This window comes from Podarcis raffonei, chromosome 5 (assembly GCF_027172205.1).
Source record: "Podarcis raffonei isolate rPodRaf1 chromosome 5, rPodRaf1.pri, whole genome shotgun sequence".
Lineage (NCBI taxonomy): Eukaryota > Metazoa > Chordata > Lepidosauria > Squamata > Lacertidae > Podarcis > Podarcis raffonei.
The window spans coordinates 6,458,245-6,746,602 of NC_070606.1; the positions used below are offsets into that span (position 1 = coordinate 6,458,245).

Sequence of the window (288,358 nt, forward strand, 5' to 3'; positions counted from 1 at the left end):
ACGACTGACAAAAATAGGCCACTAAGGGGTAAAATTATTCCATTTTAAATAATTTTAAATTATTTCATTTTAAATCCATAATTACATTATTTTTATAGATCCAGACGTTGAGAGAAAATGTCCAAATGGCTTTTTAAACTGACCTTGAAACGTCAATTTCTTTAACAGTTTCTAAAATAACCATACAAAGTAGCCAAAAAAAAGAAAGAGAGAGCAGTCTGTGTTAGGGGTGGGGTGGGGGTTTAACTGGCCAAATTTATACATTTTATTTCTAAGTGGGTTTTAAATAAAAGTACTATGAAGGATTGAGGAGTCTCTTCCAACTGCGTGGGTCAGATTCATAGGAATATAGTGGCGGACCATTTTATGAGACATAAAACTGGGACTTAATTCAGAGTAAAGTTGGGAGGTGACTGGCGAGGGAATCAGAGCTACTCTCCCGTCACCATTAATCCCGTTTCAACATTCTGATTCATTTTAAGATACCATAAAAACTGAGGTGAGTCCATTTGAGTCCAACCTAAAAATCATTTCATGGTGTGTGAAAGTAAAGTTATAGGCCATAATATTAAGGGGTACGAACTCCATATGTGCGGAATAGGGATTTGGGGAGAAATTCAATTCGTTTTTCATATAAAGGCAAACCTACCTAAGTATTACTTTCTGAAATGATACACTAATCAAAACACAGTCGTCCCTTGAAACCTACGCTCCCCTGAATTATGCAATGCAGTTTACCAGGCAAATAATGGATACCGAAATGTACGTATTATTGAAAACAGCAATTAAAAAAAAAGCTTTCTAGTAGGGGAAATTACTCTGCAAAAATGTGTGTGTTGGGGAAAAAATTGCACACAAACATGTATATATTAGGGAAATCTGCACTAAAAATGCTGATGAATTTTTGTAAGGATTTTTTTATATATATAATTACAAAACGGATGTGGAAATGTGAAGAATTGAGGACTGGAAAACTGAGAAACTGGGACAAACCCAAATTAAACCATTTGCCTATCACTGGTGTGAAGTTCAGCTTCTGAGGCTTCCCTCTCAGAAATGCATCCAGTGTGGTGTAGTGGTTAAGAGCGGTGGACTCGTAATCTGGTGAACCGGATTCGCTTCCCCGCTCCTCCACTTGCAGCTGCTAGGTGACTTTGGGCTAGTCACACTTCTCTGAAGTCTCTCAGCCTCACTCACTTCACAGAGTGTTTGTTGTAGGGGAGGAAGGGAAAGGAGAATGTTAGCTGCTTTGAGACTCCTTCAGGTAGTGATAAAGTGAGATATCAAATCCAAACTCTTCTTCTTCTTCTTCTTCTTCTTCTTCTTCTTCTTCTTCTTCTTCTTCTTCTTCTAACATTGCCTGGAAAGCAGTTCCTAAAACATAGGAGAAACTTCAGAAGCTGGTAGCTGCATAGTGTAAAGAGTTACAAGAAGGAGAAACATCCCTGTATGTATCTGAGGAACTCGCAGGATTACAACTCTGGTAACGGACATTTGTAGCATCCAGTTCCCTGTGTTTGCTGAGTGTTCACAAGCCCCTTAAGGGATCCAATTCCCGTTAAGGTTTGTGCACTGCAGACATGATACTACCAATATCAAAATATAGGATGGGGGACACCTGGCTTACTAGCAGGACATGTGAAAAGGACCTATGGGTCTTGGGAGACCACAAGCTTAACATGAGTCAACAGTGTGATGCAGCCACAAAAAAGGCTAATGCTATTCTAGGCTGCATCAACAGAAGTATAGTGTTCATTTCAAGGGAAGTAATAGTCCCACTCTGTTCTGCCTTGGTCAGACCTCACCTGGAATACTGTGTCCAATTCTGGGCACCACAATTTAAGAAGGATGTTGAAGGCATCTCCTTCTACCGGTCAACAATAGAAAGTGTCCTTTCATACTGCATCACGGTGTGGTACACTGGTTTGACATCAACTGATAGGAAGTGCCTGCAGAGGGTGGTGAATACAGCACAAGATATTATGGGCTGTCCCGTGAATCCACTGGATGAAATAGCGGAAGAACGTTGCCTTAGGAGAGTGAGGAAAATTCTCAGGGATGATTCACACCCTGGATGACACTTTCTTGATCTCCTGCCCTCAGGCAGAAGATATAGAAGCATGATTAGTCGCACCAACAGGGTAAAGAACAGCTTCCGTCCGTGGGCTGTTAGGCTGCTGAATGAAAAGATAACAACAGGGCAACTGACTTTTGGGTTTGGTGGGTGTGCGTCAGTAAACGAGGGGAATTAAGACTAAGAGAGCTGAGTGGGGGGTGCTTGTGTAACAAGTTGTACAAGTGACAATAAAGTATTTCAATTTCAAAACAAGCTGGAACGTGTGCAGAGGAGGGCAGCCAAGATGGTCAAGGTTATGGAAACCAAGCCTTGTGAGGAATGGTTGAAGGAGTTGAAGATGTTTAACCTGGAAAAGAGGAGACTGGGGGAAGAGATGAGAGCCATCATGAAATATCTCAAGGGCTATCACATGGAAGATGGAGCAAGCTTGTTTTCTCCTCTGGAGGGTGGGACTCAAACCAATAGCTTCAAGTTACAAGAGAGGAGATTTCAACTAAACATCAAGAGAAACTTTCTGACGGTAAGAGCTGTTTGACAGTGGAAGGGTTCCCCTTGGGAGGTTGTGGACTCTCCTTCATTGGAGACGGTTGGATGACCATCTGTCATGGATGCTTTAGAGGAGATTCCTGTATTGTGGGGGTTTGGACTAGATGACCCTTGTGTACCCTTTCAACTCTATGATTCTATGAATATCCAGATCAAAATCTGTCTGTTTGGTATTTTAATTTTTTAAAGAACCAACACAAAATGTTTCTAGTTGGATGCAGTCCACACAGCAGCAGCATAGCAAGAATAGTGGTTAATACTAGCAGAGGCCAAGGTGTGTGGATATGAAACACCACCCAATTGAAGACTTGTCTGGACCTTTTTCCAATATTATGACTTGTCTATGATTTTCTTGGCTTGCTTAGGCAAAGCTATTAACCAGCAACCCACAGCAGTAATAAAAGGCACCAGGAGCACTTTTTCTGCTTCTTACATCACTCCGGCAGCTAAAGAAACAAACATGCTCTACCCTTGTAAAGGCCTCCTTACATTAGAATGCAACTTTCTTTTAAATCTCGAAATGCTTGTTTTATTTGAACTTTTGTCTGAGGGAGAACCTGAGTGAAAATGGAACAGAATTATTTATATAGTTACTCAAGGCAACGTTATCTAATGCGCCACAAAGCTACAAGAGAGCTTGGCTTCAACTTTAAAGCAGCCTCACAAATGAGTTCATGAAAGTTATTGCCTTCCAAAACTTTTTACTAGCCCTCCTCAACTCTTGGCCTATGATGCTCCTTTGCCTTTCCTTAGGACCCGAAATAAGAAAAGTGCCAGGTTGTCTAAATTTAGCAACTCTAGCCGCTTGGAGATTTAAATCAGGCCACCGAGCGAAGGATCCGCTTTAAATGAGGAAAAAATGTGAGCTTTGAGGGGAAAGGAAGAGCAGGATAATAAAGAGAAAATCTCCACCAATCTTGGGTTAATGTATAAAAATATAAAATATATTATATATTTCACTGCACAATACAGTTTTAAACACTCTGCGTGTTATATAAAGACATTAAAACTGTAGTATTGCACTAGATCCTTCCTTCCCCTTAAGGTCTCTATGGGCAATGTTCTATATTAACATTGAGAGCATAGGGGTTTGCTATTTAAAAAATGAAATAGGGTAAAGCCTAGCCAATGGATGAAGAACACTCCCAAACAATTCACAATAAGGAGGTAAAGGAACCAGCCTTATTACACATGAAAGGAAAAGACCAGCTTCATTGCAACACCTTGGCGATCTTTCCTAAGCTCTGCAACTTTTGTTTTTTAACTACTTTCAAATAAACCCAGAAATGAACGGATTTCACACCTTGGCTAAACTACACCAGCTTATTGCAGAGGAATATTAGCCACACAAGGTAAAAATTAATAATAAAAATGTAATAGAAAGGATTAAAAAGCCATATGGTATCGATTTTCTTCTACAAGTGTGATTCCTTTGTCCTCAAATGATTTACACCTGTATTTACACTTGCAATATCATTGAATTGTACATTCGCCAGGTGATGTTTTTGGAATAATTTGCTTTTAAAAAAGGTCTCTTGGTTCCAGTTAAATCGTCGATGGCAAGGTGAGATGAAGTGGCCAATGAAATATTTTCAAATCTGCTATGTATATATTTACATTAAATACTTGCTATAACTTTGCCTTGCCAGAGAACTGGAATAACATATACAAGGCTCAACAGACCATTCACACTTCTCATGCGTAATGCTGTAACAGGGAAGGTTATGTCATTCCTAAACATTCGTTTTTCTGATCTAGTGCTTTAAACAACAAAAGAAAAGGAAACAATTTCTGGATCTGGTAACAGAAAACTTACCTATATATTATCTCAAAAAATTCCTATTGATGGATCCAGGTCAACATTGTTGCTCCTTTTCTTCTTGAAACGAGATTCAGAAACTGCGTTCTAGGCGATTGTTTGCATGTGTGAATGAGTTACACCAGAGGAAACACCAGAGAGAGAAACTTCCTATTGCCTCAAAAAAGTTTTGTGTGTGGGCAATGGAGACACTGAAGCTGTGAATTACAAAATGTTGAATAAGCGAGATGTATGTGTGTGCATTGGGCTGTGGTATCAAATGTTGTTCCCTTTGGATGAAGCTGGGACTACAACTCCCCTCAGCCTTGACCAATGGGCCCTGCTAGCGAGGTGGGATGGGACTGATGGGAACTGGAGTCTGAAACATTTGGAGGTCACTGATTGGTTCAAAATTGGGAAAGGAGTACAACAAGGCTGTATATTGTCTCCCTGCTTATTTAACCTATATGCAGAATTCATCATGCGAAAGGCTGGGCTGGGTGAATCCCAAACAGGAATTAAGATTGTGGGAAGAAATATCAAAACCTCAGATATGCAGATGACGCAAACCTGATGGCAGAAAGTGAGGACGAATTAAAGAACCTTTTAATGAAACTGAAAGAGGAGGGCACAAAATATGGTCTGGAGCTCAACATAAAAAAAACTAAGATCATGGCCACTGGGCCCATCACCTCCTGGCAAATGGAAGGGGGAAAAATGGAGGCAGTGAGAGATTTTACTTTCTTGGGTTCCATGATCACTGCAGATGGTGACAGCAGCCACGAAATCAAAAGACGCCTGCTTCTTGGGAGAAAAGCAAGGGCAAACCTAGACAGCATCTTAAAAAGCAGAGACATCACCTTGCTCACAAAGGTCCATATAGTAAAACTATGGTTTTCCCAGTAGTGATGTATGGAAGTGAGAGCTGGACCATAAAGAAGGCTGATCGCCGAAGAATTGATGCTTTTGATTGAATTATGGTGCTGGAGGAGACTCTTGAGAGTCCCATGGACTGCAAGAAGATCAAACCTATCCATTCTGAAGGAAATCAGCCCTGAGTGCTCACTGGAAGGACAGGTCCTGAAGCTGATGCTCCAATACTTTGGCTACATCACAAGAAGAGAAGACTCCCTGGAAAAGACCCTAATGTTGGGAAAGATGGAGGGCACAAGGAGAAGGGGACGGCAGAGGATGAGATGGTTGGATAGTGTTCTCGTAGCTACTAACATGAGTTTGACCAAACTGCGGGAGGCAGTGGAAGACAGGAGTGCCTGGCGTGCTCTGGTCCATGGGGTCACGAAGAGTCGGACACGACTAAACGACTAAACAGCAACAACAACAACAACATGTTGTATCCCCCTGGAACCTGATAACAGTTTGAGGCAGATCACAGCTCAAACTAACAGTAATTCCACATTCCACTGCTACCTTTGAAATCAAAGGAGGAGAATCATATATAACAAAAGAAGCCATTTATTACTCACAGGATCTGCTATGTTTTAAAGGACTTTACTAGCGGAAGAATTTAAAAGAAGTGTTCAATATATGTGGAAACATATAATTTGTATATTTCAAGAGATGTGCATTTCTCCACCACACTCCCCAAACAAAATTGATTTGTGTTTTTTTTAAAAAAAACATCAACCCTTTATTAATTTTTTCACAAAATTCCTGCAAATATTTTGTTTGTACATGATTCCCTTGTGGCCACACATCAAATTTTGATTTAGGAAGATTTCTACGTGAATAACCTTTGCAAGTGATATTAAAAACCTTCATGATTTTCCCCAGAGTTATTTGTTGTGTGTTGCCATTGCAGGATGCTCCAATATTGTTTTTGCTTTGGTTTAACATAATTAAAGAATCTTGCACAGCACTTTTGTGGTTGCGATGTAAGGTAGAAATTATTGTATAACATAGCATGTTTGGGGCATTTATTATAGCCATTTATTTTTTCAGTTGCATTGAAATTGCTCAAATTCCTCTGTTCATTCTGTTTCCCTTGAGGTCCTTCCCAAGATCTATAGTCCTTAGGCCTGACCTTCACTGCCGACTGAATAACAAGCAAATGGCTTTTTAAAAGACCTTCTTCCTCAATATACTTTGCTTTGTCTAACTCCTTCAGTGGCCTCCAGTGCCCCTTGAAATGTTTGATCCTGTTAAAACCAGCTGTGTCATTCATTCATATATATATATATATATATATATATATATATATATATATATATAAAATTTCATGCACATTTTGATTGTGTGTTGTTCTTTTTTAAAAAATCCTATTTTGTAAAAAATAAATAAATTACTAAATTGATATGAGAATCAAAGTCCTGCTAATATCTAAAATGCTAAACATTTGTACTAAAAATATTGATTTGTTGTGGAGCCAAAAGCATATAGCGAAGGTACAAAGAATTTGTAATAGCCCCGTTCTCACAGGTTCCTTCTATCTTTCTCGGAGCCACCAACCCTCCATTCAACTGAATCTTGCACAGAATACCAAACGCAACACTTGCCTTGCCCCGGGCACTGGCAACCCACACTATGCCACTGCTATAAAGCAGCGGCTATATTGCTAAATTAGAGTGTCCATCATGTTGGGGTCCTTAATTAACTTGATTATGCACCACCATGTTAATAGGGGGTCTAAATGACCCAATGCTCATTTAATGAAATCTTTTTTTAAAAGAAAACCACCCTGGGGGAAAAACCCAACACCCCATATTGCAATCATGGTTCAAAATGCCCCTGTACAACCAAACCTTTAAGGAGCCTATATGAGCTATAGTGCAGCACAACTTAGGGGGAACAGGTGCAAACCCCTTTAAGATCAGTTAAGAGCAGGAGCCCAGCATGATTTAATTTTCTAATGGGAATTCTGACGATGCGAATCATTAACATCCATATTTTCCATACGCGTATCCCTTTATCCAAAAAACAAATGCAAAACACAAAGCATCTGTACAATTATTAACCAGAAGGAATGTAGGTACATATACAGAGCAACAGAAGATAACTACTGCTAAATTTTTCCAGAGCTGAGAGTCAATGCTTTAATGAATTTGCTTTAATGAATGGCATGCCAATTACATGGCTTTCCCATAGACTTTGCTCCCAAGATGAGTAGAATGCATGAGAAACAAGGAAAGTCTGTCGTTTTTGGTATCCATCAAAGCTTTCTTCCATGTGAGGAAGTAGCTAATTTGTCATTTCACACCCAAAAAGGCGTGAAAAGCGAAAAGGGTGGGTGAGGGCAGCAGAAAAGAGGAAAACTGGAAAGAAGGCACTTCAGTATAGGGGCAAGCCTTGAGATGATGAGATGCGACTCTTGTTTGATCTCAATGTTGGGCGTTATAAACCAGCTCCACTGATGCCCAAAGGCTACATGGCCACAGGGCTCTCCTGGAGGAAAAACTGAATTCTGTCAGGAAAACGGAATCTACCAAACAACAGAAAAGTTAAAAACAAACTAGGAATATTTTACAAAATTACAAAGCTGCCCAACTCTAACTTGTGCGTTATTTACACATGGACGTTGTTTTCATTTCATTTCAATAAAAATATAAAGCATTAATTTCCCCAATGCACACCCCCGTCTCTAAAATGCACAGGACCTTTACAAAAAGAATACACAGCTAAGGACAAGGGCTGCTTCTGCCAGGTTGGGCTGGCAAATGGCGTTTTCCTTGGTGGATATATTTGGGCTGCCATTTGCATCAAAGAAGCAAATGCAAACCAACAAAGGAGTCTAAAGTAGCAGAGGTGTTGTGATACAGATGGGTAAAAATGTCTTAAGAGGCAGACAGGAGAGGTGTTGCCAAAAATCCCATTACCAACTAATAGGATTTGTGTGCATAACTCCCATTCGCTTCTTAAAGAATTTTACTCTTGAGCATCTTCACTGGCTGGCAGGTCCAATTAGAGTCAACAGGTCACCTCAGCAGATGGCCTTCAAACTGGTTGCTACTTACACTCTAGGGAATGAAGCTCTACATGTCTTCTGAAAAAGCAAGGATTACATTTGTTTGCATGTGCTATGACCCGTCCTGTCCACCCAGCCAAAAAATACCAAAGTGGACCTATGTGTCCTGAGACCCCGAGTGGTAAAGGTCCTGGGAGGGACATTCCTTGAGGGATGACCAAGAAGCTGGCCAAGAACCTACAACTTACCAGGCTACAACTTTAGGCCTAGGAAGGAACAGAAAGGACCCAATTTTGTCAGCTGTGTGGATGAATCCCTCACACGCTGCTGCCAATGGAGTCTGGTGTCCATTTCTATGTGTCAATGCCTCCACGGATAGGGTCAATGTGCAGGATCCTGCCCTGGGAAGGGTTGGTGTGCTCAGCCCAAGAGGTCTGATCTAAGCCAAAGGAGTTCTGGTGCAGGGTGAGGCCTATCTGGGATGGATCTTTTCAACAGACCCCGACACTTTAACCAGCCTGCTGTGAAATGGCGCGGTGAAACCTAGCGGCTGTTCAATCAGCCCATTGTCCATGTTTTTAAACAGAAAACAACAGAGCAGCAATTCGGTACGTCACATAAATTAACTCTCCAGAGCCTGAGATGCAAAGGAAGTCATCTCAGTTGAAACCAGGGGACATTGGAATAGCACACAAGTCCTGAAGAAGTCTCTCCTGCATTGCTAGTGTATTCTTCTATGGGGGGGTCTCATATACATTAACGACTAGGCATGGACTGGTCTCTCTGAGAGAAGCAACATCGAAAGGGAGGGCCCAGAAAAATAACAAAATTGTTCTCATTTGCAAAAAAAAAAGTCATTTCTTTAAATAAAAGATGCAGACTATGTGGACGCGGGCACAGTGTGTGGGGTGGCCGGCTGGTGATGCCTGCGGTTCCTTTTCTTCTTGATCTCCTGGATGTGTTTCCACTTGGGTCCTCCTTTGTTCCTCTGGCGCTTCTTTTCCCGGTGCCACATCTGCTCACAGTACTCATCCAAGCTGAAGCTGGGGCTGCTGAGAAGCTGGATGTAATCCTTGTAGCGCAGCCGGGACTCCGCTAGCAGATCCCTCCCTCGCCCTTCTTCATCCTCCGTCTTCTGGGAGCTTTCCATCTGCCCATTCTCGATGACATTTAAACTCAACTTCACAACGGTTCGCACAAACGTGTGCTCCTGAGCATTGCAATAGTAGGCCCCCGTGTCCTTTTTTTGCAAGCTGCGAATCAACAGCCCATATTCCGTCTTGATGATCCTTTCATCTGGTTTCAGCTGTGGGTGGAAAGAAACAAATACTGTTGTAAGGCTTACGAAAACAAAAAGAAAGTTTTCTGTAAGTTGCAGTGAATGCCAGAGGTGGAGAAGGAACAGCTGACAAAGAGATCTGGTCACAGAGCAGGGAACCAGTGAGGTCTGAGTTAAGTTTTCCTCACACATCTTCAGTTTTAACCACCACACACCTTATCTAAACTAGGTCACCTTATGGTTGGCATCTTGTTTAAAGCAGTGCCTAAAAGTTCAGCTTTCGTACCCTAGAGATTTTTGGCCCAGGTGGACACTGTGCTGGCATTCTTGAAAACCCTTCTAAAGTCTATCCCATATAGAAAACATTTTCTTCATTTGGCTGCTAAGGTACCAAATGCATCTTTGACAATATAACTGTCTTCTTTTGCACCAAAAGGGGGGGAAAGATAAATTTGACTACTGTCTATACAGAGAAGGTGGGGAGAGGCGAGAAAATGGAGGAACAGAAAGCAATGGACACTGCAAGAAAACGGGAAGTGTAATATCTCAAATAGTCCACTGTGCCTGCATCTGGGACAAGAGTGCGTGTTTTGTTGGTGTTTGTGCTGCAAACAGGATTCATAGGGGTTAATAGAGACCAGGTTCACGAACAGATTAAAGGTAAAGGGTAAAGGGATCCCTGACCATTAGGTCCAGTCATGGCCGACTGGGGTTGTGGTGCTCATCTCGCTTTATTGGCCGAGGGAGCCGGCGTACAGCTTCCAGGTCATGTGGCCAGCATGACTAAGCTGCTTCTGGCGAACCAGAGCAGTGCACGGAAATGCCGTTTACCTTCCCGCCGGAGGGGTACCTATTTATCTACTTGCACTTTGACATGCTTTCAAACTGCTAGGTTGGCAGAAGCAGGGACCGAGCAATGGGAGCTCACCCCGTTGTGGGGATTCGAACCGTCGACCTTCTGATCGGCAAGTCCTAGACTCTGTGGTTTACTTTGGTTTATTTTGCTTCAAACTGCTAGGTGGCATTCAAAAGTGATGGTTGTGGGGTTTTTTTTTTGGTTTTTAAATGTAGTTTTCCAAAATCATGCTATGAATTCATATTGAACCCTTGTCCTTTCAAATTCCAATTGGTGTCGGGGGGGGGGGAAATGGTATTTTTCGTATTAACGATTTCATATGTTTCAGTCACTGCGGTATTAAACAGTTTGTCTTCAAGTCTGCTAATAATGCAGAATACACAGTATTAAAAAATAACGGGAAAACCACAACCATCTTGTAATCGACATAAGTGCAGTAAACATTTCCTGATGTGAAAGCCAGCATTTGATTTCCTGACATTTTAACATTTAAGTAATAATTATAGTGGTTACACGACAAAAATGTCAGAATTTGTTACTGAAAAGGTAGGCAATTGTCAGTGAATGAAGACAAGGATGAAACGATATAATCTTGCCAAATCGGAAATGCTTAACTTGAGCAGGTCGATTCAAGCTGGTGGTCCTGATCCGGAGCAGGAAGATTGGAACAGTTTTTTGCAGCTGGGAAGCAGCTTCAACCCAGTGCAATGTAAACTGCTTTAGATGAGATCCTATAAAAAGCAATAGGATGTATGCAATTCCTACAATGGTTTTCACAAATCATACACAGGCAGAGAAAAACCAAACCCTTCATGTGCTTTGCCAGAAGAAGTTTGGATCAATTGGAGCTGCCTCTACCAGCCTCTCCCCAAATGAACAGAAGCTACTGCTATCCCTACCAATATCCCTCAGAAACGGTGTGCTTTATGTGCAGAGAGGGGCGGATACTGTGAAGGCCCCTGTTGCAGTCCTATGACACCACAGCAGCCACAACCAGGGCTCCTTTGCTGTGCTAGCCTGGCAGCTGACAGAGAAGAGGATTTTTTCTTGCCCTCCCCACACTTCTACCCTGGTCAGTGAGAGTGGGAAGGCGGTTGCTGCAGCCATGGCTGGCAGCTCAGTTCAACCCTGCCAGCACACTCAGCCACAGAGGGTTGAATGGCAACTTACTCACACACTCCAAAGCAACTACCCTATTCCAAACTTAAACATGGAAAGCGTAATGCTGGTGGTCAACAAAAGAGGTTTAAAGACTGTCTCAAGGCAAGGACAAGAAGGACACTGTGTTCAAGAAAGACACTGACAAACTGGAACGTGTCCAGAGGAGGGCAACCAAAATGGTCAAAGGCCTGGAAACAATGCCTTATGAGGAACGGCTAAGGGAGCTGGGCATGTTTAGCCTGGAGAAGAGGAGGTTAAGGGGTGATATGATAGCCATGTTCAAATATATAAAAGGATGTCACATAGAGGAGGGAGAAAGGTTGTTTTCTGCTGCTCCAGAGAAGCGGACACGGAGCAATGGATCCAAACTACAAGAAAGAAGATTCCACCTAAACATTAGGAAGAACTTCCTGACAGTAAGAGCTGTTCGACGGTGGAACTTGCTGCCAAGGAGTGTGGTGGAGTCTCCTTCTTTGGAGGTCTTTAAGCAGAGGCTTGACAACCATATGTCAGGAGTGCTCTGATGGTGTTTCCTGCTTGGCAGGGGGTTGGACTCGATGGCCCTTGTGGTCTCTTCCAACTCTTCTATGATTCTAAGTCTTAAAAAATGTAATATAAACACTGACAACTGGGAAACACTGGCCTGGGAGCGCTCCAGTTGGAGAACAGCTTTACCAAAAGTGTCCTGGCCTTTGAAGACACTCGAACTCAGGACACAAGGGAGAAACGTGCTAAGAGGAAGGCACACTTGGCAAATCCACACCGTGATCAACTCCCGCCCGGAAACCAATGTCCCCACTGTGGAAGGACGTGTGGATCCAGAATTGGCCTCCACAGTCACTTACGGATTCATTGTTGAAACCGTGTTTATGGAAGACAATCTTACTCGGCTGTGAGTGATCACCAAAGAAGAAGACGATGACTCACGCTTTATATAGTGGTTTCTTAAATGCTCAAAAAGATTCCCCGTGGAGGATCTCTGTAAGGTTGCTCAGCACAGTCCCTCCCAAATTGCAAACAGAGGGCTTAGGAAGATTGGCTTGGTGGCCAAGGGAATGTCTGAACCGGGGATTTCTGTCCTGGCTCACGGCTCACAAAGATGCTTCTTTGGAAGTCTCAGTGTGTCAGGGGGAAAAAGTGGCCTGCAAAAGGCAGCACAGCGTTCTTCTACTGCCACACTGAGGCCCACGGGGTGAAAAGCAGGGAGGGAAGAAAGTTCAGCTTGATTCATAGAATCATAGAATCATAGAATCATAGAGTTGGAAGAGACCACAAGGGCCATCGAGTCCAACCCCCTGCCAAGCAGGAAACACCATCAGAGCACTCCTGACATATGGTTGTCAAGCCTCTGCTTAAAGACCTCCAAAGAAGGAGACTCCACCACACTCCTTGGCAGCAAATTCCACTGTCGAACAGCTCTTACTGTCAGGAAGTTCTTCCTAATGTTTAGGTGGAATCTTCTTTCTTGTAGTTTGGATCCATTGCTCCGTGTCCGCTTCTCTGGAGCAGCAGAAAACAACCTTTCTCCCTCCTCTATGTGACATCCTTTTATATATTTGAACATGGCTATCATATCACCCCTTAGCCTCCTCTTCTCCAGGCTAAACATGCCCAGCTCCCTTAGCCGTTCCTCATAAGGCATCGTTTCCAGGCCTTTGACCATTTTGGTTGCCCTCCTCTGGACACGTTCCAGTTTGTCAGTGTCCTTCTTGAACTGTGGTCCTTCTTGAATTCTGTAGCATGCAGCAGCAGGGACCCTTCAGAAATCTCAGCACCATGCTCCTTGTACAAGGGGACTATTCAGAGACACGGCTGTTGTGAAAGCTTTACTCTTTTTTTAAAAAATTGAGGGTGTATGGGGAAAAGAGAGAGAGAAAGAGAAGGAAAGCTGGAAAACTGCCCGAAGCGCACATGTGCCTTTCTAGCAAACTTCAGAAGGAATATAGTCAGGAGGCATGAAGATGGCTAAATTAAATTTATTCACACTGGGTTGACTGTACACTGTTTCTTTATGTGAAAAATATGTGGGCAATTCCCCCTCTCCCTCCACAATATGCATACATACACAGCCTGGCTTGCTACCATGCAAACTGAACCATGGCTTGAGAGAGATCTGTGCAGCTGTCTGGATGCCACCCCGCCGACCCATTGACTGCATCACAGACCACTAGACAGCTGCTGGAAAAGGATGTGTGCATGATCCAGTAACCAAGCATAGAGCTGGCGACCAGGGAGGGCTTCTGGCTTCAGTTTTGTCCTACCCCTCACTTGCAATGTGGCTTTGGGCAATGAGATCCAGACAGGGTCGGATCCAGACCTTTAGAGGCCCTAAGCACTTAAATGATTTTGGTGCCCCCATAAATATCTACTTCAAAATAGAAACAATAATAAACTGCGAAATAAAATTGGCTTTTTGGAAACAAAACCTACAGTAAGATGGAAATTAATGTTTATTTTTGTATACTTCCATTTTATTTATATATTTTTTAAATCTACTGCTTTTTCTAATTGCAGAATCTTTGATCAGATCCTTAAAATTAATCTTGCGCCACACATCTGCTTCTATACATAGTAGAGATAAGACGCCCAGCCTGCCTTGCTACAAAGTTGTTCTGTTGGGATTTTTAATATTCTTCACCTGAGAAAATGAAAGCTCAGCTGAGCAATTTGAGTCCATTAATGTTAAAAATATACAAAAGAAAATGTCTTCATTTGGAAAGGCACTCAATATTGTCTTCTGCAATTATTTTGTAAAGTTCAGCCTGACTGAATCCTATTTTCACATTTTTTGTGGCACTGAAGTTATGATGCACATATGAGTGAAAGTGCTGAAGCTTAGCTGAGAAATTAGGGTTCAAATGCTCTGGAGAAGCATCAATCAGTGTCAGCGGGACTCGAACCCAAGTCGCAGCATGTGGATACAGGCTGTGAGGCCCCCTTGTGTCATGTGATGAAATGAACTTAGTCACTGCCCACCACCACATTGGAAAACAACGACAACACTGTCCTAATAAACTTAACAGAATCACGCTATTATATACATGGCAATCAACTGTCATTCGCTTTTCACATGATGCCTTAGAATTGGTAATAAACAAAATGAAACTCTAGGGTGATTCCTTTATCAGTTATCACAAACAACATAGCATGTGGCATCCGAATTAATGATGTGTAAGTTCGTGTTTAATTTCATAGTAAATTGACACATCAATTGCCTCCAAAATCTTTGCTGTTAATATTTTGCTCCCCGCCAGAAAACAAAGAAAAGTTATCTCCAAAATTCTTGCTAAGGCCTTTAAAAAACCTCCACATTTGGAGAAATCCCCTCCCAAAATCTGGCAACTGAGCGTTGCTGCATTCACTCTCAGTGGATGCCTGAATGATCCCATGAGCCTCAGTGGACTGTGGGGAAATGTACCAGTTATCAAATTCTAATTTTGCTAACCCTTAATCTCTATTATAACTATATTATTATTATTATTATTATTATTATTATTATTATTATTATTATTACTATTATTATTATTATTATTATTACTATTGGTATGTAATGTTTTCATTTATTGCCGGAGCCTATTTTTGGCAGAACCTGGTTCAGCTGCTCTGTATGTTCCATGGTAAATGCGGCAATGTAAATTTTCTGTGGTGCCCCCCCATCCTTTGATGCCCTAAGCCAGGGGTCAGCAACCTTTTTCAGCCATGGGCTGGTCCACTGTCCCTCAGACCATGTGGTGGGCTGGACTATTTTTGGGGGGCGGGGGCGGGGAATGAACGAATTCCTATGCTCCACAAATAACCCAGAGATGCATTTTAGATAAAAGCACATATTCTACTCATGTCCCAGACCGTCCGTGGGCCGGATTGAGAAGGCAATTGGGCCGCATCCACCCCACAGACCTTAGGTTGCCTATCCCTGCCCTAAGCACTTAAAATTTAAGTGCTTATTTTACTTAATGGTTAAGCCAGCCCTGGATCCAGAGCCCCCAGATTACTATATTAGCCAGCGGCCACACAAGAGAGTTGGGGGAGAGTTAGGTAGCTGCATAGTTCTCTCCAGCTGAAGTTTGTGGGTCCTGAGAATGCTTAGCTTTGCCTGGATTGTACCCAAACTGTGTGGAAAGGAAAGTTTTGAAGAGGACCTACCTCTTCAAATAAAGTAGAGAGCATTATTGATCTCTTAAATATTGTGGCTCCTATCTGTATCTTCTTCCACTAAGCTTAAGCCAAGTAATGCAATTCAATGCTAAGAAGGAAACATCTTAAGGGATATTTTTGTGCGCAATTTCTTCTTGTGGGGCAGCTCATCTAATTTAGTGATCTGTTACTTATTATCCTTTCTTCTCTTTCCTTGGTTAAATTCCTCTCCCTGGTTTCTCATTTATCCATTTTGTAGGATTGTAAATCAGTAGCGTTCTGGGCTGAACATGACCAGGGAGCGGTTGAATTTGTCTATGCATCCCAGAAATGAAATTAAGACATTATAGCTAAGGAACTCTTAGTCTGGAAAAGGAGGCTTACAAAACTCTGCAGTAGCACTGGTAAAGTGAATGCTATCTTTTGTGTGTGGTTTTCCCCTAAGGAAGAATCGTGACACATTGATGCATTATCTAATAACAAAGGAAGAATGTTAACTCCATCCAAATAGACATTTATGCTGCTCTATCTGATTAAAACTCATACAGGTAAGTGGCCAAGATTTATTTAATTGAGTGACAGCCCTAAAGGAAACTAATGAATCAATAATGATTGCACTGTTGCCTCAGCTAATATTTACAAGCATTTCAGTGAAAAGAGGAATAGAAAGAGATTAGCATTTGATCTAGTGGGTTGGAAGAATCCAAGGGACAGCCTGAGTGAGATAAACACAAGACCAAGAAATCTGGACTTGACAGTCATTTGATGTATGAAGGTAGCATGGATGATAACATGAAGGCAAGTGGGAAATAATTAACAGAAGAGGGTCCTGCTGGATGAGACCAAGGCCACTGAGTCTAGCATCCTTCCAATCAGCCGGAGGTTTTGGGGAAGTCATCAAGGAATGAAGGTGATGGAGCATTCTTGGGCGTTAAGAGATCTGATGAACATGGAATGTCTATTAAGCTCCTATTGTTATTGGCTGTTGATAGGCCGACCCTGCATGAACTTGTTTCATCTTACAAAGCCAGCTTTTGGCAATGAATTCCACAGGTCAAATATATGTTACTAGGGTCTGTGACCCTATTCACTCTGTTTGTCAACCGCCCTATCATTCCTCACACATTAACCCCCTACAGCACCCCTGCTACTATTCAACTACTATATTTATATGCGATAACTCCCCATCTCATTTTTCGCTTACGATGGATAAAACAGTCTTGGTTACAACCTGTTTTGGAGGCTTGTTCACAGATTACAGAGGCAAATCCAGGTTTACCAACAAGCATACACTTAAGAGAGAACTGCAACTGATGAAACACATGTGATGTGGTCCCATTTTAGAATAAAAAGAAGGCTACTGTGTTAAATGGTCCTGAATTGTGGTTGCCCTATCATATCTATCTATCTATGTATCTATCTATCATCTATCTATCATCTATCTATCTATCTATCTATCTATCTATCATCTATCATCTATCTATTATCTTATGACAGGATGAAATGATGACTGATTTGGGCAACGCTTCACTGCTGTCTTCCTCTCCTGCCTTTATTTCTTTCGTATCCTGCTTGCCCAGAGGTTCAGCCCTCATTCTGCCTTTCCTCTTTATTTTACACCCTTCTCAGGACTCTGGAGTTTCATAAACACCTGACATTTCATTACTTGCTACTAGATCTTTAACCTTTCACACAGATGCTTAATTTGTACCAGTTTCTGGGAGGCAGATGAAAAATGGTCCCTTAAATTCAGAGAACAGATAGAAAAGGTGGGTACAAAGACAATTGCATCACATTATTGATTTTGTTTTGTTTGGATGGCTTTCATTCCCTTTCTGTATCAGTTCCAGTGTTACTGATATAACTGAGCTGTTTAAAGACTATATAGGGCACTCTTCATTTTAGAGAGATTTAGTTTTCAGTCTTATATGCACTTAACTGGGAGTAAGCACGGTTGAATTCAGTGAGGCATATGAATAGGCATGTATAGGATTTCACTGCTTGCCATATTGAACTAACTGGATCCAAAGCTGGTGGAACTTACAGCCATGTTTGGTGGAACGTGGCTGAAAAAGCCCACTTCATGTATATACATAGTTTCATATACATATTGGGTGCAATCAAGTCATGAAGAAGGGCCAATCTGAACAATCATTTTTACCTAAAGATGCTTCCCAGGCAGCCCCAGGGACAAATTCCCGCAGAGAACCTTCTCCCTGAAATGAGGGCTCCAAGATACAGGTGCGACTTTTGGGTGGCGATTCCTGAAACGGCCCCTTTCCAGCTTCCATGATCATGAGCACCACACCAAGAAATGAGAGCTCAAACACTATGGCTGGAACAAGACATTCTCTGAACTGAGACATCCTTGGGGACCATCGCAGAGAGAGCAGGAAACCATATGGCCCAGCCACTGCACTGTTGGATCTGTCTTAGTTTTCTGTCTCCAATAATGGAAATAATAATAGAGAATCATAGAACTATATAATTGTAGAGTTAGAGGGGACCCCAATGGTCATCTAGCCCAAAATAATAATAATAATAATGATATTATATATACAGGGCGGTAAGCCAACAATGCTGCTCTGTTACATGTTTCTAGTCCCTAGTATTTAGTTGTAAATTGCATCTATGCTTGCATGCTCTCTTTAATAATTGCAGCTGCAGACTGTTTGTAGACCTACACTTGGTGCACTTATTTTGGGGGGTGGGATCCTATCTTATTTACTGGCCACCACTATTCCTTGAGGGAATATGTTTCGTAATTCCTAATTTGTCTTCCCTGAACCTTGCAACTGCCAATCATTTTTGAGACTGGAATGCATTTGTCTCATAAATTAAGTATGCCTTATGTCCAGCTCTCACTTCCATACATTACTACTGGTTTTCCCAGTAGTGATGTATGGAAGTGAGAGCTGGACCATAAAGAAGGCTGATTGCCGGAGAATTGATGCTTTTGAATTCTGGTGCTGGAGGAGACTCTTGAGAGTCCCATGGACTGCAAGAAGATCCAACCTATCCATTCTGAAGGAAAGCAGCCCTGAGTGCTCACTGGAAGGACAGATCCTGAAGCTGAGGCTCCAATACTTTGGCCACCTCATGAGAAGAGAAGACTCCTTGGAAAAGACCCTGATGTTGGGAAAGATGGAGGGCACAAGGAGAAGGGGACGACAGAGGACGAGATGGTTGGACAGTGTTCTCGAAGCTACGAACATGAGTTTGACCAAACTGCGGGAGGCAGTGGAAGACAGAAGTGCCTGGCGTGCTCTGGTCCATGGGGTCACAAAGAGTTGGACACGACTAAACAGCTAAACAACAATGTTAGTATAATTACAAAGGACTAAAATACCATTTATTTTAACTGCCTTCCTCAGTCCAAATTGGAGAGTCATATTTAAGTATTCTGGACAGAAAGCCTTGAAGCAGTGAAGAAAGAAATTAACAGAGGATGCAAAACTGCGCATACAATCCGGCTAGGTCAATGCCACTTGACCTTTGTGGATGACGTGCTTTGAAAGCTCCCATCATTACAAACCGCAGCAGCTCTTCCACTGTTAAAATATTGCACCTGTCTGTGAAGAGAGAGTGGCTTCAAAGGCTGCTTTCCTTCATTAATCAACAAAAGCGCTGGAGGTAAAAGAAAGGCTACAAGCAGGTTAAATGCAACGTGGAAACAAAAAGCAAGCATGCATTTTTGCTGGGGCAAATGGAGAATTCTTTTTGGAAAACATTATTGCTTTCATCTCTTAGGCCATTCTGAAACTCACCCTATATTTTGAGGTCAAAAGTAGGTAGCTGTGCTGCTAATAACATTAATATGCACCATTTCTAAATCACTCAGACTTTTTCAAGCCCCTCAACCAACAATCTCAGGAATGCTTGTCATTATCACCCGCACTTCTTAATATAACCAATCAAATTTAACAACGCAGTGTGAAAGTTTTTCAAGTTACGCCAAGCAGTTTTTGAGTTACACAAGGAACAAAAAAAATGAAAAGGGAGAAAAATAATATTTATGTCATTTGGTTCTCTTGTTTCTGTACCAAACACATTTCTAAAATTAATCTTTAGCCTTCCTGATAGACAAAAACATTTTTTCTTTTCTTCTACTGTCTGCCGCAAAACGGACCTGTGAGTTCAATTAAGGTAGCTTACTGCTGGAGATGGAATAGAATAACTGTTGGGTTTTTGTTTTGTTTTGTTTTTTTGTATTTTCAAAGTGAAATACAATGCCTTCTAATTAAGGGAGACTTTTTCCATAAAAGCTCTGGGGTTGCCCTTGAAGATTGTCTGGAGGTTGTAGCTAGTGCGCAATGTGGCTGCTAGGCTGGCAAGTCGGGCAACCCGATCAGATGATGTGCCACATGTCACGGCTAAAAATTGGCCGCTGTTTCTTTAATGCTTAAAAAGCTGGGTCAGCATGAGTCAGCGGCCTGCATCAGGTTGTATATATAGAGTGAAAAATGTTAGTTGGGTTGGGTTGGTTGGTTGGTTGGTGAAAGCTGGTAGTGTTGATGTGTACAGTTGGTCAGTTGCTTTTGCAGAAAGACTTTTAAGAATAAAAGCAGAAAGTACTCTGCAAGGATACTTTTCTCGTGGACACTTTTATGCTGACAAGGGTCCGAGGACCAGGCTGAGGCAACAAAGGGAGGTCAGAACCCTTTCTTTTCTTTTCTTTTTACAAACACTGACACCACAAGCATGGCATTGGCTGCCAGGGAGGTGCTGGGCCTAATTCAAGGTAAAACATGCAAAACTCTAAAAGTACCTAAAAGAATGCCTTGCCCGGCATCAACCATCTTGGACTCTATGATCAGCAGGGGAGGCCTTGGTGGAGGTGCCCAGTTGGCACTGATTCATGACAAGGCCTTTTCAGTGGTAGTTGCCCATTTGAAAACAGTCCTGCTTATCTGGGCATTTGGTGGCTGGAGGACACTGTTCCTGGTGACCATGAAATTATGGTATGAAAGAATGTTTATGACTGTAACTCTTTCTAGAATATTTTAACTGATTTTATAATACTTTAATTTTTTAAAAAATTGTGGATGTGTTTGACACTTTGGGCTCCTTTGAGGGAAAGGGCAGGATATAAACTCAATTAATTAGGCCTACAAGGACTATCCATTACTACCCTGAAATAATCTGTTGATAGACCTCAACACTGTGTCCTTGCTCATAGAAATTCTTGCATACATTGAGGTGTTTTCCCAAAGGACCCGTGGCACCAGTTGTAGACTACCATGATTTCATGTGACTACGATTCTTGCTGCTCCAATTCCTATGTTTCCACATGGAGGTTGCACTGGCAGAGTAACTCCCAATGTATTGGAAATGTTCTCTAGTTAGTTTGCTATTGTGAACAGCGCTGTCACCAGATGCATACAGGCCGCTCATAACTCTTGCAGTACAATTCCCAGATGCTGTTTCAATCCTTGGAAACTAGGAATGTTGGCCACACCATTCACTGCAACTAGGAAACAGCCAAGAAGGCGGAATACTGGCCTAGAGGAATTGCCAGTCACATCTAATGCAACCATTTTGTTCTTGTGATCCATGACTATTTCCACAAAATGTTCTAATTGAGTTTTCTGCTCAAGGCAATAATAAATAAGGAACCTCAGAAACGGTAACTAACAAAATCCAGGAGGCCATTACCAAGTGAAACATCCTTTCACATACATGGGCATCCATCCATCCATGTTTTTGAAAAGCCCTGCCAATATCCCATCATCATGCCACTTTCCCCAGCTGTGAATTTTACTAACTGTTTAGCAAGCGCAGGACTCAACTCACCATTACCGAACTCTGCAATTGCGGTTGCCAACTAGACTTTACTGCCACTGCCCAGTTCCAAACAACATGAAACAGACACATGGAAAAATAGCAGATTACTGATGGAGCAGGTGAGAAAAAAACTTGTTCTGACTCAGTTCCATCTGGCCAACTGTAAACATGGAGGAATGGAAGGAGTAACAGGAACTCGCAGTTGTCATTTCAAGAATACGGCTTGTCGCATATCCTGGAAATGCACACGGCTGTTTGGCAAAGCAAGAGTCCCATGGGATTCTGTGTTGGGGCCAATCAAATGCAAGGGGGGCTCAGAATTTATATATTCACAAGAGGCCCTTTTGAAGAAACAAATTAAAAAATCAGAGCTTCTTTTTTTGGCCCTGCCACTCATCATGTATGCAGAATAACTTAATGAGGAATAAATAAATAGAAGAGCATAAGATGCATTATACCTTTATCATCATCATCATCCTCATTTTATTTGTATGCCGCCTTTCCATAGTTGAAACTATGCTCAAGGCAGCTTACATGGCAAGATTTACATAATTACCAACATAACAAAAGTCATAAACAATAAATAAAGGTAAAGGTAAAGGGACCCCTGACCATGAGGTCCAGTCGTGACTGACTCTGGGGTTGCGGCGCTCATCTCGCTTTATTGGCCGAGGGAGCTGGCGTACAGCTTCTGGGTCATGTGGCCAGCATGACTAAGCCACTTCTGGTGAACCAGAGCAGCACACGGAAATGCCGTTTACCTTCCCGCCGGAGCGGTACCTATTTATCTACTTGCTCTTTGACATGCTTTCGAACTGCTAGGTTGGCAGGAGCAGGGACCGAGCAACAGGAGCTCACCCCCTCGCGGGGATTCGAACCGCCGACCTTCTGATCGGCAAGCCCTAGGCTCTGTGGTTTAACCCACAGCACCACCCGTGTCCCTAAACAATAAATAAAACACATTAAATTTTTTTTAATGTGTTTTAAACAATAAATAAAACACATTAAAAAGTACACAACAAAAGGGGAAAAAACAATTTCCACATAAATCACAATATCTAAAACTAAGAATACAGCACTATGAACAAATAATGTCACAGATGTTATTAAGATCAATTCATCTCTCTCACCTCTCCCACAACCTACATAGTTCCTGTGATAAGTCAGTGACTAACTTTCAAACCACAGGAACAAACACGCCCTTCATTCAACAGCACTAGAATGAGAGTGCCAAGCAACTGACTCGTGACCCTTTTAAAAAAATCTTCAGACTGCAGGGAGCTGGACTCCCACTGGCGACAGAATGACCTGGTGACAGCTCCGGGACCAGCGGAGATCCTGTTCGCTCCCCACACCCTGTTCTGACTGGAAGTGGGATTCCAAAGCATGACCTCAAAGGTGAAGACCAGGGAGGCATCCTGCTGGGCCAAACGCCTGCTAACTGAATCTGGATTTTGCCCTCTCCTTCCCCTCAGGAAACCGTATTGCATGTCACCGTGAACAACACATGACCCTTCTGTTTCTGGAGTGACATTTACAAGATCCGCTGAAACATCACAGCAGCTATTACAGCACTTCACTTGGTAGTATCCCGGGCACAATGTGCAAAAAGGGGGCATCATCATCCGGAAATATGGTAGCCTTTAAGATGATATATTTAAAAAAAGAAGCATGGTTACAAAAGGAGGGGAAAGTGTGTGTGAGAGAGAAAGGGATGAAGAAAGACTGAGAGCAAGAAAAGTTTTTAAATAAATGGGAAGAAACTGTGACTTTACGAAGAGTAAGGCTGAGTTCACACCATACATTTAAAGCACATTTACAGCACATGACAGGACAGCTCCAGATGTGCAAATGATGCCTACTGCTCTACCCATTTGCTGTGCAATACCAATTATTAGAGTGCTTAGCCAACAGAATTAAAAAGGGGGAGGAGCAATGGATCCATCTCTGCTGTACTTTCCATCCCATTCTATACGTGGCAATATAGTTTATTTTATGGAATTATGTTTATAAATTATTAAATGCATACACCCCCCCAGGAGTACACAAATGCATAATTCAGGGCCTAAAAGTCCTCATACAGGTCCCATCATGTTCCAGCATAACTTCTAAGATCACCCAAGAACATCATCTGCACATTATTATTTTTTTTGCAATGTACCACAGAGGAACACAGTAAAATACTCTCGGTGGTTTCCCCTCAACTGTAAAACAAAACAAAACAAAACCCTTTGCTGAATGCTTTGCCCCAAAGATCCCCCAAAGTCTGGCTCTGCATGTTTTCCAAAAGCACCATGAGAATTTTTGATATTTTGATAGGTTTACAGTAGGCAAGGACATGATTGTATGAATACTGAATACATGCTTTATGTTATGAGATGGGCTTAGTGATGTTAAATTCTCAAGAATAATCTTTTGGAGAATATTCTCGAGAATATTCTCCAAAAGACTATTCTCGAGAATTTAACATCACTAAATGTTATGCTCATTGCGTAAAAAGTAAGCCAGGTTCCAACTGCTCAGAGTTTCGGAGGCTCCCCAGAGACCAGCAGTGAAAGCCGCAGGGGATCAAAAGCCTTTCTTTCAGCTTCTGTTGTTTATCTATGCTCATCTCTTGAGAGGTTAATTGTCTGTGCTTCTCCCCCTCCCAACCCCTGGGGAAAAGGAGTTTCCAGATGTATGCACAGATAAACAATGAATGGAGAAAGGTGGACTGCATCCCTGTGACCGTTTTCAGTCATCTCTGCATGATTTGTTTGAACATGACTTATACGTGGTTCCTGTGATGAGCCCAGCATTTAGCCTGGATGGAAGAATTGCAGTGCATGCAAACATTACAGTGAATATCCAAAACTCCATGCGTAATGTTAAAAGGAAGGCTGCTAATTGCACAGGGATTGCCTTCTCGGTCATGATATTCCATTGTGATATTATTGGAGCATTCCCAAGTATGTGAGCTGAGGCAAGGGAGACTATATTTGTTCGTTCTATTAACCCCTGCCTTTGACCATAGAATTAGAAGTTTTCCAGAGGGAAAAGACATTCTTAATGATGGTAACTTACCTCTTCCTCGTGATCTTCTCCAGAGCGTTGAATGAACCACCTGATGGAAGCTTGCTGGGACTTTGGAATACATTCTAGGAACGTCGAATTAAATTCGATGCCAAAAATCACCTTTTCATCAGTGGTTTCATGACTAATGCCTGGAACGCAAACATGGTACAGAAGATTAACCCTGCCCTGATTTCTTAAAGTGAAGGGAAAACATAGCTGATGCAGAACAGATGGTAGAGCAGCACATGGACTGTGAAGGGAAACAAGAGGCACCTCAGGTTTAGCATAACACACGATGGTTCAACCTGGTGCAAGCTGTGTATAACAGTGCTATTTAAGGCTGAATTGGTCACTTCCTTTCGATTAAACCACTGATGGAATCAGAATCTGATCTACAGCCTTTCTTAGAGGAATTCTTCTCTATTTAATGAGACTGGGAACCGTCAGGAGGATACAGTGACCTTGCTGGCTGGCAGCTAGCTCCAGGAAGAGGGTTAACAGAAGGACTGCTACAGACTTCCTTAGAGGCAAAGTTGCCAGGGACATCATCTGGAATCTGAACTCTAAATTTGCCCCACCACTGAAAAGTAAGCATTTGGGGCACCCATCCCAGAACTAAGTTCCTTCCCTGGGAGAAATCTTAGACTTTCTGAAGCAGCTCACAAATAATAAATGCACTTCTTAACAAACGTAACTAGCAAAGATAACTAATAAATCAATGCAAACATTTTTTTCAGCTTAAGCTATTCAAGGTTACCTGGAAGACGAACAGACTATACACTGGTACCTCGGGTTACAGATGCTTTAGGTTACAGACACTTCAGGTTACAGACTCCGCTAACCCAGAAATAGTACCTCAGGTTAAGAACTTTGCTTCAGGGTGAGAACAGAAATCATGCAGCTACAGTGGGAGGCCCCATTAGCTAAAGTGGTACCTCAGGTTAAGAACAGTTTCAGGTTAAGTACGGACCTCCAGAACGAATTAAGTTCTTAACCCACGGTACCATTGTAAATCTATAAACACAGACCAGGGGTGTCTGGCAGAACTCTCTGAAGTGATGTATTATTCAACAACAAGCCTTGGCGGAAGAGGGACTCAGGGCCAGAATCTGTGGTTTTTTTCTGCTCCGGGTGTGAATGCACAGAGTCAAGATACTGGAGAGTGATTGGTACCAGCCTTGAGTGCCACCTGACCTGAATCACAGGATATAGCAATGGATACGCTAAACTTTTGGGATATCTCCCTGCTACCATTGTGGTGGAAGAAGCCCACCCTGGGCACAAGGCTTGACATGCTTTGTCATCACCTTCCACCCTGTTCTTCCTTCAAGAACTCCCCATGGTCACATGGTGTTGCAAGATTTTGAGTTTGTACAGGAGGATGTTAACAGAGCCAGATGTTCTGCTGCAGACTTTCATTAACAGTCGGGGGGCAAAGTTGCCAGAAGCATTTCTCTGTTAGGGATATTTCAGGCTGAGTAAGGCTAGGGAGGGACGCGGGTGGCGCTGTGGGTTAAACCACAGAGCCTAGGACTTGCCGATCAGAAGGTCGGCGGTTCGAATCCCCGCGATGGGGTGAGCTCCTGTTGCTCGGTCCCTGCTCCTGCCAACCTAGCAGTTCGAAAGCACGTCAAAGTGCAAGTAGATAAATAGGTACCGCTCCAGCGGGAAGGTAAACGGCGTTTCCATGTGCTGCTCTGGTTCGCCAGAAGCGGCTTAGTCATGCTGGCCACATGACCCGGAAGCTGTACGCCGGCTCCCTCGGCCAATAAAGCGAGATGAGCGCCGCAACCCCAGAGTCGGCCACGACTGGACCTAATGGTCAGGGTTCCCTTTACCTTTACCTTTAAGGCTAGGGAACAGTTGCCTTCTTCATCCTGATTCCATCCCTCCAACCACAGGGAAGAGGCAAACTAAGCGAGGGTGGGGGGGAAATGAAATGTCTTTCTAGCCCTCCATCTATGCTCTGTTTGCAAACATTTGTAAATGAACACAAATATTGCAAAATGCCATCAGCTTCCTGCGGCATCCTTCCAAATGAAACCAAGCTTGCTGAAATACTTTTTGCCTGGAACTTCTCCCCATTTGGGAAGATGAGGAGGGAGTAAAAACCTGTTTCCTAGATGTCTCCCACTGAGGCAGCTTAGAGAGCCATACCTGCAGCTTCCATCTAAGCCAAGTCTCTGGGCAAAGGCCAAGGTGAAAAGAACAGGCCCACATACAGCCATGAACAAAACCTGTACCATGCAGATCAGAAGACGTTAAATGTGGCTCTTATATGAGGAATTCCATTCCCACAGTCCATAACTGCACGGTGCTTTATATTGTGTCAACTCCTATCAGTCTACAGGCCAAAGTCAATCGGCTCATTCCAGAAAGAGAATTTATTGACCTTGTGTTTCCTTGGGTCACTGCTTACACTCTCAAAGTAGCAGCACAGAAAGCTGTAGCCCTCATTCACCCTGTCTGTACTCAGGTCCATTTGATGGCCCTTAATTTTAGTTTACAGAAGAGCTCTAACTTGAAATAACTGAGGAGCAATTGAAAACAGTTGCGCTTCCTGGATCAAAGAATAAACCAAATGTGTGTGTTCGGGGCAGGGGACCCTATTGTTTTGTTTAAGAAAGGAAAACAAAATACCCTGTTGAACATTTAAGACGTTGGACTTCCGGGACGCCGCGGTCACAGACAAGGAGCGCGAGGCTGCTCTCCGGAGGGGTCTCGAACAACTTGGAGGTCTAGAGGGGTCACGAAGGCTCCGTGAACCCCGAAACCTCAGGAGGATTATTCTGAGGGGCAAACTCCCAGCGAAGCTGTGTGTGCTCGCCCGTGTTATTGCCGTTTAACAGGGCTGGAGCCGCAGCGTGAAGGGGAAGCAACAGACTCCATGTTGTGAAGCCTCAGGCTCCGTGTGAAAAGCGGCGGATCTCCAACAACAGCTGAAAAGCCGGGAAACTGCTACTAAGGATTGCGCAGAAAACATCGAAAAAATAACGAAAAATAATCGAGTTAAGGTTAAAGGAAATTTAACGGAAGAACCCAGCTTAAAAGAAATTTGTGGTGAAAGGAGAAGGAATCTACTGCTGGCGGTAAGAATAAAATGGAGTATAGCGACAGGCTGGGAGTGGAAAAGCATGAAGGCAAGAAAGTAGCCGCTAAGTGGGTGTGAAGGAAAGACCTCAGACACTAAGTAGAAAGAGTCGGAGGCAAAGTAACAGCGAAACCTCTTAATGGACTAGAAAGAAGGGAAAGAAATTCCTTTGTTGCATCGAGGTTGGAGATTACTATAGTAACGAACGGTGGGGGGTCTATAGATGGTCCGGCGTCCGTTTTGTATGCAACTTCCTGGAGTGCAGCATTTAAGAACAGAATGCAACGCTTTATTTTAAGTTCTGGTGTTAAACATATTTGAATTAAGGATAGAGACTGGCACGCACTTAACTTAATAAAAGGTTGGGAAAATTTGAGTGACAATAGAAGGACTGGAGAAGTGAAAAAACCTCTGAGGAGACTGAGGAGAAAAAGTGAACTGTTTGGGAATATTTGCTTCGTCATTTTCCTCTGCTTCATCTCCATCTCCCCGTCTTAAAGAGATACACTTCAATTAACAAACAGTATACTCCTCATAAGACTTTAAAGAATTAACCACGTGTCTTCATATATGCACCATGCAAAACTCTTAGAACTTGGATGTTGAAGCGTTTCCACATCGCTCCTTTCAATATTTTACTAAGTTACCTTCTGCAGTATTTGAGAGACATTGGCATTATCACTCACATATCTTGGGCTTTTAATTTGATTTTTCTCTATTGGTATTTTGCCTTCCCTTATTGGTTATGATATCTCTGTTGGTGGGGATACGGGCTATATCTTGTTGAAGAAATATAGGGAAGGCCAGTGATAACGGGAGAAACTGAGAAAGTTAATAATTTGTGTGGGTGAACCAAAGAAGGAAGAATATTAAATATACAAAATGAAAAAGGGGGTGGGAACGCCAGCTGAAAGAAGGCCATCTAGACAAGAAGAGGGGAAGGAGGGGAAAGAAATTAAAGACTATGATAGTTTGATGGCCGAAATAAGGAAAGAATTTAAAAATAATGAACATTACATTGAGAAAAAACTATTAGAAGTACAGGACACTCTGGACAAGAAATTGGAAAGGGTGGTGGGTGAACTGACAGGAAAAGTTAAAGATCTTTCAGCAAAAACTAAGGTACTTGAGGACTCAATGAAAAGGGTGCAAAAAGATACGAAAGACAGTAAGAAGGAGGTGGACAGGATTAGAATAGAAGTTAAAGAGATAGGAAAGATACAGGAAGAACTGCTGGACAACATGGCTATGACACAGATGAGACAAAGTCAGTCTAATCTGAAATTCAGAGGAATACCGGAGAATTTAAATGAAGACATTAGATCTATAATGGTCAAAGAGTTAGCAATCTGGTTAGATAAGAAGGAAGAAGAGATAAATTACTCTTTAGTAAATATCTTTCGGATAAGATCAAAATCGACTAAAGTCAAAGGAAAAAAATTGCCAGGGGATGTGATAGCCATGTTTAACTCGCTGGAAATAAGAAATGAAATATTGAAACAGAATTACAGCAAAAGGCTATATATTGAAGGAAACTCAATTATCATATTTAAAGAGATCCCTTCGAGATTTCTTAGAAGGAGAGATGCTTATAAAAAATTAACTAGTCAGTTGAAGAAAAACGGGATCCTATATAGATGGGAGTTTCCGGAAGGCATTTCATTCTATTTCAAGGAAAAAAGATTTAAACTGTCAACCACTACAGAACTTGAAAAATTTGAAAGGAGATACGAGAAGGATTTCGGAAAGATAGTGGGGGGGGGGGAGACGGAGGAGCGGCAGGGGGAGGGGACGAGGGGGAGGGGTCGGAAGAAGAAGAAAGAGGGTTAAATCTAACAGAAGAAAGGGAAGAAGTAGAGAAAGAAGACAAGGAAAAGTAGTTCGCATACAGATTCTGATAACTTATAAACACTTTATAACAGATGGCTTTAAAAATTCTGACCTGGAACGTGAATGGATTGAACAATAAAAATAAAAGGAATCAGATTGCTCATACGTTATTGAAAAAGAACCTTGACCTAATCTGTCTACAAGAGACCCATGTAATAAATAAACACAGGAGAATTTTGAGTAATAAGAGATTAGGGATGGATTTTGTGACCGCTGATAGGGTTAAGAAAAGAGGTGTGGTATTATATAGATGATCAAGGGAGAGTGATTGTAGTACAGATGGTGTTTCAAGGAGAAAAAATAATTGTGGTTGGAATATATGCACCTAATGATAAAAAGTCAGCTTTTTTCTCTGAACTAGGTGATAAGTTAATGGAATGGATGGATCATAAAATGATATTAATGGGTGACTTCAACGGTGTGGTATCACCAAAATTGGACAAGTCAATAAAAAAGGAAGAGACTAAGGAAGGGAAATTACCCCGATCCTTTTTCGAGCTAGTCAACAATATAGAATTAATTGACGCTTGGAGATTTAAAAATCCCACTACAAAACAGTATACGTTTTTCTCAAACCCTAATCAGAGCTGGGGGAGAATAGATAGTATTTGGATATCGAAGGAATTGACGCAGAATTTAAGCAAATGTGAAATTCTAGCACAAACTATTTCTGATCATAATTCGGTATTTATGGAGATAAAAGGTAAAGACACCAGAGTAGGTAGATGGAGAATGAATGAATCTCTATTTAATGACCAAAGAATAGTAACTAAAGCTAAGGAAACAATTGAAGAGTACTTTAAATGGAATTTAAATGGGGAAACAGCTTTAGAGGTAGTGTGGGATGCAGGAAAGGCAGTCATGAGGGGCTTCCTGATCCAGAAAAACAGTCAATTAAGAAAAGAAAAAGAGAAAAAGAAAGAGCAGATTCTAAGTCAGATTATGGAAAATGAAAGAAAATTAACTATAAATCCCGGTGATGAGAATGTAAAACAAAACATAAAGATATTACAAGCCAAATTTTTAGCAATAACCAACCAGGAAATTGAATGGAAAATAAAAATGATGAAACAGAAGAATTTTGAATCAGCCAATAGGATAGGGAAATATTTGGCATGGCAAATAAGAGAAAGAAGGAAACAAAACATGATTAGTAAGATAAAGGATGGAGAAAGGATTGTAGAAGAACCAAAAGAAATAAAAAGGATTTTCCAGAAGTATTATAAAGATTTATATAAAAGAGGCAAAGAAACAGATTACGAAATAGACTGCTTTATGCAAGAACATCAGATGCTACAGATCTCAAAAGAAGAAAAAGAGTCATTAGATCAGACTATTACACAAGAAGAGATAAAGAGGGCTATAAAAAGGATGAAAATTGGAAAAGCGCCGGGGCCGGATGGCTTATCGGCTAAGTATTACAAGACACTAAGCGATCAAATATCCCCAATTCTATGTGAAGTGATGAATGGTATCTTAAAAGAGGGGAGGGTCCCGAACACCTGGAAGGAAGCATATATTACTTTGATCCCTAAAAAAGAGGTCGATATGTTAGAGCTGAAGAATTATAGACCAATTTCGTTATTAAACAACGATTACAAGCTGTTCGCAGATGTAATGGCAGAAAGATTAAAAAAGGTATTAAATAATAGAATCCATAAAGACCAAACGGGCTTTCTTCCAGGGAGACAATTGAGGGACAATGTAAGAAATGTGATAAATATTATTGAATATCTGGATACGAGAATAGATAAACAGGCCGCCCTGGTATTTATAGATGCCGAAAAGGCATTTGATAATGTTTCATGGGGGTTTATGAGGAAAAGTTTGAAAATGATGGGGATGGGAGAAAAATTTAGAAAAGGTATTGAAGCAATCTACCATGAACAAAAGGCAAAACTCATAATAAATAATACTACGTCAGAATCCTTTGATATACTTAAAGGGACTAGGCAAGGCTGTCCTCTGTCTCCTTTATTATTTATAATAGTATTGGAAATATTTAATAAGAGATTAAGGGAAACAACAGAGATTAAAGGAGTCAGAGTAGGAAAGAAGGAACATAAAATAAAAGCTTTTGCCGATGATATCGTATTAACACTGGAAGATCCAAAACATAGTGTAAAAGAAGCTTTAAAAAAATTTGAAGAGTTTGGTGCAGTGTCAGGACTTAAGATTAATAAGAACAAAACTAAAATGCTGGTTAAAAATTTGACAAAGGAAGAAATGCTAGATCTAGAGCAAAGGACGGGACTTATGACAGCTAAGAAAGTGAAATACCTTGGAGTATGGATTACGGCAAAGAATATTAATCTATATAAAGATAATTATGAGGTCACTTGGAGAAATATTAAGAAAGATCTTGAAATCTGGGGGAGAATGAGGCTATCCTTCTTGGGGAGGATAGCAGTGGTGAAAATGAATGTTCTGCCCAGAATGCTGTTTTTATTTCAAACTATACCCGTACTCAAAGGTTTAAGGCAATGCAAAGAATGGCAGAGAGCCCTGGGGAAATACATTTGGCAGGGAAAAAGACCGCGAATAAAAATGAAAATTTTGGTTGATAGAAAGGAAAGAGGGGGCTTTGCTCTACCGGAGTTGAGCATATATTATGAAGCGGCTTGTCTACTGTGGCTAAGAGATTGGATTAGATTGGAAAATAGAGATATATTGGATCTGGAGGGTTTCGATAATAGGTACGGGTGGCACTCGTACCTATGGTACGAAAAGGTGAAGGTGCACAAGGGCTTTCTAAATCACATTTTCAGGGGACCAATATTTCAAGTATGGGAGAGAAATAAAAATTTACTGGAAAGGAAGACTCCCTGGTGGATCTCACCAATAGAGGTGTTAACTATCAAGAAATCTAATATGGAAGAAAAAAATGCCACCTATGAAGATCTCATAAGTAAAACAGAACAAGGTATTAAACTTAGACCGTATGAAGAAATAAAAGACTCACTTACTGGTTGGCTGCAATACCACCAGGTGAATGATTTGTTAAAAGAAGATAAAAAGAAGGCAGGTTTTGAGGATAAAAAATCTAAGTTTAATGTGGAGGTTGTTGAAGGCAAGAGTAAAATATTGTCTAGAATATATGATATATTACTTGAGTGGTATACAAAAGACGAGGAGGTGAAGGAGGCAATGACCAAATGGGCGATAGATTTCGGGTATAATATTGAATTTGAAAGATGGCTGGAATTATGGAATAAAAATATAAAGTTTACAGCGTGTACGGCACTGAGGGAAAATGTATGGAAAATGATATATAGGTGGTACCATACACCGGTGAAATTGGCCAAAATGTATAGATTAAAGAACAAAAGTTGCTGGAAATGTGGTGAGGCGGAGGGCGATCTCTATCATCTATGGTGGTCATGTAATAAAGTGAAAGGCTTTTGGGAACAAATTTATAATGAGCTTAAAAAATTTTTCAAATATACTTTTCCCAAAAGACCCGAAGCCTTTTTGTTAGGAATTTTGGGTAAAGAAATTAAAAAAGAAGATAAGATAATATTCCTCTATGCCACTACAGCCGCAAGAATTATGTTGGCTCAAAACTGGAAAACGGAAGTTATACCTAATATAAATGAATGGCAGCTTAAAATGGTAAATTATGCAGAGCTTGCCAGGATAACAGGAAGAATACGAGATCAAGATGAACAGGAATTTCATAAAAATTGGAATAAATATTGGAAATATATTGGAAATAATTTGTAGATGATATTAGCGGGGATGGAGTAACACTAACAGCAGTTAATATATAAGATTAAAAACAAAGTACGTGATTATAGAATTTTTATTTGATACTTACCAAAAGGGTAGAGGGGAGTCCAAAGGTTTTTGTTTGTTTGTTTAGGGAAGGGATATAATAAACTATGTAAATGAAAGATATGTACATTTATATATATATTGTAATATTTATTGGCATGTTTATTTGTGTACATTACATTTATAAGAAACTGTTTATTTACAAAATTTGAATAAAAATGTATTTTTTTAAAAAAAGAACATTTAAGACGTTATGTTACGTTGTCACAGAAATGTCATCTTAACCACAAGACAGCAGTACCAGTTGCCAGGGGAGCATGCCAGACTGCTTGGCAAGCCCATCAACGTCCATAGTGGTGGGAGACAGTAGGCCGTTGTTAAGAAGAGGATTGTTTAATTAGCAAGGAAGAATTAGAAGAAGGCCTGGATAGCTTGATAGCTGGAACTAAGATGCTAGATCTTTGCTCTGTGGAAATAAGCCAAGGGAATGGAAAAAAGTGTGCTTCCTCAGTTTTCCTTGAGGGAATTCTGCTTATTTGGCTCACTTGCCTAAGCCGACCTCCTGCATTGCTCTTGGAAAGCTGTAGCGTTCCTCTCACGTTCAGTTATAGTACTTGCATAGACACCAATTAACTCTTCCATGGTCGTCGTCTCCAGAACTATTCCTTTCTTTGTGTTTCTTGAAGGGTTGCAGAGAGTCCAGCTAGCTCATTGTTAGTTCAGGTATACAGCAAGAACCAGCCAACCAGACCTGCTATTATTTTCTGAGGGGAGAGGGGGAATATTTGCCCCAAGTTGCTTCCCAGACTTCCACAGACTTCCCTGTTAACTATTTCTACTCCTGGTGAAGGCATAAGAAGAGAATACAGGCGACTCTCAACCTACACGGCGTAGAGCCAAAATCATCTCTAGTCAGAACAAATTGGCTTCAATAGCGGGTGGGATTGCAAAAGTCTCTCTTCCCCAGACACCTGCCCCTTTCTATTTTTTGTGTGCACAAATTAAAAGCGTGCATAGTGCAAGTTACTTGTAATGAGTTCTCTGCCTGCAAGGGTATTCTCTGCTTTTTCTGTATTTCTGTTTTGCCTCCAGGTTGCATCACTTCACATGATGCAGCGCATCTATGCACCCCGGTTTTGTCAACAGCAAGTTCACTATAGACCTAGGCTAACTCTCAAGAGGCTTGCTCGGTCTATTAGCACTGAGGGTGCTGCTTACAGATCTGCTTGTGCATGCCATCTATCAAGGAATGTGAGCCAGATGTTGTTTCCAATACTCTAATTCAACCCTTGAATCTAAGAAGTAAATGCATTTTGGTCTACACAGAGTCACCGCAGCCTGGCTACACTTCTGGTATCTGAGCATCATTGGCTCAGTAACCAGGCCTTGCAAGAGCTGAGCACATCATTTCATTAGGCCCCTCACCTATCTTTGGAGAGACTAAGATGCAGATACTTACTATCTTCCGTATCACTGCACTGGGTAGCTGGGTCTCCATATTTGACGTCTTGCCTCCTTGCACGCCTGGAAAAATAAAGGTTGCCATGACTTTGTGAAATTGTGCCTGCTGTTCTTCGGATGTGGGATGGAGCTTAAGGGAAGTTGCTCACTTGCAGAAAGCAACATCAGATTACATATATGAATAAGGCATCACTGATATTATATATATATTTTTTTATAAATTTTGTATTGATTTTCCAACATAAATTAAAACACATTACAACTCACAATACATAGACAAACAAACATATAAACACGTATAATTTCATAACCTCCTTTTCTTAAGCCCAATTTCGACGACTTCCCCATGCCTCCCTTTTCTGCATCCCTGTTTTAAACTTTTTCAGCAACCACTAATCTCAATTACTTGTAATTCACTTTCTTTAATCCTTTTTCTCTTACCCAGTCATTTACCGCTGCAAATCTGTTTTACCTTACCCATGACATTTTAACACTCATTAATTTTACAACAGTTCTTAAGATAATGTTTGAATTTCTTCCCATCTTCTTCCACCGTCTCTTTTCCTTGGTCACGGATTCTGCCCGTCATCTCAGCCAGTCCCATATAGTCAATCACCTTCGTCTGCCACTCTTCCAGCGTGGGTAGTTCTTGTGTCTTCCAATACTTTGCTAAAAGAACTCTTGCTGCTGTTGTAGCGTACATAAAAAACGTCCTATCTTTCCTTGACACCAATTGGCCTACCATGCCCAGGAGAAAAGCCTCTGGTTTCTTATGAAAGGTACACTTAAGGAGGCATCACTGATATTATAGTCACAGTCAACTTTCCTTTTCTTTCTGGTGTTCAGGCTGTGAGTGCTGTTTCTTCCATAACCAAATAAGCACCATACACCCATAAGAATCAGGCAGGTAGCATCACGCCTTGGGGTACTCCAAGCCTGGCAGAAATGCAAAGGTGAGTGGATGGGGGGAATCTTATGGGAGAAGGAAACCTGGAAAACATTCCAGTGAGAACTGGGTGTGCTCCTGAATCCTGACCCACTTTTGTGGGGTGGGGTGAGGAATACCCAGAAATCTGGGGCAGAGGAAAGAGAAAATGGAATGGGATGGAGCTCCTGGAATCCCAAGGAGCAGCACCCCACACAGCAAAAGCTTGTTTCAGGTCCCAGATGTATTGCCTGATGCCAGGTTGAACACAATACCTTTTAATGGCTGTGCACTGAGCAGCCCAGGACCTCCAGACACACAGCCCAGGCTTGCACCCCAGGGAAGTCACTTTGGTGCTGCTAACACAGCAAAAAACAATGCAGGAGGCAGCAGTTAAGCATTTCTAGTCTCTGCAGCCACATCAGGCACTGTGATTCTCCAGATGCTTGCCTTCACCCCTGGAGGCACACTCCACTGTATCTTGAGACAGGGGCCAACAACCCTGGGACCTTAATTCCAAGGAAGTCAAGCCCAATATATGTACTGGTGTCCCTGAAATGTCTCCACAGTTCAGAGGTTAGGTAACACGTAACAGTATTCAAAGATTCCTCCTGCTGACATCATGGAAACACCTGTGTGTGTGGGGGGGGGGGGGGGTATTTAACTAAGTTTTACCCAGAGTGCAGCTGTTGAAATCAATGAACATGACTAAAGGTAAAGGGACCCCTGACCATTAGGTCCAGTCGTGGCCAACTCTGGGGTTGTGGCGCTCATCTCGCTTTATTGGCTGAGGGAGCCGGCGTACAGCTTCCGGGTCATGTGGCCAGCATGACTAAGCTGCTTCTGGCGAACCAGAGGAGTGCACGGAAATGCCATTTATATTCCCACCGGAGTGGTACCTATTTGTCTACTTGCACTCTGACGTGATTTCAAACTGCTAGGTTGGCAGGAGCAGGGACCGAGCAACGGGAGCTCACCCCGTCGCGGGGATTTGAACCACCGACCTTCTGATCGGCAAGCCCTAGGCTCTGTGGTTTAACCCACAGCGCCACGTGACTAAGTGAGGTCTATTAATTGCAATTGGTCTACTCTGAGTGAAGCTTAGTTAGCCCTACCCAGATTACCTGTACATGAACTAGCAGAGCAGATGGTACCACAGGATCCATGGGGAAGCTCTGGTGTCCTCCATCGCTAATGCCAGCCTTGAAACTCATCCCATAGAGCCCAGAGCTTCACAGGTTAACCCAGCAGTGTGGGAAGGAGTAGCTCTGCATTAAATCAGGGGGATCACGTAAGAAGCTGCTCTTAGATGCTCGGTCAAAGCAGGAACGATATCACTCACCTTTTAGATGTCGGTGTGTATCTGGAGCATGAATTTCCATCCCAAGCACAATAGGGGTCTCTGGCAAGGCAACAGTCCGCACAAGCCTTGCCATATGTGTGACATCTGTGTAGCGAGAGCTGAGCCAATCCATCTCTGGAACCAATGTACAATTGTTGCTGAAAATCAGGCGAGGCAAATGAATTAGAAGCGTTCTTCAAGAAACCTCTTTTTCTTTTGGCCTTGATTTCCTTCTTAGCAATTTTTCATTTAGAAATTTCCATTTTTATACAATCCTTACAAATTTATACAGCAAATGCAATTTATGTTCTGGTAATCAGTGAACAAACTCTGTTTGTCCAAGTAATCTCTCTGCGCAGTTTTTAGAGCAGGGCCTATTTAGCTGGCTTTCCTCAGCCAGTCTGATATAGACGGCAATCATTGCTTCTCCAAGTAAGTTGCAAGAACAATCTGAGCTGAAACCAACCCAAGTAGACATAACATTGCCAGTTACAGAAAGGTAGCCGTGTTGGTCTGCCATAGTCAAAACATTGCCAGTCTTTTTACACTGGCTCTCAAGTCCACATCAAAGATCCAGGGCAGGTAGCATGTTGAAAACGGTATAAAAGTTCTAAAACACATAAAAAGGTAAAGGTAAAGGTACCCCTGCCCGTACGGGCCAGTCTTGACAGACTCTAGGGTTGTGCGCCCATCTCACTTAAGAGGCCGGGGGCCAGCGCTGTCCGGAGACACTTCCGGGTCACGTGGCTAGCGTGACATCGCTGCTCTGGCGAGCCTGCACCAGCACAGCACACGGAAACGCCGTTTACCTTCCCGCTAGTAAGTGGTCCCTATTTATCTACTTGCACCCGGAGGTGCTTTCAAACTGCTAGGTTGGCAGGCGCTGGGACCGAACAACGGGAGCGCACCCCGCCGCGGGGATTCGAACCGCTGACCTTTCGATCGGCAAGCCCTAGGCGCTGAGGCTTTTACCCACAGCGCCACCCACGTCCTCTAAAACACATACTAGTAGTGAATTCCATTCACAGAAAGATGTGAGCTATGAAGCTGACTACAATATTAGCTTAAAACCAGAGCTGTGTAAAGAAACCAAAACCTTCCTTAAAAACAATACAAAACAAAACCCTTTCAATTAATAAGTGAAATTGCATCTGAAAATTATCAGACTGGAGCGAAAAAAAATCATGGGTGGAATGTGGGGTTTTGTTGCGGTTACTTTACTTTTAAGATGGCTAAGGGGCATTTGTGAGCATTGTTTCATTCATGCTCCAAATCATTTCTCTGGTGGTCTTCACTCTGCCGCCTTCCTGGGTCTGCACGCTTTGTGAAAACCCATGACGTCCTTCTCTACGCTCAGAGATGCCTACCACCTGCCTGACAGCTGTTTGTTGTCATTTTTTTAAAAAGGGAAGGCCTTTTACTTTGAAAGGAATCACTGCATGAAAGCTACATGTGTGGAAAGTTTTTTGTTTTTTAAATTAATAATAATAATAATAATAATAATAATAATAATAATAATAATTTATTATTTATCTCCCGCCCATCCAGCTGGGTTTCCCCAGCAACTCTGGGCGGCTCCCAACAGATTAAAAACAGAATAAAACATCACACATTAAAAACTTCAATAAACAGGGCTGCCTTCAGATGTCTTCTAAAAGTAGGATAGTTGTTTATTTCCTTGACATCTAACAGAAGGGCGTTCCACAGGGTGGGCGCCACCACCGAGAAGACCTTCTGCCTGGTTCCCTGTAACCTCACTTCTCGCAGGGAGGGAACCAGCAGTAGGCCCTCGGAGCTGGACCTTGGAGCTGGAACTCGGAGTTGGCAGAACAATAGGGGTGGAGATGCTCCTTCAGGTATACAGGGCCAAGGGCATTTAAGGAACATTAAGGGAAGGAACAAGGACTCCTCTTAAAAGCAAAACCCATGAGCTCACACCGGTCTCTGGCAATTGGTGGCTAGTCTCCTCCTCAGCTTCTCTCCCTTCAATTTAAGACCAGGGGAAGATGGCATGTGGCAACTTGTCACATGGGGCTTTTTCAGATCAGGAAGTGTGGGCATCAGCCTTATCTACTTTGCGGCAATAGAATAAGATCAACTCTAGGTAAAGGTAAAGGGACCCCTGACCATTAGGTGCAGTCAGTGGCGTAGTGTGGGTTGTCAGCACCCGGGGCAAGGCAAGTAATTTGTGCCCCCTAACCCGTGAGCCAGGTAGGGGCAGAGAGCTGCGAGTGCAAGTGCCCCCCCCCCCAGATGTTGCGCCCGGTGCGGCCGGCCCCCCTGCACCCTCCACGCTACACCACTGGGTCCAGTCGTGACCGACTCTGGGGTTGCGGCGCTCATCTCGCTTTATTGGCCGAGGGACTAAGCTGCTTCTGGCGAACCAGAGCAGCGCACGGAAACGCTGTTTACCTTCCCACCGGAGCGGTACCTATTTATCTACTTGCACTTTGATGTGCTTTCGAACTGCTAGGTGGGCAGGAGCAGGGACCGAGCAACGGGAGCTCACCCTGTCACGGGGATTTGAACCGCCGACCTTCTGATCGGCAAGTCCTAGGCTCAGTGGTTTAACCCACAGCGCCACCCCAAGATCAACTCTACACCCACCCAAATTCTGAATGTGCCCTGCAAATGAGGCAGAAAATTTGAAAGTTATTTAATGAGGAAGAAAACACTTGGGAAATTGGAACACAGGTTTGGTGCAATCTAATCAAAATACATCTTTGCCTGAGAAACCTATAGAAATGGGATTTTTTTCCCATGAGCTCTATCAATATGGACTGGAGTAAGTTACCTAAATCAGAGGACGTTCATTGTAGTTCCATTGAGGCTGTAATCCTGACCGCTCACTTATTAAGGAGCAAGCCTCAATGAACACAATGAGACTTGCTTCCAAGTAGAGTTGCACAGGATTGTAAAATCACTGACTAATTTAATTTCAGTGATACTTCAGTGCAACTCATGCGTTTGGGAAATAAAAGAACAGAACAAACATTACTTCACCCCACTTTCTATACTTTTTTTCTTTTTCATAGATACAGGAATGTATTTCAGAACAAAATAAGTATTCTGATATTGAATGTGAGTGGTTAGAGAAGACAGACTAAGGTGTGACTTTTTTTGTATGCTTCAAGAAAAAGAAAGAAATGGAAATATTAGGATAGAAAATGTTTAGATGCCCTCTTTGAAAAACTGGTATAGTTATCTCCAATAATGTACAAGCAATTTGTAGGTGCTAAAGTTGCTAATTATAAATTACCTGCTTTGGGGACATCTCCATAGTCAAGATGGGTGAGGGATGCTGAAAAGGAAATGGAAAAAAACCCAATGAAAATTCTTCTTCCGCTTAGATTGAAGACTAGGCTTATCAAACACTTGTTGCTCCACCGAGCCGGAGGCCAGTAGCCAAAACCCTTTGACATTTAACTTAAGTGTTTGAAATAGTACTTCCCTAGAAACCAAAATATTCTGAGACTTTCAGCCTGGGATGAATTCACCTGTGACAGGAATGGAAACTCATTTGTCTTCCCTGAGAAGAAAACAGGGTGTATTTCTGGAAGTGTGCCCATTTTCCAGGTGTGTTAGTCACCCACTAGACTTTGGGACTCAGCTGGGATTTGGAGCTGTGTTTCCGTGTCTTAAGTCCAAAACTCCAAGCATCACACCTTCCGAGCTCTAACATAGCCATTGCAAGGGATCAACTACAGCTGTGAAGGCCAACCTTCCTGGAAAATGTGCTCAAAGAGAAGTATCTGAGCAGGGCTCCCTTGGACACTACGCGATTCATACCGTACACAGCCCTCAGGTTCCTTCTGATCCACTGAGGGAAAGCAAACAGGAATATAGTGCTGGAAAGACGGGAAAGAATGACACACTTTCCACAGCCTCTTCTTCTCCTGTCCGGGAGTGCCAAAAATGTCAAATGCCTGTGCCTCTGTGGCACCTATCTCACTGGTTTTCCACACATAAAGAGGGTGGACATCCATACAGGGTGTTTCGGAACAGCCAGATTCACTTGCCTCCTCTGTTAGTCACAGAGGTCATGGGCTGAGTGTGGGCCCCTAATGTATTTGCCATTTTTATGGTTTTCATTTGTCATGTTTTATGGCATTTGTAAAGTGCTTAGATTTTTCCTCTCAAAATGTTAAGCAGTATATAAGTTAAATAAACAAATACATGGAAATAAATAATAAAAAAATTTCCTTCCAGTAGCACCTTAAAGACCAACTAAGCTAGTTCTTGGTATGAGCTTTCGTGTGCATGCACACTTCTTCAGATACACTGAAACAGAAGTTGCCAGATCCCTCTATATAGTGAGAAGGTGGGGAGGGGTATTACTCAGAAGGGTGGTGGGAATGGGTGATTGGCAGATAGCTGTGATGAGCCTGTTGACGACTCTTAACTATTAACTTACCTATTGCAGTCGTTAAGAGTCGTCAACAGGCTCATCACAGCTATCTGCCAATCACCCATTCCCACCACCCTTCTGAGTAATACCCCTCCCCACCTTCTCACTATATAGAGGGATCTGGCAACTTCTGTTTCAGTGTATCTGAAGAAGTGTGCATGCACACGAAAGCTCATACCAAGAACTAACTTAGTTGGTCTTTAAGGTGCTACTGGAAGGGGAAAAAAAATTTGTTTCGACTATGGCAGACCAACACAGCTACCTATCTGTAAATGGAAATAAATGTGAGCCATCAACAAGATAAATTTCATGTGCTACATTCTAACTTTTTATAAAGAGGTATTTTCCCTATGTACTGTGAAATGGAAGTGGGCAGGATGGCCTGAGTAGACAGACTCTTTGGTACGAGTCTTACGTCCATCACTTGCTTAGGGCAAGGGACTGTGAAATGTTGCTGGTCAGTCAAGGAGCTTCACAACCCAGCCATAACTTGAGGTTCTCCTGACCAAGAATCTCAGTGGAAGGGTTGCCAACTGAGCCCATGAAGGGCTTCCATGGAAAGCAACTGGTTGGCATGAGATGTCAAACACTAGAATACTCTGCCCGTTATGCTAGATCTGCAACCACCACCTGATGCAGCCACTCTTCAGGGCTTGTGAGTGCTGCCTTGTGGTGAATGGGGCCAGGGAAGGGAGTAACTATTCCCTCAGGGCAAACCCTATAGATGACTGCAGATGAGGCTGAAGGCAGGAAAGCATGCACCACCTGCAAAGTCGTCACAAGGGCTGGCTCTTGGAAACCCCAACATCCAATGACATCATTCTGGTGTGGCTTCTTAAACATGTAAATAAACTACAGTCCCTTCTCTCTTTCTAATTTTTCCCCCCGCATGAAAAAAAAATAAGAAGTGCATTTATAACATGGAGGAACATCTGCTGAGCTAATAGCCCTGTTTGGTATTAAATCTGATATGGCGCCTTTCCCTTTGACGTGATCTCGCAAGTATGCAGCAAATTGGTACATGCTCGGAAATTCCTGATTACTTGGCAGCCTGTTGAGCCTCTTGGCCTCCATGGCAGCAAAAAGATGACATTTAAAACAAGAAGTATTCCACCTCTGTAATCAAGGTACCAAGTGCACAGGGAGAGATTTACCTGGAGAAAATATTGTTTTCCACAGACACGTAAGGCAAGGGCATCAATTTCAAAGCCACCAGACCATTGCAGGAAAGCCAAAGGTTTGACCTAAAGCCGACTCTCTAAGAATCATGGCAAATGAAGAGCATCTAATTCCATCATAGTTATGGGCCAAGAGCAAAAACTGCTATTTGGGGTATGTGCCTTTTCCTTCCTCGCCTATCCTACCCCAGGCTGCAAAAAACCAAGAAATTTTGCTAATCTGATATTGAAATCAATGCAGATGTTTTGCCCAAGCAGGAACCTCCAAATTCACCTCATATTTCACTTCACTTTCTGTGGCAATTCTGTTATAAGCATTTAAATTTATTTTCACCATCATTCCTTAGTTTAAAAAAGCATACAGAATTCTTAATTAAACTTCAGCAGATCCTAGAATTTTCTCCAGGTGACCGATGTGAGTGACTTATTCTTGAGGAACACAAAATGAAGATTTTATGCCGTCCCAAAATGATTCTTTTTGAAGAATGAAATCCATTGAGCTTTATTTTCCTTCAGTTGCCCTTCTGAAAGAGCTCAGTTGGCAGAGCATGAAATTCTTTTGCCTAAGCCCCACCTTAGGCAAAAGATTCCTGCATTGCAGGGGGTTGGACTAAATGACCTTTGTGGTCTCTTCCAACCCTGCAATTCTGTGATTTTGTGAATTGTGTTCCAATGGATGAGGCTTGTAATCTTACCTTGAATATCTGCAGCTCTTCCAGGACCACTTCCTCCATGTCTCGCTTCTCCTTGGTTATACTCAGAACTTTCAGTACTGTTCCGACATCTGCAAGAAAGGGGCACAGCCGAAAATCAGTGGCCATTTTTGGATTTTACATTAAGATTTTCCATCTTCTTTAGATATGGCACCTAACTGAGTGCAGACCTCCTCACTGGATTCTCTCTCTCATTTTTTTAAGCAGACACACATTACGATGCCTTTGCTCCATGAATCTCCCCAGTGCTTTTTTTCTAAAAAAAAAAATGTTTAGGGTTACTCTCATTTTCCTACTCATATTGAAATACTGCCCCTCAATGAGGCCAGACTTAGATTCACAAAATGTTTAGGGGTATGCGTCCCCCTGTGTACCCCCCCCCCAGAAAAAAGCACCAAAACTCCCTTTCTTTTCACTATACGACTCTCTGCCACTGGCTAGGAAACAAGAAATGTACATCCTTCCTAAATGCCAAGGATGGAGACAAAGAACTTGATATGGGATTGCCATTTCCTGCAGGAGCCCCATGCGAATGGTCATGTGTAATTGACCACCCTTAAATAGGCACAAGCTCTTGTAGCACATCCAATGTGGAAAAAACTGTATCTGGAATCCATGATAATTTCACCACGCAGCATCTATATAAGGTCCATGTTCGAATAAATTTATCCAAGTCAAATTCATGGCATCATGAAGTCACTGGTTTAGCATTTGGAAACTAATTCTACAATGGCTTTGTTTTCCCAAATTTGAAATGAGGACAGTGAACTATGACCTTAAACTACAAGAGTGTTGTAGCGTTGAGCACAAACAGAAAAGCAGTTGATTTAGTTCAGGTGTCACCAGATCTCATGTCTTGGAACTATTTAGTAGCTCTGAGCATGCACAAAGTATCTTTCCTGAGCACTGAGTAACCACAGCCTCGCGCTCTGCATTGTGAAGCATTAAGCAAACAAACAGCAAAACCAATGCCATTGCAATCAATTGTCCTGCGTTATTTCCAAAAGGAAAAAAAAAAAAATCCCTTCTCATTTTGTTCTACTCCAAGGCTACACATGGGACATGCATATGGCAGTGATTAAACAAACAAAAGATCCTGGAATTGAGTGACTGGAAAACAAGGCTGGAAAAAGTCTTAGTGAGCTGAATCATTTATTGCAACATGTTTAAAATACTGCAGAATTTTCTCTATTGACTAAACTAACTTTTCCCACAATCTTACTTATGGTAGGTAAACAGAAAAACAGACTAACTATGCAATCCAAAAGAGACTAACTATGCAATCCAATGTGGGGACGCGGGTGGCGCTGTGGGTAAAAGCCTCAGTGCCTAGGGCTTGCCGATCGAAAGGTCGGCGGTTCGAATCCCCACGGCGGGGTGCGCTTCCGTTGTTCGGTCCCAGCGCCTGCCAACCTAGCAGTTCGAAAGCACCCCCGGGTGCAAGTAGATAAATAGGGACCGCTTACTGGCGGGAAGGTAAACGGCGTTCCGTGTGCTGTGCTGGCTCGCCAGATGCAGCTTGTCACACTGGCCATGTGACCCGGAAGTGTCTCCGGACAGCGCTGGCCCCCGGCCTCTTAAGTGAGATGGGCACACAACCCTAGAGTCTGTCAAGACTGGCCCGTACGGGCAGGGGTACCTTTAACTTTACCTTTATGCAATCCAATACACAGAAATAAGCAAGCAGTGAAGTCTGTCTTTAGCATGACTTTGTAAAAGGCAGGTTTTAAATTTGTAAAATAAAATAAAAATGCCATGCTTCCCTTAGGAAGCTCAATTTTCAACAATTTAGATACTGCAGGCAGTACTTTTCTGTCTGCTGAAATTCTGGACTGCCATCTACTGACTACATTTTGTGCTATAACCTGCAAAAAAAAAATTATTTTAATGAAGAGCATCACTGAATAATGATAGTTTTTTCACACGTTGGCCTGGTGCAGACATAATGCTTTCAACCATCATTAGCACTAACCATGGTTGGTTGCCTTAACCCTGATTAAGGTCCCGGAGGTACTATAGTACATTGGTTTAGCTTCCTGAGCAAAGTCCTGCCCCTGAAAAATATATATCAGGATATAGCAACATGACCTGTTTTATCATTTTGCAAGCAGAGAGACCAGGAAAGGGGGGAAACTGACTTAACCACAATTTGCGTAATGCAGATATAAAAATTAACCATGCTGGACCATAAAGAAGGCTGATCGCCGAAGAATTGATGCTTTTGAATTATGGTGCTGGAGGAGACTCTTGAGAGTCCCATGGACTGCAAGAAGATCAAACCTATCCATTCTGAAGGATATCAGCCCTGAGTGCTCACTGGAAGGACAGATCGTGGAGCTGAGGCTCCAGTACTTTGGCCACCTCATGAGAAGAGAAGACTCCCTGGAAAAGACCCTGATGTTGGGAAAGATGGAGGGCACAAGGAGAAGGGGGCGACAGAGAACGAGATGGTTGGATAGTGTTTTCGAGGTTACCAGCATGAGTTTGACCAAACTGCGGGAGGCAGTGGAGGACAGAGGTGCCTGGCGTTCTCTGGTCCATGGGGTCACAAAGAGTCGGACACGACTAAACGACTAAACAACAACAACAACAAATGCAAACAATGGTTTGCAAACCCACTTTCAGGCCTTGATTTCACATCCTGGTTGGTGGCCAGGCCTTAACCATGGCTAAAGAAAACAAAAGCATGGCTCATATTTTGACCACAGAGAGTTGCTGCTATGCGGTGTTGAAACAAGCAGAAGTGTACTCAGCAGGCTTCAAATGGAGGGAGTAACCTTGCACTTATCTGCAGATAGGCACCTGTTCCAAATGCCTTGGCATTTCTGCAGGGGCAGAGGAAGGGGGGGGTGCGGTGGGTGCAGGCCGCCCTGGGTGTCACCACTGAAGGGGTGACAACATGCCAGGCAGCACTCACCGCAGGGCCTGCAGCGCGCCCGAGCCATGCATCTCTCCTGGGAGAGACGTGGTGGCTTGGGCGTGCGCAGGCTCTGCGCTGACCAAACGGTCTGCCCGCTGCCTCCCCCCCAGCCGTAGGGCGGCTAAGCGGGAGGAGGCAGGAAGACTCCAGAGGCCCTGCAGTGCGCCCTGCCCCTATGGGAACCTGAGCAGCTTCCTCTGCCACTCCAATTCTGCCTGTCACCAGAAGGAGCTGATTTAGACACTCTAGAATCTTTCCAGTGAGACAACTGGATCTGCAGTGAGGGTTTATGTATGACAACCATATCTCCTACTCCAAACCTGCTTCGGGTATTTTTCAGTTGCAGCCATCCTCATTACGTCCCAGTACGTTTCCGAGCACAATTCAAAGTGTTGGTGCTGACCTTTAAAGCCCTAAACGGCCTCGGTCCAGTATACCTGAAGGAGCGTCTCCACCCCCATCATTCTGCCCGGACGCTGAGGTCCAGCGCTGAGGGCCTTCTGGCGGTTCCCTCATTGCGAGAAGCAAAGCTGCAGGGAACCAGGCAGAGGGCCTTCTCGGTAGTGGCGCCCGCCCTGTGGAATGCCCTTCCAGCAGATGTCAAAGCGATAAACAACTACCTGACATTCAGAAGACATCTTAAGGCAGCCCTGTTCAGGGAAGTTTTTAACGTGTGATATTTTACTGTATTTTTGGTTTTTATGGAAGCCGCCCAGAGTGGCTGGGGAGGCCCAGCCAGATGGGCGGGGTATAAATAATAAATTATTATTATTATTATTATTATTATTATTATTATTATTATTATGAGACCAGTGTCGGATTTACGTATGAGCTAAACAAGCTATAGCTTAGGGCCCCGCTCTCTTGGGGGGCCCCCAAAAAATTAAAGAAAAAAACCACTGGATGTATATTTCCAAAATATAAGATAAAAAACAAATAAAATAAAACCTACATACAGCAACAGTGCTTTGTGTTGTGTAAAGGTAAAGGTAAAGGGACCACTGACCGTTAGGTCCAGTTGTGGATGACTCTGGGGTTGAAGCTCATCTCGCTGTGCTGGCTGAGGGATCCATTGTACAGCTTTCTGGTCATGTGGTCAGCATGATTAAGCCACTTCTGGCGAACCAGAACAGCGCACGGAAACGCCATTTACCTTCTCGCCAGAGAGGTACCTATTTATCTACTTGCACTCTGACGTGCTTTCAAACTGCTAGGTTGGCAGGAGCTGGGACCGAGCAATGTTGCAGGGATTTGAACCACCGACCTTCTGATCGGCAAGCCCTAGGCTCTGTGGTTTAGACCACTGGGCCACCCGTATCCCTTGTGTTGTGTAGGTTCATAAATTAAAGGTAAAGGTAAAGGTACCCCTGCCCGTATGGGCCAGTCTTGACAGACTCTAGGGTTGTGCGCTCATCTCACTCTATAGGCCGGGAGCCAGCGCTGTCCGCAGACACTTCGGGGTCACGTGGCCAGCGTGACAAGCTGCATCTGGCGAGCCAGCGCAGCACACGGAACGCCGTTTACCTTCCCGCTAGTAAGCGGTCCCTATTTATCTACTTGCACCCGGGGGTGCTTTCGAACTGCTAGGTTGGCAGGCGCTGGGACTGAACAACGGGAGCGCACCACGCCGCAGGGATTCGAACCGCCAACCATGCGATCAGCAAGTCCTAGGCGCTGAGGTTTTACCCACAGCGCCACCCGCGTCCCGGTTCATAAATTACCATATAGCATATATTCAACACTAAAAACAGCAACAATTTGTTGTTGATCCAGGACAGCTGGACATATAAAGGGCCCCATTACTTTCAGTAGCTTAGGGCCTCATCAAACCTAAATCTGGCCCTGTGTGAGACAGTGTACAGCCAATGGACTGGGTCCACAATCTGACTAAGGCACATACTCTGCCCCAAAGAGCAAATGCTCCTGCTCCAGGGTTAAGAAAGGAGGGCAAAGTCTTTTGCAATCCCAAGGCAATCCCCAGACAATGATCCATATGTACAACATTGTTCCATACGTGTGGAATACATTTTGCAGGAAGATGGAAGTCAATGGGAAACAAAGGAGCCAATGGTATGAAAATGATTTATAGGTGGTACATGACACCAGTCAAGCTTGCAAAAATTTACAATTTACCCGACAATAAATGTTGGAAATGTAATGAGACTGAAGGTACATTCTTTCACCTTTGGTGGACATGCCCAAGGATTAAGACATTCTGGGAGATGATTTATAATGAAATGAAAAAGGTATTTAAATATACCTTCCTGAAGAAACCAGAGGCCTTTCTCCTGGGCATGGTCGGCCAATTGGTGCCAAAGAAGGACAGAACTTTTTTTATGTACGCAACAACAGCAGCAAGAATACTCATCGCGAAGTATTGGAAGACACAAGATTTACCCACCCGGGAAGAATGGCAGATGAAGTTGATGGACTATATGGAACTGGCGGAAATGACTGGCAGAATCCGAGACCAGGGAGAAGAGTTGGTGGAAGAAGACTGGAAAAAGTTTAAAGACTATCTACAGAAATACTGTAAAATTAATGAATGTTAGAAAAATGTTGGAATGAACTTATATGGCTTTAGTAGAAATGTTATAAGGAATTAAGTACAAATAGATTATTAGTGTATTAAAGGGAAAAATAAGGTTAGAATATGTTAAGATAATTATAGGACAGAAAACAGAGGAAGATGGAAAGGAATTGCTGAAACAATTAACAGAAGTGGAATACAAAAAGGGAGGTGTGAGGAGGTCGTTGAAACAAGTGAATGAAAGATAAGATATTGAAATTGTTTGATGTGTTTTAAACTGTCTTTGTTTTGTTTTGTTAGTTTAATGTGTTAGTGTTATGTAGTGTTTTTGTTTTTGTATTGTTTTGTATTGTTAAATTTTTTTTGTAGTGTTTAAACTGTTGGAAAAGTAATAAATATTATTAAAAAACAAACAAACAACAAAGGAGCCAATGGTGTGCATCTTAATCTTACCTGTCCCTAAGAACATGACATCATACTGGCCATCTTCAGCCATGACACGATCCACCACAATCTGCGTCAGTCTGTAGTCCACATTGATTTGGGAAAACACCGGTGCTCCGGTTACTGGGTAGACGGATTTGTACATCACCGGATGGCGCTTTATGAAGCTAATGACATCGTCAGGAAAATCTCTGGTGGATTTGATGGATGGGTCGTATGTTTTGCTGGGGCACTGCACAATGAAGACACAAGAGAAAAGCTATGAGGTTCTTCTTCTTTGCCTGCCTGTAGACTTTGAAATTTCTGTTTGCCTGGTTGCCCATTGTGTGTAAAAAAATCACCTTTAGGCAAGCAGGGAGGGGAGGAAAAACAGAAAAAGATGGACAGAGTAGAAAAGAAAGGATTAGGAAAAAAAAGACAGAGAGTTGGAACAATGTGAATGATCCACTAAGTTCTGCCAGCATTTCAAGAATGTTACTTTGGTACTGAAGGTAGAAATTTTTAGGACTTGAGTGTTAAAACACAACCCATGTAAAATGCAATCCCATGACTATCTATTTAGACGTAAGTCCCACTGACTTCAGCAGGGATTCCTCAAAGCTGAACGTATATAGGTTGCATTTGGTCAAGACAGATGTTCAACATACTTATGAACTGTATTTCCCCCCCAATAGTTAATAGACACTGCCCCCTTGAGGCTACTCAGGAAAAGTAGTAATGTTCTGAGGAAGTGGAAACCAGTCTGCGAAAGCTTCTGCTGCAATAAATCTGTTAGTCTTTAAGGTGCCAGAAGACAGTTGCCTTTGCAGCAACAAAAGAGCAACATATTAAAACAATATTAAAACATATGCAGACACATTGCAATAAGTCTTGTTTGTTATCCAGGCTCCCGAGTGACATAAAATTGGTTTACAGTAGAAGAAGTCTAGCAGAAATTATGACAATATGTACAGTAAAATATAATGTTAAAGTGGGCGGGGGGGGGGCTGTAGCCAGCATGTGAAAAAAACGATGAATTAATTTACTTATATTTCTTTTGGCCACAGACCATCCTAATAATAATAATGTAGCACTGTTGCAAATTATATTAAAAAGCAGTTGCTTAGAGAAAACAGCAGAGAGAAAACGAGTGCAACACAGCTATAATCAAATTTACAGTCGAAGACATGAAAATTGGAAAAGGCATTGAAGGGAAGGGCAGCGACTATGAGCTACTTTTCCATGACGCTTCCTGGTCTCCGTTACCAAGAAGATTGCTATTTTTTGCAGGCATTACACAGGTTTATCTTATCAATAACCAGCACTGGTTATACCTGAAAAGATGGACTATCTACTCACTTTTAAATAGTGTTATATATGTGCAGGGGGGGGTGTTAAGTTGTGGGTGAACATATCAGATGACACAGTGATTCTTCAAACAGCTCTTGTTTATTCAGAGGCTCAGTCAGCCTGCTTATATAGAGCTCCAGTACAACGTTACTGTAGCAAATTTCTAAAACTATCCAATCACTGAACGTCACTTCATTTGCATAACTATCTACAGTATCCCCCTGCTGGCCCAGGGTGAGAACTTCAGTACATAACAGGGGGCATTCAACGTTTCCGTTTAGATTAAAAATAAAAATAAAATCTAGAGGTTGGCCACTGTGAGAACAGGATGGATGCTGGACTAGATGACTTGTGGGCCTGATCCAGCAGATGCTCTTTTTGCATTCTTATGTGATTTTATACACAGAGACTATCGAGGGGAGGAAGCAATGCATTCTAGGATTGCCAATAAAGCACTTACAGTCCCGCAACACAAGAAGTCCATATTGGGTAGAGGGCTTGACAACAGTCACTTGCGCTCCAGAAAAAATAAATTAAAACTGGATGATGTCACATAGGTTCATGGTCCCATTTCAAAGATGTTCAAGTAAGGCTGAAAGACTGTCTCATGCCCCGTGTGCTAGTGGGATAAAGGGGCAGCAGGGATTTTGTCTGGGGTTTCCTGAGTAAATATATTTTTATTTTTAATATTGTTCACAATCCAAAAATGTAGTAGCAGGGTATTACCTCATACCACAAAGAAAGCGAATAAGCAATAAATAATAAGAAAAGGAAATGGCAGGGTTCCCCTGAATATAAGTACATTTTATGCTATAGAATGCTTGGGCTCACATGATACCACGAAAGGAGGGCTTGATATACGGCATGAAATTAACTGAGTGTTTTGCTATGCAGCTTTGGGGAACAGAGCTCTCCAACATCCCACAATATGCATACCACAACCAGAGCTTCTCCTCCATCCGGCTGATGAGTACTATCTCTTTAAATAATCACTACAGCAAAACGATGGGCCATAATGCTGAAACTATTTCTCTGTGGTCTCAGTGGAGCTGCATGTTTCCAGAATCTGAGCTGTAATCTTTTCATACTAACAAGGTAATCCCCAAATTTCCTGCCAGGTGGAGCTACAACATAATCTGTGAAAGAGGAGATGGTCCTATCTAGCAAACAGACCATTTTATAATGTGTTTAAGATGCTTCTTTTAAGTTTGCAGGCTCGCTCTGTGACACAGACCTTTTAAACAGAGAGAAAGAGGTAATTGTCTCTCAGCACATTCTTTCAATACCAAATATGCTATTTGGCTGGGAGCTCCAACTTAAACTTTGTTAGGGCTTTGGACGAACTTCAGCACTTAAGATCTGGCGCAGCTCAGAGAGCATTATGCACGCTGCATACGAAGCCAGGAACTGGACCGAATCTTCCCAGTTATTTGTGTCCGTTTTTAATACCCAGATGACAGCAAGAGTTGCCTGGAGGCACTTAGGTAATTCGATGGCAGGATGCCACTTCCCTAAGTACAAGCAGGGATTCAGTGCTTGATGGGTCAGAAAACGATCTCTGATAGGATCGGGAAATGGAATAAATTTCATCAGCGGCAGCTAGTATCTGTCAGATAACATTTACAGTCACCTCATCTTTGAAATCCAACAACTATCCATTTCATTGGGGGAGAAATGGGATCATCTTAATAGATGGTCCTGGTTGCGGGCAGGCTCTCAAACTGGTTCCCCCCACCCTGGCATGAGTGGAGCTATCGCCCTCACGCCGGGGTGGCACCGCAATCACCCAGGGCTATTGCCCAATCATGTCAAAGGGTGATTGTGGGGGAAAGTATAAAAGCAGCCGCGTGACGTGTGCCAGGCTCCTGCTTCGCGCTGCCAAACAGCTGCCCACCCTCCCTTTAATTTAGATCCTTTGGCCTTGCTTTGGCCTTTGACTGGTTGCCCGGCTTGAGTCAGGGGCTGCATAGGAATTTTTTCCATTTGGCAAATTGGCACGGGCCACTTGGTTTTTGCCTACCTCTTAGCAATTGTCACAACTTTGTAAGGTTTGGCGGTTAGGCATTGGCTTATGGTGAATGGGGGAGGGGAGGTCAGCCATCGCCTGCCCCTCCAGTTTCAAGGGTATTCTGTTAAGGGAAGCCAGGCCCTGGTTCCTGTCAAAGTCTGCTTGAAGGGTGAGGGCCATGCCAGTCTGCTGGGAACACCAGGGGGATGCAGGCAGGTTCCCCCGAAACAGTTTCCCTTTGGGTGGTTTACCCTTACAGACTTCCTGCAAAGGGGACAGGAGTCAGATGTAGTCTTGCCAATGTCTAAGCCAATAACGCTCTCATTCCTGTAATCAATAAAGTTGTGGCCAAATTTTTGCCCAAAAACTTTAAACAAAGTATCCGTGTCTGTGAATTTATTTATCCTAATGGGGGGTCGGCTTGAGGGTCTTGCCACACAACTAAGATGAACTAGGAGCCTGGGTTGGCTTGGACAATGTTCTCATCAGTTATTTGGGATGGGCACAAGCATGTGACTTCTCCCTCTGCCCACTGGGCACATTTCCCCCACATGTGAGATGTCCAGCTATGGGTGAAAAGTTTGCACAGAGCAGATGGGCATCAATTGAAATTCACAACGGTCCAATTTGCACAACTGAATCTATTTGCGCTTTCGGTCTACATGGGTTGAGCTTTTTAATATATAAGCTTATATACATGTTACACCCATACATTGAGAGGAGAACAGTCCTGCCCAATATGTAGGGTAAGAAGGTGCACTTTCGGTGACCCATAGGGCACAACCTTTCTCCAACAGGAAAAACATCCAAAGTAGTCCATAATGAAAGGTCATTGGAGAGCCAGGATTTGAACCCAAACCAGCCACACTGGGCAGCTTCCAACACATACAAAAACATAATAAAACATTAAAAGCTTCCCTAAACAGGGCTGCCTTCAGATGTCTTCTAAAAATTGTGTAGTTCTTTATCTCTCTGACAAGGGAGGGTGTTCCACAGGGTGGGTGCCACTACCAAGAAGGCCCTCTGCCTGGTTCCCTGTAAATTCACTTATCACAGTGAGGGAATCACCAGAAGGTCCTTGGAACTGGATCTCAGTGTCCAGGCTGAATGATGGGAGTGGAGACACTCCTTCAGATATACAGATATACAGCTATACTTCAAAATAAGCCTCACTTACAGAAATGAAATGGATTTTCAAATTAGTTTTAGAACTGAAGTGTGAGACTCCCAAGCTGAAACCCAACATTCAGTTATGTTATAGGGTAGCCAATATGGCTTAGGTCAGGCTTCCCCAAACTTGGCCCTCCAGCTGTTTTGGGACTACAACTCCCATCATCCCTAGCTAACAGGACCAGTGGTCAGGGATGATGGGAAATGTAGTCCCAAAACAGCTGGAGGGCCAAGTTTGGCCATCACTGGGTTAGGCAATGTCTCCAATGAGCACAATTGACAAAAATACAGACTGATGAGTATAGCGCACACCACTACAGACTGGTTTTGAACTTCCTAGTTGAAAGCATAATTACACATGGGTTCCACCCATAGCCCACCCTGATCATATTTTTGTTTCATGGCGATTTCCATGGAGAGAGACCATTTTATTTTTATTTTCCAGAGTACTAGCTTATTCATTCAGCTGAGGTTACTAGCGAAACAGCATGGCTGTTCCCCTCCCTTTGAACTTCGTAAAGTTTTGGAATTGACCCTGCAATGTAAACACACTCAAGTATGAAAAGTGCGGCTATTATGTCAAAATAGAATCTTCTGTAAACAGACTCATGCTTCTCTCTTCTTGATTCAGAGAAGCGAAAACGGGACAGATTTGAATATTTTTAACACTTAACTAACCCCAAAACAAGGGACACGGTTGGCGCTGTGGGTTAAACCACAGAGCCTAGGACTTGCTGATCAGAAGGTTGGCGGTTTGAATCCCCGCGGCAGGGTGAGCTCCCGTTGCTCGGTCCCTGCTCCTGCCCACCTAGCAGTTTGAAAGCACCTCAAAGTGCAAGTAGATAAATAGGTACCGCTCTGGCAGGAAGGTAAACGGCATTTCCGTGCGCTGCTCTGGTTTGCCAGAAGCGGCTTAGTCATGCTGTACGCCAGCTCCCTTGGCCAATAAAGCGAGATGAGCGCCGCAACCCCAGAGTCGGTCATGACTGGACCTAATGGTCAGGGGTCCCTTTATCTTTTTAACCCCAAAACAAAACTCACTACCTGAAATGTCCCTTCCCACCATTGCACATTGCTGCCCAAAAACTCTTCAGTCTCCTTAAAGTAAATCAAAACAAAAAACCTTTAGAACATTTAATACAGCAATTAATATTACAATGAATATAATTGCAATATTAATTGATATAATTGAGATTTCTGCATTGTAGGGGGTTGAACTAGATGACCCCCAGGGACCCCTTCACACTCTAAATTCTATTATTCTATGAACATAAGTGTGGAATATTTACAATGCAGTCAAACCAACAACTGATGCTTTGCTAGAAAGGCACATGATGAGAACTGAAGCTCACAGAGTTTTTCTGTGGGAGACACTCCCACTGTGCCCTGACAGGTGAAGGGCATATCTATAGATATTCTCTTACCTGCTTGGGCACATCCTCTCTCTCTCTTCTCTTCCTCTTCCTCTCATCACCAAGACAGAAATGTGAAGGACATCTGCATGTCTGAGCTCCAATGCTCAGACACCATTTTAAGCTAGTCTTAAGTATGTCTTTATAACTGAATTACCATTTTAAGTCTGCCTGAACAAAGCTACTGTATCTGTTACTCTTCAACAAGTATTCTGGGTGAGTAAATGCTATTTTTACCCCTTACAGGACTGTTTGTGTGATTATTGTCTTAAGGGGGGGGGGGGGATACCAGGAGAATCCAGTCTACCTGAAACTATCCTGGATTACTTGAATGTAAAGGGATGCTGTCAGAGCTGCCCGAGGTCCCAGCTCACAAAGGACCAACGCCACTTCGTTGTTAAGTATAAAAGTCTTTATTGAAGTTCAGTTTCACTTTCACAGCCGCAGCGTGCAGCCCTACGTCTCAAACTCTAGACCGCTGAAGCTCCGTCTGAATCTCCTCCCCCCTGACACCAGTTTAAGACTCTAGCCTTGCTCCACCTCTTCCTTTGCTCTCTCCTCCTCTGGTTCCGCCTGTCTGTCGGGGTCTCTCCCTTCCTAGACTCTTCTGACGCTGAGTCCCCTGACTCTTCCCCCTCCCTCCGGCGGGCTTTAGGACCTGGTTCCCAATCCGGGTTTCCTGCTGTCCCGCGCGCCTGTACATTTGAACTTGGCGCGCGCGCCCAGCCTGCAACCTTCCTCCTGACCGTTACACTGCTCCTGTCACTGCTCCCCCCTTCGTGGAGGCTAGCTGGAACTGACCTCCCCTCCGTTCCCTCACTTTCCGATGGAGGCGTGGTCAGCCCTGACTCATCTTCTCTCCCCGCTGGAGGAGACGCTGGTCCTGACACATGTGACTCTTCCCCCCCACTACGCTCTGGTGGGGAAGCTGGTCCTGATCCCCTGCTGCTGCTTTGGGAGTCCCCGCTGGCCCCTTGTTTCTGGTGCGTCCCCCCTGGGACCCCCCTTGCCCTGACCATCGGCGCCCCCTTCTGGGAATCTTCTGATTCGCTGGAGAAGCTCATGGAATCTCTCGGGTCACTGTCATATTCCCCTACGCTGCCCTCGGATTCCTCCCCTTCGCTCTCCATTTCCTCTCTCCCCTGTGCTTCTGCTCCTGAGCCCCTGACAGATGCATTCTGCTGAACTCGCAAACATGAGGAAGGAAGGATCATATTTAATAAATATGCCCTCTCCTAGCATCTATCCACATCCCTACAGTAAGAAGGGTCTTCTGGATCAAGCCAATGGCCTGTCTCATCCATCATCCTATTCTCATAATGGCCAACTAGATGACCCATTGGGAAAATGGCAAGCAGGACTTGAACTAGCCAGACCCAAACCACTAGGGATTTCAAGAAACAGGTATTCAGAGACATGTTGTCTGGCAGCACATATTACAAAATGGATGCAAACGCAGCATCTTCAGCAACATTCATCACCTGTAGGGGCAACTGGGTGAAAGTATGGAAGGGAAGCAGTTTACTAGCATAGTGTGTCTTGGGTTGGACAACCTGTACCCCTTTAGACATTGCTGGGCTCCCACTGCCAGCTGCCCCAGGCAGTATTGCCAGGGATTAGGGGCAACCACTTCTTGAACTACACATTTAACTTCTGGAGACTTGTGAGACAGAGATGAAACTTGAAGACCTGCCGCATGCATGCGTGGACCCCCTCAACATTTCTCCAAAGCAGATACCAGAAAATAGAGGCTGCCACTGGTAAATACGGACTGTAGGAGAGGTCTTTGGACCAGGATCAGGAAAATGTAACTGCTGGGAACAATTGTGCTGTTATAGTTGGCAAGGCTGATCCTTTCAACAGCCATCTCTTGACAGTCACACAGTTTATCCAGAGCAAAGGAATGAAATGTGGAGTATCTTTCTTCTCCACCCAAGGAACTGCTGACTTTCCAGTCGCTAAGTACCAGCTGTTGAAACCAATTCTGTCCACCCAGAGTGACTGAATGGCCCTTTCTGATGCCTTTGGGTGGTGCAGAAGTAGGTGGCCAGAACGCAAGTGAACAGGGCTGCCTTTCAGCAGACTCTGAGTTCATGTCCTGCCAAATGTCAGGGGCAAATGCAGGAGTCTCCTCCCAGTCCCTGGTGGGCTTTAGTGTGCATCCAAAATGCCAAATGTTGACCTCAGAAGAGAACAGGGAAGCTTGCCCAGTACTATGAACATCAACTAGGATGAACCGCAGGAAGGAGAAGGGGCAGAGGAACACAAGAAGAGCCCTGCTGATAAACCCAAGCTACATCTAGTCCAGTATTTCGCTTCCAACAGAGGCCAGTCAGATGCCACCTCAAAGTCCTCAAGCAGGATGTGAAAGCAAAGCCCCTCCCTTCCTGTCTGCTTCCCATCAGCAGATATTCAGAGGAATAAGGTCTCTGAAGCTGGTAGTTTCATTTTAGTGCATACCCACAGACAGACATATCTTCCAAAAAGCCATATAACCCCTTTACAAGCCGCATTCTCTTGGGAGAGCAAAATTCTTAACTATGGTTCTAGATTCAGGTAGGTAGCTGTGTTGGTCTGACGCAGTCGAAATATATATTAAAAAAATTTAAAAATTGTCCAGTAGCACCTTAAAGGTAAAGGTGAAGGGGCCCCTGACCATTAGGTCCAGTCGTGACCGACTCTGGGGTTGCAGTGCTCATCTCGCTTTACTGGCCGAGGGAGCTGGCGTACAGCTTCCGGGTCATGTGGCCAGCATGACTAAGCCGCTTCTGGTGAACCAGAACACCGCATGGGAACACCGTTTACCTTCCTGCCGGAGCGGTACCTATTTATCTACTTGCACTTTGACGTTCTTTCGAACTGCTAGGTTGGCAGGAGCAGGGACCGAGCAATGGGAGCTCACCCTGTCGTGGGGATTTGAACTGCCGACCTTCTGATCGGCAAGTCCTAGGCTCTGTGGTTTAACCCACAGCACCACCCGCGTCCCAGTAGCACCTTAAAAGGTAAAGGTAAAGGTACCCCTGCCCGTACGGGCCAGTCTTGCCAGACTCTAGGGTTGTGCGCTCATCTCACTCTATAGGCCGGGAGCCAGCGCTGTCCGCAGACACTTCCGGGTCACATGGCCAGCGTGACAAGCTGCATCTGGCGAGCCAGCGCAGCACACGGAAACGCCATTTACCTTCCTGCTGGTAAGCGGTCCCTATTTATCTATTTGCACCCGGGGGGTGCTTTCGAACTGCTAGGTTGGCAGGTGCTGGGACCAAACGACGGGAGCGCACCCCGCCGCGGGGATTCGAACCGCCGACCATGCAATTGGCAAATCCTAGGCGCTGGGGTTTTACCCACAGTGCCACCCGCATCCTCTAGCAGCACCTTAGAGACCAACTAAGTTTGTTCTGGGTAGAAGCTTTTGTGTTCATGCACACTTCTTCAGATACACTGAAACGTAGGAGCATGGAAAGCACCACGTTGAGCCGCATGACTAGAATCCTTAACTATGGGTTTGTGAAGAAGTCTTTTCTCTCACCTGTCCATCCATTTGGTTGGATCAGGGCTGGCATGATGCTTGAGAGAGGGCAGCAGCAGCTGCGCTGTGGCAACAAACAACATGGCTGTCTGTCACTAGATAGAGCAGAAGCTGCAGAGAGGCATTCTGGGAAGTTGAGATGATGGCAGCTGAAGCCACATCAGCTGATACTTCTCTTGAGAGAGCTGGAATGTAGGTGATCTGGCACTGAAATATGCACAATATTGAAATGCTTTTTTAAAACGTGTGTGTGTGTGTGCGCGCGCGCGTGTGTGTAATGACAAAATGTGGCTTATTCTGCCTCTGAGCAGCTTCTGCCCTTCACAAACCACTGGCTGGTTGGGCTTGACAAATGGCATCAGGAGTTGTTGCCTTGATGGAAGTCTCCGAGGTCACACCTGGTGCTATTATGGTATCCCACACCACAGGCAAATATTTTACCATCTTGGCATTCCAAACTCCACCCACAGTTTCAACACTGCTGAAAAGACATTAGGGATGTGGGTTTGTCGCCACTAATTGCTTCGAATCAACCTCTAATTAGGCATTGGCATAAAACCAGATGTGCTCTGAACACAAGCCATTTCGAACCACCAGAGATCACCAGCTAGACATTTGAAACATGTCCCTTGACGATCTTAAACTAGTTTGAGTTTGGACTTGCTCATAGATTGAACTGGAGGCGCTTCCACCTGAAACCATTTTGTCTTGACAGAGAATGAAACTTTTCTGTGATTCGAACCTAGAAAAGATGTGCAAGCTCTCAAAATGTGACCTTCACAGATGCTCCTTCTCAAATTCTTTTTTGTTTTTCATACAGGCACAGATTTTTCATAAAGGCGCAAATGCTATCAGTTACAAGCTGAAAGTGAATCCTGGCAAAGCAGGAATCAACAGATATGGAAGTTTCAAGGAACAGTATATAGTCCAGATATTACAAGTCAGGTGAAGATTTACACAGGTATCTTGTGGGATGTAAACACAGGAGCAGTCAATGACAACATTCCTAGAGTGTACATGTTAGAACATGGGGAGGGATGTCTGTCTAGCAAGCAGGTAAACTTCCTGGGGACGGACTTCCTCCGCATGTGACCAGAGGTGGGTGTGGCCTCACCTGTGCAGGTAATGACAAAAGCACAGGGCAGGCAGCCACTCTCTCTCTCTGCCATCTTCCTTCGATGAGGAAACATCTAAGGATGCTCTCTTGGCTCCTAGCCAAGAGAGGAGATAAGGACTATCTTGCTACAAGATAGATTCTGAATGTATGTAACCTTTTTAAGCTGTCTGCCTTCTGGGATCATATTGTGAACAGAATGTGAGTAAACTCTTTTATGCTTTTATAAAGACTGTGTCGTGTCTTGTATTTTAAGAGGAAACAAAAGGGGAAATTACCGGAGTAATTATTATAGAGGTTCTAGCGAACCTGTGCAAGCGTTACCGTTGCGAACTTAAAGGGGAATGTCTATAAACTCTGCTGATATTTTGGGAACTTGTTAGCACAAGTTGGATTAGGATATAATCTCACAATATATCCTCTCCTGCACGCCTGAACATTCCCACATATCTAAGGGGACAAGTCTACTCAGTTGTCATAGTCCTCACATGGAGATGGTCCAAAGTCATCATCATGGGATGGCAACTCCATGTGAAGGTCCTAAAGTTTGACCGTTATTTACCATGTGGTTCAATAAAATTTTGAGGCAAGAGTCAGAAGGCAGCAGTGCATGAAAATGTTCTTTAAAATGACTGTACCAGACAGATTTCTGTTTCCTGTATTACATTTATTTCCCACCCCTTTTCCAAGGCAGGTTTCTTCCAAGCCTAGATTCCTCAGCATCCAAGCATTGACCAGAACTGCATAGCTCCAGCAAAGCATTTGCCTTGTGTGTCTACAGACACACAACCAATCATCCCCAGAATCTGTGGCAACGTGAACAACAATTCTTGTCATTTAAGGAACCCTGAAAGGGTTTTGCAGGAGAAAATCAGTCTCTATAAGACTGAAAACTGACAGAGAGAAGCTTCTCCACTGATCACTACACTTAAACCCATCTCTTATCTCAATGTCTTTCCTTGAAATTACCCATAAATTCATTTGCTAAGGAAGAGAGACACCAAATTTGCTTGTTCGTTCTAGGTAAAATTTCAGTGGGAACTTGAATGTCTTCTTCTTGTTGTTGTTTTTTAAAAATTCTGATTTTTAATTCTGAGTGCCTCACCTTTCATCTTGAAGTGTTGCCTACTTTTTTGGAGAGAATGCTGTGGTGCCCTGATCATCTTGGCTTCTAAGTTGCTCAGGGAAGCTACACAAGTAGAGGAATTATTTTATTATGTATTTTGTGGGGTTTTTTTATTATACCGACTGGAGAGGTGGCGCGCAGCTATGGCAGCAGCTTCTTTAGCCACGCGCCACCTCACCAGCCGGGAGAGGGTGCGCGGGGCTAAAGAAGCCATAGCCCCAGGCTTCCCCGCCTTTCTGCTGCTCCCTGACCTGCTCTTTGCTTCCCCCCGCCAGCCCCAAAGAGCAGGTCAAAAGGAACCTGAAGCCTGGAGAGCGAGAGGGGTTGGTGCGCACCGACCCCTCTCGCTCTCCAGGCTTCCAGGCCTGAAGGCGACTGAACACACCTTAAACGGCACCTTGTTTTAGAGGGGGAGAACAAGGGGGAAAAAATTCTCCCCTCTTCAGCGAAGAGGCAGGAGGCGCTGGGCAGAGAGGGGGAGATTTTATTTTCCTTGTTCTCCCCCTCTAAAACAAGGTGCGTCCTATGGTCCGGTACGTCCTATAGAGCGAGAAATACAGTAATTTTATGTTGTGAACCATCCTGAGAGGTACAGATAATGGGCAGTATATAAATTGAAGAAGAAGAAAAGAAGAGGAGGAGGAGGAGGAGGAGGAGGAACCAATGTTGAAGAAGCCAACATCAGGGATGCAGATAAGGGTGAGGGCCCATGGTTCCATTTGCACTGTCAGGTGAGTCTGGGGTGTCTGAAGAGGGATAACATTAACCTGTAAAAGCTATCTGTGGCCTGTGGCACTTCAGATTTTCATGGGGAGAGGTCCATGTTTGACTGCATGCTCACCAAAACCAAACTTGCCTGCACAAAGAAAAATAGTGCGTTGTCAATAAGGCTCAGGTGAAGTGCTCCCCCAGATACCCTCGCTTTTTTAGTGCAAGCTTCTACTACAGCGATGCAGTCCAGGGAAGGTTCTTGATTCTGCTGAATGTATATATTTCCTGTGTCAAAAAAACAGGGCGGGTGCAACCGAGAGAATCAGAGGAATGTAAGAAAATCAAACTTGCACTAACTCTGCTGATTTTTAGTCACAAGAGGGATGGTAATACTCATATGGAAAACAGTCAGGAAGCAAACTGGTCAAGGACCAAACTCGCCCCCCCCATCGCCGCCCCTGACAAAAAGAAATATTTTCATAAAAGAGGGTTGGCCTCTCCTGGTTGATGCCTGATCCTGAGCTGAGCCAAACTGTTAGTTCAGGTGGCAAGTGGAATCAGCTAGAACTCTGTTTAACGTTTGCTCTGTAGCCTCTGCTACGGTTTGCCGTATCATTTTCCCTCCAACGCATTTGGGCTGTTGACAGTAAGAAAAACTAGGGAAGAGAATTTGGAGAATTACAGGGATGGAGAGAAGAAAAGAAGGTTGTTAAATGACCTCCCGTTGGCATCGCTTGCTAAATAACTAGCAAGCATGAAATGCGACAAGATTTACAATGTTCGGAAAACCTGCTATGTAATCAGCAATGATTCATATGGTAGAAAAATAGAAAGAGAGAATGAATTTGGGCTGGGCAAAGAGGAGGCTTGTTCAAGAAAAACACACAAACAGGGAAACATTTTTCTCAACTGAGACAAGCCGATTACACTGAGAAGATCAGGGGAACATCTAAGTGGAGACACAAGCAAGATATTAACTGAGACCGGATCAAGAGCAACACCAAAATTAGTCAAAAAGGAGAAACCAACAACTTACGGAGAACTGGAAGTGCAAATGGTCTAAAAAAATTATAGCAGCCGCAAAAGCAGCTGGAATGGAGAAAAGTGGGAGGTCTCTTTCTCCTCTATCTCACCTTCTGACACATCAAAGGGTATTGTGGATCGAGGGCCCGGCCCCCGCTATGTGAAATAAACACACAAGGACGCGTGATATAAGGTTAATGGGCAAGAAAAGGCCACAACTTTATTGATTACAGCAGTGAAAAGGTATTGGCTTAGGCATTGGATGACTATAGGAGGTGGGTTTATTCAACAGTAGGTGGAGCCTGTTGATGCTGATCCAACTATAGGCTCACCCCTGATGTCACCGAGGGTCGTGCCATGGCCTCCCGCCAAGCAGGCATCGGACGGAATACACGACCGCCAGATTCCTTTAACGGAATACCCACGGTAGATAGCATAGGCGATGGCCACACCTAGCCCTTGACACACATGAATCCAATGCCTAACCTACCCACCAATACCACAAAAGTTGTGACGATTGCTACGAGGTAGGCGAAAAAACCAAAAAGCCTAATGCCAAATGGAAAAATTCCTACCAGGCCCCCCAGACAACCGGGGCGACCAACCTAAGGTCCATAGCAAGGCCAAAAACCTAGACCCTAAGCTAAATGGGAGTGGAGGGTGGGTGACTCGCTGCGGGACGATGACGACTGAGGAGGAGGCGGAGCTGGAGCCGCAGCATTAAGCTGCTAAATACGCCCCCCGGAGACACCTGGTTGGCTGCCTCCGGTGGGCATGGGCACCAGCCAGGTGAGGAGGGGCGGGGCTAAGGCCCCCGGCCAGGGGCGGAGCTCGGGCTCCCGCCCACAACCACTCCCCTCTCTTCCAGGGAGGAGAGTCTTAAAAAGAAAGCTGAGTCAGAGAGACAGAGACGGTGCTAAATTATCCTTTCAAAACAGAGGACATGCAATCAAATGAATCAGAAGCCTTGTGCAGATGGTCATGTTTATGGAGTGTAGGCATGGATATTGGCAGGGAGGGAGTGGGGGACATGTTCTAGGGCTCATGGGCAAATTGGCTGATACAGAATCGATGCACATTTTTCATAGAATAGGAAGCTGTGACCATGGGGTCTTAAGCGTGTGGTGCTAGATGGCATGATCCACAGGCAGCAGGTCCATGCATGCTCAGGTGCAAGGAGCACTGTAGGGACTACAGTCACAAGTCACTATAGGCCGGACAGAGAAAATTCACCAGTCTTTTGATTGATTCTTCTACCCTACACATATTTGTACACAATTTTTGCATAATGTACGCGTAGAGAGTGATTTTTTTGCATGTTCTTTCCACCTGTATATAAATGTTTATGCCCACTTTACATTTTATATGCATTTTTGTGCATGCTACTTGGCTGAGAACAGGACCGCACCATTTGGAGAAGGGCGAATTCTGAAGGATGCTTGTGTTTCGATTTGTGTGCTCTTCCGGAAAGTGTGACCGCGATAGGTTTGCCTTTAAATGTGAACTGAACTGGCTTCTCCTCCATCCGTAATTGTAACTTGGAAATCCAGAGTGAGGGGAGTGAGAGTCAGTTGGTGGGAAGGGAAGTGGCTCCTAAATTGATCTGCATTAACTAAACATTTTTATTTTATTTTTTGGTTTCAGGCAGAACACAGCATCCCTTGGTTATTCGCGAGACTAAATTTTGGATCTGAATATTGTTGTCCACTGATGTAAACAATGATCATGAACCATTCTTATGGCTGGTTTGATCAGCTTCACTAACTCTTGAACGAAGGTGAGCAAAGAGAAGAGAAAAAGACATGAGCATCATATTGTGCACTGGACAGCTTTTCCAGTGGCGCTTTATTTTCAGTGGGATCCACATTTCCATGGAAGAGGGGGCCACAAGTGGCTCCCCAAAACCAATGAGCTTGCCCCCCTCCCCCCATTGCTGGACTTCTGTCATTGACATATACTTTTTTCCAGAGAATAATAATAATAATAATAATAATAATAATAATAATTTATTTATTTATACCCCGCCCATCTGGCTGAGTTTCCCCAGCCACTCTGGGCGGCTCCCAATCAAGTGTTAAAAACAATACAGCATTAAATATTAAAAATTTCCCTAAACAGGGCTGCCTTCAGATGTCTTTTAAAGAGAAGATAGCTGCTTATTTCCTTCACATCTGAAGGGAGGGCATTCCACAGGGCAGGCGCCACTACCGAGAAGGCCCTCTGTCTGGTTCCCTGTAACCTCACTTCTTGCAATGAGGGAACTGCCAGAAGGCCCTCAGCGCTGGATCTCAGTGTCCGAGCTGAACGATGGGGGTGGAGACGCTCCTTAGAAATATACATTGCCTCCTCCATGCCACTCCCTACACAATCCCAGCCAGTGGTACAGAAATTGGTCGTCTTCCACATACCAGCCCATATAGTCAGCGGCGTAGCGTGGGTTGTCAGCACCCGGTGCAAGGCAAGTAATTTGCGCCCCCTAACCCGGGGCAAGGCAAGTAATTTGCGCCCCCTAACCCCTAACCTGCCGCCGCTGCCAGCTTCTTCTTGCTGCTGCCTGGGCTGGGGTATTTATGGTAAGGTAGCCACGGCGGGGGCGGCGGGTCCGTGTCAGGTGATCTGAGGCGAGTTGCCGCTGGCGCTGCCGCCCAAATGACGCCACTTGCCCGGAGGAGGAGGAGGGCAGAGAGGCGAGGAAGATGCAACATGGCCCCGCAGCTGCTGCAGCAGCGGCGGCGGCGGGGCTGTGAGGAGGGGCTGCCTGGCGCACCCTCCGCGGCCCTGACACGTGGGGACCGCGGCGAGTGCTGAGAGCCGCTGCCTGCTGGACGCCTTCAGCCCGGACGCGCACACAGCTCGTCGGTTCCGCGAGACATGGGGCTCTGCTACAGCCTGCACCCGAGGCTCTTCGGCGACTCCGGAGGCGGCGAGCGCGCCCCCCCAGATGTTGCGCCCGGTGCGGCCGGCCCCCCTGCACCCCCCACACTACGCCACTGCATATAGTTCATGTTATTTTGCACAACAGCTGTTTGGGGAGCCTGAAAGAATCTTAAGAAATTCTTCTTCCAGAGCTCAGCTCCAAAGAGGAAAATATGCATTTGCATCGAAAGCAGCGAAGCCAGCTCAAAGTCAGCCCCGAAGAACAGGCAGGTTTTCAGTCGTTTCCATCGGCTGTGGTCTCTTAAGTAGCACCAGAGGGCAGACAAGTGATGCTCAGGGAGCAACTGAGAGGCCGAGCAGTGCACTTGCTCCATTTGGCACCATGCTGGCTGTCCTTTTCCAGGCTACGTTAGCTGGAGTTTCTCTCTGACACAAAGTGCCACATATTTAGTCATAGCTGCAATTTCAGAGTGCTCTCCCACAGCACATGTACTTTGCGACATTGTTTACCTGGGAGACGAAGCCTGCTGAACAGAACATTAAAAATCTGCCTGCTTCTGTGTAAAGGAGTGCTAAGAAATGCCTCAAGGAAGTGAACTTCATCTCTGGCAGTGAGACATGAAAGAAAATGTATTTCACAGCAAATTAGTTTGTTGTGCTTAATATGCTACCAGATGCTTAGGAACTTTAAACAAAGAAGGACTTTCTTCCTTTCTGGGTAGTTCCAACATAAATAAAGCAGCTTTTGGTTTTTGCTGAGGTTGTTGTTGTTGTTTTTACACAGCCAAGTCAACAAATCCAGCGTCATACCATCCCTAGGAAACTTGAATGCACACACAAAGATAAGATTGATGGGATATGATATTGACATCTGGGAGCAGCACACAGAAACGCCATTTACCTTCCCGCCAGAGTGGTACCTATTTATCTACTTGCACTTTGACGTGCTTTTGAACTACTAGGTGGGCAGGAGCAGGGACCAAACAATGGGAGCTCACCCCGTCGCGGGGATTCGAACCGTCGACCTTCCGATCGGCAAGCCCAAGGCTCTGTGGTTTAGACCACAGAGCCACCCGCGTCCCAATGCAACAAATGAATGACAATGTCTGCATCCTTACTAGATATGTCACACACACACACACACACACACACACACAAATATAAATAAATCAAAAGGATGCCATCATAAAAGCAGGAACTTCTGACTGAGTGCACCTGAGTAGTCAGACGCCTTGGCGGCCTGCCATCTTCTTCCCCTGCCTGATGAGAAGCCTGAACTGACCCAAGACAGGGACTCCACATTCCCCCAAAGGAGGACTAAATGTCCCAGCACGCCTGTGACATTAATCATGTCCACCCCTGCCAAGGTGAAAGGAGTGTGAGTCACACCATCTTCCCACCCGGCAGGCTGGGACACGCATTCCCTCGGGTGTCCTGGATAGGTGTGTGATGCTCCACCAAGGAAGTAGGGCAATCCTTTGCTCCCATTGGCTCCCTCTTCTCCTGCCCCAGAGAAGTCTAGGGACCTTGCAGCCGGCTGGTGGGGAGAGGCGGCGATGGAAAGTGCTCTGGGTTTTGTTTTGTTTGTGCACAAAGCACTGATCCTTTTTACATACAGGCATCCAGACACCCCTTTCAAGGGTGAACAAAATGATGTGTTTTTGGTTTTTTTCATTTCCAAGGTAAGCTTTGGAACTAAGTCACAATATGTTTAATGAGCCTTTGTCCAAAGTAATGGTGAACGGCCTGAGCCTTTGAAATAGCTGTCAACTGTACAAAAATGGAGAGCTTTTAACAACTCAATATCTCGAGGTTTTCCTTGTACTAAGCATAACTCTTCTCTTCCCATTACTGACATATTCATTACCATATCTTTAAAAAAAGCCAGCCACTATTTACTTACGATGTTCTGAAACAATTTATACCAAAAGGGGTCAAATTTAATGGCCACATCTAAAGAAAATATCATAAATAGAGACAGTAAAAACAAAACAGAACCGCAAGATTTAAGACACATACGCTCATAATTTAATGTTTGACAAAGCAAAGCCTTATTCCAGGGCAGGAGGTGCTGATGGCTCAGAGACAATCCCTGCCGACTCACGGAAATGCAGCCAAAGATTAGAAAAGCAGAGTTTGAGAGACAATCAGGAAATAAGCAGTTTGGCAACAGCTGTCTCAGAAAAACGGAAGACGGGCATATTCAAAAGAAAAAGAGGAAAAAAAGATAGCAACAGAAACTGTCAACATGAGGAAAGGGATGAATGGAGAATTTAAAGCATCCTGAAAGGAAATATATATCTGTTGGAAGCCACCCAGAGTGCCATGGTATAATAATAATAATAATAATAATAATAATAATAATAATACATTATTTGTCCATGCATATAAAATAAGCCAAATTGGAAAACACGACACCTACCGTCCCAGGCCTGGGATATGGAATCCTCCCATCGTATTGCACCCAGCGGTGGTCCACACTCTCCTTGTGGGCATAATGTCCATTGAAGACAGCTCGGATATCGGCCATGCTGTACACACAAACAGCAGAGCCCTTGAATACAGAGCTGCAAAAACAGAAGCAAGTTGTGAGTGCAGCGCATTCAGCTCAGCACCTGAAAACAACCACTGACTTCCAAGATCAATTTACGTATCAAACTTTCAAAGCGAATAATTCCTTCTTCTTTTTTGCATGATAACAACAAATCTCCCCATAAGTACACCAGGGACTTTTTGGTGGGTGAAAATTACATGCTCCATCATTTGCATATAATAGGAAATGAACCAGATCAAACTGGTCAAATTCAATATACTCAACAATATTTAAAAAGTTTCGAAAAATCCCCACTGCTTTCAAAGACAATCTAGATACACATGTGAAATACTTTCTTGTTTGCTTTTACTAAAAAGGGAGGAAGAATCTTGAAGAACAAACAAAGTTTTCTTCCACCCTCCCCAAACCTCTGCAACATGCCGTACATTTGTGGCAGGAAGAACGTAAGGTTCCTTGATAGATAAATTGACATGGCAAGGATTCCCAGAGGGTGGGAAGCTACAAATCATTAACTGAAAAGTATTATAGTGCAGGGACGTGGGTGGTGCTGTGGGTTAAACCACAGAGCCTAGCACTTGCCGATCAGAAGGTCGGCGGTTCGAATCCCCGTGACGGGGTGAGCTCCTGTTGCTCAGTTCCAGCTCCTGCCAACCTAGCAGTTCGAAAGCACATCAGAGTGCAAGTAGATAAATAGGTACCGCTCCAGCGGGAAGGTAAACGGCATTTCCGTGCGCTGCTCTGGCTCGCCAGAAGCGGCTTAGTCATGCTGGCCACATGACCCGAAAGCTGTACGCCGGCTCCCTTGGGCCAATAAAGCGAGATGAGCGCCGCAACCCCAGAGTCGGTCACGACTGGACCTAATGGTCAGGGGTCCCTTTACCTTTACCTTATTATAGTGCAGAATCCACTGACTGTCTCTAGATTATCATGTATAGTGGACTTCATAATTAGAATTATAAAATTGAAACAAGGCTCGGGAACTAGCAGGCCCTGGGCTAAATCCGCCTGCTTCCATTCCCTATTGCCAATTCTAAAGAGAAAAGAGGGGCAGGGATGAAATGCCTGTGGAAAACCTCCATTTTGTCAAAGTCCCTCAAAAATAGTTGCTGACCAGTTGTTTGAAGTAATAATCTACCAAGCACAGTTCCCATTGAAGTTGGAATCCATCTTATATGGGTTTATGAGAGGGTAATGGTTGGTGGGCTCTGCTGAAGGCCTGACATACTGGCTTGTAACCCTTGCAGAGTTTTGTTTAAACCTTGAAGAACAGAAGGGATTCCATGCTAAATGGAAAGCTGGGCTTGGATGTCAGCCATATGTTATGTTTGTATCTTGCCTTCCCCACAAGAGCTCAAAAGTGCATTTTCGCCTCAAAGCATGACGGTGAGAACTGTCAGGCAAAGAGAACGTGCTTTGGCCAAGCCTAATAGCTGGATCTTGGACTTGAACCTTGATCTCCCACATCTGAGCCCGGCGCTTCATCTGCCACACCAACTGGCTCTCACTGGGGGGCACTGAGAAAAGCACAATTTCCCTTCCTGCGCTTACCTCCTAAGGTGGTTGTAAAAAGGCAAAATAATATTTACTGTAATCCAATCTGAGGCCTAGTATTGCATTATAAACCAGCCATAGACGCTCCATTTTAGTTTGTGCACAGGTTTGGTCTCCAGGAGTAAAGCGTACCTGGTGGTAGTGAAGACACCATAAACCATAGGATTTCTTTCATCTCTCGTAGAAAGTAAGAACACGTCTTCTGCAATGGAGAATATGTTGCTTTTAAAGTTAAGTATGTAGGTATTTTCTTACTTATATGCATTTTTCAAATTTGCAAACTTTTGGCTAACCCCTGAAAATGGCTCTCACTTTTTAGTTTCTATTGTTGCTTAGGTAAATAGTTTACTATTTCCCAGACCCTAATTATTAGTATGCCTCACTAATACACTCCAAACCCATAACTGCAAATGCTGTACATGTGGTAAGCCTCTGTGCCTGCCCCTCACTGCATACAGAATATAACATGTGGCAAGATGTTGCACATGGACGCGCAATTCCTGCAATCTCCTCTTGTCAAAAAGGAGAGCATGGGAGCAAGTAGCTACATGCAGAGTGTGTCTCTTGTGGTACCCTACATTACACAAATGTTGGGCAGTGCATGTGCGGGCCCATGGCCACGTGTCCAGACACAGGCTGTGTCAACCAGTCTGCAAAAGCAGACCAAAAACAAAACAAAACCCTGAAATAAAAGCTATCAAATTTGTAAATATCAGTCAGTGTCTGAAGTCCTGAAAGGGCTCCATGCTTATGCTTGTACCGGCACAGGCACCCAGCTTAAGCCATTTAAGCCACTGTTACTCTGTGTGATGGAATGTTGTGATTCAGAGTTATTTTATACTCCAGCTCATTCTCTCCACTTTGGGACTGAAAAACTTGTAGACACAGAGTGGCCAGGTAGACATGAAGACCTGACGCAGAAACATCTACAGTGGTACCTCGGTTTAAGAGCAGCCCTGTTTAAGAACGATTCGGTTTACGAATTCCACAAAACCAGAAGTAGTGTCCCGGTTTGCGAACTTTACCTTGGTCTAAGAAAGGAATGGGACACGGGTGGCGCTGTGGGTTAAACCACAGAGCCTAGGATTTGCCGATCAGAAGGTTCGAATCCCCGCGACGGGTTGAGCTCCAGTTGCTCGGTCCCTGCTCCTGCCAGCCTAGCAGTTCGAAAGCACCTCAAAGTGCAAGTAGATAAATAGGTACCGCTCCGGCGGCAAGGTAAAAGGCGTTTCCGTGCGCTGCTCTGGTTTGCCAGAAGCGGCTTAGTCATGCTGGCCACAAGACCTGGAAGCTGTACACCAGCTCCCTCGGCCAATAAAGCGAGATGAGCACCGCAACCCCAGAGTCGGTCATGACTAGACCTAATGGTCAGGGGTCCCTTTACCTTTTAAGAAAGGAATCCAAACGGTGGAAGGGCACCGGCAGGGGCAAACGAAGGCATTGTGACACCTGGGGCGGGGTGCCGCTACGTAGTGACACCACACATGCGCTGTACATAGTGGTTTGCCAGCGGCAGCACTCCAGTGCTGTACAGACGGTGCTGGTATACTCTGCTCACAGCTGCAGCCACAAACAGAGGATCTACTACATGCTGCTGTAGCAGCGACGGAGGGATCCCACTGCCATCCGTACGGCGCTCAAGCTGCACTGGCAGCAAACCGCTATATACAGTGCATGTGCAGCATCGTTATGTACAGCACATTTGTGCAACGCCGCACATGTGCTGTACATAGTGGTTTGCCGCCGGCCTCGGGATCCTTTGGTCGTGGCTGCAGCCGTGAAGGGAGGATCCTGCCATGGCGGGGCAAGCTCCCGCGGGGTGCCTTCTTGTCACCCCCCCAGACATGGCACCCGGGGCGCAATGCCCCCCCCCCGTTGCAACGCCACTGGGCACTGGCGGCGGTTTAAGAATGGTTTCGGTTTAAGAACGGACTTCCAGAACAGATTAAGGTTGTAAACCGAGGTACCACTGTATTTTCCTTCCTTCTTTTGCACTGAGCCACACCCACGAGACTCATAAACATGATACGTCCTCCACTGAAGGCCCAGCTCTGCTTCACTAAAGTGGTTTCCAAAGTCTACAATTTCAGGCATGGGGTAGCTGCTGGAATGCTTCCCTGCAGCACTCCCCTCCCTCCAGATAGAAAGCTAGCATATAAGGGGAAAGGGTTCTAGCCTAGCCTTTCCCTTTGCATCCTATTATTCTGTGTGCAAGGTTTTCATTTATTAAAATGCAAATGTATTCACCCATGTGAGCTCCCACCTGCCATCTAGATTGCCACAGAACACGAGGTGAGCAGCTCGGTTTCTAAGCACAAGTCATAAACAAATACATTCTCTGGGTTTGTCGTGTGCTGCTTGCTTTTCCTGTACAAAGCAATACAGACGCCAAGGCTCCATTTACCTGTCCAGGCATGGTTGCCACCACTTGGCTATTACTCACATGCTGTTGTAATTAGTAGGAATAAAAGTGTTTGCTCACTCACAGGATTCTTGTTTGCAGAGCTTTGTATAACATGTTATGCAGGTGTCCCAAAGGACTGCTCTTACTTGGCTGTCATGAGGAACCACATGGGTGGAAATCTTTGCATTTAGTAAGATTGGTGTGCAAAGAGCAGCAGAAGAGGACCCTGTGGCATGTCTAAAGGGAGGCCAGAACTTTGGCTTGGTACTCTCTAGAGATATCGGGTCCTCCCTTAAAAAGGGCACATATTGTGGTGAAACCTGGACAACCAACACCCTGTGTTGTGGGTGGGTACAATTGGTCAGCCACAACACCCGATTGGTAGGTCCCTCGAAGCTGGGTGCAATCTGGCCAATGGAACGCAGTCCAAATGGTTCGAGGGACCTATTTATGCCCATGCACGTGACCCAGAGCTTCCTCTTTCAGCGCGTGCATTCGGGACACCCGCCCACCTCTCCCTACTTTTAGGGCTTGTGCATGACCTTGCTATGCCGTTGTGTGTCATCTATTATTGGGACAGGGGTACAGCAGGAATTTCCCCCACTTGGCTGATTGGCTGTTGCTGTTTGGGTTTCGCCTGCCACATAGCAAATCGTCACAACTTGTAAGGATGCAGATAGGCTCTGGTTCAGGTGATAGGGATGGGAGAACGCTCTCGCCATCCCTATGTGAAGGGTATTCCGTTAAAGGAATCCAGGGACTTGATGGTTTAGTCAACCCCTGAGAGGGTGCATGAGTCCAGGGGGACATTTGGGTGGCAGAGACAGCCTGTTCCTGGCTTTCCGCTTATCCAGGGGTTCACCCTTGACTGACCTATGCTGGAACCCTGGGTCAGTGCTACCTGCATGGCAGGGAGCTAGTCGAACCAGAGCCTATGCAACCAGTCACTTTCTGTAATCAATAAAGTTTTGGCCTAAATTCTGCCCAAAACTAAAATTTGAGTCGTGTGTGAATTTATTTAGGGGGGAGGTTTCTGGGTCTGAACATCCAAATTTTATGACAACAAAACCTGCTTACAGGGGTCGTCTTGGATACTGTGCCACAAAAAGTCCCCTAAACATCAAGGGGCTGTTAGTTGACCTCTACAGAGAAAGATTACACTGTACACATTTTTGTTCCATATTGTCTGTCTACCTTACAGCTGAGCCCATTTTGGGGGCAATTTGGGAAGTGAGGGTTTAAAGAAATTTCCCATGCCCCCAGTAGCAGCTACTTTCAAATGAAGAAAATGGGTTTATAGAGTCTTGATGTTCTGTGATTAAAGAAGGGATGGGAGAGAGAGACAACCACTAAAGCTGAAATTCACTTACGTAGCTCGTCAAAATGTGTAGCTGCTCCCTCTGGACCTGGGATTGAGCAAACGAGTCTGGCTTTCAGGAACGTGGTCCACTTGTTTATCAGACTGCGTTGGCCCCCCATGTCATTCTGATGGAAAAGAAATAATGTAATTTAATTTCTGTTGGAAAGAAAGGAAGACTTTTACCTAAACAGCTTGAAAAGGTGTAACATGCCTGTTTTTCAGAAAAAAAACTTTTTCAGGAGGGGGGAAGAGTTATGAAAATGAAGCGATAATATAGCATTTTCTACACTGGATTGGAGCAGAATACTTAGCTGCAGGAGATTTTAACAAGCTGAGCAGCCATTTGTGGACGAGTGGGATCACAGTCACCCAGTGTACCCCCAGCACAAGCACCTCACCTTTCTCTGGGCCTGACATAGACAGATGAACTTCTTTTTCCATATGTAGGCCCCAGTCTAACACAGGTAGACTCAACTCATACAACTAACATGTCTCATAAAATCCTGGTAGCACCTATGCAATGAATCCTTGGATGGTTTTTGAGTAGAGCCTGGGTGGCCATCTGTCATGGATGCTTGAGCCGAGATTCCTGCACTGCAGGGGGTAGGACTAGATGACACCCCCCCCCGGGATCCCTTCCAACTCTATGAGTCTATGAATAGCAGCACCAGAAAAGAATATCTGAGGGGCAGGGGGCGAGAAGGGGCAAACAAAATATCTGATTGAAGGTGAGCTTTGTATCAATAGGATCAACTGGATCTCTTTTTTTAAAAAAAAGATATTTATTAAAAGTTTAATAGTTATAGAAAAAAGAAGAAAGAAACAATAAAAAGTTCACAATACATCAAAAATAAAGAGAAAAAACAAAAAAACAATACAACAAAAAAAGCAAAAACATTTAAAAAACACATCCAATATCTACATATCTCTACCTTTCATTTACTTGTATCATCGACCTCCTCACACCTCCCTTTTTTTGTATTCTTGTTCAATTAGCTATTTCAGCAAATCCTTTCCATCTTTCTTAATTTTTGTTCTATAATTTATCTTAACACAATCTAACCTTAAATTTCCACTTTAACCCATTAACAATCTATTTTTACTTAATTCTTTATAACATTTCTGCTAAGGCCATATAACTTCATTCCAGCATCCTTCTAACATTCATTAATTTTACAATATTTCTGTAAATAAACTTTAAATTTTTTCCAATCTTCTTCCACCGACTCTTCTTCCTGGTCTCGGATTCTACCAGTCATTTCCGCCAACTCCATGTAGTCCATCAGCTTCATCTGCCATTCTTCCCGGGTGGGTAGATCTTGTGTCTTCCAGTACTTTGCAATGAGTATTCTTGCTGCTGTTGTAGCATACATAAAGAAAGTTCTATCCTTCTTTGGCACCAATTGGCCGACCATGCCCAGGAGAAAGGCCTCTGGTTTCTTGAGGAAGGTATATTTAAATACCTTTTTCATTTCATTATAAATCATCTCCCAGAAGTTCTTAATCCTTGGGCAAGTCCACCAAAGGTGAAAGAATGTACCTTCAGTCTCATTACATTTCCAGCATTTATTATCAGGCAAATGATAGATTTTTGCAAGCTTGACTGGTGTTATGTACCACCTATAAATCATTTTCATTAAATTCTCTCTTAAGGCATTGCATGCCGTAAACTTCATACCTGTGGTCCATAACTGTTCCCAGTCAGCCATCATAATCTTATGTCCAACATCTTGTGCCCATTTAATAGGATCAACTGGATCTCAGGCATTCCTTGTGATAGTACATCTCTTTGGAATAACCTTCTCAGAGAAGGGCACCTGGCTGATAGCCTTGCAACTTTTTCTATATTGGAGTCCAACAATTTATTGGAGGACCACAGGTAAGCACACCAGCTCCAGACAATTGAACGCAGATGCTGAACAACTGCATGTTATACAAACAAGAGTTGTCTGGAATATGATTTTCATAGCTGCATTTTTCATCTCAGTTCCGTTCTTCCCCTTTCCAACGTGTCTATGCCCTGGACACAGCTGATGGAAAACAGAAGGTCCTCAATTGAGTGCAGGGGACAGCAGTGGGCTGATGAGTTGATAATCTGCCTCTGTGCACCTTCTACAAAAAGTACATTTGGCCACAATGAATTCAGACTATAGGGTGCCACAGGGCTCTTAGTTGTCTTTACAATAAACCTCATTATATTGCTAGATAAAGCTCTTAAGGGTTTTCATTTCACTATGAATAACAACTTAATTAGCACCTACTGCTTAGTAGTCTCTTAAACTGTAAGGAAACCCCAGCGCTCCGCCTGCAAGTGGCTCCTTGCAAGGAACAAGAAAGTACCTATCAAAAGTCTGCTATTCACTTGTGCCTGGGTGTTAGAAGCACGTACAGGAAGGCTGCCAAATGTGAGGGAGATATTTAACCCTAGTCAATTACAGTAAAACTATAGTCACATGGAAAATCTGAACTGACTTTTTCGGGAGGGGAAGGAAAAGGTACTAAGAAATTCAGGGCAATTATATGCTATGGAGACAATGTAACTATCTTGTAGACCATCATGAACAGTTCACCACTTCTCTGATCACGATCATATTTGGCAAGAAGAACTGGAATAATGGCACAGAGCTGCCTAAGAAAAGCACACCGCTTTCAGAAACATCCTATTTTAACGTTTTAACAGTCAGGCGCAAGCTGAAGCAAGTATTGCATCCATCAGCACCTTCAATGAAATTCAGAATCACATGACTGGAAAGAGAAGCACATGTGGCTAGAATTCCTTGTTTTTTTATATCTGGTTTATCATAAATTTGGGGTGGGGGCCTTTTCCAGCCTTTGGCCACATTCGATTCCCCCATGGGCAAAACGTGTGGCACTGGTGGGCCAGAGGAGAGGGGACAAAAGGGGGCAGAACAATGGATGGTGTAACTCTGACTTTCGTAGAGAAGGCTAGACTCCAGCCATGTGAAAGCAAGATACAGGTTAAGAACAAGGTTCAAGCTTGGCGAAAGCACTTGAGGAGGCCCGAATGGGGGCTGTGGCCTGTGAATCCACAGAGAAGACTAAGGACTGGACAGAGAAATGGTTATGCATTTTCTTTTTTCATGAAACCAGCAAAACTTCCTCAAACAGGCGTTTTCTGTATGTGGGAATATGGGAATATGGGGGAATATGTGTACTATACATTTAAAGCAGCATCACACCACTTTATACAGTCATGACTTCCCCCAAAGAGTCCTGGGAAATGAGAGCTGTGAGGAGACCCCTATTCCCCCTTCACAGAGTTCCCTAGGAAAAAAGAAGGACTGTTAAACCATTAGTTCATCTGCCCTCTGGACAAGAGAACGTCTCCCTGTCAGGAAGTGGTACAGGCAGGGTCAGCCCAAGACATTTTGGCACCTGAAACAAACCACAAAATGGCATCTCCCTCCTGCCTGCATGGAGAGAGCTTTCCACAAATGGAGAGCCACTGTGGAAATGGCCTGTCCTTGTGTTGCCACCTCTGGACTTCTTGCTGAGGAAGCACACGAAGAAGGGCTTCAGAGGATGATTGCAGGATCCTGGTCAGTTCCTTTGAGGAGAGGCAGTCCTTGATGTACTGTGGTCCTGAACCACTACATGCTAATGCCAGGTCAATATGGGTGTTCAGGGCAGTTCGTTTTCGAAGACCTTGACTCTCAAAAGGAAAGGTGAGCGTGCTCAGGGAGGTACCTAATTCAAAACTAGAAATGGAGACGGCTTTGCTAATCCCCCTTGCCAGCAGGAACCACACTCTGAGCAACAGCCGCTCCTGAGAAAATGAAAGGAAATTGCGATGGCTTCAGCCATTTGTTGCCCTCCAAGATGGAGTCTGCTGTTCCAAACATAACATGAAGGATGTGCTGATGTCATGCTTGGCTAGACTAGCTCGCCCTGTTGGCTAACAGGAAAAATAAAGGTATCAGAGAATGCCGATGGGAGGCCTACAAGTCAATTATCAATATGAAACAGGTGCTTTCCATGTTAATCTTAGGCATTCATTTGAATCTTCCACTCAGTACTTTTTGAACTGGGAGGCACATTCCGCAGAAGCAGCGAAAGAGGAGCAATAGACATTTCCTCTCCTCCTGTGTGCCCCATGGCAATATGTGCATTGTACAGGGATATATCACACACCTGCCAGTGGGAGATATGTGCCTCTCTCCCACTTGAGTATGATCTACAAATGTAGGTCGAGGAAAAGCCAATGTATTTTGCTTCATTTTCATTGAGGCCCATGAAGTCCACACCAGCCAGGTATCATAAGTAAGCTGTACTGCACAGAACACAACATTCAGACTTTGCAAATCACAACCACGGAAGAGAACAGATGCCAAGGGGGAAATTAAGAGAACATCTGCAGCTTGCCATTCCTAAATCTTACTGTAAGTAAAAATGACACACATCAAGAAAGAACAGCTGAATGCATAGGAAGTTTTCTGGACATCAATCAAGCTGGAGGACATTGAGAAATGCAAATGCATTGCAGTTTAAAAGTAATAATTACAGAAAGCAGCTGTGTAAGTCAAACCAGACAACATGTGGAATTTGAAGAAGTTGCTTATTAATTAGTGCCTGCAGCAAGTTATGCAAAAGCATCTATCAAAGGGAATTCCTGGCAAGAACAGCAGGAAATAAATGAAAATCAAAAAAGAAAGAAGCTCTTGAGTTCTCCTTGCATACGTAAGGAGAGAGTTGATATTACTGGCAAAAAGAAATGCACCCCTACACACACACACACACACACAGCTACAGTAGGTTGCATTAGAGAAAATTCTCTGGTCACATTTAATAAATTCCCTGAGCTATTCTATCCTGAAATGGACAAAGATGTTCTAATTTTCTTAGCTCCATAAGCTTATTTACTTTAAATGCACCATTACATTTGTGGTTTCCCAGTAACAGTACTTTGCCTCAGTAAATCCATCATTGCTCACAATGCTTGCCTGTAGAAAACCAAGTCCCTGCCACAGGGTTCAAGTGTGAATTGTGCATTGTGAACAGGATGAGCTGTTTAAATAGTTGCTGTTATTACAGTATTGACCAGCAGCAAGAGACCATTTTGTGCAGATATAAAGACAAGATTTAAAGAGAGTCATTGACCACAATAAGCTGTGGCATGGGAATCTATTTACCCAGAGTTCATTATGGGATTGACTACTCCACCAGGACAAATTGCAGATTCTTTTGGACATTTCCTAAAAACTTAGCAGCCCAGGATAAGATGAACCTGGCCAACATCCAGAGACATAAAAATTGAGAGAACTGCTGTGCTCTTCCTAAAACATTGTTGGACTGCCATCCTTTTGTTGAACCAGAAGAGTGTGCAATTCTAACCGTATTACCAACACGGGAAAAAGCATCATTACTCTAATGTTACTGTAAACATGTACTTTAATGTGGAGTGGTGTTAATACGTTTCTGTGTGGACATGTGGCAGGGAATACTAGGATACTGCCTCAATTTTGACAATTTTGTGGTCATGGGGGGGGGCAGGGCCAGCCCACCCATAAGATGGACTGAAGCAGCCACCTCAGGCAGCAGAATCCCACAGGGGATGCGCAGAGAGATCTTGTGAAAGTTCAGTGAGATCTTGTGCAAACTTGTTAAAAGCTGCTGCCATGTGACCGTGGTAAGCGAGGCTTTGACAGCAGGGCTGGCCCCTTCCCAACTTTGCCTCAGGTGGCGAAACAGGACAGGCCACCCCTGGAGGGTGGTAATTTTGGGGTGGAGCAGCGGAAGTCTAGGTACTTGGTCTCCATCCTCCTTCTTGACCCGTCCACTCCTCAGAAGTGCCTGCTTCCTTATTTGCTGGGCTCCCTCGTTCAACATGCTGTTGCATAGCTCCAGGTCAATCCAAAATTAGACCATGCTCATCCATTTTTTTATTATTGGTGAGGGGCAGGTACCACTGATATCTGGGTGGGTGATCTAGCTGAGACTGACCTAACTCTGGAATGCCAGACTGGATCCTCAGGGCAGAACAAGGCAAGATTGGAGGGTCAGGCAGGGGGTGTCACCATGGACCTCAGGAGTTCCACCTCCTTCAAAAGAAAACCTGTTGACTTAGTGGGCTTAGAAGGTCTGCATTCGGTGTTAGGTGTGAGAGAGAAATAGAAATGCTGTTGGAGTACTCACCACCACATGGGAGCCAATGAGAGCCAACAATTCTCAACCCAGGAGCGATGTCCATGGGGTTGCCTCAATGGGAGACCCAGTCTAACACATCAACTGGGGCATACTCTTGATGTATTTTGCTGTTCATTTCATTGGACTTCATCAAGGAGCCTGGTGGATTCAGACCCTCCCTTCTCTTACTTTCTCCATTTCACTGTCACTCACAGAAATTGTACTAGAGACAATTCTAAATTGCGTGCTTGCTTGGACTTCCTAATTTGAAATCACTCCAAAAATAATTCAGGGGAGGAAAACTTCCGGACATGATGTGAAAATATTTTCGAACTCAGGAGTCAGGTTTTCCGCAGCTAACCCCATAATTCGGCACATCTGATGTGAGAAAATTACAGCTCTAAAAAAGTAATGGGAAGTCTGCAAGGCTGGCCAGCAATGGGAGCTAAAATAATCTCTCACACATTGTTCAAACAAAAGCTGTTTCCAGAGCTGATGTGGTTCACTCATTCAACATTCCTTCCCTTCACTTGCTGTTTCCACTGCTGTAAAAGGTTGATAATTGCAAGCAAAGATTCTGTGATATGTATTTGTTTTTATACAATTTTATTTCAATTTGTATTTTTTTAATGTGCGGATGGTACAATTCCTTGAAGTTTGAACCAGTTTTGCCTTCTGATTTAACCATCAACACCTTGCTCTAACAGGTCTCTAGTATGAGGATTTAAGAAGGCAGTAAATTACAGAACTGGTTCAATAAACGTGTGTGTCCTCATTTCTCTGGAATCACCAGACTTCTCCTTTATGACCCATCATGGCCCATCCATATGTCAACAAAGAGGATAAATTAGGTTCCAAATTGCATAAAAATTGCATAGAGGAATACTGAAAGTATAGATGTGAATTTAAGGGGGGGATAATTTCTATGAGTTCTATCCAACCCTTTCCTGCCCCAGTGCACCCCCACATCACCCCACAGATCTACTCCCGCAGATTCATGAGGAGGAGAACTTCTGGCATCCCTGAGCAGGCTCAGGCAGGCTCAGAATACATCTGAAGGACTCAGTAATTGAGATCCGTTGCTGAAGCCCAGTAACTGCAGATTTTGGCACCATCCCTCTGTGCCATCAAAGGAGTCCTCAGAAACATTATTGCATATAATCCATACAGGTAAATCCATCTGCTGCAGGTGCTTGTGTTTAATCCTCCTTGAATGTATACCTTCAGCAGTGTGGCTGCTGCTGGATCCACAGTTGCTCTCAAGCTGGTCCAGATAAGTGCAAAAGGGTCTGCCAACATGCCACACCCAACCCCTTGCAACTATGGGATGGCAGCAACTGCTAAGGCAGCATCAGCCATGCAGGTAAAAGGACAAAACCAAGTATTTTAAAGGTGTCTTAGGTAAGGATAGCCCCATCCATCAGTTCTGGTTTCTTTCTGTTTCTCATTTTTCCAATCTTCGGTTCTCCTCATTTCTACATTGATAGTTTATTGTTTCTTTTTAAAAGTCCTCATCAAAATTCAGCAGCAGCTTAGGGCAATTTTCTCCTAATAGCCACATTTTCCCCCCATGCAATTTTGCCTAAAATACACAATTTTGCTAAGTAGCCCCCCACCCAATATAATGCATTCTGTATGTTAGTTTCAAAAATATGTACTCCCATCCTTAACTTTAGGCCTCGTCTACCCATATGGCAGTATGTGCTGGTGGCAGGCCTTGCCCTCCTAGAAGGCAAGCGGAGGCAACCACCTCAGATGGCAGGGCCCACAGAGACAGTAGACCCCAAGGTAGATCTTTATCCCTTCTTCCTGAGGTTGATCTTTGCTCTCCCTTCCCTCCTCACCCAGGAAGAGGGCACCATTTTGTGGTTCGCCTCAGGTGCCAAAATGTCTTGGGCTGCCCCTGACTGCCGGAACTGTATGTGGAGTGTCGCTTTTTTAGACTATATGTGGCAGTATGGCTTTTGAAAGCTGCCTCACATATGTGCAGGTAAATCAAGCATACTGTGAAGGAAAGTTCTAGCCAAGCCAACTGCCTCTTGTGCCAGATTCCTGTTTTCAGTGGAGCACTTAAAAAATGTCATTTGTCTCCTGCATTCTGAAGAGGAACAGTTCATTCAGTACCTCTGAAGTCTACCACCATTTCTTTTATTTTATCATTTCTTTATATATTATTACTTCTTTATATATACCGCCTTCTTCTCCAAGGATCTCAAAGCATACATGGTTGTCTCCGTCCTCATTTAACCCCCCACAACAGCCCTGTGAGGTTGGGCTGTGCTGAGAGACTGTGACTGGCCCAAGGTCACGCAAGGAGCATCATGGCTGTGTGAGGATTTGAACCCTGGTCTCCCAGGCCACAGTCCAACATTCTAACCACTATGCCATACTCAATGTTTCTGGGGCATATATAGAACAGGTGTTAGGATTACAAGCATGACGGTGAAAATAGACCACTTTCAGCAAGGCTTCTGTTCCCAACTGACATTTCCTTCCGTGAACTAAGTGCATTTATGCCTGGAGATTTAAGCCTGCAAGTCCATTTCCCCTTTTAGGACCCATGGGACTTGACAGTGCTTCCCTACGCTTGGATTGCATCCAGAGGGATAGGAACTGACTCCTCATCCATGAGGGTTAGAAAGAAGCCTGCCGCAAGATTTACCAGATATTGCTGTGCACAGATTCTGCCCGGAGACTCTGCCCTCCAGACATCCATGATGGGAAAAGCAGAGCAAAGCATGCAAGCCAAGCTCTTAACATCTGGCAAATCAGCGCAAAATGTTTCCTGCTTTGGCTGTTTATGGGACAGTCGACACGGAAATGAGATCACTCCAATGTCCACCTGCTTTTTTACATTTATTTTTTTAAATGCCATCTTTTGAAGTTCTTAAATGATAGAAAGCACTAATTTACAAGTCTGAAAGTCCTTGTGACAATGTCTGCAAAAGACTGTGGGAAAGTCCAGTTTGAGAAAGGTGCTTATTTGGCAAACCCACACAAATGTTCTCTCGCACGGGGCATTCCGGTTCTGGATCACCGAGCAGAGAGCAAAAATAACTAAAAATTATGCTCCCGTCTGCATATTCAGCAACATGTCTGGGCAAAAAGTCCAGGAAGCAGAATGGCTTAAATGCTGGGAGGAATGACCAGATGCGTAAGGGGATTAAGGTTTCTAGAACCTGGAAATTACTGTGGGGGCAACGTGTGTAAATCAGCAATTGCAAGTGCCTGCCTAGAGTTGACAACTTGTGATTTTACAAATAGCTAGTTGGTGCCTGGTTGGAGCCTGATGGGATTCTGGTACATTGAGAAAGAGACTGCTGGGTATGGGATCAAAAGGGTGGGGGGAAATGTGTGTGTCCATAGTGTGTTGGTATTTTTAATAGTGCAATCATAAATAAAATTTTATATATTTTTTCCTCTTTGTATCCTCCCCCCATCCCCAGCACCTACAAAAGAATAGAAAAGAAGATTTTGGAGCAGTGGTGTTGAAAATTAATAGATTGCTACCATTATGTTATCCCAGTAGTGATGTATGGAAGTGAGAGCTGGACCATAACGACGGCTGATCACCGAAGAATTGATGCTTTTGAGTTATGGAGGAGACTCTTGAGAGTCCCATGGACTGCAAGAAGATCAAACCTCTCCATTCTGAAGGAAATCAGCCCTGAGTGCTCACTGGAAGGACAGATCGTGAAGCTGAGGTTCCAAGACTTTGGCCACCTCATGAGAAGAGAAGACTCCCTGGAAAAGACCTTGATGTTGGGAAAGAGGGAGGGCACAAGGAGAAGGGGATGACAGAGGATGAGATGGTTGGACAGTGTTCTCGAAGCTACTAACATGAGTTTGACCAAACTGCGGGAGGCAGTGGAAGACAGGAGGACCTGGTGTGCTCTGGTCCAGGGGGTCACGAAGAGTCGGACACGACTAAATGACTAAACAACAACAACAACCATTATGTTTAATGATATTGAAGGGAAAATGCGGCTAGCAAAGTGGGCCAGGTTAAATCACAAACAGACCCCCCAGCTAGAAGGTACCAGTATAATAGCCTAAGGAAGGCAAAGCAAAATGTTCTCATGTGTGTGTTCTAATCATCAGGGCCAGGACTGTTAGAAAGGCAATGATGGGCTGCAATGTTACATTCATGGTCTGTGAAGTGCACCTCAGGGGAGAAGGTTTTAGGTTTGGGTCTTTTTGTTTTTAACTAAGTTCCAATTAAGGGGGAAAATGGGGTGCACCTACATGCTTAGCTACCCGCTCTCAAACAGTACCAAAGTCTAACCGAGAATGCATGTGATCCTTTTCCTTGAAATCCATTACAGTGAAGTTCTGAGAACCAATCACCAAGCAGCACTTTAAACCCTGCCATTTTGAAATGATGCTTTATTTGAATAATTGCACGGTGCATGACAATACTGGAATGTCTTTGATTGACGCCAACAAGGGTATCAATATACCCTTAACAATATCAGTATCTCATAGGATGTGACTTTGCTACGAATGCAATGGGATCATGTTTCATGTCAGGATCATTTGAGAAGACAGTTGATGTGAAGTATTATTGTTTAATTGACACATAAATGGAAAATGCCTAAATATGTATTACTCGGGTTACAGATGCTTCAGGTAACAAACTCTGCTAACCAGGAGGTGGTTGCTTCAGATTAAGAACTTTGCCCCAGGATAAGAACGGAAATCATGCACCAGCAGCGCAGTGGCAGCAGGAGGCCCCATTAGCAAAAGCGTGCCTCAGGTTAAGAACTGTTAAGAACGGACCTCTGGAATGAATTAAGTTCTTAACCCGAAGGACCACTGTACTGCTAACTCTGGAGAAATTCCACTGCAGTATTCTAAGGGTTTCTGAGCTCTAGCTGAGGTGATAATTAACTGCCATTGTTTTCTGCAAGCTAACACATGAATGTTTAACCTTAGATCACAAGAGAAGTATTGAATTGCAAATTCGCCATTTTGAAGGGAATTGCCTTGTTTTCCTTATTCCCAGGCTCTGTGAAAGTAAGGATGTGTAAATAGCTGTCCAGGTAAACAGCCTCAGGCAGGATGCAAGCTGCAATGCAAAGCTGCGGGGAGAGACAGACCTCTGCTTCCAGGTCTGTTGAAATTATTTCATATTTTGTAAGATGCTGAGTCTATGCCTTGGACTGGCACGTGTCTTATGGAATTGTTTGGCTGTATCATTTGATGTTTTCATTTTGTTTTGAAGACAGTTCTTAAAGTAAAGTTTTAATTAAACGCATGGGCCTTAATAATGTTTCATTTCCAAAAAGGAGTCAGTTTTCATGCATCCAACTGTACTTCAAACTGCACAATATTAATACAGTGGTACCTCTGGTTATGTAATTAATTCGTTCTGGAGGTCCGTTCTTAACCTGAAACTGTTCTTGAGCTGAAGCACCACTTTAGCTAATGGGGCCTCCCGCTGCTGCCGCACCGCCACTGCACGATTTCTGTTCTCATCCTGAAGCAAAGTACTTAACCCGAGGTATTATTTCTGGGTTAGCGGAGTCTGTAACCTGAAGCATATGTAACCCGAGGTACCACTGTATCTGCAATAGTCATTTCTGCAGACAAAAACAAGCAAAGCGATAGACCCAATCTATTTGGAATTTAGTAAAGCCCTGCTTGGCAACTGATTTTAAACAGGGTCCCTCATGTGTAGAATGACTAAAAGAGTGAGCAGTGCTGGCTCTCCACTGACATTTCCATGTGATCCAAGAAGAGCAACAGAGGAGTAGGCTGAGCTCTTCCCCTATGAACTGAAGTGGCTCCCTCCCATTGGCCGGTGCCTCGGTTTAAACATGAGTGTGAGTAGATAAGAGAGAGGTTTTACCAGACCCTTGGTCACTGTTCCTGACTGGTAAAATCAGTCTCTCCATTTGCCTCAGTGTGAGTGAAGTGAACGGGGACAGGGTGAGAACAGAGAAGAACATGGAAGCACCTGCCAGGATCAGGGCCTGGCTGAGAGCCAGAAAGGGGTGGAGTCTCCACCTCCTTGATAAGCAGCTGTCATAGAATCATAGAGTTGGAAGAGACCACAAGGGCCATCGAGTCCAACCCCCTGCCAAGCAGGAAACACCATCAGAGCACTCCTGACATATGGTTGTCAAGCCTCTGCTTAAAGACCTCCAAAGAAGGAGACTCCACCACACTCCTTGGCAGCAAATTCCACTGTCGAACAGCTCTTACTGTCAGGAAGTTCTTCCTAATGTTTAGGTGGAATCTTCTTTCTTGTAGTTTGGAACCATTGCTCCGTGTCCGCTTCTCTGGAGCAGCAGAAAACAACCTTTCTCCCTCCTCTATGTGACATCCTTTTATATATTTGAACATGGCTATCATATCACCCCTTAACCTCCTCTTCTCCAGGCTAAACATGCCCAGCTCCCTTAGCCGTTCCTCATAAGGCATCGTTTCCAGGCCTTTGACCATTTTGGTTGCCCTCCTCTGGACATGTTCCAGTTTGTCAGTGTCCTTCTTGAACTGTGGTGCCCAGAACTGGACACAGTACTCCAGGTGAGGTCTGACCAGAGCAGAATACAGTGGCACTATTACTTCCCTTGATCTATATGCTATACTCCTATTGATGCAGCCCAGAATTGCATTGGCTTTTTTAGCTGCCGCATCACACTGTTGGCTCATGTCAAGTTTGTGATCAACCAAGACTCCTAGATCCTTTCCACATGTACTGCTCTCAAGCCAGGTGTCACCCATTTTGTATTTGTGCCTCTCATTTTTTTTGCCCAAGTGCAATACTTTACATTTCTCCCTGTTAAAATTCATCTTGTTTGTTTTGGCCCACTTCTCTAATATGTCAAGGTCGTTTTGAAGTGTGATCCTGTCCTCTGGGGTGTTAGCCACCCCTCCCAGTTTGGTGTCATCTGCAAATTTGATCAGGACACCCTGTCAGTCTGAAGCAACAGCTCCTCTTCCAAACTCCATCCTTCCTGGCCTGGGGAAATGGGCAGAAAGTGGCAAGAAACAGGAGAAGCTTAGACATAGATGGCCCTCAGGGTCCCCGTCAACTCTACGGTTCTGTGATTCTACGATTCCATGAGTCACCTACCCTTATTTAAATGTGCAAACACCATTCACAGGTTATGGCACCAGCTCTGTATTTGCCAGTTAATTTTTTTTATATTTTCTACGCTTAATCCTACCGGGAGGGGAAAACACAAAACAAAGCCAAGACATTGGCTGCACTTCATTTGATATTAGTGGGAACATTCTAGTTTCCCCCCACGCAGACGAAGAAATGCCAGCTACTGCAGATAAGCAGCTGATAACGTCTTTAAGAAAAGAAAAGCAAAATATCAGAAATGCCACTTGTCATGACAAATTATGCATTTCGGTCTGACCGTGGACGTTGAAAGAACTTCCTCCCAATTTATAACACTATCCCCTAGGTGATATGCAGAATGAAAAATGATGCAACCAAAATCAGGGGGGGCGGGAGCGGTTTGATGGTTCTTTTTTTAAAAGAAAAGAAAGAAGCATGAGTCAAAATAATACAAATTAAAAAATAATTTTCTCAAAATTAGAAATGCTGAAAGAAACCCACGCAATACTACAGGACATCTGAATCCTCTAATCACTGGGTAAGATGAAAACGTTGACAGATGTTTGACCCAGAGGGACAGCATCCGTAAAGCCCTGATGTCAACTTGGTTACGCCGTTTAACCCTTTCCCCTCAATGGTTGTGCTCAGTTCGGTCCATTCTTAGACCAGGGAGCTGCCTCCCACACACACAACTGCAAATGATCCCTCAATCTGTTCAGCTAGAGAGGTTCGAGGCAGGCAGGCCTCACTCTCAAGCTAAGAGTGACAGGGTCAAAAGGAGCAGAGCGATTGCAGCTGTACAGTGTGTGACCCACAGCAGAAATAAATTCATTCCATCCATCCCTAGATCCAACCCCTTCTTAATTTTTTGAGGGGGGGGGCAACAAAGAGTCTTGCAATAAAGCTGCCTTATGCAGAGTCAAACCAAGTGCTTTTTTCTGAGGGGACCCCTAAACGTTTTGTGAATCTAAGTCTGGCCTCATTGAGGGGTGGTATTTCATCGAGAGTAGCCCTAAACATTTTTTTTAGGGGAAAAAAGCACTGTTCCAACCTTGAAGGTTCCCCCTCCCAAGGTTTTCCACAGACGGATGTTGCCCCCGCCCCCCGGGATGAAAAATGTTTCCCACTCTGGAGAGTCTACAGTCAATCTCTTCCCCATATCTTGAGCTTCTTTAGCTGAGTCAAGGCTTGAACTAGATGCCCTACATATGCAAAGTACACACTTTGTAGCTGAGCTATAGTCTCAGCAGTCAGATCCTGGCATGAATTTGAATATGTTATTAAAATCCGTGTGACAAATTCTGTACAATCCTTATCTTGCTTTATCTTCATAAAACTACCACTAAGGTACCCACCCCCTTTTTTCTGGCAGAGATCCTGCATCCTTAAAAGGTCACAAAGACAGACATGGAATTGGCGAAGCGTTTCCCATCACTGCTCTTTCATAGAAGGAAGGAGGTGCCAGTTAAACTTTCACCTGCCGCAGGGAGAAAAATTCCAGCCGATGAAAGTGCTGACCTTAAGTTGAGCTGTTCGGACAGTATCTGGGCTGGTTTGGACACAAAGAAAACCCACCATTTTGGATTATGAGGCTGAGCCTTTGCCAGCCTTGTGCCAGTACAATTTCCCTTCCTCTCTAACATCCCCACGAGGAGGCTGGGTGCTTTTGTTTTGACTTCAGGTGAACCACAACTTCTTGTGTTGTTCAAAACTTGACAAATGGTGGTTAACGATGGTTAACTGAACCTCACCACCATTTATGACACCATTTGTGACTAGTGGGGTGCCACAGGGTTCTGTCTTGGGCCCGGTCTTATTCAACATCTTTATCAACGACTTGGATGATGGAGTCAAGGGCATCCTGATCAAATTTGCAGATGACACCAAACTGGGAGGGGTGGCTAACACCCCAGAGGACAGGATCACACTTCAAAACGACCCTGACAGATTGGAGAACTGGGCCAAAACAAACAAGATGAATTTTAACAGGGAAAAATGTAAAGTATTGCACTTGGGCAAAAAAAATGAGAGGCACAAATACAAGATGGGTGACACGTGGCTTGAGAGCAGTACATGTGAAAAGGATCTAGGAGTCTTGGTTGACCACAAACTTGACATGAGCCAACAGTGTGACGCGGCAGCTAAAAAAGCCAATGCAATTCTGGGCTGCATCAATAGGAGTATAGCATCTAGATCAAGGGAAGTAATAGTGCCACTGTATTCTGCTCTGGTCAGACCTCACCTGGAGTACTGTGTCCAGTTCTGGGCGCCACAGTTCAAGAAGGACACTGACAAACTGGAACGTGTCCAGAGGAGGGCAACCAAAATGGTCAAAGGCCTGGAAACGATGCCTTATGAGGAACGGCTAAGGGAGCTGGGCATGTTTAGCCTGGAGAAGAGGAGGTTAAGGGGTGATATGATAGCCATGTTCAAATATATAAAAGGATGTCATATAGAGGAGGGAGAAAGGTTGTTTTCTGCTGTTCCAGAGAAGCGGACACGGAGCAATGGATCCAAACTGCAGGAAAGAAGATTCCACCTAAACATTAGGAAGAACTTCCTGACAGTAAGAGCTGTTCGACAGTGGAATTTGCTGTCAAGGAGTGTGGTGGAGTCTCCTTCTTCGGAGGTCTTTAAGCAGAGGCTTGACAACCATATGTCAGGAGTGCTCTGATGGTGTTTCCTGCTTGGCAGGGGGTTGGACTCGATGGCCCTTGTGGTCTCTTCCAACTCTATGATTCTATGATTCTATGAACAGTCAGCTTATGTTCTGGATGACATAATAAACTATGGCTAATTATCAGTGGGAGTTTCTGGTGTCCTCTAGGTCACCCTGGGGCACTAGAGGAGGGAGTGCAGGAGCTCAAGGCTTGCTGTGAGTAGCAATCATGGAAGCTCTTTCCAGAAGAGAGCAAAGGAAGTTAGAGGACAGTACAGCTGTCAGTTGCCTTTCTCTTACATTGTGAAACTGATAGCCACCTTTCTCCTTGCTTTATTTATCTATGTTTGGCCTGTGTTTCCTTTAGCAGCATGTATATTCCAAGAAGTTGAGAGGGGAAGGAGCAAGACAATGATGAAAGAACAACACTTTATTTGCCATGGCAACCAGTGTGGAACACTGCCCTGGCAAGGCACTGTGAAACACATTCCCAAAGGGCATCCACCTGATAATAATAATAATAATAGTAATAATAATAATAATAATAATAAAATTAATAATAATAAATTATTTATACCACGCTCTTCCCGGTTCAAAAACCGGCCTCAGGGCGGCTAATAACAAATTTAAAACTCTTAATTGTATAAGCAGCATAAAATACAGTATAAAAACATGAATTACAATAAAATTCTGAAGAATTTTGTATCTGAAGAAGTGTGCATGCACACGAAAGCTCATACCAAGAACTAACTTAGTTGGTCTTTAAGGTGCTACTGGAAGGGAAAAAAATTAATAAAATTCAAAATTCATAAATCAATTTAGGGGAAATAAGCATTAGATAATCACCAGGGCTAGCTGGCTGAACTTGGGCCAGTGAGGAAGCCAGGGGAGAATTAACTGTGGGGTCTCAGAGCGGGTGATTTTCATAAAAGGGGAAGGGGGAGGGAAGAGAAGGGAGATAAAAGATCAGGCTGAATTCAAATTAAAGGCCAGGCGGAATAGCTCTGTCTTGCAGGCCCGACGGAAGGAGGTTAAATATTGCAGCGACCTACTCTCATGGGACAGAGCATTCCACCAGGTGAGAGCCATCACTGAAAAGGCCCTGGTGGAGGATAGTCTGACTTCCTTAGGGCCCGGGACCTCTAAACTATGGTTATCCATGGACCTTAAGGTCCTCTGTGGGGCATACCAGGAGATGCTGTCCCATAAATACGAGGGCCCTAAGCCACAAAGGGCTGATGACTTCCTTGGTCTGCAAGCAATCTCCTTTTAAAAATATGTTTTAATTAGTGTTCAAAAGGGTATTTCATTGATGGCTGCTGAGATTTCTACCTGGGATGGTTATTGATTGACTACTGTTGTCATTGACTGTTGACTTTAAACTTATTTTACAGTGCTTGGTCATATTTGCGTTTTGCAGTTCTTTTGTTCCGGGATACCTGTTGTGCATTAAAGCTCATACCTTGGCTTGGGTCCCTCCGGGCAGAGCATGCAGTGTATAAATATTGGCTGGGATTCAAAGCGCTATTTCAGGCACACCCAAAAGCTTGAACATACCCAGGTTTTTAAACAGCTGACCCTCCCCGCAATGTCATCTCCTTCGGAAATTCCCTCCAGTTTCAAAAGTGGTTTCTCATGTGATGGTGGCAGTCGTTTGCTGCTTGAGAAACACAAGCCCAGAGCCCTGTTCTTGGGATTCTAGCCATAATAAATAATGTGGATGGAACCAGAAAGTGTGAGAGTACCACAAACCTGCAGGCCAGGTTGTTTCAGGCAAGGAAAATATAAGAGCAGCTCCGCACAGCCCTTTGAATTCTGGGAAATAATATACTGGAGCAGAAGGTGATGAATGGGTGAAAGAACACAGACCAAATGCTATGGGGGGAAAGCAATAGCGAATACATACTGGAGAACTAAAAAAAAACAGGAGTGGATTAGTTTGTTTGGGTTAGCGGTGATTTGTGAATGTAGAATGAGAGTCTCACTATTCAGAGGCAGGTAATTAAACTGGCTACTATTTAACTTCATTATCAACTGTGAAAATATAAGAATTCCAAACTCACAGCTGGCTTATCAAACCAACAGTGCAGGACCAGTTGAGAGAATGTGAGACTCCATTAGTAATCCATATTATTGTAGGTAGCCTAGACAGTACTTGGAGGAAAGTTATTTCCTCCCTTGGGCAATTAATATTTATCGAGGAAACAAAACTAGAGAGTGAGTTTTGCATATATTCTCATTGCTCACCTTACAGACTCGGCCAACTCGGGAAAGGATGGTTTTGTCAGAGGTGCTGCTATCTTGAGAAACTTCTCGGAAAAAGAAATAGATTTTGTCATCGTCTGGATTATACGTGTCCGGGATAGGGAAGAGTCCAATAAACTTTGCTCCTAAAAGACACCCAAAATACCAAACATTGTAACTGCATTGATCTGTGTTTTCTAACTCCTATGAGATGACACAAGACACTGAAGCTGGTGCAGAAGGAAGACTTCCTACCCTGAACCACATTGATGGAGCAGTTGGAATCCATCCAATGTCTGGAAGGCCACAGTTTTCTCCATCCCTGGGTGGTGGGATTATGTGCTCTTCACCTCTTCTTTCTCTGAAGTCAAGTGTGGTGAACCTCTGGCCCTTCAGACGTTGTGAACTAAAACTCTCATCACCCCTGGCCATTGGCCAAGACTGCTGGAGCTGATGGAATCTGTAGTTCAGCAACAGCGGGAGAACCTAAAGTTTCCCCACACTTGCCCTAGGTGAATTCCTCATTGAACAATCTGAATTCGTCTTACACTTCTGATTCTAATGCAATGCCAGCCATGACACAAAAGAATGGAAGTCAAATGTAACATTGTCATACTGTTAACCACCAGGATCATTCAGTCATCCTGGCTTGCTACCATAGGAAACCACTCATTCATCTGCAAGCATTTTGTCATTTAGGCCAGATTCACTCCTGTTTGCATGAACTGGACCAGCATGCATGCATACTATGTCAATATGATTTGTCATCCAGAGCATGGTGTGGACATGGCTTCTGGTGTGCATTTAAACTCACTGCCAGTGTGTCTGTGTGAATGCGCCCTCACACATTCTTGGCTTCTTTCCCATGGAAGCAAGCTCCCTCCTTTTACAAGTGTTTGAGCAAGAGTCCCAAGACCATGCTTAAACGGTTTTTAAAATGAATCAATGTTGGCAATGCACATCACTTTTAAAGAAAGGGCTAATGTAAGCTCCACTACATCTCTGTGCAAATCAGGAGGAGGAGGTAAAGCCAAGGCAAAGACTCATGCAGAGGCACAACAGGCAGCCACCTGTAACATCAATTCTGCTGCAATCTGCAATAGGAGAAACATATTACTCAGTATCACTCCCAGCAGAAAATGGTTCAGAGGAGTAAGATTAGAGCAGGGAGGCTGCAATGTTATACACACTTACATGGGAGTAAGTAAGTTTCATGGAACTCAGTAGGACTTGTGTCTGAGTATACAGGCTCGCATAGGTAAAAGGTAAAGGTACCCCTGCCCGTACGGGCCAGTCGTGTCCGACTCTAGGGTTGTGCGCCCATCTCACTTAAGAGGCCAGGGGCCAGTGCTGTCCGGAGACACTTCCGGGTCACGTGGCCAGCATGACGAAGCTGCTCTGGCGAGCCAGCACCAGCGCAGCACACGGAAACGCTGTTCACCTTCCCGCTATAAAGCGGTACCTATTTATCTACTTGCACTTAGGGGTGCTTTCGAACTGCTAGGTGGGCAGGAGCTGGGACCGAACGACGGGAGCTCACCCCGCCGCGGGGATTTGAACCGCCGACTATACGATCGGCAAGTCCTAGGCACTGAGGTTTTACCCACAGCGCCACCCGCGTCCCGTGCAAAGACCAATAAGGCAGGTTGCTCTGAGAGTGGAGACTCTGAGCTCTCAGAATTTCTTGGTGTTTTCATTATCCCGCACAGGGACACTCTATAGGTCGCAAGCATCACTTACTGTGAAGAAGCTTGCACAGTCTTCCATTTTAGTTCCACCACAGCCCCATAACAGAGTTTTGGAACACAAAAGTTATGTCTTGTACCAGACAAGACTCTTAATCTCAGGGTTGTGAGTTTGAGCACACTTTGCTCCCACACAGCCATCTGTCTGATGACTACGACATCTTTTCAAGTCCCAGAAGGATATGAGGCAGAGCTCAGGCAAGGGAGGTAGGCTGTTGTCTCTTCCCCCCCCCCAACACAGAAATGCAATAATACAATAACATAAATACAGCAGGTGAAGCATCCCCCATTACATTTTTATTGCTTTGACTTCCTGGAATTCCAACTTTTCTTTGTTTGTATGCGCTTTTATACAACTGTTTTACTGGGTTTGTGCGGCATTTTTGTTTTACTGGTGAAGTTTATTGCTTTTATGTTGTTCAGAGATTTTAAAATAGTAAGCCGCTTATAAACACCTTTAAGTCAATAAAATAACAGGGCCTCAGCATCTTTTAAAAGCCTGGGAAAGGACTGGTCCTTCTGAGACCTGGGAAAGGACTGGTCCTTCTGAGACCTGAGAAAGGACTGGTCCTTCTGAGACCTGGGAAAGGACTGGTCCTTCTGAGACCTGCCACTATAAGCAAGAAGTTCTTTCCCTAAGAAATTTCCCTCTGCTGATTCAGATCATTGCTCAGCAAGGTCAGTTCTGGGAGAAGTCTCTGACCTATTGCCTGATACTTAGGATCCTTTTAATTGGAAATGCGGGTTAACAGAACATGGGAGTTTTTGTTCTCTTCCACTAAGCTGTGGAGTTTTCCTTGCAGTGAAGTGAACTATTCAGCTGAGAATATAGTTGAAAAGGGGGAAAGCTGTCTCATTCCTATATAAGCAATTTAATACTAATTGCACAATTACTTAAGTGTGCACCATTTTTCATGGAAGGCCAAAGCAAGAATGGGTGGTTTAATCTTTAGTGTGTGTGTATATTTATGTGTCTGTGTTTTCTTTAATTGTAATACTATCATCAGCCAATTTCTTGACACCAGAACACCCAGAAAATACAAACTTTACGTCAATTTTAATAGTGGTCTTTTTGTTGGAGTGAAACATGATTACATTGAGAAAGCAATTTTGGGAATCTCTTGAACTTTAACAGAATAACACAAATTCTAAAAGCATTCGACTTAAGACATTCTGTCAGATTTCAGACACACTAACAGACACAGAACAGAAGAGAACAGAATAGGCCAGTGTGCTTAGAGACTGAGACCTGGGTTCAAATTTAAAATCCTTTCAAAAAGAAAAAAGTAATTCGACTCAGCTGTGAAGTTCAATGGGTAAGATCCTTGGATGAGATCCTATTCCTTTGTCTAACCTACCTCACTGGGTTGTTACGAGGGATAAAATACAATTCCCACTGCCACCACATGGACCATCCTCAATCATCTCTTTGAAGAAAGGAAGCCTGAACTATAATATACTAATGAAACACTCATTTCTTCTGTGAAAAGTCTTCATGGCACCATATGAATATTTTGGCATTCAAGCCAGGAGTGGAAACCTGGTGCTCTCTGCCTGATGCCAGATGCAACTCCAATCAGTCCCGTCCATTAGGGACAATGGTCAAAGCTAAAGGAGCTCTAACAATGTCCAGCTCTAAGCCGATGTCTTGCTTTCAAATGCATTTGAAACCAATTAATATGGTTCCCTTTGCAGTGCGGTTCCCCAATGGCTGGCTCCTACATCTGTGCAACACATGGATGTCTGCCTCAGCTCGATAGGATGACCCAGAGAGACGTGGCCCATAAGAATCCCACAACCAGGCAGTCCAACAGGATCGAGAACTCTATCAGAGCCAAGGCCAGGCTTCTCATGCAGCCTTCCTGTGCCGAAACCACAAGCAACAAGCAGCAAAGCAACACTGGATGAAAGCACCTGCTCCCTAAAGGTCCATGTTCAAAAATACTAAATGGTGAAGCCAGGAAACATCTCCGCATTCCCAACAGCCAATGAGAAATACGTATTACACGATGTAACAGTTCCCTTGCTAGTGCTTCCCCTCCAAAAGGACTTCTGAAGTGACGTCCCCCTCTCCATGGTCTTGGTGTGACCCAAGAGGCAGTCAAGGGGAGCAGATTTGCAATCGCATCTGTGCCACAACTATATCTTCTTTAGACTGTGTGCCTGCCACAGTAAAGGCAAAAAGGTAAAGGACCCCTGGACGGTTAAGTCCAGTCAAAGGTGACTACGGGGTTACGGCACTCAACTCGCTGGCATTTGTCCGCAGACAGCTTTCCGGGTCATGTGGCCAGCATGACTAAACCGTTTCTTGTGCAGCGGGACATTGTGACAAAAACCAGAGTGCACAGAAACACCATTTACCTTCCCGCCTCAGTGGTATCTATTTATCTACTTGCACTGGCATGCTTTCGAAGTGCTAGATTGGCAAGAGCTGGGACAGAGCGATGGGAGCTCACTCTGTTACAGGGATTCGAACTGCTGACCTTCTGATCAACAAGCCCAAGAGGCTCACTCCGGCACCACCGTGAAAGAGAGGGAGGCTGGGGAGGGGACATTGTTTCAGTTGCTCCATCTAGTTGTTGCTATAATGCTTCCCTGTGTCCTCAAAGGTTGTCCTTCACCTCTTCCCTGATTCTTTCTTCATTCCAGGGCAGACATACAGATAGTCTCGCCTTCAGTTCTCTTTTCTGCTACCTTTCTCCAAAAGCTCCAAAGCTGCTTCCAATTCCTATTTCTCTTCACTTGCTTGCATGGAGCTATTTCTCAGGCAAGTATCACTGTGACCTTTCAGGGAGGCTATTCCTGCCATCCCCTTCTGACTACTTAGGCCAGCAGCACAGCCACCATGGGTCTGCTACGGCAGGGGGCTTCCGCACTCAGATCAACTTCCGATGATTTCTATCAGATTTGTGCAAGAAAAGAGCTCAGTGACAAAAAGATGGGACACCGCCAGGGGTGGCTTCATATCTTGCCATTAAGCAGGGCCTAGGATACAGGATCAGTGCACAGAAATACAATGAAGTTTGCCAGGGAGTGAGAATTCAAAAAGCAGGGCATTGTCTTGCTGAAGGCTGCAAGGCATACAATGGTCCTTCTGTGCATTGCTGGGAAGTCACCATGTTCTTTTGGTCAGGAGATCTTTGCTTTGCAAGTCATCCATCACAACCGCACAGTAACCCTGAATTATGGGAAGCCAGGTCCTCCATGGAGGAGACAATTAATGGCCAAAAGAAACACATTTAAATATCCGGTTGACGGACTGTGTATAAAATGTGTCTTTAAATCTGTGTCTGTGGTTTGGGGTATTGCTCGAGAGTGTGTGTATATGTGTGTGTGTGCATGTGGTGATTTTTAAAAGCGTTCACTAGTGTTTAAAAATTATCTTATTAGGAAAGGAAAAGCAGTACTTCCATTTAAGGTAAAGGTAAAGGGACCCCTGACCATTAGGTCCAGTCGTGACCGACTCTGGGGTTGCGGCGCTCATCTCGCTTTACTGGCCGAGGGAGCCGGCGTACAGCTTCCGGGTCATGTGGCCAGCATGACTAAGCCGCTTCTGGCGAACCAGAGCAACGCACGGAAACGCCGTTTACCTTCCCGCTGGAGCGGTACCTATTTATCTACTTGCACTGGTGTGCTTTCAAACTGCTAGGTTGGCAGGTGCTGGGACCGAGCAGCGGGAGCGCACCCCGCCACGGGGATTCGAACCGCCGACCTTTCGATCGGCAAGTCCTAGGCGCTGAGGCTTTAACCCACAGCGCCACCCGCGTCCCTAATGTTCCCCTTAGTGGTATTTAAACTGCTTTTTGCAGGCATGAAATGTACCTTTATGGTCCAAAAGAGAGATGTTCCTATCTAAGGAGATTGGATTTCAACCTCAGTGTTTCAGAGAGATACAGATAACTGGTTTTGATCTAAAATTAACTGTTTAAAAGACATACATGAAGGCTGCATTCCTAAATTGGGTGGGTGGTGCCAGTAAAAAGTGAAGCCAGATCAACTACTTTACCCAAAGCCCTGCTGGGCTCCTGCAGGAAGGGCAGAGAAGGGAGAAGGGAGCAATATTCTTAGAATCATAGAATCATAGAAGAGTTGGAAGAGACCACAAGGGCCATCGAGTCCAACCCCCTGCCAAGCAGGAAACACCATCAGAGCACTCCTGACATATGGTTGTCAAGCCTCTGCTTAAAGACCTCCAAAGGAGGAGACTCCACCACACTCCTTGGCAGCAAATTCCACTGTCAAACAGCTCTTACTGTCAGGAAGTTCCTCCTAATGTTTAGGTGGAATCTTCTTTCTTGTAGTTTGGATTCATTGCTCCGTGTCCGCTTCTCTGGAGCAGCAGAAAATAACCTTTCTCCCTCCTCTATTACATACATTAATGAAAAAAAATGCTACCGCTGCTACTACTTCACAGATCTTGTGAAGAACCTCGTTGTCATTTTTGCAGAAGCCTTATACACGCAAGGCAAATAAATATCACTCTTGCTGAAGACTGCAGGATTAACATTTTTTAAAAAAATGCAAATTGAAATTGCAACACCCCACCCCAAACAACAACACAAGCTTCCATTTCGCCCATTGTGAGGCATGATAATTGAGGCCGGTGGTGTTTGCTCTTGCACAGTTTCTGTTTTTGTTTGCTTGTTTTCGTTTCAATTAGATGTGTGGGTATAAAACATCTGCATGCATACCGCCTATGCAGCATACTGCATGCATGGAAAATTGAGGAGGAATGTTTGGGTGTAAGAACAGAGAAGTACAGCCAAGCCCCACCCGCATCTGGAAGCCTGCAGCCAGGTTTATTTGGAAAACTCCAGATTAGAACACACATGTCTAACTTTGCTGCACATTCTGTTTTCCTAGGGTACCTGCCTGCCTAGGCAAAACTGGAACATAAGAAGCTGCCTTATTTTGGGGCAGACCATCGCTCCATGTTGCTCAGCAATTGTGTAACCAGTGACTAACAACCAGGGTTGCAGGAAGGGAATATTCCCAGCTCTAACTGGAGATGCCAGGGCTACTCTGCCAATGAGCATCAAATCTGCCTTAGATCAAGGTACCTAATGAAGTGTGGGCTTTGCATTCCAAGCTGCTTTCCTAGGCCAGGATTTTATGGCTTCTTGATATTTCTGCAGAGCTAGAGATGTAAATTTCAATGGTAATTTGTTGGCTGCAGTGGCACAAACAGTTACGCATATACACATATCTATTCCAAACATGGAACTGCCCTGTACAGAAGTGCCAGGTGTTCATCAGAGCACCTGCAGAGGGTTGGGTTGTGGCCTTGAATGCAACAGAAGGAAATACGTCAGGATGTCTGCATCTGCAGTTGTATAGATGACAACTAGACTATGCAGTAAAACAGGTTTCTGGGCTCAAAAACAGAGACTGTGCGTTCCCTAGTGACACACGCTTAGTTCTCTTACCACTGAGCCAGTAATGTTCTGAAATATCAGTCCGGATGTAATGGTGGTCTTGTGACGAACCCAAAGAACGTGTTAAAGCAGTGTCTTTGCCAAGGAAATCAGAGGCCGTTCCAGAGTACAGATATTCATCTACAAATGGAAAACAAACAGAAACACATTATTTAGGATTAAGGTATGCAGACAGTGGTTGCTCTTATTTTGTAGACAATCTCAAAAGAGGCATGTAGGCCTGTGATCTCAGAACCATTGCAAATGTTGTTGTTTTTTCTCCTCCCTGGAGCCAAAAACTTTACTTTCATTTTTAAAAAACCAACCTGCCTAGATTGCTCAGTTACTCCAGCATTCCAGTGGGCAGCCAAATGCTCAAAGCTGGAGAGTGGAGGGGATGGCCTTCCATTGTAGGTCCCTTGAATCTGAAATTTAGAGGAGCAAGTGGCAGTTGCAACAAAATGTTGCAGTGTGCCATTCCATCAGCCATGCCCCTTCTCCATTCCAGTCTGCTTCGCGCCCCACAGCTCCCCAAAACCCAGCCACATTCTGCACTCTGTGGCAGCTAGGCACACTCGGATCACACTATTGGGATGTTTCAGGAGTTTCTCCCACTTAATAGACTTTTTAAAAAAAAGATTTGCAGAAGCATGTAAGATTTACATGCTTTTGCAAATCTCAGGGCTCCACTTAACCTGTGGGTGCTTTGTTCACGTGTGTGGTGCTGTTTTGTTCCAGCCTTTCTCAACCTGTGGGTCCCCAGATGTTGTTGAACTACAACTCCCATCACCCCTAGCTAGCAAGGCCAGAGCTCAGGGATGATGGGAGTTGTAGTCTAACAACATCTGGGGGAAATCAAGGGCAAATCAGACATTGAAGGAACGTTGCCATTTCCGTATCCAGAGGTTCTGTTCAGACAGCATTCCGAATCCATCTACAAATTCACTTGCATCAGCTGATACTGAAAACCAGGAGCAGCACTTTAAAGCAGAAGACTTGTGAGCTTTTTAATTATTGCATCAAGTGACAGGAAGACAGACAGCCCTCCGTTCAATAGCTGTGAGCTTGTTACACTATCCAAAACATGATTTGCATGCAGTATTCCTACCAAGCAAATCCTCTGTCTCTGCTTATTTTTCTATATGCATTTGACCTCATTGTTTTCAAATTATTCCAACACCGTTTGACATCTGTGGACACCTGAGATTACCAACTTCCGTACGCACTGTCTATAATAGCTGAACAAACAACTTCAAAACACTTTTTTTAAAAAATCAATGTGAAAATGTCCAAATCCTTGATTTAGGGCCAAACCAGATGTGATTGTAAACATGTGGCTGACATACAAAGCACTAGCTGTGCATTTTATCTCCCCTTCCCCATGCAATATTTAACAAAACTTATCTGGTCCTGTACCCTTCTCTGCGACTGGAGGCGATGATATGGAGAGGGGAGGAAGAATGCAGAATGTCAGAGCGCAAGGCAAACTCTTCCAGATAGTATAGAAAGGAAGAGGGGGGGAGATCGCCAGAGGCTGTTTTCAGCATCAGTCATGGTTTTAGCATTACATCTAATGGTGTCTATAGAAATTTGATAAAACAAAGTATGCTTTATGTGTATACAGTCTGCTTATTATTATTATTATTATTATTATTATTATTAAAAACAAACAGAAGAGTGTGTTTTTTAATTTCCCCATTTTCAGATGACACAAGTCCTTTGTGCAGTGATCACAACACATTCTGAAAGGTAGGAGTCGTGATGAAGAATGAATGGTGTAATTAATGTCTGCTAACTGACAGACATGCTCAGTGACTGATAAAAGGGTTAAAAGAAACAGCCCATCTTGCTTTAACCTCTGGTGACAAGGACCTTTCAGCACTTGGCTTGTTCTTTGATCTCCTGCATGCCTGTTAGCTCCTATGAAGAGCATGGAGATTGTGGATTGTTAGAAGACAGAGAACATGGAACAGTGAAATAACAGTGGCATACGTAAGAAGCGATGTGCTTGCGTGCATCAGTTAAGTTGTTTGGGTGCACTTTGTCAAGCGAGTTTCCAAAAAAGGGATAATGTTCATTTAAGTCATTTCCAGATTTATTTCCATTTTGCACCATTACAGTGTCCTTCCCTTTCAAACGTTGGCTCACACATCAGCTTTTCTCCGTGTGATTCTTCCAAAGGATTCCTAGGTGCCATTGCTGCCAAACTTCCCCTAAAGGGCATCTGAAGTGACTGCAGGAGTTCAGTCTCAGATAAAACAGCTGAGGGCACTCCAAGGAAAGCCCAAAGAGATTCATTAAGAGAGAAAAGTCTCTCTCTCTCTCTCTCTCTCTCTCTCTCTCTCTCTCTCTCTCGTGTGTGTGTGTGTGTGTGTGTGTGTAGGGAGCAGGAAGAAGACCCTCTCTAGTTGCAGATTTCACAGAGAAACATATACAATCAACAACAATTGGAAGCCATTTCTACAGTCCCTGTAGACACATCCACCATGTTCATTGGGGAAAAACTGAAGGTACCGTTAATAGTTGTATAGAAGATTTGAATTTGAGGAGATACAGTTTTGTCATAGAATCATAGTGCAATCCCGTGCAATGCTGGAATCTCAGCTAAAGCAGACATGACAGATGGCCATCCAACCTCTGCTTATAAACCTCCAAGGAAGGAGAATCCACAACCTCCCAAGGGAGTCTGTTCCACTATCAAACAGCTCTTACTATCAGAAAGTTCTTCCTGATGTTTGCTGGAATCTCCTTTCTTGTAACTTGAAGCCATTGGTCTGAGTCCTACCCTCCAGAGCAGGAGAGGAAAAAAGTGTGTTCCCTCTTCCACGTGACAGCCCTTGAGATATTTGAAGATGCCTATCATATCTCCTCTCAGTCTCCTCCAGGGCCATCTTTAGCAGATGCGGCGCTGGGGTGCAAATATCCACCCAGCACCCCCAAATTAACACGGATAGTGGGGGGGGGCAAGCTGCCCACTGCCAGCCATATAGTTGGTTGGGCGCAGCTTCCATGCAAAGCCTCTGCAGGGATCGCTCTCCTCCCATGGAGGCTTGGGAAGCAAGCTGCATGCCCGCCAGACATATGGTTGACGGGGCGCAGCTGGTGGGCATGCAGGGAAACGGGAGGCCACCGGCAAAGCCGCGCAGCTCCCCCACTCACTGGGGCGCCCCTGAGAGGCCGGCACCCTGGCACAATGCACCACTATGGGAAAGACGGCTCTGGTCTCCTCTCGTCCAGGCTAAACACTCCCAATCATTCCTCATAAGGCTTGGTTTCCAGACCCTTGTTCATGTTGGTTGCCCTCCTTTGCACACGTTCCAGCTTGTCAACATCCTTGTGGCGCCCAGAACAGGTGTGGTCTGACCAAGGCAGAATATTACTTCCCTTGATTGGGACACTACATTTCTGTTGATACAGCCACTGTTCCTTGGGATTCCATCTTCTTCCATGAAGTCTCTAAGAAGGGGACACATTGCTGACTGTCTCCCTGTGTTCTCCATCCTTCAAATCTTCAGAAAGGGTAGGGATCCTTGCCCATGACAATCCACCCCTCTTCCCCTTTGCATCTGGCCCCTGCAAGCTGTGTCCATGCGTGTGCCTCAGAAGAGCGGGCATGATGAATGAAGACAGCAAAATCAGGAACCAGCCCATTCATCCTGGGCCCTGCCTCTAAACAATGTATTTGCCAAGGAGCCTCTCTTGTTCTTGCCACTCCTGCGGTAAGCTTTCCCACATAGAAAGAGCTGGAGATTAAAGGCTGCCTTTGCTCTTTGGCACTGCCACATTGGAGTCTGCTTTAAGTTGCTCCAAGTCTAAGTGGTGGCAGAAAGCTGCTGCACCAATTCCATCTAAAGCATGAGAGCCTGCCTTTCCAAATGTTTGTGGCGATGTGGAGAAAGCGGAGCAAACCACACCATGAGCCACTGCACAATAATAAAACAGTTGCCATGCAGAGAGCTTTTGATTTCAGCTGGCCTGGCCTAGGATATGATGATTCTGTACCCAAATCCTGGCACAGAATGAGCCCTGTTTCCCACCCTTTGCTGGTGGTACAGAAGCAGTGGATTTTCAATGGCTCCTGAGCGGAAGCTTGAACTGAAAGCTGTCAGTTTCCCTGGCCAACCCCAAAGTGCTCAGATCACCTGCCAATCAAGGGAGAAGGAGCAGATGTTACACCACAATTCTCATCTGACCTGAAGGGGGCTAAAGCCTTACCATGGCTGTGTGCAGAAAGTGGACAGAAGATCATACAGGATTTCTGGATCTCAATTATCCGGTAACAAAAAAACCATAGTACCAGGAATTCCAATGAGGAAGAATGCTGTTGCCCTCAAGTTCTGCTTGCGGTCTTCCCATAGGCATCTGGTAGGGTCTTATGCTAGGGATGATGGGCCTTTGACCTGATTCAACAGGTCATGTTATGTTCTCATGCCTATTTTTAATTGACTGATCAATGGACAAGTTGCATATCTCTGAGCCTTGATGTTCCCCTGCTCTAAAATGAAACTTTATGTTTAAGAGTGCTGGCGCAACTTGTTCATTAAGACTGTTTATCATTATTGTTAATTATTATTATCTCTTGGCTGCCTTTGGGAAAATGGTTTCTCTCTCAACTGCAGTGATTCTCACCTGTAAAATATCTGCATTGATGGTTGCCTTTGACCAGGTTGTTGCGCATTCCTCCTGCCTATTTTTCACATTTTCTTTGAATCCCTTCCCTGCTGTAACTCAGATGTAGATTTGTACTGATATAGGAAGGTGATCCCTGGGTATGGCTCATGGGGTGCCTGACATAGTTGGTTCAGTTCTCTAAACTGCCAGTTTCCATCTGGCTCCACCTCCCTTCGCTTAAATCTTGCCTTGGTTGGTAAGGTAAAGGTAAAGGTACCCCTGCCCGTACGGGCCAGTCGTGTCCGACTCTAGGGTTGCATGCTCATCTCGCTCAAGAGGCCGTGAGCCGGCGCTGTCCAAAGACACTTCCGGGTCACGTGGCCAGCGTGACGAAGCTGCCGCTGGCAAGCCAGCACCAGCGCAGCACACGGAAACGCCGTTTACCTTCCCACTATAAAACGGTACCTATTTATCTACTTGCACGTAAGAGTGCTTTTGAACTGCTAGGTGGGCAGGAGCTGGGACTGAACGACGGGAGCTCACCCCGCCGCGGGGATTCAAACCACCGACCATACGATCAGCAAGTCCTAGGCACTGAGGTTTTACCCACAGCGCCACCCGCGTCTCTTGGTTGGTAGGTGTCCTTAAAAACCCACCTCCCTGGAGTCTCTGGCCACAGGGTTTGCAATTTGAGCCCTGGGCACTTGGACACATCCTAAAAGTGGACTCTGTTCGTAGAACAGATTCATTGTTAGATATATTAAGCTTCCACCAACTCAGCTATTGATGCACCCTCTCCTTGTGACATTTCAAAGGTGCAGCAATGTTTCTTAGAACATTGCTTAATTCTGTAATAAATCATTGCCTTTGTATCAAAGAAAAGGGAGACTAGGGGAATTTTCCAAGCTGTCTTTAAAGAATGCTTTAGGGTCATTTAAAAGAGGTAAAACATTCCAAGACAGACAAGTCCTATTGTTGCTGTTTTTTAATAATGGAAGTCTGGGACCTCAGCAGGGTCAGGCAATAGGAATCATCAATCTCGTTATCCGAGAATAAAGGGTGAACATTAGTCATATTCTTTTTATAAATACACTGTGACCAATCCTTCAAAGAAACTTCTCTTTTGGCACAAGTCAGAATGCCAGGGTGGATCTCTCTTATCTTCTGTAAGGCATACAACTTGATGGACAAGTAATGGAAATGTGGAGGTGCTCAGAAACAATAACTGTGACAAAGATAGCCAAAGTACATGCAGAAACAGAGGAATTAGTCTTACAGTGCATGACAGCGAGTATCTGACTCTACTCAAAGCTACGATTCAAAGGCAGGAAGAAGACTGGGCGGTATTGTACATTCATGTCATGTCTTACAGTGCAAGTTTAATCATGTCTACTCAGAAGTAGGTCCTATTCCTTTCAGTGACTTCATTACTTCCAGGTAAGTGGGGCTAGGTTAGCAGCCATTTTTGTAAACATGGTTGTGTTGAAATTTCTCAGAAAAACGATTTTCTGACCAAATCCTTCATTCCACAATGTGAGCTAAAAAGGGTTTCATTCTACATTGAGGGAGCCAAAATACCTCAGAGGAAGAAAATATCAGCCCCCCCAATCTATTTGACAAATTCCCACTCACCCTAATTGTGCCACCTACAAATAGAGTAGAGAATTTGGGGGAGTTGTTTTCACTCAGCCCTAGTAAGAAACAGGTCTTTCTGCAAGTGAATGTGTGTCCCTTAGGGCTTGTCCACACTTTACTTTTGCTCGCTTCCAGGCACAGGTCCATGCTTTGAAGCTCCGAGTAATTTCTATTTTCTTTCTTTCTTTTTTGCCCTGGAGCTTTTCTCATGAAAACCCTCTCTTTAAAGCTGGAGCGCGAAAAATGGCAAATCTGGTTTTCCTTGGATTGCTGGTTGCTCCAGTTCAGCTTTGAAGAGCGGGTTTTCATGGAGACTGCTCTGGAGGCGGAAAAGAGTACTCAGAAATGGAGCTTTACAGCATGGCCTGTGCCTGGAAAGCGATGAGGAAAGGTCAGGGTGGAGAAGCCCAGAGAGAAATGCATACACAAATACGGCATAAATGAAGGAGCTTGAAAAACTGGCTATGTTGATTATGACAGGCATGTTCTTAAAATACATTCAAATACATGGGATGGGAGGTGGCATTGTGGTCTAAACCACTGAGCCTCTTGGGCTTGCCAAGCGGAAGGTCAGCGGTTCGAATCCCCAAGACGGGGTGAGCTCATATTGCTCTGTCCCAGCTTCTGCCTGTTGAATGGTTTCTTTAAATGTAAAGGTTCATCATTGTTCCACCCAATGTGTATGTCTTTAAGGGGCCAGAGCAAGGGCCAGAGTAAGATAACGAGACCCAGCTTTACAGCTGTGAAGCATAGCAGGTGCTGCTGAGTTGTATTTGATTAAGGTGTGTCAGCATTTGGGTGTAGTATATAAGGAGCAGCACCTAGCTCTCCCATTACCCTGGGGGATGGGTTGGTGGTTGGGTCTGGTTTGGTTGTTAATGTACTTAGTGTAAAAGGAGTTTTTGTTTTTCTTATTAAAACCTAGTTTAAGTTATTTTTGAGTCCTTTACTTTTTAATGCATGGTCTCCCCAGCAAGCTCTCTGCAGCGTTACCATACTGCAAACAGCCAACATCTTTGGTTATGGGCCCAGCTGCTGAGTGGATGACTGCATATTTTTGGACTCTGAGAAAGGTTTGAAAACTCCTTCTCCTGTTAGCGTAGTTCTGTGGGTCTGGAAGAGTTCCAGAATGGTTGACCGGGTTCCTGAAGCTGAGAAGGCTCTGGTCTTCCCACAGCTAACAGATGAGAACTATAGTTTATGGTCTTTTCGGGTGGAGGTGCTTTTGACCTCTAGAGAAGTATGGACCTATGTAACTGATGACCCTCCTGACCCTGTGACTAATGCTTGGTCGAAAGGAGATGCAAAAGCCAGGGCGATAATTAATTTGGCAGTCAGTGACCAGCAAGTAGTCTATATAAGAAATAAGAAAACTGCCAAAGAAATGTGGGACAGTCTTGCAGCAGTGCATGTTAGAAAAGAGTCAGCATCTGCATTGACATTTTTCAAGCAGTTGTACCAGACGAAGTTGCAGCCTGGTGGTGATTTGGCAGCACACTTGAGATGTCTGGAGGCAATACGCGGCGAATTAATTCGAAGGGACATGGACATACCTGATATTCAGTATGTTTTTATCATTCTATGTTCCCTTAATGAGGACTTTGATGGTATAGCTAGCCAGATATCTGCTGTTCCACCAGCACAATTAACTGTGGAAGGGGTAACGGCAAGATTAATGGGCGAGTTGGATAGAAGGGAGGCTTGTGCCATAAGCACTCCTATTTCCAGAAAGAATGAGGAACGCCATATGCAAACCTGTGGTGATACAACTGCATTTAAAGCTGCAAAGCGTTGTTGGTTCTGCAATAAACAAGGACATTTTGCAAAGGACTGCAGATCCAAAAGAAAGCAAAGTACTCCCAAGCCTGTTTCTGTTCGTCAGTCACGGTTGTCAGCCCAGCAGCCGACATCGTATAGTAGAGACAGAAACGAGCCGCGAGTTTTCCATGCTAGGACAACAGATCGTAAAAGACTTAAACGTGCCAAGTGGAAGTCTTTTGTTGTGGACTCAGGAGCATCTCAGCATATTTGCAACGATCGAAGCTTGTTTATTTCTTTCGAAGAGGAAATTGGTAATGTACATTTAGCCAATTCACAAGTCTTGCAGTCGCTTGGCAGGGGTACTGTTAAACTTGACTCTTTAAACATTACAATAGCGAACTGCATTTACTGCCCGTCAGTGGACAATTTATTATCAGTAAGGTGTTTTGCTCGTCAAGGCATAACTGTGCGTTTCTTAAAGTCAATGTGTGAGTTTTTCAAAGGGAACAAACGTCTATTATATGCCCGGGAATCTGATGGTTTATATAGACTGTATTTTCGCACCTACTCCCAATCGCCTATAAATTGCAGAGCAGCACAGTCAAGCCAGGGGTTGAGGAATGTAAGGCCACATTCCGGGTGTGTCCATGAGGCGCACAGAATTCTGGGACACCTGAATTTTGCTGATGTAATTAAGACAAAGAATATTGTTAATGGCCTCAACTTAAAACCATGTAAATTCTTTATGCAATGTCTATCCTGTTGCAAGAATAAGATTAAGGTTGCACGCAAGGGTAGGTGCTCAGATAGGAAAGTAAATGAGCCATTTGAGCGTGTACATTGTGATTTAGTTGGGCCACTCCCACCATCATTAGGAGGTTCTAAGTACTGGCTTACTCTGATAGACCAGTATAGTAGATATTGTTGGACTTACGCAATAGCTGAGAAGTCCCAAGCATTTGAGAAGTACAAAGTTTTTTGCAACTGGGTAAAAACGCACTTTAACAAATCAATTAAGAACCTGTTTTCTGACCGGGGTGGAGAATTTGTTTCTGAGGATTTTGAGAAATTCCTGGAAGCGCAGGGGACTACTCATGAGTTATCTTGCCCCCGAAGTCCCTGGCAAAATGGGCTTGTTGAAGTTGTGCAGCGTGACCTACAGGCAGGGGTTAAAACGTATCTACACGATGCTAATCTGCCCAAAGACTTTTGGGCTGAAGCGCTTAATGCGTTTTGTTATGTTAGAAATCGCAGTTATCATTCTGGTTTAGATGTCACCCCCTATGAGAAGCTGTTTAAAAAACGCCCTAATCTGAAATACCTACGCATTTGGGGTTCAGATGTAATTATGCATTATCCCGCTAAGCAGAAATTGGGTGAACGTAGTGTCCAGGGGAAATTAATGGGCTACCAGCAGGGGGCGTACAGAATTTACATACCAGCAACTGGCAAATTTCATATTACCAGAAGCATGATACAAACTGTAAATTGGAATGGAGTTGCTGTCTTCCAAGATACTGATGGTATAGATAATACTGAGGAAGAAGAGGAAGAAGAAGCAGCAGCAGGAAATGGTGCTTCTGAATTAATGGAAAAAGACAAAAAGTCTGTTGAATCTGATTTGTTTGATGATTTAAAGTCACAGGCACCCAAGGGGAGGTTAGATTCTCTTGAGTTTTCTGATCGTGAGCTTAGCCTACAGGCATCTCTTCAATCTGACAATGATTTACAACCTGAAACTAGTGGTTCACTTAGTCCCATTAAGTCTGAGGAGTCTGACTCTCCTTCCGGACTGAGACGTTCAGATAGAAAGAGACAGAAGCCACAACGTTTTGCAGATGAACATTTTAATACTGTGTATGCCAATAAGGCAGTTTTTGAGCCAAAAACCTACAATGATGTTCAGAAATTACCTAAGCAACAAGCTGCAAATTGGTATAAAGCTATGAACTCTGAGTTAGCTTCTTTAAAAGAGCATAACACTTGGTCTCTTGTACCACAAACCCCAGATATGAGACTTATTGATTCAAAATGGGTTTATAGAGTTAAAATGAATGACAAAAATGAAGTTGTAAGGTACAAAGCAAGATTAGTTGCTGGGGTTTTCAACAAATTCTAGGCGAAGATTATGATTTGTGTTATTCACCAAGTGTAAAATATGAAACAGTTAAGCTTTTGTTAAAAGATGCATCACAATGTGGAAAAGCCCACTAAGCAATGTTTCTCTGCTCTTAAGAGAGTGGTAATGTATCTTAAACATACCAAACATTATAGGTTGCAGTTTACAACATGTATTGACAAAGGTTTTGAAATTTTCTGCGATGCATCTCATGCAGTGGAACAAAATAATTGCAGGGGTGTGTCTCGTATGGTGTTTTGTTATAACGGTTGTCCATTTGAATGGAAGTCCCAGACACAAACCATTATTTGTCTCTCCACAACAGAGAGTGAATTATGTGCATGCGTTCAGGCCACTCGTGATGTAGAATGGTATCTGCAAGTATTTGCAGACCTACAGATGCAAGTAACACTACCAGTAAAAGTTTACCTTGATTCCCAGAGCGGACTTGCTATCCTGTGTTCAGAGACCAATACGCAGCGCACTAGAGTCTTAAGGTTACGTTTACAGTTTGTAAAGAAACTAATTGCTGACGAAATGATTGTATTTGAATATGTTCCAGGTGATAATCAAATTGCAGACATTTTTACAAAAGCACTTCCGAAGGTTACACATGAAAAACATGTACAAAGTATGCTTTATGTTTTTGTTCCACAATGATGAACCGCAGGGGAAATGTTGAATGGTTTCTTTAAATGTAAAGGTTCATCATTGTTCCACCCAATGTGTATGTCTTTAAGGGGCCAGAGCAAGGGCCAGAGTAAGATAACGAGACCCAGCTTTACAGCTGTGAAGCATAGCAGGTGCTGCTGAGTTGTATTTGATTAAGGTGTGTCAGCATTTGGGTGTAGTATATAAGGAGCAGCACCTAGCTCTCCCATTACCCTGGGGGATGGGTTGGTGGTTGGGTCTGGTTTGGTTGTTAATGTACTTAGTGTAAAAGGAGTTTTTGTTTTTCTTATTAAAACCTAGTTTAAGTTATTTTTGAGTCCTTTACTTTTTAATGCATGGTCTCCCCAGCAAGCTCTCTGCAGCGTTACCATACTGCAAACAGCCAACACTGCCAACCTAGCAGTTCGAAAGTACACCAGTGCAAGTAGATAAACAGGTACCACTGTGCTGGGAAGGTAGACAGCATTTCCATGCACTCTGGCTTCTGTCACAGTGTCCTGTTGCACCAGAAGCATTTTAGTCATGCTGGCCACATGACCCAGAAAAGCTGTCTGAAGACAAAAACCAGCTCCCTCAGCCTGAAGCAAGATGAGCACCGCACCCCATTGACTGGACTTAACCATCCACGGGTGCTTTACCTTTTACCTTTTTTTTTTAACTTCAAATAAATTGGATAATTGTTCCATATGATGCTGCATAGTATTGCTCTAGCTCAGAGTTGACTGGAAGCAGGTCATAATAACCATAGAAGAGTGTAGGATATACAGGCTGATATAACCAACATGCTTACCGTATTTTTCGCCCTATAGGACGCACTTTTTCCCCTCCAAAAATGAAGGGGAAATGTGTGTGCGTCCTATGGGGCGAATGCAGGCTTTCGCTGAAGCCTGCTTCTCCCCGTCGCCAGCCCCGCAAACTTGGGGGACAGCGGGAGGCGCAGTGCACCTTTCCTGCTGTCCCCCGACTTGGTTAGAAGGCTGGAGGGGGGCTTCCCCCTCCTCCAGCCCCGCAAGCTCCCAGAGCCATGCCAAAGCTGCACGCAGCTTCGGCATCGCTCTGGGTCCCGTTCTGGGGGCTGGGGAAGCTCGGGCTTCCCCCTCCTCCAGCCCCGCAAGCTCCCAGAGCCATGCCAAAGCTGCACGCAGCTTCGGCATTGCTCTGGGTCCCGTTCTGGGGGCTGGCGTCGGGGGAAGCTCAGGCGCGGGGCTGGGGCGGGAAAATATATTTTTTTCCCTTTATTCCCCCCCCCCCAAAATCTAGGTGCGTCCTATGGGCCGGTGCATCCTATAGGGCGAAAAATACGGTAACTCTAATTAATGCATAAGGGGTTAAGACCATAGAGTAAGCTGTCCTGCCAGGCTAGGTCACCCCCCTACCTTGGGAGGAAGGGCTACCAAACTCTTGGTTCTCCCAGTCCACCATGTGAACCCTACCAGCAAAGAGGTCTAAACTGGAGTGCACGGCTTAAGTAAGCCATTTTTATATTTCAATACAAATAATTTTAAAACTCTTGCTACTTTGGAACATACGTTTTACTGCCTGTCCTTTCTGAATGTTGTGTGAAAAAGCACATGTATCTGAGCTTTGAAGAGTTTGTAAGAGGTTTTAACTTACCAAACATGTGGTCCCTTTCTATGCTAAGGGAAGCAGGAAGCAACTTATATTTCAAAGCTCTAACAGTCTATATTCCTGCATTGTATTTTGCTGCATATTTTGTGATTTCAAATCTCCGCTAGGGCTCTCTCACCAAAGAGCAGTTGCCCCAAACCTGGATCTTAATCATCCAAGGAATTATCCTTTTTAATTTTACCTAGGATTTTTCACCAAAATACTAAAAACCAATAAAAAGCTTGCTGGATCGTGCCAGTGGCTTATCTAGTTGATGACTCCCATTCCTCCTGCAGTTTCTAGCAACTGGTATTCAGAGGTATATTTCTTCATGTAGGTATTTTGGCATTTATTTATAGACAGCTTTCAAGTGCGTGCATTGTAATCCTTACGACAACCTTGCAAAAGAAGGTTGCCATTATTAGCCTAATGCTGGAGACTGGAGAGGGGGAAGAAAGTGGACTGAGTCTTAGTTTGCCATATAGCAGGTTCATTACAGGAAAGGGAACTTCCTGGTTCATAAGAGTCACTCAGCCAATATGCAACACCAGGTTTTAAACTGAATGTTCTTCTTATACTATGATGAGTGGGAAATCATTGCTTCTGCTAAACTCTTACCTGCCATGACAGATGCAAACAGCTGCTGAGGATCAAAAGGACATTTCAGTCTGCCAGACTCCAAGTTGTGAGCATCAAATCTGAATGCCACATCCTGCGTATAAAGGATATGTTCATTAGTCCAGGAGCGGTCTGATTTCTAACGTAAAAGTCCATATAGGAAAAGGCAGCAAACTGAATTATACGGCTCAGATTTTCTTTGCCGTTTTCTATGGAAATAGAAATAGAAATAGAATAGAAATATCTTTATTGTCATTGCCCCCTCTCAGGGACAACGAAATTACTTGACTGCTCCATAAAAACACTAATTAAATGGCTGCCTAATATTGCCCTTTCATGTGCAGATTTCTGTTCTTGTCTCTGAAAAGCAAAGCATTAAACTGGTGGTGCTGTATATCTTACAAGTCAGCCTAGTTTGGGCAAGGGGAGAGCTCTGTCAAGCTGCGTAGCAATCGGATGCTCAGCAAAGTCACTTCCGCACTAAGGAGTAGGTGGGGTTGCGGGTTTCATGGCCCCTCCACAAATGTGGTGGCCCCGTGTGATTGGGGTATTCCTGGCTGCATCACCCCCTAGCCGGCCAATCGGCTGGCTCAGGGGCGGGGCCTGCCCTATAAAGGCAGGACGCAGCCTGGGGATCTCCCTCTTTGCCACCCACCAGCTGTTCTTGCTTTTCCCACCCTCCCGCCCTTATAGGTTTTCTTATTGACCTTGCTATGGACCGTGGTTGGTTGCCATTGAGGGCCTGGTAGGAATTTTTCCACTTGGCAAATTGGCACCAGCCACGTGGTTTTCGCCTACCTCGTAGAAAATCGCCACAACTTCCTGGGTAGGCACTGGTGGTTAGGCATTGATTTAGTTCTGTAGATGGAAGAGGGGACGTAGTGCCATCACCTGCCCTGCTAAAGGATTCGGGGGAGGGTGGCCCTGTCCGAAGCCTAGGGAGGTTAGGGCCTAAGACATGCCCCCTATCGGTGACCCCCGGGGGGGGGGGTTCCTAGTTGATGTGCATCAGCAGGACTCCCCCTACTGGTGGTTAACCCTTCCCAGACTTCAAGCAGATGGGCTGGAGTCGGATATAGTCGGTTAGGACCAATGCCTAAGCCAATACCGCTCATCACCTGTAACCAATAAGGTTGTGGACTTTTTTTAGCCCATAAACCTTAATAATTGTGTCGTGTGCCATTATTTCCACCTGGGGGGGGGTTGGGAACTTGCCACGCAATAGCTCTGCTAATTCACAGTACAAGGTTTACACCCTGCTCAATGGAGCCACAGCCGGTCACAACATATATGTGTATTGACATAAAGGCAAAGGCAGGAACAGCGTAACAGGACAACTCACATATAAGTTTCCCCACAACTTTACAGCTGAACTGACAGGCTGGTCTTGTACTTTCCACCCCCTTCAACTCAACTGCATGACTACTACTCTTTCCTCCTGCAGTGAGGCAAAGTGAAGGAGCCATCCCACCAGCCACAGAAGTGAAAGGACCGCCCATCCCTCCATTTGCAGCAGGCTGGAGAATGGTGAGCCCGATCCTCTGACTTTGTGCTGGGATCCAAGGTAGGGAAGGAGGGAAGGGCACCACCTCTTCCTGGACCCATGCAAAACAACAAGACATTCTCTACAGCTGTCTTTGGTTGGAGAAGGTGGTAGCTGCTGCAGGAGAAGGAAAGGCAGAGTCTCTGGAGAATGGAGGTGTTGGTTCTTAGGGAGAAGACTTGACACCTGAACTCAGACTTCATATCTGCCGGATCAGCTGTGAATTGAGGCTACTCCTTTTCTTCACAACTCTCTTCACCTGAACGGGGCCAAGAGACTGCTCTGAAAGACTAACATGCTATAATGAAAGACTAACAGGATAATGAACTCTTCAAACCTTTTACATGCAAGAAAGCCTGATTAAAAATGTGTGGGATGACTGGTGAATGATAACATAACCTTGCAAGGCCAAAACCTGAAGGGTTTTGGGTGTCCTGGAGGGCAAGGGAGTTGGTGGCAATAGCAACATGGAACTGCCATGTATACCTGTTAAGATCAGCTGCAGGGAGGAAGAGCCAGGGATAGCTGCACTCTTCCTACCCACTTTGTAAGCTCCCCGGGGGCCTCTGGCTAGAACTCTAGTCTGATTCAGCTGGGTAGGTCTCACATCTGCAAGTTTTACGATAACCAAAGGCACAGCCATCTTGCTTCCATGAAATTAGACTTGGCATCGGCTGCAATGGCAGAAGGCCTAGATTTTTTTAATCTCCTTGTGCTGAACTCTCTGACCCTTCTGGAGAGAGCCTTGCATAGTTTGAAACCAGGTTGTAAGCCATCTGATCACCAGCCAGACATTTATCTTTCTACAGAATGGCCCAGGACGGCAGGTAGCTGGCAGGTCTCAAAGGCTGACCAGCAGGCATGAAAAGCTCATTAGAGGAAGGAAGAACATCTTGAGATTTTTGCTTCCACAACAGGAGATTAGAGTCTCAATTCGCAACAAATCGCAAGTGTGTTGTTTGATAATTACAAAGATTAGGATAATGGTCATCTGGCCCTTTGAAGCTACAGAATTAGATAGAAAGAACTTGGCACCACAGCACAGCTTGGCTTTTGTATAGAGGAAGCCTACACTCAGCTATGGGGCTCTTGCAAGATAAATTCCTTCTCTCCCACTTTCTCCCCTTTTGTTTTTGTCTCGGTGGGGTGCTGACTATGTGTCTGAGTCATTCCCACCATCAGAGGCAGCCTTCATTTATCTATCTATCTTTTTATTTACACATTAAGAGCTTTCAGAATCTGCCCTTCAGCTAAAGGTCCCGAGGCGGAGGACCGTAAACATTCAAAATTAAGCATTAGCAACATGATGCGAAAGCAGAAACAAAATACAACACCCTTTCATTAAATGTGCAATCAATCTCAAAACAAAAACCACACAATGGCGGAGAACTCTCAGTCCCCAGCACACCTAATGGAGGCATAATACGCCTTGCCATTCCTTTACTTAATATGATTATTGCTCAATTTCTGTAGCATCCGCATATAACGTACTTTGGAATGCTCAATGTATCCTCTAACAAGCTCTGGGCCACATTCAGCTAAAGAGTTGTGCCAGTGGGAGCTAGTGCAATGAGCCCCAAAAGTGCAGCAAGACTCCCTCTCCCCAACGGAACAATCAACACAAGACTGGCTTCCACTCTAAGGATGGAGAGAGGTCCAGAGAGAAACATGTTTTAGCAGGGACTTGGAATGGAGTTGCCAATATCCAAATCCAGCTCTCTAGCCTGCCCATTTAACTGCCCTTTCTCTGGCTACCATTCCCTGCTGGGGAAGGTCACGCAAGCCATATGGGTTCAATGGGCCCATTGCACCATTAATCACCCAGAAAAGCCAGCCTGTGCAGAATGATATTAATCACCTTGTTTGAGCGCAGAGGTTTGCTAACGTGCAATATGCACACATCAAAAATGTGAGAACATGAGTTCTTACACAACTGGCAAAAACTTAACATTGCCCCATTGTTTGTATAAAGGGCTGTCAGATCATTTTTTATATGGCCATAGACTGTATTTTCAAGGGAATGATGGATGCGAGGGAAAGTTAGAGCCATTCCTTGTCATGCACCATTTGGGAGTGGATTAAATTACCTCTTTGTGTGTTCCAAGCTCTATGTAGCCACAGACCGGGTGGAAAGCTCCCGTACCGCAGACATAAACATGGGTCCTGTTGTAAGGCTGTAGGACTCTGATGAAGTTGGCACATTCTGTCTATTGTGGAAAGAAGGGCAGAAATTATTCATCATCATTAGCTATGCAATATTCCATTCCATTCCATTATACTTCATGATACTTCAGGCCAATATACTTCATGATGCCGAGGAAGGTTTGAAACAACTTGGAGAAATGTCTGGCAGAAAGCCGGCAAACAGGGTTTATTGTTTTAAAACTAAACATTGCATAACACCCAGCTTTCACACCAAACCATGGTTAAGGAAGCTGAACTGTGGCTTGGCGTCTGAATTGACAAACCATGATTTGTGATTGGGGAGTATACCAGAATCACAAATCATCGCCTGAAGTGGGTTTGCAAACCGTAGTTTGAGCTAAATATAGTCTAGTGAGACATCCAAACCAATAAATTACTGCATTACTTGATGGAAGCAATGGATTTGCAGAGATGGAGCGGGAAGAGAAAACCAATGAACAGCTCAGAACAATTGTTTGAGCACTGCACATCTAAAAGCTCAAACCATGGAATCATGGATTGGGTTCTAAATTTTTAGTGCCCGTGCTGGCTCCAGGTTTCAGGGGAAATAGATGCTGCCTTGTTCCAAGTCATTAGCTCAGCATTGTCTTTGCCAGGCATTGGCAAACTCGGCTCTCTAGATGTTTTGGGACTACAATTCCCATCATCCCTGACCACTGGTCCTGTTAGCTGGGGATGATGGGAGTTGTAGTCCCAAAACAGCTGGAGGGCCGAGTTTGCCGATGCTTGGTCTATACTGACAGCATTTCAGACAAAGGATATTCTCAGCCCTACCTAGAGATAATGGGGATGGAGGTTAGGACCTCTTCCCTTGGGCAAGTGTGGTTTATTTATAACCTAGTCCAGGCATAGGCAAACTCCGGCCCTCCAAATGTTTGGGACTACAATTCCCATCATCCCTAGCTAACAGGACTAGTGGTCAGGGATGATGGGAATTGTAGTCCCAAACATCTGGAGGGCTGGAGTTTCCCTATGCCTGACCTAGTCCATCTCCTTTGATCTCAGGGCAGGGCAGATAATTCCCATAATGCATACATAGTGATCTATAATGTCATAATTATATACAAGAAATGTCCTCAGTGGGTCCCCCTCCCTGAGTGAGTCCATCTCCTCCTCGCTGAGGTCTCCACTGGCCATTTATGGGTCCTCTCTCTCTCTCTTCCCAGTATTCACAGCCACCCAGAAGCAAGTGGAAACTGCTGCTCTGGTGCCTCACTCTTGCCACAGCTTGCAACCTCAGAGAAGACCAGTAATCAGGCAGAGATGTCAATGAGGCTCTGGGGATCAACGGTGTGCCCCCCAAAGGACGTGGTCCTCAGCAGCTGCCCAACAAAGTCTCCCATTGACTCTAGCCCAATGGTTTGGTATGATGTCCAAACTAAGCTACTGGGGAAGAAAATGGTCTGGTTTGGACAGGTGGGGAGAAATGGAGAAATTAAGAACAGTTGTGCCCAGAGGATTTGGGGGCTTTAGCTCAGCACAGTGTTTGTCTGGCATTCAGGAGATCCATTGTTCAATTCTCATCTTCTTTATTGAAGCAACTCAAGGAAGAACACGTTTATCTGTCTGCGACTTCTGACTGTTAGAGACCACAGCACTGGGCTTGAGGGACCAATTGTCTTCTCCTGCATAAGCCAGCATCATGGGTTGGTTAAATCATAATAATATTCTGCCATCAACTAATTACTGTAATATTAATGCACAAGTCTGCTTTTGTTAATATGCTGTGCTCAAGCTGTGCTCTGCACGTTCCTAGCAGAAACTGGCTTTTTCCACAGGCATAAATGAAAATGGAGTAAATCCACATAATTTACAACTCAAACGCACTTCAAAGGGCTTATGCTGAATGATGGAAACCTACAAGCTCTGTTCTGTAATGAATACTCCCCCTTCAATAGGGAGCATTGCCACAGTTCCACTTCAGTCAACGTTGTCCTTGAAGTGCCTTTATTATGCCTTGTTGTGATGGATCAGAGCATCTATTATGAAATACGCATTCAAAAAAGAGAATGGAAGGAAACCCTGCCTTACCAAGGCTTGACTCTTGTGCATCAATCACTCTATATCAGTTGGCCTCACTTTCTTAACATCCCATCACACTTGAACATGACTAAGGAACTAGAGTTGAGCAGAGGTTTGGGGTCCCGTCCCCCCGCCTTTATCAAAAAATAATAATTGAAGGAGGCAGTGGGGTAAAAGGGAGGATGAAAAAAAGAAACCATTTTGGAGTGAGGTATATATAGATCCCAGAGGGTGATAAACAACTGGTGACTTTTTACTTGATTCCTTTTTTAGAATTATCATCTATGCCGGGACTACAATTCCCATCATCCCTGACCACTGGCCCTGTTAGCTAGGGATGATGGGAATTGTAGTCCCAAACATCTGGAGGGCCGGAGTTTGCCTATGCCTGATTTATGCTGCCACTTTCACCAACAAAAATACAACTGGTGACCCACTGGGTTGCCCATCTTCTCGATGTGTCTCTATCTGAAGGTCACGGTGTCAGGGTGTAGGATTGCTCCACAGGGAGTGTTGGCATTAAAGATGGTGACTCCACCACCTTTCTCTTCCAAACAATGCCTCACATTGCATTCAGTGGGGTTTAACTGGGGACAAGACTGCAGCCGAAACCAACAAACAGATTTTAAACAGTGCCCACACAACTGAAGGCAGTTTCCATCTGCATGTATTGTACTTACCTGTGCATCTTTCCCAGCTAGTTTGCATAAATCCACCTTGTCCTTTGTTGCTGGCCAATATATCTGCAATCAATTTAGAACAGGTGTTTTAGTATCGGAAGATTTCACAATTTATATAGGTAAGGGTTTTGGTGTTGTTGTTGTTTTGCATATCTGCATTCCTGTTCTTCCTTCAAGGAACTCACAGAAAGGTTGGGGGGGGGGAATCATGTCCAGAACTCCCTCCTTGCAGGCACAGATCTCCATGTAGAAAGGCATTCACATTAAGCTGAGCAGATACTCTTTCCCCCACTTTGCAACTGGCCTTGTAACTCATGCAAAGCAGCACGAAGGATGTGACCCATCCTTCTTGTTCTTCTCAGGGTCGTGTCCCATAAGGAGCTCACAAATGCAGCTGACTTCAGGACCCTCTTTTTACTTCCCCCAATGCAGGTGAAACAAAATCTCTTGTTTGAGGCAGCACAGTGAATCTGTTCTTGAAATCTAATTCCAGTAATTTTCCATAAGCCATATTTGGAGGAAAATACAGATTACACTGACCTCACCTCTCTAGCTCACTACTGGGGTGATGTTAATGCTTCAAAAGCTCTTACTAAGAATTTTTTTTATATAATGCTCAGATCAGAAAGGGGTCTTTCCAAATGTCAAAACATACAAGAACATTCTTTAGCTTGATTCTTTAAAAGGATTTAATAGCAGTGCAGTGATAACTGATTATTCAGTAGATAATGTATATTGGTATTAGCTAATGTCCAGTATCATGGGAATCATCCATTAGTATTCTCCCAGCATGACCACTTGGAAGAACATCTAAACTGACTACTTAGAGAAACCTAATCCATGCCAAATAAACAATTAATCTACATTTTTTGCAGCAATCTCACATATTGGAGTCTTTTAACTGCTTTAAACCTTCGACTGAAACTAGAAGCACATTAACAGTGTAATCAGAAATGGGATTCAGAGGAGGAGAAAGGCATCAAATCTATGACCACATACCGTATTTTTCGCTCTATAAGACACACTTTTTTCCTCCTAAAAAGTAAGGGGAAATGTGTGTGCGTCTTATGGAGCGAATGCAGGCTGCGCAGCTATTGCTGAAGCCAGCAGAGCAAGAGGGAGAGCTGCGCAGCACCTCTTGCTGTGATGCCTTCACAGTGATGCACGATGAGGGACGGAAGGGAGCTCTTACGGAGCCCCTGCCGTCCCTCATTCTGCTTTGCTGGGAAGCCAGCAGACCAAGAGGCGCTGCACAGCTCTCCCTCTTGCTCTGCTGGCTTCAGCAGAGCAGCGCAGCGCCTCTTCAGTAAAGCGGGAGGAGGAAAGGAAGGGGCTCCGTAAGGGCTCCCTTCCTTTCCTCCTCTCGCTTCGCTGAAGAGTGTCGCTTCGTCTCACCTGCCTCCTCCGATCCCCCCAGCAGGGACAACGCTGCTAAGCGGCCAGCAGATCCAGCTTCCCCAAAGAGGCGGATGGACCAGAGGCTCCTTAGCCTGATCTTCCCTCCTCCTTCCTCTTCAACAATATTAGATTCCTCCTCTAAAAACTAGGTGCGTCTTATGGTCGGGTGCATCTTATACAGCGAAAAATACAGTATATTTGAAAGAGGTCTCCATGTGTGTTCGGAGTGGGGAAGTCTCATAACTTCTTATTGCTCTAGCTTCAGGCTGCTGTTGTAAAGCGGCCAAGAATCATGCCTCTTAGGAGAGCTGCAGGGTTTGGATCCCAAAGATCCTAAACTGCGCCCACCCTGCCCCCAAATGCCCCATTTCAGGATTTTCTGCTTGCTACCAGTGATGGAAAAACCAGCAGCAGTAGCTTTCTGTCTGCCTTGGGCAAAGCTGGACAGAACCCCCATAACTGCTGGTGCTTTTTTCTGCCAGCAGAGATCACTGGAGAGACAAGTATATGCAATGCCAATCTCCTCCACCCATCACCATTGGGGTTTAAGATTGCACTATATTGTATAAGGCCACATCCTGCAGACACAAATCTAATTAAAGTCAAAGGGACCTATAGCCGAGTAGACATTTATAGGTTTCCAGTGTTAATCAGTGAGATTTGATTATTCTTTTAAATTCTGTGTAGGGAGCCAGGGAAAGCACCTCACAAGCATTTGACACCATAACATTGTTTTGTACTTTTCTAAACTACTAGGTGGGACGCGGGTGGCGCTGTGGTCTAAACCACAGAGCCTAGGGCTTGCCGATCGGAAGGTCAGTGGTTCGAATCCCCACGACGGGGTGAGCTCCCGTTGCTTAGTCCGAACTCCTGCCAACCAAGCAGTTTGAAAGCACGTCAAAGTGCAAGGAGATAAATAGGTACCACTCTGGCGGGAAGGTAAATGGCATTTCCGTGCACTGCTCTGGTTCACCAGAAGCGGCTTAGTTATGCTGGCCACATGACCTGGAAAAACTGTCTGCGGACAAATGCCGGCTCCCTCAGCCAATAAAGCGAGATGAGCACCGCAACCCCAGAGTCGTTTGCGACTGGACTTAATGGTCAGGGGTCCCCTTACCTTTACAAACTACTAGGACTTTATATAATCCCTATTAAATTGTTGCATGAAGAAAATTTTAGAGATTGTTCTGAAAAACGCTTCCTTGCCAGCAGCACAGCTCCGAAGAAGTTACATAATATTCTTGTTTAAAGCACAATTTCCTGTCCCCAAACAAACGTTTCCGACCCACAATGCTCCAAAGAGCAATACTTTGTGATGTATCCTCTCTCTGTCTGTGTCAGGTGGGAGGCCTAAACAGCTGATGCACAAGAGGGTTCTGGGGAAATGTCTCCTCCATTTATCTCTGTGGCCAGATGTGGCTGAGGCTCTTGGAACACACAGAGCCTGAGCATTGGCAGCTGGTCAAAAGTTTGTTGCTCCTTGATAGCACACTCATTACAGCAGAAGTCATGGGCGGATCCCGCAAACAGTTCCACAGCAATAATCAGAACGCCTCCTATCCTTGCTTAGCCTCCTGAGCAGTGCGGTGTCTCATGCAACTATCTCAAGATAAATATTTCAAATGCTCTTATTATTACTATTTTCACATGATACTTAGGAAATATCCTAACCATGCTCCGCCATGTCATTGTGGTAATGTCATTAACTTTGGGGAGCAATTTTGTGGGTAAGCTAGAAGCTACACAGCCCACGATACGGATAGGGGGAAACCACCTCAGGCACGGACCATATTTGTCCTTTTTAAATTGCTCTTAAAAGCACAGCATTTCAATATTGTACAATAAATGGTGTTGGTTTAGACACCGGCTTGGCCAACACTTTTCCGGGCAAACCCTCTAATTGCCTCTATGTGCATGCCTATTTCCAATAGAAACAGAAGACTCTGTATAATTCAGATTTATTTGCAGGGACTTAAACAATAAAAACACGCTTATTTGTTCAGCAGACCTAATTCCCACTTCGGATCACGGGATCCATCTTAAATATCATATGGCAGCGTTTCCAAGTCATTTAACACTCGTATCATTTGCAGGAAGGCATTTAATATTCCAATTTACTGCTTTGGCCCCCAGAGGCTACCTGTAACGGAACGTATTTTGTCAGATGACTCTGAATTCCGAGGCACACAAAGGACACGCTTGAAGCCCACACAGCTCCCCGTGTGTGCGGAGGAAAGCCTGGAGCAAGGCCGGGTGGCACCCAGCCAAGGCAAACCGCGGTCAGTCTAAACACAGCGCAGCACAAACACCACATTCTGACACTTATTTGCTACTGGGGAGTACCTTTCAAGCGCTCAAGTCTTTCAAGTGAGTTTGATATACACCAAGCCCAGCAGGAATGGTACATGTATCGTGACCAGGGGTGCAACTACAAAGAGCAATTAAAGAGGAAGGCGGACAGGCAGAGATTCCTTCGAGACCGTCGTTCCAAAAGCCAGACCTATAAATCTGTCCTGGGGGACTTAAATAGGTAGGGTGGCTGCCAAAAGACCGGGGCACCCACAGATCCCGCGGGGATCGCTAGGGAGGCAAAGGAGCTCAGAATAGCAGTTTACCTTTTATAGTAATTAAAATATGCTGCTCCGTAGCGATGGCCCATAATGATAAGCCTGGGAGAGAAGCTTATCAGAAACAGGCAGACTCTTCTGCAAAACCGTAAACAGAACCTGCAATTTCTCCCTGCGCGTCACTAACCACAGCCCAAGGAGGACCAGGGGCTGCCAAAGCTGATCGGAGGATATGCTCCTATGTTTGTTTACTCACTCGAAAAAGCGGCAGGCGTTTGTGCAGAAGGAAAAGCCACAGGAATGAAATTAGTGTTCCTCTTCAGCAGCTTTGACATGTAATGCGGAGCATCGTTCTTACAGCATTTACAGTGTTCCAAATGTTTTGCTATAGAGGCTGTGGTTCAAATCTCACCTCTGCCATGAGCTAGAGGTTCACTAGGTGCAGGGCTGCTTCTGAGAACATCGGCCATGAACCTTCTTTTGTGATGCAAAGTATCATGCCATGACACCAATTCCCAGCCCTGCAAACACTGCAGCTGGTGAAGTGATTTAGGACTGAGGAACTATGAGCAGGATGGCCTCCTGTCCCATGTACTGCTAGACACTATAGGGCAAGAGAGACCCTCGGATCAACCGTCCCTTTTTTGGCGGGAAACTCCCTTATCCCAGCGCCGTGTCCCGTTGCTGTCCCTTATTGATGATGTCCCTTAAATTTCCTGGGTTTCATACTCGCCCAGCTCGGGAGGGAAGCAGCGGCTAGGAGTCCTCCGCCACAAGAGCTGCCACATCTCCATCTCTCCCTTTTCCCCCTCAGGGGCACGTCGTAAGAAGACGGGTGGCGGTGGGTGGGCAGGCAGCCCCTCTTTTGTGAGACTTCCGCCGCGCTGCCAGGGGAAGTCAGAGGCGGCAGCGGTAGCTGAGGAGGCGGCCTGAGGGAGGAGGAAGAGGAGGGGATGGGGCAGCGCTTCAGTGGCCCGGCTGCTGCAGTGCCGCAACCCCCTCATGCTGGGTTCGCGGGCGGCGTGGGTCTCTCTCCCTCCCACTCTCGGGCAGGGAAGGGCCAATGAACATGCTGCTTAGCATCCCCTCCAACCAGTGCAGCATCTTAATGTAGTGATTTCCCCCTCTGCATCCCTTTCATAACTCTATTTTTATAAATCATTTGTCCATCCATAGTTTACATTTTTACTACAAGTTTTCTGTCAATCCTACCAACGTATGTAACTCTTGACAATAGCTTTTCAACTAAATTATAAACTTTCCCCATTCTTTATTAAAGAGGTCCTCTTCCTGGTTTCTAATTCTGCCTGTAAGCTTTGCCATCCGTTTTGTCTGCCCCTCTTCTTTGGTGGGAGTTGTAGACCCTTAGGATCATCTAGTCCAACCCCCTGCAAAACACAGTCAGTGGCAGCCAAAGCAGCCTGGCTCCATCAGTACCGGATTTCTGCATGAGCTAAGCCAAAATCCCTTATTTTGGCTTCTGATCCCTTATTTTCGAGGCTGCTGGTCCCTTATTTTCAAATCTGCAAGTTGACAGCTATGCCTCGGATATTGTAGGATTCCAGCTCCCATCATCCCTGGCAAGATCTGGAGGGCCACAAAGGATGGGATAAGCTTCAGAACTGCTGCTTTGGACCAGTAGCTGTGATGCGTGGACCCTCACCAAACCCACATGTAGAGCACATGGCTTTACCCAAAGAATCCTGGGAACTGTAGTTTGCTAAGGGTGCTGGGGATTGTGGCCCTGCTACACTTCCCAGGATTCTTTCAGGGAAGTCATATGCTTTGAATGTGTAATGAATATGTGGTGTGGATCTGCCCAATAACTGCTATGTTATTTAGTTCTAGCCTTAACCAGAGATGCTGACTTCTCTGTCTCTGCTGAGCCACAATATAGAGAAAATAATGCAGATTCACCTTACAGGATCATTGTGAAAATACGGAGGAAGTTTGTACTCTCACTTCACTCACTCTAAAAGTGCAGTGCTAAGCAAGAACAAAGAGGTACATAAGCAAACTGCACTGGCTTGGATGGTCAACAGCTTCAGCCATGGGAAAACTAGGCTGCCTGTAGATTAATTTATTGGAAGTCCAGCCTTAGTGGGTGATTTAAATCCTCTTTCCCACCTCCCATCAAATAACTTAACATCCATTGTCTGGGATAGCCATCAATACATGAACCAATATGCTTTTGAATTATTATGCTTGTGGAAAAAGTAGAAATCGATGACAGAGGGACAAAAAAAAATATTTTAATTACATCAAAATATAATTATAGTCTCAGTTATTGCAATGTAATATATTCAAATCAAAAGTTTTCTCACGCAAGCATCTGGTTCCCATATTGCACGGTTTCAGGCTGTTGACAGCTATGTAAGGAGATTGCCATCACCACAGATACCCCTGAGTTCAGTTTTCTGTTAGGCATTGTTGAGAAAGTTGCGTCTCATCAGAGCGTTACGGCTTTTGTACGTACGGAACATTATTCAAGCTTCTAAGATTAAGGCTGCAATGATATGCATGGGAGAAAATCCTACCGCTCTCAATGGGACCTACCTCTGAGTTGACATGCATACGATTGTGCTGCAAGGCTGTGATCCTCTACACACTTAAGCCCCATTAAATGGAATGGGATGCATCTCTGAGTCAACCTGCACAGGCTGGGGAGGGGGGTTGGCAATCACTTGGGGCTGAGCTCCTCGGGGTTTGGAACAGGACCTGATGCTTCTATTATGACAAATGGTATTCAGTGGACACCTAATGGTGGAGGGGAAAATCTACATGAACATTAGAGCCAGAGATGAAAAGCATCCACTGTTCCCTTATATTGAGGGAAGAGATCACATTGAAAGGGACCAAAAATGTAATTAATCCTCAATGTACAGCTCTCAATAAGATTTATTTGCCTTCTGTGACTTCATCAATTGCTGATTGGCTAGGATACTCTATGTGGTCAAACTAAGAAGCGTTGCCTTCACTCTAAATGCCTTCAGTGTTGTCTGCATGTTGATAAATATGAATGTTCCTTATGTGTCCTCCTTACAGAGGGCACATGTTGTGGTGAGATCAACATGTTGCAGGGTCGTTTGGACAGCCACAAAGCCCAATTGGTGTTCCCTCATTGCTGGGTTCAATTTGGCCAATGGGAAAGAAGGCAAACAGTTCAAGGGACCTATTTATACCCATGCACGCGTCGTAGAACTTCCTCTTTTCGCTTGTGCATCAGAACACCTGCCCACCTCCCCCTATATTTAGGGTTTTTTCAGCAATTGACCTTGCTATGCCGCCATGTGTCGTCTGTCGTTGGGACAGGGGCATGGTAGGAATTTCCCCACTTGGCTGATTGGCTGTTGCCATTTGGGTTTCGCCTGCAAATCATCACAACTTGTAAGATTGCGGATAGGAACTGGTTCAAGGTGGATAGGGATGCGGAGCTGGGCCAATCCCTATGTGAAGGGTATTCCGTTAAAGGACTCCAGGGACTCAGATTAGTTTGGTCAACCCCCGAAAAGGGGTTGTGCCCGTGCCTGAGTCCAGGGGAGCATCTGGGGAGTGGACAGAGTCTGTTCCCAGGCTTTTCACCTACCTCAGGTGTTCACCCTTGGCTGACCTATGATAGAGCTCTGGATCAGTGCTACCTGCAAGGGTTCAAGGAGCTAGTTGAACCAGAGCCTATGCAACCACTCACTTTTCTGTAATAAAAAAAGTTGTGGCCTAAATTCTGCCAAAAACCAAAACTAAAATTTGAGTCAAATGTGTCTTTATTTATTGGGGAGGACTCAGGATCTGAACATGCAACTGATTTGATCACTCTATGAAGGAGTGGGGAAACTCTAATCGATTAGGAATATTACACTGGGGATATTTGCAAATTCTGCATGTGTGCCTGTGTGCTTGTGTATGAATTTTATCACAAAGTGGAAAAAAAAACATATCACAAAATGTGTATTTAAATAGTATTTTAGCTCAATGCACGCATTTCTAACTATATCTTATTTGAAAATGTGTCTTGTGGAAGACTGAATGCAAGATACAACATCTGCACATGTATTCATCTTGCAAGACAACACTTCATGGTTGCTAAAAAATTTTAAAATTTCTCAATAAAGTTTTTTTTTAAAAAAAGCACCTTATAAATGTAAAAGTACCTTTCGCTTTGTTTTTTTAAAAATGAGAACTGTGTAAAATCTAAAGGATAATTGTGTTCCAATCTACTCATGAATCTGGGAGGTGAGACTGAGGCCACTCTGCCTTGGAACTCACAGAAATATTATTCCACAAACACCCTTATAAAGTAAGGTACTTGTGCAAACCAGGGTTTTCAATTTGGGCCAAAGGGAAGCAATGGTCTAAGAGTATCTTTTAAATATATTCCAGCTTCTGCTATATGAAAGGTTATGCTTCAGGAGCCTTAGTTTTGATTATTGACTGTGGGAGGTTCATTAAAAACTTTGAGAAGACTGAGCTCTGGGAATAGACGATGCGGGAAACACTCCCAGGCTGTGAGCATGAACGCACACATGTTGGCAATGTTTCTAAATTGTTTCTGTAAAACTCTGAGAGCCTATTGTAGAGGGTCAAACTTTTTGGCTGAAAAAACCTGCACAATAGGTATAATTGAGATGAGAACTTGGGCTAAGTGAAGACTGCCTTTGCTTGGACGTGGTAGTCATAACACAAGATGGAAGAAGAGATGTTGCCATTTGCTTACATTTCAGCTAGATGGGGGCAGAAGTCCAATCGATATTTGTCATGTTATATTACTGTACAAGAGGCCATGCGTGCTGACAAATCCAGTTTATTAAAAGCAAACCACGTTAACAGTGGGAGGGGAAGCTATTAAATCCTTGTGATGGTGCATGACAAACAATGTTCGCTCTTTGTCCAACGAAAGCAGGAACAGAGTGGCTAAAAATGAATTTATCAGCTGAAACGAACACACATATATCCTCTTATAAACTGACCTTCTTTACATTTTTGTTTAAATCAACCAGGCTGAGCAGAAAAATGTGGTCCTTAGCGCCGAGAAGCAGCCGGCCCCTTTCCTCGTCGAGTAGCACAGTTCGGAAGTCCAGCCCCTCCGCCGAGCCCAGGAATGGAACACAGCTGTTAGAAAGCAGCAAGTCTGTGAGAGAACGAAGAAAACCTTTATCACCAAAAATGTATACACACGGCTCATTGGTGTCTTCTGTAAATATATGCACCCAACACGCTCTTCACTGGTTAAGATAACAGGAGCATGCAACATTTCTTGCTATAGGACAGTGGGGAGGAGGGTAGCACACCAGAGCTGTGTGTGTCTTTTCCTCCATCTGGGGCTCCTGAACTAAGTTCAAGGTGATGAACAGCCTTTTACCAGTGGGCTTGTGGAATTATCCTACCCCAATGTGAGCCCACCTGACTGCTCTGATGGGTGCAATTGGCACTGGTGTATCTGCCACATGATATTCGTTCCAAATCTGTAAGAAATTAATATCAATATATCATCAATATATCAATATTGAAATGAGGCAGGGACTTTTGTTCTACTCTTTCTAGCTCCCTCCCGCTAAGAATATTTTTGTTTAAACAAGCCTATCCAGATATGTAGAAGTTACATGCCTTTAGATTTTGTTTTTTAGCTTGCAGTTGATATGAATTAGTTTTTGAATGCTTCTCAAATACCTGCTTTAACAATATTTTATTGATAATTTTAATGTTTTCTTTTATTGCAAACCCCTTTTAGGTTTCATTACCATCAGGAAATATATATATATATATTTATATATATGTTAAATAAAAGAAAGTAAATGAATAATGTAAATTAGGATGTAGACTGTGGATTTGAGCAACCTGAGAGGGAACTCAGTGCTGCAACTACCCAGCCAACTGCACAGTTTTGGATTAATTTCCTTTCCTGAATGTTACATTGCTTGCATGAGCCATCAAATGTCCATGTGTTTAGCAAATGATGCAACTGTTTGATTCATGAAGGCAACAACTTTTAAAAACATATTGAGCAATGGTCATGTTTCAGTGATCTATGCACCCAAACATCATGTACACATGTAAATGTTTTATACCTTTCCAATACAGAGATCTCCCTGGCCTTGCTCCTTATCCCAGCATTGTGTTAATCAACACAAGAAGTAAGGTTATTTTTTTTCTGGTAGCACCCTAGAGGGTTGTGAGAGGCCAATGAGAACTCTTTTATTCCAGTGGGCATTGCATTTCTGTAGTTCTACTTGAGATTTTTCTGGGAGCAACCTTGTTAGTTCCTTGTTTTGAGAGTTGCTTGCTTTTTCTCCTTGCAACTGTATCTTATCTATTATTGTTAGTGACTGTAATGGGATTTTATGAATGTTTGCAGCCACATCCTAAATTCATGGCAGAGTGAGAGGCTGTTATTTACTTTTTACAGGGTCAAACACGATCCAAACATTAACTCTTGTGCTCTGCACTAAATCATTTGATTAATCTGTTAATGAGAATTATTTTTTAAATGGACATTTACCATTTATATTTTTGAATCTATAACTGTGTATGATAATGCTGATATTGTTTGGAATGTTCTATGTGTGACTTTATATACGAGATGTCAAAAGTAAACAAAAGTAAACCTCTCCTTTAAATGAAGTTGTGCTTATTGTAAAACAGCTTGAACAGTCTCTAGAGTCATGATTCTGGGACGTGTTTTTGTTTTAATAAACAAATATGCAAGCAAATTCATCAATAAGACAAACTGGGAACAAAATGTAAATGCTTTGGACAAAATGTATGTGTGCGTTAGTGTCCTCACAAGTCTTTATCAGCCAATTTCGCCCACAACAGCAGAGAACCCCAGTACAACTGAGGACCTGTAAGAACCTGCCGTAATCCAGTGCAGTCAAAGGGCCTCCTCTCATGTGTAACAAAATAAAAAAAATCCTTCCAGTAGCACCTTAGAGACCCACTAAGTTTGTTATTGGTATGAGCTTTTGTGTGCATGCACACTTTTTCTCTCATGTGTAGTTTACCTGTCCTCTCCACAAATCATTCTGTCTCTGTCTCAATCTCTGCCCTACTTTGCCTCCAGAGCAAAGGCAGTCACAGTGCTGGTGGAAAACCCAGAGCTGACATTGGAGTGTGCGCTTTGCTGCCAGAAATCTCCGTCGCAAACAGCGCCCCAGCAGAAGACCAGAAGCTGGCACTGAGGATACAAATCTCTCAAGTCTCTGGTTTCCTGCTGGGCTGGGCATAGCTGTGAACTTTCAGAATTGAAAATAAGGGACCAGCAGCTTCACCTGTCCCGGAGACAGTCTATGGGATATCTAACAATCCGGGATAGCAGCAGGAAGCAGCGGGAAACGGCGCTGAAATAAGAGAATTTCCAGCAAAAAAAGAGGGAAGGTTGACAGCTATGCTGCTGGGCTAACAGTTTCCTACAGAGCTCCACTGAGTCAGCTCTAAGACTAGGGCCATCTATTATTATTATTATTATTTCAAGAACAAATAACAATACCCTTTACAAGGAAATAAAAGCCGGCAACAAATTAAAAAGAATAAATCCAATTATAAAAAACAGACCTATCTGTAATACACAGCAATACAGAGTGAAACAACTACATTAAAACATCCATATTTTAAATATATAAAATTTTAAATATATTTTAAATATATATCCATATTTTAAATATATGGGACGCGGGTGGCACTGTGGGTAAAACCTCAGCGCCTAGGACTTGCCGATTGTATGGTCAGCGGTTCGAATCCCCGCGACGGGGTGAGCTCCCGTTGCTTGGTCCCAGCTCCTGCCCACCTAGCAGTTCGAAAGCACCCCTAAGTGCAAGTAGATAAATAGGTACCGCTTTATAGCGGGAAGGTAAATGGCATTTCCGTGTGCTGCGCTGGTGCCGGCTCACCAGTGCAGCTTCGTCACGCTGGCCACGTGACCCGGAAGTGTCTTCGGACGGCGCCGGCTCCCGGCCTCTTGAGTGAGATGAGCGCACAACACTAGAGTCGGTCACAACTGGCCCGTACGGGCAGGGGTACCTTTACCTTTACCTATTTTAAATATATAGTAAATAAGTCCATTGGAACACCATAACAATTGAGAAAGAGTGGGAAACTCAAGTCAAGACATCGGAGAAATGCTTGTCTAAGCCTTGTTACTTCCATGAGCTGGTGGAATGCTAATAGTGATGGCGCTTTTCATATTTGAGCAGGAGGATCATCTTGCAGCCCCCCATGGAAAAGCTTACTTCCATCTTACTACAAGTTGATAATCATCAGACCAGGACAAAGCCAAACAAGTTAGCTAACGTTCAGTTGTCAGCCCTAAAGTGGTTGGGACCAATGGCAGTAATTTACAGAGCTGGCCAGTGTGAAGGCCAGCTCAGAGTCCAGACATTTAAAACAAATCTGGTTTTTTTGTTTTGTTTTGTTTTAAGCAATGCGAAACTAATGTTGAGTTGGCAGACAGTGCAGTAGAGAGGGGAGGGACATGGTTAACAGTGCTAGGATTTCAATGCTGTTATCAGGTATAATTTGCAGCGGTTTGGTTTGAGCACAGGAAAAGATTAATGAACCTCTACAGGGTAGTGTATTTCAACAAACCCATTGCTGTTTTAGCCTCCAGTCATTCTCCTGGGCACAGACGCTGATTCGTATCAAATCATGTCAGGCTCTGTGATGTAGACAAATGAGGATGGGAAAGAACCAACTCATTTTCACTTACAAACTAAAGTGTAATAGTTGAATCTTGGCATGGGGTGGATCGTCTGTGGGTCCAGCTTTCATACTTCTCGAAATGACCCAAAGCCTACTATTTCCTTCTCATCAACAATATTTGGAATGAATGAGCAGTATACACATTATTGGAATACAGCTATTTCAGGCTTACAAGAAATGGAAGGAAATGCTTTTCAGACATGCATTCCAGAAGACTCTTGCATTGCTTTGTCTTTAGACGGGCAATGCAAATGCCAAGGAATAGTGAATGAACTGAATGTTGGAGGAATAAAGTCCAGATCCACATTTCCTTCTGCTCAGTACAATCATCCCGAAGACCTTTGAGCAGCACATAGCAGTTCTGCTTGGTTGTGACCTGAAGTCCGCAATCATGGCGATCATGAAAAGACAAATCAGAAAGGTGGCATGCAATACTTTGTAACCGGCCAAGTGAAGAGCGATGCCTTTGGTTTAACTTGCCATTTTGGGATATCCTCTCTTTCTTTGTACGTTGGTTTGTTTAGCCTAGTTCCCTCAAATACCCAAATATTGGGATATGGTTATGTCTCTTTTTAGAACATAGCTCTACAACCAGGATCCAAAGGATCTATAGATATGCACCAGGGCTTACCCATGTTCCTTTGAATGAATGCATACCCTGCCAATTTGAACAGCAAAGCTCCATGCTACATCACAACCGTGGAAACTCCTTTCAGATTCCAAAGTGGGTTGTTATATGGCACCCGGTGGGGCAGAACAGCTGTTAGCACAAGCTAATATTCACTTTGGGTGCACACAACTAGTTGTGTGCTTTGTTGTAACCCAGACAATGTTTGATGTTTCCAGACAAAACTGCAGGTCAGTGAAACTTGGGTATATGTATAGATTTATGACCCAATCATCCATTTCAAGTTAGAAGAACAGATTCTCTCTCTCTCCCACACACCCACACCCACACAATTTTAAGGAAAGATGCCAAATACACCTTCACAAGATATCTGAAGCATCATCTATTGAACACAATGATTTAGTCATTTAATTTTTAGGAGAGACCTGTGCTTGAAACAGCTTGAAAATTTAGACAGCCCAGTACTGATTTGATTAAAAAAAACAAAAAAACTGGGTCAGCACAACGCGTTACATTTTGGGAAAATATCATGGATAGTTTTTGCCCCCTGTTACTCTGACTAATCATTCTTACTAAAAAGAAGGCAGCTTCATGGAATCATGTTTCCTCTTAAAGTCCAATCTTTTCAGAGAATTTAGAATGAGCTCATAATGACCCAAGTTATCAGGAGATGATTAAGGTCCACTGACGTCCAAGGGAAATTGTTGCCTCTTTGGGAAAGCTTGGGCTTTGTACCATTTGCACAGCATGAGCATCGTCCTGTAAGAAATAGAGGGGAGAACAGAGACCCCCTTGCCTGCTTTAAACAGTCCTTGTTCTGCTGGTTTCAAACAAATAAATGTAAGCAGAACACAACTTCATCTTGTTTGCTTGGCTGCTTGTTTCAGCAGCAGCCTTCACCCTCTGTAACTCTTCAAGTCAACCCCCAACATGGAGTCCAGTTGCCATTCCTTCTCTTGCAGGGAAACTGGAATCACAGCCACAGAGGGAGGTAAAGATCTCTAGCTATGACGCTTTGTTTTTCAGTACATGTAACTTATAGCTATTTATTTGTTATTGGACTTAAAACCCACCTTTTCCCTCACAATAACCCTGTGAGGTACGTAGGCTAGGCTGAAAGTTGGTGACAAGTTACTCCATTGAGCTTCATCACCAAGTGGGGATTTGAAGCTGTGTCTCTGCAGTCTTAACCCAACACCTCAATTGCTGTGCCCCCACTCACACCTTGCATTCAGCAGACTTGATTTTAGTACAATAGCAAGATTTAATTATAGGAAAACATGGCTCAGAGATTCCTCCCTCCTTCAACTAGTTAAACATCCCACTCTAATTTCCCTGCTTGTTTGAACAAGCCTAACTGCCATGATGAAAAAGTGACATCATTCAAGAAAGGGATTGGGACCACTATCCAAACCCTTCTCTGTGATTGTGGGATCCATGGTCAACTTCCTGTGGTAGGGAAAGTGTTGGTGTTGGCAGACAGGGGGCTGCCATTGCTGATGAAAGCTTGTCAATAACAGCAATGTTGCATTTTGGGCAAAGCCCTCTGTAAATAATACGAAGGTTTGATGTAGCAGAGTACACAAAAAAACCAGACTCACTGGATGGTTACAAACGGCCTATAAATTCATCTATATCCCAACATGCCCTGCTATAATGCACACCTGTAATTATATTGCTGAAGGCCCCGGTAACTAAAATCAAAATGAGCATTTTGACCCATGAGGCTGGCAGGGCCCACCTGCCCTCCACATCAGGTAAGTAAAATAAGTAAGTAAGTAAGTAAAGTTTTATTTATACCCCACCTTCCCCGGTCAAGACCAGGCTTCTTCCATGTTCTTTGTCATCATTTTAGTTTTTAATTTATTTAATTTAAAGCCTGATAACTTTCCGAATTCTTCTAATAATTCTATTACCCTGACAACACTTATTTGTGGATTTTCTAATGATAACATCATATCATCGGCATATGTCTTCAATTTATATTATTTTATTCCAATTTTAATTCCCCGTATTTCTGCTGTTGTTCTTATCTTATTTGCAATAATTTCTAATACCATTATAAACAAAAGAGGTGACAGAGGGCATCTCTGTCTAGTGCCCTTTGAAATTTCAAAAGATTCAGTTAAATCATTGTTAATAATCAATTTTGCTCTTTGACTTGAGTATATTGCTTTTATTCCCTCCAAAAAGGAGCCCTCTATTCCTGCTGTTTCCATGCATCTTAGTAGAAATTGCCAGGATACATTGTCAAAAGCCTTTTCGGCGTCAATAAAGATTCGTGCCGCAGGGATTTCATTCTTACATTCCAAGTATTCAATGATGTTTATTATGTGTCTTATATTATCTTTTAATTGTCTGTTGGGTAAAAATCCAGCTTGATCTGTGTGAATGAAGTTTGTTAAGCTTTTCTTAAAATGGTTGGCCATAACTTCTGCGAAGATTTTATAATCATTATTTAATAATGATATAGGTCTATAATTTTTCATGTCCAACTTGTCTGTGTCCGGTTTAGAATCAGGATAGATTTAAATGACTGCCCATGAATTACAACCATAGGGGTCGGGAACCTCAGTATTCATCAGGGCCAGCTATCCATGTAGGTCCCACATGAGCCGATAAAAGGGCCAAAGAGGTAACTTAGAGGGTCCCATAGAGGGGGGTCAAACTGGGCCCGGACCGAAGGCCAGGTGGAACAGCTCCATCTTGCAGGCGCTGCAGAAAGATGTCAAGTCCTGCAGGGCCCTGGTCTCCTGCGATAGAGTGTTCCACCAGGTTGGGGCAAAGCCAAAAAGGTAGCTGGGTCTGCGAGGCTTGGCTTTTATTTCCCACAATGCCCTGGATGGAAACTATGCTGGGCATTCCAGAGCATCGTGGGAAGTTAAAACGGCACTGCTGCCAGAGTGCTGCTGCCACGCCAAACTGTCCAGTAAGACTGCAAGGGGTCCATAAATGTAAGAAGGCGGTGCCAGGCCAATTTGCCAAGACCCCTGCCCACCTGGCTCCCCATCAAATCTGGGACGGACAAACAATTACTCACTGGCTAACAGAAAAAGTAATTGTTCCTGGAAGACAAAAACGAAAGAGTACAGTGGTACCTCGGGTTACAGACGCTTCAGGTTACATGCGCTTCAGGTTACAGACTCCGCTAACCCAAAAATAGTGCTTCAGGTTAAGAACTTTGCTTCAGGATGAGAACAGAAATTGTGCTCCGGCAGTGCGGTGGCAGCAGGAGGCCCCATTAGCTAAAGTGGTGCTTCAGGTTAAGAACAGTTTCAGGTTAAGTGCGGACCTCCGGAACGAATTAAGTACTTAACCCGAGGTATCACTGTAGTGCCAGTAACAGAGCGATTGTTTTACCACATCCATCAGAGATTCTCCACGCAAGAGGATCACAACCCTTTCAACTCCCAGCCTCTTCTGGGCCCGCAATAATTAACTCTTTTGATCAGAGCTGAGCAGAACAGAGTCTGATGACCTTCCACAAAAGTGAACTTTAGACCTCTCAGAAAGGAGAAGTTTCATTAAAAATAAAAGCAGTTCTCTATACAGTCATAAAGTCCACTCTCCTGAAAGCTCTGCGGGTTGTCTCAAGTTCAAAACAGTTCCTCCTGACCATTTATGGCCAGCTCTTTAATGTTGGATATTCTTGAACAAACTCTGAGCAAAGACACAGCTGCACAAAGAAGAGGAGGGTCTTTTTCAAGTATTGTTGTTGTTGTTACAAAAAAAAAAGTCACAGGCCCAGTTCAGAAAACATCACACTGCCAAGTTAAATAATTAATCCTGAAGCATCGTAAATGGAAATGTATCCAGCTTGAAGCATTTGTTATTACAAAGAGGACCTTGGGCCGTGGACACGCACAGGTTGCCTTGTTCCTAAGCAGCTTATCTTTCTTGTGTGACTGCCAAATAAAGCAAAGCCATCCTTGTTACTGAAGCAATTAAAAATGGAAGAGTATTTTTTTTTTTAAGGAAAAGGAAACTGTCCACATGAAAGGTTACAAGTTGAGCTCCTGATCCCATGCAAACTCTTCCCAATATTTCAAAATATGAGAGATGATCTGGTTCAACATTACATCAACCTTTACCCAAGAAGGGTCAAAGTCAGTATGGAAGAGGAACCCCATGTCACAGAACCTTGGAATACGAAGAACTGAACCAGCTATGGATCCCTCTCTATGAAATTTTATCTATCTATCTATCTATCTATCTATCTATCTATCTATCTATTTATCTATCTATTTATTTATTTATTCATTTATTCATACATACATACATACATACATACATACATACATACGTACATACCCACCCTGCCCATCTGGCTAGGTTTCTCCAGCTACCCTCAAAAAAAATTTTTTTCCTTCCAGTAGCACCTTAAAGACCAACTAAGTTAGTTCTTGGTATGAGCTTTCGTGTGCATGCACACTTCTTCAGACACACATACACATCCGTGTATCTGAAGAAGTGTGCATGCACACGAAAGCTCATACCAAGAACTAACTTAGTTGGTCTTTAAGGTGCTACTGGAAGGAAAAAATTTTTTTTGTTTGTTTTGACTATGGCAGACCAACACGGCTACCTTTCTGTATCCAGCTACCCTGGGCAACTCCCAACAGATTAAAAACAGAATAAAACATCAAATATTAAAAACTTCTCTAAAGAGGGCTGGCTTCAGATGTCTTCTAAAAGTCAGGGGGTGCCACCTGCAGCAAGCGTCCCGGGGGGTGCCGCCCACAGTGAGTGTCCCAGACGGGCAGGGTAGCAATGTCACCCCTCTTAGGGATGACACCCAGGGTGGACCACACCCCTTTCCTTGGCCACTGGATGGTGGGAGGGGAAGTAAAAATGACCACCAGTTTTTTACCTGGTCTCTTGGCTGCGACGTAGATACACCTGGTGGGGTTGCCATGCACAAGGTGACGCTACATGGCTTATGGGCTGCGCTGGGGTTAGCGGGTTATAAACTGAGCAGACCTTCAGCAATCAAAACGGGAAATGTTGTTCCCCTAGATTTTTAATTAGTTTACCTTGTAACAGATATGCTGGTTGTCCAATCTTGCAATCAGAAGATTATTTCCTCCCTTATCAAGAAAGTAACCTGTTGAGTGAGATGCTAAGCAGGGCTGGGAAAATGTCTTAAATTCCTAGGCACCAACATCACAATGAGAAGAAATAATCCAGAGACAGCATCAAATGCAACAACATCCTCCGTATGCACAGCTGACAGTGAGATTCTCAGTTCCTAGTCACCTGCATGAAATATTTAGGCATCCAGTCAACCTGGTGCCTGGTTTCTTTTCCCCTTCTCCGCCTTGATTATAACAAACACAGCAGCATACCTTCCCACATATCACAGATGAAATGAGGGGCAATCTTGTACAATTGAGCTGTAACACTCCCATTGTGGATTGAGGGCCCGACCCCCCTATGTGAAATAAACACACAAGGACACGTGATATAAGGTTAATGGGCAAGGAAAGGCCACAACTTTATTGATTACAGCAGTGAAAAGGTATTGGCTTAGGCATTGGATGACTATAGGAGGTGGGTTTATTCAACAGTAGGTGGAGCCTGTTGATGCTCATCCAACTATAGGCTCACCCCTGATGTCACCGAGGGTCGTGCCATGGCCTCCCGCCAAGCAGGCATCGGACGGAATACACGACCGCCAGATTCCTTTAACGGAATAACCCACGGTAGATAGCATAGGCGATGGCCACACCTAGCCCTTGACACACATGAATCCAATGCCTAACCTACCCACCAATACCACAAAAGTTGTGACGATTGCTACGAGGTAGGCGAAAAAACCAAAAAGCCTAATGCCAAATGGAAAAATTCCTACCAGGCCCCCCAGACAACCGGGGCGACCAACCTAAGGTCCATAGCAAGGCCAAAAAACCTAGACCCTGAGCTAAATGGGAGTGGAGGGTGGGTGACTCGCTGCAGGACGACGACGACTGAGGAGGAGGCGGAGCTGGAGCCGCAGCATTAAGCTGCTAAACACGCCCCCCGGAGACACCTGGTTGGCTGCTTCCAGTGGGCGTGGGCACCAGCCAGGTGAGGAGGGGCGGGGGCTAAGGCCCCCGGCCAGGGGCGGAGCTCGGGCTCCTGCCCACAACCACTCCCCTCTCTTCCAGGGAGGAGAGTCTTTGTCACATGATGCATTGCTACTCTCTTAGTTACATGCTGCTGGAGAAGCCTGACTCTGGGCACATTTAGTCATTGGCTCTGCAGTTAAATAGACTGTCCACTTCTCAGGCAAGATGCCTAGAACTGCTTACAAGAATTCAAAATGTTTAACCCCACAATAGATATCCTTCTAATAGGGTATTTCTACCCATCAGTACCTGCTTCTGGGGAGAAAAGCAATGACAAACCTAGACAGCATCTTAAAAAGCAGAGACATCACCTTGCCAACAAAGGTCCGTATAGTGATGTATGGAAGTGAGAGCTGGACCATAAAGAAGGCTGATCGCCGAAGAATTGATGCTTTGAATTATGGTGCTGGAGGAGACTCTTGAGAGTCCCATGGACTGCAAGAAGATCAAACCTATCCATTCTGAAGGAAATCAGCCCTGAGTGCTCACTGGAAGGACAGATCCTGAAGCTGAGGCTCTAATACTTTGGCCACGTCATCAGAAGAGAAGACTCCCTGGAAAAGACCCTGATGTTGGGAAAGATTGAGGGCACAAGGAGAAGGGGACGACAGAGGACGAGATGGTTGGACAGTGTTCTCGAAGCTACCAGCATGAGTTTGACCAAGCTGCGGGAGGCAGTGGAAGACAGGAGTGCCTGGCATGCTCTGGTCCAGGGGGTCACGAAAAGTTGGACACGACTAAACGACTAAACATCAACAACTAATCAGGATCTGGAAAATGATTTTGCTGCAATAGGAAGACATTTAGCTGATAGCTGAGGATTTGTGTTCTCTCCTAAGCCTTTGGGTTTTAAAATTAACCACCGCTGTTTAAATGTGTGTGTGTCATTACCAAAGCAATCAGCACTTCGGGGAGTTCTAGGAAAACATGCCGGACATTTTGCTGAAAGTTATTTAGAAGGGAAGCTGTACTGTTTGCAAGCAAGAAAAAGGAAATCCTTTTTGCCAAAGGCAAATCAGTTTAATGATGCCAAGTGGGAATATTCCAGAGTTCTTTCTGGTTACCCACAGGGCAAGGAGCCATATTATTCTGCCTGATGGGCAGTGGCACCTTGCGTAAACAAAAGATTCTGTCCACCTTCCTAAAGGAGACAACAGCCTGGAGTCAGATGCGTGCATGCCATAATGTAGTCATTTTACTGCATGATTCAGCAACCGTGCACTCAAGAATCTTGCAAGTTAGCTGTAACAAGCTAACTTAAAGTTGGGGTAATGGGAAAATCAGTCCTAGGCAGGTGTTGGTAATTGCTGCAGCACAGCGAATAAGGAGTATTTTAATAGTAATAAGCAACCAACAGAAAGCAACCGGGTTAGGAATGGTGCAGCCAGTTAATGACAGAGCTGGGTTCAAAATGCAGGACAAAAGAAAGGCAAGCATGGAGGAAGGAGACAGCAGAGGTCAAACGGTAGAATCCTGGAGCAGAGCTGGCCCACACATTACACAGAAGGAGGCAGTATTGCTGGTGCCCTTCCTGCCTCATTGCTGGGGTCTTCCACAGGTTTGCTTCCAGTGTCAATTCCTGCACTTTTCTTAAGGATTTGGCCCACACATCAAATGGTTCAAATGTGTCTTTATGTAATCCATCAGAGCAGAGCTCTGCTAAACCTCTCTCCCCTATCTGACCCGAATGCCCAAACAGGACTACAGAAATTGCCCAAGAGCTGCTTATTATCCCATGTCAAAATGTCGCCTCAGTTGTGGTTCGAGGACCCGATCCCCGCATAGTGGAATGAAAACACACAGACGCATGATTTAAGGTTAATGGTCAAGAAAAGGCCACAACTTTATTGATTACAGCAAGTGAAAAGGTAGTGGCTTAGGCATTGGATTACGTCAGCTGACTCCACCCCCTCAGAGAGGGGTGAGTCTAAAACAGGGGGGTTTATTCACCAGTAGGTGGAGCCTGTTGATGCTAATCCAACTATAAGCTCTCCCCTGATGTCACCGAGGGTCGTGCCATGGCCTCCCGCCACGCAGGCATCGGACAGAATACACGACCGCCAGATTCCTTTAACGGAATACCCAAAAATTGAAGGCGTAGGCGATGGCCACACCTAGCCCTTCCACACACCACAACACATTATTCCAATGGCTAACCGCCACCTGTCCACACCACTCCGAAGGCACCTGGTTGGGTGCCTGCCCGTGGGCGTGGTGTGCGGCAGCCAGGTGAGTGGGAGGTAGGGGGCTAACGCCCCCTGCTTGAGGCGGAGACCGGCTCCCGCCCACAACCACTCCCCTCTTTTGCAGGAGGAGAGTCTTTGCGCTGCTGTTCTCCATTTACAGCACAACTGTGGTGTAGTGGTTAAGAGCGGTAGTCTCGTAATCTGGGGAACCGGGTTCGCGTCTCCGCTCCTCCATATGCAGCTGCTCGGTGACCTTGGGCTAGTCAAACTTCTTTGAAGTCTCTCAGCCCCACTCACCTCACAGAGTGTTTGTTGTGGGGGAGGAAGGGAAAGGAGAATGTTAGCCGCTTTGAGACTCCTTAAAGGGAGTGAAAGGCGGGATATCAAATCCAAACTCTTCTTCTTCTTCAACTGTACATTATTGGGGATGTGAGGCTGCCCCTGACCCTGCTGAAGAACCTCTTGTGTTAAGCATTGCTGCTTCAGTTCTTCAGCTCTAAAAGCCAGGGAAATGCTGAATCTCATGGTATCGTGCCAGAAGTTTCATTTGATAGACATTACTGGGGAGGTGCAGGTCAGCGGCAGCTGAGAGTCTCCGGTTAGGCATTTGGAAAGGAGAAAGCCCCACAGGGGTGACCACAGTCACAGTTGTTCACAGCCTCATCCTTTTTCAACTGCCTGCCTCCATCTCCCCCCCCCCATGTCCTATCTCTGCTTCTGGGATTAAGCCAGGTCAGCTTGAAGAATTACTGGATAGTATCTTGTGTAGAAAAAAATGTCCACCAAGCAGAATACTCAAAATTGATCAATCAGGAGATTGAATGGAAAATAAAACAGATGAAGCAAAGATCTTTTGAATCAGCAAATAAATGTGGAAAGCTGCTAGCTTGGCAGCTGAAAAAAAGACAAAAGCTAAACACGATAACAAATCTAGAGATTGATGGAAGGACCGTACAGAAACCAGAAGAAATTAGGAGGTGCTTCCACAGATACTTCAAAGAACTGTATGCACAGGGGCCCCAGAAAGAATCAGAGATAGATCAATTTTTAAAGATAAATGGACTATCAAAAATAACTCAAGATAAAAGATCAATCTTGAACTCTATAATAACCACACAGGAAATTGAAGGTGCCATTCAGAATATGCAACTAGGCAAATCTCCAGGCCCGGATGGACTTACCTCCAAATATTACAAGGTTCTGAAGGACTATTTGATACAACCTTTGTTGGAGGTATGTAACCAGATTATGGATGGGAAGAGGGCACCAGAAACGTGGAAAGAAGCCTTCATCACATTGATACCTAAGTCAGAATCTGAAAAGACTCAGCTTAAAAACTATCGTCCCATCTCACTCCTAAATGTGGATTACAAAATATTTGCAGACATTTTGGCAAATAGACTTAAAAAAGTCTTAAATGAAGTAATTCATAAAGACCAAGCTGGCTTTCTCCCTGGTAGGCATTTATATGAGAACACTAGAAACATCATTGACATTTTAGAACTTTTGCAGACTAACAGGAACACAAGGGCGGTGTTAATCTTTATTGATGCGGAGAAAGCATTTGACAATATATCTTGGATGTTTATGAAGAAGAACTTGGAGGGGATGGGAGTGGGACGGGGGTTTGAGAATGGATTACATGCAATCTATTCAGAACAAAAAGCTAAATTAATAGTGAACAATGTGGTGACGGAGGAATTTAAAATTGAAAAAGGGACACGACAAGGGTGCCCTCTATCCCCTCTGTTATTTATTTCAGTCCTGGAGGTGCTATTGAATATGATCAGAGAGGACCGGTTGGTACAAGGGATAGAGGTCGGAGTGAAACAATATAAACTGAAAGCTTTTGCAGATGACCTAGTTTTGACACTGCAGGAGCCAGAATCCAGTACAAAAAGAGTTCTCGAACTTATATCTGAATTTGGTCGGGTGGCGGGATTTAGGTTGAATAAACAAAAAACTAAGGTTCTGACCAAAAATTTAACAATTACAGAAACAGAGGGGTTTCAGAGAGAAACAGAACTGAATGTGGTTAAAAAAGTGAAATACCTTGGGATCTATTTGTCCTCCAAGAATTTGAATTTATTTAAGGATAATTATGAGAAATGTTGGTTGGAAGTTAAAAAGGATTTAGAAATTTGGTCAAGATTGAAACTTTCCTTGTTGGGAAGAATTGCAGCTATAAAAATGAATGTGTTGCCGAAAATGTTATTTTTGTTTCAAACCTTACAGATCGTGGACAGAGTGGATTGCTTTGGAAAATGGCAGAAGGATATATCTAGATTTATCTGGCAGGGCAAAAAGCCCCGAATAAAGTTTAAAATATTAACAGATTCGAAAGAAAGAGGGGGGTTTGCCCTGCCGGACTTGAGGTTGTATTATGAAGCTGCAGCCTTCTGCTGGCTGAAAGATTGGTTTTTGTTGGAAAACACCGATGTCCTAGATCTGGAAGGTTTTAATAATGCTTTTGGATGGCACGCATACCTATGGTACGACAAGGTTAAAGCACATAAATTGTTTAAAAGCCACATTGTCAGAAAAGCAATTTTTGCAGTCTGGATGAAATATAAAGACTTACTAGAGAGTAAAACTCCGAGGTGGCTATCACCAGTGGAGGCCAAGGCCCGAAAAAGACCCAATATGGAGGCCTATTGGCCGAAATATTGGGAATTGACTGAAAAAATTGGAGACAATTGGAAGTTGCAGAGCCAGGACAAACTAAAAAATAAGGTGCGAGACTGGCTACATTATGCTCAAATTCAAGAGGTTTTCAAAATGGACAAAAAAGTTGGTTTCCAGGTGGAAAAGTCGAAACTAGAGACAGAATTGTTAGAACCAAAGACAAAGCTGTTATCTAGAATGTATAACTTGCTGCTTATGTGGAATTTACAGGATGAGACAGTTAAATCTGCTATGATTAAATGGGCACAGGATGTTGGACACAACATTATGTTTGAAGACTGGGAAAGGTTATGGAACACCGGAATGAAATTTACGGCCAGTACGGCCTTGAAGGAAAACATTATGAAAATGATATACCGGTGGTACATGACCCCAGTCAAGTTAGCTAAGATACATCACCTGTCTGACAATAAATGTTGGAAGTGTAAGGAAGCAGAGGGGACTTTCTTTCACCTCTGGTGGACATGCCCAAAGGTTAAGGCTTTCTGGGAAATGATTTACAATGAGTTGAAAAAGGTATTTAGGTATACCTTTCCCAAGAAACCAGAGGCCTTCCTGTTGGGCATGGTAGACCAGAAGGTGTTAAAGAAGGACAGAACTTTGTTTATGTATGCTAGTACAGCAGCAAGAATACTCATCGCAAAGAACTGGAAGACACAAGATTTACCCACGCTGGAGGAGTGGCAGACGCAGTTGATGGACTACATGGAGATAGCTGAACTGACCGGCAGAATCCGAGATTTGGATGTAGAAACAATTGAGGTGGACTGGAAAAAGTTTAAAGACTACTTGCAAAAGTATTACAAACTGTATGAATCTTAAGACGGTGCATGATTTGAAAATGATACGCTTTAGCAATTATGATTAAGTAAATAGTAAACTAAGTGATAAAAGAGAAAAGGAGATAATATGAAATTGAACATGTTACGTTTATTTTAAAGGTATAAAAATTCTGACATAATACATTGAATATAGATACATAACAGGTAAAAGTTACAATAAGGTATGACATAAGGTAACAAATTGCTGACATTGTTAATATAAAGAACGCAGAATCGGAAGGGGTGGGGAAGTCCAATTTGGGATTTTTGTTAAAAAAAAAAAAATGGTTTCTTGTAAACTCCTTGTTTGTAATGTATAAAATTTGGAAAGAAACGTAATAAAAAAATATTATAAAAAAAAAAAGAAAAAAATGTCCCCCTTCTTTCCTCCCAAAGACCCTTTTCAAATACACAAGTTCATAACTGTTTACAAAGTGGATATGGGTCTGTTCTCCAAGGTTATTCTTAGTTTGGCTGCTGTGTAAACAACTGATGTCAGTGAGGAGGCTGGCCTGCAGGAGACAATGGGCTGGGTAATTACAAGAAAAAGAGTGCAACAGGCATTCAAAACGCATCTTCCATATTTAGTGTCTAAAAGTGGGATAAAAGAAAACACAACGTGATGAAAACTATTTATTATCCAGCTATGCTCAGCTTTTCTCCTTCCCCTCCTGCCTTGCAGTTGTTTCCTGGTGTTTGGGAACCTGCATTGGCAGAGACAACCTTAATCAAACCATTTGGGGGCTTTGAGAGCCAGTGTGGTGTAGTGGTTAAGAGCAGTAGGCTCGTAATCTGGGGAACCGGGTTCGCGTCTCTGCTCCTCCACATGCAGCTGCTGGGTGACCTTGGGCCAGTCACACTTCTTTGAAGTCTCTCAACCCCATTCACCTCACAGAGTTTGTTGTGGGGGAGGAAGGGAAAGGAGATTATTAGCTGCTTTGAGACTCCTGAAGGGGAGTAAAAGGCAGGATATCAAATCCAAACTACTACTACTACTACTACTCCTCCTCCTCCTCCTCCTCCTCCTCTTCTTCTTCTTCTTCTTCTTCTTCTTCTTCTTCTTCTTCTTCTTCTTCTTCTTCTTCTTCCTTCAGAATAACCAGATGTTTGTCCCTGAGTGGAAACCCTCAAATCTGCTTTTATTTTGGTTTTAGGCAAAATATCAGGGCCAACACTGCTCTGCAGCGATTTCCCCAGGACATTTTGCTGCCTGAGATAAAAGGCCAAACCTGGTACAGCTGCTGCCGGCACCCTGCCCATTCCACGTTCAGAAGGTGACTAGACCATCAGGTGAATCTTGATATAATGCTCAAGACAACACCATATCCTTCCCTGCACCTGAGGTCAGGGCACAATTTTGCCCTTCAACATCTCACTGCAGCTTTCCAGGATCAGCTGCAGGAAGCAGAAGGCTCACTCTGCCCAAGGATAGGGCCAAGGTTGCATCTCACTGTATTGCCGTGTGCACATTCAAACAAATTGCATGTCCATTTCTAGGTGCAATTAAAATGTGCAATTAGGTAAAGGTAAAGGGACCCCTGACCATTAGGTCCAGTCGTGACCGACTCTGGGGTTGCGGCGCTCATCTCGCTTTATTGGCCGAGGGAGCCGGCGTACAGCTTCCGAGTCATGTGGCCAGCATGACTAAGCCGCTTCTGGCGAACCAGAGCAGCGCACGGAAATGCCGTTTACCTTCCCACCAGAGTGGTACCTATTTATCTACTTGCACTTTGACATGCTTTCAAACTGCTAGGTTGGCAGGAGCAGGGACTGAGCAACGGGAGCTCACCCCGTTGCGGGGATTCGAACCGCCAACCTTCTGATCGGCAAGTCCTAGGCTCTACGGCTTTCCATTTCTTGTACAGAGGTTCCTTCTTAGCATTTCTGGCAAATTATGGCACTGAGGGCAAGCAGGGCCAACAATTGCCAAGTTCATGTAGTCATTGTGATGCTGCATTGCATCAAGCCCAAAGGATTGAGATTGAGACTTCTCTATTTTGATTCCTTTCTCCACCATCCAACACTAACAGTTATGACACCGGTGAGTTTACTAATTTTAGGGAAGTGTCATTAGGATAAAATAGTTCACAGGTTAAAACTTATTTCCATAAAAAAAGAAATCAGCAAAATTTGTGGGAGGGTTTTGTTTTTATTAGGTGTGCCTCAAAAATTGAATTCTGAAAGGAAAAAGGTTAAATGTTAAAAATTCCAAAGTCAGATTTGGATTCTGAAATTTTCCAATTTAAAAACTGGTACAATAATTTGTTTTTGAATTATGTAACTCCAGAAATAAGATTAGGAAAGGATTCCAGACCAGGCACAGCTACAAGAGCAAGAATTCCAGGGTAAGGTATACATACACATGGAGGAGTCTACCTTCTTGGTTAAAGCAGGTCTAGGTCTGATTAGCACTTTGGGTGGGAGACTACTTGGCAACCACATGTTTGCTGCCATGGATGTCATCATAGAAGAAAGTCAGAGTGCAAATGTCAGAAAATAAAAGCAAACACAAAAAGCAGGATGGAGTTTCGAAATATATTTTCCGGCCAGACTTTTCCTTCTTAAAAATAGTGGCCAAAAGAAGCTAAACTAAACAATTGGGTTATACCAGTGCCATAGAGGATTCTCAATATATTACCAAATTTTAAAGGCATTTATTCAGTGAAGAATTTTGGACCTTTTCTTACCAATCAGAGGAGACTGACTTATTCTCTTGCTCCCATTTTTCTTGCCATGTTTTTCGCATTAAAGCATGCAATGCACTCTTATTTACCATGTAAACAACTTATTGTTTTTAATCATTTTTTATCAGCTAGAGAGTCATAAAACTAATCTGAATGTCTTCATTTCTGTTGCCAGACTTTTCCACTCAACCACCACCCTCACAAACATACAAACATTATTACTCAAAGTTTTGTTTTGGTCTAGATTGTTTAAAATATCTTATGTTGCTATTTACCATTTTCCAAAAGAATGACAACAACTGAGTTACTTTTCGGAGGGGGGAGGAATCTGAATAACTGAAAATATTTGTTGGCAATGGTACAACAAAGCAGGAATAATAACACTGAAAAGTCACTTAAAATGTTTACCTTTATAGGAGAGTTTAAGTCTTGGGACATTTTGTTTAGATGTTACGGACAATGGCAAGAGTATCATTCCCAAGCAGAACATCATATGAAGATGTTGGGTTTTGAGAGATATTGTTTCAATCATTTCTCCGGAATTTTTTCTTGCGCTTCTCCTTTCTTTCAACAATCCAAAAGAAATCTGTAAAGAAAAATAAAACGTCATCGTCTTTGGTAAAGTAAGATTTGTTTTCTTTCGTTTTTAAATGAAGGATGGCTAAAAGCATTCTTCTCAATGGAAAATATTTTATGATATACTCGAAAAAATTTCATTGCTCATGGGTAGGCATACGAAGACCCAGGGGCTGGATCTGGCCCAATTGCCTTCTAAATCCTGCCCACAGACAGCCCGGGAATCAGTGTGTTTTTAGTGTGTTTTTACATGAGTAGAATGTGTCCTTTTATTTAAAATGCATCTCTTTGTGGGGCCTGCCTGGTGTTTTTACATGAGTAGAATGTGTGCTTTTATTTAAAATGCATCTCTGGGGTATTTGTGGGGCATAGGAATTCGTTTATTATTTTTTTCAAAATATAGTCTGCCCCCCCCCCAAGGTCTGAGGGACAGTGGACTCCTGAAAAAGTTTGCTGACCCCTGGGCTTGCTGAAGCAGATTGTTCATTGGAGTCACTGGGAGATTTCCCCCCGGTCTAAACAGCAGGCTGGGGTTGGGGTCTGAGCCACTCACTCCCTGCAATATTCCCAGTCTGGATTCTGCCCGTCCCCCTCCCCACAACCAGCCTCCGCAAGTTCGGCAAATGTTTGGCATGCACACGTGCAAGAGGTGAGCAGGGTACTTCTCCTCCTCCTATGTGTTCAGCGAACATCAAGCAGGCACACTTCTGAAACAGGCTGTTTTCTCCATGGAAAACCATGGTCCTTGGGCTGACCCTGAGCAATAGAAACGTTTCATGGATAGCAATTCGCCAGTGATGGGTATTTGCACATGCAAGCTACCATTTGATGCTGCAGCCCAACCAATGATGGCATTGCTTTTGTATCCAGCCCACCTACGTTATGGGTCCTAAGATGTGATTTTCCAGCTGACTGCTGGCCATCCACACCAAATCCCTTAGAAAGAACCACTGAGTCAAGAAATCTCCCCACCCCCTGGCAATGGACGACCGTGAAGATATGCAGCATTTAGGACAGGAAGGAAAGGAGGAAATGAGCTTGAGACGAGCACATCTTGGCTGGCTCACCTGAGTAAGAGCCTATGAATGGGAAGAAGAGGAAGTACCTTCAAGTACATGAGAAAAATTATGAACCAGAAATCCAAAGATGCACTTGCCTGCTTTCGGCAAATCCTGAAAATGGCTACAGAATGAACATTTCTTCCTCTTGTGAGCAATTTTTGTTTACTGAAGACATTTGTCCTTTCTGTGCATCTCCCTTTTGTCTATTTATTTAAAAAATACAATCTCCTTAGAACACAACACACTAGGCCTCCTTTATACACAAGGCAGCTGCTCAGCGACATCGGGGCCAACTGAGTCTCCCTCTTTATTCATTGCGGACTTGGCTGCTGCTGGAGTTGGATCCCCATCAGATTCCAATTTGTTGCTCCATCTCCTAAAAACAGAAGGGAGACCTCGAGAGCTTCTCTTAAGAGACTGGTGGTTGTTTTGTCAATGGTGCCCGTGGGACATCAAGCCATAGGAAATTCCTGCTCCCTCCATCGTCAAGGGTTAATGAGATCCATGCTCTGAGACTGAGCGAAAAAGAGCCACTGTTTTCTGTATGGACCAACTCATTCATTATCGCTAGTCTTGGCATTGCCATTGTAGAAGGGAAGAAGATGGACGGGGGGACTAGAATCAGTCAGTTAACTCTACGTGCTATTGGCTCTGACTTCACCGACTCTTGGGCTCCCTGCTTTCTGCCCCACCAGTCCCAGGGAGCACCAGTCTCCACTGGAGCAGCAGCAGGAAGGAGCAGGTCTTGGGGAAGTCCGGGGCAGCCTTTGTCCCTGCTGACTTAGAAGGCAGGTTTACAGCCAGTCCATTTAAATCAGACATTTCAAACATATTCAAGCTGCCCATGACTCCTATCATAGCTGAACCACCTTCAAGGCTAGGGTGTTCCCCCATAACAGGCAAAGTGGCCGACTCTGCCATGTATTCTCTTGCATGCCACAACTTACGGGTTTATTCTGATCACACAATATTCTTTGTTGCCATATGAAAATGAGGAAAATTTTTAGTGTCAAAGAGTCCAATCCTATGCATGCCTGTCTGGAAATAAGGCACTTGTGCTTACTTCCGAGAAGACATAAGCCCATTTATTTCAATGGCTTTACTCCGAGTGTGACTGACGCTGGATATCACCCATAGGATTGGGGCTGTCTTTGGTGTGGAATGGTCACTTCCATTCAACTCCACAGCCATGTTAATGGAGACATCACCCTTGCTACTATGTTGCATAAAGGGAGAAAAAGAAACAGCACATACCCCAATCTCTGATGAAGCGCCACACTACATAGAGTTTCAAATTTGCCCTGCCTCGTGTCTTGACAGGTATCTGAAAAAGAAACTGTTCATTTCCCCCAACAGCAGTCAAATTTATATCAAGTCCCACTGAAGTCAATGTCTTTCGCATCAGTGAGTAAGTTTAGGACTACAGCCTTCAAAGACCAACTTAGTTAACATCAATAACTCCAATTATACCACAAAACTGTGGAGCTGGAGCCAATTGATGGATAGTTAGTTTATTCCAGGCTTTCACAGCAGCCAATAGGAGTCAGTGTAACTATATGAGACTTCATAGGCCACTCTGTTCAGTCTGATATCTAAATGCAACTTATAGCACTTGGGGAAGGTTTTGCGGTTTAGCCGCAGAGTCTTAACGCAAAAGGGTTGTGACTCACCCATAAATTCAGCCTGTCAGCCTTGACTGACATAATATCCATGTTATTATTCTTAAACTACATTAACTGAATCCAGAGAGAGTTTTAAAGGAGCCATTAATGAGACGGTTCCAGGAACAACGTTGAGTATGCGTGTATAGAAAGACGTATCAGGTGCAGTGCACTACAGTGGGATTTGTTTAAGAATAAAAAAAGTTGAACATGATGTGCTAACAATGGAATGTCAACCTGCCTTTTCATTGCAAGGCTTAAGTTGATGATTGTGAAATAACCTTTAGAGTTATCACATTGCTTATTGTTATACTGCGTGCCTGAGGGCTGGGAGTTCAATATCAGGTAAAACTGAGGTCATACCCTTTCGTCTCTACCAAGCACTGTGATGAATAAAATCACAGCAATCACTGCTATCCTCAGTTATTGTTACCAACAGCAGTTATTTTCTGTCTTGGGACTGTAGCATAATGGTAGAGTGAACATCTCCAGGTTTAGCAAATGATGATGGGAAAGAGCTGTAAAACCCTGGACTTTCTGTGATGTCTACTTTAGGCTTTTGTCAAGGTGGGCTTTGTTTTCCATTTTGGATCTTTTATTATTATTATTAATGGAATTGGCTGTGCCTTCTCCCTGCTTCCATTGATTTAAAAATGGGACACTATCAGGAGAACTTATCCAGTGGATTGTGTCCAATATAAAAAGCTACTCACTGTGGCTTATGCCCAAAGGTAGGTGTTAACAAGAGCTTGGAAGAGAGATGGATACGTCATTCTCAAGGGCCAGGCAGATTCCATAGGGGAGGGGGGAGAATATCAGTTGAACAAAGCACTTAAAAAGCACTTATCAAGGGTCAAGCTAACCTCAAAGATATTTGGTAGAAGAGTCACTGATCCCAAAGATGAGATCTAAGGAAAAGAGATGCATACCATGATGGCTTTTACTAGGCCACCATCAACAAGAGCCTGCAAGTCGCCTCCAGAAAGAAAGAAAAATTCAGTCCAACGCCAACTTGTTCTTGTGCTACAGCTTAAGCCCATCTTAACTACATACCGAATGCAAATGTTAAGAGGAAATCTCAGCTTGGGGAAAGGCTCATTAGTTTCAGATACAGAGAAGATACTCAAGCAGTAACTTCAGGACAAATGCAAGAACAAAATCGCCCACATCTGAAAGAGAGAGAAAGCAGTCTATCAGACTGTTTCCAGTCCAGGTAAAAGATGGGCTCTGCAGCGTTTCCCATCTTGCTGGAATCAATCACAGGTCAGTTCTGTTTGCTCCATCCCTTTGCATGCCGTGTTTTCTTTGCATTTTGTGGACATTTTGACTTCGTAATGCCATCATTAGCAAATTATATCCAGTCCCCCTAATGCATAACCTTTGCAACAGGGGCGTAGCTGTCTCATCCGGTACCCGGTGCAGCGGGGGCGGGGTGACCCACCAACGAGGCAGAGCGACCTGCCCACAAGGCCGCTGCCTCGATCCTCATGTGGGCAATGCTGCCGCCACAATCCCCAGTGGGGCCACCGCTCACCGTAGCCTTGGGAGTCATGGGCGGGCGGGGGGGGGCAGAATGTTTCTGGGTCAAGCGCAAGGGAAGCTACTCCCAGGGTGCACTGCAGTAATCCAGTCTTGAAGTCACCAGTGCCTGAACAACTGAGGTCTCCCAGTTCAGAAATGGTAGCAGCTGCCATCCCAAGGGTGAGTGGCAAAAGGTGCTTCTAGACCCCCAGGGACAAAACTCGACTCTGAAACACCCCATACCATGAACCTGCTTCTTCAGGGAGAGGGCAACCCTGCCCAGGGCAGGCAATTACTCAATGTTTTGAACACAGGAAACACAGCACCTGTCTTGCAAAGATTCAAGCTCAGCTCATTTTCCTTCCTCCAACTCAGCACTGCATCTGGGCACCGGTCCAAGGCTTCTGATGTTATGGTGAAACAGAGCTGAGTGTCATTGGTATATTGGTGGTGCCTTGCCCCCAAGCTCATAAGGAACAGTCCCAGCAACTTCATATAGGCATTAAATAACACTCAAGATAAAAGTGCCTGGTGTCAGTCCATAGTATAACTGCCCGGGGGGAATAAAACACCCGCTCTGGATTGGGTCCTGTAGGCAGAACCAGAACCACTGTGACACACTTCCTCAGTTCCCAATCCAGGAGGATGCTATGGTCCATGGTATCAAAAGCCGCAGAGTAGAGGTGCCAGCTTGCAAGGGCGATTGTGGGGGAACAACGTCCGGAGGATCCAGGGGTGGAGCTGAACACTGTGGCAGTGCAGCTTCAGTGGCTGGCACCTCTGCCTCCTCCTCTCTCTGCCACCAATGGGGGGCTGCTTCCACCCACCCACCCACCCACCACAGCAATAGCAGCAGGAGGAGGAGGAGGAGAGGGAGCTAGCCACTGAAGCCATGTCGTGCTTGGCTCTGCACTCAGCCTCTTCTAAGCCTGATTTTTGGGGACACTGGCAGGGTGGATGGACAAAAGGGCCCGGCCTGCATGAGATGGTGCCCCTGATGCAGAGTGATCAAGGAGGGCAACCAAAATGGTCAAAGGCCTGGAAACGATGCCTTATGAGGAACGGCTAAGGGAGCTGGGCATGTTTAGCCTGGAGAAGAGGAGGTTAAGGGGTGATATGATAGCCATGTTCAAATATATAAAAGGATGTCACATAGAGGAGGGAGAAAGGTTGTTTTCTGCTGCTCCAGAGAAGCGGACACGGAGCAATGGATCCAAACTACAAGAAAGAAGATTCCACCTAAACATTAGGAGGAACTTCCTGACAGTAAGAGCTGTTCAACAGTGGAATTTGCTGCCAAGGAGTGTGGTGGAGTCTCCTTCTTTGGAGGTCTTTAAGCAGAGGCTTGACAACCATATGTCAGGAGTGCTCTGGTGGTGTTTCCTGCTTGGCAGGGGGTTGGACTCGATGGCCCTTGTGGTCTCTTCCAACTATATGATTCTATGATTCTAGGAGGAGCAGCAAGGTTGCATTCTACCTCTCCTGCTCTCTGCAAAGCAGAGGTAGAACAAGGCAGGTGCCTTGCTTTGGGCTGCTTCTCCAGTTACTAAGAGATCATCTCGGACTCTGTCGATGAGAGCTGTGCTTGAAATGCTTAGGGCTCAGAATGTCTGCTTATATCCACGAGAATCCCTTAGCTCTTCTGCATCAGGATAGCATTCCTAGAGTTGCTTGTGTGCGATTCTAGTGTGACAAAGTAGACCACAGAAGGTACAACTCTTATCTCTCTAGCAGTGAGGAAGGGTGGTGGAGTTTGATCGTAGCCAGCGAAAGAGAAAGAAATGTGGTTTGCCTAGCAAAAAGGAAGAGGAATATGGGAGGGGAGACAACTGCATAACTGCTCTTGTTTTGGTAAACTGACGCTACATTACATATTAGCACTTGCTGTCTGGAGCTCTGCCTGTGGTACATAAACGATTCTTGCAGGAACACCCAGTTCTCCAGTATTCTCTCCTCGCAAGGGAACTAACCTTGTAAAAAAACAAAAAAACACCTTCCCTTGAAACTTATTCCCCACTTGGGAAGGTGGAGTGAGTGAAACATCCCTGTTCTTACCATGTCATCACCACTGTATACATCTCTTAGCTCCTAATACTAGGAGGTGCTATTGAGAAAGAAGTGCGTTCAGCTAATAGGAATGCTTTCAGAAACGTTTTGCTTTCTCCAACTAGGTTTTGGATTCGCATTTTTATAGTCAGTTGACGCAATCCAGAAAAAGCTCTCAGGCCTCAGCCCCGTCAGTTCCAGTGGAATGTGTTGCACACACATAACGGACTTTGGCTGGATTTTGCCCAGAGGGTAAGAGGAGAATACATGCAGGAAAAGTGCAGAGCACTGTACCCATTTCTATGTGCACTCAAGCATATTCCCAACTGGGATTAATTCCACACACACACCCCTACGAAGTGTGCCTGGATTTTACAGAAATAGAATTTGTGAGACAAAATGCTTATGCAGCACTTAGAATTGATTATCTTATGCAGAGCAAGTAATTCAATTTCATCATAGCCTAAAGATATGGATTTCAATGGGCTTTTGCTGTCATGGTTTTATCAATGCATCACACTCAGTTCTCATTTGTCTAGGCTGATATTGGGGGGGAAAGTAGCTTCAGATAACCCAGAGCTGGCTACATGCAAACAAAAAGAAGGAAGACTGAGCTCTTAGGACCAGTTGCCTCTCCCTTTTCCCGTGAATAGAGCACTGCATTTGCCCTTCTGCATTGATTCAGGCCATACCTGACCCAGAGCAGAACTGAGTTACAAATTGGCTAAAGAAGAACAAAACGTTTGATGGAATACAACCCATGAGGTACTGCAGGATGACTGTGAACACCTAGTTCAGGAATACTCATGCTTACATGTAACTGTAGATCCACCAGAGAGGAACTGTACATCACCTTGAAAGGTAGGCTGTGTGTCTGCATTCTGGATGTGCTTATAGTTTTTGGTCCAGATAAAATGATCTGTGCATGTATCATCTTCTCTGGATTGGGAAGGGACCATAGAAGCAGAATCCTGGGGCTAAATTCCCTTCACACACCCCTAAAATATTTGAGGGGGCACCATCCCCAAACTTGATGGGTATTACCATTCAAATGGTGTGTGCATGCCACATCATGTGATCCATCATGCAGGGTGGGGCTTACTCCCCTAATAATAATAATAATAATAATAATAATAATAATAATAATATTATATTCAAGTTGGCACTCCTGGGTGGAACTGTTCATTGATCAAGCAATGAAGGAAAAACCTGTATTAATTGCATTAGGATTTGTGTTAGCATCTCAGTTTGCAATGATTTTAGTATGTGGCAAAGCACCCTGAGGACTATGTAGTGTAAGAATAATTATCCTAGGCATTTTATCAAGCATACATGCAATTGAGAAGGATTTGCACTTAAACATACAATTAAGATGCCTGACTTGCAGTATCAGTGCCAATATAAAGAGTTAGAAATGAGCTAACAGCAACTCAACATGGCTCCTGAACTTCAGGTGACAGCTGGCAGGACCAACTGCCCCTTGTCTGCCGGTCATGAATGAATTCACCCTGGCTCTGACTACCAAGGATCCGTCTGCATTGGTTCTTGGGAACGGATCACTACTGTTCAAGGGTAGCCTCCCCACGAGGGATGGGCAAATATGTCAACTTCAGGGTCTCTCTGTTCCTCAGTTTCCCCATCTTGGGTGGAATTCTCCACATTTCTACACCAGTTTGTGATTAAACAAATATATCAGTATTTTAGAGCCATTTCTCCATAAACATTTTTGCAAGCGATTTTCCTTAATAATATTCTCTCCTTTTTGGTATGTTACTTTCATTAATGTATGCATTCTTCTGCATCCACCCAAGGTGTTCTGGTCTTCACTCTCCCTGCCTGCCCAATCTATAGCTACCAGCTGTACCAACAAGAACATAGCCAATTGGCCAAAATTAACAGTCTTTAAATTATTTCACCTGATCTCAAGAATTAATTTCAGATTTCACTCCTCAGAATGTGTAGAGTGTTGTATTCCTTTCCTTTTATGGGTCTTAGCTTGAAAATATATGACAATTGCTATTTACAAAATATTTTTGAAAGACAATGCGTGGTGATTACAGCTGCTTTGTGCAGGTTGCTCAAAACACTTTCAGAGCCTGAGTGCTTTGCAATGTTGTTCCTGCAAACCAGAAAGTTCTCTAAATTGTGCCACCAATTCCAGATGGCCACCAAGGCAAAAAAGGACCAGCAAGCAAATTTCAAATGTTGCAGCTTCACTGTCTTCTTGAATTTGGCGATTATAACATTTCAGCCAGTCTTAAATAACAGGTGTTGTTTTTTTAAAAAAAATAAAAAATAAAATAATGCGTAGTAAAAACAACATTATCTCAAATTGCTTGTCTCTCCTGCCCCCGAAAAATCACCCTGTTTTTGCAATCAGTTCCACAACCTCTAATTAAAACTTTTATACCTTGATCATGAAAAAGAGTTCACAAGAAGAAGAATCACAAAACACTATATGGAGCTCAAATGTCTCATATTAAAAATCCAACCATCTTCAAATGGATGAACGTTATTAATATTAATCAAATATTAATCTAATTATTATTATTATTATTATTATTATTATTATTATTATTATTATTTATTATTATATATACCCCACCCATCTGGCTGGGTTTCCCCAGCCACTCTGGGCGGCTTCCAACAAAATATTAAAATACTGGTATATTAGTTGTTAAACATTAAAAGCTTCCCTAAAGAGGGCTGCCTTCAGATGTCTTCTAAAAGTCTGGTGGTTGTTGTTCTCTTTGACATCTGGTGGGAGGGCATTCTACAGGGCGGGCGCCACTACTGAGAAGGCCCTCTGCTTGGTTCCCTGTAACTTGGCTTCTTGCAGCAAGGGAACCACCAGAAGGCCCTCGGCGCTGGACCTCATTGTCCGGGCAGAATGATGGGAGTGGAGATGCTCCTTCAGGATGGAACCATCATAAAATAAACCACAGCAGAACACACATCCAAGAAAAACCATTGACTGAATCTGAAGGCAAAGAAAAGGCTTCAAATACTTCAAAGCTTATCAAAGCTAAACATGGTGGAGAAAGGGTGACCTATAGAATGCGTTTTATTCAGAAGTTATGCTTCTATAAGCCACCAATGCACTTTGATTCCCAAATAGCCACCTGAGATGATGGATAAAAAAACAAGCCGAACTGGCTTGGAAGGGTGTATACTTTATTCACGAATGCCAAATGGAGGGCTCTTCATCCCAAAGCTTGCAAACTTTGACATGCCGTGTAAACTGGCATACAGAACCTTTGCAAAAACCCCATTATGACCTGTTTTGAAAAACTCCAAACTTCAAGAAACCCCTTCCACATCAATTTACGGCCCCACATCTGGTGGAGCTCACTCAATAACACATCCAAACATGGCATCTAGAACGGCTTCCCACACATCTGGAATCATCTTCCCTGCAACTGCACCCGTCCCCTCATTTTTGGTTTGTGATTGTGTACTGGGGGGGGGGAACTATGTTGGGAGATGGAGCCTCCATACGGCTGTATTTCAAGTGGAGCCGGGTAACTGTACAAATTGTGCCCAGAAAATCCAAATAAAGAACATCTTGCCTTTGTGTCATACTTGTGTTTCAGCTCATTAAACTTATCTTCAAATGTTCTGTGGCTCTTCTGCAGCATTCTTGGGTTCTGTTTATTATAGTCTGAGGTAAATATGGATGGTTATATATTACAATTCCTTACTACTTTGTTGGATTGTCTGTGGCTGTTAATTAATTCAATAGCAGAACACAAATGTTTGATTTCATCCAGCGGGTTTTACAAGCTCCCGTCATTATTAACTCCGGTCTATTTCTGGTTGCTACATGTTGCAACAAAGGTCCGTATAGTTAAAGCCATGGTTTTCCCAGTAGTGATGTATGGAAGTGAGAGCTGGACCATAAAGAAGGCTGATCGCCGAAGAATTGATGCTTTTGAATTATGGTGCTGGAGGAGACTCTTGAGAGTCCCATGGACTGCAAGAAGATCAAACGCATCCATTCTTAATGAAATCAGCCCTGAGTGCTCACTGGAAGGACAGATCGTGAAGCTGAGGCTCCAGTACTTTGGCCACCTCATGAGAAGAGAAGACTCCCTGGAGAAGACACTGATGCTGGGAAAGATGGAGGGCACAAGGAGAAGGGGGCAACAGAGGACGAGATGGTTGGATAGTGTTTTTGAGGTTACCAGCATGAGTTTGACCAAACTGCGGGAGGTAGTGGAGGACAGAGGTGCCTGGCGTGCTCTGGTCCAGGGGGTCACGAAGAGTTGGACATGACTAAACGACTAAACAACAACAACAACATGTTGCAGAAAAGCAATTACAATGGTTAAGCAAAGGCCATGGCAGCAAAAGGTTCAAGAGGTTGAAGCTCTAAGTATAGGCGGGAAATATTAACCACACAGCAGAGGTTTATGAAATCAAAAACAGTGGGGTCAGATACGCTGTCCCTGTCCCTCCACTACCAAAGGTTCCTCAGTGAGGTTGGCTGGCAGAAAATTCATCACTGACAAATGAAAGCATGTTGGATCAGAGGAGCCAACTCCTAGGGACCAAGATACCTTTGCTCCCCCTTAAAATATTTGAGGGGGCTGCCCCCCACCCAAAGTTGATGGGCATTGCCATTCAAATAGTGTGTGTGTGCCACAACATATGATCAATTATGCCAGGCGGGGCTTACCTGTTTCCCTCCCCCTCCATATTTTATTCAAGTTGGTACCCCTGATTTGGATAAAGTGTTTTGAAAAGCCAGTAACTTTCATTAATATCTGGGTAAGAAATTGAATCCATGTTATTGTTTAAGGATGCCTCAGTCATAATTGGGACGCGGGTGGCGCTGTGGGTTAAACCACAGAGCCTAGGACTTGCCGATCAGAAGGTCGGCAGTTCGAATCCCCGCAACGGGGTGAGCTCTCATTGCTCAGTCCCTGATCCTGCCAACCTAGCAGTTCGAAAGCATGTCAAAGTGCAAGTAGATAAATAGGTACCACTCTGGTGGGAAGGTAAACGGCGTTTCCACGCGCTGCTCTGGTTCGCCAGAAGCGGCTTAGTCATGCTGGCCACATGATCCAGAAGCTGTACGCCGGCTCCCTCGGCCAATAAAGCGAGATGAGCGCCGCAACCCCAGAGTCGGCCACGACTGGACCTAACGGTCTGGGGTCCCTTTACCTTGAAGCATGTGTTCAGCATGCTTTAACCTTTTTACAGTCACAATTATTTGACACCAGCCTACAGAATGTTCACTGGAACTGAGTAGCCCGTTTAAGGTGTAATCCAAACCGCCTTGGGATAGGGCTAAGGTATGCCTCTGCCCAGCCTTGAATGCCTCCATTGGCCACCATGTGGGGCTCCCCCTTCCAGCTCCTGACTGGGCTGCTCAAAGTACCACGGGCAGGATCCTTCCTGGTGGCAACCAGCAAAAACCCCTGACATGAAGCATCCCAGTGGCAGGCAGGGGCTGAGCCAGCCCAGGATACATGGGACACTGAGCTGGTCATGAGGTTGGGCCAGATCTGTATCCAAATGCTTTGCTAGTACCAGGCTTGCACAGCAATTTTCCTGTCCCCTGCCCCACCTCTGGTTTTGGCAGGTATGTGTGGCAGGCTTGAAGATATGGCATTGGCTCTACTCTTCTACTAAGCCCTGCCAGCAAGCAGCCAAGTTTAGGAGAGTAGCCATCATCATTTAAATGCTGCAGTTACAATGGTGTGGAGCAGGACCACCCCTCCACCTCCTGTTGTGCCCCCTTCAGTCTTGCCACCTGCTGTCTGTGCATGATGGAGGAAGTCTGAAGAGCAGAGCTCGGCTTCAGACCTTTTCTCCAAGGTCTTGAAAGCAGTGGATGGACCCAGGGATGGATTGGCCAAGCAAGGGACTGCGCTATAGTATTTGTTTACTTGAATATCACCCCTATATTAAAGGTAAAGGTAAAGGTACCCCTGCCCGTACGGGCCAGTCGTGACCGACTCTGGGGTTGCGTGCTCATCTCGCTTAAGAGGCCGGGAGCCAGCGCTGTCCGAAGACACTTCTGGGTCACGTGGCCAGTGTGACGAAGCTGCTCTGGTGAGCCAGCACTAGCGCAGTGCACGGAAATGCTGTTTACCTTCCCGTTATAAAGCGGTACCTATTTATATTCTTGCACTTAGGGGTGCTTTCGAACTGCTAGGTGGGCAGGAGCAGGGACCAAGCAACAGGAGCTCACCCCGCCGCGGGGATTCGAACTGCCGACCATATGATCGGCAAGTCCTAGGCACTGAGGTTTTACCCACAGCGCCACCCGCGTCCCATGAACCCTATATTAGGTAGGTGGTAAACAGCTTTGAATTTGTGGAGGGATAAAAAAATTATTGGTCCAATGTAACTTTCCAAACCACAAGCAATCATCTTTGTTTCAGAACACTTTGCTCTTCACTTCTCCAAGAACTACGGAGCAAAACAATCCAGGACAACCTCTCCACTCTTGTCATCATCCATTAGTAATAATAAGAAAGCCAGAGAAAACAAAACTGAATGGATCTATTAGAGGTTCAGGAACTCCTCAATGAGTACTAACTCCCAATTAAGAGTTATCTGTATTTTTGTTGGCAAAATGGTGCTTTTCTCACAAAAGACCTTCTGATGTCAAAGCACGGCAGCTACAATATCAAAATTCCTCCAAAAAAACGAAACAAAAAACTTCTTATCTCCACTGCCACAGTGGCTTCTGAACAGATGATACCCTTGGTAGATGTTACATTCCCACAGGATAACAAATCTCCCTGTAGGTCAAACACAAAAACGCATCATCTCAGGCCAATAGAAATATCATTTCTTGCATTATTGGATTGATTTGGCACAGTAGTTTTTGCAAACTTTGCCTGTTGAGATATGGTCCATTATGCTAGTTGTATGTTTTTACATCCTCTGATGCTCTTAATCAGTGAGAAGTGAACCGTCTAAAAACCAATTTGAAGGACTTTCGACCTGGAAATGAATGTTACTGTCCCTTGAGCACAGCCAATTAATTTCTCGTCTCTCTCATGAACATCAAGGAAAATGTTAACGAGGCAAGGCAACTGAAAATCAATGTGTTATCAAGAGAAAAGGAGATAAAAGAAACAGGAAACTGGCAGCTGGGGGGAGTGCAGTTGTGCATGACAGTTTTTCATTTAAAACAAGAGAAGCTAGCCTTTTTCAGACCAAAAGACACAAGAAAGAGACTGGCCAAAATGGTCAATGCACACACATAGAGGCCACTCCCTACACATTCAGGCAGACACACATTGCTCTTCTCCTAAGTCAGTGCCGCAAGGGACTATTATTTGCAACTTTTACAAACATAGGCACACGGATCAGTGTCTATTTCAAAAGAGCAACAGATATGTGGCTTGCAGATTATTTCAGAACCGACTTCTCAAAAAGGAAACCAAATTATGAGCTATGCATGTCCGGAGATGGCTTTGATATTAAAACAGAAGGTGAATGTTAACTCCGCACGGGGGAAGAGATGGGTCTGCAGGAGACCAACTAAGTCCTGAGGAAAGCAGAGGAACATAAATCTGTACATACACCGTTTTGAGGGCCACAGTTAACCGGCTCAGGCTACTACATTTCAGGCTCCCTCAACCTGCCCCTTCCAACAATGGGTCTCAGCTCCAGTTTCGGGATGCATCAGTACCAATGTCAACTGCAGCTGATACCAAACTTTTAAACTTGAAGCCTAGGGATGGATGCATAAGCATATTTCCATTCCATGCCAGTTTTCCTTGCACTCAAGCAGAGGTTCATTCCATCCTGGGCTTTGGTAGATCTCCACATCACCCAGGCACGAACAATCCATGTTTAATTTATATACCGTACTTTTCAGTGTATAAGATGACCCTTTCTAATTAAAAATTTATGCTAAGAATTGGGGGGCATCTTATAAATTGATAGTGCATCGGAGGGACATGTGATTGGGTATTTTGCAGGTGATTAGTGGCTTCTGCTGGTACGTGGACAGACGATAGTTGGCTTTTGCGTTGTGTGTGTTTTTCAACAATTCCCCTTAAAAAGATTCCAACAACTGTGGGCCGCCACCCCGCAAAAGCTCAACAATTCAGGGCAATCTCCCCCCATTTTCTTAATGTTGCATCCCCCAACATAGGGGGTGTCTTATACACGGGGGCGTGTTATACACAAGAAAATACAGTACATTTTATGAGCGTTTTACACGGAGAAAAATGCAAGCTGCCTCTACTCCCTTGCTGGGTGTTGGAGTGGGAACAATTTAGCCCCTTTCCAAGTGCCCATGAAGATTCACTGAGCTAAACACAAGCTGCACCGGCCATGTTTGGTGGTGTATCGGGGGCTCCATAAACAAACACATGTTTCTGCTGGTTGCCTGCAAACAACAAGAAGCAAAACTTTAAATGGCTCTTCAAGCACATGGCATGCCAGGGAACACCCCCACTTGAGTTGTTCAGACCTGATTTAGTGGAATTGCACCCAAATTAGACAGGGATATAATTCCTGGTATTTACTCTATGGAATGAGAGGATGAAAATGAAATAACCTCTCATCTACTAAGTTCATTCCATTTATTTATAAACACCCAAGTAATAAAAGAGCAATATTTTAATATGCCGCACACCCTAATTTATAGGTACATCTGTGTTTCCTTTGATTGTGGTCCAAATTCCTCAAATTATAACTTTTATTGTTTCCCTTCTAGCTTGGCAGCAGTTTAGGGAAATTTGCTCATTTCTTCCACACCTCTGAGGTGAACGAAACACACATGGATCCAAACATGCCCTTATCTCTTTAGCAGAAGTTCCAGTTATCTGGTTTCTGTGAAATCTGGCTCTCAGTTAACACTGCGATGATGGAGATGAATGCCTGACAGAGTCACAAGAGGGAATTTTCAGAATCAGAATTTTTAAAAATAACGTGCTGGAACTTTTTAAAAAGTTAAATAAGCACAGGGGGAAAAGGTTGAGCCACAAGACCCAGCGTCAGTGCTAAGGTGTAACTGAACTGTTGGCACACAGCCGTTGAATTACTTTACTTAACCTTTTTCCCTGCCTTTACTTTATTGAGTACACTAAGATGACATTGCTGGGAGTTACTCTGTGTATCTGTGTAGGGTTGATGGTGATACTTCAAGCATTAACCATTTTAAATCCTCTTTTATGATGGTCTGGCAAGGGTTTGCAGCTTCTGCTTCCTCCTTCTGCTGAAGTTTTTGCCTGCTAATTCTTCTCTCTGTTTTATTTCTCCTCAAATGGCCCTAGACAATCCAGGATCCAGCACTGGGCAGGATGGTGCCTGAGCCTGTAAGATTTAACTATGTTCTGACATCAAGAGAGGCAAGTGTAGCCCACTGGAGTGATGGCAGCGATTCTTGATTGGTCCACATGGGTGATGCTAGCCAGTTAAGGACAACTACCAGGATTAAACAGTTTCTCAGTCCTTAGCAATAACTACACAAATTGCTGAGGTGATGGCCCTCATGGGAAACAGGTTAAGAAAACAAATCCCAATTCCATTTTAGCGCTACTCCAGACTGTGGGATGTAATCCATTGGAGCAGTCAAATACAACATTCCTTGTTTCCCTAGAGTGGACACAGGCAGGGGGATGTTACTCCAGCCACTATAACTTCCTGTACCACTGGTCTGAAATGTCGTCCCCTACATGTGATCAGGCAGATGGGCATGACCCTGGCTGACTCTATAAAAGAGCCGAGTCACACAGCCATCTCTCTCTTGATGCCATTTTCTTCTCTTGATGCTGTTCTCTTAATGTATTTTGCTGTCTGCTAGCTCTCAGCAAGGCAGGGACGTGGGTGGCGTTGTGGGTTAAACCACAGAGCCTAGGACTTGCTGATCAGAAGGTCGCTGTTCGAATCCCCATGACGGGGTGAGCTCCTGTTGCTCGGTCCCTGCTCCTGCCAACCTAGCAGTTTGAAAGCACGTCAAAGTGCAAGTAGATAAATAGGTACCGCTCCAGCGGGAAGGTAAATGATGTTTCCGTGCACTGCTCTGGTTCGCCAGAAGCGGCTTAGTCATGCCGGCCACATGACCCGGAAGCTGTACGCTGGCCCCCTCGGCCATTAAAGTGAGATGAGCACCACAACCCCAGAGTCAGTCACAACTGGACCTAATGGTCAGGGGTCCCTTTACCTTTAGCTCTCAGCCATCAGCACACGGGCTCAATCCCCATATGGGATGAACTCACCCTTCGTTTTGCAACTACTAGCTAAAGCCTGCCTACTGTGAACTGAATGTGAGTAAACTTCTTGTTACTTTTAAGGAAAGACTCTTGTGTCTTTATTCTTTTACGAGGGAGCAAAGGGGGCTTACCTGGAATAATCCAATCTGGGCAAACCAGATTGGACTGCTTAACTAAAGAGATTCAAATGACGCAAACTGCTTTATTGAGGGGAATTTGCTCTGCTACAGGACTCACTAGCGCGAATGAAGGAAGAATAATATGGAATCAATATATCCTCTCCTAATATCCTTAACATTACCTCACAGACTCTAGGCAAGGGGCACTCCAAACTATGGGAAACATCAGAAAAATTGTCTGGGAAGGCCCACATCAGAGTTCTGCAACTTCCTGCTTAGAAGGGAGGAGTGGCTCAAACCACATCCAGGCCCAGGTTTTCGCATGAAATTTTGCTCAAACAATACCAGCTTGATTGGCTATGCAGGGATTTTACATTTGCATCCTTAAGCAATGCTATCCATTGAACAGCATTGCCTTTCTTAGAACATTTGAAATTATGTTTAGCCATGATCACCATGGATGGATGCAACATTTCTTTTCCCAAAAATGCAAGCTAGCCTTTCCAGGAGTGCAAAGCAACAGTCTTGCAACAGGAAAGTATGGCAGAGTTTGAATGGGATTGGGCCAAATGTTGGGAGAAAGAAAAGCTAGCATCTGTCAGATTGTATTCTGTATTTTCCCTTCTTAATTAAAAAAGAAACACTGTAATCTTCTTTGTTCCACAAATGTGCCATTTGTTGTCAAATCAACACTTCATTGTGCTTCTCTTAAAACTGAGAATCTACCCAAATGGAGAATCATGGGCAAAACGCGAATGTCAACACAGATTAAGGATAAAAACAAGCCAACATTGGCAATATTATTGACTAATGTCTCCAGAGGAATGCACAATATTGAACTCTTGCCAAAATGTTGGCTGGCCTGCTTTAACTTTGGCCCAGTGTTCAAGGGACAATTATTACTGGCAATGGGTAAGGAACATTTATTTAGCAGACTTTTTCATCTTCCAATAAGAGCAATCTTTCACTTCAGATTAGCGAGTACCAACATTCCTCCCCACTGAGAGTGAGTTCTTCAAGGCCCCTGGTGTCATTCTCTCAACAGTTCATCATTTAGTAGGGGTTGAATATCACTCTCAAACATACACACTTTGTCTCGATTCAGCCTCTTTGATAAAGGCTCATCAACATTCAGAGATGTGCCTGGCGAGACAGAGAGGTTACTGGTTATTGCTTCTCATTGTTACAAAGCCCTATTCACCACCAGTCCAAATTATTGACTCAGGAACTGTTTAAAATTTGCTCAAGGAGAAAGCAAAGATGAAGACAAATAAGTGAACACTAAAAGTTGAAAGAAGATTTAGCAAACAGCTTCCAAACCACATAATGGCTTTTTCAGAGCAAATTTCCACACACACCACTCCACTGCCCATTTTAGATGGACATCTCTGAGAGGCAAAACTTAACTTTAGCAAGTAAGGGGGAAAATGCCCAACCCAAGAGGCTGATCCGCATCAGACTGAACTATCTTGCATGAATTCTTTTTCCTAGCCTTAGACTGAATTCCAGTACACACATACCTGGGAACAAGTCCCATTGAACTCAACGGGGCTTCCTTCACAATATGATAAATCAATATGAATAGGAAGACTTCTGTTTAAATGAATATACATGTTGATAAATAAGGCTTTTTAACTCATTTACAAATATGGGGGATTTAAGTACAGCATCATTTACTCTGGAAGTAAACCCTACTGGCTTCAGTGGGACATACTCCCAGGTAAGTGTATACAGTGCTACCTCAGTTTATGAACTTAATCCATTCTGGAAGTCCGTTCTTAAACCGAAAACGTTCATAAACCGAGGCACGCTTTTCCTAATGAGGCCTCCTGCCACCGGTGCCCTTCCACCATTTGGATTCCATTCTTAGACTGAGGTAAAGTTCTCAAAACAAGACACTATTTCCGGTTTTGTGGAGTTTGCAAACCACATCATTCTTAAACCATTCTGTTCTTAAAGTGAGGTACCACTGTATAGGATTTCATTTATTATTACATTTATATCTGACTTTTCCTCCAGAAGTTTAAGATGATGCACAATGCACATGGTAACCTCTCTAGGTAGGACAGGCTGAGAGACATTGACCAGCCAATGAGCTTCCTGGCTGAGTGCAGGCCTGAGACTTCGTCTCCCAGGTCCTAGTTCAACAATGTAGCTCAGGGGTAGGCAAACTAAGGCTGGGGGCCGGATGCGACCCAATCGCCTTCTCAATCCGGCCTGTGTATGGTCCGGGAATCAGCATGTTTTTACATGAGTAGAATGTGTCCTTTTATTAAAAATGCATCTCTGGGTTATTTGTGGGGCACAGGAATTCGTTCATCCCCCCCCCCCAAAAAAAATATTTACTCAGAGCTGAGGGCCATAGCTTAGTGGTAGAGAATGCCAAAGATCCCAGGTTCAGGTCAGACTGGGGAAATTCCTGCCTGAAAGCCTAGAGGGCCACTGCCTGCCAGTGTAGACAACATGGAGTTAGATGGAACAATACACTTACTTGGTCCAAGGCAGCTTCCGATGTTCCCATTGAGTCTAGTAAGGTTGCATTGGGTTGTTGTTTTTTAATAGCATTCTCCCACTCTGTGTGTCACACACTGGGTCCAGATTGTACACAAAGGACAGCAGACTGCAGGTGTGGAAATTATGTTAAATTCACACACTTTAAAAAACAAACTGATTCTGCAAGTCAGAAAGCAGACGGGAGAGGGCAAAGCCAGTTTTCCACTCAAAGGGAGGCTTGGGTTGCGACTTGTTTCCTTTTTTTAAGTGGGGAACATTCAGAGATGTAATCCCCCACCTGTCCTCTGAATAAGGGTGATTTGGTTTCTGGCTTTTTCTGCTCCATGTATAAATCAAGCTCCAGATGTGACACATTGGAGAATAAAAGGTGCTCTTTGGGGCATTTCTGAAAACATCCTCAATCAAAACGGGGGGGGGGGGGACACACAGGTGAGCAGAAAAAGATCTTTAGAAACAAAGCATGATATATGCCTTTGTCCCTCACTTCCAGTCAGTTAAATAAATTAGCACTGTGCCAGAACATGTCTCCCCATCTCTCAAAAGTTTTCCTCCCCTGCGAAAGATGCTTCCATTTTTCCGCCTGAGTCTCAGGGTGCTTTAGAATTTCTTTTTATTTTTGGGTGGGTGATGGGTTTTGAGCTTCCCTTATTGGTACAGTGGTACCTCAGGTTAAGTACTTAATTCGTTCCGGAGGTCTGTACTTAACTTGAAACTGTTCTTAACCTGAAGCACCACTTTAGCTAATGGGGCCTCATGCTGCCGCCATGCCGCCAGAGCACAATTTCTGTTCTCATTCTGAAGCAAAGTTCTTAACCTGAAGCACTATTTCTGGGTTAGCGGAGTCTGTAACCTGCAGCGTATGTAACCTGAAGCGTATGTAACCTGAGGTACCACTGATATGTGTCTTTTTTTTCTGTTGCACACATCTGTTGCATCCTACAGCCTCCCTGGCTGTTCCTGCTGCCTGACCTCATGTCATCGTCCCTTCAGTTGAAGCGCAGGCTGCAGAGTGCAGGTCACTGGATGAGATGATTTGCAGGATGAACCAAATGACTCTCACAAACACTCCTTGGCCACCTCAAAATGAAGGCAAGCGCAATGAAGACCCTTTGTCCCACTCACGAGAATATCACCATTTTGATTTTTATATTTTATAACGTTCAAATGCAGTTAGGTGTTGTTTTTTTCATTAGCTGATGGACAGTGGTCAAAAAACAAAGGAGAATTTTACAAAACTGCACGGAAACAAACCCATCTCTGACTCCTGTCAATCAGTTTCCTGAGTTAAACCTGGGTTTTAGTGTAAAGAAAGAAGGAGAAAAACTTCCCTCTGTCAACTTTCTCCACAACATGCATAACTTTGTAACTTTGTCATGCTCTCCCTTGACTTGCCTGTTTTCTACATTAAATATTTGCCATCCGTTACTCAAGTCAACACCCCATATGACCCGATCCTTCTAATACCTCAAAGCTGGCAAAGCAAAAACAAAACTATGATAAAACCCAGTGATAACTATAAAGACAAACTGATTAGAAAGGAAACAACAGAGAACCGCGGGTGTGAGAGCCAACAGAAATCTTCAGTGGAACCTCTGGAGTTTGAAGTTTTGTTTTGTTTTCTAAGGAGGTCGACCCTGAGCTAAAACTCTGTCAATGTCTCTGGCTGCCCTTCAAAGGAAGGAGTTCCCGGGAAGTGCTGACAGATTTTGAAGCACAGCCCAAGAGACAGGTGAGACCGTGAAAACAAATAGCCCTTAATCACTAGGTGTGTCCACAATTGCCAGGGCAGGGAATGATCTGATGAGCTCAAGTGGAGCCCATCTTAAGATGTTATTGGACTGAAGACAGCAAGAAGATTGTGGGTTGCATTTGGTCCAGCAAAGCTTGCCTTGACTTCAGTGGCAGCAGCAGGTCAGGGCCCTAGAGTGATCCCTCTCCTGACCGAGAAGCGATGAACTGATTACCGTATTTTTCGCACCATAGGGCGCACCGGACCATAGGGCGCACCCAGTTTTTAGGGGGTGAAATCAAGGAAAAAAATTCCCCCCCAGCCCCAAAGAGCAGCGTACAGGCTGCGCACAACCTCTCCCTGCCGGAGGGGTTGCGCGCAGCTATGGAGCAAGCCAAAGCAGCAAGCGGGATGGATCCTGCTCGCTGTTTTGGCTTCCCCTTTAGCCCCGTGCAGCCTCTCCTTGCCGGAGACGCTGTGCAGGGCTTTCCTGGCTTTACTGGGAGGTGGGGGGATTCACCCACCTCCCGCAAAACCGCCAGAAGCCGCGCAACTCCTTTAAAGAGATCGCGGCTTCTCCTGGCTTTTCTGGGAGGTGGGAGAAGGGACTGATGCGGCCAGTCAGTCCCTTCTCCCTCCTGTGGAAAAGCCCGCAAGAGCGCACGGAGCTTGTGTGCAGCTCTTGGGGGCTTTTCCTGCCTGCCTCCCCCCTGCATTCGCTCCATAGGATGCACACACATTTTCCCTTGCTTTTTAGGAGGGGAAAAGTGCGTCCTATGGTGCGAAAAATACGGTATTTGTTTAACCTTTCTCTGAAAGGTTCCCATTTGTCATTCTTGTATAGTAAAAGGCTTCAAGGAGCTTTGGATGGTGTTGGCTTGTCATCATCCACCTATTTAATTATCACACTGTCACAATGGTGGAGTTTTCTGTGTTCTACCTTTTCTATTCTCAGTGAAAATCATTGTCTGTTCCAGGAACATCTCCACATGTAACACGGGTGGCATCATTCTTCTCTTCCTTCCCTTTACCTCTTCACTTCTTTAGATATCCCCATATCAGAAACTCCATAGTACAGTGGTACCTCGGGTTACAAAGCTTCAGGTTACAGTCTCCGCTAACCCAGAAATAGTATCTCGGGTTAAGAACTTTGCTTCAGGATGAGAACAGAAACCGTGCTCCGGCGGCGTGGCAGCAGCAGGAGGCCCCATTAGCTAAAGTGGTGCTTCAGGTTAAGAACAGTTTCAGGTTAAGAATGGACCTCTGGAACGAATTAAGTACTTAACCCGAGGTACCACTGTATCAGTAAGCATCAAGCAGGAGGTTAAGTTTAATTAAATGCTTGATATGATTAGGTAGAACTGAAACAAAAATGACCAGTCCAGCTTTAAGGATGGGGAAAATGGGAGGTAACAGAGGATACGGCACCTTGAAGAGTATCTTGAAAACAGAAGAGAATCTTCTTTTTGGAATGCTGTGTTGCGCCCTCCTCAAAAATATGCACCCGGGGCCCCGGCCCCAAGGCCAGTCATGTTCTGCCTCTTATCAAGAGTGAGGGTCTGCCTGCTCAGGAGGTGAGCTGAGGCAGCCAACCTGCCCACCCTGCTGCCTCCATCCTGGGCTTCTGAGATTTATGCTCGTTTTAAGTTTCTCTCTGCAGTCATAAGGACTAGAAAGTTACCTCAATCTTCTCAAGATGCCCATTTGCTCGCATCCCCTTTGAAGCCACAAAGACTAAAAACTCAACTCTGTTTTTAAAAGGTACCCTTGGGATGTTGAATTCATCAGACACCGCAACCATATGTTAACCTTGTAGGCGCACTGAATTTGCACAGGCTAGCCAGTAGTCTAAATAACTGAGCTAACCACAGTTAATTTCCCTTTTCATAATGGCGAAGAAGATAAAATGAATCATGATAAAGTTACTTAGCTGGATGGGGTTCCTGGCAAGGACACTGATGAATATTCAGCCAGTTAAAGAAAGACACTTGTGTTTGCTGGCTTGAAGTGCTTGCAGGGAAATGCATTGCAGATTACTCACTGCAGGAAGTCAAAGATACCTTTCAGAACATTCTGTACACCTGCCTCAAAATCTGCTGCATGAATTGCTTTGGGTTAGCAAATGTAGGCAGGAAAATGATATTTAAAACTGCCAAGAGAAATCTATTCAGAATTGCAGCCCTACAAATTTCCAAGGGCTAAGTTTCATAATATTTAGCTGTGGCAAAAATATGTCCAGGGCTCTATGAGCAGTAGCAATAACAAAAATGGAAGGTTTGGGCGATTTTCTTCCTTGCTACTGTGGCCACGCCTGTATAACCAAAAAGGGAGATGCAAATTCGTATAACATTTGTGCATGCTAACCTATATGTACAGATGCAGGTTTAGAAATAATTTCAAACCATAGTGGGAAGACTGTGCCCAGGTGGCCCAGCTGTCTGAGAGGTCTGTGGTCCAAGTATTAACTGTTGATGTTCAGAGCCTCTTTCTTTTTATCTAGGCTTTCTTGAATGCAGCTGATTTTCTAGATCCAATTCATTTTGGGCTTAGGCCTGGTTTTGGCAGAGAAATTGACTTGCTCACCCTTTAAGAGAGGGCGAGTGTGTCCCTGTCAATTCTCCTTGATCTTTCAATGACTTTCAGTGCCATTGACCATAGTCCATGTTTTCTTTCTGGGGATACTTAACAGTACGCAGTACCGGCACATTTTTTTTGGAAGAAAAGCACGGACCACTGTATTTTTCCGAAGAGGCTATCTGAACTGGCGGCAGGTGGCACTGCTCTGCAGTGGTCCTGATCCAACTTGGATGGTCATTTTCAGAGGGTGGTGCTGGAGGAATATTGTTCAGCCTCATGGGGCCTTTAGTGTGGGGTTTTGCAAGGTTCGATTTTTATACCCCTGGTGTTTGACATTTACATGAAAAAAAAATGAGTATTTTGGAATGACCGCTCCCCGCTTAAAACGGGGGGCGCCCTTTGCGTGGACGCGCGCAGCCCCTAGATCTGGAGCGGCTCCAACAGCATAGGCTTGGCTTTGCCTTCCCTCAGGTGGGATACCTGGAGGTCTCCGCCTACCTCAGTCAGTTGTCCAATCCCACCTGGGGAAGCGTTGCCAAGGAGACCAGGCCAGGTAGGGGAGGGATTCAATGGGACTTTCAATGGGACTTACTTCTAGGTTCTAGCTTATTCTGGTCTTCTTACCTGAAGAAAGCTGCATGAAAAAGAAGAAGCAGCCAATGCAAAACTCACTATAACAATTTGAGAGTTATGGGAAAACACTTTCATTGAATCAAAGTTGGAAGGGACCCCAAGGGTCATCAAGTCCCACCCCAAACAATGCTGGAATCTCAGCTCTAATGCGTCGCAGGCAGATGGCCTTCCAACCTCCACTTAAAAACCTCCAAGGAAGGAGAGTCCACCACCTCCCAAGAGAGACTGTTCCTCTGTCGAATAGCTCTTACTGTCAGAAGTTATTCCTGATGTTTGCTGTTGTTAAGCATCAATCCTGGACAGCTTCCAAAACAAACCTGATAAGATTAGAGTCATCACATTACAAGAGAGGTATTCACTCTCATATTATAAATCATCTCTGGAGTACTTCCTGCATCTGGGCGCACAGAGATTCCTTTCACTGCCTTCACTTTGTCCAAAATATGCTAAGAACGATATCTGCCCCAAATTTCCAGCTTCCAGAACGCCTGGCCTGGCAAGGATATATGACTCTCGGAAAGCATTTGGGAGTCTCTCTGTTCAAACAGAATGCAGAGCTGAAGTAGAGTGGAAGAGCACGGCATTGAATGTACAGGCTTAAAAAGGAAAGAAGGAAAAGCTTGCCTACCTGCACAGACAGCCAAACAAGGGTTCATAAAATACAAAGAAGCAGGTGCCAAATAAATTACTATTTCCCATTTATGTTAAATGGGGGGGGGGCTCGGTCTTAGTTTGAAACACATGTCAGTGCTCTGTTATTGAAGCAGAACTGATCTCTTATGATAGAGCCGGTGGACATGCTTGTATTTTGGAAAAGACTAAAGTAAGTCTAATGATTTATTATTATTTTTCATCTGAAGTAAATGAGCATTGTTCATTGATCATACATGTACCTACCCCAAGTTAAGTAGAAAGACTCTCTAATGCAAGACTAGTTAAAACTCTTGCCTGTGTGACCAGTTCTTGTGTGGAAGTCACAGCATCCTACATGGCATTCAATGTTATTTGAAGAAAACTTTAAGTGTTCAAAGCACTAGTACAGTGAACACTCGGGTTGCGAACGTGATCCATGTGGGAGGCACATTCGCAAACTGCAGCTCCGCGTCTGTGAATGTGTGGGTTGCAATTTGGCGCTTCTGCGCATGCGCAAAGCGCAATTTAGTGTTTCTGCGCATGCGCGAGTGCCAAAACCCAGAAGTAACCCATTTCGGTACTTCCTGGTTTGAGCACATCCGTAACCCAAAAATGCACAACCTGAAGAATCTGTAACCCGAGGTATGACTATATTATTATTTATGCTTTCCCTTTTCTATGCCATACATCCGTCTCTCTTATGTGAAGCTGCAATGCAATACACACTAACTTCGGAGTAAGTCTCGTTGGACTCAGTGAGACTTCTAAGGAGACAAGCACAAGATTGCACTCTCCATCATCCAAGTACACTCCCATGAAAACTTTCTTCCTAATTAACATGCATGTTTGACATTATTGTTTTTGCATGTGGTATACGGCAAGGTTGATCAACAGGAAGGAAGGGGGAAATCTGACCTTTGCTTCTGAGGCTGCCTAATGTTGCAAACTGCCCTGTGATAAACAGATGAAGGGCAGTATATAGATTTAATCAGTGCTTTTTTCTGGGGGTACTTTTGTCCATTTACTGTATTTATTTTTCCTGATTTGAACTATAAAATGGTGATTTTCTTGAGTCAAAATGAGAGTACCCCTTAACATTTTTTTTTAGAAAAAAAGCACTGGATTTAATAAATAATAATAGTAATAAATATATATATACTAGCCAGGCTCACGTCAATAAAGTTCATTTCAGTTAAAATGCTTACAATATACTTCTTGTATAAATGAGTTTCATTTATATCATCTAGTTGAGATTTTTTTTAAAAAAAATCAACGTGTTTGTTGATTGTCGCTATGCTTAGAGAACAAGCTAATATTTCTTAAAGCATCTTAAAAAGCAGAGACATCACCTTGCCAACAAAGGTCCGTATAGTTAAAGCTATGGTTTTCCCAGTAGTGATGTATGGAAGTGAGAGCTGGACCATAAAGAAGGCTGATCGCCGAAGAATTGATGCTTTTGAATTATGGTGCTGGAGGAGACTCTTGAGAGTCCCATGGACTGCAAGAAGATCAAACCTCTCCATTCTTAGGGAAATCAGCCCTGAGTGCTCACTGGAAGGACAGATCCTGAAGCTGACGCTCCAGTACTTTGGCCACCTCATGAGAAGAGAAGACTCCCTGGAAAAGATCCTGATGTTTGGAAAGATAGAGGGCACAAGGAGAAGGGGACGACAGAGGATGAGATGGTGGGACAGTATTTTCGAAGCTACCAGCATGAGTTTGATCAAACTGGGAGGCAGTGGAAGACAGAAGTGCCTGGCATGCTCTGGTCCATGGGGTCACGAAGAGTCGGACACGACTAAACGACTAAACAACAATATTCCTTTCCAGAAACCTTTTCCTTTCTTTTTTTTAAAAAAGGAAGAACTGTAACTTAGGAAGTGAGTTTCATTCGGTTCAGGCCTTAGAGTCACGTCTTTGCGTGAGATCCCAAACAAACCACACTGGTAATATTCATACATCTGGATCATGTGAGAGGGACATTCCGTGCACCCAGACCCGACTCAGTGAGGTTTACTTACAATTTGGCTGATAGCCTTTAATTTGAAACAAATCTCCCCCTGTAAAATATTAACTTTCATGAATATCTGTGGCATGAAACCATTTCTTCTTTCAGCTGCTTTGCTGTCACGCTAAACAGATTCTGCATATTTGAACGAGAGATGCATCGAGCTGTTGCCACCTCGAGAAGTTTCCTCAGCAGGGTGGCAGGCTTTGGTGGCCACGACTGAGGTGTAAAGGTAAAAGTAAAGAGACCCCTGACCATTAGGTCCCGTCATGGCCGACTCTGGGGTTGCGGCGCTCATCTCCCTTTACTGGCCAAGGGAGCCGGCATACAGCTTCCGGGTCATGTGGCCAGCATGACTAAGCTGCTTCTGGCGAACCAGAGCAGCACACGGAAACGCTGTTTACCTTCCCACCGGAGCAGTACCTATTTATCTACTTGCACTTTGACGTGCTTTCGAACTGCTAGGTTGGCAGGAGCTGGGACTGAACAACAGGAGCTCACCCCGTTGCAGGGATTCGAACTGCCAACCTTCTGATTGGCAAGTCCTAGGCTCTGTGGTTTAACCCACAGCGCCACCCAGGACTGAGGTGGGTTTGTGCAAATGAAGGAGCCCCCAGAACAGATTTCTGGGGCACATGGAAGGAGGAGGAGAAGGAAAGGAAGCTCCATTGCTTGAGTGGATTTCATTGGATACAACCCAACACATATTGCGCTGCTTGGGAATGATGGGAGTTGTAGTCCACAACATCTGGACTGGAGGACAATACAGTGGTTCCTCCGGTTGAGTACTTAATTCGTTCTGGAGGTCTGTACTTAAGCTGAAACTGTTCTTAACGTGAAGCACCACTTTAGCTAATGGGGCCTCCTGCTGCTGCTGTGCCGCCGGAGCATGATTTATGTTCTCATCCTGAAGCAAGGTTCTTAACCTGAAGCACTATTTCTGGGTTAGAGGAGTCTGTAACCTGAAGCATATGTAACCTGAAGCGTATGTAACCTGAGGTACCACTGTACATTGGCTGCCTCTACATTAGTATCTCTATTCCCAGGTCTTCTCACTGCACAACTCCTTTCATTGCATCTCTCTTTTTTTAAACCCATTTCAAGAATCACGTTCCTTTTATAAAATTCTGTGTTGAAAGTTCTTTGCAGGGAACGTTGCAATCACCATACTTTGGGAAGGGGCTTCAGTGGTCTTTTGGTTCTGCTTGGTCCTCTTGATGCAGACAAGTGTGGAGAATTCTATTGCCATGAGAACACAACATTTATCTCGATAGCGCTCTCCCCAACAGTCAACATTTTGAAATCACTTCCTCACATTTGATTCCAATGCAACGCAGAATGTCTTGGCGTGCATTTTATCTCCAACAGCTGGTAAATAAGAACAATTCTCTACAATTAGATTGATGGCATTGCACAGTTATGACATTAGCAACATAGTAAAGTTTGATATATTTCCCATAACACAAACATCACCTTACTTCCAAGTACGCTGACTAGAACCAAGTGGCGCCGGGCATTTATGTTCCACATGTGAGATCTGCACATGCAAAACTGAATACTCTACTTATGCTACATGGGAAACTGGGATTCCCACAACCATGCGTATGTTGGGTATACATGTGGAGTGGATTTTGAGTGGCTCTCACTGGGTGATTTGAAGAGACATAGGACTTCTCAGACTACATTTTTAATATATGCCTATTTTGTGGGGGGCAGGGGAGTCCAAGACTCAGCAAAAATGGCTTCCAAAAAAATCTCCATGTTGTTTATGATGGGCAAAAGGGGGGGTCAGTTCACCGAAGTGGCTGACCGGGGGAGGGGCGAGCTGCTGTGCCTGTTAGATTACAGTAGGGCAGCTGCTGACCAGAAGGCAGAGGGCCAATGGGGCAGGGAGGAGGTCGGGGCAGTCCAAATGCCCTGGTGGAGGCCATCCTCCACTCCGGCTGGGGCATCCGCAGTGTGCTGGCGCATGTGTTCCTTCGCCCCTCACCTTCCCCTCCCAGTGTTAGTCTTCGGCTTACAAAATGGAAAGTGTAAACCATTTGCAGAAGGAGGTCTGAAGCTTCAGGAGAAACCTTTGCGGTTTGGAGAACAGCAGCTTTGCTTGGCAAGTGTTCCAGATACCTCTGGAGCCGCTTGGGTTCCATATTTTGAGCTCTGTCTGAAGTGGATGCACAACACTTTGCGTGTTCTTCCATGGCCCACACACTTCTTTGAAGACTTATAGCATCTTAGCATTATTTTCCCACGTGGTTTAAACAGTGTGTAGATGTTGTGGTTATGGCTGCAGTGAGCAGCTGATCTCATAAGCAGAGCTAGGGTAAAATAATTGTGGTATGTGGATCACCAGCACAAACATCTACTCATGATCTTGCTAAGGGCATACATAAGAAGCTATCCAACGTAGGGGTCCATCCAGGCTAGCACTGTCTGTTTCAACTGGCAGAGGATCTCAGACTGGCAGATCTTTCCCAACTTTGCCTCAGAGATAGTTTAACTCATGACTGGGAGATCTGTAGTCCTCCAGATGTTATTAGACACCAACTTCCACCAGCCCTATTCTTCATACATGTCCATTTGAGGATCTTAAGAATTTACACACTCTCATCAAACTTGGTCCTCAAACTACTACGACATTCTCCATGCTGTAGAGATGACTTGTTATTTGACTCTGTTTTCCTACCTCTATGCTATAAAAAGTGTCAGTACTTGGCAGAAAAAAACTGCAATTAAAAAAAGAAGTCATTTCTGTACACATGGCAACTTTACAGGAGGTTAGAATAAACAATTGAGGAAGTGGGAAAACAGCTTGTGGAAATTAGAAAGTTAAGGAGGTGGGTTTGGGGAATCTCGTTGTAACTGAGACAGCATGTTGCCCATAAAAATAGTTTGCAGGACACAAATACTAAAAATAATGAGAGAGTATTCTTCAGCTGTCCAATAACTCATATGAGAAATCGAGCGACTGACTCATATGTTTTTAGCAGGTTGGACCAATTAGTCCCAGTTTTCTTTGAAGAGAAAATGAATGCTCCTACTGAGGTCTTTAAGAGGGAATTCCCTGGCTTGTCAATTGTCCCCTCTTTTGTTATTAGGAAGCCTTTCTTCATTACTCTTATTTTCAAAAGAGCCCACTCTGTGAAGCTGTTCTGCACATGGACCCCACAGCCACTGAGAGGAGCTGGTTATTGCAGTTGGTCAATTTCCATCTGTTTTTCCTTAGTCATTAAAATGGGGTGCCCATAATTGAATTCAGCATCGCAGATCAGCATTACGCACCATTGACCCGTCAATGGCAGCCAACAAGGTAAGGCCCACAAACAAGGAAGCCCATCATTTCCCAGGTAAGTTTCATAAGCCTTGCCAAAGCTAGAGCCATTGGAAAGAGATGCTCACTCACAGTCAGAACAGCATTTTTCGGAGAATGCACTTCCGATATTTGCATTTTGCCCCAGATTTAGGAGAACACTTAAGGAGAGGAAGAAATGTGCTCCATGCTTTCTCTCACTACTCTACTCAGAGATGGGAGCAGCAGCAAACTCCAAACACTGACATCACCAAATCCCAAATTTCATGGCGAAGCAAATAAGTGTATCATGAGAAGCACAGCCATAATGAATGGATCCGGCTGGCCGGCCACAAAGGAGGCTATCCAATGCATCTCCACATGATTCATGGTTCGAGCCTTTCCTCCTCATAATCAGCCTCTGTTGAGGAATAATAATTAATAATAATAATTTATTATTTATACCCCGCGCATTTGGCTGGGTTTCCCCGGCCACTCTGGGCGGCTTCCAACAAAACACTAAAAAACAATAACCTATTAAACATTAAAAGCTTCCCTAAACAGGGCTGCCTTTAGATGTCTTCTGAAAGTTTGGTAGTTATTTTTCACTTTGACATCTGGTGGGAGGGCGTTCCACAGGGCGGGCGCCACTACCGAGAAGGCCCTCTGCCTGGTTCCCATTAACTTGGCTTTTCACAATGAGGGAACTACCAGAAGGCCCTTGGCGCTGGACCTCAGTGTCCGGGCAGAATGATGGGGGTGGAGACGCTCCTTCAGGTATACTGGACCAAGGCCGTTTAGGGCTTTAAAGGTCAGCACCAACACTTTGAACTGTGCTCGGAAATGCCCTGGGAGCCAGTGTAGGTCTTTCAAGACCAGTGTTATATGGTCTTCCAGTAGAAGAGTAAGGGTCAGCCCTGGGCATTTTTTTTGCTTCCTGCGGTGAAAGACAAAATCGTGCTTTCTTCTGATTGCATGTACAGATGCCAGCGAGAGTTTTACTTGAACACCAGCTACTGGGCAGAATCTGCCCAGGGGCAGAGCTACCTGCCCCAGTCCCCAGAGCAGAGAGGGGGCAGGGATAGCAGCCCGCACAGCAAGTGTCCCTGGCTGCCTACCACCTGCACTGGGGGGGGGGGCTGCTAGCCGCCTGCAGCAGCAGCATCCCTAGTGGCACCCCACCCACACAGAGAGTGGGGGTGGCGGCGCAGCGATGGCACCCGCCCTCACAGCTGACACCCAGTGCGCACCTCACCCCCTGCACCTGCCTTCCTCTGCCAGTGAATCTGCCACCTCATCTGAGGGCAACAGGCTAACTCTGGAGGTCAAGAGCTGCCCTTCAGTGCCTCCCCAGCACTCCCTGCACCTCAGCACCTGCTGCCTGAGTCAGGCACCCCACTCTGCCTAATGGCAAGACCGGCTATAGGAACAGAAACTCCCCCCGAATCTCTGCATACCGAGTGTGACGAGATCATTCAGTCTTACAGAAGCAGCCGGTGTGGTTTTTGTTAAAGGGTTGGGAAGGCAGATTCACTTTGGTAAATAAACAGTTGTTGTGAGGATAAAATAGGAGAAGGATCATGCACAGCACGCTGAGGACAGAAAAGGGAGGAAATGAAATTGCGGCACAAAGATGTAGGAAATATCTTCCTCTCCAAAAGCTCTCTGGGCTCCTGCTCTGGTTACAACCCCTTCCAATCAGACAATATGGTCAGATGAGTGAGTGACGCAGAAACACATGGCCTCCTCAAAGGACTGCGAATTCTTAATCTTAATGTACAGTGGTACCTCGGGTTACAGACGCTTCAGGTTACAGACGCTTCAGGTTACAGACTCTGCTAACCCATAAATAGTACCTCAGGTTAAGAACTTTGCATCAGGCTATTCATTTTTATCCGTGACCAGGGAGAAGAGTCGGCGGAAGAAGACTGGAAGAAATTTAAGGACTATTTACAGAAATATTGTAAAATTAAAGAATGTTGAATGATGTTGGATTGAAATTAAGGGGTTTTCAGCTGTAATGTTTTGAGATAAGGATTTGCTGAGTAAATAATTTGAATTGGAATACAAGAAGGGGAGGTATGAGGAGGTCAGGGAAATATGTCATTGAAAATTAAGTATTGAGAACTGTATGTGTTTTTTTTTTCTTTTTTCTTTTTTCTTTTTGTTTGTATAAAATTGGAAACTTAATAAATATCTATATATATAAAAAAGAAGAACTTTGCATCAGGATGAGAACAGAAATCGTGTGGCAGCAGTGGGAGGCCCCATTAGCTAAAGTGGTACCTCAGGTTAAGAACAGTTTCAGGTTAAGAACGGACCTCCAGAATGAATTAAGTTCTTAACCTGAGGTACCACTGTACTCTTAAAAAAATAAAATAGTCCAGGTGGGTGTGAAGTATAACTTAAGAGAGGGAGAACAAACTATCAGAAGCTTGGGGACTAGGCGTTCACATGCCTTCAGCATCCTGGACCTTCTGCCTGCCTCCCCTTTCTTTCTTTTTGCCAATTGGGAGCCTGCACGGCGACTGACAAAACAGTTCACAGGGTCTTGCCCTGGTCGGTATATAAAGCACGGGTGGTGCTGTGGTCTAAACCGCTGAACCTCTTGGGCTTGTTGACCAGAAAGTTGGCGGTTTGAATCCCTACGACGGGGTGAGCTCCCATTGCTCTGTCCCAATTCCTGCCAATCTAGCAGTTCGAAAGCACGCCAGTGCAAGTAGATAAATAGGTACCACTGCAGCAGGAAGGTAAACAATGCTTGTGTGTGCTCTGGTTTCCGTTATGGTGTCCTGTTGCACCAGAAGCAGTTTAGTCATGCAGGCCACATGACCCAGAAAGCTGTCTGTGGACAAATACCGGCTCCCTTGGCCTGAAAGCTAGATGGGTGCTGCAACCTCATAGTCGCCTTTGACTGTACTTAACTGTCCAGGGGTTTATTAACTTTTACCTATAAAGCTACTTCTTCCAATAACCCTCAACAACAGAATTGTACCACACATGACAGAACCCTGACGTTTACCAACTGGGGCATGCAAAGTTTTATAAAGATATGCAACAGGCACAACTAAAAAAAATTAAAAATTGAACCCAGAAATTTATTTTGAGTAGCGGGACTGAACACAGGTCACAGTCCATCCATACAAAAACCCACTGCACCCCACCCCTGACAGCCACCTCATTACTTGCTTTCTTCATTTCAGAATTATAGTTTTTTGGAGGGAGGGAAGTTTATTTTGTTATTCAAGCACCAGGAAATCCTTGTTGATCTGCTGGAAATCACCGATAAATCTACCAGTAGCTCCCCATCTACCTTCTTCCCACCCCTGAACTACACGGGTTCAGAACTCAAATATTAAATTCGCTGGGCTCCTGCAAACAAGATTCCAGACTACTGTGAACTGGATTATTAATCTTCTCTTTTATCCACCTCATCCTCCTATTATTCTGACCTTGTTCCTTGATTTACTGCCCTGGCATCTCACATTCCTTCACAATATTTATACTCTATAAATATATAACTATGGATGTCTGTTGCCTCCCCCACCTTTTGGCTAAGTGAAAACCATGAAAGTTCTAGTTTATTTGAGCCCATCAACATAAATCAGTCCAGAAATCAACCGCTCCCCTAGTTCTGTTATTCTTTTTTTTTATAAGCTCTCTGGAAATAAAATTGCTAGTCCAACAGGCCTCTGACTTTTGGCTAAATATAAAAAGCCCCAATGCAAAACGAAAACGAAAAACACCCGCATGGGAAGAATCCTGGCAGACCTGTCCGATAATGTGACTAGGTAATAAAAGCTGATAGCTTGGGCCCACTTTGATTCTAGAGCCAGGATGTGCAGAAGCAGAAATCTGCTGCATGCAATGGGTCTCGTTACTGCATCTTTGCTGTAATCCTTGGAAGCAATGGATGGTCCAGTTCCTTCCAGCTATCACTGGTCTTTTTACTGAGATCACCAGAAACAGAGTCTGGGTATAAAGATGCATGCGCACAAAATTAACTCAATGAAATAAAAATGTTGTTTTTCATATGTTGAGCTCCACTTGTCCCCTTTCCCATGTCTATTGTCTCCACTCCAGCCTCTTTGCATTAAATCCAGCCTTGAAGTGGTGAAAATATTTGGAAGGAAAACCCAAAAGAGCTGTTGCCCTTGAGAAATATTTACCTCCTAGGTGGACCAAAGAGCTCAGATTTGCTGAAGGGCTCATCCTATATATCTAGCCTTGTAATCACTATGACCCAACTTCATATCTCTTGTGCTGAGACATACGCAACTCTTGGCTTCCCTGCTGGCCTTGATCATCGGGAACCCCAAAACAAGAGAATATTTTCCCCAGAAAGCAAATGCAAAACCTGTACCAGATATAATTTTCAAGAAACCACAGCAATGCTTTTTCAATAAGGAGGGGGAAATAGCATGCTCGCAAATAAAGAGAATATCATCATATGTGAAAATGTAATAGAAAGCATGTGTTTTGGAAAAACCAACATGCAAGATCAGATGCTTCCACGAAGACCCTTCCAACGTTAAAGACCAGCTGCTACGATTTACTACCTACCAATAGCAGACAGAAAGACACCAGTGAGCTATATTACATTGTTATTTTTGACTGCAATCAGAATTTTCAGTGTACAGCAGTTGCAACAAATCATTCTTCCTGTTCAAAATAATGTCTTTTGTACACCTTGTGTATCCACAAAATCTAGCCCCTGTTTTGGCAATGTTCCATCTTGGACTGCTGCCCCCTCCCCAGTCATGGCAGCAAGATTAATGTGAGTTGCCCATGACCAAAGTTATAGTGTGAGCTCCGAAAGGCACCTGCTATTCCCAAGATTGTACACCACCATGATATTTTTAATCAGCTGGTAGCTTATAAATGGGACGCAGGTGGCACTGTGAGCCTAGGGCTTGCCGATCAGAAGATTGGCGGTTCGAATCCCTGCGACGGGGTGAGCTCCTGTTGCTCGGTCCCTGCTCCTGCCAACCTAGCAGTTCAAAAGCACGTCAAAGTGCAAGTAGATAAACAGGTACCGCTCCGGTGGGAAGGTAAACGGCGCTTCCATGCGCTGCTCTGGTTTGCCATAAGCGGCTTAGTCATGCTGGCCACATGACCCGGAAGCTGTACGCCGGCTCCCTTGGCCAATAAAGCAAGATGAGCGCCGCAACCCCAGAGTTGGCCACGACTGGACCTAATGGTCAGGGGTCCCTTTACCTTTACCTACACGGGCTGCAGGAAATAGAGGGGATGTAAACAGATTTGTTGGGATTTGTGCAAATGTTCAAAACCGCAGAGATGCTCCCTTCAGTGTCATCATTCACTGCAGTATATGAGGGTCTAAACAAGATATTAAGTATACAATTTATTGAGTGCACATTATTCTTGGGGGGGGGGGGAAATAGCCAGTGTGGGTTCTGCAATCCAGTTTGGTGGGGGAGAGGGGGGCTTCATCCCTTTCCAGGTTTGATCCCCAACTCTTCACGCTTGCAATTTGCATTGCGGAGGGCGGTAGCAGCCCATGTGGTAGCTCCCAGTCCCAATCAACAATGACCATTAATCAATGTTGATGGAAGTTGTAGTCTGGCAAGGTCTGGATGGCAGCACTTTGGCTACCCCTACATAAGAGTGAATGAGAGATCCTACCCCGCTCCAAAAAATATTCCAGATCCAAAACTGTAGCATGCAAGGAGCACCTCATTCAAGAGTAAACAACTTGATTTACATTGCATACTGTTTGGCACCGAAAAGAAGGGAAACCGAATGTGTGTCTGTTTTCAGGTATATTCACAAGATACATCTGAGGTTGCTGGCATTCACACCAAACAGATGTGTGGGTGTGCACACATGCATGTGCATGATGTGCATGTGCTGGGCAGCAATGAGAGTGGTGAAGGGAGGGTGGACTTTAGTCCTCTAGAGTCAGCTGACAATGAGGATGGGGTTTTCAGAATGAGAGTTTCTAGCTTCGTCAGTTTGGGTGACATATCTGCAGTTGAAAACAGCAGAGCAGATACCTCCCCTTTTATTTCTGGGCGCACAGAAAAACTTGACAAACTCCAGTCTCTCTTTCAATCCAAGGAAAAGGCATGTATCAAAGACAAAATTCAAACATTTCCTTTGAATTACTTAGGTGTAGCCAGTTATCTCCCCTTAGATCAAAGTAATGGGAAAAACAAAAGCTTCCATGCATGTACTTTATAGAGTGCTCCTAAAAGCCATAATAAATAGCAAGAATTGAAACATCTTGAGGAAAAAAGATCTATCAGAACAATAAAAGTATTTTTCCATTTTATGATGAGATCTTAACATGTCTTTAATAACTTGCTATCATAAACATAACTAGAGAGAGAATACGCAGCATTTTTGCTGCAAGAGGTCCAGTATCATTCCATAAAGTTTTGCCAAATGTTTGCTTATCAAAATTAAATATCCATGGGAAAGAATAGGAGTTTTATATGACTGGCCGGCTGCTCCCATCGACAACCTGGTCACCACATTCTCCATTAGTGGCAACTTTGTATTTTTATGCCGCAAACTCCACCTAACAATTCCTCTCACTCCCTCACCACACAACTCGACCAACCCACAGACTTAACCTCCCTCTTCCTTCTTCAACTCCCAACTCTCAACTAACTTTCACACAACACCCACTTTCACTCTAACTCCTCCTATCAGTTTCCACTGGCCAATCACATCACACTCATTTTAACCCTTTCCTTATGACCCACCTAGGAGGCAAACGTCACAGTGGCCCTCCCCAATGTTTTTGGATTCCAACTCCCATCAGCCTCAGCAACCGTGACCAATGGTAAAAGATGATGGAGTTGTAATCTGACAACATCTGGAAGCTGACCGGTTCTCCATCCCTGCCTAAAAGGAATACAACTCAGACAAGGCAATGCATTTTCAAAGGAACCTGCTAGCTTAGAAATTACACAGAAATAATCACCAAGACCATTGTTGTTGATGGCATCTGCCTGTCTTGAGAGACAATGGAGTCTGCATCTCTGGAAGGTGGCAGGAGCTCAGCCATGCAGCCTCAATGAAGGAGCCTGTTGTGGGAGCCCCTCTCAGAATTTTGTGTCCTGGGCCACCACCACCCCATGCTACGCCACTGGCAGAGTGTGAATCAGGGTGGTTCACTTAGAAATGCAGACCCAAACGAAATCCATGAGCATCCCTTGTATGGACACATCTCTCTGTGCACATGAAATGAACTGGGAAGACACATTCAGGTATCATTTCAGCACCAGGTGTGCATATGTCCTGGAAGCCCTACAATGAAGCTTTGGACTGGGGCAATTGGCCCAGTTACTAACAGCAATAAAGAGGGCGGTCAGCAGAAAGAGGGCCAACTCCACAAGCCAATTCTTGCATCATATTCATCGTATGGGAAATCATATGGAAGCCATTTGTGCAAAAGCCATTCTGTCTCCCCCCACCCCGCCCCTCGCATGCACATGTCACACAGTTTGTGTGATCTTAAACATACAGCTGAACAAGAAGGATTTTGCTGGTATGGTTAAGATCACACAGACCAAGCAGGAAGCTGTTTGGGCAAAGAGGCTTCCTTGTGTGTTGTTGGGTAAGCAATTCCAGGAGCAACCACACGGCTGCTTTCTGCATGGCCAGCTAACCCACAAATCAACCAAGGCTGGTAGGGTGAATTAGTTCCAAATTACTCGTCCAAACGAGCCCAGAGTTAGTTTGCCACCTGAATTATAGAAATGTGGGTTACAAACCTTTTCGCATCTTGCCATTATAACATCTGAAAATTCTATTTACCATTTTTAAAAATAAATAAATAAAGGGAACTTATCCTATTAATAATAGTAAGTTTCAGGTTGGAAATCTACATTGTGAGAGCAGATTATAATCTTATAATATTTAAGGAAATTCTTGTGAAGAATGGTTGAGTTATTATTTATGTAAAGCATTTTTACCCCACTCATCACTCCACATTCCATGGCCTCTCCAGACCTTCAGATGCCAGGGGTTGATGTGGGACCTTCTGCCTGCAAAGTTGTTGGGCTCCAGGCCATCCCCACTGGTCCCTTCCCACTCTACAGTCATATGATTCTACGTGTAACCAGCTTCCACACAGTTTCCCAGTTGTTTCTCCTCCGGGCAAGGAAGAAAGCAGAGCCACGTTCCCCAGCAAAGCAGATCGGGAGTAAGAGGAGACCCATCTCCCCCTTTGCTCAGTGCATCACAAGCCTGAGAGTCGGTCACAAAGGTGTAGGCTTGGCCTTGGGACTTCAGTTCTTGTTGTGTGCGCTCCTCCCCACCACCACACCACCCCCAAAAAATGGGTGCAGATACACAGCAGGCTGGAGTTGCCTGCTTTCCCCGTTAACAAAGGCCCTTCCACCTTCCAAAGCTGCTGGCTAGGCAAAAATAGGTTTTCCAGTCACTTCTTTCCCAGGAAAAGCTTCACTTGCTAGTTTAAGGCATGGGTAGGCAAACTAAGGGACACGGGTGGCGCTGTGGGTTAAATCTCAGCGCCTAGGGCTTGCCGATCGAAAGGTCGGCGGTTCGAATCCCCGCGGCGGGGTGCGCTCCCGCTGCTCGGTCCCAGCGCCTGCCAACCTAGCAGTTCGAAAGCACCCCCGGGTGCAAGTAGATAAATAGGGACCGCTTACTAGCGGGAAGGTAAACGGCGTTTCCGTGTGCGGCTCTGCCTCGCCAGGGTAGCTTTGTCACGCTGGCCACGTGACCCGGAAGTGTCTGCGGACAGCGCTGGCTCCCGGCCTATAGAGTGAGATGAGTGCACAACCCTAGAGTCTGTCAAGACTGGCCCGTACGGGCAGGGGTACCTTTACCTTTACCTTAGGCAAACTAAGGCCCGGGGGCTGGATCCGGCCCAATTGCCTTCTAAATCTGGCCTGTGGACGGTTCAGGAATCAGCGTGTTTTTACATGAGTAGAATGTGTCCTTTTATTTAAAATGCATCTCTGTGTTATTTGTGGGGCCTGCCTGGCGTTTTCACATGAGTAGAATGTGTGCTTTTATTTAAAATGCATCTCTGGGTTATTTGTGGGGCATAGGAATTCGTTCATTTTTCCCCCTTCAAAATATAGGAACAGTGGACCCTGCTGAAAAAGTTTGCTGGCCCCTGGATTAAGGCTTCATCCAGCAGCTTTTAAAGGCACAAGGAAAAAAGTTGGCAGGATTATCTCAAGCAAAAGGTGTGAACTATTTCAACCAGTTAAAAGACCTTGAATTGGGGTATGTCTCAGGTAGTTTTTAAAGACACAATATCTTTGCTAAGGGGGAAAAAAGGTTGGCCACCCTACTGCAGACAGAAGGTGTGTAAAGTCAGGTATACATGCATGTCCTGCCCCACATGAGTGACCATGTTCATGTGTGACTGCGACATCACAGGCAGGACGCCACAGAATTTTGTCAGCTCCCACTCCAACTTCATTCACACATCTGCTGCCAGTCATGAAATGAAGAGATGCACACACGTGTCAACTAACGAGCAACTTCAGCTACTAAAAACAGAAAGTGGCCTCTTCTCGATGCAGTCATATACATTTATCAGCTCAACGCTGTTGTCACAACTCAGGAATGCTATTCAGGGACAGAGGAAAACCATATTGCTTTAAACGCTGAAGCGCCTCTAGCTACGGTTCCATTGGATGGATGTGGCCTTTGCAAAATACTGGCCACTCCTGGAATGATCGATATATGGTTTGCACAATCTAAAACAAAGGCAAAACAAAACTGCAAACTTGAATATTCCAGGAAATTCAACCATTTCCCCTCTTTGGTATAAATCACAATCCATTCCCCTCCACCCCCACCAGTGAATCATAAATAAATATTCTAAAGGCCTGGCTATTTTGGCAAAACATCTGCTTCCTGGAGTAATCCTCAGGCATTTACCAAGTAGGTTGGAAGCAATCAAACTGCTTGCTGTTTTAAAGATTGGAGACACACGCATATGTATTCAGAGGAGATGCATATTTACGGAAAAGATGAGAACAGTTGGTTTCCTCGCCAATGCTCTGTGGAACCCTGTGGTGCTTCAATTAGAGGTCAGGCTAAGAGAACCAAGAAAAGTTTGCCCACCAAACAAGTGCGCCTATGTGACTGAGACCGGGCTTGGCAGTCCTTTCCATCCTGTTTCGGTCTCCCTGGCAATCCAGCATAGGTCCAAGCCACCTCCCTGTGTGCCGTCCCACCCTCCTGCGTGCATTTTGTACATGCTTTTGAGGGGAAATTCAGTCATTTTACACAAAGCACCCACCCTTCAATGTTTGTATTTTTCTCACCAGGCAAATACACATTCGGGATGCACCTTTTTGTGTAAGAGATGCATTTCTGTGCACATTTTTTTGTCCATCAAAAATTCATTGCAAAAATCTGTTCCAATCTGTAAAGAAGTTGGGATGTTTCAGATTGGGTCCATGGAAGAAACAAGAACCAAATGAATTTCTCCTCCATGCTTAGAAGAGAAGGAGCGTTGGGTTCATTCTAGGTCACACCCACAGTTTGCAAGGGGTGGCAAGAGGGTAGGGATGGATGAAATTGTCAATTTCAGTCTCTCTCTCTCTCTCTCTCTGCCAGACTGCTCCCAGCCTTGTGGGCCTTTTCCCACCTGTCCGTGTGAGTGTGAGTGTGTGTGTGTGTGTGTGTGTGTGTGTGTGCAAACTGACTCCAGCTACAAAAGCTGAAGCTGCTGAACAGACTCTTGAGCTGGGGTGCTGTTTGGAGGGTTTTGTTTGGCGGGTGAGTGTGGGTGGGTGTGTTGCTGTTGTTGCTGTTAATTTTTTGCATCTTTATTTTGGACCTTATGATTTATGTGGAAATTCTGCAATTTGGTTGTGTACTTTCTGGTGCTTCGCTTATTGTTTATGCTTTTCTAACATTTGCAGCTATGCAACATTTTATATGTTGTAAGCCGCCTTGAGGTTGGTTTTAACTTTGGAAAGGTGGCATAGAAATAAAGTGAGTGATTGAAAATCAGGTGTTACAGCTCTTAATCTTGGATTTCAAAGTTCGTGAAGAGTATATATATACAGAAAGGATGCATTTAGCTGAAACACCAATGGACGTGGAAAGAGAGAGGACGAGTGAGCAGAAGAGGAAACAAAAAGGGTGTATTCCAGGGCTATTTTAAGCCCTGGCATTGTTAGGTTTACAGTATGACATCCAGACAAAGATGTCAGCTTTTGCTGAAGTATGTCTGAGGTGCAGCACTATTAAAAAGGTAAAAATAGCTCAGCAGAGGAATTAAAGGCTGCTTCACATGAATTAAATGGAGCCCTTGCTCTTCACGGTTTCAAATGCCTTGCAGGCATCTCTCTTCCAAAGCTTGGGGTTTTTATGTGGCTCATCCCCAGCCCAGGCAAATTCCACGAAAACAAGGAAGCAAATGAGTAACACATTGACAGTACTTGTGTGTTTCCATTCAACACCACCTACTGCTGCCACTGGATTCTGCCTGTTTGGCAGAGATCCAGAAGACAAAGGGTCTGCCTTCATCTCTGAAAGACCAAGGCTGGGCAGGGTGAGGGGAGGGGCTGCTTTGCTTTGGAGCAGTGCAGCACCTTGTTACCTGAGAGGCGTTGTGTCCAGGCAGTGTACTTCCAGGTGGGCTCACACTAATGTGGAGATTTCTCATAATAAAAAGCAGGAAAGATGGGGGAGGGAGTATTTCCACTGCCTATGCAAAGGCTGATCGCCGAAGAATTGATGCTTTTGAATTGTGGTGCTGGAGGAGACTCTTGAGAGTCCCATGGACTGCAAGAAGATCAAACCTCTCCATTCTGAAGGAAATCAGCCCTGAGTGCTCACTGGAAGGACAGATCCTGAAGCTGAGGCTCTAGTACTTTGGCCACCTCATGAGAAGAGAAGACTTCCTGGAAAAGACCCTGATGTTGGGAAAGATGGAGGGCACAAGGAGAAGGGGATGACAGAGGACGAGATGGTTGGACAGTGTTCTCGAAGCTACCAGCATGAGTCTGACCAAACTGCGGGAGGCAGTGGAAGCCAGGAGTGCCTGGCGTGCTCTGGTCCAGGGGGTCACGAAGAGTCGGACACGACTAAACGACTAAACAACAACAACAACAACATGCCTTTCCTATTCCAATAATCCCTTGGCGTTATACAGGGCCGTCTTTAGCATATGCGCCACCGGGGTGCAAAGATCCGCCCAGTGCCCCCAAATTTAGTTAATTTCGCGTGCACGGCTTTGGTAAATGGCGCACAAAGTCGAAAGTCCTTTAGTGGAACAGTAGGTATACCTTTCGGTAATACCTAGGTATATATATGTATTTTGTTTTTCTAGCTTGATCAAAATTATTTATTATCTCATAAGAGGGAGATAGTTAAGAGCTTAGGTGGCTTCAGCGGCGGGTGCCTGGCGCCCCCCAGAATTCGGCGCCCGGGTGCTCCGCACCCCCTGCACCCCCAGGTAAAGACGGCCCTGGAGTTATACATCAGAACTCATTAAACTTCAGAATTACTGGATCTTTCAGTGTTTTCTACTGAAAACCAGAGGAGCATGCAATAAAGAGGAGACTGAGAGAAGGTGTGATAGCCATTTTCAAATATCTTAAGGGCTGTCACACAGAAGATGGAAAATGCTTCTTTTCTCCTGTTCCAAAGGGAAGGACCCAAACCCAATGGCTTCAAAATCAAGTTACAAGAAAGGAGATTCCCACTCAACATCAGAAAGAACTTTCTGAGAGTGAGAGCTGTTCAACAGTGGAACAGATTCCCTCGGGTGATTGTGGACTCTCCTTCTTCGGAGGTTTTAAAGCAGAGGTTGTATGGCCATCTGTCATGGATGCTTCAGCTGAGATACCTGCATTGCAGGCAGTTGGTCTAGACCTTGGAGTCCCTTCTAACTCTACAATTCTATGATTCCAATTCCCATCAGTCCAAGCAGCATAGCCAGGAGTGTCTCCACCTCCATCGTTCAGCCCGGACACTGAGATCCAGCTCCAAGGGCCTTCTGGCATTTACCTCATTGCAAGATGTTAAGTTATAGGGAACCAGGCAGAGGGCCTTCTCAGTAGTGGCGCCTGCCCTGTGGAATGCCCTACCAGAAGATGTCAAATGGATAAACAGCTATTTTATTTTTAGATGCCCTCTGAAGGCAGCCCTGTTCAGAGAAGTTTTTAATGGTTGATGTTTTACTGTGTTTTTAATATTTTGTGGGGAGCCACCCAGATTGGCTGGGGTAACCCAGTGAGATGGGCGTCATATAAATAATAAATTATTATTATTAGTGATCAAGGATGATGCAGCCAGAACCCAGCAACTTCTGCAAGGCCACAGTTTCCCCATTCCATTCTAAATAAAAAAATAAAATTGGGTCAGGGCTTTAAGCTGCAATCCTATGCACATTTAACAGGGATTAAGTTTGATTGAAAAACAGTCTGAGAAGACATGTACACACTGTAAGGAATTAATTCCACGGAAGCTCTGTGCGCTACAGGCACATTTTAACAAAAGAATGCTTCAGAGCAGAAGCATAAAACTCAAAAATATATCCATACAACTTAAGTACACTATAAATGCAAAACAACAGGGATGATTTATTCAGAAAAGAGCAAGCAAACCTAAAATACAGGGGAAATAATTCAGAGTTATTGTAAAATTTCACCTACATTGCAACAAAAAGTTCACAATAAGGTATATTAGCTCTCAACCTACACAGAACTCTTACCGAGCCTGAGGAATCCTGTGTAATATAAAAGCTTGCACATCAAGTTTTTAAATTAAGGTTGTTTATATTAATGGACCAACACTGCATATTTTTCAATATAAATGCATCATGCCTTTTCATAAAACACACGCACTCACACACACAAAGAGCAAAAGCAGAAACCTGGAAGTATAAAATGCAAAAGGTAGAAGGAATAATACTGGCTGCTTTATAAAGGCTAACGTTAATGCAAAATGGTGGAGCAAGAATGCTGGGAGACGAAGCTTCCCTGTTTTTAAACAGCTACACTGGCTGTTTTCCAAGCCCAGTTCAAGGTGCTCATTTAGATGGTTAAACCCCATGCTCTAAAATGAGCACCTTTGAAGGTGACCTGGAAACTACAACTAATCCAGAATGCGGTAGATAGACTGGTGACTAGGAGCGGCCGCCAAGACCACATAACACTGGTCTTAAAAGACCTACATTGGCTCCCAGTACGTTTCCGAGCACAATTCAAAGTGTTGGTGTTGACCTTTAAAGCCCTAAATAGCCTCGGCCCAGTATACCTGAAGGAACGTCTCCACCCCCATCATCCAGCCCAGACACTGAGATCCAGCGCCAGGGGCCTTCTGGCGGTTCCCTCATTGCAAGAGGGGAGGTTACAGGGAACCAGGCAGAGGGCCTTCTCGGTAGTGGCACCCACTCTATGGAACAGCCCCCCCAGATGTCAAAGAGAACAACAACTACCAGACTTTTAGAAGACATCTGAAGGCAGCCCTGTTTAGAGAAGCTTTTAATGTCTGATATATTACAGTATTTTAATATTTTTTTGGAAGCCACCCAGAGTGGCTGGGGAAGCCCAGCCAGATGGGTGGGGTATAAATAATAAATTATTATTATTATTAAAACCCTCCAGGCACTTCCTACATGGGATGAGGTACACGGTGTGAGGGTTTGGAAAAGGGCCTTTTCCGTTGTGGCTCCTTACATGCAGAATTCTCTCCCTACGGAGGTGCTTTGTCTCCTCTTATAGCTTCTGCTGGCGCATCAAGATGCATATTTTGTGGCGGGAGAGCATGTGGAGGAGAGACCTCATTGCTGCTACTGTTACTGCTGACAGTATAACTGTCATTTGTTGTGTGGTTTTAATAGATAATGGGCTAGCTTTTTAAAAGAGTGGTATATACATCATCTCTGTTTTGTTTTGTTTTTTAAAAAGCAGAGACATCACCTTGCCAACAAAGGTCCGTATAGTTAAAGCCATGGTTTTCCCAGTAGGGATGTATGGAAGTGAGATTGGACCATCAAGAAGGCTGATCGCCAAAGAATTGAGGACGTTTTTTATGTATGCTACAACAGCAGCAAGAGTTTTACTAGCAAAGTATTGGAAGACACAAGAACTACCCACGCTGGAAGAGTGGCAGACGAAGGTGATTGACTACATGGGACTGGCAGAGATGACGGGCAGAATCCGTGACCAAGGGAAAGAGATGGTGGAAGAAGATTGGAAGAAATTTAAATTTTATCTTAAAAATTGTTGCAAAATTACTGAGTGTTAAAATGTCATGGGTAAAGCATAGCAGATTTGCAGCAATAAATGACTGGACAAGAGGAAAGAAAAGGGTTAAAGAAAGGGATTTATAAGTAATTTAGATCAGGGGTTGCTGAAAAAGTTTAAAACAGGGATGCAGAAAAGGGAGGCATGGGGAAGTCGTTGAAATTGGGTATAAGAAAAAAAGACTATGAAATTATACATGTTTATATGTTTGTTTGCTGTGTATTGTTGTTTGTAATGTCTTATATTATATGTTGAAAAACCAATAAAAATTTATAAAAAAAAAAAAAGATCGCCAAAGAATTGATGCTTTTGAATTCTGGTGCTGGAGGAGACTCTTGAGAGTCCCATGGACTGCAAGAAGATCAAACCTATCCATTCTGAAGGAAATCAGCCCTGAGTGCTCACTGGAAGGACAGATCCTGAAGCTGAGGCTCCAATACTTTGGCCACCTCATGAGAAGAGAAAACTCTGTAGAGAAGACCCTGATGTTGGGAAAGATGGAGTGTGCAAGGAGAAGGGGACGACAGAGGACAAGATGGCTGGACAGTGTTCTCGAAGAGACCAGCATGAGTTTGACCAAACTGCGGGAGGCAGTGGAAGACAGGAGTGCCTGGCGTTGCCTGGTCCAGGGGGTCAAGAAGAGTCGGACATGACTAAATGACTAAACAACAACAATATACATCATCTAAATAAAATATATTTTTAAATCTCTTTGATGATTTTGCTGCAAGAGACAATGGCTGTGTTCCCTTGCCCATTTACTGAGCACTGACTGCAGTTCCAGTTCTGGTTGTTTTGTTAATTGATTTGACATAAAGATATGTACCAAGTAACATATAAACATGTAAACAATAACAGAACCATGCATGGAGCATATTCAGTATAAAAACAAAACGAATTGCAAGTACATATAGCCAAGTTTTAAAAGCCTAGCTACTGGGTTTTTAACGTTATCTGGACAATGTTATCCAAAATGCACATGTATCCTGCACTATGTTATAAAATACTACTGTTTCTCAAACCAAATTCACACTAATTGAAGTCCTTAAGTCATTCCGAGAAAGTCTCTAACCAAGGTGTGAACACCTTTGCATAGGCTAAAGACATCCCACCCCCCATCAAGGCCCCCTGGTGGGAACACAAAACAGAAATGAATCTGACACTAAATAAGTCATGCTGATGTGAACATTTTTGGGGTTGGGGGGAGGCTGGAGCTGAGGCATGCCTGGAGGGGGAATAACACTAAGGCATTAGTGTGGCAACAGCCTACTGTTGCCACCCCTTTGGAAATAGTTTGCGCTGGTCCTATGGGCTAATCGGGAGGCGAGGTCCGAGTACAGTCCGAGGTCGAAGGTGTAGTATGGAGGCAGTCCGTAAAAGTTGAAGCTGGATGCAGGGCAGGTAGTCGGGTGAGGTCAGGAGCTCTGGCAGGATAGCAGGACAGGGTTCAGGCAGGAATTGTCAACCAATGAAGTTGCTTCCGCAACTTGGGACTGGGGCTGGCTGGCTTTTATCTGCCCCGAGGCATAGGGCGGCCCCAGTCCACAAGTGACTCGCCTCTCCTGGCCTGGAGGCGAGCACTCCTCCTGTGGGAACTTAGTTCCCTCCGCCTCTCTGCCCTGAGCCTCTGCAGCTCAGGAGAGGCTGGAGGGTTACCAGACCCAGAGGCAACCTCAGCTTCCCTTGATGGGGCTGAGAGTGGAGCAGCTGCAGGCAATGGGTCCTCCATCACCTCAGGAGCCAGAGCAGACTCAGCTGGTGCCTGCACCTGAGGATCCAGCACAGGTGAGGACCCTTCAGGCTCAGGCCCCAGCCCCGGCTCAGCTGGTTCTGGAGGCGGGGAATCCTGTGCAGGCTGGGATTCCTCAGGTTCAGCCTCTGAGTCTGAATCCCAGGCCATCACATAGCTGTTGGAAATATCTGAAGAAGTGTGCATGCACACGAAAGCTCATACCAAGAACTAACTTAGTTGGTCTTTAAGGTGCTACTGGAAGGAAAAAAATTTTTTGTTTTGACTATGTCAGAGCAACACGGCTACTTTTCTGTAACTGTTGAAAATAGTCATTCTTCAGCAATGATCTGAATTGTACACAAGGGATTTTATTAGCTTTGTAAAATCAGTTCGTAACTTACTAAATACGCCAAAGGTAATAGATGGCCTAGAAAAAAACCTAGCAAGCTAAATACAGATTTAAAGGGTTTTTTCTTTTCTTTTTTAGATCTTTAATGCAGTGTTCCACCACAAGCCCAAACCCACTTAATTTCAAGTCATTTTCACTTATTGCAGTGAAACAGATCCCATGGGAAATATCTCTCACTGCTGGCACTTGCCAGAAAGAGATTTGTTGACCACTGGTTTTGGAAGCAGGGAAGGAATTTTGCAGACTCTCAAATCCATCCCCTGATCCCTTAATGATAGCCAAAGACTTCCTTCAAAGACGACACCAGCATTTAGCCCTTTAGTCAAGAGGGATCGCAGCAGGCAGTCAAGTCGGCTCCAGACCAAGGTGGAATCAATGCTCGGCTCAAATTCTCTCACCATCACCACATGAGAAATGATTTGCCCATGATTCTTACCCTTAGTCTATTATTATTTTAAAAATATTAATAATAATAATACCCACCCTTAGGTCCCAGGGTGAGTTGCAACATTAAAGCACAATATCACATATATAGCATTTTTTTTAAAAAAGAAGTCTGCCATGTGGAAGAAAAGATCAACTGTAATCAACCTCAGCTGGTCCAAATTATGAAAACGTTACGAAATCAAACTACTGGCATAGAAGAAACAACTTTAAATTTGTTCCTTGATTTAAATTTGATAGTTAATTCTAACAGCACGATCCTAATCATGTCTACTCAGAGGGAGTCTCATTGAGTTCAATGGGGCTCCTCCCCAGTAAATCTCAGAGCATCTTACAGGAATTCCACGTTTACATTAAGGAAGCATGGGTGAGGTGCAGAAGATGAAAATTTATGATAGCAAAATATTGGGCTTTTGAATCCTATGGATTCAGTGAATGGGGTGGTAATGGGCAGAGAGAACACAAGAAAGAACCTGCTGAGGAGATTTCACCCCTCCCATATCCAAGAATCTGCTGATGTTCTCTGCTGATTCTCCAGAGAGGAGGGGGCGGTTTCTGCTCTCTACTTATCCAGCCTCACATCAAAGTGTCGGAGAGAGAGAGACTGAGTGTTAGAAAGAGATCATGTGTATAGATAAGGTTGCTGCTAAGAGCACCTGCAGACACTCAGTGCAGTTCAGCTTTTTCGTTTAGACCTCATTTAGCTCTGTATATAGTTGTGTATTATAGTTGTAGATAGAATAAAGAAGATATTCTACAGAGCTGCTCTCCGAGTCGTTTATGCTCTTCTAGACTCTGCTGTACTCTGCTGTGCGACGACTGTCTTCTTGTGGAAGTGAATCCGGTGCTCACAACTCTAAGCTGTGAGTCCACAGCACTTTGACCTGTTCCTGTGGAGAAGGTGGTCTCTGGAAATGCTTCCCAGCTCGCCTAGCCCAGTCGGGGCTGAGTGGATGAGTCCAGTTGGTGACACTGGCTCAACAAGGGTGGTGCTGACACCTGCAGGGTCAGGCCAATGGCCCAACTAGTCCAGCATCCTGTTTTTCCCTCATTAGGGAAAACCGCAGACAGGACCAGAGGCCTCTCCTCTCTCCTGCGCTTTCCAGAGAATTGTGCTCGGAAGCTAAGTGCCTCTGACCACTTCCATCATCTCTCCAATGGAAAGCAATCTCTTCACAGGTCTTGGACAAGGGAAGGGGGAAATGGGAGGATGCTTCTCATTTTCTCTTGGTAGGTAACCCCATTGAAGGTGAATTCCTGACTAGGTGCAGCTCACTTCCAGAGAAGGCGAGGAAGAGGAAACTGTGAAAGGGCCAGTCCATTTTGACAGGCAAAATGAAACGCTCTGGGACCTTTTATAAAGCAACAGCAAGTGCTGGCTTGCCTCTTTGTTTCTAACATTTGCCTGACTACTTTTCAGCACAGATGCAGCCCAACTGCTAAATAACTTTAATAAGGTGCATGTTGCTCATAACTCTGTGTGTCAGGAAAGGATCAACGCAGAAACTTCTAAAGAAACCTGCCGTTTCCATCACCAGAATCAGAAGAGAAACGGAGTTATGATTCGTCTATTCACAAGGAGGCCTAGAAACTCACACGGGGGGCAGAGAAACAAGCTAACAGATCTGTGAGCTTAGAAGGATGAGCTATTGGATTTGGGGAGTGTCCTTGGCGGTTATTGAGCCCAACCCTGCTCAGTGCAGGGATCTCGAAACTAGAGCATCCCTGAAAGCGGGCAGTTCTTGCCATTTTAAAGTTTTGTGCAATTTGCCATTGGTTGCCAGCTCATTTCCAGACCCAGTTCAAGATGCTCACATTGGTGCTGGAAGCCCTAAATGATTTGGGCCCCGAATCATTGGCAAGACCATCTCCTTCCCTACAAACCTTCTGAAATTGGGGTGGTGGCAGCTGTGAGCTGTGGAACTGCCTCCCCCCATAGATGCATCCAGCACCTCCGGAGGATGTTGAAGATGCCCCTCTTTACTCTGACTTTTGAGGTGTATATTTTCAGAATGCACCTTATTTTTTATTATTCTAAGTTGTATTAAACTGTCTTCAAATTTGCATTCTAACGTTGTAACCACCTTAGGACCTTAGGATGAAGGGCAAGTAATGAATAAATAAAAACGTAATATTCGAATAATCTTCCTTCTCTCTTGGATCAGGTTTGACCCTAGTTTAGGGTCTCCTGTCTTCTCCGCTTTCCATAAAGAGGAAGCGTCCAGCTCTGACTCCTGTCAGGGCACGCAGGGCAGGGGAACCAATATGGTGGCTGGACTGCACCCCCTCCCATCGCTGGTCATTGGCCAAGCTAGCTGAGGCTGATGGAACTGAAGGCCACTAAAGACGCCTGCTTCGTGGGAGAAAAGCAATGGCAAACCTAGACAGCATCTTAAAAAGCAGAGACATCACCTTGCCGACAAAGGTCCATATAGTTAAAGCTATGGTTTTCCCAGTAGTGATGTATGGAAGTAAGAGCTGGACCATAAAGAAGGCTGATCGCCGAAGAATTGATGCTTTTGAATTACGATGCTGGAGGAGACTCTTAAGAGTCCCATGGACTGCAAGAAGATCACACTTATCCATTCTTAGGGAAATCAGCCCTGAGTGCTCACTGGAAGGACAGATCGTGAAGCTGAGGCTCTGCTACTTTGGCCACTTCATGAGAAGAGAGACTCCTTGGAAAAGACCCTGATGTTGGGGAAGATGGAGGGCACAAGGAGAAGGGGACAACAGAGGATGAGATGGTTGGACGGTGTTCTTGAAGCTACCAGCATGAGTTTGACCAAACTGTGGGAGGCAGTGGAAGACAGGAGGGCCTGGTGTGCTCTGGTCCAGGGGGTGACAAAGAGTCGGACACGACTAAACAACTAAACAACAACAACCTTTGGAGACCCCTGCTCTGGCTACACCTGCATTAGAGATGCATTGCCAGAGGAGGTGCTGCCAGGTGTTTCTGGAGCCAGTGCCAGAGCAAGAGAGAAGCTGGAGAGCACGTCCGCTGATCAAAGCCGAGAACTTGCTGCTCCCCATCATTTGAGGGCAGGAGCCACCTGTGCTCCTCCAGAACTTCACAGAGCGTGATACCGCTGCAGAGTGAGGATTCAAAATTTTCCCCAAGAGACTGGGCACGAATCAAAATCATTTTTTTTTATTTCAAACTCCTGCTGCTCTGAATGAAGTTTGCAATGGGAATGCTACAAAAGAGGCCAGTCAGGGATCCTTGTTTGAGCACAGCGGCCAGAGGCAATTACATTACACTCCCTGAATGACAACACTTATTCCTACATCTCACAGCCAATACTTGCAAAAGAAGCAGTTGTTTTAAAACAGGCCCCGACCTGGTGTCATCCAGATGTTTTGAGCTACCATCTCCCCCACTCCCAGCCAGAACAGCAGCGCTTGGCAGGAGCTGATCACAGCTGGAATCTCAAACATCTAGAGGGCACCAGGTTGGGGAAGGCTGTTTTGAAGCCTTAACTGCATCCCCCCTGGATAGGCTGGTCCCTGGTTTCTGGCACCATCCTAAGCAACTCTCATGTGCCAGGGGGGCCACTGAAAAGTGAACTTACACAGTTACATAGTACATAGTTAAAACAAAAAAAAAAAAATTCCTTCCAGTAGCACCTTAAAGACCAAATAAGTTAGTTCTTGGTATGAGCTTTCGTGTGCATGCACACTTCTTCTTCAGCATGCACACGAAAGCTCATACCAAGAACTAACTTAGTTGGTCTTTAAGGTGCTACTGGAAGGGAAAAATTTTTTTGTTTTGACTATGGCAGACCAACACGGCTACCTTTCTGTAAATAGTACATAGTTGTTACAGATGTGTTTACCTAAATATAAATGCAACTGATAAGGCCAATCAGCTCAAACACAACTCTAAGTGTTTACTATGTGATTTGGAGGGACTTACTGGTACCTCTGGACCTTAGAACTTATTTAAGTGCACCCACCAGAAAGGTTAGACAGTTAACATCTGAGTGCCATGAAATTAACAGGAGGATGAGGGAGAATTGCCTTAATGGAGAAGTTATTCTCCACCACCCATAAATCCTCCATCCCAGTGTTAATCATCATTGGCCCTGATCTGTCCGGGGTGGGGGTCAAAAGACTTGGGTCTGCAATGTCGCTACCCAACTAACACACCTGCGCTCTTGGAAGAGAAAACACCACTTGCAGTTCAACCTGTCAAAAGCTCCCAATGGAGAGGGAAAGATTATGAGAAAAGATCTGCGAGTTGGGAATCCTTTCTCCCTCTAAGCTTTTGGGTGTGTGGGGAGGTTGAGTTTTGGTTTGACATTATGCTGCTCTAGCTCCTTCCAAAGCTAGTGCTTAGATTTATTAGCCACCCTCAACTAGAAAGCACCCACTGAGGAGCCGGACATGCTTTTCAGGCAAACATGCTCAGAAGTCACAGTAAGAACACACAAAGTTTATTATCCGAATAAAACTGCAATCAGCTGCAATCCTAGACACATGTGGTTAACCCTCTTGGGTTAAATGAGGCTTACTCCCAGCAGCTGAGAGGTGCATAAGATTTCAGCCTTAGGATCATGCTGCAAAGAAGCAGCGGCAGGTGGGATATGGAGGCGACAGACATCCTTGGAAAATAGCGAGCAGCCAAGACTCCAGCCCCCGTTTCGCCAAAACCGAATCGCAGTGGAAAATATAAATGATTTATTGTTCTCATTATTCTTATTGCTTTCCTATTGCAGAGAACTGTGCTTGGGGAAGCTTTTTTTTAATAAAACAAAATAAAGGATTTCCCTACTTTAAAAAAATAATAATATTTGACACGTCCCAGTTTGTTTGCAACAGCCACGCCGCTTGCAAGCATATTAGCGCAGCGGCACAATTGCTCAGCCAATTTGTCAGCCGCAAGACGCAATCCTTGCCCTGGAATAAGACAGCTGGGGTAGCTCGGTTGGTACAGCCAGTGGCGGACCTACATTTCGGGGGTCCTGAAGCTTGAACTGTCATGGGGGGGGGCCTTTTCAACCAGCAACTAGGTCTGGGTAACAACCCCTGTTCTCTTCTTCAGTGGGGCTGTTCCAGGACAGATCATCACACCTTGACAACAACTGTGCTACATAATCAATTTGAGTCGTGGCACTCAAATGGGGACCCAAAATAAGCAATGCGGACGGGGGTTCGAGCCCTAGTGTCGAGTGAAGAATTTCTGCCAGGCAGCGGGTTGGACTGGATGATCCTGCCGATCCTTTCCAACTTACACTTCTGTAATAATGCTGTAAGCAAGCAAGCAAGCAAGCAAGCAAGCAAGCAAGCAAACAAACAAACAAACAAACAAACAAACAGGCAAAGGCGCAACGGAGAAGGGGACCCGCGCGCGCCCCAGCTTGCCCAGCCGGTCCTTACCTGTTCCAAGCTTGAGTTCGCTCTCCCGGCTGCGCGAAAAGACGAGCGCTGTGCGCGCTGCGGAGCCTCGCCTGGCCGGGATGCTGCCCGAGCGACTCCTGCGCAAAGCCGGCTGTGCGTGGCTCTGGGCGCCGGAGAGCAGAGGGCGCGGCTGCTGCTGCTGCTGCTGCTGCCGGGCGCCGCCTCCTGCCTCGCAGCGCGCTCCTCTCGCTCGGGGAAACTTGGGGTAGCCAAGACTTCGCCGCCGCCGCCGCCTCCTCCTCCTCTTGCGCTGCTGGCGGCTCTGCGCTTCTCCTCTCCGGCTCCCGAGCTGCCCGTTTCCCCCTCCCGGCAGCCGGCGGCTCAGCGCAGCCACGTGCGGCGGCAGGAGGGAGGGAGGGAGGCGGCCGGTGCTCTCCGCCAGGCGGCTGCCCCGGGGCCGAATCCAGCCAGGCGAGCGCAGCGAGCAGCCTTCTCGCAACGGCGTCGGCGGCGTCGGAGGTCTCCGGCTCAAGGTCGCCCCACAGGCCGGGCGCTTTCGGCAGCGGCGGCGCGGAGTTGGCTGGTTGCTGCGCCAAGAAGGAGCCTTGCGCTCCTCCGAGTCGGCAGCGCGGGATCCGCCGGGGGCTGAGCGGCAGAGAGAGGGGCGCTCGGCTCGGCTGCGGGGATTTTGTGTGCTTATTTATTTTGAAAGAGTCTCTTTATGCGCAGGTGGGGCTCCGAACTGTGCCAGGGGAAGACCCTCCCCACCCCCACCCTGAGCTCCGAAGTGAAGCCTGTCCAAGTCCGGAGCAAAGGGCTGGCCTGACTTGCGCGTTTGTTTCTGCTCTGTTTCAGGAAATCTCCAACTGATCTTCCGTGCAGCCTTTGATTTACTTAGAATATTTCTTTCTCTCTCTCTCTCTCTCTCTCTCTCTCTCTCTCACACACACACACACACACACACACGGTTTTCAATTTGTAGAATCTGCCTGTATCCGATGTCTATGAAAACTAGCCCCCTCCCCACAGACGGCCAGTATTTTGCAGAAGGGATTTAGGTTTGCACTATAGGAGTCAACTCCTGGGGCCAAGGACCTTTCACCCCCACTCCCACCCACAAGAAAATATTTGAGCCCCCACCCCACCCCATAGAAAGGCATTGCCATTCCAATGATGCGCTTGTGCAACATAGTGATTATGCGGGGCTTACCTTCCCGTCCTCCAGTATTTTATTCAGCTTGGTACCGCTGGTTTGCACAGCTTAAGTGAATTAAAGCGATCTGTCACTCCGCTGCTTTTTGTCACTCTTTGTTGCTGTTGGTGCAACTGGCTCTCCATTGGGAAGAATGGCAGGATACACAGGGAGTTAATAATAATAATACCCTTTTGGAAATGGACTGGTGTTGTTGGTCTGGGGCCCTGCCTCATGGCCTCCCCCTCAGAAGGAGAGGGAAAGAGATGCATGAGAAAGATGCTAATTGCAGGGGCCATGCTAATCTTCTCTGTATCGTTCCAATTTTAGTATATGTGCTGCCGAAGCGATTTATTCATATGTGGTGGGAGTGTAAGAAGGTGAAGGGGTTCTGGGAAATGATATATAATGAGTTAAAGAAAATGCTGAAATATAGCTTTGTAAAGAAACCAGAAACCTTCTTACTGGGAATAACTGAAAATGAAATAAATAAGAGGGACTGTAAACTCTTTCAGTACGCAATAACAGCAGCGAGAATATTGATGGCCCAAAAATGGAAACAAGAAGAACTACCGACTTTGGAAGAATGGAGAACAAAACTAACAGACTATGCAGAACTGGATAAATTAACTGGAAAAATCAGACTTCAAAGAGACCATAATTTCCTAGAGGACTGGGGAAAATTCAGAGAATATTTGAAGACTGTATGTGAGGAACAAACAACGCTAGTGTGTTTTAAAGAAGCTTTGTGAAAAAATAAGGAATATTGCAAGAATGTAAATGAGGACAGAAAATTTTTACTTAAAGGCGATATTATAATTAAGGAATGTGAAGATAGAAATTGAACTACGGATGATTGTCAGAGGAGTTGAGGGAGGTTCAATAAGTCAAAATATGTGATTTGGAAACTTGTATGATTGGAGATATTATGGAAAAATTTAATAAAAAATCTATTAAAAAAAGAGAAAGATGCTAATTGCTGAGAGCGGAAGACAGGTGTGGAGACTCTGGCTCTCCAGATGTTGCTGGACTACAACTCCCATCATCCCTGACCGTTGGCCCTGTTGGTCTGAAGCACAGAGAGCCCAGCGATGTTAGGGAGGTCATAGCCTTCCAACATAAAGGAAGAATGCAGGCTTCCCCAGCCAGATGCTTCCAGATGTCTTGCACTACAACTCCCAGCAGCCCCAGTCCCTGTGGATGTGCTGGCTGAAGGTAGTTGTAGCCCAAAAGTTCTGAAGATACCAGATTGTGGAAGTCTGGGATAAGAATATAGTCCTGGTGGTTTAAACCTTAGCAGGATAGAAAGTGCTGCTCACTCCAGTTCTCCAGCTTCCGGCTTTTTGGCCTGAAATTCACTTACCGTATTTTTTGCTGTATAAGACTCACTTTTTCCCTCCTAAAAAGTAAGGGGAAAGGTGTGAGCGTCTTATGGAGCGAATGCAGGCTGCGCAGCTATCCCAGAAGCCAGAACAGCAAGAGGGATTGCTGTTTTCACTGCGCAGCGATCCCTCTTGCTGTTCTGGCTTCTGAGATTCAGGATATTTTTTTTCTTGTTTTCCTCCTCCAAAAACTAGGTGCGTCTTGTGGTCTTATAGAGCAAAAAATACGGTATGTCTGAACCATTAAATCCAGCAAAACGAAAAACGAAAAAGCCCCCCCCCATTTATTCACACTTTTCATGACAATTTCTTGTGCAAAATTGGACCACACCAGCCAAACCTCTTCCCATCTGGTTGCACGTAGATTGTGGGGACATTGCATATTCCCAGCCTTCAGTGTTTTGTATGTGGGAACACACAATCCTTGCCTAAAAGCCCTGTTTACCAGTATATTGCTATGTGGTTGGACATATATGGTGCAGGGGTTGTCAGGAAGCTGACACTATGGGTGCAACAGATGCTCCGTCTCAGTCCTGTTCATGCTTCACAGTTTCAGAGTTGCCTGGATTGCCCGTTTGCAAAACAGCTGCCCTGTCAAAGCTTCCGTTTAACTCTTTGTTTGAGCTAAGTCCTCAAAGGATGGAGTGTTATGTGCCGAACGTGAATGTGTGACTCATTCCATATTGTAAAAGTCCTCTCTGGAGCTGGGGTTGCAGGAAAACAATGACCACTCAGTACTGGAATGATAGTAAATCAACAGCAACAGGAACTTCCAAACATAAGATGTACAAGTAGGAAGTGGGAGAAGGAATGAGGGAGGAAGCCTCTTGCCCGGCGCATCACAAAGTGATCATCAGCCGCAGGGAGATTAAACTCAGAAAGAGTTTCCTTTCTATCTGAGCCTGTTGTTCCCCCTCCTGCAACTACTGCAGGGACAGAGAGAGACATTCTTCCTTCATCACAGACACCGACAAAAGGATAAGAGCATGGAAAGAGGCTTGCCCAAGGCCTCTGTGGCCCCGCATCCTTACTCCCACAGAGGTTCACCATCTGTCTCTCTGAAAACCCCACAAGTGAGTCAGGAGGGGTTCTCAGGGTACATCTTCTGTGGCTGCTTCCCAGCAATGGCTGCCCCAGATCCAGAAGGCACCATGTAGCCATCATGACTCCCAAAGTCTGGGAGCACCCACCCAGAAGGCCCTCAGCCAACAGCCCATAAAAAATGGGCAGCCAGACTGAAAGAAGGGCCTCACCAAAATATCTTGGAGCCTGGGCAGGTTCATACAGGAGTCCTTCAGATATCCTGGGCCCAAAGAGTTTTACATGGAGTAAACTCCTCAAATAGTCATGCACATTATTGTCAGTGGGTTTGTTCTCACTACTGTTGGGCACTATCCATTGTGTTAGTATGTATATTATCTAAAACACAACTCACAGTTTGAAATTCAAACAGCTGCTCTGCCTATTTGCAAAGGAGGGTAAGGGAAATGCAGACTATACTATAATGCAATCTATGCCTTGGAGTTTGAGATATCAGAATGGAAGTTGCTGTGCATAGTCAAAATACCGTCCAGTGTTTCATTTTCAAGACCCACTTAAATCTCAACACGCATTTTATGTTAAGGCAGGAAAGATGCAACGCGGAAGTTCCATTGGAAAGATCAAAATGAAACTTGGTATGCAATATTATTAGGCCATAAGGACGTTCACTCACTGACATTTCATTTGAGCACAGCCTTTTATGGAGGGAATTAAAGGCAAAATGTAAAATATATTGCCTTGAAATATGTGAAGTGAGATCTCTCACACATGGAGCTTCACCTGTGCTACTGATTTAATTTAACCAGATTAAAAAAATATTTATTATACAGCGTTTACCACACTTATGTTGTAGACAATATGGTTATGATATTTGCTTCTTTGATACAATTTTTCTTAATTTGACACCCACATAAAGAACATGCTTCTCAGTCAGAAGATGCTGACCATCTTTTGGCCAGTTGCCATTTATAATGCAATTTCATATTCCCAAGTGGCATGTGAGAGAAATCAACATTTTGGATCAACAGCAGTGAATCTTACATTGGAATTGGATGGAGGGCAGATCTGGACAGATATTTGTGGCCTTAGGCAAGGGATGAAATGGCACCTCTCTCTTCAAAGTTCTAAACATGCAGGACGGAGGAGTCATTTCACCCTCTGCCTCAGGCAACAAGCATCTCAGACTCACCTTGTCCAAATCTGTCCTCTCGTGCCAATGTAATTAACTAGACTAATGGAGGGCCCGCCCTTTGCGCACTTAATCTATGTGTTTCATGTCAGCAAGATAAATGCATTATTTCAAGTCTAAAGGTAAAGGACCCCTGACAGTTAAGTCCAGTTGCGAACGACTCTGAGGTTGCGGCGCTCATCTCGCTTTACTGGCCAAGGGACCCGGCATTTGTCCACAGATAGTTTTTCCAGGTCATGTGGCCAGCATGACTAAGCCACTTCTGGCAAACCAGAGCAGCGCACGGAAACGCCGTTTACCTTGCCTCCAGAGTGGTACCTATTTATCTACTTGCACTTTGATGTGCTTTCGAACTGCTAGGTTGTCAGGAGCTGGGACTGAACAACAGGAGCTCACTCCGTCATGGGGATTCGAACTGCCGACCTTTTGATCAGCAAGCCCAAGGCTCAGTGGTTCACACCACAGCGCCACCCGCATCCCATTTCAAGTTTAAGAAAGTGCAATAGACCCTTTTAGAAAGGCTAAATGAAACCAGCCAGTCCTTTCCAAAGTGACCAACAATCTACCAAACAAAACAAAACTAAACCCCAAGAAACAAAAATAAATGAAGAAGGACTATGGGTGGGATGTTAAAATTAGCATAGTTCAAATAACAATATTATTATTTAAACTTTGACTCATGCTGCATGCATTGTTTGTACAAATGCTAGGCATACCACAGTAATCCACCAGGTTTGATTTCTGATGCAGATTTATTCTGCTGACAGAGACAAGTATCCCAGACCTTCCATACATCCAATTTTATCTATTTTTTGAAGTGGGGAAAAAAGCATCAGCAGCTGGAGCCGTAGACTCTTCTGCTTGCGACTAAGGTGGGGGAATGGGTTGGATATGTAACATCTTGCACAAGCTTGGAGGATTGTGTATAAAAGCTGTAAAAAGAAGCCGTGAAACTGATAAGCTTTCCCTGCCCACCCGCCCTCAAGCAGCATGCCAGAGAAGTCCTTTTCCTGTAAACTGACAATGTGTTTGAAACCATTTGCCAAGTCCATCTTAGGAGAAATTTATGGCCCAGTGAGAAAGTGGCTTGGTTTTTAAAATTATTATCATCAGAATTTCTCTCTGTTTCTCATTTTTCCAGTTCCCCACATTTCCACACAAGTTTGTAAAAAATAAAAGGAAATAAAATAAAATGCAGGGGCGTAGAATTGGGGGAGGATGCCAGGCTGATTGCCCTGGGCGCATTTTGGAGCGGGTGCTTCTCACACTACCCTCCCTGAGCCAGCTGTGCATGGCTCTGTCTCCAGAGCCGCTTGGAGAGGGTGGCATGAGAAGGACCCCACTCTCACAAAGCAGGGAGGTCTGTCCTGGCGCAGCAGGCTCTGTTCACCCTCCGCACCCCACCATGGAAACATTCCTTGCAAAGCCACTCAGGAAGGGCGCATGAGAAGGATGCAACAGCCTTGCCTGGGATTGAAACCTGGGCACACAGCTGTTGCAGCCATCTCATTCTTCCCTCCCAAGCAACTGGTGTGTTATTTCAGTCCAAAGAGGCAGCTAGGTGATTCTGCTTTGTGTGAAAGGGTACCCAGTTGGCTCACAGGAGAAGGCAGGCTGGCCAATAAAGCAATTTTTGAAACAAGTCCAGCTCTGTAGAAATTTTCTAATGCAGTTTCATAAATGAAGGTGGGAGAAGTGAAATCTCTTTGGAATAACACTGGATTTTGCTTCCTTTAAGGCTCCTAACTAATCTGAAGGAAACAATAAACACTAAAGTGGTGCCTTGGTTCTCAAACGCCTTGAAGCTCAAACGACTTGGAACCCAAACACTGCAAACCTGGAAGTAAGTGTTCCGGTTTGCTAACTTTTTTCGGAAGCCGAACATGCTCCGTTTTGAGTGTTACACTCCCAATTTGAGTGCCACACTTCTGTTTTGAGTGTTACGCTGAGGTCTGTCTGTTTTTGCTGCTTATTTTGGGTTTTTGTTTTTGCAGCTTTTGTTTGTTTGTTTTTGTGACTGTGTGGAACCCAGTTCAGCTACTGATTGATTGTGTGACTGCAGTACATTGTTTATTGCTTTCATTTTATGGATCAGTGATCTCATTAGATAGCAAAATCCATGTTAAATGACTGTTTTAGGGGTTGTTTTTAGAAGTCTGGAACATATTAATCCATTTTGCATTACCTTCTAGGAGAAAGTGTGCCTTGGTTTTGGAACACTTTGCTTTTGGAACGGACTTCTGGAACAGATTAAGTTTGAGAACCAAGGTACCACTGTACTGAGAAACAAGGAGATGAAGACAGAGAGGCAAGGGTCAGGAACTTTGTGGGGCTGAAAAAAAAACCTTGCTCCCACAGAGATTGTCAGGCTCAGAACAGGCTGGAAGAAGAGATGTGCAAGAGGCGAGTCCAGTGAGATAAGCATCCCAGAACAGAACCAAGTGGGGACTGAGGGCTGTCCAGTAGACCTAGGGCAAAGGCATTGGCTCCAAGACCAATAATGAACAGAAGGGGCATTAAAAGGCAAAAGGTAATGGTGATTTAACTGTCAGCAGGCCTTACAGTACAACTTCCTGCTGAAATTGCTGGAATGCCACAAAGGATCTCTGGCCAATCAGAAACCACGGGCAGCCAACACAGGTGTCCCCACAGGTGTGGGGGAAGTTAAAAGGGACCCCTGACAGTTAGGTCCAGTTGCGGATGACTCTGGGGTTGCAGCGCTCAACTTGCTTTACTGGCCGAGGGAGCCGGCGTACAGCTTCCGGGTCATGTGGCCAGCATGACTAAGCCGCTTCTGGCAAACCAGAGCAGTACACGGAAATGCAGTTTACCTTCCCGCTGGAGCGGTACCTATTTATCTACTTGCACTTTGACGTGTTTTCGACTGCTAGGTTAGCAGGAGCTGGGACTGAGCAATGGGAGCTCACCCCGTCGCGGGGATTGAAACTGCCGACCTTCTGATTGGCAAGCCCTAGGCTCTGTGGTTTAGACCACAGCGCCACCCGCTGTCATAAAAGGTAAAGGGACCCCTGACCATTCGGTCCAGTTGTGGCCGACTCTGGGGTTGCGGCGCTCATCTCACTTTATTGGCTGAGGGAGCCGGGGTACAGCTTCTGGGTCATGTGGCCAGCATGACTAAGTAGCTTCTGGCGAACCAGAGCAGCGCGTGGAAACGCCGTTTACCTTCCCGCTGGAGCGGTACCTATTTATCTACTTGCACTTTGACATGCTTTCGAACTGTTGGGTTGACAGGAGCAGGGACCGAGCCGGAGGATGGTTTTGGTTACTTTTCGGGAGGTAATTAATAGCTAAAGAAAGATGCCCACTTGCATTAGATATGGCAAAGGTTCTGGGCACTGATTAGGTTTGCACTGCTGTTATAGTTTACCCCACACTTAACAGCCGCTGAGGGATGAAATTTGGCAGGAACCACTTTGGCTTCCTTCGATTCTTTAGCAATAGCACTATGCTCATTGCCCAGTGCAAAGCAAGTGTGGGCACATGGTTCCAGGGCATGTGAAGAGTTTCAGATGAACTGAGCTTCTCAATAAGAACACCCTTAAAACTAGAATGTCATGACTATGAGGGAAATATGAGTGAGGTGTGAGAGAAATACATTGTGCCTGTTGAACTGATCGTATCAAACCAAGGGACACTTGGCTAGAACCTGCTACAATATAAATTTGCAGCCACTTTTTTGGTGTCTGTTAAAACCTGTAGGAAACCTGAGGAAACAGGGATACAAAATACAACTCCTCCAGTGGCCTTCATCTATCCATTTTTGCTGCTGTTTTTCCTCCTGTTGGCAATAGTTTCTGGAAGTCTGAAGGAAGAATTCCCTCGGCACATATATATATATATATATCTGCAGAACATTTTCTGCTATGAATTTTTATTCACATTTCTGATACCAAATGATACAATATCACCAAAACCCAGACAACAGCTTTCCCTTAGTAGTTCAGTAAGTAAAATTCATTAAAACAAAATAAGCTAATAGGTTTTTTAAGTGTTCTTATAACTAGCCATTTGTTGCAGGCAGGAATCCAAGAAAAAAGATGCCCTCTGGTGGCTACTTGTCAGATATTTCCAGTGATGTATAGGAGCTTATAAGAGCTAATAATACTGTACCCTTGGTAAATTGTGAAGAATGAGCTACGTGCCTCCCCCCCTAAAAAATTAGAAATGCCATTGGGAAGTTACTGAGGATCAGGCGTTAGTGCCAAGCTGAAAAGGCATATTTCTTGTGTTTGCAGTTTCTGCTTTTCTATTCAGCCTGGACAAAATGTTCTCCCCGGTTTAATGTGGTATTTTAAATCATCGCTGATCATGACATTCCACTGCAGTTGCACATGGGCGCATATAATGTACTGATAGTTCCTCCCAGTTGGAGGAAATATAACCAGAAGTAAGAACCAGGGCCGTCTTAAGCATATCCGGCGCCGTGGTGCAAAGATCCCTCCGGTGCCCCCCCCAGCAACTCCAAAACAAGGGAGGGGGCAGTGGAAAATGTCCTCTGCCTCCCCCACCGCCCTGATCCTGGTGTGGTGGCAGTGATCAAGCAGGAAAACGTGCTGGTGGACATGCTGTCTGGCGTCGGGGCACCTGAGAAGGCAGCCTGGGAAGGCTACGCACCACTTTTCACCAGGAAGCAGGAGGAGGACAACGACCGGGAGCAGGGCTGTCTTTAGCAGATGGAGAGGCTTGGGAGGGAAGCTGTGTGCCTCTGCAGGGATCGCTCTCCTCCTGCGGAGGCTTGGGAAGGAAGCTGCACGTCCGCCACCATATAGTTGGCGGGCCCAGCTGGCGGGTGTGCAGGGAAAGGGGAGGCGGCTGGCAAAGCCGTGCAGCTCCCCCACTCGCTAGGGCGCCCCTGAGAGGCCGGCGCCCTGGCGCAATGAACCACCAAGACCAATGGGAAGCACGGCTCTGGTAAGAAGATGCAGCTGGGCATTCTGTTGCATCTGATGCTCAGCTGTACTAGGTGGTGATACATGCGATATTCTTGACAGTAGTTTCTTCTGATCCAGTGCAGAAACTTCAGATCTGTTTTCTTTTGCCATGAATGTTCTTTGTATTCCTGGATATAACATTTTTAATAATAAAAAGATGTGGCTGAGGCGAGGCCAAATTAACAACTATGCAACAGGGAAAGTTGGTGAAAAGCTCTTTGTGGCTTTCAAATGACTAGTTCATCTCTTATTGATTATTTATTTCTCTGTTACTATTATTATTATTTGTTTAGTGTGCATAACCTCCTACCCTGATTAAGGTCCTTATAACTTGGTCCCTTTTCAAGGAAAATATCTGCTATAGTAAGCCACATGCCCTAACAGTTTAGACCGGTGCTCTTGATGTTCTTTGCAGCTTTTCATATTCTCCACCTTTTTTATATATATAAAAAAATGAATGCTAATTTGCAAGAATAGGTAACATAGAAGTTTCCCCTGGAATGGTTCATTTCAGTCTAGAACCAAACCACAATCCTTTGTATATGAACATTAAATAAATGTGTGATTTTGTTTATAAAAGTATGCCGTACCATATTTAAGTATAATTTTAGCATTTATATGTAATTGTTTTAACAAACGCAAAAAATATGGATGTCAAGTGTCTGGTGAACTCTTTAGGTGTGAAAATGAATTTATCAAATAAATAAAATAAATAATGTTGTGTTGTTTAGTGGTCATATGAATTTATAGCCATTTTTATACTTCACTGTTTAATCTGCATTCCTATATTCAACAATATTACCACTTTGCCTGCAGTTCTTTCCCCATTATGCTTTGAGAGCACACTGGGCATTCAAAAATGTTAGTTTAAAAATAGAAACTGACAGGGATGGTTTGTTGGTCTAAGGATGAGGTTCAGAATAACGAACTTCCTTAAAATAGCGGAGTCAGCTAATCTTTGCTGGTGATTTTTTTTAAAAAGTGCCTTACAGCATTGTGTGTCCAAAACAAAGCTCTCTGTTATATATAAATAGAATTTCATCTTTTCTGTGTTAGTATAACACAGAGCCATACAAAAGATTCACTGACAAGTTACCAAGACGAAGTGGGTTACTCAGTCCCTCCTGGCATTCATTGACACCTTCACCTGGTAGTCTCCATTCCCCTAGGATTGGTTTACCGTATTTTTCACCCCATAGGATGCACCGGCCCATAGGACGCACCTAGATTTTGGGGGGGAAATAAAGGGGGGGAAATTATTTTTTCCCCCACCCAGGCGCGGGGCTGGGACGGGAGAAGCCCGAGCTTCCCCCGACCCCAGCCCCCAGAACGGGTCACAGAGCGATGCCGAAGCTGAGCGCAGCTTCAGCATCGCTCTGGGAGCTTGCGCAACCTTCGGGAGCCCGGCGCGGCTTTGCGCCGGGCTCCCTAGGGCTGCGCAGAGCTTTCTGAAGCCTGGCGAGGGAGAGGGGTTCGTGCGCACCGACCCCTCTCGCTCACCAGGCTTCAGCAAAAGCCTGTATTTGCCCCATAGGACCCACACACATTTCCCCTTCATTTTTGGAGTGGAAAAAGTGCGTCCTATAGGGCGAAAAATACGGTAATTTGCACAGTTCTTTCTTTTGATTTGTCTTCTGCCAATATATATATTTATACTTTTTAAGCTTATGTTGTAGTGCGCAATAGGCACACATATCTCAGCCATCCACAGGTACTGTATTTACAAATCAGTTACCACCCCTGTGTGTTCCCTTTCATAAAATCATAGAATTTTAGGGTTGGAAGGGACTCCAAGGTCTCTAGACCAACTACTTGCAATGCAGGAATCTCAAGTGAAGCATCCATGACAGATGGCCATCTAACCTCTGCTTAAACACCTCCAGGGAAGGAGAGTCCACAATCTCCCAAGGCAGACAGTTCTACTGTCAAACAGCTTTTCCTGGGAAGAAATCTATTTCCAGTGGATTCTCTGCTATCTGTAGTGCTACTATTGCCGGTGTGAGGAATCCTTCACCTTTCAGATGTTGCTGAACCACAGCTTCTATCTGCCCTGGCAAGCAGATGATGGTAGTTGTAGCTGGCAACATTTGGAAGGTCAAATGTTCCTGACCCCTGTGATACTGGAACACCCCATGTGATTCCTCCAGCCTCTGTGTTTACCCAAATTAGACCTAAGATTCAGCCACAAGGGAGTGGCCACTATGTCTCAGACTAAGTAAAGAGTAGGATGTCTGGTTTAGTCATCTCTTAGGTACAAATCTGGAATTTCCTTCATAGGCAGAATCCAGCAAAGCAATGGAAATCAGCATCAGATTGCAAGAAAGGTGCGGTCTGTGTAGCCAACCTCTTTCCTCCATGTCTCCTGGTAACATTTGTGATGTGATGTCATGATGCTTCATGATTCCCTTCCCTCATTCCATATGGTCATCATGGCTTTCAGTCAAGTTAACTTAGACAATTTCCTCCTTGGCCACAGCAATTCATACGGGCTTAATTTCTGGCGTTGTTCTTACACATTTTTTTTTTTCATTTTTACTAGGTCTGTTTTATTTGAAGGTTGTATGGATCTTTTTACTACTGTACACTGCTTGGGGGGACTTGACGAAAGGGTTTAAAAGGCAAATCAATCCGTATTGCACACAACCGACTGCCTTGTTAAAAACACATAACGTGACAACACTTACAGTACAATTGTGTACCCCAAAGAAAGCCCCATTGAGTTCAATGGAGCTTACTCCCAGGTAAATAAGTTCAGGACTGCAATGTTAGTTGGGACTTCCACTGGACTGCATTTTTAAATTCTTAGGTTTCACCCGTATTTTGTCTTTGGAAAGAATTTTGCAATGCAAGTTGCTACAGAAACTTGAGTTTCTATACACAAAACAAGCCTCACCACAATGCACTCATTTTGACTATTGGTCAGATGTTTTAATATTAATGAAAGTTTATACCCTAATCCGAAAGCAAACATTCTCAATTCAAGATACACAAACTACAGTTCTAATTCATGTTGTTTATTGCTTTTTCCAGCACAGGCAGCTTTTTGCTGGGCACTCGCTTTAATACAGTTTCCTTCGACAACATGTCTAGAATGTGGCTAGTGCTTGGCTGCCTTTCAGACTTTTGGGATAAAGTTTTAAAATGCATAATTTATTACGCTTAGTTTCATTGGAACCATCTGCATTTATGTTAAACTGCCCACCTGCATTCAGGGTCAGTCAATTGCAAGTGTGGCCAAAACTCAGTATTTTTCTTTTCAAATAACTCTTCTGAATCATTATGAAATAGTGGCAAAGCATCTTTAATTATGTTGAGCAGGTTCTTTCTGGTGGGAGGGTTAGTAGACTGCAATATCACTTACAGGAGGGATGTTGGTTTTGTTGGACCCCAATTCCTATCACCCCCAGACAACATGGCCAATGGTCAGAAATGCAGAAGAAATGATAAAAATGGTGGATCATCAGAGGTGCTGGTGGAAGTCCAAAAAGATTGTATAAGATGTGAAGTTCTGTGGAATGTATAATAATTGGTATGTTGAAATTAATAAAAATTATATATAGAGAAAAATAGAAAGCACCACACTGGCTCCTTAGGCTGAGTGGGCAGATTTTGTCACCATTGACTTGATGTCTCCAAATGCCATGCCTTATTTTCTTCTATATGGCTGTGAGTTTGGGAATTGTGGGGTGTGTGTGTGTGTGTGAAGAAGAAATGGAACATTACAGGGAGGAAACTGGCCAAGGAAAGTCCCCCCTGGCCTTGTCTTTCCAAACATTTTGGAGTGCACTTGGTACGATCTCAATATTTTCTGAGAGTTCTCCAATAAAGCTTGGAACATCCACATCAATTGTGAGACTGGTTTGGTGGAATTTACTCACTATGGTGAGTAGGAAAATAAGAGTACCCCTAAATATTTTTTTAGGAAAAAAGCACTGGATGAAACTCTCACTGAGAAGATAAACTTTTGTCAAAATTTTATAGCTTCAGGTTGCAGTTGATGACACTGGGGGTTTATCTCATTGAATATTACTCTGTAAAAAAAAATACTCTGCAGGTAGAAAGCTGACAAGTCAGGAAAGGTTTCTAGCATCGTTTTTGACATGCTTGCTTTCTATTACAGGGTTTTTTTTCTGTATGAAAGAGCATTCTAATAAGGTAAGCTCCTACTGGTACAGCCCAGACACAGGAAGGGCACCTCAGTAAGAACTAGGCCTGGAGGTGAAAATGTCTAACCTACTCTCCTGGCTCTTAGCTGGTGCTCCAGAAGAGAGCTGATTTTGCCCCATAAGAGACAGGGGCGGGTGATGAATTCCATTTGCTATATCAAAACATATTCAGCTCCTTTCCAAATCCCCAGATGTTTGCTTAACCCCAGCACAAACCACTTCATTCAGTTTGATGTCAACTCTAGGTACCAAACGAAAAGGATGTTGTGGTCAGGATGCCATCTTGGGTTTCATTTTTAGGAGTGGGCAAGATTCTCAGTGAGGGTTTACACGCCTGCTTTTGAATCTCTTCAAGATGAAATTCAAGAGAGGGGGGGAAAGAACGGCATTTTTGGTTGCGGTTACTTTTATGACTTATAATATCTTCAACAATGTTTTCAAGAATGGCCAAAGAGTTTCCATGCCCCTCTTTACATTTTTAAACACTTAATGGATATGTGCATTTGGCATACATACTTAGTAAACAGGACCATACAATTCTAACAATATAGGCACTCCCTGTCTAGAAATAATTGGTTGGCCAGCTGTGTAGGTGCTGCTGATCATTGCTTACATGTGGTCTGTATATGTACTCTCACCCAAGCCTATTAAATGATGTCACTTTTCACAAATTTCATATTTTGTGTTTCTTTTTGGGGGGGATGGGCATTCCAGTGGCAGAATAATGGTCTCAGCTGAGAAATATGTCTGAACACAACACTGTGTATTTCTTTCTTTCTTAGTGAACGCATAGCTCTGTTAACTGGAGCTGGGTGCCAGATTCTCTTTGATTTCACATCAGAAACAGCATAATGTCACTTATTTAAGTGGAGGCATATTGATTTCCCTGAGTTTTGGCAAACCTCAGACAATAAAAGAACTTCTCCTTGCCAAAGATGGTTGACAGAATTGTGGATTTACAGCTCAGCTGTTTAGAAGGTTATGAGGGATAGCCTCACTTGAAAATGGTGGCTTGTTTGATTTAAAACAAAGGATATTGTGCTTGAGGGTGATGAGAATTGATTCAGATATAACCGAGTGTGTGTGGAGCAGCCAGGGTTGTACACATTTAGACCTATTTTTAAAAGCTGAAATCCAGCCAACTGGCTGTTTAGTGTAAATAGAAATGTGTGTGTGTGTGTGTGTGTGTGTGTGTGTGTGTGTGTGTGTGTTCATAAATCTAGCTCTTGGCTTATCTTCCTGAACAGCTGACTGGTACATTTCAACTTTTACAAAAAGTCTGTGCATGTTGGAATGGTAATCTGGGTGTTGGCTTGAAAGAAGAAGCATATATAAAGCCCAGGTTCACATACGGTTGCCCATTTAGCTACAAATGTTGTATAAGGCTTCTAATTCATTCAGGGCACGAGTGTTCACTGTTCCCTTCCCCTGCCCTTTTGTCTTCATATCATGTACATCATTTGGTCCACAAAGCCCTTTCTGGTGGTCCTGTCTCATATACTTGGACCAGTTTTGCTATTCATCAGCATGTTTTGTTTTGTTTTGAAAAGTCGCTGGCTGTTTAAAACACTAGAATCTGTTTCTTCTGGCAATCTGACTTTGGAGCCTCCGTCCAACGTAAATGAATCTTGAGGGTTCTCCCCACTTGGGCACATATAACTAAGCATTTCAGGTTTGGAAAAATCCAGCAAATTTATGTTGCAGGTGCAAGCTATCAAAACTTGTGGTTCTCTCATTTCAAGCCACAGAGGCAATCCTATCTCTGTAGTTTGTGAAACCAGTTTTACATTCTGATTGTAAATTACATGGTCCCTGCTTCCTTGATGGCTTTTTAAATTCTAGCTCTCGGGGCAAGCAAAGTCCCCAAAACACCCTACGAAGTGGGAGGAAGCTTGGCGTGCATTTAGATGGTTTCTGGAGAAATCGAAGTCAACATATTTCCAGAATTTGCGGTGGACCCAGGCAATAAAAGGTTCAGTCTAAGGCTGCACACGCTAATCCTCTAGCATGAGAAGACTTTCCTTCTCCCTGGCCCTCCAATTTTTGGAGATCTTATATTATTTTACCTGCTGTTTGTTTTAAGGCATTGTGCTGTACTTTGCACACAGAGAGAGAGAGAGTAATTACTGTATTTTTTGCTGTATAAGACTCGCTTTTTCCCTCCTAAAAAGTAAGGGGAAATGTGTGTGTGTCTTATGGAATGAATGCAGGCTGCGCAGCTATCCCAGAAGCCAGAACAGCAAGAGGGATCGCTGCTTTCACTGCGCAGCGATCCCTCTTGCTGTTCTGGCTTCTGAGATTCAGAATATATTTTTTTTCTTGTTTTCCTCCTACAAAAAGTCTTGTGGTCTGGTGCGTCTTATAGAGCGAAAAATACGGTACGCGTGGAGGCAGTGTGCCTCTTGTTAATAACAAGTAGGGAGAGTTTCGCTGCATTCAAGTCCACATGCATCTGCTCAGCCACTATGGTAAGAGGATGCTGGGCAAAATGGGTCTTTGGACTGACCCAGCAGAACTCTTCTTACGTACAACAACAACGGAGTAAAGTAAGACTTACTTCTCAGTAAACAGCATGCATTGAACTGAATGACATATGTACGAAGAGATTCCTCCCTATCCCCTGGGTCAATCCAATACATATTGCTTCCTGAGGGAAAGGACAAGACGTACAGAATTTCATGTACAGAATCTCACCAGCCTGGGCAGCTGAATTGAGGGAGAAGCCACTGCATCCAGGTGGACTTCTTTCTTTCCTTTTCAAAGCTGGCATGATTGTTTGGTTTACTGTAGAGTTTCAAATCTAAGGCTAGTCTACTCATTTATATTCTGGAAGAAATAGAGGGTAGAGGGAGAGAGAGAGCGCTATAAATGATTTCTTGCAACAGTGTATAAATGACTGAGGCTGCAGCCTTAATTTCCTATTGCTCTCCAGCATAAATAGGTTTTGCAGCCTATTCTGAAAGCCATCAATGAGCCTTCTTCTGGAAAGGGCCACCTCTGAGAAAGTCTTGCTCAAATGTGCCCCAAAGGTAACTGGTAGTCTGCAGAAACACTGTAAGATTTTGTTTCTGTTCTCCACATGCTCCAGAAGGCAAGGAGCATAGTTTAGCATCAGCTAAAGCTTGGACCATAAAGAAGGTTGATCGTCGAAGAATTGATGCTTTTGAATTATGGTGCTGGAGGAGACTCTTGAGAAGATCAAACCTCTCCATTCTGAAGGAAATCAGCCCTGAGTGCTCACTGGAAGGACAGATCATGAAGCTGAGGCTCCAATACTTTGGCCACCTCATGAGAAGAGAAGACTCCCTGGAAAAGACCCTGATGTTGGGAAAGATGGAGGGCAAAAGGAGAAGGGGACGACAGAGGACGAGATGGTTGGATAGTGTTCTCGAAGCTACAAACATGAGTCTGACCAAACTGCGGGAGGCAGTGGAAGACAGGAGTGCCTGGCATGCTCTGGTCCATGGGGTCACGAAGAGTCGGACACGACTAAACGACTAAACAACAACAAAGCTTGTGAGTTTTCTTCAAGGTAGTCACACTTAGAAAGCACTGCACAGGTCAATCCAGTGATATGGATGAGGATGGTAAGATTCTTCATCTTTAAGAGTGCGCGCAGCGTACATAACAAAGTCACTCATAGATGCTGTTGGTCATAACCACTAATTGTTCTTCTAGAGAAAGTACTGGCCCCCAGATCACCTCCATGAACCAGTTCTGGTAAGTCAATACCCTGATAAGCCCAGGTGAATTGTCTCTCAGAGAGCATTTCATCTGCTATCAACATAAAAACTCCTTATCTGTATTCAACATCAGTCTGTTCAGCTTCATGCATCACCACCAGCTACAAAAACTGGTTTAGTACTGAAACAGCAGCTACTTACTTAACAAAATAAAAAATATAAGGAGACCCCTGACCGTTAAGTCCGGTCGCGGATGACTCTGGGGTTGTGGCGCTCATCTCGCTTTATTGGCCAAGGGAGCCGGCGTTCAGCTTCCGGGTCATGTGGCCAGCATGACTAAGCCGCTTCTGGCGAACCAGAGCAGTGCACGGAAACGCCGTTTACCTTCCCGCTGGAGCGGTACCTATTTATCTACTTGCACTTTGACATGCTTTAGAACTGCTAGGTTGGCAGGAGCATGGACTGAGCAACGGGAGCTCACCCCGTCGCAGGGATTCGAACCACCGACCTTCTGATCGGCAAGCCCTAGGCTCTGTGGTTTAGATCACAGTGCCACCCGCGTCCCTTACTTAACAAAATAGAGAGCAATTATTTCTCTAGTTTGAGGCTACCAGTCTGCATGGCTAAGTATGGGCTGGTTTTCACTGAGATGGTTTCCTGTATCTGGGTTACATCATTTCAGGTGAGGGTTTGCTCAGTTGAATGCTCCTCTGTACAAAAGGATTCCCTCTACAAAGGGAGAGAGGGCGGAAGGGAGATCAGAGGAAGAGGCAAGGCTAGAATCCTTCTTCTTCTTTCTGTATAGAGAGGCAGGTTTTCCCCCAGTGTTTTTCAATTGACCTTGCAGAAGCCTCCAAGGGTTTCGTACAAGAAGCAAGACAGGATTGAAACAAGTCACACAAAGTCAACTCAGCTGCTGACTTCACAGCTATATATTTGAAGACGATGGCTAAATAAACTTCATTTTTAATTTTCTCACATTGGTACAACGCAGTTTATTGCCTAGTAACAGCCTATGAAAAATAAATAGATGAATTGAAGAAATATGAATCGCTCTGCTTTATAACACCCCAGAGTCGCAGCTCAGCTCAAAGCATCAGCTGGCAGAACTTGGTCCCTCTCCAGACATTTCAGCAGGACTCAGCCAAACATACACCAGCTGAAGAGTTGGCCTCTGATATCCCCATCTGGGCCATATTCTTTCCCCAGTCCTTTTATACAAATGCAAATTGTCTTAAGCATATAAAATCTTTGTTCTATCTTAAGCAATATCCCACAGCTAAGCCAAGCGATAAACCATGTTTGCTCAAGTGATAACTGATATATATTCTACATATGCACATAATTTTCTAATGTGAATGGCTATTATTGCCCCTGAAAGATTCCATTATTTGGAATACATGATGCACTCATTTTAAGAAGAACAATACGAATGATGCAAAAAAGGAGGGAAGTCATCTGTTTTGGAATACTTTGAATTAATGTGTGCATGCTCATTATTCAACAGTGAGGCAACATTTTGGACTAAGTTCTAGGAGAGGCTGAAGAAGAGTGAAGCTCCTCCTTCTCCACTCCTGCTGTAGACTAAGGTCACAACTGTTCTGAAACACAGGAAGCTCCTTATACCTAGTCAGACCACTGAATCGCCTAGCTCAGCAGAAGCATCTCACGCTACACTCGGGTACCAACAGGAGAGTCACTGTTGCTTATTGGGAGAGGTGAGGTGGTGGAGAGGTTGGCATGATGCAAACACATTGGCAGGAACCTCGGACTGGCTCCAGAGGTGCAGCTACACCACACCCAACTCCCTAGTTGCAGCAGATCAGCTGGGCTCTTGGCCTATTTAGCAAAGCCTTTTGGCAAACGAAGGTGTTTGACTGTTGGGGACGCTGTGCTGGATCTTTTTAATAGGGTTTCATACCAAGAAACAAAGAAAATAAAACAGACCCAGGACTTTCTGCAGAATGTGCTCTGTCACTAAGGCCCCTCAGCTGTTCACTGCGGTTTTTGATTCCTGATCAGCATGGGGGCCAGGATGAGTGCACCTGCTACTGTCTATGCCTGCACTCAACTGTACATTATAAAATGAATACATCTGTGATGTGCTATTTGCTAACAGACTTGGCAATGTACTTTATTTCTTTAAAAGTAAGAGATTTACCAAAAATGAGTTGAATTATTGTTGAGGAGTATGCTATTTTAAATGGTGTGGATTACTTTGCATTTACACCAAGAGATAGTCTTCGAAAACTGTCACCCATTATCTTTAATGTAATTTATCAAAAACTTGTGAACAGACTTAATGATTCTCAGATTATTTTACCCTTTGGGTGACCCTGATCCAGACTTCAACTCAGCCAACTAATTCCTTGCCTCGTTCATTAAGATTAGGGTTGAAAACGAAAAAAAAATCATTAAGTGTCTGTGCAACGAGAGCAGGACAATTTCTTGGCTTGCTAACAGCAAGAGATCCAAATTAATTCCATACAGAAAGAAAGAAAGAAAGAAAGAAAGAAAGAAAGAAAGAATTCAAAGCTGCGTGTTCCATAAGAAAATGTGGCAATGGCAACTACTTTTCAAAAGACAGATTAGTGGAGGATAGGTCTAGCGATGGTAATAAGCAATAATGGTGAAATGGAACTTCATGAACAGTAGCAGTATACCCATATACATTGGGAGCTAGCAGGCAATTGGGCTGCTTATGAACTTCCAGAAGCATCTTACTCACCCCTCCTGGAAGCAGAAAGCAGAATGTTCAATGATAAGGGTTTTGATCTGATCCAGCAAGGCATTTCACTGTTCTGGTTATGGAATTACATGTTGTTTCTGTTGGAGAGAGGGGTTTCCAAACAAGATCCTCTTACTCTCTCATAGTAGAGATTGCCATGGTGATTGCCACAATGGTGATTGCTACCAAGCACATTAAAACTTGTTTAGATTTACATCTGCCTTCACCCACCTTTAAACAAGTGTTCTCCCTGAAAATACTCAGGCTAGAATAAATCACAGAAACTTAGCTTGCAAATAAGTGAATGTTTTACTCACAGTGTTTCCAGAAGTTATAGCAAACAAGTTTTCATCTGCAGGCAGTTAAAGATGAAAAGATGAAAAAAACAACTTTCAAAGGCAAATAACTTTTTCTTTTAAAAGAAAAAAATATTGTACAGTGGTGCCTCGCAAGACGAAATTAATCTGTTCCGCGAGTCTTCGTCTTGCGGTTTTTTCATCTTGCGAAGCACGGCTATTAGCGGCTTAGCGGCTATTAGCGGCTTAGCGGCTTAGCGGCTATTAACGGCTTAGCGGCTTTAAGAAAAAGGAAACAAACCCACAAGAACTCGTAAGATGTTTCATCTTGCGAAGCAAGCCCATAGGGAAATTCGTCTTGCGAAGCACCTCAAAAAACAAGAAACCCTTTCGTCTAGCGGGTTTTTCGTCTTGCAAGGCATTCGTCTTGCGGGGCACCACTGTATTACTGTTATGGTATAAGGAATAGAAGCAGCAAATGGGAAAAGAATATTGATTGATATATGTGTCCATCAGTTGAAATATATGCCTATCCCTGATCAGTAGGTGTTTTTCAAATGTGTGTTTTCAATTGAGTAAGGGCTGAAGAGTGAGCCTCACTGGTCCTGCCCACTCACTCCCACATGTGCCAAAGAATGGACAAGAATCTTGTATCCCATGTGGCCCTAATGTGGACCATAACAGGGGCTCTCTTAGAGTTCTTGCCAGGTGCGACAGAGTCACAATGCTAGCTTCCCACCAGGTGGGTTGCTGTTGCCTTCTGGGAAAGGGAGCAGAGAAGGGAAGAGAGGACAGTGTGGTGCAAGCACACCAGAACTGGTCTCCTCCTGCAGCTGCATTTGGCCTGTAGCTCCATCTCCACACAACAAGCCCCTTTGGCCCTTATGCATTTCAGCTTCTATTTCTTCTACGCATGCTGGTATAGACAAAAGCTCCGGTTTACACATCTGGTAGCAGCACTGTGCAACACTGTTTTCTCCTGCATTTTGCCACTTTAGGCTGCAGGGAATGAGTATACACTTGGGAGAGGACCCCTGCACAGAGAAGGAGAGTGAAGGAGGCAGGCAAATGTAACTTCAGAGCCTCTTCCAGCTAAGCTACTGCCCTTCTCCAAGACAGTCAATGGACACGAACTCCACCGTGGGTGATATCAGCTCCATAGTAGGAAAGATCCTGGTGAGTTCTTTTTTTATATTGTTTTACTGTGATTTTATTATGCACATTGGTTTTACTTAAACTGTGGTGGATGGATTTGGTTCCTAGTCATGATGTAATAAATTACTATTACCAGCTATTTCTTTCAATACTACTGGTGGTGATGCCTCTCCTCCTCTGCTTCTCTGAATTTCTCATTATTTCAGCCTTCAGTTCAATTCTCCAAATTGTGGTATTATTATTTTTAATCCTCATGAAAATCCGCATGAATTTTATTGCAAAATTTTCCCATCAAAGTTATTTTATTTGTAATTTTGACCAGCTCTCTCTCTCTCTCTCTCTCTCTCCTCTCTCTCTCCCTCTTTCTTTCTTTCTTTCTAAGAAAAAAAGTGCTAGTACTCACAACGAAGTTGTTACAATAAGTGCCACACTTTTAACATTTGGGAAAAAAGATCCTGGTACTGTGTGCTCTTGAGTACCCCCAGAAAAAAGCGCTGGTTTTGACTAATGTACACATTGTTGCAGGGACGCAGGTGGCGCTGTGGTTGAAACCACAGAGCCGAGGGCTTGCTGATCAGAAGCTCGGCAGTTCGAATCCCCATGACGGGGTGAGCTCCCATTGCTCGGTCCCAGCTCCTGCCCACCTAGCAGTTCGAAAGCACGTCAAGTGCAAGTAGATAAATAGGTACCGCTCTGGCGGGAAGGTAAATGGCATTTCCGTGTGCTGCTCTGGTTCGCCAGAAGCGGCTTAGTCATGCTGGCCACATGACCCGGAAGCTGTACGCTGGTTCCCTTGGCCAGTAAAGCGAGATGAGCGCCGCAACCCCAGAGTTGTCCGCGACTGGACCTAACAGTCAGGGGTCCCCTTTACCCCCTTTACACATTGTTGCAAAGCAATGTTCCTTAATGCAACACACTTTTGTACACATTGGCTGATTGGAGTAATGCATTGCAAATTCAGAAAACTGTTAACTTCAAATGATAGTTGTCTTTCTGTGTATATTGCTCTGAGATGTGTGAATTAGGTAAAGGTAAAGGTACCCCTGCCCATACGGGCCAATCTTGACAGACTCTAGGGTTGTGCGCTCATCTCACTCTAGAGGCTGGGAGCCAGCGCTGTAAGTCCCTCTCTGGCGGGAAGGTAAACGGCGTTTCCATGCGCTGCTCTGGTTTGCCAGAAGCGGTTTAGTTATGCTGGCCACATGACCCGGAAGCTGTCTGCGGACAAACGCCGGCTCCCTTGGCTTGAAAGCGAGATGAACATGCAAAGATGAGTCATCCGTGATTGGACTTAACGCTCAGGGGTCCCTTTACCTTTACCTGATCATAACAGTGGCTTTGTTCAAGTGTGTGTGTGTGTGTGTCGGGGTGGTGGTGATTAGATAGGTGGTTAAAGGCTAAAGGTAAAGGTAAAGGTACCCCTGCCCGTACGGGCCAGTCATGTCCGACTCTAGGGTTGTGCGCCCATCTCACTCAAGAGGCCGGGGGCCAGCGCTGTCCGAAGACACTTCTGGGTCACGTGGCTAGCGTGACAAAGCTGCTCTGGCGAGCCAGCACCAGCGCAGCACACGGAAACGCCGTTTACCTTCCCGCTATAAAGCGGTACCTATTTATCTACTTGCACTTAAGGGTGCTTTCGAACTGCTAGGTGGGCAGGAGCTGGGACCAAACGACGGGAGCTCACCCCGTCATGGGGATTTGAACCGCCGACCATGCGATCGGCAAGTCCTAGGCGCTGAGGTTTTACCCACAGCGCCACCCGCGTCCCTTGTGAATTAGGTAGTTTTACATTAAAGTGCAAATGCAAAAACCAAAACCAAAACTTACTACTGTGTCAGAGAGAAGGGCCTGACAGGCATGCTTCTTCGCGCCCCCCCCCCCCCAGTAAAAAGAGATTGTGTGGCTTTTTTCTTCTTTTAGTTAGTATTTGTACTGTATTTGCTAGAAAATGTATTTTACAAAAACATAAACTGTTTAAGGGGGGGGGGAACATATGCAGTGTAACAGCAGCAAAGCAGGTTGGCTGGTTCCCACCTCCCCCCGGTGGAAATAATGACACATGATGCAAGTATTTAGGTTAATGGGCTAAAAATGGCCACAACTTTATTGGTTACAGGTGATGAGCGGTATTGGCTTAGGCATTGGTCCTAACCGACTATCTGGCTTCAGCCTGTTTGCTTGAAGTCTGGGAAGGGTTAACCGCCAGTAGGGGGAGACCCGCTGATGCAAATCAGCTAGCAACTCCCCCGGGGTCACTGCTTGGGGGCATGCGTTTGGCCCTCACCTCCATAGGCTTCGGACAGGGCCACGCCCTCCGGAATCTTTTACCGGACTACCCTTCAAAATCCGGGGGAGGTTGCCTTTGATTGGACTTAACCGTCCAGGAGTCCTTTACCTTTACCTTATAAGGGATAGAAGATAGGGTGCAGCAAAAGGGAAAAATAAAGAAAACACCATGGAAAACAGGATGGGAAGTCGATAAACCAAAAGACTTTAACACTAAGGTTTGAGTCATCACTCTGAACGACTCAAAAAATAGATAACATGTTTTCATTGGGCTGCACTATAGGGGATTATAATAAGCAAAGTACAGTGGTACCTCCGGTTACATATGCTTCAGGTTACATACGCTTCAGGTTACACACTCAGCTAACCCAGAAATAGTGCTTCAGGTTAAGAACTTTGCTTCAGGATGAGAACAGAAATTGTGCTCCAGTGGCATGGCGGCAGCAGGAGGCCCCATTAGCTAAAGTGGTGCTTCAGGTTAAGAACAGTTTCAGGTAAGTACGGACTTCCGGAACGAATTAAGTACTTAACTTGAGGTACCACTGTAGCAGCATTTGAAGTCTTCAAAAGTAGTCACTTAATTTTTCTCTCTCCGTTCTCTTCAATTCCATTTTCAGCCTGTTGAACTATGTTGCCTTCTGGGGAAGGGAAACAAAAGCTCCTCGTGTTTCTCTTTCCAAAACATTTTGCTTCCCAAGCGTTTTCTTATCTCCAGTGTTTACCAGTAAACATGACATTCTTCAGTTCAATTTCTGAGTTGGCCTCAGGGGCTACAGAATTATAGTTTTGCTCATGACCAAACAGGAGTCAAATCAGTCTTCTGACATCTGGTAATTATAGTACTGTAAGGAGAACTACCGAGTCCTATCAGATAAGGAAAACAGATTTTTGATTTGACATGTGAATAATTATCCAGTAGAAGGATACAACATTTTAACAAGGCATCTACACCAACCATGTTCATGGTAATTCTGGGATGACTTTGACCCAGGCAAATTTCATAGATTGGGATGGCAGTGGCAAAAACACCCCCGGAATATTGCTTTAATCTTGGGAGGCAGGGAGATCTCAATGTTTCTCAATGGTGGCTGCACCATTTCTCCCCCAACTTCCAACCTCTTTTTTTACTAACAAAAAGAGCCTTGAAACAGCTTCGAGTGGGAGCTCAGCTGCTCCTGCCTCACATTCCTGGGAAGGGTGCGGGGATGAAATCCTCAGCCACCTGACACAGAAAAGTAGATTAAAAAACAAAAATGGCCAAATATGTCTGCATGTTCACATAGGATCAATGGTCCTGAGAAAGGGGAGGTGGAAGGAGATATTTGGCTCAATCTAAGTTTAATTCACATACCTGAACAATACTCATCCTTCATGGCTGTGTCTGTTATCCTGCAATGTTATCAGATAAGAGAAACATTATCTTCCCTGTTCAGCTAGAAGACCTGACAGGTAGCGCCAGAGCCATTAAATGTGCAGTAATGGAACAACAATTTACTGCCAAATAATTAATATGTTACAACTGTTGAGCCCAAATTGCTCTCAGAGCATTCGCCCCCCACCAGAGACTCCCTTCTGGTTGAATATGAGGAGGATTTATGTAGTCATCACAGTTAGTCTTCCAAGACATGATCTTGGGGGGTTATCCCCTTCCCCAGTGGCCCCACACCCCTAACCCCACATTGTCCGGGAGCCTGCCCCTAGCCTTATATAGAGGCTTGTGCTGGACAGGAATATTTCATCCTTAAGTGCATTTATCTTAGGATCCAAGCCAATGACTTAAACTGGGGTCTATTTGACCCCAATACCTGGGTGGCACTGTGGTCTAAACCACAGAGACTAGGACTTGCCGATCAGAAGGTCGGTGGTTCGAATCTCCGTGACGGGGTGAGCTCCCGTTGCTCGGTCCCTGCTCCTGCCAACCTAACAGTTCGAAAGCATGTCAAAGTGCAAGTAAGTCCCTCTCTGGTGGGAAGGTAAACGGCGTTTCCATGCGCTGCTCTGGTTTGCCAGAAGCGGTTTAGTTATGCTGGCCACATGACCCGGAAGTTCTCTGAGGACAAAGGCCAGCTCCCTTGGCTTGAAAGCGAGATGAACATGCAAAGATGAGTCATCCGTGATTGGACTTAACGCTCAGGGGTCCCTTTACCTTTACCTGATCATAGCAGTGGCTTTGTTCAAGTGTGTGTGTGTGTCGGGGTGGTGGTGATTAGATAGGTGGTTAAAGGCTAAAGGTAAAGGTAAAGGTACCCCTGCCCGTACGGGCCAGTCATGTCCGACTCTAGGGTTGTGCGCCCATCACACTTAAGAGGCCGGGGGCGAGCGCTGTCCGGAGACACTTCCGGGTCACGTGGCCAGCGTGACGAAGCTGCTCTGGCGAGCCAGCACCAGCGCAGCACACGGAAACACCGTTTACCTTCCTGCTATAAAGCGGTACCTATTTATCTACTTGCACTTTGATGTGCTTTCGAACTGCTAGGTGGGCAGGAGCTGGGACCGAACGACGGGAGCTCACCCCACCGCGGGGATTCGAACCGTCGACCATACGATCGGCATTTTTCACAGCTTAGGCTGCTGATCCCTGGAATACCATTATAAATGCAGGAGACTTTCTCTAATGTTGCATTCACTCCTAGACATAAGCAAAAGTTTTCCACTGCCAAGCTGGCATAGCTTTCCTCCTACACAATGCTGCATTCTCTGACATTAAAAGAGGGCGCCGCAGGGGAGGGATTGGCGAGAGCCGGTAGTTTGGATGTGGGTGGTGTTCTTGGATCCAAGTAGTGGAGGATGACTGACAAACAGGCATTTGTTCTTACGATCTGTCAGATATTTTTCTAAAATCTGACAGGGCCTCCGCGTGTTGCTGCCAGGGCTTGGGGCTGGCATTAGACAAGGTAAGCAGTTGGTCAAAACAAAGTTCAGGAACCTTAGAACCATAGAGTTGTAGAGTTGGAAGGAAAAGAAAAAAATTTTTTCCTTCCAGTAGCACCTTAAAGACCAACTAAGTTAGTTCTCGGTATGAGAGAATGAGATAAGAATCCAATGTCTTTGTTCAGGCCAGGTCTCTCCATGGTTTTAAGTTTGGTAATGAGTTGCAATTCAGCAGCTTCTCTTTCCAGTCTATTTCTGAAATTCCTTTGTAGTAAAACATTATACATGACAAAGCCATTTTTCACCTTCTCACCCCTTGCTTTTTCCTGTAAGACCTATTGCAGTCGTTAAGAGTTGTCAACAGGCTCATCACAGCTATCTGCCAATCACCCATTCCCACCACCCTTCTGAGTAATACCCCTCCCCACCTTCTCACTATATAGAAGGATCTGGCAACTTCTGTTTCAGTGTATCTGAAGAAGTGTGCATGCACACGAAAGCTCATACCGAGAACTAACTTAGTTGGTCTTTAAGGTGCTACTGGAAGGGAAAAAAAAATTTGTTTTGACTATGGCAGACCAACATGGCTACCTTTCTGTAACTAGAGTTGGCAGGGACCATGAGAGTCATCTAGTCCAACCCACTGCAATGCAGGAAACTTTTGCCCAACATGGGTATTGAGATCAAGAGTCTCATGCTCAACTGACAGAGCTACGTAATGGTAGTCCTGAGGTCTGAATTTGGCCCCTTGGTCAGAGGTTCCTCATCCCTGATGTGGCAGGAGTGAAGTGAATAGAAATACAGTGGTACCTCGGGTTACATACGCTTCAGGTTACATATGCTTCAGGTTACAGACTCCGCTAACCCAGAAATAGTACCTCGGGTTAAGAACTTTGCTTCAGGATGAGAACAGAAATCGTGCTCTGGCGGCAGCAGGAGGCCCCATTAGCTAAAGTGGTGCTTCAGGAGGCAGCAGGAGGCCCCATTAGCTAAAGTGGTGCTTCAGGTTAAGAACAGTTTCAGGTTAAGAACGGTCCTACGGAACAAATTAAGTACTTAACCCGAGGTACCACTGTATTGGGGATTTAGGCTCCCCTCATTCAAGAGGAGTAAGTATCATTGAATTCAATAGGTCTTATTTCTGAGTAGACACGGTCAGGATTCTGCTGTTAGATTGGTAGATATGAGATCCCCCTTCTCTCATAATACAAGACTATGGTGTTATCCATGATGCTGGACGCTGGGAGATTAGTTCAGATGCAGCTTCTCAAGGCACAGAATTTACTTATGGAATCCTGAATTAGTGATGCTTACCAGTCAGGGGTCCCTTTACCTTTACTTTACCCTCTTAAATGGCTTCAAAAAGGGATTCGAGAAATCTGTGGGAGATATGGCTAAGGTGCCTACTTGATGGCTATATGACATGTTCAGTGCCAGAGGAGGAGGAGCTGCGGGAGAACAAAAACAGCTGAGGGCCATGGCATCTCTGTCTTCCTTATGGGCTTCCCATGGTCAACATCTGGTTGGCTGCCATGGAAGATGGGATGTGGGGCAGCAGCAGCCTTTGCCTCAGAGTTCTTCTTCTGTTCTCCTTATTGCCCCCCAGGGAGCTGCAGGGAAGAGAAAATCATTCTAGGTATGCAGGAAATATTTCTCCTCAGAAACTGTACATAACTGAAATCCCAATGTAGTTTGGGGTATCTGGGTGTGTACATTCTAATGTCATTTTTGGCTACATACCCAGGAAGTGCACACTAAGTATGTCTGCTTTAGAAAGTTCGCACTGACTGAACCTTTAGTGAACTGAGCCATTGTGAAACTTGAAACATAAGCCATGCATGCCGGCCGAATCTCTACTAGAAGTGTAATCAGCATTACTCCCATGTTGAAGAACGATTTAGTCCCATGTGCGTTTGGATTTTGCTTATCTGTAATCTCCTCCTTCCTTGCAACCCACTCTTATGGCAACTGACCTAAATGTTTTTCTCCTGGAGAAACTCCTTCAGTGGGCTTCCCTTGTTGTCTCAATGTTTACCTGAAGGCTGATGGAGTTTATGTGAGGTGGCGTCGTGACTCAGCTGTGAAACAGGATGTCCCTTGTTCAAATGTTGCTCTGGCCACAGACACACCAGCTTTAGGTCAGTCACTCGTGCCCAGCTTTCCAATATGGCAATAACTCTGCTCTACTCTCTGACAGGATGGTTGTTGTGAGGATTCCTGAGGTAACTTATAGCAGGGGGAGCCCATCAGATGTCATTGGGCTCCAATTCCCCTCACTGCCAGCCAGTGTGGCCAGCAGTCAGGGATGATGGGGGCAACATCTGGAAAGCTCCACACAGACCTAGCCCTGACTCATGAAATGTGTTTTGGAGATTGAAAAGCATTTATGACTCTACATATTCGGGCCAGGGGTTTGAGGGTTTCACCACAAGGCTAGGAAAAACATTTTCTCCATGTCAGATTATCGAAAAATCCAGATTTAGAGGCAGGCTTTGTTTTGCTGTCTCACAGCTTGCATGGACCACCTGTCTTGTAAAAGCGTTGCTTCCCTGCAGACAGCTCTGGCATGGTGCAGCCTGTTGATTTCTGCTTTCTGACTGTGGCACACAGATAATCTAAAGGGCGTGGACTGATCTGTAAAAACTTTAATAAGAGTTTGCCTCACTGAGTGCCTCAGGGCAGGTTGTTGTCTGAGATAAAGTGTTGTTCGCATCACACTCAGCCCTGTGAGGAGTCAAAGCAGAATCCTGGGATCCCTGCTTAGTTCTTTTCTACTTATCATATATGACAATGAGCTAGAATCATCCCACCCTACCTGAGACTGCAGGCTAGTTATGAGGGGCTGGACAATCTGTGTGGCACAAACACAACTCTCTCCTCCAAAGGAAATGGTGTGTCAGGAAACCCAGGACTAAGAGGCTGATGCCATTGCCCACACCTTCCGCCACCTGAGGCAGTTGCCTCACTCTGTCCAGTGGTAGGGCCGGTCTTGAGCACATTCAGGGTAACCCCAACAGACAAATGTTTTATTGTGAGGACAAAGGGACCTCGGCCCCTAGGAGATAGCCCCTATGCTTCACAGCTAAGCAGGGCTTTTTGGTGTTAAGACCAATACACCAGCTTTCCAATAAAAGTAAGGAAACAGCATGAAGACAGGGTGGCTGCATCCTTCCAGCCACTGATCACTTGATCTGCTTCTATGCCAAGCTGATGGGAAACTAGCATGTCAGGAGATAGGTATATAACCTAGTTCCCTCTTTGACATGTTTATTTTATTGGTGCATGATTTTTCTTTTCTTATCATGGAAGGACATTCAAATGTGAGATCCTTCACCTGCATATGTAAGTGATACAGGAGGACAGTGCATCCTGCCTTTTTCCAAAAGTGCAAACTCGACCTTACTATTGAACATGGCCTTACTATTGAACCATCGCCGTGGCGAAGGGGCTTGAATAACTCAGAGAAGCTATGAACTATGCCGTGCAGGGCCACCCAAGATGGACAGGTTATAGTGGAGAGTTTTGACCAAATGTGATCCACCTGGAGGAGGAACCGGCAAGCCACTCCAGTATCCCTGCCAAGAAAACTCCATGGACAAAGACAACAGGCATATAAGGAAATCAGCTCTGAGTGCTCACTGGAAGGACAGATCCTGAAGCTGAGGCTCCAATACTTTGGCCACCTCGTGAGAAGAGAAGACTCCCTGGAAAAGACCCTGATGTTGGGAAAGATGGAGGACACAAGGAGAAGGGGACGACAGAGGACAAGATGGTTGGACAGTGTTCTTGAAGCTACCAGCATGAGGGAGGCAGTGGAAGACAGGAGTGCCTGGCGTGCTCTGGTCCATGGGGTCACGAAGAGTCGGGCATGACTAAATGACTAAACAACAACAACAACAATTGAACATGAGGGAATCTGGCTCTCTTGTGTTAAAAAGCTCCAAGGAAAAGCAAGCGCTTGCCATAGCCTTCACCTCCAAGGATGTCTCAGCGAACTGTCAGATGCCTCAGGGAATTTTCTGTCTTGCCAGGAGACTGGGAGAACTTGACTAAATCACATATTTGTCATTTGGCCCTTTGGGAGGAGGCGCAGGCCAATGCTAACTAACTGAAGTGAGGAATATTCTCCACACCAGGACGCTTGACACATATTTCTGCCGCCTTGGCTGTTGCTTGTAAGCTCTGGAAAAGATTACCCAGTAATTTTCATTCATTACTGAATGGTCCTACTTAACAAATGGCCGAATCCTATCCTATCTATCTATTGAGGCAGTTTTCCAACTAACCAATGTTTACAAAAAAAGCATATATTAGGAGAAAGTGTGAAAATGAAAATGAATATATTTGTGAAACTAACATGCACAAATACATTATAGTAGAGGGCATGGCTTGCACAAATGTGTACGTTTGTCAAAACTACATGTAAAATGTATTTATTAGGAGAAGTTTGCACTAAAAGGCTTAAGTATTTTCATGAATATTTTTTAAAATGCAAATTGCTGCAGAAATTTGGAGAAATGAATTTATGATTGGAAAAATTAGAAACTGAGGACTGAAACGGACTGATCCTTCCATCCCTTGTCCTCCTTCCTAAAGATACAGTCTCTGTGGAACTTCCCTGACTTCTTTCTAAACATTTAGTTGGTTAGGCTTGCCACTTGGAGCCACGTCTGCTGCTGAGACGCCAATAGTTACCGCCATCTTCCTTTTCCCAGAATGCCTCTGAGCTGGGCTCTCAGGCATTTGGGGGAAATGAAGGTGACAGTTACAGCTGGAGCCACAGTGATTCACTTGCTCAGCTAAATGCTTTAAGAATGGAGATTGCGGCAACTGGCATCAGCCCTGGTATACGGCTGTCCGCGCTGAGTGCTGGCACTGTCTGTTTCATGCTGCTGTCCCCGTCTCCTCAGATGGTCCAGTGGGGATCCTTTAGGAAGCAGGGCCCTAACCCATGCCCCAAAGTCCAGCTCTAACAGAACCACTGTGCTCTCTCATCCAGTATTAAGAGCTATGAGCAATGCTACCTTACCAGTAATAAAAAGGTAAAGGACCCTTGACAGTTAAGTCCAGTCGCAGACGACTCTGGGGTTGTGGCGCTCATCTCGCTTTACAGGCCAAGGGAGCCAGCATTTGTCTGCAGAAAGTTTTTCTGGGTCATGTGGCCAGTATGACTAAGCCGCTTATGGCAAACCAGAGCAGTGCACGGAAATGCCGTTTACCTTCCTGCTGGAGCCGTACCTATTTATCTACTTGAACTTTTTGGCATGCTTTTGAAGTGCTAGGTTGGCAGGAGCTGGGACAGAGCAACGGGAGCTCACTCCATTGCAGGGATTCGAACTGCTGACCTTCCGATCGGCAAGCCCAAGAGGCCCAGTGGTGTAGACCACAGCGCCACCCGCGTCCCTTTACCAGTAATAATCTTACTAAATAGCCCCAACCCCTGTGTTCTTGAAATAATGAAAGGGAATAAGTGTGATTTTAAAACACAGCTCAAACCTTTCACAGATATTGCCGTATCGGACTTAATGCTCTGTGCAATTTTTGACAGTTTTCTTACTCTCCTGAGCCAACTGGGAAGGACCTCCAGAATTCCTCATTACTTATATGGTGAAAGTAGAAATTGTTGTGTCCTGATATCATGGAACTTAATTTTAGAGCTTATTCAGCATATGATAGTTATGTAAATCTAATGTAAACAACAACAAAGAAGAGAGGCCGAGGTATTAGGAAATGCATACGGTCATCTGATTCAAAGTGTGGGAATCAACAAAGAAATGATCTTAAGTCTAACTTTATTGCGCGACCTGGAACTTGAGAGTGGGGGGGGGGGAATTCAGCTCTTCCTTGGTGGTCCACAAAGAGTATTTTTGTTTCCTAGGATTTCATGTGCAAAATGTCACTTAAAACCACCAGCATGGTATGCAAAAAAAATCTCAGAACCAACAACAAATGAAGGGAAGAAGTCTCAGAACAGGAGGCAGCCACTAAAACTGGCATCCAGCCCTGATTTTGAAGGTGGCATAATATTTGTGCATAGAAAAGTAATCACAAAGCATTGTAGGATGCTTTGGGTAGACTATGTCTCTATTTAGAGTAACTCTCCATGCAGCGATTTTGCAACTGATGTGCTGTAGTGAACCAGAGTAGGCAATCCTTGGTTCAAAGTTAGAATAAACCCACACTAAGCAAGTGACCCATTTCAGAATCGCAATGAGATTATAAGGCCTGCTCTTGGTTACACGAATAAACATTGGGGCGAGGGATGACCTTGGGTTTCGAAGAGCATTTGTTTGCCAGGAAACCCAAAAAGAAGGCTTGTGCCATATAATCGTGGAGAAAAAAGGTTACATAAAAAAAAAAAATACAACACAGAGGATCTGGAAATAAGACCAATGGACCAGAAACTATTCAAATTAGTTTTGGGAGATGTTCTCTAATGAAGGGAGGATCTATGTCTTCCCATCTCCTGGACATGTTTAGGTGTCACCAAGGAGCCCACGGCAAAGGATTAGAAGAAAATCCTACAAACTCTTAAAAACAATCAAACAATTTATGCAGACACAGTTTTGGTGATTTTGCACATCACAGAGATATTGGCACTTCCAAGAAATAGTCACATATAACTCCCCACCTCCCAAAATGGCACTTCTAATGTTCCTTTTTAAACTTTTGAACAAAGAGTACCAGGATTTAAATGAGAAAATGCAGGCATGGCACCACTGTTAAGGGCTGGTCTGTGCACATTTGAATGTCTGTTTCCCTCTGCATTCACCACAGGACTTCCTCTCAGGCAAACATACATAGGATTGCAGCCTTACATTTTTAGGCCAGAAAACGAAAAACCTCATAGAATCATAGAATTGTAGAGTTGGAAGGGACACCCAAAAGCCAACCCCCAGCAATGCAGGCATCTTAACTAAAGCATCTATGACATCCATGGGGCACACTGGGGGAAAAAACAGTAAGTGCAGACCTGTCACTAAAACACAAATATTATAGACAAGGGTGAGTTAACTGAGTCACAGTATGAATCTCTCTCTCTTCTCAATGATTGGTACCAAATGCTACCGATAACGATCAGTACATAATTAGATCAGTGCTGGGTTCATTTCTACAGCATGTTTTGGTTGCCATCAAATGGTTAGCCTATAGGTAAGCAACACATTTGTTCTGTTTATTTATCTATCATTGTAGTTTACCCTGTCCCCAGGGCTCAGAGCTGATCAAACAGAGAAAACACAAATCCGGTCCTGCCCCCCCTCCTCCACAAAGCATTTGCTAACTATGAACAAGCTTGCCCATTTGCAAAAAACCTACAAACACATGCGTGCATATGTTAATGCATTAGGCGACAAAGTCCATTTGGTGAAACATCACAGTTCTCTGTTTTTGCTGGTTGCACCTTCTCCAAAAGAGAGAGCAGCCATCTTGTCTGATTCTCATGTGTATTATGCTAAAGTAAGTTAAAGGTAAAGGGACCCCTGACCATTAGGTTCAGTCGTGACCGACTCTGGGGTTGCCGCATTCATCTTGCTTTATTGGCCGAGGGAGCCGGCGTATAGCTTCTGGGTCATGTGGCCAGCATGACTAAGCCGCTTCTGGCGAACCAGAGCAGCGCACGGAAATGCCGTTTACCTTCCTGCCGGAGAGGTACCTACTTATTTACTTGCACTTTGATGTGCTTTCGAACTGCTAGGTTGGCAGGAGCAGGGACCGAGCAACGGGAGCTCACCCTGTCACGGGGATTCGAACCACCAATCTTCTGATTGGCAAGTACTAGGCTCTGTGGTTTAACCCACAGCGCCACCCGCGTCCCTATGCTAAAGTAGAGCCCATCAAAACAAGAAGATTGAAAAGGGGCAAAGAATAGTCTCCATTTTCTTTCCCTCCAGGTCACATTGTTTGACCCTCATGACTCTCTGCAGACTCTACACCCTCACAGGGAGAAAACCTTCCTTGAGTTCTTTTCGAGGATGGAGAGATAAGTTGTGTGAGAGGGCAGAAATCTCTGAGTTTTGCATGGCTGGAATGTGGACCTTGGCCTGAAAAAAATGTTTCTCGGCTCCACCTGAAAGTCACTGCCAGGCAAAGTAGACAAGACTGACCCATGACGTCACCCTCAGCAGGCTTCATCTGGAGAGGAGAGTGTTGGCTTAGGTCAAGCAACCAAATGATCCAGACTTCCAGACATTAAAGCGGCTTCAGTGGGCAGCCAATCAACAGGGAAGTTGGTTTTGGTGGCTGTGTGACAGATGGCCCATTGCCTTGCAAAAGAAAACAAATACTGGCTGGCACTGCTTCTTCCACTCCCTGGGTGGACAATACTGTATGTAGCACTGGGCTGAATTTTCATGAGGTTCTGTTTATGCTGGAAAATGGCTGTTTCAAGGGGTGTGAAAATGTTTGCAGGGAAACGTCTACCCCCAATCATTATTCTCATGCTTGTTTACAACTATGGTTTTCCCTGATGCTTTGCTGCACTCAGAAGGCAAAAGCAGAGCTCTGGCTCATAGAACAGGCTCAGCAGCCAGCCAGCCTGTCCTTTGGCATCTTCTTCTCCTTGATAAGTAGGACGACCAATTCTACTTGTACCAGCAGCTGCCATGCAAGGCACACGGAATTAAAATAGATACAAGGTACCAACATGTTATCCTGCTGATGAAAAAATTACACCAGCTGCCAACTAGCTGCTGGGCTAGATTCAAGGTGCTGGTTTTGGTGTACCTGAAAGATAATCTCACCTTTTGTGTACCCAGTGTCTGGAGTTGAGGGCCTCCTTCAGATCCCATCGGATCATGAGATTCCATTCCACACAATGTAGTCATCAGACCTTTTCTGGGATCCACCCCCCCACTTAGACAGGTGTCTACTGAAGACTTTTAAGTCTTTTAACAAGCCTTCTAAGTTGAGATCTGTCCTGGTCTGAAATTGCTTTTAAATATGTTTTTATTATCACTTGTTGTTTGATGCCCTGGGCTCCTGTGGGAGGCATGGTGGGATATAAATTTAATAAACCTTTATTCTTGATTTCCTAATATGGGTCACTGGGCACTACTTTCTGGTGTGAAATGTTATGTTCCAAGTGTAAACCCAAGAGTGTGAGCATATAAAAGACTTGGATGTTTGAATATTTGAAGTGAAGGTTAAGGACAATTAAATGAAGGCATTTGGGAAAGTGGGAAACTAAATTTCTTGCAACAAAATCATTTTCTCCCTGTGAAAAAAATAGATTTGCTTCTGTCTATGAAAGGAAATGCAAATCAATGCATTATCTTAGCTGAAATCTAACTGTTTGTGTTTTACAGCTGGATTGAATGAGGGACAGGACACTTAATATGCAGTATTTTCAACCAGGAAATAATATCATCTTTGCTGTGCATTGTTTGCCACAGACAAAAGAAAAACATAGCATATAATACATTCCTAACAATGTGAAAAGGACTTTCATGCATAGTTTGGCTGTATTTTTGGAATTACTATTCAGCTGCAGGAATGATGACAGAGTTCTTAAACTCAAATATATACAGGTAAGGACCCCTGACAGTTAAGTCCAGTCGCGAATGACTCTGGGGTTGCGGCGCTCATCTCGCTTTACTGGCCAAGGGAGCCAATGTTTGTCCACAGACAGTTTTTCCTGGTCATGTGGCCAGCATGACTAAGCCACTTCTGGCGAAACCAGAGCAGTGCACAGAAACGCCGTTTACCTTCCCGCCGGAGTGGTACCTATTTATCTACTTTGATGTGCTTTCAAACTGCTAGGTTGGCAGGAGCTGGGACCGAGCAATGGGAGCTCACCCCGTTGCGGGGATTCGAACCGCTGACCTTCTAATCGGCGAGCCCAAGGCTCTGTGGCACCCGCGTCCCAGTAACTCAAATATGAGAACCCTCAAATTAGCTTCTTCTATGTGCTCAATCACACAGGCCTTGTCTTCAAAGAATTGCATCTTATGAGGACTTCTATCCTTCCCCCAGGCCACTCCACTGCACCCATAGCTAAATTATTGACACTCCAAGCAGCCATTAACTACGGTTTGCAAACTGTGTCCATGGGCTTTCCTGGAAGCTAATTGGGAGTTTCTTGATGAAAGGGAGGATGAGCTTTATTGAATTATAGCTTCTCAATTGTACCAAACTAACTCTACCATGTGCGGCCAGTTCTGGAGAGCACCTGGTATATTCTAGTGTACATTCTCAGTGCATGTGGAATGGAAGTGAAGGTGAACAAGCCGAGTGAGCCTCCTGAGTGAACTAAATTTATTTCCTAACATGGGGAAATAAATGTGCTGCCCTTCTGATGTTACTAGACTGCAGCTCCCTTATCCTCTGTACACTGGCAATGATGTCGATGACACCACAAAGGCTACCCTTGCCCTAGAACTTACTCCAGAATCCTTTGCAAAAGAATCATAGAATCATAGAGTTGGAAGAGACCACAAGGGCCATTGAGTCCAACCCCCTGCCAAGCAGGAAACACCATCAGAGCACTCCTGACATATGGTTGTCAAGCCTCTGCTTAAAGACCTCCAAATAAGGAGACTCCACCACACTCCTTGGCAGCAAATTCCACTGTCGAACAGCTCTTACTGTCAGGAAGTTCTTCCTAATGTCTAGGTGGAATCTTCTTTCTTGTAGTTTGGATCCATTGCTCCGTGTCCGCTTCTCTGGAGCAGCAGAAAACAACCTTTCTCCCTCCTCTATGTGACATCCTTTTATATATTTGAACATGGCTATCATATCACCCCTTAACCTCCTCTTCTCCAGGCTAAACATGCCCAGCTCCCTTAGCCGTTCCTCATAAGGCATCATTTCCAGACCTTTGACCATTTTGGTTGCCCTCCTCTGGACACGTTCCAGTTTGTCAGTGTCCTTCTTGAACTGTGGTGCCCAGAACTGGACACAGTACTCCAGGTGAGGTCTGACCAGAGCAGAATACAGTGGCACTATTACTTCCCTTGATCTAGATGCTATACTCCTATTGATGCAGCCCAGAATTGCATTGGCTTTTTTAGCTGCCGTGTCACACTGTTGGCTCATGTCAAGTTTGTGGTCAACCAAGACTCCTAGATCCTTTTCACAGGTACTGCTCTCAAGCCAGGTGTCACCCATCTTGTATTTGTGCCTCTCATTTTTTTTGCCCAAGTGCAATACTTTACATTTCTCCCTGTTAAAAGGCAGAGATGCTGTAGGGAAAGGGACACATGAAGGTAGAAAAATCTAAAAATGAGGGTGGTAAGTAAGCCACTTCCTAGGTGGTTCACATTTCTGTGGGGGAAAAACAAGTTGGCCCAATGTCTGGCTGGTTGTGAAGGACAAGAGTAACACAAAGCAGGAAGACACGGTCTTTGTCCCCACCCCCTGATGTTCCCAGCACTTATAATATTGCATTATCAAATGGATGGAGAACTTGTGGCCCTCCAGATGTTGTCGGACTATACTGTCATCTGGGAGCATCATCCCCAGACCATGTTGACTGGGGGGTGAAGGAAGGTGGAATCAAACAACATCTGGAAGATCACACATGCCTGTGTTAGCAAATTAACTCTATTCTCTTCCACAAGCATAGGCAAACTCTGGCCCTTCAGATGTTTTGGAACTACAGTTCCCATTATCCCTAGCTAACAGGACCAGTGGTCAGGGATTATGGGAATTGTAGTCTCAAAAACATCTGGAGGGCCGAAGTTTGCCTCTTCCATCGAGGTCCTGGTAAGGGCCACATCCAATTATTTTTCAACAATGCAACATCATCAGGTGTTTCCAGAAAATTTCCTGGGCTCCTGCCAGCTGAATTCAAACCAACTAACAGCTCAGCAGCTGCCCAAAATGTGGTTGATTTATTCTGGCTACATTTTAAAAGGGGGAGAGAGAAATATTAGTTATTTTACTCAATCCATCTCAAAGCAACATCAGGGAGCTTCCCATGTAATTAATGTGAGCATTAACAACATTTATAAAACATTAATTTATTGTCCTATTTATTAAATCTGTAAGCTATGCTGAAACTTAGTAACAAAGGGGATGTGGTACAGAGGCATGTTAAGCTTTCTTTGTTATCTGTTACTCTTTCCACTTAAATTAAGGCTCTGCCTTTTCATGGACATGGGTAAGGCTTCGTCCACAAGGCTTCAGCAAGCTTTAACAGTGCAATGCATTTGGGGCCTGAGAAATAAAGACTGTTCCAATCTCCATAAATCCAATAATGATATATGTTAGAGGCAACAGCTAAGACATTCCAGGAAGTGGAAGAAGCCAGTGCCATGTGCTAATTGGATATTGCTGCCCGTTGTATCACTGCTGCCTCAAGGGACTCGTGTAAAGAACATGCAAACATAAGGTTGGTTAGCAAAAATAATCATCTACCTCATGAGGCTGACAATAAAGCCCTGGCTTTTGGACTTCCAAGAGTTTAGTGGTCTCCTTTGCCTACTTCTAAATTGCACGCAACACACCTTTGCACACACTGGATGGTTGTGTTCCTCCAGCTTTTGGAAGGCTGAAATGGCTTTATGAAGTGGCCGGCATTTGTGCAATGGGTGCATGAGGAACCCCACAGCAGGCTCGCTTTATTTCTGCCCTGCTTAAGCAAATGCGTCTCTGTGGGGTAGCATTGAGGAAAGCTAGGAGAGCTCCAGGAGGTATTTACACAACTGGAACGATTACAACTTCACTCGAGCGCAGCACATGGCTGCCAAAAAAAAAATGGAAAAATGCTCAAGTCTAGCTATCCAAAATCAACAAGATGGAGTGGATGTCTTGAGAATTCTCTCTCTCTCTCTCTCTCTCTCTCTCTCTCTCTCTCTCACACACACACACACACACACACACACACCTGTTGCCCTTCAGATATTATACTCCGTCAGCCACAGCCAGATGATGATGGGTTTGGTGTGTGATCCAAAACACCTGGAGAATCCCAGGGATCCACCTGCACCATACAATTAAACAGTAAGAAGCAACTTTGAATAACTCCAAAGAATATGGGGTACTGTAGTTTATTAAAGGTGCTGAAAGTTCTTGGTTGCCCTAAGAAGGGTGACCAAGTTGATTAAGGTTCTGGAAACCAAGCCTTCGAGGAACAGTGGAGGGAGTTGGGGCTTTTAAGCCTGGAAAAGATGAAACTGAGAGGAGATATACAGTGGTACCTCGGGTTACATACGCTTCAGGTTACATAAGCTTCAGGTTACAGACTCCGCTAACCCAGAAATAGTACCTGGGGTTAAGAACTTTGCTTCAGGATGAGAACAGAAATCGTGCAGCAGTGGCGTGGCAGCAGCGGGAGGCCCCATTAGCTAAAGTGGTGCTTCAGGTTAAGAACAGTTTCAGGTTAAGAACGGACCTCCAGAACGAATTAAGTACTTAACCGAGGTACCACTGTAATAGCCATCTTCAAATATGTAAAGAGCTGTTGCATGGGAAATGGAGCAAGTTTGTTTTCTCCAACGGAGTCAAGTTACAAGAAAGGAGATTACGACTAAATATCAGAAAGAACTTTCCAACAGTAAGAGCTGTTTGCCAGTGGCACGGACTTCCTTAGAACATGGTGGACTCTCCTTCCTTGGAAGATTTTAAGCAGATGTTGTATGGCCATCTGTCATGTATGATTTAGTTGAGATTCCTGCATTGCAGGGGTTGGATTAGATGGGCCTTGGGGTTCCTTCCAACTCTACAATTCTATGATTTCTATTCCATTCACAGTGTTACAGTTCTCAGATTGTTTTAACATGTCAGTCCCTCTTCCCAGGGGACTCTGGAGACTGTAGCTGTGTGATGGCAATAGGGGTCCCTGAACAACTCTCAACAGACACCAGTCTAATGATATCCATCTCAGATCCTTCATAGATAGAAAGTCTTCTCTTGGAATGTTACTTGTTCCTCTTACACTGGGCTTTCGAAGTGTTCCAGTTGCACACTTGAAAAACCTCATTGCTTTCTCGGAAAACGTCAAAAACCAAATTTAGCTGCTGCTCCCCCCGCCCCCAAGAGACAGGTACCAAAGATAGCAGGGAGCTCAGGTTCTGAGATTACTGTTTCTAAGGATAATTCTCCAGCCCATTTAGAATGAAAGTTATGAAGGAAAATAACACAATTTGAAGGAATTGCTTTATGATATATGACCCAGCCTGCTCCTATCTTTCAGCGAGTAAATTCAGAGTTGTGCTTGATGAGAAACATATAGTTACACATGTTCCAAAGGAGACGGACAATGTAAAATAAACTGCCTGATTCATTTTGAAACTGTGTTTTGCTTTTCCTTGGGGTTTGTGTCATTTCCCCCCCTTTAGACTTGGACAATGGAGAATGGACTGCTTGATTTGTTTCAAAAGGACTTCCTGGCTCATTTTAGCCATTTTTAGCATTACACTTATTTCCCACCTCTCCTGCAAGGAGCACAAGGTGATGGATGTACTTCTCTCCCTCCCCACTTTTTTTCTTCACAACAATCCTGTGAGGTATGTTAGGTTGAGAGATGGTGACTGGCCACCTCTCAGCTCACCAGGTGAGTTTAATGGCTGAATGGGGATTTGAATGATGTTACTACCTTCCCCATTCTCAGGTGCAGAGGACACAGATTGTGATGGCCTGGGATTTGGACTTGGAGGCTGAACCTGAGGAATCCCAGCCTGCACAGAGTCCCCCGCCTCCAGAACCAGCTGAGCCGGGGCTGGGGCTTGAGCCTGAAGGGTCCTCACCTGTGCTGGATCCTCAGGTGCAGGCACCAGCTGAGTCTGCTCTGGCTCCTGAGGTGATGGAGGACCCATTGCCTGCAGGTGCTCCACTCTCAGCCCCGTCGGAGAAGCTGAGGTTGCTTCTGGGTCCGGTAACCCTCCAGCCTCTCCTGAGCTGTAGAGGCTCAGGGCGGAGAGGTGGAGGGAACTAAGTTCCTGCAGGAGGAGTGCTCGCCTCCAGGCCAGGAGTCGAGTCACCTGTGGACCGGGGCCGCCCTATGCCTCGGGGCAGATAAAAGCCAGCCAGCCCCAGTCCCAGGTTGCGGGAGCAACATTGTTGGTAGCCTGTTCCTGCCTGCACCCTGTCCTGCTCTTCTGCCAGAGTTCCTGACCTCACCTGACTCCCTGCTCTGGACCCAGCGTCAGCCTTGACGAATAGCCTCCATACCGCACCCTCGATCTCGGACTGGACTCGGACCTCGCCGCACGGTTAACCCTCTGGACCAGCACACAGATCCTTATACGAGAAGACCCGTGAGTTTGGGAGGGGGCTGGGGATTGGAGAGAACATTAAAAGACCTACCTGTGGTCAGCCTACAAACAGGACCTGTGTGGGAATGTTCAGGGTGGCAGGTCAATAAAAGTTTACTCACTTCAGTTCACAGTTGGATTTCTGAAGGCAGACTTAGTTACAAATATGTACATGTGGATCTACCCCATATGGGGAATAACCCCAGTGCTTCTGCTACCTGAGAGACATAGCAGAGCACTCCCAGCTACAAAGCTGGTCCAATAAAGAAGGAAGTGAAAAAGAGAGAGAGAGTGCTGTGTGACTCGTCCTTTTGTTACCTGGACGGGTTAGGTCATGCCCACCTCTATGTCGGGATTCACAGAATGCTGTTTGAGTTAGTAAGTCTGCAGGCTTGAGTTTGCTAGCTGATGCAACTGGCTGATGCAATCAGCCTGCAATACTTTCTATGGAAGTGCTGGCAGTTGATTGGTTGTCATCAGTTTAAAAGGGAAACCTGTCCAGCGCTAAAGGGGTGGTGTAGAGGAGTGGGGTCAGAGAGAGAGAGTTAGAGGTCTTCCTATTTGCCTTAAGGTGCAGCCAGGTACTCTGTTTGACTGTATGAACTGCTCAAGTATTACAGTGGTACCTCGGGTTACATACGCTTCAGGTTACATACGCTTCAGGTTACACACTCCGCTAACCCAGAAATAGTGCTTCAGGTTAAGAACTTTGCTTCAGGATAAGAACAAAAATCGGGCTCCGGCGGCGTGGCGGCAGCAGGAGGCCCCAATGGCTAAAGTGGTCTTCAGGTTAAGAACAGTTTCAGGTTAAGAACGGACTTCTGGAACGAATTAAGTACTTAACCCAAGGTACCACTGCATAGTCTGTAGATATTTGTGTATATATATATATACACACAAATATCTACATACACACACACACACACACAAATATATATATATATCTCACAATAAATATACTGCACTGAAGAACCTGAAACCCTGAGCATTTCTGCTAAAGCAACACGAAGAATTCACAACACTCCAGCCACATGCAAGGGAAGGATGCTTCAGCCCAGGAGGAACAGGAAGTTTCGACTGGCTGGACCAACATCCCCTTGCATGTCCACTCTAGGAAAACAAGGAATGTTGTATTTGACTGCTCCCAGTGGATTACATCCCACAACCTGAACCCTCTCCCCGGTGATTCTTAGCAAGTGATCTCCCAGCATCGGAGAGAAGGTAGCAAGCAGTGAAATGCATGAAGGAAATGTTGCAAAAGCAGACACAGCTGTGAACGTGAAACTGAATCTTCTACTTAACAACATCGGCTATTACTGGTGACAGCAGAAAGCAAGAAGGGAAGATGAAAGAGAAATTTGCAACTCAGGAAAGTCACACAACTCCTCTCTCACATGTATGTACAGTAACTCCTTAGTGGGTATTAATTAAGGGCTGTTGCTTATTCCAAAAGGGAGGGAGAGAGAGAGAGAGAGAGAGAGAGAGAGAGAGAGAGAGAGAGAGAGCAGTCCACTGTGGAGTTGTTTTTCAATGACTTTTTTTTTGGGGTGTTGCTGCCCTCCTCTCGTCTTGAACACTCATGTGGAATCCTATTCCGCTCTTTTGATCTCTTTCTGAAAGCATTTCTGTCTTCATGGTCCCAGACCAAAGGGACACGAAAGCTTTTATAAAAGAAATAACTGAACAGCACGCATGCTAAATTGCATGGCAGCCCTTGGATGAAAACATCAACCCACTTTCTAAGCATCATGCTCCGAGACCTGTTTACAGTCATAAGCCTCCCTAGAGACGTCGTTCCTGCTGGAAACTCTGGCTAAAGGAAACCACCAGATCTTCCGGCCGATCTTGGCAGCTCCTTGCATAGACACGGCTAGTCTCAGAGACCGTTTTCGAGTCAGAGCAACTGAAGAAAGCCAGCATCTGCTCCATGCATATGCTATCATGACAACACGATGCACATATAAACTTCTTAAACATATGCCCGGATATGGCATGAGCAGAGATTTCCAGACAGGTTTGGAGATTGGCTGCCAAGCACAATAAAACCAGAGCGCAACAAAAGAACCAGTCACCCTCAAGCTACGATTGTGCCTTCTTCAAAGCTCCACATGGTCTGCAGCCTCCTTCCTTTAATGAAATACGTAGGTCATGATCAAGGTCAGTCCTCCAGCACAAATCATATGCCACTGAAGGAACCACAAACTCTCTCGCTAGACTCAGGGCATCTGGGTTTCCTCATTCTCTCTTCCTACATCCACAGTTGCCTCACTCTCCTGTCAAGGAGATGTTCTTAGCTGTGCAAAGTCCATGGTCGTAGCTGACGCAGGATGGTGAATCTGAATGGGGGAGATTTGCTTGGCCATGAATCTCTAGAAGACCTTGGGGGCAAAGTCTGCCTCTCTCTTATTAAGCCGGGCATTTAGGCTTTGTCCAAAAATACAATACAAGGAGGGTTCCAATACAAGATTGGAAGGAAACGTATAGTCAAAGAAAGAGGACATGGATTGGTATAATATTTCTATATGCTAATGTTGATGTATTGGTAGGAATTTTGCGGCGTTTCCTTTGATTTAGTTTATTGCTTTTCCATATGTTGAGGACTTGGTTGAAACATAATTGCTATAATTTGAACAAAAATACATCTCAACCTAGCGAAGCAGACCTGTGTGCCTGCTCCTTCTGCTGCCTGAAGGCCCCTGTTCTCCCTTCTTATGGCTCTTTTATCTTTTAACTAAGCAGCCCTTCCAAGAAAGGATTGTTGCGTGTCGAGGTCCCCAAGCCACCCCCAATAAATCACAATTCACACAGAATTTTTGTTTAAGGTTTTCGGCATAATTTTGGCCACAACTTTATTAAAATACATAAATAGGCATTCTGTCCCCAATCAGGGACAGAACTGAATTCCGGATTCCAGCGAAAGCCAGTAAGGGAAAACAATATTGGGGAGAAAATGGAGCTGAGCCCCAGGCCCTCACCTCTCCCCGCATGCTCCCAGGGGCTTGCGCAGCCCAAGCCCCACACCAGGGATTCGGACGAAAGCATGGCGAGCCCCTGGATTTTTTAACATAATTCCCTTGCAGCAGCAGCATTGGAGGGGCAGGTACTGCCAATCCATGCCCCTCCACCAACCAAAAATTAACCAATGCCTAACCACAACCTTACAAGTTGTGAAGATTTGCTACACAGTAGGCAAAAACCAGGGACGCGGGTGGCGCTGTGGGTTAAACCACAGAGCCTAGGACTTGCCAATCAGAAGGTTGGCAGTTCGAATCCCCACAACGGGGTGAGCTTCCGTTGCTCGGTCCCTGCTCTTACCAACCTAGCAGTTCGAAAGCACATCAAAGTGCAAGTAAATAAATAGGTACCGTTCTGGCGGGAAGGTAAGTGGTTTTCCTTGCGCTGCTCTGGTTCACCAGAAGCGGCTTAGTCATGCTGGCCACATGACCCAGAAGCTGTATGCCGGCTCCCTCGGCCAATAAAGCGAGATGAGCTCCGCAACCCCAGAGTCGGTCACGAGTGGACCTAATGGTCAGGGGTCCCTTTACCTTTACCTTTTAGGCAAAAACCAAATGGCACCAGCCAATCTGCCAAATGGACAAAATTCCTACCAGGCCCCTGCCCCAAATGCAGACGAGCCCATGCCAGGCATAGCAAGGTCAACGCAAGAGCCCTAAATTAGGGAGGGTGGGCGGGTGATCCGATGCACTCAGCAAAAGAGAACGCTCAATGCTGCATATAAAACCTTTGGTCCATCCCACAACTTGGCAACATCAAAATTAGCCCAGTAACCCAAACAGCCCAATCACTGCCAATGGCCATCTAAATGATTCCGCCCAGCATTGCTACTGAAGGGGTGGCCTGTCAGACCCCACTCCCACTGCAACACGTGCCCTCCATGAAGGAGAACACGCTTTGTCTGCACAGAAGACCACCCGCCCCGTGCCACCCTATCCCTCATTCACTGTGAGGTTATTTTGCTGCTGCCAAGGCAAGCCAAAGTGAATCTGAGCTCTGAGTTCCCGCAGAGTGGGAAAGCTCCAATGCTGGTTTAAAAGTATGGAAGAAGTGAGAGAAATTAGAGGCATAGCTCAGTGCTGGAATATCCTCCTTTCATGCAGAAAGTCCCTGGCATCTCCAGGCAAGGCTGGGAGAGACTCTGTTGAAACCCTAAGCTAGAGGGACCAATGGTCTGATTCAGTATAAGGCAGCTTCCTGTGTCCCAGCCAGATTTCTTTTTTTCATAGTATTTCCTGACGGGGCTGCTTCACTGTTAACAAGTTGCGGTGCTGAATGCCATTATAGTGGTACCTCATGTTAAGTACTTAATTCGTTCCGGACGTCCGTTCTTAACCTGTAACTGTTCTTAACCTGAAGCACCACTTTAGCTAATGGGGCCTCCCACTGCTGCCGCACCACCACCGCACAATTTCTGTTCTCATCCTGAAGCAAAGTTCTTAACCCGAGGTAATATTTCTGGGTTAGAGGAGTCTGTAACCTGAAGCATCTGTAACCTGAAGCGTATGGAACCCGAGGTACCACTATACTTAGCCCAAGGACTGTCATCTGAAGGCCCATGAAAAATATCCAGCCCCAGGAAGGCTGCACTGCCAGTTTTTCTCTCCACACCCCTCACCCCACCCCGGTAGGACAAAAATCCCAGCAGGCTCAATAGGTCTTGAACCAGAAAAGGAGAGGAATGGGGAAAAGCAGGGAAATCCCATGGGCGGAAACAGAAGGTGAGCGAGCAGGTGGGACAGACCACATCCAAATGCACAAATTCCCTTTCCTCTTTTAGGAGAAGGAAGAAGCAAGGCCAATGGCTCAAGAGGTAGTATAGCAAAAGGCGGACGGTGGAACGAGGAGGAAGCAGGAAGAAGACAGAAAACCCAGGAAGAAGGCAAAATGAGAAACTTGTGCAATTTAAATGCCTTTTAAATAGCACTGGAATCAATTTTGTTGAATGTTTATTTGTACATTGCTCCTGAAGCAGGACCCCCCCAGCATTAGGAAACACTCCGAGCTGTAATAACTCCCAAGTATTTATTTGGCACTTTTGTGGAGAGTTTTCTCTTTTGGAATGCCTTCGGATGTTGCTGCACTGCTATTTAAAGGCGGCAACAGCAAATTGGCTGAGTCTCTTCAAGCTCAGATCCTGATGGGCAGAGATGGCCTAGGAGTTTAGCCGCAGGAGTTCTTTGCCCAGCAGCCCCAATTCAGCCACTGGGATACAGCTCTGCTTTTCAGAACTTTGTCCTGAGAAAACCCCACTCTCCATCTTCCCTGATCTTAAAGAAGGAGCTGCATTTCCCACACACGGTGCTCTCTAGATGACAGGATAGGTATCGCCAATGAAGTGCCGGCCAAACTTGTCTTTTAACATCTATGTTTTTATACCCTTCGCTTTATGGAGAAGCCAGCAACTAAATGCTTGCCACACAGCCACACATTTTCGCTGAGGCAAGCAAAGGAACTTGAAGGAAATGTATTCTTTTAAATGCCATTGCTGATTGCATTTTTGCTCTGAAATTTCCTCCCCCAAGCCTCAGCTCAATGCAAATGAAATGCTTGCTTGTTGCAGCTGGATAACTCTCTTTGCTTCTCCCAGCCCACTGAGACCAGGAAAAGCCAATGTTGAGCTAGCCAGTTATTACTCTGCCTCGGTATACCTCATCTGTAAAATGGGATCAATGTCCTCTAAATCTACTTCCTAATTAGGGTCCAGATTGTCAGTTTGGCTCATTAATTCACATTGAGCTATTGGTTGTTTTTCTTTATATGGTAACCATTTCACTCTTCAACATGCAACATTGAGCCTATATGTGTTTGATATATCTGATTGCATTTTGTGGTTTGTGTCACTGCTTTTGTTATTTGCTTTTGTTGTCTGTTTCCATACACTTTTCATTTCCACTTTCTGCTTGAAGCATGTTTTGGTATAAATCGCTTTAGTTCTGCCACTGTGAACCACATACCATTGTTATTAATAATAACCTTTCAGAACAATTTCAAGGCAGTTTAGAACCATACAGTAAAACAACTAGAAATAAGCTTAAAAACAATACAAGCACCCGAAGCGGAGTCTTAACCCCACCCCCAATCCAGCTGTAAAAGTTTCTTGAAGCACTTTTCTGGAAACTGCAAGTCGTCCGCACCTGTCCTAACTCAAAGGGGATCTAAGAATCACAGGGTTGCAGAGCTGGAAGGGTCTTCTAGTCCAGGGGTCAGCAAACTTTTTCAGCAGGGGGCCGGTCCACTGTCCCTCAGACCTTGTGGGGGGCCGGACTATATTTTGGTGGGGGAAATGAACAAATTCCTATGCCCCACAAAAAAACCAGAGATGCATTTTAAATAAAAGCACACATTCTACTCATGTAAAAACACGCTGATTCCCGGACTGTTCGCGGGGCGGATTTAGATGGCAATTGGGCCGGATCCAGCCACCTTAGTTTGTCCACCCATGTTCTAGTCACTGCTGCTGCTTACAAGGAGGCAGAGCCAGGGGTGAAAGCAGCAGGGAGGTCAGTGCTGTGTGTACAGACTGAGCCATATGGTGTTTCTGCCAGTGTGTTTTCACAGGGCCAAATCCCCATGGCTGCCCCACTTTGCCCTCTGCTACTGCTTCACTCTACAAATAATCTCTGGCAGTCTTCATTCTTCAGCCTGCCTGGGTGACTATGCTTCCTTAAAAAAATGCCCCATGCTATCCTTGGTGATGCTTCTCTATACAGTGGTACCTCAGGTTACATACGCTTCAGGTTACAGACACTTCAGGTTACAGACTCCGCTAACCCAGAAATATTACCTCGGGTGAAGAACTTTGCTTCAGGATGAGAACAGAAATCGTGCTCTGGCGGTGCGGTGGCAGCAGGAGGCCCCATTAGCTAAAGTGGTGCTTCAGGTTAAGAACAGTTTCAGGTTAAGTACGGACCTCCGGAACGAATTAAGTACTTAACCCAAGGTACCACTGTAAATGGGGTCGCAGGTGGCGCTGTGGGTAAAACCTCAGTGCCTAGGACTTGCCGATCGTATGGTTGGCGGTTCGAATCCCCGCGGCAGGGTGAGCTCCCGTCTTTCGGTCCCAGCTCCTGCCCACCTAGCAGTTCGAAAGCACCCCTAAGTGCAAGTAGATAAATAGGTACCGCTTTATAGCGGGAAGGTAAACGGCGTTTCCGTGTGCTGCGCTGGTGCTGGCTCGCCAGAGCAGCTTCGTCACGCTGGCCACGTGACCCGGAAGTGTCTCCGGACAGCGCTGGCCCCCGGCCTCTTAAGTGAGATGAGCGCACAACCCTAGAGTTGGACACGACTGGCCCGTACGGGCAGGGGTACCTTTACCTTTACCACTGTAAATGCAGTAAGGTAGAGAGGCAGTTTTTGTTGCTTTGGTTTTTTTTTTTTTTAAGGAGGTATTTTATTTTTTAAAGAAATCAGTGTAGGAAGGTTTTTTAAAAGGTAATAGGAAAGATTCCCCTTAAACAAGATTAGCAAGCAGACTGACCACAAGTTCTGGGTAGCCAGGCTCTCTGGGTTTCTGAGCTTCAATCAAAGATGGTATGAGGTGATTTCTCCCTTAGGGCTTTTCAGATGAAGATGTGCAGGCAGCTAAGGGTTCTGTAGAGGACTGGAAAATACCACAAACACATTTAAAAAGCTGCATAATATTAATCACACATGCCTCAAAACAATAAGGTACACCTTAGCCGAAACTTGCCAAAAATTCAGAGAAATGAGACAGAAAGAGAGAAGTAAATGTTCAAGAAATTGGAGGGGAGGTTTCAACACATCCCTAGTGGCTATTGATCAGGGCCTCTATTGTCAGAGTTACTAGTGAGTTATTTTGGAGCAGCTCAGTTATTCTCTCTATAGCTAACAACCGGGCTTCTGTTCTCCAAACCAGTACTGGTGAGTATCCAAATTTAATTCCATGGAAAGCTACTTTCCCCCTGATATAAATGCCAAATAAAGACATGAATGTAGCAGTTGGCAGGATAAAACATGGCTCTTTGTTCCAAATCATCTTTCACTGAAACCATGGAGGATCGTTTGTGGTTAGCTCTCGGAAGACAGATACCCTAGAGGAGGAGATCAGCAGACCTTTAGCCTTTCCCTGTGACAAAGCGTGACACTTTTATCCTGAAAGTGCATCTCTCTCTCTCTCTCTCTCTCTCTCTCTCTCTCTCTCTCTCTCTCTCTCTCTCTGTGTGTGTGTGTGTGTGTGTGTGTGTGTATGCAGCGATGCATAAGATGATCAATTAAAAGAAAGGGATACACACACAAAAAAATATTATGGAGCATGGAAAAATATATTCTGAATAACGTTTTTTCTATCTTCATCTTAATTATATAACATTTTTATATAACATTTTTATAACATATAACATAGAGCTTTTCTGCTCTGTCTGAAACATGAATCAAAACAATATTTTTAAACCATCCAGTATTTCTAATATGAAACAGAGACAGTGTAAAGTTGCAGCATTTAATAATTAACACATGCATTTGCACTAATATTGCATTCCTATTTTGTTTGACGAAATGGCATTGTCTCTGAAGTTAGGGAGAAACAGTTATATTTACATTGAAATAAAATCACAAGGACTGTCGGGGTTAGGTTTGTATTCTGTGAGCCCTCTGGGGATGAAGAGGCAATGGATGTTGACTTCAGCCAGGTACTTGTAAGGAGGCTAATAATAGCAGTAATAATAATAATAGTAATAATAATCTGCTCTTCTGCTAAAAGTACAGAGTGGTATATAAAATAAATGTTTTTCTGATTAATTTTATCAGAAAAAGTACATGCCAAAAAAACCAATTTCTGAAAACACTTAAAGCCAAATTAGAAAGAGAGAGTTGTCAATGTTGTTTTATACATTATGAATGCTGTAGCACTTAGTGAATCCTATATTACTTCTGCTGCAATTGTGCTGGTTAGCCAATTTTTTTTAGTTGTTGCTTTGTTAATGGTATTTTAGGGATTGTAATTGTTTCACGGATGATGTGTTAATTATTCAGTATGATTTAGGCTGTATTTGTTCTATTTTGTTATTATTTATTGTCTGTAGGCCACTTTGGGATTCATTTGAATGAAAAGCAGCATGGAAATATAATAAATCAAATCAAATCAAAATCACAGAGGCAGGGGACAGGGCAGACTGAGGCAAAAACTAGGTGGCGATGAGGTCAGACTATAAAGGTAAAGGGACCCCTGACCGTTAGGTCAAGTCGTGGCCGACTCTGGGGTTGCGGCGCTCATCTCGCTTTACTGGCCGAGGGAGCCGGCGTTCAGCTTCCGGGTCATGTGGCCAGCATGACTAAGCCACTTCTGGCGAAGCAGAGCAGCGCACGGAAACATCATTTACCTTCCTGCCAGAGCAGTACCTACTTACCTACGTACACTTTGCTTTTGAACTGCTAGGTTGGCAGGAGCAGGGACCGAGCAACGGGAGCTCACCCCTTCGTGGGGATTCGAACTGCCGACCTTCTGATCGGCAAGTCCTAGGCTCTGTGGTTTAACCCACAGCACCACCCGCGTCCCAGTAGGTCAGACTATAGACAATAGCTTAAGCTGTGTTTTAGGAACACAAAGCTCCTGTCTTGTTTTGGGAGGGGACAAGCCGAGCCTCATCCCTCCTAGTAAAAGCATTGCTGACATCTGACTGTGAGCCCCACCCCTCCTGAAAGGGGCCCAATCCTCTTCGTTTTTCAGTGCAATGGAGCACACTGAATCATCCGTGGAGTCCTCATGGCCACATCCTCTGCTGGGCGGGGGACAGAGTGTTCACTGGATGGCAACAATTCAGAGATATGTTTTCTGCTTCATCGCAGTGGCCAGAGGACTGGAGAAGATCAGTCTACATCCCAATCCCAAAGAAGGGCAGTGCCAAAGAATGCTCCAACTACCGCACAATTGCACTCATTTCACACGCTAGCAAGGTTATGCTTAAAATTCTACAAGGCAGGCTTAAGCAGTATGTGGACCGAGAACTCCCAGAAGTGCAAGCTGGATTTAGAAGAGGCAGAGGAACCAGAGACCAAATTGCAAACATGCGCTGGATTATGGAGAAAGCTAGAGAGTTCCAGAAAGACATCTACTTCTGTTTCATTGACTATGCAAAAGCCTTTGACTGTGTCGACCACAGCAAACTACGGCAAGTTCTTAAAGAAATGGGAGTGCCTGATCACCTCATCTGTCTTCTGAGAAATCTCTATGTGGGACAAGAAGCTACAGTTAGAACTGGATATGGAACAACTGATTGGTTCAAAATTGAGGGCACAAGGAGAAGGGGACGACAGAGGACGAGATGGTTGGACATTGTTCTCGAAGCTACCAGCATGAGTTTGACCAAACTACGGGAGGCAGTGGAAGACAGGAGTGCCTGGAGTGCTCTGGTTCATGGGGTCACAAAGAGTCAGACACGACTAAACGACTAAACAACAACATGAAGAGGACTCCTGGCCTCAAGGAGGAGATCACAGCTGCCTTGCTCCTCCCTGGGCTTTGCAGGTCAGGGCAACATGGCATCGAAGACGTGGCTTAGTGTGCCATCCAAACCTGGGTTTGTGCTTAAGCTCTCTCCTCCTTAACCACAGTCTGTAGCCAAGGTTAACCTCAAGCCCAGGTATGGATGACATGAGAAGCTAAACCTTGGTTTGTCTGACATCCTCCAGTGACCTAAAAAGCCTTGTGAAGCCTGTGAACCAGGCCAAAGCGTTTCCAGGTGGGAAGGGTCATAAAAGCACCTCATTCTCCCCCACATCTTTCATGCTGTGGGGTAGGATTTTATTTTCAATACAAAAATGATTGGAGGGTGGGAGCTCCACAATGAAACCTTCCATCTTCCACTCTTCCATTCACAAAGCCTGCCCTTCTTACCTTCAGTTTGCCTCCCTGGAGTTATGTTAAACATTTGCTCTTTGTAAAGCTGTGCTTTCAGTGGCTCAGTGAATGTTATGTACTGAGTTGAATAGGATCCAGAATGCAGCTGTCTGATTGGTCCTAGAACAATAGGCTTCAGAATGCAGCAGTCTTATTGGTCCTAGAACAATAGGATCCAGAATGCAGCAGTCTGATTGGTCCACAGGAGCCACCCAATCCAGCTCCAGGTGGAAGTGAATCCTCAACCTGATTGGCCTACAGGAGAATCCCGGAATTAACCAATGACGTGGGGCCATTGTTTAAATAATCGAGTATATTTCAGAGAAGGAAAGGGTATTAAGAGTGCTGGGACCTCATTTAACGCACTGCACACCATAGTTTTGGAGATCTCATTCATTCATTAAACAAACAACGTGTGTTTTTTAACAGTCCATTTGCCCTCCTTGGGAGGGTAGCTTTGTGGTCAGGACTTGGGCCTCCCCTGTGATTTGGTCTATTTGCAGGCCAGATTGTCCTCCTGCTGCCAAATTGGTGGCCAATGGCAGCAGGAATTTGGGGACATTCCCCTGGGCTCAGTGCCAACTGACCAGCAGTGGCACTTGGCACTGCGCCCAGGGCAAGGATACATCACCGGCCTGCAGGGCCTTTCAGCCTCTCTCTTGCAGCGCTGGTTCTCCCTTGGATTAGGGTGTATGACCTGGCATTGGATAAATGTCGGTCGCCGGATTTAGGCACCCTGCAGGAATTTTTCCCATCTGGCAAATTGGCTCCGCCATTTGGGTATTCGCCTGCCTCATAGCAATCGTCACAACTTTCTAAGGCAGTTAGGCATTAGGTCAGCCTAGTCTTGGTTGGAGGGGAGGTTGTAGCCTCTGCCTGCCCCTCCACAGGGAGGGGTATCCTATTAAAAGGATCCGGGAGGAGTGGCTTCTCTCTGATGCCAGACGGGAGCTAGGGCCATGCCACTCAAAACCTTCACATCTGTATGGCAGAGATGACGAGCAGAATCCGAAACCAGGGAAGAGAAGCAGCGGAAGAAGAATGGAAAAAATTTAAGGACTATTTAAAGAAATATTACAAAATTAATGAAAGTTAAAATGATGTTGGATTAGAAACTAAATGGTTATTACTGGTAATGGATAAGATAAGGAGAATAAATAAGATCAAACTAAGTTAAAATAAGGGAAGATTTGCTGAATAACTGATTAGAAATTGGAATACAGAAAAGGGAGGCATGAGGAAGTCGGGGAAGTAAGGTATAAGAAAATAAGATCTGAAATTCTACTTGTTTTTTTTGTTTGTTGTGTTTATTGTATTGTATTGTTTTGTTTTTGTTGTTATAAAAAAACCTTTAATAAAAAAACAAAAAAAACCTTCACATCTGTAATCAATAAAGTTGTGGCCTTATTTGATTGTTTTCTAGTTATTTGCACCTTAGGGAGCAGGGTGGTTACTGGGTCTCGATACGCAAAGGTATTTAGAATCTTTCCCATGCAGCCACCGTAGGTATAGTAAAATAGAAAGGCAGTATTCAAATTAGATGTAAAATGGGGGGGGACACCTAAATGACTATACAGTCGTACCTCAGGTTACATACGCTTCAGGTTACATACGTTTCAGGTTACAGACTCCGCTAACCCAGAAATAGTGCTTCAGGTTAAGAACTTTGCTTCAGGATGAGAACAGAAATCGTGCTCTGGTGGCATGGCGGCAGCAGGAGGCCCCATTAGCTAAAGTGGTGCTTCAGGTTAAGAACAGTTTCAGGTTAAGTATGGACCTCCGGAACAAATTAAGTACTTAACCTGAGGTACCACTGTACATTGCACATATCATCCGATAGGTGGATGCATCTGCAAAAATGGGAAACGGTGATGAGACCTTGGGCTTTGCTGTTCCTTTCAGTCATGCACAACACTATTTTGGCAGAATTCGTTTTCCATATATTTAAATGAATCAGGAAAACTTTAATAACTTTTGAGCCACTGATCAGGACTTCAGCAAACAAAGGAAAATGTGGAAAAAGTAAATCTGTAGTTTTCACTGGAACAGGAAATAAATAATTGATAAGCTTTTTCAATAACTGGGGAAGTGTCAATTTTTAACGTGCTCTTAATTGCTTTACATGTAGCAATTTGTATCAGAGCAGTTTTTAATTCAGTATTTTCATAGACCTCACCAGATTATTATCACAATAGATGCCATTTTTATAAGCAATAGAATATTGAGAATCTTAATGCTGGAGCCTTGTTTTTGCTACGTATTATATTTTTATTCTGCTTTTCTCCTTAACTATAGGAGCACTCTGGTGCTTCTATAATTTGCTCTTATTTATTATTATTTGCAAGGGGTTGAAGTTTAATATTTGTTCAGTTTACAAGTTTAAAAGAAGCATTTGTCAATTTCACTCCCTGCCAGCTCAGCAAACTAGAATTGGCTCTGCTCAGAAAATCAGATTTGTGGCATTGACAGTAAAGAAAATGATTCCGTGTCCTTCAATTGGAGTTGACAGTAGTTACCAGTTACTTTTATGATATGTGAACCACAACGGCATTTGGCTTGCTCTCTCCTGACTTTGCAGAACTGATGAGGTCCATTAAAAAAAAATGAAACCCTTACTTAACCATTAAAATCAGTAGATTTGATGCCAAGCACAAGAAACTGAAAAATGAAGTTAGGAAGCTCAACCATGAATATATGATTAAATAAGTGAGGCACTCCTTTTCCAGGTTGTTGAATTTAATGCCCTTTCAAGAGCCTGCGGCTAATTATTTTCCTTGCCTCTTGTTCTGACCATGTCCTTTCCATCCCATTCAACATCATTTCTGTGACTTCCTCTCTAATGCACAATTTCAAGCTCCTCCATCAGTCTCCTCCAAATCTATGCCAAGAACAACCCATTTCTAGAAGGCAAAGCTGCCAGTAAGAAGACCTTGGCAGAATTTTGCAAGAACTCCCAGATTTTCGTCAGAGGCTGAATTGTGGAAGCTGGGTTGCCAACAGGGAAAGGAATGTAACTCAATGCATGACTAGAAAAACAATTCCAAGTCAGACCTAACACACTTGCAAGGCACAAATCTCTAGCAATATATGGTGCCCATTGGCAGTTTGACGTATTAGAGCTGGGCTGAAATCTCTCAGACAATAGTCGTCTGAGAAATTATCTGAGGATTTTCTTTTCCGGGCTTCCTCCAAATGGCTGGAGAATCTCAGCCCCTGCCCAAGCAAGAATACACCCCCCAGCTTAATTTGTGAATGGTTGGGAATGTGGCTTTAACTGAGGAAGTAGCTTGCCAGGTGGGGTTGCGCTGCTATGCCAGCTTCTCAACAGATGATTTGCTGTTGCTTACTGGGAAGGAAAGGAGAAGGAGACAGGAGACAGGTGGCATGGAGGTCAGCATGGTGCAAACACTCAGTCATAGCCAATGCAGCTCTCCTGTTGGTTGGTTTGCACCACACTGACCTACCAACCATCATGTCCCTCTCCTTCCCTGTAAACATCAGTGACACACCTGCCAAGACTCCACATGTGCTGGTCCCGGGGGGTTACCATGTGGCATGGTCCGAGTCCAGTCCGAGGTCAAGAGTGTGGTATGGAGGCTGTCCATCAAGGCTGAAGCTGGGTCCAAGGCAAGGAGTCGGGTGTGGTCAGGAACTCTGGCAGAAGAGCAGGACAGTGTGCCGGCAGGAACAGGTTACCAACAACTAACATTGTTTCATCCAAGTATTAACTGAGCCGAAATTTGTCCAAAGAATCATTTTCTGAGGAATTTTCTTACCATTTGCTTTTGCGTGGCCAGGCGGAGTCCTCCCGACCCCATGCGACCCCAGGAGGAATAATGACTCATGACAACATGTTATGGGATTAAAATTGGCCACAACTTTATTAAACTTTCAGGTGTAGGGAGACCTTGGCTCAGGCATTGGGCGTTTATCCCTCCCAGTCCCCATCCAGGGATCTGGGCAACATCAGGGTTATCCAAACTGTGTGGGGATTGGGCTGGCTCTAGAAAACTTACGTTTAAGCAGAGAGTCCACCCCCCATTTCACCACAACACAGGGGAGAGCACTGACAACCTAATGGCATATGGCCAGTGACTCCCTTCCACACAATCCCTTTAATGGGGAACCCTGGGATCGCCACTGCACAGTGGGGGTGTGGGTCACCGCTTCACGCCCCCCCCCCCCATTTAGGGAAGATAGACTAAAGGATTCTGCCCAAGGCCTGAAACCACCAAAGTTGTGACGTTTTGCTGTGGAGAAGGCAAAGCCTGCCAATGCAGGGGAATTCCTTCCGGTCCTTCAACAATCATTGACCGCAGCAGCGCCCGCATACCTGTAAAGAAGAGGTTAACCTGTGAAAGGAAGGCATAAACTGAGGGAGGGCAGGGTGGGAGAAGCTCTGGAGCCAACCGAGGACTCCCAGGTAAGTTCCACCCTCTTTTGTGTGTACAGGGCAGTCCTAGCCCTACCTGGTCAACTCCCCTGGCAACACCTCCCTGGCTGGGATTGGCTAACTGTCTGAGGTTGGGTGGGAACCTCCAGGTATCCACACTGGAAGAATGGCAGATGAAGGTGATGGACTATATGAGCTTGGCAGAGATGACGAGCAGAATCCGAGACCAGGGAAGAGAAGCGGCGGAAGAAGAATGGAAAAAATTCAAGGACTATTTAAAGAAATATTATAAAATTGGAGACAGTTAGAATGATGTTGGATTAAAACAAATGGTTACTATTAGTAATGGTTATGACAAAGAGAATAAGGGTGATTAGCATAAATTTATAATAAAATAAGGCAAGATTTCGCTGAATAACTGTAAGAATTTGGAATACAGAAACGGGAAGTAAGAGGAGGTCGAGGAAGTAAGGTTTAGAAATTGGGTTATGAAATGGTACTTGTTTTATGTTTTATTATTGTTGAATGTTTGTTCATGTATGTTTTGTTTCTGTTATATAAAAAATTGTTCAATAAAAATATTATTAAAAAAAAAAAAAAGGGAACCTCCAGGTATCCAACTCGGGAAGGCAAAGCCAGGCTGAATTGCCGGGGATCAAGTAGGATCGAGGGGCTGCATGCGACCAAGCAAAGAGCACCCCCCATTTGAGGCGGGGAGTGGTCATTTCGCCTCTGCCCCGAAACTTTTGGAGAATTCCCCCTGGAGAATATGTGGTGAATTCCCACCTCCTCCTAAATTTTCTATCTTCAAATAGGATGGAGGATTTTGTGAGGCTGTTTCCTCTCGGCCACCAAGACTGCAAAGGCAAGGGAGGCTCCTTGACAGGCTGTCTTGACAGCTCAAGATACGTGGCTGTTGGGAGACTCCATTTCATTTGGATAGCTGGCAGCTGTTTAGGCCTGTTCTGGAAACAGGCTTGATTCGCTCTTACTATGTACATTAAGAAGCAGGTGTGTTGACTCAGAGACACTTAGACTCAACTTTATTGATCGACTCTGACCATTAGCAAAAAGCAAGGAGGCAAGCTGTTGGCATGGATTACTTTGAGAGCAGGTTTTGGACACGTGTCATCCTACTGAAAGCCCAAGGAGAAAGCTGGCTAATAAAATCTGCCTATTCCCTCAATTTGACCTTTACTGGCCTCAAAACTGCACAATGTAATTAGATCAAACCTGAAGCTGGCAGTGTTTTGATAATTTGCAGGGATATCAGATGAACATTCTGAGTGGTGTGTTTAAGAACTCCTTAAAAGGTTTCACGGCACTCCTTATCAATCCATGTAAAAGATTTGCAGTGAAACTCAAAACTTGGTGGGAGGACCAGCTGCATGTGCATTGATCCAGACGAGCCTCGCTGGGTTGGTCCAAAATGGGCTAAGCCTCCCTGGTGCAAGGCTGGGAGATGGAGGGGGTCGGGATGGCCACCAGAATGTTCTTGAACAGAGGAAGTGGGGTGTTTTCCAGAATCAATGCGTGGTCTACACAGTGTCCAGCTTCCAATATTAGAGCCAAACTGACAAAACTCTGGTCCTTCTGAATGTTACTGGAGAAGCGCCAAAGCTCAGTAGAGCTTAGTAGACCACCTGCTTCAAATACAAATTTCCCCAGCTTCAGTCCCTAGCAGCTCCTGGTGAGACTGGGAGAGATTATTGTCTGAATTCTGGAGAGCCATCGCCAGTCAGTGTAACCAAAATAAACTGAGCTGGGCAGACCAAGGCGCTGACTCAGTAGGAGCCAGCTTCCTGTTTTCTTCCTATTGGCTGGGCTGCAATTTGAGCCCTGTCCACTCATTGCTTCCACTATACCAAAACCAGAACCAAGCCTGTGACTTAGGGTGCTTCAATTCAGGTCATGAAGCCATTCATAATATTATAATAATAATAATAATAATAATAATAATAATAATAATAATAATAAAAAATAATAATAATAATTTATTATTTGTACCCCGCCCATCTGGCTGGGTTTCCCCAGCCACTCTGGGCGGCTTCCAACAAAGATGAAAAATAAACTAAAATGTCACATATTAAAAACTTCCCTGAACAGGGCTGCCTTCAGATGTCTTCTGAATGTCAGGTAGATGTTTATCGCTTTGACATCTGATGGGAGGGCGTTCCACAGGGCGGGCGCCACTACCGAGAAGGCCCTCTGCCTGGTTCCCTGTAACTTGGCCTCTCGCAGAAGGCCCTCGGAACTGGACCTCAGTGTCCGGGCAGAACGATGGGGGAGGAGACGCTCCTTCAGATATACTGGACCGAGGCCGTTTAGGGCTTTAAAGGTCAGCACCAACACTTTGAATTGTGCTCGGAAACGTACTGGGAGCCAATGTAGGTCTTTCAAGACCGGTGTTATATGGTCTCGGCGGCTGCTCCCAGTCACCAGTCTAGCTGCCGCATTCTGGATTAGTTGTAGTTTCCGGGTCACCTTCAAAGGTAGCCCCACGTAGAGCGCATTGCAGTAGTCCAAGCGGGAGATAACCAGAGCATGCACCACTCTGGCGAGACAGTCCGCAGGCAGATAGGGTCTCAGCCTACGTACCAGATGGAGCTGGTAAACAGCTGCCCTGGATACAGATTTGACCTGTGCCTCCATGGACAGCTGTGAGTCCAAAATGACTCCCAGGCTGCGCACGTGGTCCTTCAGGGGCACAGTTACCCCATTCAGGACCAGGGAATCCTCCACACCTGCCCGCCTCCTGTCCCCCAAAAACAGTACTTCTGTCTTGTCAGGATTCAGCCTCAATCTGTTAGCTGCCATCCATCCTCCAACCGCCTCCAGACACTCACACAGGACCTTCACCGCCTTCACTGGTTCTGATTTAAAAGAGAGGTAGAGCTGGGTATCATCCGCATACTGATGAACACCCAGCCCAAACCTCCTGATGATCTCTCCCAGTGGCTGCATGTAAATGTTGAAAAGCATGGGGGAGAGGACAGAACCCTGAGGCACCCCACAAGTGAGCATATAACAAACCTTATGCTAATAAATTTTATATATGAATGACACTCAGCTCTACTTCTCCTTAGAATTTGCAACAGCTGGGTCTGGATCAGTGGGTCCTGGATCCAGGAAATAGGAACTTCTGTTTGAGCAGCTCATTTAGTGCAGTTTTTTAAAAATAAAAAAAAACAAACCAGGATTTTAAGGATGAAATGTTAGTGATGTGTATTTTCTGCACAAAACTGCAAACTGTAGCATGACAATATTCTTACAATGTTATTATATATATAGATTGATTGTGTAAGTGTGTAATAATGGTTTGAGCTTGCAGCACAACCCCCTAACCTACTGGAAAACTGCCTCCCCCCACCCTCTGAAATTGTATGTATTTTATGCACATTGATCCATAGACCTTGTTGCCTGAGGAGAAACAAGGGAAAGGCAATAATCACACCAGATGACCAAACGTAGGTGATCAAATGAACAAAAGAATCCCATGCATTAGCTCCATGGACATTTCTGTGTACACAACATGTGTGCAACCTGCAGTTTTGTGCACATAATACACATCACTAACATTTCATCCTACATTCCAGTAGGTTAGGGGGTTGTGCTGCAAGCTCAAACCATTATTACACACATACACAATCAATCTCTACATATAATAACATTTACAGATAGGTAGCCGTGTTGGTCTGCCATAGTCAAAACAAAAATTTTTTTTCCTTCCAGTAGCACCTTAAAGACCAACTAAGTTAGTTCTTGGTATGAGCTTTCGTGTGCATGCTTCAGTATCTGAAGAAGTGTGCATGCACACGAAAGCTCATACCAAGAACTAACTTAGTTGGTCTTTAAGGTGCTACTGGAAGGAAAAAAATTTTTTGTTTTGATATAATAACATTGTAAGAATATTGCCATTCTACAGTTTGCAGGGCTACCAATAGGTGGCACCGGATTAGATGGGCCCGCTGGCCTGAGCCAACAGGCTCTTTCCATGTTCTTCAGAGGTAGTGGGAAGGGAGCTGAATAATTTTTGTGGTCAGGAAAACAAAAGTCAGAATGTATACACTGCACTGTGCACAGACCACATGTGTATAATATGTGAGCATATAGTGATTGTTTAAAAAATGCATATTTTAATACAACTGGGGGGTGGGAGGGAAAAAAATTTCAAACCAAGACCTAGGAGTAAGATGGGAGTCAGGAAAAATCTTTTTTGATTAGCTTGACATCGAGACTTTTAGAAGATCCCTTCCCTAGTCACTGAGCCCAATTCAAGGGATCAGTGTTGACATACACATTCCTAAATGTCTTGTGACACAGTTACCTGAAGGAGTGTCTTTCCTCAGGTTGCCCTGCCCAGACTTTGAAGTCTGCCCTTGGTAATTCCATTGCAGAACCAGGACAGAGAATCTTCAGTCCTCCAGGAGACTTTCTCATCTATGGTTGTGGGATGTCCTGTCAACACTATCAATCTTTTAATGACAGCTTATGACATTTCTTTTCCATCAGCCATTTTCAGTATGATACCTTCACGGCCTGCACCATGACAGATGTGAGTTAAATCATATTTTGACTGTTTTAATTTATTTTTATTTTGTTTTAAATTGCTGTTACCCACCATGAGATCATCAGTGATAAAAGGCAGGATATAAATCCTATGAGTGAATTCATCATTCAGTGGCCTCCTAAGGCATGGTTCAGAAACACTCTTAGCCAGCTTTTGAACAAATGTCTATATTGTACTCGCATGGAACTTTGTTCCATGGATTGGCAAGAAAATCAATGCAATGTTCCACACGTCCAGGAAAAACAATGCTCTTAACTTCTCCTCTCCACATTAGTCTGCCTGCCCTTCAGTTCTAAGCGCTTGGAAGGGGGAAATGGATGTTTCCCCCCTAACAGAACAGCCTGGCTGCTTCACAGCAGATGGAACTGGAATCAATTGGCTCAAATCAAACAGAAATGATTATGCAGCCAAGAGAAGGTCTCTTGAGACAAAGCAGTGCACTGCTTCCAATATCCCAATAGAAGGAAGTGCTTGAAATCAGGCGCTGCATCAGACATTTGCACACATGCACATGCTAAGAGGGGGACGCGGGTGATGCTGTAGGTTAAACCACTGTGCCGCTTGGGCTTGCCAATCAAAAGGTCGGGGGGATTCGAATCGCGAACCTACTGATCGGCAAGTCCTAGGCTCCGTGGTTTAACCCACAGCGCCACCCGCATCCCCTATCTTAAAATTAGTTCAGAGCAAATTAAAATCTGGACAGATGGCAGTCCACAGGTAAAATTGAGAGTGGTTAATATTCTCCATGGCCAACTGTTGCCACTGGTCTTATAAAGCACTTGTGAGCAGGAGGACTTGTAACATTAAGGAGAATGTTTAAATTTGGAGATAATTAAAGATATGGAAATTATTGACATGTATAAATTAAGATAATATAAAAGAACCAGGGGAGGGAATGGAGGGAAGTTGAGGGATATAAGTAATCCCAAAATGTGGATTTATTATTGTGTGAAAATGTTTTTTCCCCTGTTTTTTGTGTGTGGTTTATTCTTTTATGCTTATGTGATTATAATGTTTAATTGTGAAAATTAATTTTAAAAAAATTAAAGATGAAGAAGTGTCAAATGCGCAACGAAGAAACAACTTTCCAAAAGATGTATCAGGTGATGATTATGCAATTTCTGTCTTTCTGTTCTGATGTGTGGATTCACAGGAACAGACAAGAGAATCGCATGCATACTTATTTATTGCTGAGTAAATGATGATGCCAACAGAACGAAATCATTTCCCCTCCCCATCACTGTCTGAGGAACAAGGCAACATTTCCCCCTGTGCTGAACACTAGATGTCAGTTCATTTGGAGTGTGGGTGATATGTTACTAATAAAAGCCAAACTGCCCAAAGGGGGTGATTTAAATGGATCCTCTTTCAATAGATTATGGGACTTGGTGAAAGCAGTAAGGCAAGGGTCAAAAACCTGGTGAGAGGTGTCACTCGGGATAAGGAGGTAATTCCACATTTTCATTTTGATCATTTTGGTGCCTATTGAAGTGGAAGTTAAGAACACCACCATATCATTGCAGGGTGACAGCACACTGCTGATATTTGCCCTCAGCAGCACAGAAGGCTTTAGCATCTCACACAACAAGAGACACACAATCTGTATAGTGAACTGGATCAGCAAAATTCCTTTCAGACATCCAGAAACAAGGTGTTGAGTCCAAGGCTGAGATCGTCAGCCAATAGGGATGCAGACTGAACAGCACTTATGTGCTTTGTTTTCACAGTCTGATCCTACTTTGCTAAAAACAGGGTCCACACTGAACTGTGTTGAGCCCGTCCACTTTATTGTACATCTGTAGAGTTCTCCCCAAAGGTGAGACTCTAGTGTGTGGGTGGTGCTGTTTCAGGCATATAACCAACATCACTCACAGCCTGAACTTTGGAAAGAGATGAAATAATTATATTCTCGCTAACATATGGTAATTGAGGACCAAGTATTGCATGATGGGTGGTCCCACAAAAACTGGCTACCGTTGCCACTTTGATTCTTAATCCCAGAGAGAAGTTTTTATTACTATTATTACTACTGTTATTATGGATGGGTAGTTAACTTTTCCCCATGAAGAAGATTTCAAAGTGTACAAAGGATTTGGCTACCTAGTGCTGATATGATGGCTTGCTCATGTAAATTTATTAGCCTTGAGGAACCAAATCTGGTTTTCCTTAGAAGACTTTAAAATAATGAAAACCATTATATTCCCAAATTACATACATTTGGATTCATTTAAAAGTTATAGCATTTTTTTTTTTAAAAAAAAGGTATTCATATCCTTTCAATCTATTTTAATTGCTAGTCTAAACTGGAACTGTAGGCTCATACTTGGCATGTATACATTATAAATATATAGTGGCATTCTTTAATTAGGCAAGTATTGCAACAGACTACTAAAGTTTAGAGATCTGATGAGTGTGGCTGTGAGAGCCAGATCTAGGTTCCCAGAATTCAACTGTAATCTTTTAGTGTTCCAGTCATGTGTTAATATCATTTAATTGGCTCATTCACCACATTCATTGATTCTACCAGTATCTTCATTCCATGAAACCACACTGAAGAGTCGAGCTACACTTTTTCCTTAGCATGCCCTCAAGACAACATCTGTGTGGTGCCTTGTTCATTCTGACACTATGATGCCAGCACATAGTTGTTCTGCTTGGTCAGGAGGGTTTCCACACCACCACCAACAATAGCGCTTCCTTAGAAACACTCATCTTAAAAAGCAGAGACATCACCTTGCCAACAAAGGTCCATATAGTTAAAGCTATGGTTTTCCCAGTAGTGATGTATGGAAGTGAGAGCTGGACCATAAAGAAGGCTGATCGCTGAAGAATTGATGCTCTTGAATTCTGGTGCTGGAGGAGACTCTTGAGAGTCCCATGGACTGCAAGAAGATCAAACCTATCCATTCTGAAGGAAATCAGCCCTGAATGCTCACTGGAAGGACAGATCCTGAAGCTGAGGCTCCAATACTTTGGCCACCTCATGAGAAGAGAAGACTCCCTGGAAAACACCCTGATGTTGGGAAAGATGGAGGGCACAAGGAGAAGGGGACGACAGAGGACGAGATGGTTGGATAGGTTTCTCGAAGCTACCAGCATGAGTTTGACCAAACTGCGGGAGGCAGTGGAAGACAGGAGTGCCTGGCGTTCTCTGGTCTATGGGGTCATGAAGAGCTGGACACGACTAGAAGCAGCGGAAGAAGAATGGAAAAAATTTAAGGACTATTTAAAGAAATATTACAATATTAATGAAAGTTAGAATGATGTTGGATTAGAAAGTAAACGGTTACTATTAGTAACGGTTAAGACAAGGAGAATAAGGAGGATTAAATTAAAATAAAATAAGGGAAGATTTGCTGATTAATTGATTAGAATCTGGAATACAGAAAAGGGAGGCATGAGGAAGTCGGGGAAGTAAGGTAAAAGAAATTAAGAAATGAAATTGTACTTGTTTTTTTGTGTGTGTGTGTTTTTGTTTGTTTATGTATTTGTTGTGTTTATTGTATTGTTATGTTATGTTTTTGTGGTTATAAAAAATTCCTTAATAAAAATATTATTAAAAAAAAAAAAGAGCTGGACACGACTAAACAACAACAAGAAACACTCCATGTGTTGTGAAAGCCTCATATGCTTATGTGTGATAATGGAACAGAGAGGAAAACTGGCCATTTATGGGCCATCCCCCCATCATGTTGTCCACAGACAATTTCTCTTTGTCTAGGCAAACCTTTTCATAAGAGTGCTGAAAAACGTTGAGAAAATGGTGAGTTAGGGCAACAGTCAGTGATGTCCTCCCAGTTGTGAAATAGAAATCCTCTTGTGCAATGGACCTTCCAGGGTTTTTTGTCCATTCTTCATCTCATTCTTCATTCGTCTTTCTTATGCCGTGTGTTACCTTCCACCCATTTCTTCTGGATCATTCCCAACTAAGCCTTTTAAATAATTTTATGGGTCTTGCCTGGGCCTGCTGCCTTCTTGGGCCCTTGTGCCCTTGTTACACTTCAAGTCTCTATGGCAGGCATGGCCAAACTTGGTCCCCAGCTGTTTTGGGACTACAGTTCCCATCATCCCTGACCACTGGTCCTGTTAGCTAGGGATGATGGGAGTTGTAGTCCCAAAACAGCTGGAGGGCCAAGTTTGGCCATGCCTGCTCTATGGGCACCAGCCACCACTGGCTATCTCAAAATTCCCCTTCAGTTGACCTTCACTTTCTCTTGCCCAGCTCCCAATCATTTCAACAGGATTTGAAATTCCCACTGGTTTGTTCCCATAATTTTATCTGAGACAACATGCAGCCCTGCTGCTCCCTCAACTTGAATTATGAAGGATGTGTATCCCCACAGTACTTCCATGTATATCTTTATTGGGGGGGCATCTTGATTTGCCATTGATATTTTCTCTCCCCCCCCCCCTGTGCATGTGAGTGCACCACAGCAACATACAGTATCAGCCTTGATTTAGTTTGATTGCAGTGACTTAAACGAAGCCAACAATGTAAAGACATAATGCTCAAAGGGACACACGTTCTTCTTGCAAGCATTTTAAGAAAGAAACATATTTGAGGCAAACTTGAAAGGAATTATAATGCTTCTCGACTTCTTGTCACAGGTTTTACATTCTCTTGATAGGTATCCCTGCATATTTTTAGGTATCTGTAACAAAGGTCAGTCCTGCCGTCTGATGCTCATACAATTCTTTCTGCTTCACGTGATGCCTGTCAGAATGACGGAATAAAGGTCACAGGCTGTTTAAACACCAGAAAGATTTGCCCTTTATAAGGAAGGTATTTTTATTACACTTGCAAGCCCAATGTAACCAGATTTGAGTCCAAAATGTTACATATGCTTTACATATGCCTACATGGACTGCAAGAAGATCAAACCTCTCCATTCTGAAGGAAATCAGCCCTGAGTGCTCACTGGAAGGACAGATCCTGAAGCTGAGGCTCCAATACTTTGGCCACCTCATGAGAAGAGAAGACTCCCTGGAAAAGACCCTGATGTTGGGAAAGATTGAGGGCACTAGGAGAAGGGGATGACAGAGGACGAGATGGTTGGATAGTGTTCTCAATGCTACCAACATGAGTATGACCAATCTGCAGGAGGCAGCGGAAGACAGGAGTGCCTGGCGTGCTCTGGTCCATGCAGTCACAAAGAGTCAGACACGAGTAAATGACTAAACAACAGCAACAACAATCTTTATGAGAAGCAGCTTGCCAGGTGGGTGGAGCTGCAATGCTAGATTGACAGCAGGAAGTGTCACCGATACATCTCAAGAAGCAAAATGGCAGGGAGATTGGTATGGAGCTCATGCACTGGGGAAGCCAATCTGGTACTCCTGCTTGAATGTCTCTGTGGAAGCCCTTGTTGCCACACAATGGAATGGTGAGGGGCCTGGAGCCATTGACATGATATATCATTCCTGAGAGCCCTTGCCATCATTGTGAAGCATGCAGGTCCCTTTGGTGTGTGGTGACCTGAATGCAATGCAATGAGGTCAGCAACAAGAGTGTGGGTGGTGCAAATCTTCATCTAAACCTGGCCAGGGCAAGGTTGCATTATCACATTGGGCTGTTGGTGGTGGCAGTGAATAAAACTAGCCAGATCCACACAAATCTAATGTGGGTCAGTGAGCAGTGCTGCCTGCTTCTGAGAAAGGAACCAGCCACTTTTTCTGGAACGTCATGCCACCTTCACATGCTGTCTAGCACCATGAGGAGACCAACATCACACTTTGGGAGCTTCTGACCATAAGTGAATTTGTGAGCTAAGCATGAAGGTCCCTTCTCAGGCCAAACTTTATTTCCCCACCCCGCTACCCCAGAAGACAGCTGAAACTTTTCAAGCAGGTTCAGCATATCCATTGTCAGTTGTACATCCAATTGTTTTGTGGGTTGTAGAGTCGCTCTCACCCGCAATGGATGTCCCAATGGCTATTTAGGTCTTAGGAAGTCCAGGCCATGCAATAGAGATCTGCATACTGGTTAACGTTAGGATGAGGGAGATTTTAAGCAAGATTGCAATGACTGGAAATCCTATACAGTGGTACCTCGGGTTACATACGCTGCAGGTTACATACACTTCAGGTTACAGACTCCACTAACCCAGAAATATTACCTCGGGTTAAGAACTTTGCTTCAGGATGAGAACAGAAATCATGCAGTGGTGGCGCAGTGGCAGCGGGAGGCCCCATTAGCTAAAGTGGTGCTTCAGGTTAGGAACAGTTTCAGGTTAAGAACAGACCTCCAGAATGAATTAAGTTCTCAACCTGAGGTACCACTGTACCTTGCTTCATGGGATAAATCATTACCAGAGACAACAATGTGCAAACAATAAAGACATAATACAATGCAAAATTATTTCTCAGGACAGAATAAAATGTGTGTATGTGTGATAGAGGGTGGGAGGGGGAGAGAGACAGTGGAACTTGCTGCTATTTATGCTTGTGTTGGCATTTACACATTTAACACAAAACAGGCAAATGTGATACGCTGCACAAGGCTTGTTTATGTTGGCTCTCTTCATTTAGGTTACCCCAAAACAGAAGTCTTCTAACAGAGGCATACTGTTAGAACATGCATTAAGTATATTACTAATGTCTCGCTTAAGAACCACAAGAAGCCCATTGTGCAAAACTGTTTCATAATGATGTATTTTAACCAGAGCAAAGAGAAGCACCCTGTTAAATTCAAATGGTTTCCACATGGATAGCAATTAGCAGAACCACAGGCGATTATGACTTCATGTGTTCTCCAGCAGATAGTGTTTCTCTACTTATCTGTACAGTGTTTCATTCTCGCAGCAAAGAAGTCAAACTACCGAGTTACTTAATAGTCACAGGAAGAGAAAAAGAGGTATTACCCAAATTCCAAACATTTTAGTAACCTCTGTAATGGGTCATTTGCCAGCTTAGTGCTCACATATCAGACTTCTCTGCGCTCTTGTTAAAACGAGCGTGGGTCATTTTTCTAAGCTTTAACTGGTCCTTTGTGTCTGTCTCAACGACTGAGCAGAGACATGGGAAGAGGCGAGAAGCACACCATTGGCTCATGGGAGCTGTAAATCACTGCAGTGTACTTAAAAAAGAAAAGCGAAAAGGAACCCTTCTAAAACTCTTGCAGTCCTCCCTCAAGAGTTTTCTTCCATTAAGTAGTAATGGGATGATGAATCCAATGACAGTTGTAGGAAAAAAAACCCCTCACTTTCCTCGATCCCCTTCTGAATGCCCCCCTTCATTCCCACATCCAGCTATTCCATTCATAGGAGCCAACTCTTAGGGGCCAAGCCCCCCCCCAATAAAATACTTCAGGCTCCCCAAAGTTGAAGGACATTGCCATTCAAATGGTGTGTGTGTGTACCACATTTTGTGGTTGATTATGTGGGGTGGGACTTATCTGCCCCCGCCAATATTTTATTCAAGTTGGCACCCCTGCTTATGTTTGGATTCTTGCTCCGTGTTTGCAGTCATGGATTGTTGTCTATCACATGATGGTTTATGTTTTCATTCCACAGTGTGGGAAGTGACGGAGACAGGATGTTTGGGTTACTGTGTTCCGTGAAGTAGGACTATAGTCCTTTGTTTCTTTCTCTTTGCTGTCCTCAGAGAAAGAGGAAGGAGCTAAGGCAGAATGCTCCAAGTGTATTATATGTAAATAAAAGTAGATTAGCCAAAATGCTGAGCTATTGAGCCTGTTACGTGAACTGCCAATACTCTGCAGGATCCTAAAGCGTGCTAATGCCTCTTGGTATCAGTCGCTGTGATGTTCGGGCTGGAGAAAGCTTTTGAAGCTCCTGAACGACCGACCAGGAGGGAGAGAACATGCCAGTCAGGCAAGTGTCTCTGCCAGGGTCCTACACATGAGTAGGATGACCATAACAGCTTCATAAGCCCAACTTGATCACACTTTAGGGTCACCCGTTTTTCATACATTATATATTTCATACATTATTCAAATAGCAAATAAATCATAAGTGACTTGTCATAATGCATGTGAAATTTACTTTTGCCCTCTGGGATTGAGAAAACATGGACATATTCACCCATTAAAAGCTATCTGTTTATTGTGAACAAAGGATCAAAAATACAATTCATAAGAAGTAAAGGTAAAAGTAAAGGGACCCCTAACCATTAGGTCCAGTCGTGACTCTGGGGTTGCGGCGCTCATCTCGCTTTATTGGCCGAGGAAGCCAGCGTATAGCTTCCGGGTCATGTGGCCAGCATGACTAAGCCGCTTCTGGCAAACCAGAGCAGTGCACGGAAACGCTGTTTACCTTCCCGCCGGAGCAGTACCTATTTATCTACTTGTACTTTGACGTGCTTTTGAACTGCTACGTTGGCAGGAGCAGGGACCGAGCAACAGGAGCTCACCCCGTCGCGGGGATTTGAACCGCCGACCTTCTGATTGGCAAGCCCTAGGCTCTGTGGTTTAACCCACAGCGCCACCTGTGTCCCTTTCATAAGAAGTATGGGTTGGCAATTCTGTTCCATTCCAAATTTACCAATCAGGATACTCATTTCACTTTCTGCCATCTTGATACATCTGGTGTGTTAATCTGGGATGACAGTACATTGAGATTCTATTTCATGTTTTTCACAAGTATCCAGAGCAAAAGAAAGCTGAAGTTCTAAATCCACCTTCATCAAAAACAAAAAAGCATACAATGGTAGAGTTGGGAAGGACCCTGAGTGTCATCTAATCCAACCCTCTGCAACGTAAATATAGTTTATGTTCATTGAGGAAGTATATTGATGCTTCCTATTCCTCCAAATGCCCCTTCCGTCACAGTGGACTTTTTTGAAGACCGTTTACATCCATTAATCCACCTCGCAAAATTCATGCCATATAAGCTTGTAGTCTTGCCCCATTGTGTGGTTGTGCATGTGACCAGCTCCATGCCTAGAGGATGTGCTCTAGCCACCTGGAAGATGGACAAGGTGGCAGAAAACATGGGAGCAGCCCAGTAGCATGAACGATCACATAGCACCAGACCCAGAAGTATCTGCTTTCAGCGATTGGGTACGTTGCTCACACTTTCAGGAGTAGACCTGTGGACAGTGAAGGATTCAATTTCACATGACCAGTTGGAGGCCTCTCAGTGCTTCCAGTGATGGGTAAGAATCTCATATCACAAATGAGGAACAGTAACACCAAGATGCCAATATTGTTAACAAGCAGAGTCAAGGAAGTTATTAGAGGCAAGAAGGCTTCCTTAAGAAATGTAGCACCTTTATTATTTTTTAAAAGGTTCTTAGGGAATTTAGGAAGTTCCAGGCTGGTTGGGTTTATATCTGTTCCTGGAAAGCAGGTGGAAAGCATTATTAAAGACAAAATTAGCAAACGTATAGGATAACAAATCTTTGTGAAGAAGAACCAGCATGACTTCTGTTAAGCAAGTTCTGTTAAGCAAGTTCTGAGAGAGTATGTGGATAAGAGTGGCCTATTAGACACTTAAAACTTCCAAAAAACTTTTGATTAAGTCCGTCAAGCTTAGCAGTCATGGGATAAGAGAACTGTTCCTCTTATGGATCAATAACTGGCTAAAGAACAAAAGGCAAAGAGCAGTAATAAATGAATAATTCTCACAATGGAAGGAGGTAGGAAGTGGGGTCCACTAAGGATCTGTAAGTTTTATCTTCTTGCTAAAAGGCAACAACAGGGTCAAGACCATGGAAATTCCATATTGCATTTTCTGTATTTCATAGCTTGATCAGCTGCAGTCAGTAAAATAAGCCTGTTTCTCTTCCATTGTGTGTTTAAAATAAAATGTTGTGCAGTGATATGAATGCTGAAATTTTAGCATAAAGTGATACTTTGTTGCCCTGTGCCAAGTCTTGATCTCTCCTGATTATTGTAAATGCAGACTATATTCACTAAAGACTGCATATACTAGCATAATGAATGGCAGAATTCTCTCTCTCATGGTGCTGAATTTATCCAGTAAAAAGGAGCTTGTAATTAGATATAACTAAACATCTGCATTAAAAATATGTTATGTGCCAGTTTGCATTAGAATTGTTGTTATTTTTATAAAGCACTATTTATATTACACTTTAACTTCTCATTTAGGAAGGAGTCTTGCAGCAGACTGGAGAAAACATATAATAGTGGACTAAGGAAAAAAAATGAAGATCATGGACACTGATTGGAAGCTATTCTTGCTTGTTGGTGTAAAGCTATCAGTGGATGTGAGGAATCTTGCACACCTTAGAAGTGTGTGTGTGTTTGTGTTCTCAGTTTTTATTTTGGGGCTGAAAATTGTGATTTAGTGGAATAGAAATATATGCGAATCTTAAATAGTATTCAGTTCCAACTTTTGTCCTAGCTGCTACCGATTCAGTATCATTTTCCTCCTTTTTCCCTAGGTAATCAAGAAGGGAGTTTATAAGATTGCCAACACTGCTCATTAGAAATGGTGATTAGTTTTGTGCATTGGTTTTATCAATGAATTCAAAATCAAGGGTATGTCATAGTAATTTGTGACATCTCATAGCCTCTTTTGCAGGTTATGGAAGCAACAATGGAGCGTCTCTGAGCATGGCTAAAGAAGAGGAGTGTTAAAGCACAAGGAACGAGATCAGTTTAGAGATCTCAGTGAAAACCCTCTTAGAGCTACGTGGACTTAAACCATCTGGGACTGTGGCTTTATGCTAAGTTGATTCATGTGATATAGGTTTCATGTAATGTGAATCTTCCACATGGGTGGAAACTTCTTAGATGATACTAAGGCTTCATGCACTTTGTGCGTTGATTGATTATCCATGGTTAAGATATGGGAAGTGATCCCATTCCCATTCCCACAACCAGATGACTTTGCAGAAAGGCTCATGAAACTCAGAATAATAGTGTGTTTATTTCTGTATTTTATATCAACTCGCACAAAAGCCCATTAATTTCATATACTCCAAAGGGAATGCAATTGACTAACACAATCTCCTTTGATCACTCACATACATATTCCATAATTCGCAGCCATTGGTGGCTATTGCAAGAATGTGGAGCTAAATTTAGCCTCTCAGACTGCAGCTCATGGCTTTCCAGCATTGTATCCAGATTTATGCAGCCAGAGTGATTATTTTTTCCTCCAGCAAGCTTCCTTATTTGGTTTTGTACCCCAAAGTAGCTTCCAGAATTATTGAAGGGGAAACCTTATAACAGGATGGCCACATATTTAAAGAGATTGAAGGCTTTTGACTTATCCAGAACTCTCAGGCAAACTGGAGAATCGAAATAGGAGAACAGATCTCCTATATTATGTCTCTGGCTAGGCTGTTTCTGAAACAGTGTGACTGCTGACTCAGAGCTCAGATTTTGGGGTTGACAGTCATCAAGCAAACCAAGGAAATATATAGCAGAAGGTAAAAAGGGTAACTCCAAATCAAGCTGTCTATCCCTCCTTCCTATACCCTATCTTTGCAAAGTTAGAACTGAACAAATAGAAAAGAGATGGCAAAAAACATTCTGTTGGCTCAGTGGCAAATTCTTGTTCAATTAAAACAATTTTATCTTGATGTTGTTGTTTTTTTTTTAAAAAAACCCTCTTTAAGCAGGCAGTAGAAAAAAAAGGCAACAATATAGCAGCATCAAACAAAATTATCATATTTTTTAAAACTGGAAGCAAGCCAACTTAGCGGACAATCCAAAATCAGTTCAATAACACTATCCGGGTAGGGTGTGGGGAAGAAGAAAGAATCCATAGTACTTAAGATGTCAGCTTGAAAACTCATCTCTCTCGGCTGTTTGAATGGTTCAGCTTCTGTAGACGGCAGTCTTCCATTCTTCCTGTTATGAAAAGCTCCCCAAGGTTCAGATGCATAGGAAGAAGGTGCCCCTTGCTACTCCCATCAGCATATTTCTGGTCTGTATTCATCCATTCCTCTTCTGGACTGATCTGCAATTTTAAAACTGAAAACAAACACACATCCACTAAATTTAAATATTATTTAAATGGTGTTTTCAATATGGCTTTTAACATTATTTCCCTACACAAATGCCGAGTGGAGTCCCTAAGATGGTTGGATGGCGCCTGGTACATCTCCTTCCAGCAACTCCTGCAGCCAAGCTGCTTTCCATTGGACCCCATCAAGGGAGGTCAAGATGGCCCTCACTTTGTGGAGAAAGTGCTGTAGGGTGGGCCAGAGCGGGATGGGAATGGTGAGTCCAGGGCTCTCATGCGTGCCCCCCTACTTGTGTTGCCATAAGTCCAGGACAGCAGCACATGAATAAGGTAAAGGTAAAGGGACCCCTGACCATTAGGTCCAGTCATGGCCGACTCTGGGGTTGCGGCACTCATCTCGCTTTACTGGCTGAGGGAGCAGGCATACAGCTTCCGGGACATGTGGCCAGCATGACTAAGCCGCTTCTGGCGAACCAGAGCAGTGCATGGAAATGCCATCTACCTTCCCACCGGAGCGATACCTTTGACGGGCTTTTGAACTGCTAGGTTGGCAGGAGCTGGGACCGAGGAACGGGAGCTCACCCCGTTGTGGGGATTTGAACCGCTGACCTTCCGATCAGCAAGCCCTGGGCTCAGAGGTTTAGACCACAGTGCCACCTGCATCCAAGGTAGAATCTAGGAAATAATGTATTCTGTTGCTCAGCCTCTAAGGATAACCAGATAAACCAGAGCAGCGCACAGAAACGCCGTTTACCTTCCCGCCGGAGCGGTACCTATTTATCTACTCGCACTTTGATGTGATTTCAAACATGTTAGGGATTACTAAATGTTGGTTAGTGGTTGTTTGAGACTGTTAAAGGTAAAGGGTAAAGGGACCCCTGACCATTAGGTCCTGTCGTGGCCGACTCTGGGGTTGCGGCGCTCATCTTGCTTTACTGGCCGAGGGAGCCAGCGTACAGCTTCCGGGACATGTGGCCAGCATGACTAAGCCGCTTCTGGCGAACCAGAGCAGTGCACGGAAAAGCCGTTTACCTTCCCGCTGGAGCGGTACCTATTTATCTACTTGCACTTTGAGGTGCTTTCAAACTGCTAGGTTGGCAGGAGCAGGGACCGAGCAATGGGAGCTCACCCCATTACAGGGATTCGAACCGCCGACCTTCTGATCGGCAAGTGCTAGGCTCTGTGGTTTAACCCACAGTGCCACCTGCGTCCCGCAGCACATGAATAGGAGCTGCAACTTCCTGTGTCAAGGTACTGGGAGTTGTTTCTATTTACAGCTCTGAAAGCCCTGCTTTAATCTTAGAAATTTCAGAGACTGCAAATTCAGCGCAGCTCTTGTTGAAATATTGGAGCCTAGGTGGCTTAAATCCCATTTGAGTCGGTCCTGTTGCAGACTGAAATAGCATCTCAATCTGGCTTACTAGGCGCCTTTCCCCCCTTAAATTGCCCTGCTCATCAACAATTGCCAGTGCTGGAAAGTATGTGTGGATGGGTGGAACTGCAAACTGTCCATATTTTTCCAAAGGGTGTTAGGAATTAGCAACAGAGTGAAATTGAATCTCAGCTGCTGTTAGCCCGCAGCAAGGAGGCTATCCCTTTCTATTTAACATTTAATTTACATTCATTTCAACTTCTGCTGTAATGAATGGCTGTTTTCTGTTTTTGGTTCTTGACAATTAAGAGGACCTCAAAGCAGGTAGGTTGCTCCCCACCCAACATGATTACAGACTGTAATCATGCCAGTGTGGTTCATTCCCACCTCGCCCTGTTAGATTTCACTAGCCAAAGGGAGTTGCTAATCAGATGAGAGATATTCAGGGGGAGGGTGTGAGGTGCAGGATCCTGCAGCTGAAGCACTGGATGGAGCATGTTAATTGATGTGCTAGGCGCACTTTGCAACACCGTCAGTGTGTTGAACCAAAGGTGAAATGTTCCAAGAGATCTGCAAATGCCATCTTGGTAGTCAAGATAACCCTACAGTGAATTGGTAGCTGTTGTAGTAATGAGCTCCTATACGTTTATATCCAGTTGCTTTGATATATGGTAACTGCCTTACTTTCATAGAATCATAGAGTTCAAAGAAACCCCACAAGTCATCTAGTTCACCCCCTGCAATGCAAGAATCTCAGTTGATGCATCCATGACAGATGGCCAGCCAATCACTCCTTAAAAACCTTGACTGAAGGAGATTCCACCACCTCCTGAGGGAATCCATTGCGTGGCTATTCCCTCCCCCTCCCACAGATGGAGTAAATAAAGACACAGGACACCAGAATTTAGGTTAATGGGCGAAAAATGGCCACAACTTTATTGATTACAGGAAAGAGCGGTATTGGCTTAGGCATTGGCCCTAACAGACTATCCGGTTCTAACCGGGAAGGGTTAAACACCAGCAGGGGGAGCCCCCGAGATGCACATCCCTAGGCGCTCCCCGAGGGGTTACCGCTCGGGAGCGCGCTTTAGGCCCTAGCCTCCGTAGGTTTCGGACGAGGCGACGCGCCTCGGAGTCCTTTAACGAACTACCCTTCAAGAAGTGGGGGAGGTGATGGCGTTCCTCCCCCCCGATCTCATTTGCATAACAATACCCCGGCCAATGCCTAACCGCCACCCGAGCCAGGCTCGCCGCCAATACCCTCAGACCTGTAACCAATCCCTGATACCCTGACAAATATCGGCCAGCCAAATATCATTTCCCGCATCAGAGAGATGCACGCCATCCCCGCGATAGAGTGCTTCCTTGCTAAACTGGATGCATGGGTGCTCAATGACCCGCCCACCCATCGCAGCCACTCTACGCGCCACCGAGCGCTCGAGGATCCTCCTGGCTCTATTCACAGCCACAGGATTTGCGGCGTCCCGCCAGTAGCGCCTCTCCAGCAAAGATGACCAGATTATTGTAATGTTTGAATATGAAGCCCGCAACTCCTCCAGGTCATTGACCATGTTCCACATCAAGTCCACCCCTTTTCTGTAGGCCAGGTCATTCTCGCCCAGTTGGATGACCAGCGCATCGGGTGGGCCTTCAACTGCAATTCTATTTGATACTGCCGGGAGGAACTCTTCCCAACGCATTCCCCGCTGTGTAATCCAAGACAATTTGACATTGTTGGGGAGTTGCAGGTCACCGCACCAGCCCCTGGTGACCGCCCGAAGTCTTGCCCAGTGAACAATACTGTGGCCAATGATCCAGAGACGTACTGCCCCGACACCTGAAAGAAGAGAATAGGAGAGCTGGGTCAGGGGGAATGCTGTGGAAGGGGAAGTTAGCGTGGTTTGCGGATGTATCCCTTGTACGCTCTCGACTTCCACCGTCCCATGTCCATTATCCTCTCCGCCGGTAAACCCATGTGGACAGCGGTGGTCGCAGCCCCGATGCGGAAAGAATGTGCAGCAAACTCCTCAGGTGGAAGCCCAATGGCCGCGATCGCCTTGCGCAAAACCCTTGTAAACTGATGTTTTGACAGGCGGGAGCCATCGGCGTGTATGAAGAAAGGGCCACTTACTTTTGATCTTATGCACAAAAACTTCCTTGCGTCCTTTACCGGGCAGGGGCCAGCTTTCTGAGTTGCCTGCAAGCGGATTAAGGCCCCTCTACCAAGCTGATCGGTCTTTGAGCTACGGATCCTCAAGATTACCTCTGAACTAGACAAAGATACATCCTCCAACAAGAGCCCCCTATTGCTACTAACCGGTACTTCTTCACAGACCACCTCGCCAATGCGTAAGGCCCCAAAGAAGGCAAAGGAAAACGCTGTGGAAAATAACTTGGCCTCGTACCTGGACCAGCAGATGTCCCTAAGCTTCTTACGTATCTCCCAGAGCAAGTCATAAGTCATGGGTCTTCTGCTGTCGGGGCCAGTAGGCCGCGACCTGCGCCAGCCCTCCAGCATCTTCCGTACCACGAAGTGCGCACAGGGGTCAGCTGAGAACAAAGCTTTGGAGAAGAATGATATTGCTGCGGAGTGAATGTTGAGGGTTTTGGGGGCTCGACCTAAGTCACGGAGGTGGACAAGATATTCAATGACCTCTGATTCAGACGGGGGCCTGCCTGGCTTGAATAGCCCTTTTTTTTGGCGAAATGATGTCAAATCCAACCACGCCTTATTATAGGACCTTAGGGTTGAGGGTGCTACTGATGACAATACTCCCTTTATTGCTTCTCGTTGCCAATACTCCAGAGATGTTCCGGAAACGGCTGCGGCAGCTGCAGTGCATCCGGTGCCAAGGAGCGAAAGCGATCCATCTGGAAACGAGATAGAGCGTCCGCGATGTTGTTATCTATACCTGGGACAAATCTGGCAGAGGCATATAGGTTTAGCCGAAGGCAGGAAAGAACAAAATAACGCAACAGCGACGCCACCCTGGGGGAGTGAGAGGATTGCTTGTTTAGGACAGACACCACCGCCTGGTTGTCTGTCCAAAAGCAAACCCTGTGGTCTTTAAATTGTTCAGCCCATATGTGAATCGCCACCACGATAGGGAAAAATTCTAAGAATGTTAAATCACGCAGTATGGGCTTACCCTGCCAGGACGAGGGCCAACGTTGTGCACACCACTGACCTTTGAAGTAGACGCCGAATCCCAAGGAACCTGCTGCGTCTGAGTGCACCTGGAAGTCAGCTTGCAAGGCCATGTTATCTTGCCAAAGTGAAATACCATTATAGCCATCTAAGAATTGCAACCACACTTGGAGATCTGATTTTACTGCCTTTGAGAGGCGCACCCTATGATGAGGTGACCGAAGGCCTGCTGAAAGTTTAGCCAACCGTCCACAAAAGGGGCGACCAGGTTAGACTACCCGGCACGCGAAGTTGAGATGACCCAAGAGTGATTGAATTTGTCTAAGGGTCACTTTCTTCAGGGGCAGCATCTGTGAAATAAGCTCTTTTAGGGCCAGCAATTTCTCGTTAGGCAGGCGAGACGTTTGGGCAACTGTATCAAGCTCGATACCCAAGTACGTCAAAGTGGTGACCGGGCCCTCTGTCTTCCCGCTTGCTAACGGAACGCCCAGTTCCTCGGCCAAGGACTTGAAGGCCTGTAGCAAGGCCAAGCAGTCCTCGGCATTACTTGCGACCAAAATAAAGTCATCCAAGTAATGGCCCACCCCCTCAGAACCGGTTTTAAATTTAAGCGCCCATTCCAGGAAGGTGCTGAAGGTCTCGAAAGCGGCGCAAGCGATTGAGCACCCCATAGGCATCGCTTTATCGATGAAATAAGCGCCCTGGAATTTGAAACCTAACCAGCGATAGTCCTCAGGGTGAACTGGGAGAAGGCGAAATGCGGATTCGATGTCACATTTGGCCAGAAAAGCGCCCCTACCGAATCTCCGGACCAACTTCACCGCCTGATCGAAAGATGCGTACTTCACTGTGCATAGCTCCTGGGGGATAGCATCATTAACTGAAGCTCCCTTGGGGTAGGAAAGGTTGTGAATCATCCGGAATTCCCCGGGGGCCTTTTTTGGGACAATACCGAGCGGTGAAATATGCAGCTGCTCAATAGGAGGCTCCTGGAATGGACCAGCTACCCTCCCGGCTAGGATTTCTTTCTGGATCTTTTTTAGTGCGATGTCGGGTCTCTCTAAGACTGACTTTTGATTGGGGGGCAACTGGAATTGGGGGTAAAAACCACTGGAATTCTGAACCCTTGAGAAAACCCTTCCCCTAAAAGAATGGCTGCCTGTCTATTAGGGTATAAATTTAATAGCGCTCTTAGGGGTTGAAGCTTAATTGGAGAGTGAGCTAGCAGGAGGGACCGATTAGAAGCGATTCCCTGATGCCCCTTGGACAGATCCTGAAGAACCAGAGGGGACACCCCGGCTTCCCTGGTGGAGGTGACCCCTGCTGCCTCGAAAGGGCTGTTGTCTACCCTTGTAGCAGTTACTAGCTGGGTGGTTGCCTAAGCATTTGTTGCATTCGTGCAAGTACTTACAAGAGATGCGCTGGCAGGCCCCTTTATTGAAGTCCCAGCATTGCCCCCGGCGCTTGGCATCCACCTTACCAGGTTTTGCTTGGTCATGAGCTTTCTTCTCGATGTTAGGCCCCACATGCTCCATCCAGTAGTTATTATCCCTCTGATCCCAGCGCGTTGAGGACAAAAGCGAGGCATTCCTACGGAAATCCTCATCGTACGATATAGCAGCCTCATCTCCCGCCAACTCACGAGCCCTTCTAACATGCGCCAGATAAGATGCAAGGTGCAAGCCGCGTTTTGGATAACATCCTACCACTATTCCCATGAATACCTGGTATCCATTGAGCCAGTTCTCGAATGTACGCTCCGCGCGAGGTGTCCTGTATCTTTTTTTACCATAATACCTCTTTTTCTCGCCTTTTCCTTTTATTTGTGCTGGCGGGAGCAACGTGAACATATCTATGAAATCACCATTCAGAATCTTATCCCTTTTCCTCTTGGAAAGGTGATTACCCAATATAAAATCAGTGGATAAGTGAGTAGACACTTTCACATCCTCCACCAGCGCCCCATCTTTCCATTCGAGAGTACCATTAAAGGTTTTTCGATGAGAATTGGCCCGCCTCTCATGGACCCACAGGGGGCGCCTGTCTCCTCCCCTTCCCCCCAGTAAGTCTCCATGGGCGTGTCACTATCCCCTTCTGAAGAAGACGTACCTGTCTCATCCTCGGAATCAGATTGGTCTCTTCTCCTGCTCTTCTTAGACGCATGTTTCCTCTTCGCCTTCCGCTGCCCTCCGTGGGAGCTACTGTCCTGCGGGGCTGGATCTTTAGAAGTTGACGCTGCCTGCTGGGGTGGCAACTCATCATCCGAAGAAGACCCTTCCGACAAACTGTGCCAGGCAGGAGTATTCTGAAAAACACTAGGAACACCAATTGCCCCCTGGCTTGCGTTAGAAGGGGTGGTCCGAGATGGTTTGGCCTTCTGTGTGCCGGCTTTAGACTTCTGAGCACCGGCCTTGGCCTTCTGGGCACTAGACTTAGAACTCTGCGCGCGTGCGGTTTGCAAACGTGTTTGGGGCCTATTGATGCCCTGCTGTGACGTGCTCGCTTGCGGTGACGTAACTGAAGAGGGACCCGCCTGGCCCTGCTGACTGGGAGGGGTGTCGGGTATACAATCCTGGGATACCTCCAGTATGGTAGCCGTTGAGGCGACTGGAGGGTTGCATTGCGCGTAAAATGATTGCAGCGCCGAGAACAATTGGGCCAGGGCTTGGGGGTTACAGGGCCCAACAGGCACTAGAGCACCGCCCGACTGGGGTGTTTGAGCATTGTCCCTGTTTGACATGTTCACCCCCAAAATATGAAATGAGTGTACGCCTGACTGCAAGGATTTGATTATCTATCTAATTATCTGTCTATCTATCTACCTAACTATCAATGTGAGTTATTTATTTATCTATTTATCTCTCTTTATTATTATTACTGTTATTATTATATAATTTTATATATATATATATATGTTTACGATACCTGCTAAATAATGTAAAGCTGAGTAATTCTTAACTGATAATATTCAAGTATCACCAATAGTTTTTTGAAGTATCAAATGCTGCCAGCCGATTGGCTGAGGCTGCAGGAGATGAATAATAAGAGGGAATCCCTGGTTCCTGCGGGGCTGACACCAGCCCCGCGAGAGTGCGTGTGGGCGGGGTCATGAGCCCGCAACACCCCCCCCTCCTAAATTCGGGAGTGGCTTTCCACTTGAATAGCTCTTACTTTTTTTGTTGTGTTAGCAACACTGAAGTGACTTCTCTGGGGTGTGAGCCTGGACAGTGTGTAAGGAGGTCCTGGGCTGCCCAAACAACAAGACCCTCCTCTCGGCCTCGTTGGTATGGTCAAAATGAAAGCAAAGCAATACGTTTGGCACCAGCTTGGCTGCATGGTTTGCAGCCAACCATCTTAGGCAGTCCTTAGCCCAGGCTTCCTCAAACTCGGCCCGCCAGATGTTTTTGGCCTACAAGTCCCATGATCCCTAGCTAGCAGGACCGGTGGTCAGGGATGATGGCAACTGTTGTCTCAAAACATCTGGAGGGCTGAGTTTGAGGAAGCCTGCCTTAGCCCTTTCTTCTCCCAAAGATATTCTGCAAGGCAGCAGGTACAGACTGCTCCTCAGGGTTTACTCCCAAAGCCTTTCTCATGAATGAGTATAGCCATGGAACAATGGAGATTTAGGATCAGAGTTTTCCTTCTATATGGGCTACCTTCCCAGTGGACGAGCCCCACCTGCCCCTCGCTTCCCTCTGCAGCACATACAGAAACTGCCTTCTTGACCACTGGACCGACTATTGGTCTTGTCCACTCAATCCACTGGAGCATGTCTTGGGCTTAACCCAGCAAGGGTTTGAGACCCATCAGCTCCCTTTACCTGGTTTAGCCAGCCAGCTGAAGCCATTTTCCAGGATGTTGTATTCTGACAGCTTCTGGGAGCCACAGGTGAGAGCTGAGTGCAGGGTGGGGACCAAAGTTTGACAAGCTACCCCAAGAATGAACACAACACACCCCTCCCCAGAGATACGCTTCGTCCTCTAACTCCCCATACACCCATGTATGTATAGACTACATATTCTATTACCCTTGAACCCTTCCAGGCCTCTTTCACAAAGGCAAAAGTTGCAATCGCATAAGTACTTTAGAAATAACTTCAGCGGCTCTCGAATACTGAAGAAGCCCCTTCCAAAGTAGAATTATGATTCTGCCTAGGATTGTTGGACTTTCACAGCTCATTCTTGATCTCAATCTGTTTTTATAGGATTTACATAAAGAATTCAGATGAACACAAACCACATATTTCTGGTCAATGATCGCAATGTTAAGTGTGGTGGGGTGTTTTCCTTCGTATTTGAGAATATCAGGTACATTCTTGTGGGGGAGGAAAGAAAACATGGGAGCTTGGTAGCCATCATGTTACTCATTTGAGACATTGGAACTGGCTGTTCTAGGAAACCACATTGCAGTTTCCTTATTTTTCAACCCTACGCTGACTTTATGGAATGTGATCTTCTTATTTGCACTTTAATTGCAAGTTTATCGACACCTGCATCTGCAGCATAAAATTACTCCCTTGGAAACTCTTTCTCACAAATATGTTACTGGAGCTGTGTGGAAAGATACAAACTGCTCCACAAACAAGCCTAGCAGCCTGTACTGAACTGTACCAAGTGTATTGTATATGCCGGGCTAAGTTGTAATTAATATCCCTGACCCACAAACCTCCATTTTACTGGAGGAAAACAATTGTGTAAGCATTACAGCTGTCCTTTATAAGTTTCTGGGATCATGACAAGTTTAAACATGAACTTTGTCCTGCATTAGACAGTCATTAGGAACACACACTTGAGGAAAATATGGAAACTGCTGTTTCCAGAGCCATTCAATATGCAACAGACAAAAGTAATCAAGATCTATCTAGTTTTTATTGATTCCAAACAGCAACCATCCAGATGCCTTTGGAAAGACATGGATGTGGAGAGTTTCCCAGTCCATTGTTGCCCTGAGTAGGAGAAGTGGGAAGCAAACTTTCATGGCATTTCATAACATGTGTTTAGTAAAAACCCTCACTTCTCATCAAGGTCAAGGAATGAGGTGGGAATGAGGTGGGGGGAAATGGATGGAATAACTTAATATCAGGATTTAAAGAAATTTACATCCTCCTTTTGACCTTCTCTCATAGCCTCTCATTTCTTCACTTGACTACTTGTCCTCTAACAATATTCATTCACATTTATAAAATGTTCATTCAAGCTGAAAGCTTCCTTCTTCCTGGATTTCTTTTTGATAGTCTGGCTCCATGCCCAAAAGAAAACATCTCATAAATTTCTGGAGGCAGGTATTCTATTTATTTATTTATTCTGTTATTTTGAAGAAGAAGAAAAAACTCAGAGCAACTTTTGACAGAAGAAAAGACAAACAATGGCAAAATAAACAGAAATATCCAAGAACCAATAACTAGGAATGGAAGAGAATTTTGTATGTATTGAAGGTTATCACAGATTAATACATGCAAATCTGACAATGATTTTAAATAAACAGATATTTCCATCCTTACCAGTGGCATAAAAAATGGGGAAACAGATATACAAATAAAGAACCCGGTAACTCTCAGCCTCCTCTAAAGGCTTCATTCAAATGTTTTAATAAGGCAGCACAGAGAACACCAATATAGGCTCAGGAAGGCTTCCCTGGGATGGACTTTCCATAGTGCTGGTGCCACAACTAAAAAGGCCCTGCCCCATATATTCAGCAGCTCTACCTCAACCGAGGCAGGGACAGGGAGAAGATTTGGAACAGGACCTCAGAAATGGAAATGTTGTGTAGGAGATGAACACAGAGGTGAAGTGGACCATCAGGTACAGTGGTAGCTCGGGTTACATACGCTTCAGTTTACAGACTCTGCTAACCCAGAAATAGTACCTCGGGTTAAGAACTTTGCTTCAGGATGAGAACAGAAATCGCACGGCAGCGGCGCAGCAGCAGTGGGAGGCCCCATTAGCTAAAGTGATGCTTCAGGTTAAGAACAGTTTCAGGTTAAGAACGGGACCTCCAGAACGAATTAAGTACGTAACCAGAGGTACCACTGTATCCTGGCCCAAATCACCGAGGGCTTTAAAAGTAATAACAAGCATCTGGAATGCAAGACAAGAGTAATAAACCCCCTGAGGAAAGTCTGTCAATGGTTGCTATACCAACCATGCAATCTCTTCAGTGGAGAGCTGACGTCAGTTTGAACACTGAATGTGTAAGCTTACGTCTAGAGCAGTGGTTCCCAAACTTTTTTTGGCCATGCCCCACCTAAGCATCTCTAAAATCCTGACGCCCCCCACCATGACATATAATTCTTATTTTTCAAAAAGTGAACTCCTAAAAATGGCGACCGCTCCAACTGAGCCTCTACAGAGCAGTCACATTCAGGAGGAAATTCCACAATTGTTGACTGAGCACCAGGGCTGTCTTAACCATATGTTGCCCCCCCCCCCGGTTTCCCAGTCCCAGCGTCTCACTGGCTCAGTCACCCCCGAACTCGCAGCGCAGAGCTGCCCACAGCAGAAGAGCCTGCCGTGGTGCTCCGACCAGCGGGCGGGCTCTTCCCCAGACTCAACTCTTGGGCCCCAGACTGTCAGCCTGGCGCCCCTGAGAGCCTGGCACCCCTGTGCCACATACCCCTAGCGCCTATGGGTAAGACAGCTCTGCTGAGCATTCCTGGAGCACTACTCCCCCTGAATGCGCCCAGTTTATTTTCTATTTAGATAACCTTTTCTGTTTAGATAACCTCTCCATTGTCACCAGCTGACAATCGTGTACATTCCGATTTTAATTTTTAAAATATGTGTTGTTATTATTATTATTCATTGAATTTATATACCCCCCTATACCCGGGAGTCTCAGGGCGGTTCACAGAATTGTGTATATCACAATATATATTTATATACTGTATATGAGGCCCCTGGAACCATAAGGAATGCAAAAAAATCACGGTTAATAACTCATTCTTGAATTGCCACCCTTAAAAATCAAATCCCCCTTCCCCTGTGGGCTGTGGACCCCACATTGGAAACCATGGGTCTAAAGCCAATGGACAGGGCAAACACCATTAGATGCACTATTGGATAAGTGTTTAATTATATTTCCATTTGTATTTGTTTAAAAACCAATTTTAAAATTGTTGTTTTAGGGGAAAAGGTCTGGCAGTGCTCATTTGTGCTAACTGAATTTTTGGAATGCCTTTTGAGAACAGCCCCCCATTGCAGCAACACAATCTAGAGATGACTAAGTCATCCATGTTACACTTAATGAGTTTCAGGAGCAGCTTGTCTGGTGGGGCAGAGTCGCAGCAAGAGCATCGTGGTGCCCACAGCAGTACAGCTTATCAGGAGGAGGGGAAGGGGAAAGGCAATGATGAGATTGCAGTTCCATGGGTGGACTGGAAGAACCAATGATTGTGCCAGTTTGCCAGCAGCACCTCCTTCTCCTTTGTTGTCCTCCTCTCAGTAAGTGCTGGTGGTGTTCCTGCTAGGATCCTGCAGCTCTGACTCTGCGCCATTGTAGCAGCTAAAAGGTAAAGGTAAAAGGACCCCTGACCGTTAGGTCCAGTCGCGAATGACTCTGGGGTTGCAGTGCTCATCTCGCTTTACTGGCTGAGGGAGCCGGCGTACAGCTTCCGGGTCATGTGGCCAGCATGACTAAGCCGCTTCTAGCTAACCAGAGCAGCGCACGGAAACGCTGTTTACCTTCCCACTGGAGCGGTACCTATTTATCTACTTGCACTGGCGTGCTTTCGAACTGCTAGGTTGGCAGGAGCAGGGACCGAGCAATGGGAGCTCACCCCATTGCGGAGATTCAAACCGCCGACCTTCTGATTGGCAAGCCCTAGGTTCTGTGGTTTAGACCACAGCGCCACCCGCGTCCCTATTGTAGCAGCTACTCCTGCTGAATTTGGAGCCTGGACCCAGAAATCTTTTGCTTACTTGAAGCTGATTGGGGCTATAATTATCCCCTAGGCAACACTTAGGAACCATCTCCTTGCCTTCAGATTGGCGTGAATTTCAAATGGAACCAAATAAGCTGCTATATTTCACACAGCTGAACTTAAGCAAACATTGCAAACAAGGCAAGCTGTGGTGAGATTTCCAGACTGATAAAAACAAACAAACAACTAGAAGAATGACACTAAGCAGATGCCTCTTCCTTTTCTCAGCTTCATAGGGCAGCTTCATCTTCAGCACACACTCAAGAGAAACACATATTGCCTTGAAAGCAGAAATTGCATGAGTCATCAGTCCAGCAAAGAGAGGGAAGGGAGGAGCACTAAACCCATCTCCTCTGTTCCCCCCCAAAAGGTGCCATGACTGCTTTTTGAAGAATTCCCCGTGCACACAGCTCTGACAACTGAACTGACAGAAGAATTATGTACGCAGCATCTGCTGACATATGTAAGCCCAGCTAGACATATATTCATAGAAGCCGGTTTCAGCATGTGCATATGATCTCTATCTGCACAGCGAAGAGAATTTGCAAAGTAGCAATGGGCAATTTCAGTTAGTCGAGTTTCTCATTTTTCCCATCTTAGTAGCCAACATTTACTTATCACTTTGTAATAATAATCGTAATAAAAAGTGACCGCGAAAATTCGCTAGCCTTTTAGCAAGCACATTAATATGCACATTTTCCCCATGCAGTTTTCTCCTAATAAAATGCATTTTGCAATGTATTTTCATAAATATATGCAATTTTAAGCACAATTTCCCTAAATATGCAATTTTTTAAATTGGAAAACTGCATCGCAAAAATTTAAGGAAGTGTACATTTCATAAGGTACATTGCATTTTGCTTTGCAGTTGAGAATTAGCTAGGTAGGCATTAAAATGTGATGAGCTGGATCGAATTGCTACTACATCCCTTTGTGTATATTGGCCAGGGCCAGATTTAGGTTTGCTAAGGCCCTAAGCTACTGAAGGTAATGGGGCCCTTTATATATCCAGCTGTCCTTTGTCAACAATAAATTGTCGCTGTTTTTTGTGTTGAATATATGCTATATGGTAATTTATGGACCTAATAGGCATCTAAAGCCGTTTGCACATAACAAAATATGTACTTTATCAAACTAATTGTTGAAATGAAATACAATTAAGAAGAAGTATATTAATAGTGAAATACAATTAAGAAGAAGTAAATCTGGGGAGGGGGCAAGAGAGTGGGGCCCTGAACTATAGTTTGTTTAGCTTATACGTAAATCTGGCACTGATATTGGCTGTTTGCTAAAACACAATAAACTGACTGACTACATCCGTAGTAAGAAGTATCAAAATTAGGGCTGGGTAGAAAATGTCTGAAACTGAACTTAGAAACTGGCTGTGTCCGTGTGTGGAGTTTTTTGTGCTTTCAGAGGCAATGAATGACCGGAGCTTCTTCTCCCAGCCCCCTTAAAAATGTAGTGTTGTCACATGATGCAGCAGTAGAAGAGGCAGGGAGTGGGTGGGAAGGAAGATGGCAGCCACTGGTTGGGGAGCTACCAAGAACACTGTTGGTGCTGCCACCTCCTCCAGCAACAGCTTCAAGGCAGCAAAGCTGCATTGCTTGAAATAATGGGAAATAGAGAGAGCTAATGCCACAAAAAGCATCTCCCCCATCAGACTGTTGACATCATTTCAAAAATGTCATCCACATCCCCAAAGATGATGATGATGATGATGATGATGATGATGATGATGATTTATACCCTGCCCATCTGGCTGGGTTTCCCCAACCACTCTGGGCGACTTCCAATAAAACACTAAATACCTATTAAACATTAAAAGCTTCCCTAAACAGGGCAGCCTTCAGATGTCTTCTAAAAGTTTGGTAGTTATTTTTCTCTTTGACATCTGGTGGGAGGGCGTTCCACAGGGCGGGTGCCACTACCGAGAAGGCCCTCTGCCTGGTTCCCTGTAACTTGGCTTCTCGCAGCGAGGGAACCGCCAGAAGGCCCTTGGTGCTGGACCTCAGTGTCTGGGCAGAATGATGGAGGTGGAGATGCTCTTTCAGGTATACTGGACCAAGGCCGTTTAGGGCTTTAAAGGTCAACACCAACACTTTGAATTGTGCTCAGAAACGTACTGGGAGCCAGTGTAGGTCTTTCAAGACCAGTGTTATATGGTCTCGGTGGCCGCTCCCAATCACCAGTCTATCTGCCGCATTCTGGATTAGTTGTAGTTTCTGGGTCACCTTCAAAGGTAGCCCCACATAGAGCACATTGCAGTTGTCCAAGCGGGAGATAACTAGAGAATGCACCACACTGGTGAGACAGTCTGCGGGTAGGTAGGGTCTCATCCTGCGTACCAGATGGAGCTGGTAGACAGCTGCCCTGGACACAGAATT

At 44.6% G+C, this 288,358-nt stretch overlaps 1 protein-coding gene and 1 pseudogene across 1 annotated transcript; both read right to left on the minus strand.

Moving 5' to 3' along the window:
• Window positions 1-7,320: 7,320 nt before the first annotated feature.
• On the minus strand, window positions 7,321-199,931 carry SEMA3D (semaphorin 3D). Its single transcript, XM_053387700.1, has 18 exons — window positions 199,708-199,931; window positions 146,377-146,554; window positions 127,134-127,294; window positions 118,205-118,267; window positions 115,385-115,504; window positions 111,755-111,848; window positions 98,743-98,871; window positions 91,575-91,717; window positions 73,460-73,574; window positions 69,818-69,887; window positions 68,003-68,147; window positions 49,294-49,516; window positions 43,373-43,461; window positions 40,351-40,392; window positions 37,092-37,249; window positions 34,823-34,887; window positions 24,618-24,757; window positions 7,321-9,646 (listed from the first exon to the last, which is right to left on the minus strand). The coding sequence occupies exons 2-18, from the start codon at window positions 146,498-146,500 to the stop codon at window positions 9,221-9,223; spliced, it is 2,307 nt and encodes a 768-aa protein (XP_053243675.1). The 5' UTR covers window positions 146,501-146,554; window positions 199,708-199,931; the 3' UTR covers window positions 7,321-9,220.
• Window positions 199,932-201,147: 1,216 nt separating this feature from the next.
• On the minus strand, window positions 201,148-201,210 carry LOC128414969 (uncharacterized; annotated as a pseudogene).
• Window positions 201,211-288,358: the final 87,148 nt, after the last annotated feature.

Excerpts from the sequence above, each read along its gene's own strand:
- SEMA3D (XM_053387700.1), bottom strand. The coding sequence starts at position 146,500 with ATGATTGAAACAATATCTCTCAAAACCCAACATCTTCATATGATGTTC. Across the intron at positions 91,718-98,742 it reads AGAACATTACTGGCTCAGTG|GAGCAAAGTTTATTGGACTC; the intron begins GTAAGAGAACTA and ends GGTGTCTTTTAG. Across the intron at positions 49,517-68,002 it reads CATATCCCAGGCCTGGGACG|TGCCCCAGCAAAACATACGA; the intron begins GTAGGTGTCGTG and ends TTCATTGTGCAG.